The sequence below is a fragment of the Rhinatrema bivittatum genome, chromosome 8 (genome assembly GCF_901001135.1).
Source record: "Rhinatrema bivittatum chromosome 8, aRhiBiv1.1, whole genome shotgun sequence".
In the NCBI taxonomy this organism is placed as follows: Eukaryota; Metazoa; Chordata; class Amphibia; order Gymnophiona; family Rhinatrematidae; genus Rhinatrema; species Rhinatrema bivittatum.
The window spans coordinates 173,933,309-174,221,666 of NC_042622.1; the positions used below are offsets into that span (position 1 = coordinate 173,933,309).

The window sequence follows — 288,358 nt, forward strand, 5'->3', positions numbered from 1 at the left end:
AACCAATTGCCTATTTACTACAATAAATCATGGTTGTATGTAGGAGATAAACTATGGCTTCTGTTAATGGCACTATGACAATTACATACTGCTACAGTAACTGAGAACTATATAGCAAAACTTGCAAAAATTTCAATTAAAAAATATATTTTTTTAAAACCCTTCCCACTGCAGAAGAGCAAAACATTACCCAAGAAATGCACTAGTTTTCTGCTGAGCACATAGTTCTTGGTCTTAAGTAACGGCTCAAACACAATGTGCTGATATTCATTTTATTAACAAAAAAGTGCAGACACCCTAAAATAAGAAAAGAAATTATGAATACAGTACATCCAATCAACAACCACACAACTAGGAAAAATCTTACACAAAAGCAGTAGAATGCATCTCTTTACTTCCTCCTCTCTTCCATGAAGGTAAAAAGACACTACAGTGATATGACAGAACGCCGGGTCATGCGCCTCACGACCCAGTTACTTCACTCTCCATCATGAGAGTTTAGCAGCTTATCAAATGCAACCTGCTTTTGGCAATACTCTTTCCAGCTGGCCAAAAACAGAACTAAGAACTGGTTTTCTATCCACGACTATTTCTTTCAGAATGCTTTAAAAATGTAAGGGAAAAGGAAAGCTTTTCACTGGAAGAAAAAGATAATCAGAGTTCTGCACATCTGTATTTATTGCGATATAACTCAGCACTGCTGCAGTGAGAGGGTCTGAAAGTAATAATTACTTCTGTCTTTCAGTATCAAACAGCGAAGAATGTGTGTGAATCTCAGAGAAACCAGAAAGGCCTGAGGCGCGGCAGGAGGGAACCCCACTGCTGCCCTGGAAACACTTATGTCCTTAAGAGGAGAAAAGAAGATTAAGGAAAGACAGCTGTAGAAAGTTCCTTGCTAAGCAGCAGAAGCCATGCAGGGGGAATAATTAAGTCCATCCCATCTGGGGGACATGCTAGTAGTCATCTAGGGTTAAGTCCCTTCAAACAAACAAATGCTGTCTTCCACCTTCACTGCACTACTTATAGCAAAGACAGACAAGCAGCATATTATACTTTTTCATTTATTCAAGACATTTTCCAGGGATTACTACATGTCCCAGGCAATCAAAAGAAGATGGTAGCCAGAACACAAGAAAAAAAAATCATTAACACTCAGTCTTATCTACAAAATTGGTTGCCATAGACAGGGACAGTACAAAACTAAACATTCACATGAGAGGCTACAGTCATTTGTGCCAGGAATATATCCTGCCGATTAGTGTGTATCACCAGTCTCTGCTTCCAAGAACAGCATTCTAATTAACAGCATTTAAATAAGCATCATTAAAATTAATTGCTGGGTGGTATTCTGACTCCGGTACCAGAAAAAGGGTAGAGGTGGAGTTACCCACCACTGATGGTAGGAGGTGAGAAGGGGATACAGGCGCAGGAACTAAGATGAGAGAACCAAGGGAAATCAACCAGAACTGTGCCCTATGGATAAAGCCACCTGCTGTGGCATGAATCCCCTTAGCCAGGGTCCATCATTGTAGCTTCACGCCTGCTCACGTCTCATTTTTATCTTCCACTGTCATCTCCAGCAGTAAAGCTGAGGTCTTCTGCGTGGATCTCATCCCCTTCAGGGGAAGCCGAACAGTCCTCTGAAAGTTAAAATATATACATACATATAAGTAAACAATTCTCTGAAAACAGACATCCCATCCCAGAGATTTATTGGGTCTACTCCCTCAGCAACAGCAAGTCCCTGCAGGCCTGGGAGATTATTAGAATGATGGGTCCTCCAAGTGACATCCAATACAAAGGATTAAGGAGGTCTCTGACAAGCAAAGGACAGTAATTAGTAGATCAGATTGCCTCTATAATCCTCGCCCCCCCCATCATTTTCCATTTTCACCCAAATACCCCCATCACTGGAGCAGATTTTAGAAAGGTCGGCTGCTGCAATGACACACAGGGCAAGGGTGAGCTCTTCTATGGCTGTTCTAGGACACTCACACCAGGAGCTTCTGGAAGAGAAATACTTGGCTCTCACTCCAAGGGGCTGAGCGTGGTTTATAATTTTTTGGATTAATTCTGTAGTTCTGTTAAGATATGTAGGCCATCACTAGGCTAAGTTTTACAACATTCAGGTTGATCATCCTTAAAACGTTCTGAAGGGCAAAAAAATTCTCCCAGTACAGTGAAGCAGAACGCAGTGCGGTTTTGCCAGCACATATTTTATCGCACCCCACTGCGGCTGAGTGAACACTAATCAACATGCTTAATTTAAAACACCACTGTGAACAAGCCTCAGAAAGGTTAATGCTTCACTGCGTAGTTCCAAGCCAAACAACTCAAAATAAACTATTGATTAAGGCCCAAGCAGGATATCCCATCCCTCAAGGAACAGCAGGGTAATTATGTATTGCCAGTCATTCACTAATTCTACAAGGATTAGTAATCATCCCCTGAAAATTAAAGAGCAACCTCTAAAATGCTGCTATTATGTCTTACACAGAGGAAAAATCAATTTATAAAAGGGCTGTTATAAAGCAACTCTGTGAACAAAAAGGCAGAGAAGGAAAGCAGAGCCTTCTGCTTCTGCACCAGTTCAAGAAACGAGGTCAGAGAGGGGGAGGAAATCCAGGGGTGGGAGCTGCAGTCTGGGCTGACACCAGGATCACTTACCAGGAAATAAACTGTGGCTGCCCACACCATTTAATGCCAAAGATGCCTGTGGCCATGGCTGAAACAGGGCTGGAAGGCACTTGGGAAGGGGGGGGGGGGGGGGGGGCGGGGAGGGACACCCAACCTGGCGGAGGCTTCCAGTGCAAACTGTCAGAGGCACAGTACTGCCACCTCCAGCCCACCTCTACCTTCTCCTGGAGGCTGCATGGTGAAGGTGTCATTAAATCTGTCACAGCTGGCATTTTCTTCAGGTTCCTCATTTTCCGTGTCACAATCAATGTCGCTGTCGCTGCTCATGCCAGGTAACAGGTGGAGGATGTGGCTCGGGCACAGTGCAGCTGGAAAGGAGAAGCAAAACACAACCTGGTATCCATAAAAAAAAAAATAGCTCTGGATCCCATCTTAGGGTCACAACAGAATTCTGCATAATACATTTAGTTTATTTTTGCACTGGCAATGCATATTTCTGAGAAGTCACTAGAGCAATGTAATGCCAGCTTCTAGAACAGGAGCGAGGTGGGGCACCAGAGAAACTGCACTGGACTTCATATGGAGGTTGAAGGGGAGGTTAGCACAGCTGCAGCCTTTACCAGTGCATCTCCAGGAAAATAAATCTCCTGCTGATGTCAGGAACTCCAGCTTTTAATCAAGAGAGCATTTCCAAAGAGTCAGCACAGGCCAGTCAAGATAGGGGAACGCAGGTTTCTCTTAAAGCAGCTGGCCACCTTTTTACTCCAAGCTGTTTTCCAAATGGCCTCTGACCTGCAACTTTTAGCAGCCTGGGGAGAGTGGAAATCTGCTGGCAGGGCAAGTGGAAAGAGAAAGAACTCTCTCTCTAACCACTTACATGTCTAAGAGAGAGAGGGGTAAAGACACTTGGGACAACAAAAATGTTTGTAATATGTATATTAGTGGGCTTTCCTTTCCAGCTTCGCATCCCAACCTTGGCTCCCTACATCCATGCATCTCAAGCTGGTCCTGGAATATTCCTACCTAGTCTGGTTTGCATAGATTTGCATCCACCACCTCCATTATATCGCATGCATATTCATTGTGGGCAATCCTGAAAACCAGATTTCCTATGGGTTACTCCAGGACTGGAGAAATACAGCCAAGCGTTATCACTTAACTGATACTCCTGCTGCAACCCAAAGTTTCCCTATGTCTCTGAGTGACGAAGTTAAGTATCCCTTGGTCTGACATTAGGGAAAAAAAACAGGCAACAATAAAGCCTTGGGAGGAGAAAGAAAATGTGGTTGATTCCATCTGGCTCGGCTTTCAGACACAGCTCAGTGCCAGGGAGAGACTCCTTCAAACAGCTGATGGTGCTGTGGCACCAAGAAAACAAGCAGTGTCTTTCAGCTCCTGTGAAACCTCCCGCCATTACACCTAAATGTCATCTGGAAACAGATAATCCTACAGCAGAAACCAACTCGTGAAACAACAGTGGTGCAACCTTAGCAGAAAACATTTATTAATCCTCTCCCTTGGAATAAACCCATGAGCCGGAGCAGTGAGTCACACTGCAGTGACTAAGAATGAAGAAATGTTAGAGTGTGGTGTCACTGAAAGAAAGGACCTTCTCCAATTGCCAACACCTACACACTGCCACAAGAGACGGGTGCCGGCGCCTTAATATAGAGGCTGTGAGCTTCAATTCATCACCATTGAAATTCAAATGAGTGCAGGGGTGGAGGCAGGCAGAGCCTCAGGAAGAAGTAAAGACATTCTACCCTATGAAATACCAGCTCCAAAAAAAATACAATTAATTCTGCCAGCCTATAAAGGACGTGGCGAAGGCAGGGACTCTCTAGTCTCAATGACCTACTGTGATGTTTCTCAGTTACAGAGGGAATTGGACAGCGCACCTGCAGCATGCTAAGCCTACATTAAACTATCATTTTAAAATAAAATCCAGCAGGTCCCCCAGTCATAACCAAGATTTACATCCGAAAAATTGAACCAACTCCTTCATGTGAAGAAATGGTTGAGATAGCGTTGCATTTAAGATATTGCTTATGTAATGATTTTAGATACTCTTAGTCAGACTTTATTTGCATTGATCGGTTTTATGTAATTTTTATTCTAATCTATGTTTATTTTATCTTTCATTTTTTTTTTAATATTATTATTAATGTGTAAACCGTGGAGATAGAGACCTGGTTCTCTGTACAACGGTATAGAAAAGTTGTATAAATAAATAAATAAAATGTGTATACTTTTTAATTTTATATTAATTGTACAATTGTTTTAAATTGTGTACTACAGTTATTATTGCATTGCCTTTGGGTTCCTTGGTAGAAAGGCAGAGTACAAATGCAACAGAAGAGAACACAAGGCTAGGGAAGGGGCAGTAGTCTCCTCCTGACCTGTCTTCGGCTGTAGCTGTTCATTTTCAAGTCCAAGAATCACAGAGACCGCAACTCCTCCTGGAACAGTTCCTGCCACCCCCAACCAGCTGCACTCTTACCCTGAACCTTTCCCACTCCCCTACCCCGCCTAGCCTGGGGAGCAAAGGCGCGGCTAAAGAATCAAAGCCAGGGCTCTCACACACTGCCAGGGGGGAGGGGGGAGGAGGAGCAAAAACAAGCGCCATCCATATGCCCCAGGCACGTAAAGAGAGGTCCACGAAGCAGCACACAAATGAACTCCCTCCCTAGCATGAACAAATGTAGAGAGAGTCCAAACCACTGCACAGACAGATTTTGCTTGCTTTATTTTGATTAATGGTTTAGTTAAAAGTCGATGTATTAGGTCTTTAAAAATACTTAAAAGCAGATATGTAGTCATTACCACAGAATATTTACATGCACACTGCTCGGTCAGTCCCTGATGTGGCTTCAGCATTGGAAGGTTGCTGAAGTCAATCGATGAAGAGAGCTTGTTAATTTGTGACTGTGGCCCCTCCTCCCTAACCTCTTGTTATTTCATGATGCTGCACTATCTACTTCTCTGAGGGCCACGACAAGCAGCCAGCCTAACCTACAAGGACTGTCACAGATGAATCAGCACTGGCCTAGTCATCATCAATTTTTCACTTTCCCAACTAGCAGAGTGCAAAGCATGTTACAAGCCCACACAATAAACAGCCACCTTCAAAGAACAAACATGGGGTAATGGTGACATAAGGCACAATAGATACAATGAAAGGTCCTCCCCCCAGCGCATATCCACTGAAGAGTTTGGTTCGGTTCTGGAATATGAATGCCTGATCCACAAGTAATTCCAAAGGTCGGGGAACAGGAGACCCTTACAAATCCTTGCATAACCTTCTCCTTTTCCACACGTCTGCCTTAGTCGTCTCCCTCTCTGCTGGAACACAGTCCATCGCTTGGCTCACCATGTCCCCACTACTCTCTCTGCAATTTAAAATCCCATCAGACCCAGGTATTTCACAAATCACTGAACTCCAAGTCCTCCTCCCCCCTTGTAACAGACGGCAGCGCCATATGCTACCCTTTCACTGAAACTTAAGGGAAGCATGCAATCTTCTCATTTCCACCATGATTTCACACATCTGTCACCATCAACCTAATAAATGAAGCTTGACCGATGTGCCGCAAATGCGCAGTAGAGAGCAGCTCTACCGCGCATGTGCGGGTGAGCACGTCGGTCAAGCGGAGCGTCAGCTGTTAAAAAACATGGCGGCGGTGAGGAGCGGCGGTGGCGACAGCAAGGAGTGGCGGCGAACTCGGTGGTGAGGGAGGGAGGGAGCGTGAGAGTGGGAGAGGGAGGGGAGGGGAGGAGAGGGAGGACGGAGAGGAGGTGAGAGGGGGGAGGGGAGAGGGGGTGGGAGGTGAGAGGGGCTGTGTTTGAAAATGGACTGAAAAAAAATGTAATGTAGCCCGTTTTAACGGGCTTAACGGCTTGTTGTATGTATAATATATCTTTGTCATCTTCACTTTCACCGAAAGCCCTCTGCATAAGGATCTTCATCTACATTCTCATCAGCTCAGATGCATCCATATTTAACCAGAACACCTCAAAAGAAAGGCATTCTACTTGGCACACAAATCACAATGCAAATTTAACACAGCCAAATTCTGCCACGAAAGCAGCAGGTTCTTTACCTTCATCTTCCCTGGCAGAGATGCCATCAGCCTGAAGAACTGCTAATTCTCCAGGATCTGAAACACCTTCCAACTCCACCAGCTGTGCCTCATCCACATGACTCCCTTTAGAAATGGACCTTTAATGGGGGCAGAGAAGATAAAATACATCACTGGCAGCAATACCAGCGTGAATGCCATTGCACAGGACAGTTTTCAAGATGCAAGAACAGACACGGGGAAGAGGAGGGAGAACTGACAGTTCCTTATGTACCAGCAGTACATCCAGTGCTACCCCTAGGCTGGCAGTGCTTAGTAAGAGGACATTTTGTGCTGCTATTATATGCCCATAAAGACACACGTGGGGGCATGAGCATAGGCAGCAGACCTGGGTTTGGTTCTTGAGCTCAGGGATGCTGCAGAGACCATCTTCACAGGCACCAGGGGGGAGAGAGGAAGTACACCCGCTGGCCAAGCGTAGGATACATACATATCCAGAAGGAGTCACCGTGTCTGCCTCTTGCTAGAGGATCTTTTACTATGATGGCAGGGCTTTACAGGAGGGGAAGTGTGTGGAAAAAAAAAAGTTAGGAAACTCCCTCTTTACTTCCCCCCCACCATACTGCCATAGCCGTAGGAGGAGCAGATTCTGAGTGAATTGGAAACAAAAAACAGAAGGAAACTGCCAAGCCAAAAAGAAAATATGCACGTGGACTGCCTGCATTGTGAGGTAGCGTCATTGCTGTCAAGATACAGATAATCTCATTCAACGCTGCCTCTTTAGCCCCATAACAAACAAAACGCTAACACTGTGTGTGTAGCATGGCAAAATACGACAAGCATCTACTCCCATAGTATCCAAAGGGCAGCATAATAGTGTAAAGGAAAATTAGTTTTTACCTGTTAATTTTCGTTCCTGTAGTACCACAGATCAGTCCAGACCGAGGGTTGAGCCTCCTGTCCAGTAGATGGAGACAGACCAAAACTGAAAGGGTATCCTATATCAGAACAGAGCCTACCCTGCAGCCCTTCAGTATAACCATTGTCAAAGCAGCAAAAGGCATAAGATCAAGCAAGTAACAATATAAGTATTAAAATTGGTGAACAATCAAACAATAGAACAATTGCATAAACTGTGTAACTAATTGCTCTTGCATGACTACCCCTGATCATCGTAAGAGATGCTTCCGGTGCCTTCAATGACAATTCCAGATAGACATTTATTTATTTATTATTTATTAAAGGCTTTTATATACAGACTTTCTTGATACAAATCAAATCAACTCAGTTTACATCAAACTAGGCAGAAACTATAACCAACCAAACAACAAGAGACAATTTGAAGGAGACATTTGAAGGAGCCATGCAGAGACACTCCTGAAAGAAGGAGAAACAGAAAAGAATTTGAGCAGACAGACCAAGGAAACACGGGAGGGCGTCTGGACTGATCTGTGGTACTACAGGAACGAAAATTAACAGGTAAGAACTAATTTTCCTTTCCTTGTACATACCTGGATCAGTCCAGACCGTGGGATGTACCAAAGCTTCCCTACAAAGGGTGGGACCGAGACAGTCCTGCTCAAAGTACCTACCGACAGAAGGAACCAAACATTGACGACTGTACGTCAAGGCGGTAATGTCGAGCAAAGGTATGCAGGGACTTCCACATAGCGGCCCTGCATATTTCCTGAGGAGAGACCGATTGACTCTCTGCCCAAGTAGCTTGAGAACGCAAGGAATGAGCCTTGAGACCTTCCGGAACTGCCCGGCCTTGGCAGATATAGGCGGAGGAAATCGCCTCTTTCAGCCACCGAGCGATCATAGTCTTAGAAGCTTGGTTACCCCGATTTGGACCACTCCACAGGACGAAGAGGTGGTCGGAAACCCGAAAGTCATTGGTAACCTGAAGGTAACGGAGTAAAACGCATCTCACATCGAGTCGATGAAGATCACTCCCCACGGAGCCTGCTATATCCTCAGGAGAGAAAGCGGGAAGCTCTACCAACTGATTGACATGAAAGGAAGAGACAACCTTCGGCAAAAGAGATAGTAAGGTCCTGAGAGATACTCCAGAATCAGAGAACCGCAGAAAAGGCTCCCGGCAGGATAATGCCTGAATCTCCGACACCCGTCTGGCAGAGCAGACAGAAACCAGGAAAACTGTCTAGTGTCAAATCCTTGATGGTAGCCAGACTGAGAGGTACGAACGGAGCCGCACATAGAGCCCGAAGAACTAAGTTAAGACTCCACGAAGGACAAGTGGCCCGGACGGGCGGCTTCAAATGCTTGACGCCCTTGAGAAAACGGACATCTGGGTTGAGAGGCCACCGCATGGTCGTCAACGGTCCCCAAGAGGGAACTGAGGGCGGAGACTTGGACGCGCAACGAACCGAAGGAAAGACCCTTGGAGAGGCCCTTCTGAAGAAACGAGAGAATGACAGCAACCGAAGGCGAACGGGCCGAGACACCCAATACCGCGCAGGCATTTTCAAAGATTTTCCAAACGTGGACATAGGCTAGGGCGGTAGACTGCTTGCGAGCCCGAAGCAGAGTGGATATCACTTCCGCTTGATAGCCCTTTTTCCGCAATCTCTGCCGTTCAAAAGCCATGCCGCTAGACAGAAGCGATCTGCCTGGTCGAAAAATACGGGACCCTGCCGGAGGAGGCGGTGAGATGGCCGAGACGAAGCGGACCGTCGGTCGCCAGATTTACCAGATCCGCGAACCACGGTCCTCAGGGCCACGAGAATGACCGGCCCCCCGGTGGAGCTCTATTCTTCTGAGAATCTTTCCCACTAGCGGCCATGGTGGGAACACAGAGGAGAATGTCGTGAGGCCATGAAAGGACCAAGGCATCCACGCCTTCCGAGCAATGCTCCCTCCAGCGACTGAAGAATCTGGGGGCCTTGGCGTTGTTCAAGGTTGCCATCAGGTCCAGGTGAGGAGGACCCCACCTGTGAACAATCAGATCCATTGCTCCATTGGACAACTCCCACTCGTCAGGATCGAGGCGTTGCCGACTGAGGAAGTCGGCTTGTACGTTTTCCTTGCCAGCTATATGGGAGGTCGCTAGATGATCCAGATGCCGCTCCGCCCAGGCAAAGAGCTTGCTGGCCTCCAGTGCCACCAAATGACTCCGAGTGCCCCCTTGACGATTGATATAGGCTACCATGGTGGAGTTGTCTGAGAGGACGCGCACCGCCTTGCGGCGGAGTAGCAGCAGAAAAGCCTTGAGGGCCAGGCGCACCGCAAGCGCTTCCAGATGATTGATGTGCCAGCGTGACTGGGTTGGGGACCAGCATCCCTGCGTCGTCTGGAATTGACAGACCGCTCCCCAGCCAAAGAGACTGGCATCCGTCGAGACTATGACCCACTGCGGAGTCAGCAAGGGCATCCCCCTCAAGAGATGCGCCAGTGACAGCCACCACTGTAAGTCTGCGATGGTAGAGTCGGAGAGTGGTAGAATCATCTGGAACTGTTCGGACACAGGCTTCTACTGGGACAACAACGCTTTCTGTAATGGTTGCATATGTGCAAAGGCCCAAGGGACCATGTCGATAGTGGAGGCCATAGACCCCAGAACTTGCAGGTAATCCCACGCTGTGGGAAGTGGAAGAGAGAGAAGCTTGTTCACTTGGTCGATGAGCTTGAGCACCCAAGCGTCCGGGAGAAACACTCTTCCGACTTGAGTGTCGAAGCGAGCTCCCAGGAATTCCAAGACCTGGGAGGGCTGGAGATTACTCTTGGGGAAGTTGATGATCCAGCCGAGTGAGAGCAAGAACCCTGTCAACTGCTAGACTGCAGAGAGACAGTGACTTGGCCCGCACGAGCCAATCGTCCAGATAAGGGTGAACTAGGATTCCTTCTCGAAGTGCAGCCACCACGATCACCATGACCTTGGTAAAACGTGCGAGGCCGAAAGGCAAAGGCAGAGCTCGGAACTGGAAGTGCTGGTCCAGGATGTTGAAACGGAGATACCGCTGATGCTTGCGGCGAATCGGGATGTGGAGATAAGCCTCTGTCAGGTCGAGGGAGGCCAGATATTCGCCTAGACGAACTGCCGCTATCACCGCCCTCACGATTTCCATTCGAAAATGGGGTACCTGGAGGGCACGGTTGACCCTCTTGAGGTCCAGGATTGGACGAAAGGAATCATCCTTTTTGGGAACGACGAAGTAAATGGAATACTGGCCGGCACCTTGCTCCTCCACTGGCTGGAGCTGGAGCCTGTCGAGGGTCTGACAGACAGCAGGCCGCTTTAGCTGGCCACAAGGTGACACGAGGTAGAGATCCGGCAGGTCCCTGGCAAATTCTAACGTGTAGCCGTGTTCTATCACCTCGAGAACCCACTGATCTGACGTAATTTTGGCCTATTCCTCGTAAAACAGAGAGAGACGTTCACCTAAGTTTCGCACAGAGGAATGGACCGGCCGGATCTCATTGGGCACCGGACTTGGCGGCCTGATGTTGCTGATTACCCTCTCGGAAAGCCCAGCGGCCTCGAAAGGAATGGGACCAGGACTGCAACCTGGAAGAGGTCCCTCTGGGGAAAGAACCTCATGCCCTACTGTTGTACCGGCATTGTCCCCGGAAGCGGGTACATGTCGAGAAAAATGACTTAGACTGTTTAGGATGGTCCTCTGGCAGCTTATGGATCTTGTTCTCACCCAAGGATTTAATAAGCTGTTCTAGGTCCTCTCCAAAGAGCAACTTACCCTTGAAGGGGAGTGCCCAGCTAGGCCTTGGAAGAAAAGTCCACAGCCCAATTACGCAGCCAAAGGAGGCATCTGGCCGACATCGCGGAAACCATTGCCTTGGCCTGGACGCGAAGCAAGCCATATGGGGCATCCGCGCCATATGCAATGGCGCCTACCAATTGCTCTGCCTGCTCAGCTTCCGCCGGCGGGAGGTCCTGGGTGCTGAGTAATTGTTGGATCCACCTAAGACTTGCCCGCTGCATGAGACTGCTGCAGATCGTCGCCCTGACTCCCAAGGCTAAGACTTCAAAGATCCACTTAAAGAAAAATTCAAGCTTGCGGTCTTGGACATCCTTCAAAGCTGTGGCACCCACCACCGGGATTGTGGTATGCTTGGTGACCGCTGATACGGAAGAATCCACCTTGGGAGTCTTAAGCATGTCCAGGCAATTTTCAAGGAGCGGACAGAGCTTGTCCATAGCCCTACTGACCTGGAGACCCATCTCTGGTGCTTCCCATTCACGTAAAAAAAGTAACTTATGCATGGGATGGAAAGGAAACATACGCGGAAGAGCCCGAAGCCCCGCCAGGACTGGGTCCGCGTTTGCTGGCATCGAGGCTATCACCATATCCTCCGGGCGGGGGGGCGGGGGGAGCATCAATACCCAATTCCTGCAGGATGAAGGGAATGAGCAGCTTGAGCTCTTCCCACTGAAAAAGACGGAGCTCCCGGATATCATCCCCCTCCTGGGGGGGGGGGTGGGAATGAGAAATCCTCGTCCGGATCCTGGGGGGGGGGGCGGGCGGAGCCTCCGGGACAAGCCGAACGTGGATGGACCCCAGTGCCTCAGAGACCCCCATGGGCAGTGGAGCAGATACCCGAGGGATCTTCGGGGGAGGGGGGCCCGCGGGAGGGTCCTCATCCTCCTGTAGGCTGGCTAGATAGGATTTGTGCAGTAGAAGCACAAATTGCGAAGAAAATCGGGGCCGAGAAATTTTTCCCGAGGGGGGGCGGGGGGGGGGACTGGACCATGAGAATGCGCCGGGCTCAAATCGGGGGGGGGGGGGGGGGGGGGGGGGGAGGAGATAAAAGTTGAGAATCAGCGCCATCTTCTGCCTGGAGCTCCGAATCGGCATCGCTACTGATATCCAAGATGGTTCCCGTGGTTTGTCGGGTCGGGAACGGCCTGGCCATGCATCAGGGAATGCGTCCCCGGGCTAAATTCTTCGGCACTGCCGAGGAGGGGCCCTCCCCACCCGGAACAAATTATCGCGGGAGAGCCAGCTCTCCACAGGCCAGGCAGACATTCGAACGCAGCATGGAGGCAGAGAAAAGTTGCCGCGAGTAAACAGAGAACAGCTGATAAGTGAAAAACTCTCCTGCTCCTGAGCCACAGCACTCAGATAAGGCTCCTGCCTGCCGGAGGTAAAGACTGACTTCCCAGTTAAAGTTAAATAGTCTCTTTTTTTTATATGATCAGGGGAATGACACCTCCCTGACAAGTGCCCGAGGAATTAACTTCTCAGGTAAGGCAGGAGCCGGAGGGGGAGTGACTGGCACCACCAGTATCGCCACTCAGTATTAAGGTCACCGGGAAGGGAGCCAAGGCTGACCAAGTCAAGGGGCAAGCCCCCCTAGGCTCCCCAAGAGCGAGGGCGACAGAACTGTCACCCTAACACAGAAGAAAGTCAAAAGGTGAGACAAAAATTTTTTTTTGTTTGTTTTATAGATAATTTAGAGAAGGTTCATGCTTGAGCTTGCCCTATGAAGGAAAAGAAAGGGAAATCCCACAGGAAAAGGGCAAGCTAAAAGGGAACCGCAGGGTGAGCTGTCTGGCATTAGCTGGAGGCAGACAAATAATGAAGGGCTGCAGGGTAGGCTCTGTCCTGATATAGGATACCCTTTCAGTTTTGGTCTGTCTCCATCTGCTGGACAGGAGGCTCAACCCACGGTCTGGACTGATCCGGGTACGTACAGGGAACTCAGTATTTCCCAAGCTTTTTTGTGTCGTGGCACGCCTGGCACAGGTTCATTTCATCATGGCACATCACCACCTTCACAATCATCTTCTCTTCCCTGTCATTCCACCTCTGACAACATCACCTTCCCTCTCCCTCTGGCACCATCACCTGCTCTTCTCTTCCTTCAACCCCCCCCTAGCATCATCACCTTATCCTCCCCACCACCCTGGCACCACTTTCTCTTCCCTTCTCTCTCCCACACACCCTGGCATCACCACCGTCCCTCGACCCTTCTGGCATCATCACCACCTTCCCCTCTCTCTCCACCCATATGGCATCACCAGCACCACCTCCTCTTCCCTCTACCTTCACCTTTCTGGCATCACCTCCACCTTCTCTTCCCTTTCTCCTGATATCAGCTTGTTTCTTTCCTTCTCCCCAACCCCTCTTCCCTCCACCCACTGCATTATGACTGCTTTTACTTCTTTCTCCCTCCACCGCCTGGCATCATCACCACCTTAATCCTCTCTCTCTCTCCTGGCATCACTACTACCTTCTCTTTCCCTCTCTCTTTACCCTTTTGGCATTATAACCTTCTCTTCCATCTCCCCTGGCATCAGTACCACCTTCCCCCTCCCCCTCCATTCTCTGGCATCACCACTTTCTCCCTCCACCCAGCTATCCACCCTTCTGGCTTCATCACCACCTTCTCTTCCTTCTCCCCAGACATCATTACCACTTTAGAACATAAGAAATTGCCATGCTGGGTCAGACCAAGGGTCCATCAAGCCCAGCATCCTGTTTCCAACAGTGGTCAATCCAGGCCACAAGAACCTGACAATTATCCAAACACTAAGAAGATCCCATGCTACTGATGCAATTAATAGCAGTGGCTATTCCCTAAGTAAACTTGATTAATAGCAGTTAATGGACTTCTCCTCCAAGAACTTATCCAAACCTTTTTTTTTTTTTTTTAAACCAGCTACACTCCAACCCCTGGCATCATCACCACTTTCTCCCTCTACATACCTGACGTCACCACACTCTCTTTCCTTCCCTCTCTCTCTACCCTTCTGGCATCACCTTCTTTCCCTTCTCTCCCCCCTCCACCCCTGGCATCAGCACCTTTCCCCACCTCCAACCCCTGGAATCATCCCCACTTTATCCTTCCTTCCCTCCGCCCCTCTGTCATCATCATCATCTTAATCTTCCCTTTCCCCTGGCATCCTCACTTTCTTCTCTTCCCTTTCCTTCTACCCCTCTGGTATATGATCATCTTCCTTGTGCAGCCACCCTCTTTCCCACCCCCTATCATTACCTTCCCTCCCCCCCCCCACCCCTTGGCGCATTTAAGCTATTTCTTTCCCCCTTCCCCACTGGAGCCAGCACAATACTGAGCAGCATTTACCTGCTGCGGCTCCACCTTTCTCATCTTCTGGCTTGCCTCTGCAATAGGAACAGCACGAGGCCATTTCTTGCAAGAGAGAGCTAGGAGAGGGAAGCAGCATCAGACAGGGGTTGCTCTCCCACGCTCTCTGTTGGTAGGACATCCTGCAGGCCAGAAAGGGAGAAAAATGGAAGACCGCCTCCTCTTCTCACGCCGCACCTGCAGGTCAGTCACAGCACACCAGTTGGGGAACACCGGTGTAACTTACCCTAAAGTAACAATTTTCCTTGTTTTCCCCAAAACAATTAAACCATTTAGCTCGGGCAGATCCTCGGCATCCAAGTCCAGGACTTCAGACAGCTTCTCCTCGACTTTACAAGGTACAGCCTCACAGGTGTCACCATTTGCCAAGGATCTGGGAGATCCATGCCTGCTGCTATGCTTGGAGCTGCCTGTGAAACCATAGAACAGGAAAGGGTACAAACGGGCAATATCACTGATGCATTTTATAACACTCAACAAGGATCCTCATCTCGATCAATGATTACACCCATCTTATTCTCTTCTAGAGCCTAAGGGTAACCTTCATGGAGTGACAGATATAACCCTAACAGCAGTGGTACAGCTGCTCTGGGCTTCCAAGAAGGCAGGGGTAACCTGCATGGAGCAATCATGGTTACAGGCTACTCATCAGTGAGCATGGGGAGACTGGACATTTTGGACAAAGGCCTCATTAATTTGGGGGGCTGTGTGGATCATTACAAAACTTGATAGGAAGAAATGGAAATGGATTAAGTAAGAAAGAGAAGGACAACAAGGCATGAAGTGGCCTATCAGCAGACATGGTGAAGGCCAGCACTGTGGCAGAGATGGGACAGATAGGGAAGGGGTTGAGAGGTCGAGAGAAAGATATGGGCAGGGGCACTAGTGTTAGTTTAATTATGGGAGTTTATATGCTTATCTACCCAGAAAACCAGAAAGGTTTTACTAAGGGTCAGATTTTCAAGGCATCACTGGATGCCTCACTTGGCCAACAACGCTTTGGTTACATTTAAACCAGCAATTCATTCACCTAAATCTGGGCTCTTAAGTTAGCCAATTACACGTGGAACGTGACTAATAACTGGCTAACCTCCTTCTCCCAACCTAACTATAACTTCAGGGTCCTCCATTTCTTAAGTGACTAAATTTAATCACCTTGACAACCACTGATGGGGGGAGGTGGAAGGGGAATTTTAAAAAGAATGGTTTAAACTTCCTAACTTTTATATTTTGACTAGAAAATTCACTTGGCCAAGAAGAGAAATGTTTTCATCCCATACCAGAGTGCAGGAACATTCACCTGTGGTTCCTAAAAACAAGGAGCAGTTCAGAGTTTTCAGACTGCATGCAATATTCAGGTTTCATCAAAATTCTGATTTAAGCCTGTGCACCAGGGATGGCCAACTCTGGTCCTCAGGAGCCATAAACAGGCCTGGTTTTCAGGATATCCAGTACAAATATGCATGAGATAAAATTTGCATTCAATGGAGGCAGGGCATGCGAATCTCTTATGCATACTCATGGTGGATATCCTGAAAATCAAACCCGTTTGTGACTTTTGAGGACCAGGGTGGGCCACTACTGCTGTACCAGATTGCCTCAACAAACCCTTTGACTGGTTTACCTTCCGAGGAAGAATCTGCTTTTGAGCGATGATTGCCATCCCCACAGTCCAGTGCTCTTCGTAGGGACAAGCTGCCAGCTCCTCCTGCCCGACAGTGTCTGGGTGAATTGCTCTTCTTACTTGTGGCTGCAAACACATTTTCATTTTTTAAACTATTTTGCTTGTGTAAATAACTCCAATTTTTCTTCATTCTGGCTCTGTTGGTAGCAATGGGTAAGTGTGGTCTAGGTATGAAAGCCTTCTCTATCAGCAGGGCATTTAACAGCTTTGGATTCAGCACGTTCTGTCTGCCAGAAAGTCATTTATTTATTTATTTAGAGGTCTTGCATACCGTTGTTCCAAGTGAAAATAACTAGTTCACCAAGGTTCATGACATTAACATTCATAAGTATTAGAGAACACTGTGTACATCAATAACATACACCATTATTAGTTATTGGGCAATGGGTAGAGTATTCGGGTGGTAGCTTGGGAGGGTATTAGGGAGAGAGAAGGGGGTGTAAGGGTGAAAATGGGAAGAGTTAGGGTGAGAAAGTAATCATTCAATCAGTTTGTGTTGAGTTGTATGCATTTTGGAACAGCCATGTTTTCAGGTCTTGATTGAATTTCTTCTTGTCAGTTGTGGTTCTTAGTTCTTCCGGCATGGTGTTCCAAAGTTCAGGACCTGCTATAGATATTCCCCTTTCTCTTGTTTGCGAGAGGTGGGAGGTTTGTAATGTAGGGATCGAGAGGAGATCTTTATTTTGTGAGCTCAATGTTCGTCGGGGTTTTGTTTAAGTGGTATTCCAAGCAGATCATTATTATTTAGGTTAATGATGTTGAATATGATCGTTAATGCTTTTGCTGGATTCTAGATTGAATTGGTAGCCAGTGTAGTGCTTTCAATGTACGAGTAATGTGATCCTATTTCATGGCTCTGGATAACAGTCTTGCAGCTGCATTTTGCAGAAGTTGTAGTGGTTTTATGTGACCAGCAGGAAGACCAAGGACCAGTGAGATGCAATAGTCAAGGTTTGGAAATAAGTGTCTGTAGAACAGTTTTGAAGTCTGTAGTAGTTAGTAAAGGTTTCAGGTGGGTTAGTATCTGCAGCTTGCTATAGCTGGATTTTATCAATTTACTGATATGCCCTTTCATTGATATGTTTTTATCCAGTTGTAATCCTAGGTCTCTCACATGCCTTGATGGATTAATTTGGTAATTTCCTAGATCTATAGCAGGTGGTAGCATTTTGGGTGGTTTTGGTTTAGCCATATGATTTCTGGTTTTTTTTGTATTTAGTGTTAGTTTAAGTTGGGATAGTTTTTCATTTATCATATTTTACGATTAATGATGCTGTGTTTTCTGTTGAATTTGTTAGTGGAAAATAAAATTATAGATCATCCGCGTAGAGGAAGAAGTTTAGACCAAGGGCTATGAGTACTTTACATAATGGTAGCATGTTGATGTTGAACAGCATAGCAGATAGAGCTGATCTTTGAGGGACTCCAGTGTTACATTGAAAGGTGTCAGATATCTGATCATTGAATTTTACTTGGTATGTGCTCTCATCTAGGAAGGATTTGAACCATTTTAATACCGTTCCATCGATTCAGATGTTTTTTTGGGTTTTTTTTAAACTGTCGGCATAGTAGTTTATGATCGACTGTGTCGATTGCTGCTGTGAGGTCGACGAGTACAAGGCAATATGATTTGCCAGAGTCAAATCCTCACAGTATCGGATCCATTAGTAATAGTAGCAGGATTTCTGTTAAATGTTTTTTTCTGAAACTGAATTGATTTGGGTAAAGGATTTCATGATCATCTAAATGGTTCTCTAGTTGGTTGAGAACTATTTTCGAGTATTTTTGCCAGGAATGATAAATTTGATATCAATCTATAATTATCCCAGTCATCAACTCTCCCATCTATTTTTTTAATGTTGGTTTTATGATTACTTGTTTTAGTCTTTTTGGTACCTTGGCTTCTGCTAGTGACAGGTTGATTAGGTTTGTGATTGGTGGTGTAATTATTTGGTTAGTTTGTTTTAGGGAATTGGTAGGTATCGGGTCATTTGGATACATGGAGTCATGTATTCATTTCATTCCTTATTGGAGACAGAAGTATTTAGTCCACACAAATATTTAAAATGGTTTTAAGAGTCAAATCTTTAAGCGTAGCTCGTCGTAGGGGTTCGAAGGGGGCTTCACATAGAACCCGAAGAACCTAGTTAAGACTCCAAGAGGGACATATAGCTCGAGCCAGTGGACTCAAATGTTTGGCCCCCTTGAGGAAACTGATGACATCCGGATGAGCGGGCACCGGATAACCGTCAATACTTCCCAGGAGAGCACCCAGCGCAGAGACCTGAACCTGTAAGGAACTAAAAGACAATCCCTTGGAGAGACCGTTCTGGAGAAAAGAAAGGACTTGAGAAACCGGAGCCCTATGAACTGACACTCCCGACACGGCACACACATTTTCAAAAACCTTCCATATCTGAACATAAGCAAAAAAGGTTGCTGGCTTTCTAGCAGAGAGTGGATATAACCTCTTCTTTATATCCCTTCTTCCTCAATCTACGCCGTTCTAAAGCCAGGCCGCTAGACAGATGTGATCCACCTGGTCGAAAAATACGGGACCCTGCCGAAGGAGATGAGGGAGATGTCAGAGGCGGAGAGGACCATCGGTGGCGAGATTCACCAGATCTGCGAACCATGGTCTGAGGGACCATTCCGAAGCCACGAGGATGACGGGACCCCGATTCGTCTGAGTACTTTGCCCACTAATGGCCACGGTGGGAACACATATAGAAGAATGTCGTGAGGCTATGGAAGGACCAGCGCATCCATTCCTTCCGCGCAATGTTCTCGTCTGCGGCTGAAAAACCTGGAAGCTTTCGCATTGAACATGGTGGCCATCAGATCCAGGTGTGGGAGACCCCACCTGCGGATGATGAGATACATTGCCCTGTCTGACAATTCCCCACTCACTGGGGTCTAACTGCTGGCGACTGAGAAAATCAGCTTGGACATTTATTTTATATTCTTTTTTTTTTTTTTATACATTCTCCTTCCCCGCAATGTGGGATGCTGCCAAGTGCTCTAGATGACGTTCTGCCCAGACCAAGAGCTTGCTGGCTTCCAGAGCCACCAGTCGACTTTTTGGGCCTCCCTGATGATTGATATATGCTACCGTGGTGGAGATGTCGGAGAGAACACGTACCACCTTGCGATGAAGCAAGGGAAGGAAAACCTTGAGAGCCAGGTGAACAGCTCGGATCTCCAGTCGGTCTCCATTGGGGACCAGTTCCCCTGTGTAGACTGTGTCTGGCAGACCGCTCCCTAACCGGAGAGGCTGACGTCCGTTGTGACAACAATCTACTTCGGGGTTTGGAGGGACACTCCCTTCAAAAGGTGAGCAGGCGAGAGCCACCACTGCAGTTCTGCGACGATAGATTCGGGGAGCGGCAGAAGGGTCCGAAACTGCTCTGAAACCGGTTTCCAGCGGGATAGCAAAGCTTTCTGTAATGGACGCATATACACAAAAGCCCATGGGACCAGATCGATAGTGGAGGCCATGGAACCCAGGATCTGGAGGTAGTCCCAGGCTGTAGGCAGGGGAAGAGAGATCAAGGTTAGCACTTGGTCCCTTGAGCACTCGTGCATCCGAAAGGAACACCTTGCCGATTCGAGTGTTGAAGCATGCTCCCAGGAATTCCAGGGTCTGAGAGGGCTGGAGTTTGCTCTTGTGGAAGTTGATTATCCAGCCGAGAGAGGTGAGGCAAGTCATGACCTTGCTGACCGCCAGCTTGCAAAGAGACTCCGACTTGGCCCGGATGAGCCAATCGTCTAGGTAAGGATGGACCAGTATGCCGTCCTGACGGAGGGAGGCCGCCGCCATCACCACTACCACCATGACCTTGGTGAAAGTTCGTGGAGCTGTGGCAAGGCCGAAGGGGAGCTGGAAATGTTGAACCAGGATCTCGACTTGGAGGAACTGCCGATGCTCGTGGCAAATTGGAATGTGAAAGTAGGCCTCCGTCAAGTCGAGAGAGGCCAGAAATTCCCCCTTAGTAGATGGAATACTGGCCCGACCCTTGTTCTTTCCATCGGGACTGGGACTATGGCTCCTAGTTCCAGTAGTCTTTTTAGGGTCTGGACCACAGCTGGCTTCTTTTGAGGGCCGCAGGGGGAGACCAGGTGAAGATCCGGAAGATACTGAGCAAAATCTAATGCGTAGCCTTTTTCGATTACCTCTAGGACCCACTGATCCGTCGTACTTTTGACCCATTCCTCAAGAAACAGAGACAATCGACCACCTAAGTCATGGTTTAATGGAACAAAGTCAGCATGGCTTTACCCAGGGCAAACCAAGAAAAATCAATATGCCACTGCTACAGCGATAATAAATATAATACCAAAAATCAAGAGCGCTAGCTCAATCGCTGGAGTATTGAAAATTATCTTTTTTTTAATAAAAAACAATTTAAGTTTTTTTGAAAAATTATTTATGAAAAAAATTTGATGACAATACAACCAACCAGCATCTCAAAGGGAAGTCTGAACTCTACTCTTTTAAAGTTTATAATTAATCATATAGAGCACAGAACTCTTGGCATAAAATACCGTCAAGGTATATAAATCAATTTACTTGTTGCTCATTATACGGAAGAGGCTCACAGAGGTGAAGTAATCTTTAGAAAAAAATGTTTTTTAAAAAAATTCACACAGGAGGCGAGGGATAGTTAATGATAATAACACCATACACTCGTGGTGCGGAGACACCTACGAATCTATATGAAACTTTCCTCCAATTCCTTCATATTATAAATACACCATATTTAAACCAAAAGCAATATTTAAATTTTACCCAGGGCAAGTCTTGCCTCACAAATCTGCTACATTTTTTTGAAGGAGTTAATAAACATGTGGATAAAGGTGAACCGGTAGATATAGTATACTTGGATTTTCAGAAGGCGTTTGACAAAGTTCCTCATGAGAGGCTTCTAGGAAAAGTAAAAAGTCATGGGATAGGTGGCGATGTCCTTTCGTGGATTGCAAACTGGCTAAAAGACAGGAAACAGAGAGTAGGATTAAATGGGCAATTTTCGCATTGGAAGGGAGTGGACAGTGAAGTGCCTCAGGGATCTGTATTGGGACCCTTACTGTTTAATATATTTATAAATGATCTGGAAAGAAATACGACGAATGAGATAATCAAATTTGCAGATGACACAAAATTGTTCAGAGTAGTTAAATCACAAGCAGATTGTGATAAATTGCAGGAAGACCTTGTGAGACTGGAAAATTGGGCATCCAAATGGCAGATGAAATTTAATGTGGATAAGTGCAAGGTGATGCATATAGGGAAAAATAACCCATGCTATAATTACACAATGTTGGGTTCCATATTAGGTGCTACAACCCAAGAAAGAGATCTAGGTGTCATAGTGGATAACACATTGAAATCGTCGGTACAGTGTGCTGCGGCAGTCAAAAAAGCAAACAGAATGTTGGGAATTATTAGAAAAGGAATGGTGAATAAAACGGAAAATGTCATAATGCCTCTGTATCGCTCCATGGTGAGACCGCACCTTGAATACTGTGTACAATTCTGGTCGCCGCATCTCAAAAAAGATATATTTGCGATGGAAAATGTACAGAGAAGGGCTACCAAAATGATAAGGGGAATGGAACAACTCCCCTATGAGGAAAGACTAAAGAGGTTAGGACTTTTCAGCTTGGAGAAGAGACGACTGAGGGGGGATATGATAGAGGTGTTTAAAATCATGAGAGGTCTAGAACGGGTAGATGTGAATCGGTTATTTACTCTTTCGGATAGTAGAAAGACTAGGGGGCACTCCATGAAGTTAGCATGGGGCACATTTAAAACTAATCTGAGAAAGTTTCTTTTTTACTCAACGCACAATTAAACTCTGGAATTTGTTGCCAGAGAATGTGGTTAGTGCAGTTAGTATAGCTGTGTTTAAAAAAGGATTGGATAAGTTCTTGGAGGAGAAGTCCATTACCTGCTATTAAGTTCACTTAGAGAACAGCCACTGCCATTAGCAATGGTTACATGGAATAGACTTAGTTTTTGGGTACTTGCCAGGTTCTTATGGCCTGGATTGGCCACTGTTGGAAACAGGATGCTGGGCTTGATGGACCCTTGGTCTGACCCAGTATGGCATTTTCTTATGTTCTTAAGTTTAGAACGGAGGATTGGGCCTTCCTTATTTCATTGTGGAGTGAAGCTGGCTACTGGTTTGGAAGGGCCGATGGCCTCGAAAAGAATGAGACCAAGGAAAGGCTCTAGAGACATTAACCCCAGTAAAGGAACTGCGAGCCCTGGTACTATATCGACGCTGTCCTCGAAAACGAGTGCATGAAGGAAAGAAGGACTTTGATTGTTTCGGGTGATCCTCTGGGAGCTTATGAAACTTAGTTTCCCCCAAAGACTTAATAAGCTGCTCAAGGTCCTCCCCAAAAAGCAACTGACCCTTAAAGGGGAGAGTGCCCAGCTGTGTCTTAGAAGCGGCATCCGCTGACCAATTTCTCAGCCAGAGAAGACGCCGAGCTGAGACTGCAGAGACCATTGCCCTGACCTGTACCCGAAGAAGATCATAAAGGGCATCAGCCCCATATGCAATCGCTCCTTCCAGCCTATCCGCCTGCTCCGCCTCTGCAGACGGGAGGGTCCTGGGTGCTGAGTAACTGCTGTACTCACCTAAGGCTTGCCAGCTGCATGAGACTGCTGCAGATTGTCGCCCACACACCGAGGGACAAAACTTCAAAGATGCGTTTTCAATAAAATTCCAACTTACGGTCCTGTACATTTTTTAAGGCCACAGCACCCACCAACGGGACAATGGTATGCCTGGTAACAGCAGAAATGGAAGAATCCACCTTGGGCATCTTAAGCATATCCAAGCAGTCCTCAGGTAGGGGATAGAGCTTATCCATAGCCCTGCCCACTCTGAGTCCAGCCTCCAGGGACTCCCATTCCCGAAGAAGCATAAGCTTATGCATGGGATGGAATGGAAACGTACACGCAGGAGCCCTAAATCCCACCAGGAGAAGGTCCGCGTTAGGAGGCATAGCAGCCATGACAGTATCCTCCGGAGGAACCTCTATTCCCAATTCTTGCAGAACAAAAGGAATAAGAGGCCCCTGCTCTTCCCTTTGAAAAATGTAGAGTACTCGTTTGTCGTCTCCCTCTAAGAGAGGAGCGGAGAGCAGAGGGTCAGGATCCGGATCAGAATCAGGAACCAAAGAAGGCTGTGGCTGATCTGGGGGTGGAGGGACCCCGGGGACCATTCTAACCTGGACTCCTGGCCCTCTGTCTCCCCCTAGGCTGTGGAGAATAAAACTGCAGGGCCTTAGGTGGAGGAGGTCCAGAAGGGGGATCTTCCTCTTCCTGCAGACTGGCCAGATAGGGTTTGTGCATAAGAAGCACAAATTCTGTAGAAAAACCAGGCCTAGGCTTCCCGGGGGGGGGGGGGGGGGGTGGGGAGAGGAGGAAGCTCAAATACCCCATGAGGGCTCAAATCCTGAGGGAGAAGTAAAGAATCTGACTCACGTCCTCCGTGCAGCTCCATTTCATGAAGTGATGACTGATCTAAGATGGCTGCTGCTCCCGCCGTTTTTCGGGTCGGGAATGCTTGGCTGCGCGGCGGGGAGCACGACCATGGGACTCTGAAGTTAAAGGCGCTGAGGAGTGACCCTCTCCGCCGAGTATACAGCCGGAGCACAAGTCTGTTTGGGAGAGCCTTGTGACAGGCTCTGCACAGGCAGTACATTGAATTGAACCAGACATCAGCTGAGAAGAACTACAATGTAGAATTAAATAACAGCCGAGCCATTAGGAGCTGTACTGAAAAACCAGCAGAGGCAGAGACTGAACTTGCTTGCTTGCTGGAGCTGACCACGGTATTGAAATAAAAAAGGGCAAGACTTGAAATGAATCAAGTAATACCTCTCTTCTTTCTGCTTTTAACTTTGAAATTTTTTTTTTTAATCAGAAAATAAATGCAGAAATGCCAAGCCCAAGTGGTACCGCTAGTGAAGGGGGAGGGACTGGACCACCAGTTTCACCTCAAAGGTCACCAGGAAAGGAAGTCCAGGCTGAAGTAATTTCAAGGGGCACAGCCCCCCCTGGGCCCCCAGCAGAGCGAGGAGACAGAATCTGTCTCCTAGTAAAACACCAGAAAACTTTCAAATAATTATAAAATTAAACACTGGTTAATACTTGTTTGATCCGTAAAGAAAAACCCCCCACAGAGAAAAGATAATGAGCCGAGAAGGGGAACCAGGGGTTCAGCTGCCTGCATCTGTGGGAAGACAGACAAATACTGAAGGGAGCAGGGGAGGTTCTATCCTATTATGGGATGCCTTTTCAGGTCTAGTCTGTCTCCATCTGCTGAGCAGGATGCACAACCCAGAGTCTGGACTGATGCGGGTATGTACAGGGAATGTTGGTTTTATGATTACTTGTTTTAGTCTTAGTTAGTGACAGGTTGATTAGGTTTGTGATTGGTGGTGTAATTATTTGGTTAGTTTGTTTTAAGGAATTGGTAGGTATCGGGTCATTTGGATGCATGGAGTCATGTATTCATTTTGTTCCTTATTGGAGACAGAAGTATTTAGTCCACACAAATATTTAAAATGGCAGCATCCCGGTGATGATACCAAACCAATAAACTGGAATTTGTATCACCAGACATTCTTAAAACAGAAAAAAAAAATCACCACTATAAATTTGAGCTCTGAAGGCAAGTTTTAAACTCCGCAAGGACCTTGCAGAAGCTAGCGCACAGCGCATGCAGTCACTGGGTGCACACCTTCACTCCCCCCGATCTGTTCCTAACCCTTGTTTTCATGCAGTTAAAATGCCCGTGCTCTGAACAGTTCCCATTATTTTACCCACACTGATAGAGAATAATCAAAACACATTTTTACACAGGTAAACATGTATTTAGTCATGTAAGAACAAAAACACTTGCCCTAATATTAAGGGCACTTGCAGTATTTGTTTCCAGTTGATAGAAAATGCCACTCCTGAGAAGAGTACGCATCTCTTATTGGACAATGGAGCTGATTTTTGCATCTGCCAATTAATTCCACTTAAAATATGATTGCTAATTTAATCTCATCCATAATGCACTTTTGCTAGAAATGAGCACTGCTGAAGCTTAGGAAGTCTATTTTTTCCCTCTAATACTCACAGTTTCGTATGTAAGTGGAAATAGAAGACTTAGTCAGCAACTCCATTCCTACTTCTGTTAACTTTCTGCAGCTTTCTGTACCATGGTCCTCAGGAGGGGAGTCTGGCCGTACATCACAGGACCCTATACCATGGCTTCTCACATCTGCTATTTTGCCTCGAACTTCAGCCATCTGCGTTTTGTATCTCTTTAATATCTTAAAGTCAGGGGGCACGCGCCATGCAATCTGCTGTCTCCGCTGTTCTCTTTCTTTCCGGGAATATGATGCTTTAAAAGGCAAGACAACAAAACGATCCTTGAGATATTATGATACTCACTCTTTACAAGAAGTACATACAATTCATCTCTCTTGCATGAATATATGTGAGCCCTATTTTTAAAAAGGTGAAGGCAAGATAGGGGCTTATTTTTTCAATTTCTGTAACAAAATGAGGAGCTTTACGGACTGGCAGGCCTTCATATGTTTATAAAATCCCAGTCCACTCTTAAGGAGCAAATTACCTTTGCCGGATAATTTTCTAGGTCTATGGGAGACCAGAACTTCACTGATCTTTCTTCCCACTTGTTCTTCATCAAGGAGTCATGAAGCATGGCTTCCAGTATTTGCCAAGTTACACTAAAGCCCCTATCAGGTGCAAGGCATGCTGCAGTTCTCTCAAGAGCCATCTACTATTACTAGTACTTGCCACGTTCCTGTGGCTGGGTACTTGCCAGGTTCTTATGGCCTGGATTCGCCACTGTTGGAAACAGGATGCTGGGCTTGATGGACCCTTGGTCTGACCCAGTATGGCATTTTCTTATGTTCATATCATCGCTACACAGCTCTGCAGCAGGCATCAAATGCTGATCTCAGAACAATTCCTGGCTCCCTTCCTTACCGGGGCCACCTGCAACCTAAGCTACACTTACAAGCAATTAGTACTTAATTAAATTTTCCTCCAAAGAATAGAGATAAAGTTAGCACATCATCTACTTTGCTAAAACAAACCCTGGGGAATGCATAAGTGTGTGAAAATTTAGCAGATTCATAATCTCAAAGGACATGTCTAGAACATGCATAGTAGCTGGACAGTGCAAATACCTCAAGGAAATGCGAGTGCCTATAATAAAGGTCCTGGGTGATGAATTCATGTCTAAATTCTGTTCAGGTTTGAACAAAAACTGCAAAGGCAAATTTTATTTGGCTAAGACATTAACAAAATGGACTGCTGACTCAAATCCCTGGTTAAATTGCAAAAGCAAAAAAGGATTAGAAGCATACATTAGATTTTTAAACATTCATTAAAATCTTTGCTGACTCAAGAAAAAGGTACTGAACTTCTCTCTGTGTGCAATGTCTATTTTACAAATGGTTATTTTTGTTAAACGAAAAGAGTGAAAAACAAGTTGTAGGTAATACCTTTCCTACTGGAATAGCTCAGTACGAGTGGGTGTCAATAAAGAAGGGAATTTAAGCTGTTTGATGAGATGTTTAAAATTCAACTTACTGACAACTCCACAAAAACATCTGCGACTAGCTTTCAGTGGCCCCCCCTACCCCCACCTGATCAATGAAATGAAGTTTTGTTGGAGACCTTTTCCCACCAAACGCTGCTCCACAGCAAATAAAATTAAAAGGTTGGTTTGTATGCATTCATTCCAGTACTGGAGTCACATGCCCAATCCTTTTCACAGCACACAATTTATTAGCAGGAAAGCTCGTCGAGTAGAACGCCATCCCTCTTACTTGGTCCCCTCCCTCCACCTACCACATTGGCAGAGCCTTTCCAGGCTCCCTTCTCACCCTTCCCCCACTAAAACATGCCACTCTATCCCATGTCTGGAGGCCTCCTCCCCAGCTAACTTTTCAGAAACTGCACCCCCCCCCCCTCAAACATTTCTTTCTGGCAATCTGAAACCTCGAGGAGCAAGAGTAATGCTCAGTCACTCCTGCCCTGCTGGACACTACTGACACAAACTGGAGAGAGAGAGGGGGGGAAGGCAATACGAGGAATTCAGATTTTCAGCTTCCATGAGAAAACCTTTAACCTAGTTAGGGAAGAGAAAGAGAAAGGTGTAGGAAGAAGTAGTATAATGTCTAAAATAAGGTGGCAGATGATGAGATGTGTGTAATATGCTCCCTTTTTTTTCTCAAATTCACAGGGTCATTTTTCAAAACATGATGGGCTGTTATCGCGTGCATTAGAACTTTATCGCATGCGATAGATACCGCCCTAACGCACGCAATATCGACCGCATCGTGAAGTTAAAATAAAAATGAGGGAAGGCAGGGGTTAACAATTTTGGGCCCAGTAACGCTATGGCACATTATCGCCGGCAGTAGCACCGGAAATAGCTACACCTTTTGCAGAGGTGTAGGGGGGGGGGGCGATAGTGTGCACCGTGGATGCGTTGCAGCCTGGTGCACACTATCGCCTTCTCCCCGAGCTACTTTTCTGGCCATGGCTCTTCATTCCACTGTATTTATTGTCAATCAAAAAATCCCCTTCTCCTCCCCACACAGTCTGTGCATGGTCAAGTGTAAAGCAAGCTAGTCTAGCCAAAGTAAATGACATTCTAAAATTTTCAAATCCCTCCATGTTTGAAAATATTAATTCTGTATGAACCTTACTGCACAGCTGTCAGCCAGAGAAATGTTTGCATCTTCAGCAGCAGGAACCTACCACGGGCAGCAGAGAACAGAAAACATTACACCAACAGTGCCAGAGTCATGCTGGAAACATGCATAATGAACCTCTGGGATGCCCAAGTCAGAGAGGCAAAAGGAAAATCAAATGGAACAAATGTGCCCATTGCTGAGGACCAACAGTACCAAGACTGGCAATTAGCTACAACCTCTAGCTTCACTTCTCTTTCTTTCAACTTGCAGATAGCTGTTTAGAAACTAGGAAAGGCAAAAAAACATAGTTCAGTGATTAGAACAGAGATTTGTGAAATGTGAGAGGAGAGTTGGGGGGGGGGGGGGGTGAGAAGGAACTGTGTGTTTTGCCTAATCACCGTTGTGATATGTATTCCCTGTACATACCTGGATCAGTCCAGATTCCTGGGTTTATTCATCCCTGCCAGCAGATAGAGACAGAGAAAGTTTCACTGACACGCATGCAGTTCCTCAGTATTTCTCTGTCTCCAGCAGATGGTGGCTGGTGCATAAACCTGCAGTTCTGAAGTCTGTTGACTTTTTTCTTTTTTGGGTGTGAGCCTTTCCTCCCAGGGGTGTTTGGGTCCTGGTAGATCCTTCCCTGTTTGGTTGAGGTGGACGAGCTGGAGGTCAGTGACCTTTTTGTATGGTTGCTCAGTTAGTCCATGGGTTGTAAATCTGGTGGTCCAGATCCCTCCCCTTCACAAGGCTGCTCAGGCAGCTGTAGGCTCAGGGTGGCTGGTATCTTCTTTTTTCTTTCATCAGCTTGCCTTTATTTCTTTAAATTTCTGGTTTCAGTCTCTCCTTATTTCTTTTTGCTTCTTGCTGAACTTGAACTGGACAGCTCTGTGTTTTCTGCAGGGGAGAGGCTGACCAGAGTTTTAAAGTTTTAAGGAAAAAAAAATAGGTAAGGCTGTCTCGCGGGCAGCTCTCTCCCTCCGGTCCCTGTTTGTAGAGGGTGTGCAGGCTCCGTTTTTTGCTCCCGTTCATGCGTTTGTTCAGGGCTTGGTTGGGGGGGGGGGGGGGTGTTTCCCCGCCGGTTTCATGGTTCACGACTCTGTTTGCCGCGCGTGTTCTGCAGGATCGGCGGGGCTCAACCACTTTAGTTTATGTGCAGCCTGCATTTCGGGGGGAGGAGGGGAGGGGGGGGAGGGGAGGCTCCAGCGACTGCGAGAGGAAGGAACCTCGTTCAGGCTCTCCCCCCAAGGGTTTCTGTGAAGCACTGATGTGCGGATCACAGCAAACCTCTGATTTCCTCCAACGTGGGAATGGCAGCCATTTTGGCTCCCCCGGCAGTTGGGGGGGGGGGGTCTGTTCAGACAGACGATGGGGGAGATTTGCCTCCACATCTTTCTCCAGCCCACCTGACCTCGGTAGAGGGTCTGGTGGGGGGGCAGATGAGGCAGTGCACTTAGATTTACCAGTGCCTGCATCTGCGGAGACTGCGCCCTCACAGCTCTCTCAGGCTCCTCGGGCCTTTTCTGCCGATTTTGTTCTCTTGCTGCATGAGGCATAGTTAGCTAGGCAGGAAGGTTTGAGTAGCCAGTCTCACCCTCTAGGAGGTCAGAAGGCGCTCTGGGGCCTGAGCAATTCTGACGTTGGAACCCTCCGCTGGGACAGCGTTCGCGGCGTCCTGGGTTTGCTGAGGCAGACTCTGCTGACTCAGTTGGGTCTCAGGGGGAACCCCGGGACCCAGGAGGCCTTGTCACAGGATCAAATTATTGATCCAGATTACAATGGTGTATCTCAAGGAAATAATCTAGATAATCTTCTAGTCTCGGAGGGTGATGACTTGTTCCAGAAGGAGGAGTTAGGCCCTTTGATTCCTCAGGTTTTGGAGGAACTAGGACTGAAACTCCCACAGGAAGACTCAGGTATGGAAGGTGTGGATCCAGTTCTGGATGGGCTCTGGGCTCCCCTGTGAGCTTTTCCCTATCATAAGTCAGGGAAAAAGATGGTGGATCGAGAATGGGGAGCACCCGACTCTGGCTTGAGAGCGGGAAGGGCAATGGCTAAGCTTTATCCCTTGCTGGAACAGCAGAGCTCTTTTCCCTACCAAAGGTGGATCCTGCGGTTTCGGTGGTCATAAAGACGACGACTATCCCTGTTGCAGGTACCACAGCATTGAAAGATGTTCAAGACTGGAAGTTGGAAATTCAGCTCAAAGGGATCGGCCCAGAGTCTGCGGGCAGCTATCTGCTCCAGCTTAATGCAATTGGCTTGCCTGCGCTTGGTTAAACAGCTTTAGGATGGGCAAGCAAATTCGGGTGTTGAAGCAGATAAAGCAGAGCACTTAGAGGCATTGATTGCTTACTTGGTGGATGCCTTGTATGACTTGGTCAGAGCTTCCTCCCTGATTATGGGTTCCGCGGTTTCAGCAAGGTGGTTATTGTGGTTACACAACTGGTTGGCGGATGTTTTATTTATTTTATTTATTTAGGTTTTTTATATACCGGCATTCATGACCAGGTCACATCATGCTGGTTTACATAGAAACAAGGGGTGCATCGAACAGTAGAACAAAACTGGTGCATGGGGGAAGCAGTTACAAAAAACAGGGGTATAAAAACTGGGAGAGGAAGAAAAGATGAACGGGGAGGAGTAAAAGAACTGTATGGGGATAAAATAACTTATTTTATAAAATAAATAACTAAATTATTCACAGTACCAAATGGAAGCATTGTTATAGGAATTTGAGGCGGTTATGAGTTGTCCGGGAAGTTTTGTCTAAGTCTCATTTAGGCTCTCTGCCTTTTAAAGGGGTGCCTCTAGTTTGGTGAGGATCTGGAGCACTTGATGAAGGACCTGTGTGAGAATAAGACGCATAAGTTGCCAGAAGATAAGCCTAAGGGCAAGCGGCCTTTTCAATCTTGGTTGCGTTTTCGGGATATGAGGAGATTGTGTCAGGAGAGAGGAGCCCCAGCCTCGCAAAAGCAATTCTCTTCTCGAGGTCAGTCCTGGGGTCAGACCTTTCGAGGCAGTCAACAGCCATTCAGAGCTTCCTCCAATAGTGGGACCACTGGAGCCAAATCCTCACAATGAGGCGAGGCCAGTCCACTTCGCTGTTCCTTTTATGGGGGTCATCTAGCACAATTTTATGGGGAGTGGACCAAGATCACTCAGGATCAGTGGGACCTCAGCATAATAAGAGACTGTTATGCTCAGCCTGTTAGCGACTTGTTTCTAGTTTCCCCTTTGGGTCTTTGGAAAAGCATCGGGCAGTCCGGGGAACATTAGACAGGTTACGGGCCTTAGGAGCGGTGGTTCCGGTTTCGCAGAGCAAACGAGGCAAAGGTCGGTATTCCATCTACTTCATAGTTCCAAAGAAAGAAGGCTCTTTTCACCCTTTTCTGGATTTAAAATGTGTAAATGTGGGGCTAAAGATCCCAAGATTTCGGATGTAAACTCTGCAGTCGGTAATCTCAGTGGTGTGGAAGGACGAGTTCCTGGTTTCTTTGGATCTTATGGAGGCCTACCTACAATTCCCATTCGTCCGGATCACCAGTGGTTCCTGAGGTTCATGGTACTGGGTCACCATTTCCAGTTTCAGGCTCTCCTCTTTGGGCTGGCCACGGCATCCCACACATTCACCAAGGTAATGGTGGTGATGGCAGCAGCAGCGCGAGGGGGTCCTAGTGCACACTTATCTAGATGATTGGCTCATCAGAGCAAAGTCAGAAGTCACTTGTCGCATGGTGGTGCACAAGGTAATCACCACCCTAGAATCTCTAGGTTGGGTGGTGAATTTGGCGAAGAGCCAGCTGATCCCATCTCGGACCCTAGTCTACCTGGGGGCTTGGTTCGACATGCTAAAGGGCAAGGTGTTCCTCTCGGAGGAGAGAGCCTGCAAGTTACAAATGCAAGTCTGGAGTCTGTTGGCTTTGCAGGTTCCCAAGAGCTTGGGATAATTTGCAGGTTCTTGGCTCAATAGCCTCAACGCTGGAGTTGGTGCCATGGGCTTTTGCGCGTATGAGACTGCTACAGAGAGCTTTGTTGGCACAGTGGAATCCGTTGTCGGAGGAGTTTCATATGCCCGTCTCGCTCAACGGTCATGCACAGGTCAGCCTGGCTTGGTGGCTGCAGTCGTCCAATCTGGTCTGTGGAGTCGATCTGGAGGTCCTGGATTGGGTAATTCTTACTACCGATGGGGAGCAGTATGCCAGCAACAACCTGCACAGGATGTTTGGTTGGCGGAAGAAGTCTCTTGGTCTATCAATTGCTTAGAGACAAGAGCAGTGCAGTTAGCGTTGTTTGTTTTTCTACCTTTGGTTCAAGGCTGCTCGGTGAGAGTCTTGTTGGACAATGCAATGACTGTGGCATATATCAATTGGCAGGGAGGAACCAAAAGTCATGCTGTGGGCCCAGGAGGCTTAGGAGTTAATTCTTTGGGCGGAGCAGACCTTGAATCAGATAAGGGCGTCTCATATCGCAAAGGTCGAAAAAATCCAAGCGGATTTTCGAAGTCGTACAACGTTAGATCCAGGGAAGTGGGAGTTGTCGGAGACAGTAATGCAACTCATCCGAGAGAGGTGGGGCTGTCCCCATGTGGATCTAATGGCGACATCTCAATGCAAAGGCATCTCGTTTTTTCAGTCGAAGACGGGAGTACGGGGCCAAAGCTCTAGTAATAACCTGCCCTCGGAGGGTTGTTCTTTACATATTTCCCCCTTGGCCTCTGATAGGCAAAGTGTGCATCAGATAGAGAAACACCTGGGAGAAGTGGTGTTGGAGCCCTGGAGTGGCCTCATTGGCTGTGATTCGTGGATCTGGTCAACATGGCAGTGGACAGACCATTAACCTTCAGTTATCTTCCTCAAACTTCTTCGGCAGGCAGATCGCTTTTGTCTAGTAGCCTGGCTTTTGAGAGGCAGCATTTGAGATGAAGAGGGTACCCAGAGGTGGCCATAACTACTCATCTGCAAGCTAGATGGACGTAGACTTCGTTATGGTATATCCGAGTCTGAAGGTCTTTGAGGCATGGTGTATAACTAATGGGGTACAGGCCTTATGGTCTTCAGTGTCTCAGATTTTATCTTTCCTTCAAGAAGCTTTGATCAAAGGCCTAGCTTTCAACTCCCTCAGAGTACAAGTAGTGGCTCTGGCTTGTCTATGTAGGAGAGTTGAGGGTCACATGTTGTCCTCTCATCCTGATGTGGTTCGATTTCTTCGGGGGTTAAGAATTTGCGCCCTCCGGTTAGGAGAGTTTGTCCATCCTGGAATCTTAATCTTGTTCTCTGAGGTTTGTGTGAGCCACCTTTTGAACCTCTCCGCAGAGCAACTTAAGGATTTGACCTTGAAGGTCGTTTTCCTGGTAGCCATTTGTTCTGCAAGGGGAATCTGAGTTGCAGGCTTTATCTTGCCATGATCTATTCCTTCATATCTCAGACTCAGGAGTGTCCTTACGGATGGTTCCCTCGTTTCTTCCCAAGGTGGTATCGGCTTTTCATGTTAAACAGTGGAGCTTCTGGCTTTTCTGAATTGCATGCTTCTGCGCCTTACGTGCGGAAGCTTAGGTTTTTGTATGTCCATAGGACTTTGCTGAGGTATCTCACGGTAACGAATGATTTTAGGAGATCTGATCATCTTTCATTTTATGGAGTGGTGCGAAGAAAGGTACCCAGGCTTCCAAAGCTACCATTGCGAGGTGGCTTAAGGAGACTATTGGGATGGCATATGTTCTCAAAGGCCATCAGGTGCCTGAAGGTTTGAGGGCTCACTCTACGTGGCCTAGTTGGTTTCCATTTGGAAATTTGTAGGGCAGCGACTTGGAAGTCGCTGCATACTTTTGCAAGGCACTACCGTCTAGATGTAGGGGATCTGGAGTCTCGGTCTTTTGGTGAAAGTGTCTTGTAGAGAGCTTTGGTACATCCCAGGAGTCTGGACTGATCCAGGTATGTACAGGGAAAGGAAAATTGGTTCTTACCTGCTAATTTTCGTTCCTGTAGTACTATGGATCAGTCCAGAACCTGCCCGATCTATGGAGGTGGTCTGTTCAGCTATAATCTTTTTGGTACAAATGTTTAAAGTTATGGAACACAGACTCGGAAGACTTTTTTCAAGGTTTTACAAGTTTTATAAGTGATTTGTGCTTGGGTACAGATCAATGCTGAGGAACTGCAGGTGGCACAAGGGATTATGAAGCAGTGTCAGTGAAACTTTCTAAGTCTCCATCTTGCTGGCAGGGATGAATAAACCCAGGAGTCTGGACAAATCCATGGTACTACAGGAACGAAAATTAGCAGGTAACAACCAATTTTCCTATGCTGCTGAAACACAATAGCAGATGTACCAATCATCTTCCCATAGACACAAAATGAGAGAGACCCCCTCATACTTAAAAGCCCTCTGATTATAGACTTTTGGCAGCAAGATCTACTAATAATGCGATTAACATACAAATAAGAACAATATTAAAACTAAGGCAGATTGGAGATATTTCAGGAAGTGTATCTTGGATGAAAGTGCATTTCACAAGCATTACCATTTGAAATCCATAAAACTGTATCCATGTATTCAGCACATATCATTGCTTAATAACCTCTTCTGCTGATTCTCCCATTTGCTTTAAAATATTTTTTCAAATCTAATTTAAATATATACTTGTCATGGGCGAGGATTACAGACCATTCCTTCCCTCACAAGGTGGCGACATTAATTTTCCTTTGCTTTCAGTACAAACACATGAATCAAAAACAAGGACAGGGAGAACTGTAAACCTAAAAGGATTTATTATTCAGCTCAAAGACCTACCAAGTAATCCATCAACTGCAAAAAGCCCGCCAAACAACAGCAAGTAAGCCTTCTGACTTTGATGAATGCAAGGTCTTTAACTAAAAAAAAAAAATAAATAAAAAGCAAAAGCAAAGCCAGACCTCCTTCCTCCAGCAGAAAAGTCGAATTTTAATTTACAGTGATAGAAGCTGATTGAACAGGGGTTAACATAGTGTGAGAGAAATGGGGAGAAGAGAAAGCAGAAGCTGGACTCATTCAGTTCTTTCAAAGTGACCCGAAATAAGATATCTCCGTTCTGAGCCAACTGGCCACAAACACACCTGACCTTTGCTCCATCCATTTTTGCTGCCGCATTTCATTTGCTAGTTCTACGCTTGGGGAAAACTAAATGAATCTTTCTGACTTTCAGCAATAATAGATTTTAACTCCAAATTGCATCATCTGTCATTTTGTCCATGCACAGATTAGGTTAGGGTACAATGCAATCCCTAAACTGGAAGAGTCAGATTTCTTTGGTGAATTAAATTTATGAATACAGTGGAATTACTGAAACAAAAAGCAACAAAAAAGTTCAGACATATTTGAAGCTCTGCCAAGCAGAGAAAAAGTCAAAACACAGAAATTATATAGAGACCACAAGTGGTACAATGAAAGAAGAGAGCCTGCTATTGGCGATTGCTTGAGACCTGCTTTACCATCTTTACAAGCATGTGATTTATTGTCCTCTTCAAGCAAAACTTTGTATTCCTCTTGTAATTTATCAGAGGCATCAAGAGAGGAGAAAAGAAAGGACGGGGAGGAAGGGAAGGAAATTAGAATGACAAACAATATAGCAGGAAGGGTCCAATGACTTTCCTGCTCACACACTCCCATTCTTGGCTTTATCCCCATTTAGACTGCCAGTTTACCTGAAGACTTACCACACTAAGGGATCTATTTACTAAGCTGCATTAAAAGCCTGGTTTTAACAAGGATCAGTTCCTCCAGTATTCATAAGTCAGTGGTAATTACCACAGTTTAGTGAATACAGTGTTGTTCCTGCAGCTGGGAACATGCAGACTTTATATCCATGTATTTCTGCCCCCATCCCTAGAACAGGCTAAAAGGGGCTTACAGCCCCGCATTCACCTCGCCCTCCTCCCATCACCCTTAGCCCCCCCCTTTGGAAACAGCGTCCCCGACCCTCCCCACAAATGTAAAAAGTGATATCATGGCACCACCCTGCCCCCTCCATCCAAAATGACAAAAAAAAAAACCCAAAAACACGCTTACCCCAACGCTCCCAGCCACTCCTCCCCTCTGCCTCCCAGACCCGCTGCCTCTCCCACCATCTGACAGAACCCATCCACCTCGCCAGCACCATAGCACAAGGCTCCTCTTTGCCCCTCAACTGCAGAAAAAGGCAAAGCATGGGTAAGCCAGCAACATTTTGGATGATAAAATCAGCAGAGCAGGAGTCCTCCTGCTCCTTCTTTTCCAGCCCGGGAGCTTTGTCAGTTAAGGGGCCTGGATGGGAGTGTGAGGGATATTGGGTTTCTGTGTCCATGCAGAAGGGGGCTGCAACTTGGGGCTTACCTTGGCAGAGAGGGGTGGCGAGGGAAGGTTATTGCTCTCAAGAGCATCAGGACCATTAGCCCTGCCCTTGCTCTCAGTAATTGACTATACCACAGCTTAACATGCGTCGTGATGCTTGATAAGCTGTCTTCGTATTAATGAGCTGATTTGCATGCATTAATATTTTGGACAAGATAACTGATTTTAATGTGCATGGAGTGCTGATTTCAACATTTGCCATGTTATCACAGCGCTATTTAGATAACCATGAACCGATGCCTAAGCTGAATTAAAAAGCGAGAAGAGTGGATTGTTTTTGCTCAGTCTGTATTGTGTACCTGAAGCTTGCAGGAGCGAAGCAGGCGGTCGCGGCTGCAGACCCAGAAGACTCTCCACACTATTCCTGTCCTTTAGATCCAACAAATGGATTAAAATCAGGGGATCCAGGTCCAATAAACTGCTGCAAGCTGTGGAACTTCCCCCTCGCCTTGACCCCCTGCCACTGCCGTAGCCATGGGCGCTCCCTGTATGCAAGGGGAAGAAAATAACTCAAAAAGATACACACTACCTTGTTTTAAAGAGGACAGACATTTTTTCCAGTAATTCTGAAGACACAAGTTAAAAATGTTTCAGGGTATTACTAAATCAGCCCTGATCCCTAACCCCTTTCTGAAGCTTCTTATTTTAAAGGACTTCAGTTTCTCCAAAGTTTAATATAAAGGAAATGTTATGGGAGCACCACAAGCAAGCCGTACAAATCAGAAAAATCAAAAATTCCTATTTTTTTTTTTTTAAGTAATTAAGGAAGAAATTTGATCTAGACAAAAGCCCTACAAGGCAATCAAACCTGTACAAGCAAGGGATAATTGGAATAGGATCAGGACCGCAGGTTATGCCTCTCAATCTGCTGGAGTCAGAGAAATACCGAGGGATCGCAGGTGGCACACCAGTATATCTAGGGGGTGCTTTTCAGCTTTTCTCTGACTCCATCTGCTGGAGGGGAGGCATAACCCAGCAGTCTGGACTGATCCTGGTACATACAGGGAACTTACATTTTCATTAGGAAGGTCTCTGCGTTAAGTTGCTTTAGGCTTTGTTACTCAGGAGGAGGAGAATTTTACGGTGCCCTGCTGATGTACACACACACACAAACTTAGGAGCTCTGGCGACTAAAAAGATCAAGAAGTAGCTTCAACTTTCAGAAGGTGCAGGGCAGTTCTTCAGCTGCACGTGGGTGCTGCTCCTGGCAGAAGCTCCTGCTCCCCAGTCTGTCTGGGAAGCGAGGTCTCTAAAGGGGTTACTGCGGCGCATACCACAACAGGAGCGGCTCTGAGCCGCTCTGGGCAGGCGGAGGCAACTTGTGCTCTGTGGCCACATCCAGTAGCCAGGCGCTGGACCCTTATTATTAAACACCAGAGAGCTTGCTGCAGTTCTCCGCCTAAAAATGGTAAAGGATGTGGGAGACCCAAGGGGGGGGGGGGGGGGGACGGGACAACACAGATAAGAGTTGGGTGAGAAGCACTGAGCCCTTGCAGGGGAAAGCAAGACAATACAATAAAGATGGAGACACGCAGCCGGGGCAAAAAAAGTTTAGGAAAGCTAAGATGGAACTTTTATTTGAAAATGTCTTTGCTTGATCTTACCTGATGCTCCAGCAGCCTCCATGAGCTCCCCTTCTTCCAGGTCCATATTATTGCTATATTCCACATCATTCTCTCCAGACCTACGAAAGCAAACCTCAGAATGGGAAAACCAAGCGCTAGCATCCCAAGAAATGAATTGTTCAACACCAAAATCTGAATTAATTGAGGCAGACAGGTTCAAAAACAGCAAGGAGACACTTGAGAGGAAAACTAAAACCAACCCCCCACCTCGTCCTCACCACCCCTCCCCCAAAATCGTGCAAATATTTGCTCCAAAATCTATTGCACTGCAACTTACATGGTCTCTTCATCAATGTCATTCTCTTCAGTGTTACTGGTCGCTGTGGAACTGGCAGAAGAGCAGCTGCCGTCCAGGTGATTCACCTCATCCTCCATGACAAGATCGACCTCCAGGTCACCATCAGAGAGCTCCTGATGCTGCAGAGTGACAGACAAAACTGTGTACAAAAAGGCTCCTCTCTCTGTTCTATGGTATAGCAGCATCAGGGCCCATTCAAGCCTACCTAAATTCCTTCCCATTACAGTTCCAGAGAACCATTTCGACTCAGGTTTCCTCCTCACTCTCTTTTGCGGCTAAGGATCCTCTGTGCCAATCCCAGGCTTACTTGAATTATTTTGTTGTTTTTTCCTCCATCTCTCCATTGGGAGGCTGCTCTATGCATCCACCACCCTTCCTGTGAAGAACTATTTTCCAATCTCACTCCTGAGTCTATCCCTTTTGAGTCTCATATGATCTTTTATTCTAAATCTTCCATTTTTACTGGAAAATGCTTGCTTCTTGTGCATTATATATGACTGCAGGTTCATGTTTGCCAGAACCTATCTTTAAAGGAGTGTACATCAGGCCCCTCTTAAAAGACCAGGAACAGGCACTTAGTCTGGTGCAACTTAAGGCACAATGTACAAGGGAATGCTGGTCCCATGGCATTTCCCTAAGCAGGGAAATAAGCGCAGGTACAGGAGAGAACAGGGAGGTCCTGGGAACGAGAAGAAGGCAGCTCATATGACAAGACTGAAGGGGGAACCCACATGGATGCGTGGATAGTGGCATGCTGGGTATGCTCAGTGTGCCAGTCAAAGCTTCTAGAAACATTGACAAAATTTCCGTGCCAGGCTCCATCTGATGTCACCCACATGTGAGGACTACCATCCTGCTTGTTCTAGGAGAATGTAAAGAAAAGGCCGGAATCCAGACCTCTCTGTCTTTCGGCACCCTTATACAGTCAAAGGACACATGCATGTTATTACACTATCTTATCCTACATAAGTCCCTCATCGTCATTCACAAGACCATACACAATCAGCACTCACTCGACCTTCATATCCCGCTAAGCCTGCACACTTCTACAAGATCTATAAGAGAGGCTTATAAAGGAACCCTGCATGCCCCCACCACCAAATCCACCACTCATACATCCACCAGAGAGCGAGCTTTCTCAACAGTGGGGCCAGCCATCTGGAATACCAGACCTCAGACAGGAACCCTGCCTGTGACCTTTAGGAAAAAACTCAAGACCTGGCTGTTCCAACAAGCCGTCCCATAACCCTTCCCCCTCCTCTCCCTACCCCTTCCCCCCTCCTATCTCGATCCTAGAAAGTCCCCCCTCACCCCCTGCCAATCCTCCCCCCAGTACTGTCACAACCCTGCATTGTTAGCCAGTTTCATGATTGTAGATAAGTTCTCTCTATATATGTATATTTAGAGTGCCTTATTTCCGACCCAATGCACTTCCAGTATAGCCTTGTAAAGTTTACAACTTTATTCCTGTCTCCGGTACATTTCAGTTTCCAAGTTCACATAACCTTGTTTTATTGTAACTTTTCTTCCTCTTCAATATTATTGATACAACCCCCCTGTTCCTTGTGAACCGATGTGATATGATTTGTATCATGAATGGCGGTATAGAAAAAAAGAGTTAAATTATTATCCCATGTGGCTTATGTGGTTTATTTATTGCTTGTCTAATGTTTTATTTATTATTTTATGCTTTATTGCCTTGTAAAAATTTCAAAGTTGAGAAACTGCTTATTTTCTCATAAAACCTATTTTACCTTATCATATAAGGTATTAGAAATGGTTCTTTTGTATTATCAGTTAAATTTATTTTATGTATACCTCACTGTTGTTTTTAATGATTTTGTGGTAAATCAAGATAATAAACTAAACTGCATTTGATGTGTTTATTGTATCTCATATTCCCCGTCTGTCCTCTAGGGAATATACATATATTTAGGTCCTCGAGTCTCAAACCCAGCACAAAACCAGTTGTCGCTCCAATAAACCACAAGAGCTGGCAGGCAGCTACTAAATCCAGACTGTACATAGCTAAAATCGAGGTTCAGTACAAGAACCCTGTCAGTATCACTTTGGAAGATTAAGAAAATTCTTGCCAACCTTCCATGTTTAAAAAAAAAAAATAAATAAAAATGGCAGCATCACCAATCTAACAGTTTTACCTTTATTAAAGAATGAAGGAAAAAAACCCAAAATTATGCCCAAATTCACACAGGCTGCCCTGAAACAACTTTCCAAGATGAAACCAATCAAGAACTGAAATAAGTTATTAAAACAGGAGAGGAAAAGGAAGCTTCCTACATTAAGCACATCATGAAGGATCTTGTCCTCTTCTTCCTCCTCCTCCTCCTCCTCTTCCTTGGCATCCTTTTCTGTGGCTGAAGCACAGATGTTCTCCATATGTGCTTCAGTTTTCTTGGGTCTCACCTCAGAATTATCGTCATTTTGGGGGCTCAAATGTGTGTCGGGGGGCAACACACCTCGTGACTTCTGGTTGCGTGAGAGCTCAATTGCAAGTCTCTGTTACAAAAGGAGACAGAGAGAAGAAAATATACAGAAGGTGGTCAGAAACTAAACACACAATTGAAACAATTCCTGCCCAGATTTTACTTCCGGAACAAGGCACAGGACAATGAACTGGAAGGAATGGCATTCCATTAATTTTTTAAAGCAGATTATTATATCAAAAGACAAGTTTACAGAAGAATTCACTAGGGATATGTACAAAATTCAAAGTCAAACAAACTGGGTGAATTTTCGCCTCGTTAGAGTTTCATGGAACTTTCAGATTTTTTGGTCCATCTAAGAATAAAACAAAGAAATTCTGGAGGGGATCTGAAAAATCTGAGCTAAAGGAGTCTGCTGTGGGCTTCCTGGAAGGTTTGAAGTGAATCTTGCTGTAAATGCAGATTTACTTTTTTGAAACATCACTCACTCTCTTCCTCCATTTTCTTTCTGCAATTATATATTTGCTATTTTCATCTTGGTCAGTATCTCTTAAAATGCAGGCATGATTTGTGGGGAGGGAGGGAAGCAAGGGGCTAAGTCAGGATTCTGTATTAAATGTTTCCTCGTATCCTTCTGGACATTGTTATATATATCTCAATGTGCAAAAGCTTCAATTGTTTCTTTGCATTGCATTCTTATTAGTTTTAAAAAGAGTCTTTTTAAAACTAATAAGATTTGAATATCAAAAACAAGTTTTGCTGAAGCAATTCAATAAATTTGTAGAATGTTTTTGCAAGTTCATAGAATCGAAGGAAAGACTACCCCACCTCCCCCACCCCAGTTTTAAAGAGACTCACACATGCAAGATTAATTCTTACCTCCTTAAGATTGTTCACTTGCTGGATGTAGCTGGTCTGAGCGGCTTCCAGTTGAGTAATGTACCAATACTGGTCCCGGCATTTCTGAAAAAAGGTGGGCGAGCGTACCTGGAACCTTCAGAATTACACAAAAATAAAAGCTTGCTGGGAAGACCCCACCACACATCATAAGCCCAAGACTTTCTCAGACCAAGGAACAGCAAACCAAGAATTTCAGTAGGTCAATGAAAATCATTCAGATGTTTCACTTCATTCCTGGAGCAGATATTGGTGTTTAAATGGGTTGCTTTGGTTTTTTTTTCAAATCTCCCTTTTAGCCAGTCCCAACACTGTGAATTAGGCGCTGTTGCCCTAATTTTCAATGTCACGAAAGACAGAATATAAATACAAAATTATTATTATAATTCCCAAATGATGTGTACCCTTTCTGGACAAAGTCTTGAGGGAATCGTGTCCATATACAGCGCTTCCCATTCAGCTACCGCCCGGAGTCCTTTCATTTTAGCAAAAAACTTTGCAGACGTAGGAATCGGATCTAGTTAGACATGGGCACAAATTCATTTTCTGGGTCTCATTATTGGAGTGCAAATTTATTAGATAAAACTGCAGCACCTAAACCCTCGTGTAAATGGTATTCACTCGTTTCAAGGAGCCCAACCACATCTTCATTGGAATGGGTCTACAATTCCTTTTATTTTCTTTATACAAGCCCTTAGGACTCCTTCAAAACCAAGGTCCTTTCTTTCATGAAATATTTAATGAAAATTAACAATAGAATTTTGTAAAGGTGATTAAAAAAGAAAAAAAAAAGTAAAGATGAACCTACTTAAGCATTAAGGATTAAGAAAGTGTAAGGATGGTAGACCAGAGAAGTGCAAAGATAGATAATTTCTCCCTCACCTTAAAATTACTGTGTCATTCTGTCTGTTCAGATACCCTTCATTGGCAAGCAGGTCTAGTCGAAAAAACCTGTTATAACCCCAGCACTCGCCAACTTCAAAGTCAGAAGCAAACTCCCGAATGATGTTCTTTGTTGGGTCATTGGAGGACTGGTGAACCATCTCTACCCGGTATTCATACCTGAAATGCAACCAATTCAATAGAAAGAGGAGCTAGGACATCACAGGAGAAAGCTAAACCAATGAAACACACAGCATTAACTAAGCATGTCCTTCATCCAGGGATGGAATTATAGCAGGCAAAAACCTTGAGCTGTTCTTGTGGCAGTCAGGGTAAAATGTTTGTTCAGAAGATTATTTAAACAGCATTTATAAACTAACTGACCCCTAATCAAGTTCTCAGCAGTGTACAATGCCAATAAGATAAACATAATTATGTTCTCACAGACTCGTGAGCAAAGTATTTTTATAGTGGAAAGATTAAACTGGGATTTTCTCAGTAGCTACTGTGTCCATAAAACTAAAGCCAAACAGAAGTGGACTTTTATTTTAACATCCGAGAATGTTAGCACAAAATATCCAATGAAGTTAAGAAGGGGTTTTTTTGGGGGTTTTTTTATATTTCTTTATCCAACTTTAAGGAGCTTTACGCATAACACATGACAAATATGTACTGGGGTACAATACACCCCACACATAGCATGAAACCCAAATGGGTGTCAGGAAAAATGAACTCAAACTGGAGATAAAAAATAAGTCAGCAAACGTTCTATGAAAAAGGGCAACATTTACCTAAAAGAAGGTTCATATGGCAAATTAAAATAACATGGGAGGTGGTCCATATTTGAGAAGATGTTTTAGGCTTAACTTATTATGATTAATTGCGAGTATGAGTGCACGTGTGTAAAATGCAAAAAAAAAAAAAAAAAAGTCATTACCTCGCATTGAGTATGGGGAACTTTCTACTCTGCACCATAGAGCAATTCAAGAATACATTCAGCAGTCTGTGATATTTATTCAGCTGACCCATTGGACATATGAATATACAATTCATGGCCAGCTTGGCCTATCAGGGGATCGAGCATCCCCCGGTGGGCCGGTCACTCCGATCACGTGGTTTGCCCCAAAGAAAAACCTGCGGAGCCGTGGCAGAGCCCATTCTGCCAAGGCCTGCCCGGCCGCAGCAGAGACCATCATGCCACAGCCCGACAAGAGTCCTGTATGCCTATCATTCTGAGGGCTGATCCGTGGTACAACAGGAACGAAAATTAGCAGGTAAGACCCAATTTTCCTTTCCCTGTACATACCCAGATCAGTCCAGACTCCTGGGATGTACCAGAGCTCCTTTACATAGGGTGGGACCCTGAGAGTCCCGCTTGGATCACCACTTCACCGAAACCCCCAGATCCTGGAACCTGAACATCCAGGCAATAATGTCTAGCAAAGGTATGTAAAGACTTCCAAATCGCCGCCCTATAAATCTCATGCGGAGATACTTGCTGACACTCCACCCAGGAAGTTGCTTGAGACAGAGTACAGTGAGCACGAAGACCAGATGGAAGCGACAGACCATGAAGTAAGTATGCCGAACCAATAGCTTCTTTTAGCCAACGGGCTATAGTAGCCCTAGATGCTTTGTGCTCTCTCTTGGGACCGCTCCAGAGCACAAAAAGATGGTCCGACATGCGGAAACTATTAGTGACCTCGAGGTAACGCAGTAGAGACCGCCGCACATCTAGCTTTCTCAAATCTGTAGACAGAGGATCCGAAGGCTGTGAATCAGGAAAAGATGGCAGATCAAATCGACTGATTCAAGTGAAAAGAAGAAACCACCTTTGGAAGAAAAGGCGGACCAGTCCTCAAAGAAACTCCAGAATCTGTAATTCTTAAAAATGGTTTTCTACAAGATAAGCCTGAAGCTCAGAAATCCTATGGGCCGAAGAAATATCCACCAGAAAAATCACCTTTAACGTAAGATCTTTAAGAGTAGTCCTTTTCAAAGGCTCAAAGGGCGCGGCACAAAGAGCTTTAAGAACCATATTTAAACTCCATGACTGGCAAGGATTTTTGAAAGGAGGACGCAAGTGTTTTGCCCCCCCCCCCCCCCCCCCAAAGAAAACTGGTTACATCAGGATGAGAGGCCAGGGTGACTCCTTTTATCTTCCCATGGAAGCAAGCTAGAGCTGCCACCTGTACCCTGAGAGAGCTGCAGGATAAGCCCTTAGCCAGACCAGCCTGCAAAAAAGACAAAATGTCAGGAATCAAAGCTCGAGTAGGAACCACCTGATTCTCCTCACACCAGGATTTGAAAACTGCCCAAACCCTGACATAAGCCAGGGAAATAGAGGTTTTTCTAGACCTGAGAAGAGTAGTGACCACCATGTCAGAATAACCCTTATCCTTCAAACAATGCCTTTCAAAAGCCAGGCCACTAGAGAGAAGCGATCTACCTCTTCCAAACAAACAGGACCTTGGCAGAGAAGATTCGGAAGGTCCCGAAAGCGAAGCGGACCGTCCACTATGAGGTTGACAAGGTCTGCAAACCAAGGACGTCTCGGCCATTCCGGAGCTACCAGAATCACCTCAGACGGATGAGATTCTATGCGCTGAAGAATCTTGCCGATGAGAGGCCAGGGAGGAAACACAAAGCAGAACGTTCATTGGCCAGGGAAGAACCAAGGCATCTCTCCTTCTGCCCCTGGCTCCCAACGTCGACTGAAGAAGCAGGGAGCCTTGGAGTTCCAGAACGTTTCCATCAGGTCCATGCTCGGCGTGGACCACTTTTCCCATATGAGATGAAACGCCTGCTCGGAAAGTTCCTACTCCCCAGGATCTAGACGATGGCGACTGAAAAAGTCTGCTTGAACATTGTCGAGCCCAGCAATGTGAGATGCTGCATTCCGAAGGAGATGTTGTTCCGCCCATGCTATCAACAGCTGAGCCTCGAACGCGGTTGGCTCTTGGTTCCCCCTTGGCGGTTGATATAAGCCACTGTCGTCGCATTGTCGGAAAGAATTCTGACTGACTTCCCCTGAAGAAGCAGTAGAAAGGCCTGTAAGGCTAGCCTCACCGCTCTGGTCTCCAAATGATTGACTGACCAACGAGATTCCTCTGGTGACCATTGGCCCTGAACAGACTTGTCGAGACAAACAGCCCCCCAGCCGGACAGGCTGGCATCCGTTGTGACTACTGTCACAACTGGAGCTTCTAGGTCTACTCCACGACGCAAACCCTGCAATAGGAGCCACCAATCGAGACTGGAATGAGCAAAGTCTGTAAAAGGAAGGGGAAGATGAAATTGTTCTGACACCGGATTCCAGCGGGAGAGCAATGCTGACTGAAGCGGTCTCAAATGAGCAAAGGCCCACGGAAGTAAGTCCAAAGTGGAAGACATGGAGCCTAGAACCTGTAGACAATGTCAGACTTTGGGAAGAGACTTGGACAACAAGACCCGAATCTGACACTGTATTCTGATGATCCGCTCTTCCGTGAGAAAAACTTTCCCTAGCCGAGTGTCGAACAGGGTTCCCAGAAACTCCAAGGACTGGGATGGTACTAAATGACTCTTCGCCGGGTTGACAACCCAGCCCAATGACTGCAGAAGCTGAAGAACGCGAGACATAGCCAAGCGACAGAGATGTTCCGACTTCGCTCGAATGAGCCAATCGTCTAAGTAGGGATGAACAAAGAATCCCTCTCTTCGGAGCTGTGCGGCTACAACAACCATTATTTTGGTAAAGGTCCTGGACGCAGTGGCGAGACTGAATGGAAGAGTGCAAAATTGAAAATGGTCCTCAGAATCAAGAACTGCAGGAACTTCTGATGGTCGGACCAAATTCCTATGTGAAGATATGCCTCTGTCAGGTCCAAGGAAGCTAGGAACTCGCCTTTGAAAACGGATACCAGGAACGCTCTTAAAGTTTCCATGCAAAACCTTGTGATTCGCAGACATCGATTGACTCTTTAGGTCCAGAATGGGACAAAATGTGCCATCTTTTTTGTGTACGACAAAGTAGATGGAATAACGGTCCTCTCATCGCTCCGATGGAGGAACCGGCACGATGGCCCCGAGCTCTCTTAGACTATGTAAGGTGTCCCACACCGCCTGACACTTTTGATTGTAAGAACATGGAGAGATGAGAAAACTGTCGCGAGGGCGCCATACAAAATCTAAAGCAGAGCCTTGTTTTACCACAGTGAGGACCCACTGGTCTGATGTTATTTTGGTCCATTCCTGGAAATAGAGAGACAGACTGAGGGGGGATATGATAGAGGTGTTTAAAATCATGAGAGGTCTAGAACGGGTAGATGTGAATCGGTTATTTACTCTTTCGGATAGTAGAAAGACTAGGGGGAACTCCATGAAGTTAGCATGGGGCACATTTAAAACTAATTGGAGAAAGTTCTTTTTTACTCAACGCACAATTAAACTCTGGAATTTGTTGCCAGAGGATGTGGTTAGTGCTGTTAGTATAGCTGTGTTTAAAAAAGGATTGGATAAGTTCTTGGAGGAGAAGTCCATTACCTGCTATTAAGTTCACTTAGAGAATAGCCACTGCCATTAGCAATGGTTACATGGAATAGACTTAGTTTTTGGGTACTTGCCAGGTTCTTATGGCCTGGATTGGCCACTGTTGGAAACAGGATGCTGGGCTTGATGGACCCTTGGTCTGACCCAGTATGGCATGTTCTTATGTTCTTATGACTGTTTCCCACTACCGGAACCGAGGAACAGACCGGTCTCATCTCACTGAGAAGTTTTCACTCCACCAGAGGATTGGGAGGGACCAGATCTCCCAAAGCGACGTCCTTGAAAGGACAGAGTCCTGGACTGCTGTCTAGATGGCTGTTGCCGAAAGGAAGAACCTGAAGAGCAGGAGGAACGAAATCTACGATTCCTTCGGAAACGTGATCTGGAAGGCAACAACCCCCCTTGTTTTGGGCCTATCCTCAGGCAGACGATGAACTTTATTCTCTCCTAAGGAATGAATTAAGTCCTCAAGATCTTTCCCAAAAAGAAGTTTACCCTTGAAAGGCAAAGATCCCAATTGAGCTTTGGAAGAGACATCCGCAGACCAGTTTCTCAACCAGAGAAGCCTGCGGGCAGAGACAGCTGAAACCATTGACCTGGCTGAGGTATGCAACAAATCATAAAGAGCGTCAGCACTGTAAGCAACAGTGACTTCCAAACGCCCATCATGAATAGCTTCGGACTCAGAAAGAGAAGAATTACTCTGCAGGAGTTGAGCCCAGCGGAGCCCTGCCCTTAAGGCGAAACTGCTGCACATGGAGGCTCGTACTCCCAGAGCTGATACTTCAAAAATCTTTTTAAGTTGGACTTTTAACTTACGATCTTAAAGATCTTTGAGAGCTGCTGCACCCATAACCGGGATTGTAGTCTTTTTGGTGACAGCAGATACAGCAGCATCGACCTTGGGAACATGTAGAAGATCTAAAGCATCCTCAGGCAGAGGATATAGTTTATCCATGGCCTTGCTGACCTTTAAGCCCAAGTCAGGAGTGTCCCATTCCCGAAATAATAAGTCTGTAACAGAAAGATGAAAAGGAAAAGAGCGGGCTGGCCCCCGAAGACCAACCATGACCGGGTCAACTGAGCCCATACGAGAGTCCTCAGGCGGTGAATCAATTCCCAGTTCCTCAAGAATAGCAGGAATGAGGGGATGAGCGCCTCCTTTCTAAAGAGACAGACCACCTTAGGGTCATCGCCTTCGACCACGTGAGAACCAGGAGTCGGGAATGGGTCCAAACCCCTGCCAGAATCAGGGTCCTGAGGAGGATTGCCGCTAGGGTCCCCCTCGTCTGATTCAGAGGTATCAGTAGAAGTCTCCTCTAGGGTCTGAGACGCCGGAATCCTAAGAGAACGTTTAACCTTAGGAGTCTACATCCCCTCAGAGGACTTTGCCCTTTTGGATGCTGATTTATGGGAAATCCCCTCAGGATTCTTTTTATAAGATTTGCTGGCCTTAAATGCCTTATGCAAAAACAGAAAGAAGTCAGAGGAAAAAGGAGAAGAGGAGGAGTCTGAAGTCCCCTTGGGACTCTCCTCATCAGCAGCAGCAGTATCAGCAAGAAAATCGCCTCCCTCAGAGGTTAAACGCTGCGGAGAAAGAGGAGGAGGAGAAACCCCTCCCCCCTCCGTTGGGAGCGGTGCAGCACGAAAGGAGCCCAAAATGGCTTCCATTCCTGCACTATTTATTTATTTAAAATCTTTTCTATACCGTCATTCAGTATATTACCGTCACAACGGTTTACATAGAGGCACATATAGTAAATTGTACATGTATCTGTTCCTATTAGTAGTGGAGGTGCCTTATAAGCTCGGTAACAGTTTCATAATAAAGGCTATATGTTCAGTGTTGTTTAATCTGACCTGTGATTACAATAAAGACTGTTAGTTTATACATTCAATTAAGGGTGTAGTAAACAAACCATGACGTACATACATATAATGTGCTAGTGCTGTATAAAGATTTTGTGTGTACAGCTTTCAGCGTTTCTCTCTCTCGCTCTCTTTGTGAAAAGGCTTCTCTAAAGAGCCATGTCTTTAAGCTCTTTTTGAAAGTCTTGAAATCTCTCTGTAATCTTACCTCTGTGGGCATGGTGTTCCATAGTATCGGCCCGGCCAATGATAGTGCTCTTTCTCTGACTTGTGTTAGTTTTGCAGTTTTTACTGAGGGGATAGTTAGGAGGGCTTTGTTGGCAGATCTCAGGTTCCTGTGTGGGACATGGACGTGGAGTGCTGTGTTTAGCCATTCAGCTTTCTCGTCGTGGATTAGCTTATGTATAGTGCAAAGGGTTTTATATTTTACCCTGTATTCAATTGGCAGCCAGTGTAGTTCAGCCAGTGTTTCAGTGATATGATCTCTTTTTCTTTTGCCTGTTAAAATTCTTGCGGCTGAGTTTTGGAGTGGTCTTATTGTCGTGTATGGTAATCCTAATAGTAGGGCATTACAGTAGTCAGTGCTGGCAAATATTAAAGCTTGTAGGACAGTTCGGAAGTTAGTTTGATTTAGTAACGGTTTAAGTTTTCTGAGGACCATTAGTTTGGCATATCCTTCTTTGACTTTTAATGATATGTGTTGTTTGAGGCTGAGTTCAGTGTCTATTATTACACCGAGGTTCCGTACTTTCTCGGCCATTTCAATTTTCTGATTGTTTTTTTTAGTAGTATCGGAGATTGGATGACTGTCATGTTTTCTCATTCAAGATGGAGGAATTCGGTTTTTTCTATGTTAATGACTAGCTCCATTTGATTTAGTAGTTGTTTAATGATGTCAAGGAACATGATTGCTAGGTTTAGTGTTTTTTCCAGTGAGTCTTTGATTGGTAGTATTATTTGAATATCATCAGCGTATATGTAGTGTATGATACCCATGCCCGCTAGTAGATGGCACAGTGGAAGTAGGTAGATATTAAAGAGTGTGGCGGAGAGTGCTGATCCTTGTGGTACTCCAGTTACTAGATTTATTTTCTCTGACAATGTGTTTTTTATTTGAACTTGATAATATATCTGTTACTTAGGTATGATCTGAACCAGGCTTTAGTTTTTTCCTTTAATCCAATTTCATCAAGTCTTTTTAGCAATATGTCATGATTTACTGTGTCAAAGGCAGAGGATAGGTCAAGCATTAGAAGGATGTAATGTTTACCGTTGTCAAAGCCTCTCATTATGCTGTCAGTCAATGAGAGAAGTAAGGTTTCGGTGCTGTAATGTTTGCGAAATCCGTGCTGTGATGGGTACAGTATATTATTGTTGTCTAGGTATTCAACTAATTGTTTCTGAACAATTTTTTCTATTAATTTTGCTATTAGTGGCAGATTTGATACTGGTCTGTAGTTACTCAGTATAAGTGGGTCACTGTTCTTTTTCTTTATTATTGGTTTAATTATTGCTCCTTTTAGGTTATCTGGAAGGGATCCTTCCTCTAAGGAGAGGTTTATGACTTTTGTTAATGTGGGGGAAGACTATGTTAACTAATTTTTTTATGTCGTTAGTTGGTATGCTGTCAATTATATGTGGGGCTGGGTTTATCTTTTTTAGTATGGTTTCAACTTCAGTTTCTGTTGTTTCCTCAAATGTGGCCCAATGTGTACTGTCCCTTGTGTGCATTTTGATTTCTTGTTTTGTTGTGTTTGGGATTTTATTTTTCAGGTTTCTAATTTTGTCACCGAAGTAATGAGCTATTTCGTTACATTTGTTTTCAGGTAACTCTGTGGGAGCTTCTGCTGTGTCGTTGGTAAGGTTTTTGACTATGGTGAATAACGTTCTAGGATTGAGAATTTTTCAATTTTTGTCCTATAGTACTGTTTTTTGGCATCAAGGATTGTTTGTTTGTAGTAGGCTAGATGTTTTCTATATCTAGATAGGTTTTCACTGGTTTTGTGTTTCTTCCAGTCTTTCTTTTTTTCTCAGATTTTGCTTGATTTCTTTATTTTTTGGTTGTACCATGGGTTTGTTTTGGTTCTTTGATGAGGGTGTGTTTCATCGGGTTGATTTCGTCTGCTAGTTTATTCATTGTTTCTGTCCATGTTTTTGTTGCTGAGGGAACGGAGCAGCTGTAGAAAGATTTGGGCGCTCCCGGCGAGCAGAGCGACGGAAAGAGGGTAAAACGGCACCGGCAGCTGCCCCTGAAGATCCCTCCCCCCCAGGGAGGCAGGAGGAGCATAGGCCTTCACGGGACACACGCGGCAGGCTGGACCCCGCGGCATTTCTGAACGCGAACCAGCTGAAGAGAAAGAAAGTCTAAAAGAAAAATAAACAAAACCCGCCGGCTGCCCGACGCAACGAAAGGTAAAGAGAAAGTTCGACCAGGAGAGAATACTGCCCAAAGAGTTATTTGCTTTGCTTTATTTACTCAAAAAAAATTTTTTTTTTTTTTAAATATAACCTGAAGACGGTCCTCTGCTCCGCGGGGAAGAGTGAGCCGGGCACCCCGGTATCACCCCAAAGTGCTGCAGCAATATGGGCCAAAGAGTTCGCAACTCTAAAAGCCAAGAGCCTCTAATACCAGGGGGATGGTCCCCTCAGGACCTGCTGACCCCCTGGGAGGCTAAGGTCAGCTTACCAACGAAGCTCACTATTCTTGAGAAAAATCTTAAATTTTTTTTTAAACTAAGTTATTCTAACTGATTAAAAGTAAAGAACTAAAATAGCAATTCACAAAAACTGTCTTTTTTTTTTTAACTGACTAAAAACCTGACTTTAGGTTTCGCACCTCCACCATCTGCTGGAGGCAGAAAAATACTGACGTACTCTAGGTGCACCTCACGGAAGGGGCGGAGTCAGTTGGAACATAAGAACATAAGAAAATGCCATACTGGGTCAGACCAAGGGTCCATCAAGCCCAACAACCTGTTTCCAACAGTGGCCAATCCAGGCCATAAGAACCTGGCAAGTACCCAAAAACGAAGTCTATTCCATGTTACCGTTGCTAGTAATTGCAGTGGCTATTTTCTAAGTCAACGTAATTAATAGCAGGTAATGGACTTCTCCTCCAAGAACTTATCCAATCCTTTTTTAAACACCGCTATACTAACTGCACTAACCACATCCTCTGGCAACAAATTCCAGAGTTTAATTGTGCGTTGAGTAAAAAAGAACTTTCTCCGATTAGTTTTAAATGTGCCCCATGCTAACTTCATGGAGTGTCCCCTAGTCTTTCTATTATCCGAAAGAGTAAATAACCGATTCACATCTACCCGTTCTAGACCTCTCATGATTTTAAACATCTCTATCATATCCCCCCTCAGCCGTCTCTTCTCCAAGCTGAAAAGTCCTAACCTCTTTAGTCTTTCCTCATATGGGAGCTGTTCCATTCCCCTTATTTTGGTAGCCCTTTCTCTGTACCTTCTCCATCGCAATTATTTCTTTTTTGAGATTCGGCGACCAGAATTGTACACAGTATTCAAGGTGTGGTCTTCACCATGGAGCGATACAGAGGCATTATGACATTTTCCGTTTTATTCACCATTCCCTTTCTAATAATTCCCAACATTCTGTTTGCTTTTTTGACTGCCGCAGCACACTGAACAGACGATTTCAATGTGTTATCCACTATGACGCCTAGATCTCTTTCTTGGGTTGTAGCACCTAATATGGAACCCAACATTGTGTAATTATAGCATGGGTTATTTTTCCCTATATGCATCACCTTGCACTTATCCACATTAAATTTCATCTGCCATTTGGATGCCCAATTTTCCAGTCTCACAAGGTCTTCCTGCAATTTATCACAATCTGCTTGTGATTTAACTACTCTGAACAATTTTGTGTCATCTGCAAATTTGATTATCTCACTCGTCGTATTTCTTTCCAGATCATTTATAAATATATTGAAAAGTAAGGGTCCCAATACAGATCCCTGCCTCCATTTGCTGGTGAGTGGACAGAACCCAGGAGTCTGGACTGATCCGGGTACATACAGGGAATCAGTATTAGATGAAAACTGTAACTATACTCACCGGTATCTCTCACTGTGTACATTGATTACAGACCTTTAGTGATGAAAGACTGCTTACGATGAAGGCCTTGAAATGGGCAGCAGGCTCCAAACGTCCTCCTGGGGGAGATGGAACTGGCCCCACCTAGTCTACCCCCAGCGGCGAAAGAACTGAGCCAAAAATAGAGTCCCCAACCCCCTGCTTGGCCACCTTAGCACCAGAAGGGATGGTCCCACCAGGACCTGCCAACCTTCTAGGAGAAAATCCTGTCTCTTCTTTCTTTTTTCCCTCTCTATTTTTCTTTTATTTCTTTTTACTAATTTCCAGACTGCGGGTTTTGCACACCTCTACCATCTGCTGGAGACAGAGAAATACAGGTCAATATTGAGGGACTGCAGGTGGCACACCAGGTTATGTGGCAGTGTCAGCAAAACTTTGTCTCCATCTGCTGGAAGGGAGGCAAGGCCCAGGAGTCTGGACTGATCTGGGTACGTACAGAGAATTATAGATGCACTTCTTGCTCCGTTTCCAGCTCCATTTCCAGCAAGATCTTGCTTTAACTGTTTCAACAGTAAGAATGAAATAAAGATTTAACAAAAAATAAGGGAACCCAGCCTTAACAGGACACTAGTAGGTGTGCTATAAGGGAGACAAGTTTCTCAGGATAAGGCAACATCTAGAGACTCTGAGGACCGTGCCTTGAGTTCTGTGTGCGGTTCTGGTCGCTGCATCTCGGAAGGGATGTAGAGTTGCGATGGAGAGGGTACAGAGAAGGGCAACCAAAATAATAAAGGGGATGGAACAGCTCCCCTATGAGAAAAGGCTTTTCAGCTTGGAGAAGAGACAGCTGAGGGGGATATGATAGAGGTCTAAGATCATGAGAGGTCTTGAACGAATAGATGCGAATCAGCTATTTACACTTTTGAATACTAGAAGGACTAGGGGGCATTCCATGAAGTTAGCAAGTAGCACATTTAAGACTAACCGGAGAAAATTCTCTCACTCAATGCACAATAAAGCTCTGGAATTTGTTGCCAGAGGATTTGGTTAGTGCAATTAGTGTAGCTGGGTTAAAAAAGGTTTGGAGAAGTTCTTGGAGAAGTCCATTAACGGCTATTAATCAAGTTTACTTAGGGTATAGCCACTGCTATTAATTGCATCAGTAGCATGGGATCTTTAGTGTGTGGGTAATTGCCAGGTTCTTGTGACCTGGTTTGGTCTGTTGGAAAACAGGATGCTGGGCTTGATGGACCCTTGGTCTGACCCAGCATGGCAATTTCTTATGTTCTTAAAAATGTTAGTGACATTAACATGTCAAATATACAACACTATCCTGAATATTTCTCTCTTACTGTTAAAGTAGTGCACTGGCCATGCACAGAAATAAAAGGTTAACTAACAAACAAATAAAAATAAAATAAGGCAATATCTTTAATTGGAGGAACTTAATATGTTTCTTGAATGGCTTTCAGGAGCTACACAACCTTCCTCAGGTCAGAACAGAATAAGCAGATCGGAGCGAGAGATGACCTTTTCATCCCCTTCACACTGCCATTGTAGCATATTTTATATAATCTACCTTATAAATGGGCTCTGACCGACGGCCCGCAAATGCGCAGCAGAGAGCAGCTCTACCGCGCATGTGCGGGCGAGCACGTCGGTCAGAGAGGAGCGTCAGCTCTTAAAAAACATGGCGGCGAGGCGAAGTATCAACGGCGGCGGAGCGTCGGTCAGAGAGGAGCAGCGCCAGGAGGAAATGGAGCCGTGTGAGGGCTGCGGTGAGGCGCGCACACGAGAGCGAGAGAGAGAGAGAGAGAGAGAGACCCGTGGCTCTGACGGACGGCGAGAGAGCACGTCGGTCTGCGGCGCCGGGAGGAAATGGAGCCGTGTGAGGGCTTCGCTGACGCGCGCGTGCACAAGAGAGAGAGACCCGCGGCTCTGATGGACGTGCATGCAAGGGGAGTGCAAAGGGACAGAGGGTGGAGGGGGAAGAGGATAGTAAGAAGAAAGGGGAGGGCCAGAGGAGGAGAAGTGGGAGAATAAGGAAGAGAAGGGTGCTGGACAGGTGAGGAGCAGTGAGGGAAAGTGGAGTGTAATGGAAGAATGAGGGGAGAGGGGGGCTGCAGGAGAGGACCTGTGATAGAATGGGAAGGGGCTGCAGGAGAGGACCTGTGGAAGAAAGGAGGAACATTGGGAGAATGAGAGATGAGGAGAAGGGAAGGTGGGAGGGGGTTGGGGAGATGGGGCAGCAGGACAGTAAGAGGGGAGGGGAGCTGGAGGAGGGAACATTGGGTGCAAAGGGAGAGAGGATGGAGGGGGAAGAGGATAGTAAGAGGAATGGGGAGGGCCAGAGGAGTGGGAGAATAAGGAAGAGTGAGGAGCAGTGAGGGAAAGGGGAGTGTAATGGAAGAATGAGGGGAGAGGGGGGCTGCAGGGGGCAGACCAGCGGGTGATAGAATGAGAAGGGGCTGCAGGAGAGGACCTGTGGAAGAAAGGAGGAACATTGGGAGGTGAGGAGGAGCAGTGGGAAAGTGAGAGGGGGAGGGGGTTGGGGAGACGGTTGGGGAGACGGGACAGCAGAAGAGGAGAGGGGAGCTGGAGGAGGGAGCATTGGGTGCAAGGGGAGGGCAAAGAGGGTGGAGGGGGAAGAGTACACATCCTGACACCTCCACACACAACACTTGGCTGGCATTTGGAGCAAACATCTCGCCCGTTTTAACGGGCTTAACGGCTTGTTCACTTATATTCTGATAATGACATGTCTTGCTCTGGACTGCTCATTCTGTTAAGGCCTGAGGAAATGTGCTAACTCCTGAAAGTTAGCCATGAAATCTATTAAGTTACATTCTGCTTATCCTGTGTCCTGTAAAATGTTACAAGCTCATAGCCAGGTAAAAATTAAGGAAAGGCAAGTTAAAAAATAGACATGACATGCCTTACACTACCAGCTGAAGTAAAGAGATACCTGTTACCTGGGAAGTATAACTTGCAAACCAAACTGACTTATTGTAATCGTACAATTGAACTCTGCCATGAGAGACTTAAGTTAATTTTCATAAGCAATCATCATAACTTTAGAAATGGGAAATTTATATTATTTCAGCTGGAGAATGCCAAAACTGCAGTAACGCGACCAACATTTACCCTTCACTTGTTCTGGCTGCGCCTGAATCATTCGCATTAGCGTTAGCTACAAAACCCAACAGTTCAGCTAATCATATGGGAACGACAGATTAAAACAATTTTAAAATCCCTCAGAACATGTCTTGATGTGTTTAATCAAATATCAGTTCAGGTTCACAAGACAGCAGAAAAGATTCTGGGCAAGTATTAGTAACCATTAAAAAAATCAGAAAGGCAGCTAAACTGCTATCAAGCTAGCCAGCCTTCCTAATTTCAATACCTTTTGTCAGTGAGCAGGAGGCGTCTGCTAATTTACATGAGCTAGACAAGCTGACAGCAAGACGGGTCAAGGAGGGCTGCTGTTTAATAGAACTGAATCCTTATCTACATATAAATAAAGTTCAAACGTATTCTCATTGGTTTCCTTGGGTATTACTGTATGAAAATCTTCAAAAGCAAGCATCTAAAAACTCAACTTTTGAGGCACACCAGGAGAGCTGAGGCAAAAAAATAAAAAACACAAAAAAACCCACTGTATATCTATTTAGTGCTAGGAAATCCTGTGTCTGGCAATGAACTCTAATGCACTTTGCATTAACTAGACTGCTAGAATCAATAGTTAATGGGTCAGATCAGATCAACAGCACTGAATTTTGGAGGAACCAACCAACAGGTTTTACTGCCTCCTAAAATTTACTCCTGGGGGAATTCTGCACAAAATAATTTAAAATTCTGTGCGCAAAAACTTAAAATTCTGCAAACTTTATATTGATCAAAATAACAATTTACATGACAGTCTAAGTAATTACATTTTAAATTAAAACAGAAAAAAGTTATTACTTAGAGATGCAGAATTTTAAATATTTTGAGCAGAATTTCCCTAGAAATTCACTGTAAAAGTGTCCCTTCCAATTGCTCTCTCTATTCCCCTGGCCACTTTGCCCTCTCAGGCCCCAACTCCTCCACCTGCCAGTATCTCTCCCCTCCACCTCTAGGCTCAACCCCTTCCACTCTATTGCCAGTCCCAGAGTTTGACCCCATTCTCAGTACAGCCCCTCACACAGGCTCCCTCTTGTCCCTCCCTCTCTCACCCACATGCTCCCTCTCTCTAGTACACACCCTCATACAGGCTCCCTCTCTCTTGCATACACACCCACACAAGCTCCCTTTCTCTCTCACACATACATCCTCACACAGGCTACCTATGTCTCTCTCTCATGCACCCCTTCATACAGGCTGTCTCACACATACACAATCCCTTCACACAGGCTAGCACCCTCACATACACATGAGCTCCCCAATCTCTCACACACACTCCTTCACAATCTCCTCATATAGGCTCCCTCTGTCTGGCACCCCGCACTCAAGCATCCTCCCCCCCCCCCCCATGCTCTCTCTCACTCTCCCCTTCCTTCTCACACCCCTCTCCCTCTCCTCTCACACACACACACACACATTCACTCTCACCGGGGCCTTCATCTTTGCCAAGAGCGGAGCACACTCCATTCGCAGCACACGGTGGCCTTCATCTTCGCTTCAAACGGCATGCCGGGGCCTTCATCTTCGTGCGTTCTGTTCACGGCATGCCAGGGTCTCCTCTGCCATTTTCTGCACAGAATTTGGCAATTCTGCGCAGAAATTTATTTTATTTATTTGTTGGCTTTTTTATACCAACATTCGTGGGTACATCATGCCGGTTTACATTGTAACTGTTAAACAAGTGGAGAAATACAAATAACAGGATGGGGGAGCGGGAGCAGCGGAGAAGAGAGGAGAGAAAGCAAAAGCAAGAAAGATAGGCAGAAGGAGCGAAATTGATAGGAACAGAACTGCGAACTGTAAAAGTATAATATATATACATGAAATAATAAATGTACATGTTATAAAGGGAAAATCGATATATGTCCATATTATATTGATGGATACATGAGAGTACATGAAAGGATACATGGATAAATGGGACATATTATATAAGTAAATAAACAAGATAGATTTAAAAAAAAAAAAATGCATATTGTTGAGTGGGGCTACACATGGAAGCGTAAATGGCTGGAGCAAATGGCAATTCTGCGAAGGGGGAGAACTCTGCACTCCGCAGTAGCACCGAATTCCCCAAGGACTAAAATTTATATGGCCAAACTCAATATAAATCGGATCTCATTTCTTAGATGTCACTGGCAGGCAGGATTTGAAAGATGACCCACAAATCTTACATGTAAATTGTACTCATCCCCATTTCTCTCTCTCTGATAATTGTGATGAGCAAACAGAGACGCCCCTCTCTCCACCCCTGCCAAACTGAGGGCTGAAATCCTCTGAAATCCTCTATTAGCTGTGGTCTAGTGCCCAGGGCTGTCCTGCCTCCCCTGAGATAAAGCAAGTCACCTCTGACATGCCCAAACCCCTCTGTACAGTCCACTCAAAGCCAGCCCTGCTGCATGATGCACACAGCATGTCTGCCAAGCTCTAGGATCTTTCAGCGTCTGCAAACCTAAAATTGTTAGTCACATATTCAAAGTGAAAACACAGGAAAAATGGGAGAAAACCAGGCTTTGTGGGTTGACAAATCAAATGTTTGAAACTTCCTCTGAAAACCAGAAGAAAATCATTTTTCCTTATTTTGATGGCATCTAAACAGATGAGCAGTACCGAGAGCAGAAAAGAAACCCACTCCCTAGCTCCAGCAATCAGAAGAGACAAAAGCAAGTCCGTACTTTGATGTTTCTGGCAGTCCAGCAGAGAGTTCAAGAAATACAGACAGATAGTAACCACGCACCACTCCATTTCCATCCTGAAAGGAACACACAAAATTAGGAAATGCATTCATTAAATATTTAATTATACGCTATTCCAATGAAAGCTATTCAAAGTGTGGTAAAATACACAATATCACAACAGTATAACTTTATAAAAATGGATTCCAAAGATGTAACGTAGCACTTAGGTCTGAATTCTGGGTGTACGTGCATATGTAAGTCTGCTTTAAAAATTTGCACGCACATTCCTGGGATAAATGTTCATGTGTAAGCATACTTTTGATTTTTAGAAAGTGCACATGTAAATCATTTCCCCACCTTAACTCCATCCTCTGGAACACTTCTTTTAAGTGCATGAAAAATTGCTTCCATACATATTTTTACACATACAACCTCCAGGGTAATTTTCAAAAGGCCTGTATACATGTGTACAACATGAGCACGCTTTTGAAAATTCAGTTCATATCATCTATAAAAACTAACTTTCATTAGTGCAAGTCTGCTATAGTGGGATTATGTCTTCTTCATATGCCAGAGAGATATATATTGTGAAATCCTTACACACTCAGTATTAATAACAGAGGCACTGGATTTGAAATGCACTGAAGCAAGGAGTAGAGAACGTCACCTGGCTGCATGCCATCTACTTTACAGGTAGAGATGAATCCCAAAGAGATACAATAGTTCTGGCGATAAACTGATAAAACAGACTCAGCAGCGCATCCAATCCCAAAACTGACATTTTCCTTTGGCTGAGTCACAATCAGTTCAAATAATCAGTATTTAGCATTATGTTTTGTGCTGGTGTAATCTTACTTCCTTTCTTCACTGTGGCTCTTGTCAAACCTGCTGCTACCTAGATACAACCCCTGTCCTATACCATCTGCCTAAAAACCCCAAAGGGTACAGAGAAGAAGCAAGTCACTTAAGGAGCATGATATGCTATCTTCAGTATTTTCAGCACCTTCTCCTTGTATGGATCTGGTGCTGTAACAATGCTGCCAAAAGAACCTTGAACCAGACTCTGCCAAGAGCGCTTCTTAAATCCACACAAACTCAGCGTTCTCGGGCATGAAACTCTGAGGAGACTGCTGGGCTCAACCAGGCTCATTTATTGCTTCTGAAGAATGACATGTAAGGCTCCTTTTACCCTGAGGACTGAATGCTGTCTTCACAACACTCACCCACTTGGCAGATAGAGACAAAAGCTGGCCGCTGTATGACATTGCACTGCACCGCCACTAAAACGCTGCTTGATGGTTAGACAATGTTTTTATTTCACACGACAATGGACTTGTGTCCCACTATTCAGAGCAGAAAATCACTGCTTCTAGAAACATTTTAAAATCTTAATTTGTAATGTATATTTTGCCAAATGGATCAATTCTTTCTTCAAAATAATTTACTAAATGTATTTCAATTTCTTACCCACACTTCCAAACTAAATTGCTTAGAGTGATGTACAGAATCAAATTTACTCATATGTAGCAAAAGTTAAAACAAAACATTTGTGCATCTCTTGAATTTCATTATTTTGGGACAAAATATCAACAGAAAATATAATCAATTTTAAAACATTTGGTAAATGTTTGATTGTGCCTTGTAATTATAAATACTTAACACTATGCTAGTTTGTAAACAGAAATAAACAAAATCCCACAGCATAACTTACTGGATAAACCTTTAACCGCCAGCAAAGTCCAGAAATGTGAAGAGGGGGACTGTACACAGGGTCAGCCCGTTGGCGCAGAGTACTGCAAGAGCAAAACAAAACTTATACAACAAAGAAAAAAAGTTTCATTCCAGCAAGAAGTGGCTTATAAGGCAAAAAGTCAATTTACAGGTGCAGAGCATCACTGCAGTTACTTATGCAATTTAAGGCAAATTTTAAAAGCCCTATGCGTGCCAAATCCAGGAGATATGCAAATAAGTTGGGCTGGCGCATGCCACACAAATTTTAAAAATTGCGCAAGTACGTGCATATCTCTTGGTATGCACAGAAAAATTGTCACCAAAAAAAGGGTGGCATGTGGGTGTGGTCTGGGCATGAGCGTTCCTGAATTTCTCAGTGAATCCGCACATAAGTATTTACACGCACCAGCACGCACCGGAGTCCCCATCCACATTACTTCTGCTATGGATGGCATGTAAGTAATAAAACAAAAAAACGAGGCTAGTTAGCGGGGTTTTAAGCATTGAGGCTAAAAGGGAAGCTTATTAATTAGGGGAATGAACTAGGGAAACTGGTAATCGCATCTGTGCGCCTACCTACTGAAATCCTCCCACTTAAGCGGTAGAGGCAGTATTTGCATGTGTCCATATAAAATGTATGCATTTACAGTCTATTTTATACTATGCACACATATACGCACGTATGTTATAAAATGTTTACATCAATTGGCGCAAGCCAGCATACGCGCATACATGTACGCCCACAGCTGTTTGAAAGTTACCATCCCTGCATCCTATTTGTTAAAGGGCACAACAGAGATAAAGGTGCCATTTAATATAGTACAGAAAATGTGTGTGTAACAGTAGCTAACGCAAGCTGACATGAGGGGGCCTGGGAATAGCACACTCCCTTCTTGCACAATGGAACCAGTTGGAGGCATGATAAGGCTGAATCAGATGAAAGGTACCTAAGATGGACATGCAGGGACAGACCAAGGTCCCTCAAGCCCAGCATTCTACCTCTCCCTGATGAGGCCCCTCTACTGAGGCTGTCCAGATTGCAAAGTCAAATAAATACCAATGGCAGCAAGTCTGGGGGGGCTTACTGGCCATAGAGGAAGTCACAATTACAGGACAATTGGTTCTTACCTGCTAATTTTTGTTCCTGTAGTACCACAGATCAGTCCTGGGTTTTGCCTCCCTTCCAGCAGATGGAGACAGAGAAAGTTTCACAGACACTGCCTCTTAACCGGTGTGCCACCTGCAGCTCCTCAGTATTACCAAGCACCCAAGCATAAAAAGTCAAAAAGGTTTCCAATGTTCAACACTATTAAATTCCCTGGAACAAGCAGAGGAAAGAGTACAATTTATAATGCAATTCAAAAACTTTATTGAAAGAATTAATGAGAAACCTGTGCCATTCTTCAGAATTATTCAAGAACAAAAAACAGATCAAGCAGACTCTTTAAAACTTCTCTCTACCTCTGGGTGGGATTCTGGACTGATCTGTGGTTCTACAGGAATGAAGATTAGCAGGTAAGAACCAATTTTCCTTTCCCTGTACATACTCAGATCAGTCCAGACTCCTGGGATGTACCAAAGCTTCCCTAACCAGGGTGGTACTGCAAGAGTCCTGCTCGAAGAACACTTGCACCAAAGCTGTCAACGTCCGGAGCCCAGGAATCCAATCTGTAGCGCCTGGCAAAAGTATGTAAAGACTGCAAATCTCTTGTGGTGACACCAGTTGGTGTCACCACAAGAGATTTGCCTGAGAACTGGTAGAATGAGCCCTTAACCCCTCCGGGATAGGATGACAAGACAGAAATATGCAGACCCAATAGCCTTCTTCAACCACCGTGCAATCATGGTCTTCGACGCTTTCTGACCCTTTTTCGCACCACGCCATAGCACAAAAGAGATGATCCGACAATCTGAAACTTTTAGTGACCTCAGATACCACAACAAGGCCCTTCTGACATCCAGCCGTCATAATTCCTTTGCGTGAGGCACAACAACCTCCAAATTTGTAAAGGCCAGAAGCTCCACTGACCGACTTAAGTGGAATGCTGAAATTAACTTTGGCAGAAAGAATCGTCCTCAGAGACCCCAGAATCCAAAATCCACAAAAAGGGTTCTCTGTATGACAGGGCTTGAAGCTCAAACACCCTTCTGGCTGAACAAATAAATTGCCACAAAAAACAAACAAACAAAAAAAAACACTTCAAAGTCAGATCTTAATTCTGGCCCTCTTTAGAGGCTCAAACGGCACCTCACACATGCCCTTGAAGATCAAAGTAAAGCTCAAAGAGAGGTACACCTGACGAACAAGGGGGCACAGATGCTTCACCCCTTGGAGGAAACGTACCACACCCAGATGTGCAGCTAGGGCTGTTCCATGAACTTTGCCTCACAAGCAGCCCAGGGCCGACACCTGCACTCTCAGGGAACTAAAGAACAAACCTTTTCATCAGGCCTCTCTGCAAAAAGGCCAGAATCTGCACCACCGAAGCTCACTGAGGATCCAACCCCCTGCTCTGTACACACCAAGCCTCAAAAACTCTCCAAACCCTGATATATGCCAAGGAAGTAGAAGTCTTACGAGCATGCAACAGAATAGAAACATCCTCAGGATATCCTTTCCTTCTTAAATTGCTTCCTTTCAAAAGCCAAGCTGCTAGACAAAAGCAATCCGCTTGATCTGAAAATATAGGGCCCTGTCACAGAAGCTTTGGTAGATGGCCCAGTCTCAAGGGGCCGTCCACCGCTAGATTGTCCAAATCTGCAAACCAAGGCCTTCGTGGCCACTCCAGAGCCACGAGAATCACCTTTCCTGGATGAACTTCTATTCTCCTCACAACCTTGCTACCAGGGGCCACAGTGGAAACACAGATTAGAATGTCTTATGGCCAAGGAAGAACCAGGGCATTGACCCCTTCTGCTCTGTGCTCTCTTCTCTAGCTGAAGAAGAGCGGCTCCTTGGCATTCCTCTGATTGCCATCAGATCCATATAAGGAATGCCCCATCTGTGAGAAATTAGGGTCATTACCTCCTCCAAGATCTCCCATTCTCCCGGGTCCAAACGTTGCCAGCTGAGAAAATCTGTTTGCACATTGTCACATCCCGCTATGTGCGAGGTCGCTTTCGAGGCCAGATGCTGATGTCCTGGGTGGAGCAACATCTCCAATTCCAGAGCAACCGTTCGGCTCTTGGTACCGCCATGGCGGTTGCTGTAGGACACCATCATCACATTGTTGGACAGGACTCTGACTGCACGGTTGCGCAAAAAAGGAAGAATCTCCTGCAGGGCCAACCATACCACTCTCGTCTCTAGGCGATTGATGGACCAGGCCGCTTCCTCTGCTGACCATTGGCCTTACACCAACTGGGACAGACACACAGCTCCCCAACCGGAGAGACTGGATTCAGTAGTCACTACCATCCTCTATGGCTCCTCGAGGTCCATCCCTCGGCACAAGTGGTTCCGGCCAAGTCACCATGAAAGACTGGATCTGGAAGACACTGTAAGCGGTAGGGGAAGATGAAACTGCTCCGAAAATCGGATCCCACCAGGATAGCAACTCTTTCTTTAGAGGCCTCATATGGGAAACACCCACGGGACCAACTCCAAGGTCAAGGCCATGGGACCAAGAACCTGCAAGTAATCCCAGACCCTGGGCACTCGGGCCTCCAACAGGTCCTGAACTTGAGTCTGCAGCTTGTCAATCCACTCCTCAGTCAGAAAACCCTTCCCCACTCGATTACTGAAGCGCACGTCCAGAACCTGCAAAGGAGAAAGGTGATGCAGACAGATTCACTATCTGTCCCAACAAACTAAGGAATTGCACCACCATGTCCACCACTCGTCTGCAAAGGTCTTCAGACTTCGCTCGGATGAGCCAACCATCCAGATACGGGTGGACCAGCACACCCTCCTTTCTGAGGGCGGCTGCCACCACCACCACCACCTTGGTAAAGGTCTTCGAGGATGTTGCTACGCCAAACAGGAGAGCGCATAATTGAAAATGCCTCCCCAGGATCATAAACCGGAGGTACTTCTGATGGTCCAGGTGAATCCTTATGTGCAGACGTGCCTCATTCAAATACAAAGAAGCCAAGAACTCCCCACTTCTCATCGCCGCTATGATGGATCTCAGAGTCTCTATCCGGAAACGGGAAACTTTGAGAGCTACATTTACCTTCTTTAAATCCAGAACTGGACAAAAGGTTCCTTCCTTTTTTGGCACCACAAAGTAAATGGAATAATGCCCCATCCCCTGCTCATCCTGAGGGTCGGAAATAATGGTCCCCAGCATTTGCAGCTACTGTATGGTCTGCTCAATGATCAACTTCTTCTCTGCCGAAGCAAAGGGAGACACCATAAACAGGTTTCTGAATGGCTGAGCAAATTCTAAAGCGTAGCCTTGTCCCATCACTCTTACAACCCACTGATCCAATATGATCTTGACCCACTCCTTGTAAAAATGAGTCGACAACCCCCGATGACTGGAACTGAGGAGTGGGCCGGCCTCACCTCATTGTGCCGGCTTGGCTCCACCACTACCCTGGCCGGAGCAGTCTCTGCCCACACTGCTCTCCTGAAATGGCTAGCTCCAGGTCTGTGACCTCCCTGAGGTCTGCCTTTAGCCAGCAGCTGGAGCTCTGCTCTGACAAATGCCTTTGCCCCCAAACCGAGAGCACACTAGGAGAAATATTTTGGACCCTTTTGGCTTGTCCTCTGGTAGCTTGTGCACTTTATCTCCTCCCACATGTTTGATCAGCTGTTCCAAGTCTTCCCCAAACAGAAGTTTTCCCTTAAAAGGCAACACTCCCAGCTGAGCCTTTGATGAAACGTCTGCTGACCAGTTTCTTAACCAAAGAAGCCTCCTAGCGGAAACCATGGAAATCATGGACCTGGAAGAAGTGCGAATGAGGTCATACATCGCAGTCTCCAATCGCTCCACCTGTTTGCACTCCTGGGGTGACATTTCTCTGGCACTCTGCAACTGCTATACCCATCTCAAAGTAGCCCGGATCATGAAGCTGCTACACACAGCTGCACGGATGCCCAGTGCAGACACCTCAAAGTTCTTCTTGAGATGTATCTCGAGCTCCCTGTCCTGCAAATCTTTAAGAGCTGCCACGCCAGCTACCGGAATGATGGTCCTTTTTGTAACAACTGAGACTGAAGCATTCACCTTTGGAACCCTCAAGAGCTCCAAAGTGTCTTCGGGCAAAGGATAAAGCTTATCCATAGCTTAAGGCCAGCCTCTGGAGTATCCTACTCCCTGATCACACTCTTTAACTGACTTGTGAAAAGGAAAAGCTTTGGCTGGGCCCCTCAAGCCGGTCATAACTGGATACTTCCTCCAGATCAGCCTGGTCCTGCAGAACGGTTATTCCCAATTCCACCAAAACAGGCAGGATCAGGGGCCAGAGTTCTCCCTTTGAAACAGGCAAACTACCTTAGGATTGTTACCTTCCATCGCTGGAGCTTTTGTCGCATCCTCTTCTGGATCCTGTGGGCATCGAGAAGGAACAGCATCGGGAGAACCATCCCCAGATGGCAATCCCTGATCAGAGTCCTCCGAGGAAACCTTCTCAGTGGCCCCTGACCAGAAGGACCAAGGATTCTCCAAATCCTAGTGGCCCCTGAAGCCCCCAAAATCTGGATTCTTCCCGTGGGGAGGTTCTGCCATCCTCTGTTTAGGAAAGGGCCGTGCCGCGGCCTTACGGGCTAAAAATGCCTTGTGCATCAACAGGACAAACTCAGGTGAAAAAGGAGAAGCGCTATCAGAATCCTCTTCCAGAGGATCAATCTCCTCCTCAGAGTACCATCCGGCCTCCTCGGAGTTGAACTCAGCTGGAAAAAGCTTGAGCGGAAGATCCCCTCCCCCTGCTGCAGCCTTCCCCTTAGCGGTGAGCGCATCCAAGATGGCCGCCGTTCCCCTGCTCTTTTTTTTTTTTACAGGTATAGAACTGCAGGTTTTGCACTTCCTCCATCTGCTGGAGACAGAGAATTATTGGAGGAGCTGCCGGTGGCACACAGGGTTAAGAGGTGGTGTCTGTGAAACTTTCTACGTCTCCATCTGCTAGAAGGGAGGCAAAACCCAGGAGTCTGGACTGATCTGGGTACATAAGGAAAATAGTTTTTGGTTTATTTGGCATGGATGATTTTATTTAGCTCTCTTTTTCCTCTGTATATTTATTGCACATAATATGTTCTCTTTCACCTGCCATGAAATGTATACTAATACATGTCCTACAGCGAATATGCTGTAGTCACATTGGCTGCAAAAACTGGCCTTGGCAAACACTTTTGTAATATTATGCAATATTAAAGGATTGATGAAAAGGTAACAAGTAAAAATTAAAAAAATAAAAATAAAAAACCACTACTCCTGCAAAATAAATAAGTACATTGTCAACATTTCAAAACAGAATTTGAAACCATGAACTGAAGTTTGCTATTGCATGGAAGAACTGCTCAAAATTCTGAAATTCTGTTTTCCAGTCATGAATCTGAATATAATGTTCAGAGAATGCAGAAGCTGTTAAGAATGGAAAACTCCCTATTCCAAAGACCCTTTCACTATACTCCCTGGGGACAATGTCTGGGTACATTCAGAGAAAGTTACTGTAGCTGCTATGAAGTTGTAGTTTTCATGAACCTGAACTGAAAATATTAAGCACCCTCTCTCGCGCACAGTGGTAGTTGTACACAGCTGCAGTGGTGCAACCGTATGACCAAAAAAATAAATGAAAGATGGATAATAGCACGGGATGATAGAGGGCCCGGGTGGTGATGGGAGGATGAAGTGCGTGTTGCATCTTTGTTTTTACAGCCAGCAGCTGCGGCATACAGGAATAATCTACAAGCACCCGTGTGCAATTCCTAGGAACATGTCCTTCTCTCCAGCATCACTAAGAGGTTGATGTAAAAGGTCCTTTAGACTCTGCACAAGTTTACTGCAGTTTGATTTAATAAAGAATTTAGCACACAAATTAACATTCTGTCATGTAAATCCCATGTTAATGAAGGTGTTAGTTATTGTTCCCCAATGGAGAGAAGTGCATTATAGCCCTGAAGGCTTAAACTCGTGTTTTCTTTGAATGCTGGAAACTTTACTCATCTCTGACCTAGGAGTTATATTAACTTATAGTTCTGGGACTAGTATTAGTCTATTGGGCTGTGCCAGCATGGCTTCATTCCTCAGTTTGGGGGTCCTGGACTCGCATCTCCTGGGTACCCCACAATCCAGGAGCACACTGGCACAGCACCATAGACTAACACTAGCCTCAGAAATGTGAGTTAACACTATTCCATCTCTGACCCAAGGGTTAAATTTCCAATCCTAAAAACAGGGTTAAGCATTGGAGTAACTGGATCTGGGACCAGAGTCAGAAACCCTCTGCCCCAAGTATCCCCAATAGCTCAGAGTCAGAGATGCAGAATTATTATTATATGTGCAACTCTCTACCGTTATGCAATCTCTTTGGGGCAGGTATTTATAGTAACACAATTAACATTGGACGACACTTGCTGTATACACAACTCTCTATTACTGTCACTTCATGCTTCTCCAGATTTGTGTAAGACCTGGGAGAACAGCTGACAGCAAAATTGCTAGCCAGGGAGACACATGATAGTGTGACGGGGGTGGCGGGTGGCAAACCTTATGCAGTGAACTGAAGAAGCATGAGGTGACAGCAACAGACAGTTCTACTTACAGCAAGAGCTGCACAATGGTGATAACTGTGCTACTCTATGTGCCTTTTCCAAAGAGCTTACATTATGATAGACAACTGCACAGACAACCATTCTGCACCAGTGACAACTGTGCTAATTACATCTGTCTAGTACACATTTTCAGTTGTTTTCTGTGCATACATTTTCTGCCCATATTTTGGATTAGCCTGCTTTTTTAAAATTACAGCTACATTTCCTAATGCAGTGAGCTAATGGCATGCAGTCAGCTTTCTTCAAATTCGACTCCCCCAAATGCTTCATCAGCTGTTTCAGATCCTCCCCAAACAGCAGCTTTCCTTTCAAAGGGAGGTTACCCAGCCTTAGACCACACATCTACCGACCAATTCTGCAACCACTCTTCTTAATAAATATTCTTTACTTCTAATTTTTTTTTTCCAAAACTCCAGTCTGCAGGACTGCACCTCTATCATTTGCTGGAGACAGAGAAATACTTAGGGACAGCAGGTGGCACTCTTGGTTATGTAGCAGTGCCTGGAAAGTTTTTATTCTCTGCCTCCATTTACTGGTAGGGATGCAAAACCTGCTTGTCTGGATTGATTTGGGGTATAAAAGAAAATTGGTTCTTATCTGCTAATTTTCGTTCCTGAAGTACTACAAATCAGTCCAGACTCCTGGGTTTTGCCTCCCTTCCAGCAGATGGAGACAAAGTTTCACTGACACTGCCACATAACACGAAGTGCCACCTGCAGGCACTCAGTATTGAGAAGTACCTAAGCCAAGATACAGAATAATAACTACACTTTAAACAACACCCTGAACGAGCAGAAGGAAATGGAAACCTATTTTAATCTGTTTTTTATTTTTATTTTTTTTATTTTTTGAACTTTGTTTTACATTTATCTGCTTGCTTTATTATTTGTTCTTGCCCGATTTTATGTACCTGCCACTGTATTTCTATTTTACTTTGTAAACCATTGCGATTGACTACAGAACAGCGGTATATAAACAATAAATAAATAAATAACCTTACCCACACTAAAAACGTGCAGGACTAACAAAACCTGTGCCATTCTTCAGATTAACACAATAACAGATCAAGCAAACTCTCCAAATCTCCCTTCAACTGGGCGGGACTCAGGACTGATCTGTGGTAACATAGGAATGAAAATTAGCAGTTAAGAACCAATCTTCCTTTCACTGTACATACCTAGATCAGTCCAGACTTCTGGGATGTACCAAAAAGCTTCTCTAAACAGAGTGGGACTGCAAGAGTCCCACTCAAAGTACACTCTTGTCAAACCCTATGGCCTCTGGGGCCTGGACATCCAAACGATAATGTCTGGCAAAAGTGTGCATTGACTTCCAAGTAGCCACCCTGCAAATCTCTTGCAGCGAAACCTGCTGACATTCGGCCCAGGAGACCGCCTGGGAACGGGTAAAATGAGCCTTTAGCCCCTCCGGGACAGGACGACCCTGACAGATGTACGCGGAGCCAATGGCTTCCTTGAACCACCGCGTAATTGTGATCCAACAACCGGAAATCATTAGTGACTTTAAGATACTGCAGCAATGCATGCTTGACATCCAAGTGTCACAACTCCTGCGCATGAAGTGCCGTAGCATCCAAATTTGGGAAAGGCAGGAGTTTCACTGACTGGCTTAAGTGGAACGAAAGGAAGGAACTGTCCTCAAGTGGAATGAAAGGAAGGAACTGTCCTCAAGTGGAATGAAAGGAAGGAACTGTCCTCAAGCAAATCCTCAAAAAAGGATCTCCACATGACAAGACCTGAAGTTCAGAGATCCTTCTAGCAGAACAAATCGCCACAAAAAAAAAAACAAACCACACCTTCGAAGTGAGATCTTTTATAGTAGCCCTTGTATGAGGCTCGAATGGTGCCACACACATGCTCTTAAGGGCTTAAGTTAAGGCTCTATGAGAGGCACAGACTCTGAACTGGAGGACACAAATGCTTCGTCCCTCGGAGAAAATGCACCACATCCGGATGTGCAGCTACAGCCTCTCTCCCTGCACCTTGCCATGAAGACAGCCCAAAGCCACCACCTAAACTCTGAGTGAGTTAAAGGACAAACCCTTCAACAAACCTCTTTGCAGAAAGGTCAGAATATGTGCCACGGACGCTCGCATAGGATCAAGCCCTTGCTTAGCACACGAAGCCTCAAACTCTACATACCCTTACACACGCCAAGGAGATGGAAGTGTTTCCAGACTGCAATAGAGAAGAAATGACATCCTCAGAATATCCTTTCTCCCTTAAGCGCTTCCTCTCAAAAGCAGAGCCGCAAGATAGAAGCGAGCTGCTTGATTTGAAAATATGGGGCCCGGATGCAAAAGCTTTGGTAGATAAGCGAACCTCGATAGACTGTCCACTGCTAGGTTGATCAGATCTTCAAACCACAGCCTTCTCAGCCACTCCGGTGCCACTAGACTCACTTCACCCGGATGGATCTCTATACGTCGCAAGATTTTGCCCACCAGTGGCCATGGCGGAAACACATACAGAAGAATGCCCCTCAGCCAAGGCAGACTAAGGCATTGACCCCTTCTGCTCCTCGTTCCCTTCAACTGAAGGATCACGGGGCCTTGGCATTTCAGTAAGTTGCCATTGGATACATGTGCGGCTTGCCCCATCTGCAACTGATGAGACACATTGCTTCCTCAGACAGCTCCCATTCTCTCGGATCCAGCTGTTGCCGACTGAGAAAATCTGCTTGTACTTTTATTTATTTATTTAACAGCTTTTATATACCGTCATTAAGTGGGACCATCAACGGTTTACAATTCATACACTAACATAACATAATAAATATTAATAATCAGATAATAAAATACATCAAATTACTCAAAAAACCTAATAAAATTTTATAAAAATCAATAAGAGCATAAAACATTAATAATGAAAAATACACAATAAATACTAAAATCCTAATAAAAGAAGAAATAAACAACAAATAACTACTCTAAGAATCTCCTTTCTCGGTGGTAAACAGCCATGTTTTCAATTCCTTCTTAAATTGCCTGAGGTCATGTTGAAGTCCGAGTTTCACGTGCATGGCATTCCAAATTTTAGACCTGGCGAGTGAGATTGCTCTCTCTCTAACCTGAGTTAAATGTGCTGTTTTTACTGATGGTATCGGTAATAGACCTTTATTTGCGGATTTTAGATTCCTATGGGGTGTGTGAAGACGAATTGTTGTATTAAGCCAGTCTCCATGCTCATCGTATATTAATTTGTGAAGCGTACTGAGTGTTTTATATTGTATTCAATATTCGATTGGAAGTCAATGTAATTCTGCTAATATTGGTGTGATGTGATCCTTTTTTCTGATAACGGTTAATACCCTTGCTGCTGCATTCTGTAAAATTTGTAGTGGTCTGATAGTACAGGATGGTAAGCCAAGTAATAAAGAGTTGCAGTAATCAGTACTTGTAAAAATTAAGGACTGTAAAATAGTTCTAAAATCATTTTTATTTAATAATGGTTTAAGCCGTTTTAATACCATTAATTTTCCATATCCTTCTCTTACTTTAAGTGCTATATGTTGTTTTAGATTAAGTTCCGCACCTTGAATACTGTGTACAATTCTGGTCGTCACATCTCAAAAAAAGATATAGTTGCGATGGAGAAGGTACAGAGAAGGGCGACCAAAATGATAAGGGGAATGGAACAGCTCCCCTATGAGGAAAGACTAAAGAGTTTAGGACTTTTCAGCTTGGAGAAGAGATGGCTGAGGGGGGATATGATAGAGGTGTATAAAATCATGAGAGGTCTAGAACAGATAGATGTGAATTGGTTTTTTACTCTTTCAGATAATAGAAAGACTAGGGGGCACTCCATGAAGTTAGCATGTGGCACATTTAAAACTAATCGGAGAAAGTTCTTTTTCACTCAACGCACAATTAAACTCTGGAATTTGTTGCCAGAGGATGTGGTTAGTGCAGTTAGTGTAGCTGTATTTATAAAAATATCGGATAAGTTCTTGGAGGAGAAGTCCATTACCTGCTATTAATTAAGTTGACTTAGAAAATAGCCACTACTATTACTAGCAACGGTAACATGGAATAGACTTAGTTTTTGGGTACTTGCCAGGTTCTTATGGCCTGGATTGGCCACTGTTGGAAACAGGATGCTGGGCTTGATGGACCCTTGGTCTGACCCAGTATGGCATGTTCTTATGTTCGTAATCGATTAGGACTCTAAGGTCACTCACGTTATTAGAAAGTTTAACTGTAAGATCATTAATTTTTATTGGTGTATGAATAATATTTGAGGACTTTCTAGATTAATAAATTCAGTTTTGGCAATGTTTATGATTAATTCTATTTGTGTCAGGAGCTGTTTAATTATATCCAAATACATTGCTGCAAGTTTAAGAGTGTTCTCAATGGTGTCCGTTATTGGTAAAATTATTTGGATATCATCTGCATTGCCATGCTGGCGATATGAGAGGCCGCTAACAGTGCCAGATGCTGCTATGCTCAGCGGATTAATTCTTGGGCTTCCTGAGCCACCACCCGACTCTTGGTGCCTCCCTGTTGGTTGATATAAGCCACTGACGTCGCATTGTCCGACAAGATTCTTACTGGCTCTCCCTGCAACAGAGGTAGAAATGCTCTCAGCGCCAAACACACTGCTCTTATCTCTAGGCAATTGGACCATAATGCTTCCTCTGCTGATCACTGGCCCTGCACAGACTGGTCCTGGCAAACCACTCCCCATCCAGAGAGACTGGCATCAGTGGTAATCATCCAGTCTGGAATTTCAATTCCACCCCTCATCTCCACTGGTCCCTACCAAGCCACTACGAGAGACTGGACCTGGTCGATTCCGTAATGGGTAGCGGAAGCTGAAACTATTCTGATAATGGGTCCCCGTAGGAGAGCAATGCTGACTGCAGAGGCCTCATGTGACCAAAAGCCCAAGGCACCAGCTCCAATGTAGATGCCATGGAACCAGATACCTGCAAGTAATCACAGACTCTGGGTACCTGCTTCTCCAAACTGTGCACTTGTGCTTGCAATTTTGCAATGAACTCTTCGGAGAGAAAAATCTTTCCCATCTTGGTATCTAAACATGCCCCCCCCAGAAATTCCAAAATCTGAATATGGGAAAGATGACTCTTGGAGAGATTTACTATTCACCCCATGGATCTCAAAACGCTGCAGTATCAAGTCCACTGCCTGGCTGCAAAGGACCTCTTGACTTCGCCCGAATCAACCAGTCGTCCAAATATGGGTGAACTAGGATGCCCTCTCTCCAGACAGCCACCGCAACCACCATCATCACACTTTAGTGAAAGTCCTAGGGGCCATCGCCAACCTGAATGGAAGGGCGCAAAATTGAAAATGCGTCCCGAGGCCCATGAATCTTAGATCTCGCTGGTGATCGGGCCGGATTCCTATGTGCAAGTATGATTCAGTTAAATCCAGGGAAGCTAAGAACTCTCCTATGCGCACTGCTGCAATTACAGAGCGCAGGGTCTCCATCCAAAAACAAGGAACCTTGAGAGCCACATTTACTCTTTTCAAGTCTAAAATTGGAGAGAACGTTCCTTCCTTTTTGGGAATGACGAAATAAATGGAATAGTGACCTTCGGGGGAACAGGAACAATGGCCCCCAACATCTGTAGGCAGCTGATGGCTTGCTGCACCACCTACCTTTTTCTCTCATAGGCGCACGGGGAGAACATAAATCCCTTAGCAGTCAAGCAAATTCTAAAGCGTAATCTTGTCTTATCACGCTTAAGACTCACTGTCCAAAGAGCAGCTTCCCTTTACAGGGTAACACTCCCAATTGAGACTTGGATGACACATCTGCCGACCAGTTTCTTAACCAGAGGAGACTCCTGGCCAAGACTGCCAACATCATCATCCTGGAAGAAGTCCTAACGAGGTCCTATAGTCTGTCGGCGCCATAGGCTACCACAGCTTCCAACCATTCCGCCTGCTGCGCTTCCGAGACAAACAAGGACTTATCCTCCTGCAACTGCTGCACCCATCTCAGTGCAGCCCGAATCATAGAACTGCTGCACACCGTAGCGCATATGCCAAGGGCAGACACCTCAAAAATCTTTTTGATGTGAACTTCAAGCTTCCTATCCTGAAGGTCCTTCAACGCTGCAGCACCGACCACTGGAATGGTCGTCTGCTTAGTCACAGCAGACACCTAGGCATTCACCTTCGGGACATTCAGAAGCTCCAGCGTATACCCAGGCAAAAGATATCACATATCCATTGCTCTACCAACCTTCAGTCCAGTCTCAGGAGTATCTCACACTCCCTGAACACCAACTTTTTGACCGACCTATGAAAAGGGAAAGCCTTTGCTGGACCCTGCAAGCCATCCATTACCAGATCTGTGTCCTCCTGGTCTGATTCCTCTCGCGGAACCTTTATCTCCAATTCCTCCACAACATGGGGTATCAGGGGACATCTCCACCTTGTGGAACAGCCAAACCACTTTTGGATCATTCCCATCTACAGCCAGGGCCTTCCCCAGTGTTTGATTCCGGGTCCTGGTCCACCATAGCCGGATCTGCATCCTGTGGGTCCTGTGCCCATGGATCTTCATCCTCTGAAACCTCAGAGACGTTATCAGCTGCTCTTGCCGGTGTAAACATCCCTAGGACTCACCGAACCCTTGTAGCCCCTGCAGTCCCATGAGGGTCTAGCCCTATTCTCCGGCCGTGGACAAATTGACACCCCTTGCTCGGCCCTGCGCCGCCCTACTGCTTTTCTGCTTTTTCCTCTGACTTTGACCTGTGTAACAGGTCAAAGTCAGAGGAAAAAGTAGAGGAATCGCCCAAAGCCTCCTCCAGGAGGTCCTCCTCACCTTCTGACCAAAGCCCCTGAGCCTACTGGTCTCCCCCAGGGGTTTTATCAGCCAGGGGCAAAAGAAGAGGGAAATCCCCCTCCCCGGCCCACGAAGCAGACAAGAATATGGACAAAATGGCAGCCGTTCCTGTGCTCACAGGGAAGGGATCCTCAGCATTGAGCACCGCGCCAGATAGCCTCCCAGGCTTATGCTGCCTTCCCAATGCTGCCGCAGGCGTTCTCAGAGGCGCCCCTCTCCTCTGGAGAGGCACCAGGAATAACAGTTGCTGTAGGAAAGCTGCGCGCACATCGCCCAGCAGTTAGATACACGTGGCATGCTGCTGGGGAACTGGGATCGAGACTACTCTCGGCTGCCTGAGAATCAGTAGAGACAGGAGCCGCTCAAACCCCCCCTTCAGGGGCTAAGGGCCCGCTGCCAGCCAAAAAGTAAAGTGCACAAAACTTTTTTTTTTTTCCATAACTTTGCTAGAACCAAAAAACAACCAGAGGGAAAAAAGATCACTTCCCTGCAAACTGAAGACTGGCTGCAGGCTCTGTCCATTCTCTTGAGAGCGAGAGAACTGGGATCACCAGTTTTCTGCCCCTGGCGATAAAGGACTGAGCAATAAAGGGTCCCCAACCCTCTGCTTGTCTGCCTCAAAAAACAGGGGAGATGGCCCCACCAGGACCTACCAACCCTCCCCTGGGAGGCAATCTTGAAGAGTCCAAGTTTTGGTTTGTTTTTTTTTTTTAAACTAGTCTCAAATTGCAGATTTTGCGCCTCCACTATCTACTGGAGACAGAGAAATAATGAGAGACTTCAGGTGGGACCTCGGGTTATGTGGCAGTGTCAGTGAAACTTTCTCTGTCTCCATTTGCCAGAAGGGATGCAAAACCCAGGAGTCTGGACTGCTCTGGGTACATATGGGGAAACAGGAATGTTACTTTTTCTTCCAGTACCATGAAGACTCCAAGATTCTCACAAGTAAATGAAAAAATATTCAGAAATTAAGGGGTTGTTTCATGTAGCACTCAAGGAAGCAGAAAACATTTCCTTCACTGGAAAAGCACATGCCTTCATTACAATGCACCGTCAATTCTTTCACTTACTGGATGGTTAATTTCCTCTAACCACCACTTAAATTGCATTAGAAATTGAGATGAGTTTGGTGCAATTACTTGCAGCTATATATTTCAACTGGGGTGCGTAATCAAGAGGCAGAATAAAAACTCAACACAGAACACAGGCATCATTCATTGCATCCTTTGAGGACCGAAACAAACTGCATCCCAGCGTAAATTGCTTCCTCGAGAAGGAATCTTGTTACTCAAAAAAAAATAAATATATATATATATTTCTTCAAGGGAGATGCTGGAGAGCACTTTACTTAAAGGAACCTTCAAGAAATAAGTATCACTTATACTTGCCAACTGACACAGCCAAAGTATGGTAGAGTTTTAATACAGAGGTCCATTTCTCTTAGACCTTTTGATCTGCTTTCAACATTTCAGCTAAAGCTACCTTCACTAATTTTGGATCTGGTATGATGTTCGGCTTGTTCTGACAAAAGTGGTCTGGTCAGCACAGATTTCCTACAGACTGTAACTGCCATTAATTTTGTTCAAAAATAGGATTTTAAGATTGTGTAAAGAGTAGGAAGGATCGCACTAATTCTCTGGGCTAAGAGGTTTTACATTCTTTATTGAAATATTAAGAAACAGTGATGCATATATCTGGTAACTGAAGTTCACAAAGTCTTAATGAGAATACAAATAATATCCCAACACCATCCCTTCCTACCTGAAGTTTTCCAGGACAAAGGTGGTTGAGTCATAGGCTGGTACTAATTCGCTACATGTTTTTAAGGGACATATCGAGGCGTGAAAAGGAAAAAAATACATGAACATGTTAAAAGAACAAATACAACCTTTTTAGCATTAAACAAAAAGATTTTTTCTGAAGTAAATTAGACTTCACCAAATCAATAGATTAAGTTACACAATAATGCCTTTTCTACACAAATGTACTTTAAAACTGTTATGCACACACATTTGCTAAAATGTTAGTTACTGAAAAATTGCATCCAAAGAGATTTAGATTTACAGGCATAGTAATGATTAATACTTAATCATTAACAGAGTTGGCCACCCCTGGTATAAGGTATAGTACACGGCCTAAGTCAGAAATTCTACGTTAAGTAAAAGTATTACGTTGAATTTCTGACTTACGACTGTGTACTACACCTTATACCAGGTGTGACCAACTCCATCCTCAAGAGCCATAAATCTCTCTCATACATATTCATTAGGGATATCCTGAAAACCAGGTCCATTTGTTGTTTTTGAGACTGGAGCTGGCCATCCTTGGCTTATAGAAAAGCCCTCAAAACTCTGCCCAGTCCAAGCAAATTACCAAGATCCCTAATCTGCTGACCCCTCCCCCCCCCAGCAAGTTAGAATTAGAAGGCAGCTGTGAAGAAGTCTTACTAAGATCATCCCAATTTAGCATGAGATTGGGAATTCTTTCACCTGCTCCAATGCCTCACTGTCAAAATGCTGAATTATTTTTATTTAAAATGAAGCAACAAAAAAAGATAAAATAAAATTACTGAGCACAGTATATAAATGTATGTGGCAGCTACAAATCCAGACAAACGCATTTTCCAAAAAAGTGCTTTCCTCTAACTTCATGCAATACCTTAACCTCAAACAGCTTGTTCAAAAGCTCAGAACTGGCTATTGTTGACAAAAATCGCAGATTATTAGTCACCTGAATTAAAGCCACTTTCTTCCTCTCTACAAATACAAAACTCAGACATGCATATAAAGCAAGCATATTCCAGAATGGGCCTAGCTGGAAACAGCTGCACAGGCCCAGTCTAATGGATTCTTTTAAATCCATACAAAATTCAACAGTTTGATCCACAAACCTAGACCTTTGTGTTGCTTGGAATCATGCAGAGCATTTAATTTAGAAATCAGTAAGCTAGTTCTGTACCTGGTAAAATCAGGAGGGACAGGTGTCGTGACGAAGGATGCCATGGGTTTCCTGTGAACCTGCTGAAACATCAGCAGGATCTCGGAGCTCTTGGCTATCAGCTCACTCTTGCTGCAAGACCGTACCTACAGAAAAGCAAAGTCAGATTTATTTATTTATTTATTTAGGGTTTTTATATACCGACATTCTCGATATAAATATCAAATCAGATACATATTTAAGAGACTAGGCCTTAACTATGAATGCCAAACAAAATACCAGGAATGAGCACTCTATTGTTTTTTGTCTCACTTTAAAAACAGGGAGATTTTTTAGGACATATGATATGATGCCTCAGAGATAGCGCTTAGCAGGGATACAGAGATGTGAACATTTAAAATAAATGCCCAAACAAATTAGATGAACCCAGAAAATTTTTTTTTGAAGGTTCCTCAAACCAGCCTAGAGAACCTGCTTTAAAGAAAAATCTGAAGCGGATCCAAAAATCTGCTATAGCTCTTTCAAAAATGAGATGTGGATTTAATCAGATTCAGAGCATCTCTCTGTAAGAGCCATTTGCTGTGTCCTGGCTGCATGACTTTATGGGCAGACTTAGATTAGAATGCATTGGGAACATGATTAGCAAATTCCTCCTCCAATCATAATCAATCCGAGCCTTATAGGGCAAGCGGAAGATTGGAAATCTCTGATTTGCCTCAGCCCTCGTCTTCCAGAAGGAGGGAAAGCCAGGGGGTCCTGGTTCCCTCATGCCCTCTGAGGTTCTCTCACCCTAAGCTATCAGTTAGAAGCAGGAAAGTATTATTTTTATTACTTTTCCCTTTGTTGGTTGCTGCTCGTTAAGTAGTTTAAAAAAAAAAACAACAAACTGGGATAGCTCGGGCAGCTTTACTCCCCCCCCCCCCCCCCCAGTGATTGTGGCGGTTAGGTGAGAGGAGGTTTGACTAACTCGGCAGCAGCACCAGGACTCTGGGACAGCGCCAGGAGGAGTGGTGATGGAACACACAGCTCTCAGGCTATTTTTGGCGCTGGCTGCAGCAGCAGCATAGCACTTTCTGCTTAGCACCATAAAGTTTGCAGGACCTGTAGTTTGAGGTGATCGCACCTCAATAATGCCTCGTCGTGTGCTGTCTGTGCCTCCGGAGGGGAAGGGACCTTTACGGGAGGCACAGTTAACAAGTGCTGCACTCTGTCTGGTTCCGTTCAAGAGGCCCGGGAGGGGACGGCTGACATTTTGACTGCATGTGGAGCAGCAGCTTGAGAGGTAGACTCTCCTCTCTCTCCCTTCCCCAGTGAATTTATACTCCGGGGAGGACATGGGGGAGCCAGAGGGACATGGTGGGCAAGGGGTCCAGTGAGTCTGAGGAGTTTTCCTCAAACGCTGTCCTTTTGCTCCGTAAGGCTTATAGGGCCTAGAAGGAAGTGACAAATAAATGAGCGGCCTTGCAGAAGTCCCATTGCTCGGCTAAGAAGCCTAAAGCGGACACACACACACGATCTGAGGGGGTTCCTTTGACTCCTCAGTCTAGGAAGCCTGAGTTGTACAGATTTGGAGATTTCAGACGTTTCGGATAGTGACTTTTCCCCAAGGGTGTTGGTCTTCAGGAGGGCCCATGAGATAGTCCACAACACCATTCGGGCATTGTTCCTGCAGGAATACTAGCTGGTGATGGTCCTGATGCAGATAAGGTCCCTAAGAAGGAACTACTACTTATTATTCCCCTTGTACTAGGGGAACTGGGGAACTGAGTCACGCATGAGAACTGACAAGGAAGGGGTGCACCCTGTACTAGATGGCTTATGGAGCCCATCTAAGGTTTGTTTTTTTTTCTTTGCCAAAGAAGCATGGGATTCTCCTGAGGCCAGTCTGAAGGTGGCTAGGGCCATGACGAAGAAGTACCCCTTGCCGGAAGAGACCTTGGAACTCTGGAAGTTTCCAAAGGTGGATGCGGTTGTGCCGGCAGTGATCAAGAGGACGACCATTCTGGTGGCAGGGTTGACAGCGCTGTAGAGCTTCCAGGATTGGAAGTTAGAGATACTTTTGAAGAAACTGTTTGAGGTCTTGGCCTTGAGTCTTTGAGCTGCTGTTTGTGCTGGCTTGATGCAGGCAACTAGGTTTGAAGCAGGTGTTCCCTATGGGGCAGAGGCCCTGTATGATTTGGTATAAGAACATGCCACACTGAGTCAGACCAAGGGTCCATCAAGCCCAGCATTCTGTTTTCAACAGTGGCAAATCCAGGCCATAAGAACCTGGCAAGTACCCAAAAACTATGTCTATTCCATGTTACCGTTGCTAGTAATAGCAGTGGCTATTTTCTAAGTCAACTTAATTAATAGCAGGTAATGGACTTCTCCTCCAAGAACTTATCCAATCCTTTTTTAAACACAGCTATACTAACTGCACTAACCACATCTTCTGGCAACAAATTCCAGAGTTTAATTGTGCGTTGAGTAAAAAAGAACTTTCTCCGATTAGTTTTAAATGTGCCCCATGCTAACTTCATGGAGTGCCCCCTAGTCTTTCTATTATCTGAAAGAGTAAATAACCGATTCACATCTACCCGTTCTAGACCTCTCATGATTTTAAAGACCTCTATCATATCCCCCCTCAGCCGTCTCTTTTCCAAGCTGAAAAGTCCTAACCTCTTTAGTCTTTCCTCATAGGGGAGCTGTTCTATTCATAGAAACATAGAAAAATAGAAATGACGGCAGAAGACGACCAATCGGCCCATCCAGTCTGCCCAGCAAGCCTCACACTTCTTTTTTTCTCATACTTATCTGTTTCTCTTGGCTCCTAGTAACCTTTGGTTCTATTTCCCTTTCACCCCCACCATTAATGCAGAGAGCAGTCATGGAGCTGCATCCAAGTGAAATATCAAGCTTGATTAGTTAGGGTAGTAACCGCCGCAATAAGCAAGCTACACACATACTTATTTATTTACCCAGACTATGTTATTCAGCCCTTATTGGTTGTTTTTCTTCTCCCCTGCTGTTGTAGAAGAGAGCTATGCTGGATAAGCGTGAACTATTAGTTTTACTTCTCCCCTGCCGTTGAAGCAGAGAGCTATGCTGGATATGCGTGAAGTATTAGTTTTTCTTCTCCCCTGCTGTTGAAGCAGAGAGCTATGTTGGATATGTATTGAAAGTGAAGTATGCATTGAAAGCCACATTATCTATCAACAAATATTGAATAAGCCTAATAATTGGTAATACCTATAGCTTATGAACTCTTCGTTAATTTTACATACTCTTGCCCACCCCTGGTTTTTTTTTTGTTTTTTTTTTAAATATGGAGATGGCAGGCCTCCATCCTTCCGCTCCGTGAAGGTGGAACACCAACCACTGGCATCCCGCTCCGTGAATGCCTCTGTGGCTACTGCCGCTCCGTGCAGTGTTTTGCTGCCTCCTCTTTATACACTTCCTCTAGACCTGATGGATCCACAGTGTTTATCCCACGCCCCTTTGAAGTCCTTCACAGTTTTGGACTTCACCACTTCCTCCGGAAGGGCATTCCAGGTATCCACCACTCTCTCCGTGAAGAAATATTTCCTGACATTGGTTCTGCTGATTTTTTTCTGACAGAAAAGGTTTGTCGTTGTCTTTGGATCATTAAAGTTTTTCAAGTATCTGAAGGTCTGAATCATATCACCCCTGCTCCTCCTTTCCTCCAGGGTGTACATATTTAGATTCTTCAATCTCTCTTCGTATGACATCCGATGAAGACCCTCCACCTTTTTGGTCGCTCTTCTCTGTACCGCTTCCATCTTGTCTCTGTCTCTTTGTAGATACACCAGTCTCCTGTGCGGAACCGTATCAAAAGCTTTGCTGAAATCTAAGTAGATGACATCGAGTGCTCTTCCTCAATCCAATTCCCCTTATTTTGGTCGCCCTTCTCTGTACCTTCTCCATCGCAATTATATCTTTTTTGAGATGCAGCGACCAGAATTGTACACAGTATTCAAGGTGCGGCCTCACCATGGAGCAATACAGAGGCATGGACGTAAACCTGAAATATGGTTTCCATTGTGGCAGCACGGAGACTCCTGTGGTTGAGTAATTGGTCAGTGGATTTGTGGTCTTAAGCACAGCTTGGTAATCGCTCCTTCAAGGGCAAGCTGGCAGATGTATGATCTAAGTTGCAGCTGTGTAATCTTCCTTTTAAGGGGAAGTGGCTGTTTGGTGAAGACCTGGACCAGTTGTTGAAAACCCTGAGGGATGCCAAGGGGTATAGATTGCCAGAGGATAAGAAGACTGTCAAGAAGACCTTTCTGCCGCCTGCCCAGATTAGGGACGTGTGCTGTTTTTTTTAGGTCTGGGAAGTTGGCCTCAGACACAGGGCAAAAGCAGGCCTCGGGTCAGCAGCAGTCCTTTCAGGGTTCCCGCTGGATTTCCAGGGATGGTGTCGGTCCAAGGACCGGAGGAGGTAAGACATTGCAATGAAGTCAGGCAGGTCCCTCTCTTTGGTTGAAACAGGAGGAAGGAGATTGTCTCGCTTTTCCACAGAGTGGACCAGGATCTCGGACCAGCTTTCTTGGTGTCCCATTGCGGATCCCAATCCAAGCGAAGGCAATACAGGATACTCTACCTCGCTTGCAAGATCTGAATGCTGTTGTGTTGATGCCAGTTGCGAAAAAGGGATCCATTTTGGATCTCCTGAAGGTCACCCTGGCGCTGCAGAAGCCACTTTTCCGGATGGAGACACTGTGGATGCTCACTATAGTAGTTCGAAAAGGAGAATTTCTAGCAGCCCTGGATCTGACGAAGCCTATCTGAATTTCCCTATTCAGCCAAATTCCCAGAGGTTTTTGATGTTTGATGATGGGACAGCTTTTCCACCCTTATCTGGATGCCTGGTTCAAATCGAGTAAAGTCTGAAGGGGAATGTTTTCAGGCAGTGCGCACCTGGTGATGGAGGTGTTACACTCGGATAGGTGATAATTTGGGCCAAGAATCATCTGGTGCTGACCCGGACGTTGGACTATCCGGGGGCACAGGTTGATATTCAATTGGGTGGAATTTTTCTCATATCGGAGAGAATCGAAGATTCAAGGTCAGACAGGGCATTTTTGGGGGCTGCCGGTTACCAAGGCCTGGGATTATTTACAGGTGTTGGGTTGTATGGCATCTAAGCTAGATTTGGTGCTATGGGTGTTTGCACACCTGCAGGTTCTCCAGTGGGCGCTGCTGTCCCATTTGGAATCCACTGGAGAAATATCACCAGCTTTTACCGCTGCAGGGAGAATCCAGATTCAGTCTCTCATGATGGTGGTGTTGCCACAATTTGGAGAAGGGGGTGGGGGATCTAGAGACTCCCAACTGGGTAGTGGAGATCACGGATGTCAACCTCTGGTTTGGGGGGGGGGGGGAGGGGTGGTCTGCCTTGGATGGATGGCTCAAGATTGGTGGTCACCTATGGAATCTCCTGGTCTATAAATCGATTGGAAACAAGAGCAATTCGCAGGATGTTGATGTTTTGTCTTTCCTCAGGCCTGAGGACGTTTGGTGAGTTTTTTCCAGCAATGTAACAATGGAGGCATGAAGAATCTTGTTTTGGCTCAGAAGGGCCAAAAGCTTTTTGTCTGGATAGACAGGCATTTGGAAGGGATAACAGCTTCGCATGTGGCCAGAGTGGACAATGTGCAAGCAGACCATATCAGCAGGCAACAGCTAGTCCCAGGGGAAATGGAGTTGTCGATGGAGGCCTTCAACCTGATTTGGGTCCACTGGAGAAGTCCTAGCAGGATCTGATGACGTTGTGGAGCAAAGCAGAGTTGCTTACCTGTAACAGGTGATCTCCAAGGACAGCAGGATGTTAGTCCTCCCACATGGTCACATCATCAGATGGAGCCCGGCACGGAAAATTTTTGTCAATGTTTCTAGAAACTTTGACAGACACATTGCGCATGCCCGCCATGCCGCTAACCACGCATCCACGTGGGGTTCTTCTTCAATCTTATAACAGAGTTTGTGAAAAATAAATAAACCGAAAGAAACCCAACTCCGTGGGGTGGCGGGCTGGATTTGTGAGGACTAACATCCTGCTATCTTTGGAGAACACCTGTTACAGGTAAGCAACTCTGCTTTCTCCAAAGACAAGCAGGATGGCAGTCATCACACATGGGTGATTATGTAGCTACAGGCTGCTCCCAACATAGAACAGGTGCCAAAGTGCACAACTAGAGCTGCTAAAACCAGGGGAGTAAGCCTGTACCCAAGGAAAGGGCCCAAGACAGGAAGAGTTGGCTTTTCATGGCTGAAAAGGATTACGAAGGACCAACTGACCAAAATGACTATCACGTCGTCCATCTTTGTCCAGACAATAATGAGAGGCAAAAAAAATACAATCCGCTAATCAATGGGATAAGGTCTGCTTAGACACTGCAACTCCCAACCTGTTTTTGTAGAAGGAGACAAAAAGCTGAGTAGACAGGCGGTGAGGTGCCATCCATTCAAGGTAAAAGGCCAGGGCCCTTTTACAATCTAGAGCATGCAGTGCATGTTCACCCTGGTGGGTGTGCGGCCTTGGAAAGAAGGAAGGAAACACAATGGACTGATTGAGATGGAATTCTGTGACCACCTTTGAAAGGAACTTCGGATGCATTCGCGAAACCACCTTATGACAAAACTTTGTATAAATGAGGTACGACACTAGAGCCTGCAGCTCATGGACCCTGTGCACTGAAGTAACTGCCACCAAGGAGATGACCTTCCAGGTTAGGTACTTCAGATTGCAGGACAGCAGGAGCTCAAATGGAGCCTTCATGAGCTGGGGCAGGACTACACTGAGGTTCCAGGATACCGCTGGGGGCCAAGTAGGAGGCTTAAGTTGCAACAAGTCTCACATTAACTGCCCCAAGAGCGGATGGGTGGAAATGGAAGTACCATCACTCCCCTGGTGGTATGCTCCAAAGGCACTAAGGTGAACTCTCACCGAAGTTGTTTGCAAGCCAAACTCGGAGAGGTGCAACAGGTAGTTCAAGGCTTCGGTGGGAAACAAGAGAAGGGATCCAGACCACGCCCAACACACCAAGCTGAAAACCTCTTCCACTTGAGATTGTAAGGTCTTCTCATGGAAGGTTTCCTGGACTCCAAAAGGACTCAAGACGTGCCTTCCGAAAGTCCCAGTGCTTGTACGGTCACCCAATCAACATCCAAGCCGTGAGAGTCAAGGCTCGGAGGTTGGGATGGCAAAGTTTGCCCTGGTCCTGAGAGATCAGGTCCGGCGCCATCCCCAGCTGGATCAGAGAGCACGAGGCCAGCTCCCATAGAAGAGGGAACCAGACCTGGCGAGGCCAAAAAGGTGCAACCAGGAACCTGTTGGAGCCTTTGGAGTGTTTGAGATCAGCAGAAGGGGAAGACAACAAGCGTATAGCAGACCAGTGCCCAAGTAACGTGAAAAGGCATCCAACACTGATCCTCTGACCACTTGTCCCAGTGAACAGAATTGATCCACCTTCTTGTTCTCTGGGGAAGCAAACAGATCTATGTCCTGGGTCCCCCATAGGTGAAAGATATGGTTCACTACCTTTTGATTTAGGGACCACTCGTGGGGTCGGAAGGCCTGACTCAAAGTCCGCCAAGGTGCTGTCCATCCCGAGGAGATACACGGCCCAGAGGAAGATGCCATTCGAGGGCCCATGACAAAATCTGTTCTGCCTCTTGGCAAAGAAGGTACGACCCCGTCCTTCCCTGCTTGTTCAGATACCACATTGCTACCTGACTCTCGGTCTGAACCAGGATCACTTTGTTGTGTAGGTGTGCTCCCTGAACGCCCTCAGGGATCACCCGCAACTCTAGGAAATTTATCTGAGAATACTTCTCCTGCATGGACCAAAAGACAGAGTGTGGAGGCCTGCAATATGGGCTCCCCAACCCATGTGAGATGCGTCTGTGGTGAGAATGATCTAGAGCTATGGGCCCCAGAAGGGCATCCCTTGCTCCAGATTGGACAAGACTTCCCACCACACAAGGGATTGCTGGAGGGGAGTGGTGATCAGGATATGAGCCCAAAGATCCTGGGTGGCTTGGCACCACTGGGAAGGTAATATCCACTGCGCTCTGAGCATGTGAAGCTGAGCGAACGGAGTGACATGCACAGTCACCGCCAAAGAAGGATATCACAAACTACTAACCCTAAGACGTTTAAAACCTTTTCTTAACCCCTATGACTTCAGAACTGTACTACAGCTTCACATATTCTCAACCATCGACTACTGCAACTCCTTACTGATTGGAATACCATCTTTCAACCTCAAGCCTCTTCAAATTTTACAAAACCCGGCAGCCAGAATTCTGACAGAAACAAAGAAGAATGACCACATAACGCCTATACTGATTTCACTACACTGGCTTCCAATTAAAGCCCGAATTGAACACAAATCCATGACCATCATACATAAATTATTAAACAATGAATATCAAAATCAAATTGGTCAAAACATATCCCCCCAGAACCCCCATAGAAACTTACGTTCAAACAACACAGGCCGCTTAACAGTCCCCCCCACCCCCAATCAAAGATGCTCACTTGACAACAACCAGAGAAAGAGCTTTTTCTATCGCATGCGCTAAAATATGGAACTCCCTCCCAAAAGATTTGAGAATCTAACCTAACCTCAAAACTTTCAAAAAAGATCTAAAAACGTGGCTGTTTTACAAAGTCTACATTGACAATCAAACTTCACAACATCCTAACACCCAACGGAAATCCCAAATGAATCCACAAAATAACTTGACTCCAACCAGCATCAAGCAAACCCTTCTCACTTAAAATGATTTTTTCTGGACTATAAAGTTTAACTTTTGTTTATAACTTGCATCCTGTTATACCTTAATTCACAATTGTTAAGAAAATACACTTTGAATCTTGTAAACCGTTGTGATGGCTTCACCGAATGACGGTATATAAAACTCAACAAATAAATAAATATGTCCCAGAAGTCGCAGAAATTGGTGTGCCAATACATGGGGGCAACCGGAGACTACTCGAGCCAAGGCAGCAGGGGTCTCTGCCCTGCCTCGAGGCAGAAAAGCCTTCTTATGAACCATGTCCAGCTTGGCCCTGATGAAGTCCAGTTGCAGTGACAGCTGGAGATGGGATTTTGGACAGTTGATCAGAAATCCCAGATCTTCCAAGACACATATGGTGGACTGTAGAGAACGCAGTGCTCCCTGCCTGGAGTTGCTCTTGATAAGCCAATCATCAAGGTAAGGGAAGACATGTACCCCTTATCTCCGAAGATAGGCCCCCACTACCGCCAGGCATTTGGTGAAGATGCGGGGCGTCAACGCTAGGCCGAAGGGCAGCACGCGATACTGGTAGTGCTCTTCCCTCTACCAGGAACCGCAAATACCTCCAATCCGCTGGAGAAATGGTGATATGGATGTATGCATCTTTGAGATCGAGGGAGCAGAACCAGTCCCCAGCTCTGAGGATGGGGGGATCAAAGTTCCCAACGAGACCACTGAACTTTTCTCTGAGAAGAAATAGTTTAATGCCCTCAGATACAGAATGGGGCAAAGGCCACCAGTTTTCTTGGGAATCATTTATTTATTTAAAATTTTTCTATACCGTCATTTAGTAATATACCATCACAACGGTTTACATTTGAGCACGAAATAGGTTGGTTAGGTTTCTAGGTTATCCATGGTGTGCCAATATTTTACGGTTACATAGTTCAGTAATATACTCTAAATGAGAGATGTGTTGGGGTTACCATTTATATGATTTTGGGATAATCATATATGTGTATACTGTTTCAATTTAATATTTAATAATGGGTAACAAATAATAAAATTGTCAAATTTTCCGTTTGTTGGTGACTTTCAGCTTTCTGGAGTAGAACCCATCCCCTCATTGGCCTGATGGAACTGGTTCGATCACTCGAGCCGTTAAGAGGGCACGGGGGAGAATGGGGAGAAGTTCATTGTTAGTGCAACTTGTACCCCCTGCCTCACGATGGACAGGACCCAGTAGTCTGAGGTAACTGAAGTCCCTTGCTCTGCGAATAGCTGGAGGCGGCTCCCCATGGGGGGGGGGGGTTCCTTGGTGTAGGGTTGGCTGGCTCAAACCCCCTGGCTGCCAGTCAAAATCCTGCGATGGGGTTTTGCGGTGGGGCAGGAGTCGGACGGGGTGTATGAAATTGCCATGCCCTCTGTCTTGCCAGTGCCCGCTGAGGTCTCGATCTTGAGGCAGTTGGGTAGTACTTGCGTGACCAGTAAGAAGGCCATCTTGATATTGCTTGGGAGACTTTTTGCTGGAGGGCTGGGTGTCCGAAGTGCTGGCTGACAACTGTTGAAGGGTTTCATGATAATCCTTCAGCTGGGCCCACCACCTCTAATCTTGTCCCCGAACAGGTTCTCCCCTGTACAGGGCAGATCTGCCAGACAGTCCAGCACCTCAGGGTGCAGGTCAGAGGTGTGCAACCAAGCCATGCAACCCAATGCCCACCGTGGCAACTCTCGTAGCTGTTTCAAAACACATCATATGCAGAGCGGACCTCGTGCTTACCACAATCCAGGCCCTGCTGAACTATTTTCTGGAAGTCCTCCTGAAATTGCTGTGGGAGGTGTTCCCCCAACTCTTGGGCTTGTTTCCATAGGTTTCTAGAGTATTGCCCCATATAGAGTTGATAGCAAGCAATCTTGGCTGCTAACATTGAGCCCTGGAACACTCGGCATCCTAGAGCGTCCAGAGCCCTGTGCTCACGGCCCGGGGGGGGGGGGGGGGGGGGGGGGGGGAGGCATGAGTTTGAAAGTCTCTTTGCCTTCTTTAGGGCCGATTCTACCACCACTGACTGGTGAGGAAACTGACAGTGTTCAAACCCGATGGTGGGCTGGACCAGATAGACCCCGTCCGTCTTCCGGTTCACAGAAGGAATGGAAATGGGATGTTCCCAGAGTCGGACGACTAGTTCCTTAAAGAGGTCATGTACTGGAACAGCCACCACTTCCTAAGGAGCATCAAGAAATTGCAGGATCTCCAACATCTTGTGACGAGAATCCCGTTCTGTTAATAGCTGGAAAGGCAACAACTCCGCCATGGCCTTAATAAAACCAGCAAAAGAAAGATCATCTGGTGGGGATTTATGACTAATTGTGCACAGTCTAGATTGTCCACAGATTGACAGTATATAAAATAAATAAAATAAATAGATTTCTGCCTCTCCTCCGGTGGAGAGCGTTCAGAAGGCAAGTCCTCTGATTCCTCAGTGGAGGAAAAGGACGCCTCTCCTTCCAAAGGATCATAGGGGGCTTCCCCTTCACTTTGAATGTCCGGAGATGCCAGGGGGTTTGAGCTCCCTCCTGAGCCCTAAGGCCTCGAGCCAGAGGGCCGCGGGGGCACCGACAGATCAAATGGCATCGGGGGCATCGATCCCGATGGCTGAGTGCCAGAGGTTGCCAGGGTGCTATGCGCAGCTGAGGCGCCATCGACCCCAATAGACCTTCCTCGTCCAAGGAGTTGCTCACCAGAAGAGAGACCGGTGGCAGCAGCATCAATGCTCCCTTCAACAGCAAAGGGGTTCGGGCATTGGAGCTAGCTGCGTTGGTAAGACACTGAGCAGCAGGTTCAGCCACTCCTAGAGAGATGCAAGCACCAATGGAGTTGGATCTTGTGGCATTAGCGGGCCCAGTGGAACTGGAGGCTCAATGCCTTGCAGGACCCAGCTGACCGCCAATCACACGCAGCTCTCTAACTCCTCCTCAAAAGCTGCCGAGGACAGGACGGCTTGAGAAGAAGGCGGCAGCGAAATCGGATCAACCCCGGAGTCACAGGGCAGAACCGAACCTTCCACCGGTATCTGGAGTCTTCAGGAGGACTGGAGGGTATCACCTCCTCCGCACAAGACCGCTTTGGGGGAGGCACCGACGCGGTTGATGCCTTCCCATGGTCTGACTTCGAAGAGGATGATTGGTGTCTGTTTCCTAGACTTTTCTTGGTGCTCACCTCTGTCCTTCTCCGGGAGCGACAGCTACAGAGAAGAAGCCAACTTGGACCATGAGGATATCGACCTCACCCGGTCCCCTGCCCCTACCCTCAGGATCGAGGATCGGTAGCAGAGGGGACACCAAAGGGGGGGGGCGGCGATGCAAAGACTCCGTTCTGTGGTTTAGAATTCCCAGACACAGACAACTGATCCGAATTTCTAGTGCTGAACAGCTTTTCCATTTTGTCTAGGCACGCCCAACTGCCCTTAGGGGTCATCTGGGCACAAAGATCACAAACACTGTTATCATGCGATGGCCACTTATCATGCAGAGGAAACAGACCTCATGGGGGTCTGTGATGGACATGGTCCAGGGCTACTCTGGGCAGCGGCAAAAGCTGGATGACACCATGTCGAAAAGAAAGCAGCATGTGGTTGATGGCTGGCGGCCGCCGGGAGGCGACTCAGTCAGTAATCAACTGCGAAATATCACAAAACTTACTGAAAACGATGAGCAAAAAGCTCCGAAAGTGCAGAGGGACCTGATGCAATGTGGGAAGGAAGAAAAAAACATGATTTCTCACAGAAAAAGCGTGAGCTCCACAGCTGCGAGGCTTCAGCTTTGCGGAAAAAGACACACTGAAGAGGGACCCCACGTGGATGCGTGGATAGCGGCATGCTGGGCATGCTCAGTATAACTGTCAAAGTTTCTAGAAACTTTGAGAAAGGTTTTCTGTGCTGGACTTCATCTGATGATGTCACCCATGTGTGAGGACTACCATCCTGCTTGTTCTTGGAGAATATCAATATGCCAGTCTCGGAAGAGAGATCAGAGCCGAAGGCTAGACACACTGCTTCGCCTGTGGCTGAAGAGGATCCTGCAGTACATGTTTTCTCCGTGGCCATTTATAAGTCACGGGTTGAGACGCTTCAAGAAATCTCTGAGTTGAGTAGTACTCTGGGCTTCGGAATGGCCACCTTGCCCGTGGTTTGAAGATATGTTTCATCTTGCAGTAGACTGGCCCCTGGGTCTATCTTCTCGGATCAGGCGGATCGCTTTTGTCTTGCGTCTTGGCTTTTGAGCGGCAACGTTTAAGGTTAAAAGGTAACCCAGGTGCAACCATTGTCACTTTGCTTCAGGCCAGGAGACCATCCATGTCTATGGCTTTTCCAAGTGTGGAGGGTCTCAGAGTCTTGGTGTGTAGAGAAAAGCCTTGCATGTGGAGATCTCTTTTGGCCTTTTTGCCCAGGGCTTGTCCCAAAGACTTAGCTTGCATTTCCCTTCAGTGCGAGTGGCAGTATTGGGCATGTCTTTGATGTTGCATCCATATGCGATACAGTTCTTGAAGGGGATCAATCGTTTGTGGCCATACGTGTGCAGATTTTGTCCTTTTGATCTTAGGACGAGTATTATGTGGACCTCCGTTCGAGGCTTCATGAAGACATCATTGAAGTATCTTACCCTGAAGGTGTTTTTTTTTCTGGTGGCGTTTTGCTCGGCTAGACGGATTTTGAAGCTGCAGGCTTTGTCCTGTAGAGAGCAGTTTCTGAGAATTATGGATGACAGGGTGTCTTTGTGCATGGTACTCTCATTTCTGCCCAAGGTGGTTTCCTTGTTTCTCCTTATTCAGGAGGTGGAACGTCCCACATTTCCGACTTGATTGTCTGAAACATCAGAGGCAAGGAAGCTTCATTTGTTGGGTATTCGAGAACTGTTGCGATATCTCAAGATCACCATCAGTTTCCGATGGCTGGATCATCTATTTGTATTGTTAGGTGTGCCAAAGAAGGGTCGTAAAGATTCTAAGGGCTTTATTGCTCATTGGTAAAAGGAAGCTATTGTTTTGGTCTCTCTCTGCAAGAGGGGTTGTGAGTGCACTCTACTAGGGTGCACTGGCCTCTTGGGCTGAGCTTCAATGGATGTTGCCACAGATCCGTCGGCGGCAACGTGGTCTTCATTGTATACTTGCTCTCAATATTACCGGTTGGATGTTCAGGCACCAGCGGAACAGAGTTTTGGCAGCAGTGTGTTGAGAGCAGGACTTTCGCATGCCCACCCAGTGTAAGTGTGCTTTGGTACATCCCACTTGTCTGGACTGATCTAGGGGACGAACAGGAAAGGAAAATTGGTTCTTACCTGTTAATTTTCATTCCTGAAGTACCAAAAATCAGTACAGAGACCCAGCCCCTTAGTTACGAAAGACCGAAGACAGACTTGCATGAATGCAATCTGAGGATTTTCACTATATGTATATTCACAGCCTAAACAGGACTTCCGGGTTTTAATTGGTTCTGTGGGGTTGTTCTGGGGATCTAGTTCAGGGGGTTCCAACCCTTGGTTTGACATTTGCCCTGGGAGGACTGTATATAATTGTGTTTTCACTCTAGCTTGGCTTAGGTACAGGTCAATACTGAAGAACTGCAGGTGGCACTCTCGGTTATGTAGCAGTGCTTCAAAGTTTTTATTCTCTGCCTCCATCCGCTGGTAGGGATGCAAAACCCACTTGACTGGACTGATCTGTGGTACTTCAGGAACGAAAATTAGCAGGTAAGAACCAGTTTCTTTCTTCTACCCAGACTTGTATCTTAAAGCAAGTTTGCTTACCATAAATGGTGTTTCCAAAGATAGCAGGATGAATTAGCCATGCTGTCATGGGAACGTCCTCCAGACGTCACGAGGCAGAGCTTCCCAAAGCTGTTACAGAGCTTGGCTCTGTGCGGCTGCATGCGTCTTCCCATGCAGAAGGGCACACTCTCCTCAGTCTATGTCCTGTCAGAAAAGAGAACGTTAGCGTGCGCTAGCGCGGCTGTCCAGGGAGGCGAGTGAGGACGCATGGCTAATTCATCCTATCTACGGAAACACCGTTTACGGTAAGCAAACTGTTATGGCCGCTGGCCGCAGCAAGCCGCAACCGGGGCCGACCGTCATGGCCGCCAGCCGCGGCGGTCCACAGCCAGGACCAGGTAGTCACCCACGACGTCAGGTGGGCCCGGAGGCTCCTGCAGGAGCAGGGAGCCTCCTCCGGCGTTCTTCACGCGGCCTTGGCCACTGCCCAGGCCGGCCGCGGAGCCCAGCAGAGCTGAGCTGACTCCTCCCTCTTCCTGGCTGCATAGAGCCGCGCGCGCGGCTGAAGAATAGATTTAAAGGGGCCACGACAGGAAATGTCGTGGCTCCCTCCTGAGGCTCCTCCCTCTTTCCTGGTATTTAAGGCAAGGTCTACTTCTCAGACCTTGCCTTGGTATTGAGGTTCTGATCCTGGATCCTGAGCTGGTGTTCCTGGTCTCCGGTTCCTGATCTTCGTCCTGCTTCTGTTCTCCTTCCTTGTTGGACTGATTCTTGGCTCCTGACCCTTGGACATAAGAACATAAGAAATTGCCATGCTGGGACAGACCAAGAGTCCATCAAGCCCAGCCTCCTGTTTCCAACAGAGGCCAAAAACCAGGCCACAACGACCTGGCAATTACCCAAACACTAAGAAGAACCCATGCTACTGATGCAATTAATAGCAGTGGCTATTCCCTAAGTATAATTGATTAATAGCCATTAATGGACTTCTCCTCCAAGAACTTATCCAAACCTTTTTTGAACCCAGCTACACTAACTGCACTAACTACCTTCTCTGGCAACAAATTCCAGAGCTTTATTGTGCGTTGAGTGAAAAAGAATTTTCTCCGATTAGTCTTAAATGTGTTACTTGCTAACTTCATGGAATGCCCCCTAGTCCTTCTATTATTCGAAAGTGTAAATAACAGAGTCACATCTACTCGTTCAAGACCTCTCATGATCTTAAAGACCTCTATCATATCCCCCCTCAGCCGTCTCTTCTCCAAGCTGAACAGCCCTAACCTCTTCAGCCTTTCCTCATAGGGGAGCTGTTCCATCCCCTTTATCATTTTGGTTGCCCTTCTCTGTACCTTCTCCATCGCAACTATATCTTTTTTGAGATGTGGCGACCAGAATTGTACACAGTATTCAAGGTGCGGTCTCACCATGGAGCGATACAGAGGCATTATGACATTTTCCGTTCTATTAACCATTCCCTTCCTAATAATTCCTAACATTCTATTTGCTTTTTTGACTGCTGCAGCACACTGAGCCGGCGATTTTAAAGTATTATCCACTATGATGCCTAGATCTTTTTCCTGGGTGGTAGCTCCTCTCGGCTTGACCTTGGACTGGCTGCGGACCCTTCTCCCGGATAGCGTTTGGACTGGCTGCGGACCCTTCTTCTGGCTTCGACCCTTGGAACGGCCTTCGACTACTCTTCAGCTTTTATTCCTGGACTGACTCGACCTGCTGGAGGCGCCAGCCGTCTGGAACCTACGACCTGCAGGAGGCGCCTGCATCCAGACCAATCTTCAGTCTTGAGGGAGTCTCCTAAGTCCCAGCGGCCGGGTTCCTAAGGGCTCCTCCTGGGGGAACCGCGAGCTTCCAGGGCGAAGTCTTTACCCGATGGGTGAACGTTCAAGACTTGCCCTCAGAAGGTAGGGACCAGCGAGGGTTAACTCCATCTTTGGCAGCGCTAACCTTACCTCGGGAACAGGGGTCCACTTCTGGATTCGTAACAGAATACCAAGGCAATGGACCCGGCAGAGGCTTCAGCTCGCCAGGCCATTCCTGGACTAGCCCAGAAAGACATGAGCAGCAACGGATATTGGAATCTATGGCCAGCTCTCTGGAGCGACTCAACGCCCACCTGGATTCCATTGCTGTGGCCCAGCCAGCTCCTCCAGCATTTCCACCACCAGCCGTGGGGCAGGGTAATGCCAGGCCTATGATTTCTTTGCCTATTCCTCCACGTTATGATGGTGAACCTCGTTCCTGCCAAGGATTCCTCGATCAATGCAGTATGCATTTCCAGTTACAAGCTTAGCTTTTTCCGGATGATCTTGTGGGGAATTATGAGCTTGCCAGCAGGCCATGTCAGGGGTTAATACTAACTCTGACCTTTGCACTGAATACAGCAACACTAGTGCATCTAAATCTCTAGCTTATAATTAAACCTCTCTGCCTAAGGAGAGGATACCTGGCTGTCACGTATTTCTCTAGCTTATAATTAACCCTGACTGCCTGAGAGGATACCTAGTTGCCACGTAGTCAGATGCAGGAAAAAGACACACACATATATGGTATAGGATTCAGCAGCCAATGAAATGATCTGTGCACACCCCCTGAGCCAATGGTCTAATGACACATCTGTATGCTATGGCTAGGAGAGCCAATGATATAATGACACGTCTGTATGCTATGGAGAGGGGAGCCAATGATGTGATGGCACATTGTATGCTATGGATGTATGTACAATAAAAAGGGACCCACGGGAGTGGTCAGCGCTTCTCTTCACTTCCCTTCTTGCCATGAATCCTGCCTGATGTGTCTTCATTGCCGCAATATGATCTAAGTAAGACTACATATATCTTGTCTTTATTGGGAGGCAAGGAACTAGCATAGGCTTCTCCCTACTGGAGGCGATCAGATCCTATTCTGCAAAACCTTCCTCAGTTCCTGAAACTGTTTCAAGCAGTATTTGATAATCCAGGGAAACAATTGGTCTCAGGCTCCAAGCTTCTTCAACTCCGCCAAGGAGGTCATCCGTTGGCGGATTATATCATAGAGTTTCAAACTCTTGCCTCAGAACTCCATTGGGAGGAGAACTGTCTCCGGACTATATTCTTGGAGGGACTGTCATCTAAAATTAAGAATGAAATGATGGCCCGTGAGTTGCCTCGCAACTTGGACTCTTTGATTGACCTGGTCACCAGGATTGATCGCCGTTTACAAGAAAGAACTCGTGAAGGACTTTATACCAGTAGACACATGGTGGTGTCTAGTCCTGTTCGTTCCTCGACTCCGGCAGTACGATCTACAGCCAGCACAGAGAGGTCGGGCGAAGAACCCATGCAGTTGGGTCGTGGACATAAGGCAGGCCTCTGTTTATATTGTGGAGGAGTGGGTCATCTCATTGCAAGCTGCCCCACGCGTCTGGGAAACTGCCAAGCCTAGGGTATATTGGGGGAGTAACCCTAGGCATCACTACTCCTGCTCCTCCACTCACACTACAAATAACCCTGCTTCTAGGAGATCACCAATTTTCTACTTTGGCGTTAGTAGATTCCGGGGCTGGAGGAAGTTTCATCCTGCAAGATCTGGTGGAACAACTACATATTCCTACCAGTCTATGCCCCAAGCCGTTAATCATCTCTTCCATCCATGGAGATCCTCTGCCAGGGAAAATAACTCATTACTCGATTCCCTTGGATTGCCATATTGAACCGGATCATACTGAAAGCATCACCTTTTATATCATTCAGAAAGCCATTCACCCAGTCGTTCTTGGGATTCCTTGGTTACAATGGCACAATCCACAGTTTGACTGGACATCACTAAGACTGGTTCAGAGGGGGCCAGCCTGTCGTGGAGCTTGCATTAAAGAATCCAATGCCTCTAGTACCAGTATTTGCACCACTCGTCTGGAGGGCCTTCCTTCTCAGTATGAACAATTCATCGATGTTTTCTCTAAGAAGGCTGCAGATACATTGCCTCCGCACTGGGAGTTTGATTGTACCATTAACTTGGTTCCTGGAACTTCCCCACCGCGTGGTAGGGTTTATCCGCTATCTGCATTGGAGACTCGTGCTATGACTGAATATGTTCAAGAAAATCTACAGAAGGGATTCATTAGACGGTCCAAACCTCCAGCAGGGACCAAGTTTTTCTTTGTTGGGAAAAAAGACGGTACGTTACGCCCCTGTATTGATTACCGTGGACTCAATGCAATTACCGTTAAGGATCGATACCCTCTACCGCTGATAGCGGAGCTTTTTGACCGTCTACAGGGAGCCAGAGTGTTCTCTAAACTGGATCTGCGAGGAGCATATAACCTAATCAGAATTCGGGAGGGTGATGAATGGAAGACCACTTTTAACACCAGAGATGGTCATTATGAATATCTTGTTATGCCTTTCGGATTGACTAATGCCCCTGCAGTGTTTCAGCATCTCATTAATGAAATTTTCCGAGATCTACTTTATGTATGCGTTGTAGTCTACCTCGATGACATTCTGATTTTCTCATCCAATCTACAGACACATCGGCAACATGTTGTTCAAGTGTTACAATGCTTAAGAGAAAATCGTTTATACGCCAAGATCGAAAAATGCATCTTTGAACAGGAATCCTTACCCTTCCTGGGGTATATCATTTCCAAACATGGCTTCCAGATGGATCCTTCCAAATTAAGATGTATCCAAGAGTGGCCCCAGCCTAAAGGATTACGGGCACTTCAGCGTTTCCTTGGATTTGCGAACTACTATCGTAGTTTTATCAAGAACTTTTCCAAACTGGCCGCACCCCTTACCGCGCTTACCCATAAAGGGTCAAACATCAAGGAATGGCCTATCGAGGCTGAACAGGCCTTTCAAGCGCTTAAAAACTCCTTTCTACAACAACCCTGTCTTCGACATCCCGACCCTAAACGGCCATTTATTGTGGAGGTGGACGCTTCTGCTGAAGGAGTAGGAGCTGTTTTAAGCCAGAATGACATCTCGGGGACCTCCCATCCTTGCTCCTACTTTTCTAAGAAATTTTCTTCAGCGGAGCGTAATTACTCCATCAGGGACAAAGAATTGCTTGCCATAAAACTGGCTTTTGAAGAGTGGCGGCAATAGCAGGAAGAAGCGCAACACCGTATAACGGTATATCGGGATCATAAGAATTTGGTATACCTTCAACAGGCACAATGGTTGAACCCGCGCAAAGCTCATTGGGCCCTCTTTTTTACACGTTTCCACTTCGAACTGCGGTATCGCCCAGCTAACAAAAATGTTAAAGCTGACGTCTTGTCCCGATCATTTTCCACTGAAGACACAGAGGAACCCATTCAGCATATTATAGATCCGGCCTGCATCACCGTAGCTGCTACCTTCACGATTCCACCTGGTGAAACGGTGGTTCCCAAGAGATTGCGGAATAAAGTATTGGCCTGGGGACACGATTCACAACTAGCAGAACACCCGGGACAAGCCCGGACTCAGACACTTCTACAACAATACTATTGGTGGCCTGGAATGTGTAAGGACATCAAAGCTTATGTGGCTTCCTGTCCAACCTGTGCTCAACATAAAAGATTCCTACAGGGAGAATACAAGGACTGTTACAACCATTACCGGCACCCTCCAAACCGTGGACACACATCTCCACAGATTTCATCGTGGAACTTCCGCCCTCAGAGGGCAATACTGTTATATATATATGGGTGATAGTGGACCGGTTTTCAAAAATGGCCCACTTTACCCCACTACCATCCCTCCCGTCTGCTCCTCAGTTGGCTCAACTATTTATGCGCCATATCTTCAGACTTCATGGCCTGCCGCAGCACATTGTCTCCGACCGCAGTCCTCAGTTCACAGCACGTTACTGGCGTCATCTCTGTAAAATATTTCACATTTCTTTGGACTTTACTACTGCGTTTCACCCACAAGCCAATGGACAGGCTGAACGTACGAATCGTACGTTAAAACAATTTCTACGAATATATGTTAATTCTCACCCAAGATGACTGGGCAACTCTTCTTTCTTGGGCTAAATTTTCTCATAATTCTCACGCCTGTACTGCTACGGGGGCTTCGCCTTTTCAGATCATATTTGGCCGTCAACCCAGACCACCCTTGCCTTTACCGGTTCCATCCCCAGCAGCCCAGCTCACTGCTGCACAATTAAAAAGACTTTGGGTTCATACTCAGCAGATGTTGCGTAAAGCAGCGCTCTCCGCCAAAATCTTTGCCGATCGACACCGTCAACCAGGCCCTCGATTCCGCCCAGGTGAAAAAGTATGGCTGAGCACCCGGCACATCCGCCTGAGAGTTCCGTCTATGCGATTAGCTCCTCGTTATATCGGGCCCTTTCCGGTGCTTCGACAACTAGGATCCATGACCTATCAACTTCGTCTGCCAGCAACATTACGGATCCACAATTCCTTTCACACATCTCTGTTGAAGCCGTTGGTCCTCACTTGGCCTACTCGCAAGATTCCTGAAGCCTTACCGCCTAGGGCAGAAGAGACTATTTATCAGGTGCATGAGGTACTTGATATCCGTAAACGAGGTCGCACATGAAGTACTTGCTGTCTTGGGGAGGATTCGAACCAGAAGAGAATTCCTGGGAGCCGGCAAAAAACATCCTGGATAAAACACTTCTCCAGAACTTTCACAATGAACATCCTGATAAGCCCAAGCCTTCTAGAGGGAGGCCTAAAGGAGGGGGTACTGTCATGGCCGCCGGCCACAGCAAGCCACGACCAGGGCCGACTGTCATGGCCGCTGGCCGTGGCGGTCCGCAGCCAGGACCAGGTATTCACCCGTGATGTCGTGTGAGCCCGGAGGCTCCTGCAGGAGCAGGGAGCCTCCTCCGGCGTTCTTCATGCGGCCTTGGCCGCTGCCCAGCAGGGCTGAGCTGACTCCTCCCTCTTCCTGGCTGCATAGAGCCGCGCGAGCGGCTGAAGAATAGATTTAAAGGGGCCACGACAGGAAATGTCGTGGCTCCCTCCTGAGGCTCCTCCCTCTTTCCTGGTATTTAAGGCAAGGTCTGCTTCTCAGACCTTGCCTTGGTATTGAGGTTCTGATCCTGGATCTTGTGCTGGTGTTCCCGGTCTCTGTTCCTGATCTTCATCCCGCTTGTGTTCTCTTCCTTGTTGGACTGATTCTTGGTTCCTGACCCTTTCATTCTTCTCTCGGCTTGGCCTTGGACTGGCTGCGGACCCTTCTCCTGGATTACTTCTGGATTGGCTGCGGACCCTTCTCCTGGATAGCGTTTGGACTGGCTGCGGACCCTTCTTCTGGCTTCGACCCTCGGAACGGCCTTAGACTACTCTTCAGCTTTTACTCCTGGACTGACTCGACCTGCTGGAGGCGCCAGCCGTCTGGAACCTACGACCTGCAGGAGGTGCCTGCATCCAGACCAATCTTCAGTCTTGAGGGAGTCTCCTAAGTTCCAGCTGCCGGGTTCCTACTGGCTCCTCCTGGGGGAACCGCGAGCTTCCAGGGCGAAGTCTTTACCCGACGGGTGAACGTTCAAGCCTTGCCCTCCGAAGGTAGGGACCAGAGAGGGTTAACTCCCTCTTTGGCAGCACTAACCTTACCTCGGAACAGGGGTCCATTTCCGGATTCGTAACACAAACTTGCTTTTTCCCCCCATAGACAGCAGGGCTGAATTAGCCATGCTGTCATGGGAGTCCCTAATTCCCGGGTTCACAAAGAGGGAGGATGGCACCTTGTGAATAGCCCTTGACACGCTCAAGCGCAACCCGTCTTACCGTGGACAGTCTACATGGACTCCAGTTTGTGAAGTGTTGTAATACCACCCTTCCCAGCTTGGTATCCTCAGACGTCTGCTGGGCCAGATAGTAATGGGAAGTAAAGGCGTGCAGAGACGACCATGTGGAGCTCTGCAGATGTCTAGGGGCGGCACCTCCTGAAGTGGGCAGTGGAGGTAGCGACCGCTTGGAGCTGATGAGCGTTCAGCTTACCCAGTAGCTGAGCATTTCTCTTAGCGTAGCAGAATTGGATGCATTGTGAAATCCAGCTGGAGATAGTCCGTTTGCTACTGGGAGGCCAAGGGCATTCGGGTTAAAGGTGACAAACAATTGTAATGCCCTAATGTCAGAGCGAGTCTTCTTTTTTTTTTTTTTTTTTTTTATAGTAGGCTAATGCTCTTTTACAGTCCAGTGTATGCATCCCTGACATTCTGGTGAGGTTTTGGAAAGAATGTTGGCAGTCCAATAGCCTGATTAAGATGGAAGACCAAAATCATCTTCATTAGGCAGGAAGGGTGAGTCCGGAGCAACACCTTGTTGTGGTGAAATTGCAGGAATGGAGCATAATGTTCTAGCACCTGCAGTTCGCTTACGCCTGGCTGATGTAATGGTTACAAGAAACCTCACGTGGAAGATGACCTATTTAATGTGCGAGGAATCCATATGTTCAAATGGCTGTAGCATTAGCTGCTCCAAAATGAGATTGAGATCCCAGGCCATCGAGGGCTTACACGTCGGGGGTCTAAGATGCCACAAACCCCGATGAATCGAGTGACTAATGGGTGGTTGGAGATCGGGTGGCCTTGGTGCAGTTGGTGGTAGGCTGCTATGGCACTGATGTGAACTCTTACAGAAGCAGTTGCCAGGCCCGCCCTATACAGCATGTGTAGGTAGTCAAGGAGTCTTTCTGGCAAGCAAGCAAATGGATCCAGGCAGTGTTGCTCACACCAGGTCGAATAACGATTCCACTTTAAATGATAATTTTGTCTGGTAGAGGGCTTCCCAGAGGCAACTAGGACATCCTGAACCTCTTGGGAGATTCTCTGTTCCTTTAATAGCACCCGTTCAATCTCCATGCTGTCAGATGCAGTGAACTCTGCATGGGGTGCAGGAAGGAGCCCTCTTCCTGGGACAGGAGGTCAGTTTGGTGGCCCAGCGGGATTATTGGTTCAATTGACAAATGGAGTAGATAAGCATATACTAGGGTTGCCAAGCCATGCTGGAGCGATCAGAATTAGGTCCGCCACATCTTGTATGTACTTCTGAATTGTGCGAATAAGTAGCGGAATTGGAGGAAAAGCATACAGCAGTCCTCTCAGCCAAGGAGGCAGAAAGGCATCTTGCTTCGTGCGGAGCAGGCTAGGGAAAACAGAGCAGAATCAGGGCACCTTCCTGTTTTGCTCCGTGGAGAAGAGGTCTATGACCGGAGTCCCCCACTGGGCAAAGATGCTATCGGCCACTTGTTGGTGTAGGGACCACTCGTGAGGGTGGAATATTAAACTCAATCTGTCCGCTCGATTGTTGTCGACACCTGGCAGGTACGTAGCCTGTAGAAGGATTGAATGAGGTCCAGAATGAGGATAATTTCCTTGCAGAGGCTCCATGAACCGGACCCTCCTTGTTTGTTGATGTAGAACATGGCTATTTGGCTGACTGCATACACCATGACTCTTTTCCCTTGCAAATGAGTGACGGACGTCCAAAGGGCATTCCTGATAGTCTGCAATTCCAAGAGGCTGATTTGATAGGATTGTTCTCGAAGGGACCATTGACCCTGTCTTTGCAGGTGGTCCAGGGGGGCACCCCACCCCTGGGAGGCGTCCGTGGTGAGAACTGTATTGTGGGCTGGCGAGCAGAACAGTGCACCCCTGGTGAGCGGGCAGGGTTTCAGCCACCAGTCCAAATCCTTCCTCATGTCCTGAGTTAATGAGACTGTTCTGGATAGCAGGTGGCATAACTGCGACTACTGTCTCTTTAGACCCCATTGCAGCCAGTGCATGTGCAGTCGAGTATGGGGAACAGTGTGAACAGCCACCACCATATGACCCAGGACAGGGAGTATCTGGTGGGCAGAGGGTTTTTGGATGAGTCGAAGCTCTTTGGCCAGCCACTGGAGCTCTAGCCTCCGGTCCCGGGGGAGGAAGGCCCTGCACCAATGAAGTGTTGGGTTTGCAAGGGCCAAAGGTTGGATTTTTTGTAGTTGACAACCAGTTCCAGCTCCTGTAGACAGGTGATGGTGCGCAGGTGGTGGCGCTGTAGAGTCTCTGGGTCTGAGGCCACTAATAGCCAGTCGTCAAGGTAAGGGAATAGTTGGATTTGTCTCCTGAGGTGGGCCACCACCACGGCCAAGTACTTGGTGAAGACTCTGGGGGCAGCTGATAGATCAAAGGAGAGATCCTTGTACTGGTAATGCTGGCCATTGAATTGGAAGCACAGGTATTGCCATGATGGAGGCATTGGGATGTGTGAGTAGGCATCTTTGATGTCCAGGGAGCACATCCAATCGTTGGGTTACAGAAGAGGAAAAATCATTTTGAGAGAAACCATCTTGAACTTCGCTTGGGCAAGGAATTTGTTTAACTCTCATAGATCCAGGATCAGCTGAAGACCTCCGGATTTCTTGGGAATCAGGAAATAGGGGGAATAGAACCCCGTATTCCAGAGAGGCTTGGGCACAGGCTGGATCGCGTTCGCCAGTTGGAGGAAGTTGCCCCAAACCCTCTCAACAGTCGGGCAAAAAGGGGGTAGGGACTTGAACCTTAGTTAATAATGTTGGCGGACGATCTCTAACACCCAACGATGGGTTGTGATTTGACCAGGCTTGGTAGAAAGATGATATTCTGCCTCCCACTCAGTTGGTGGTGGGAGCCCCACTACGCTCAAAAGGTTGGTGAGGCCTTTGGGTTGGCAGGGAGCTGCTGACCCTGCTGCCATTGGGATATGGGCCTGCCCCTTCGCTGTTGTTGTGACTTGGATCTGTTGTGGGAAGGTAGGAAGACGGTACGAAGGGTACGACAGTTATGGCCATCTCTGATATGCTTGCCTACGGTACAGTGAAAAGAATCTTCTGGTGAATGTAGCCTGCTCCGTCAGGGTGGTTAGGGACTGTACTGCTACACTTTGTTCCTTCAATTGAGACATAGTTTCCTGTAGCCGGCTGCCAAATAAGTCGTCCCCTTAAGTTGGCTAACATTTTATGAACATCTTCACAGATTGCACTGGCCCATAGCCAAGCCAAACACCTTGCAGCGATAGCGGATGCAGATGCCCTGGATGATGTCTCCAACACCTCAGACTGTGTGCAGGAGATGGCGTATACCTTCCTCCATGTCCTGGATGGGCTGCAGTGGGGCAACTGTGGGACAGGAATCCGGAATTAGGTCCTTTATCGATTGTAGGCATTCATACAGGTATCTAGCAATGTAGAATTGGTGCTGATGGATCATAGAACCCAACATTGCAGATTGGAAAGATCTCCTCGTGAACTTATCTAGATTACGATGGTCCTTTCCTGGCGGCATGTTGGAGTGCAATTGTGTCTTTTTTGCGCGCTTCATGGCTGACAACCACAATGGACGCATGCGGAAGTTGTGGGGGGAGTATAGAGGGGCAACTGCTGCATACAGAACGTCAAGTCAGTCTTTCTAGAAACCGGCGTCATGGTGCAAGGTGTCTCCCAAGATCTATCCAGGACCGCATCAAGCACCTGGTGTGATGGAAGTGCTGTCAGTTCTGTGGGCAGTTGAAAAATCTTTAGGATGCCCATTGTTTCTGTTCTTGGGTCCGGGAGCTTGCGGGTTTCAATGTGTAGTGTGGAACCCACTTTCTCAATGAGGGGGGGGGGGGGAAGAGTGGGGCTCCGGGAGTTCTTCTGCAGGGTCAGAAGGAATCCCCATGGGGGGCGCTGTTCTGCTTGCTACGAGGAATCCCCATGGGGGGCGCTGTTCTGCTTGCTACGAGGATGGACGTGTAGTCCCGGGCTCTTGCTGAAAAGTTAACCTGCAACGCTGCGAATTTTGTGGTACTTAAGCAAACAACCTCCCGACTGTATTATGATGGCTACAAAACGTTAAACCGTGAATTTAAAACAATTCTCATTCTCCAAAGTCCCGGCAGAGCTCGCGGACGTCCATGATGCTGGGCCTGATCAGGCCGCATTGGAGAGTACCGAGGTGAATTTTGGCGCCGCCTGCAGCACTGCGGATCGTGCGAAACTCGAGACCCCTGCGCTTATCACACAGCTCCGAGATGAAATCCGGGGCTGGTTTGTTGAATTTAGATCGGACCTGAAATCACATAAAAAGGAACTGCTGGCGTCTATTTCTGAGCTGCGTGAGGATTTTGCAGCGCTTGGGCAGTGGGTAGACGAAGTGGTCTATGGACAGAAAGCCATGCAGAGGCCATTCACATGCTCCAACAAAAACAGAACCGCATGGACACCACGCTTACTGCGGTAAAAGACAAGCTTGAGGATTTAGAGAACCGCACCAGGAGGTGTAATATTCGCATTCGGGGTGTACCGGAGTCCCCGGCATACCTTAATGCATCAGAGGTGGCGGTGCGGATTTGCCGCTTTCTATTATCAGGAGGCACTTCATCTGATGAGGACTCAGCTGACAGTAATGTGGACATTAAGCTTGAAAGAGCACATAGGGCTCTGGGCTCCAGATCTGATGCTAAACCTAGAGACATAGTACTATGTTTCCATAGCTTCACTCAAAAAACCGCTGTTTTGGAAGCTGCGAAGAAGCAAAATGTGTGGATGTGGGAAGGCAATTCTATTACCATATATCAAGATTTGGCCTCCTCCATGCTCCGGAAACGGTTCAAGTTGCGAGACATCACTGCCTTTCTCCGTAAGGAAAACATCAGGTATCGTTGGACCTTTCTTTTTGGATTACAGTTTCTTATAAAAGGCGTCAACTTTCGTGTCAAAACACAGAGTGAAGCTGTGGCAGCGTTGGAAAAAGCAGGCTTCAGTCCTAATATGCTGCCTGCTCAACCACCACCTAAGTCTCAACGTCTGGCAGAAACACACCACGATGGCATAGAGTGGGTAAGGGGGGCAGGAGGCTTCGGAGGCACTCCGAGGACTCACAGATGTCTCTCTCCAATCAAGGCTGACCAGCTACTGAGACCTTTAGGTTTCCCTATTGATATGTGAGCTTTTTGGGAAGGCTCTGTTTCTCACTTCTACTTGCCTGGGATTTTCTCTCTACCCAGGAGACTGAGGAGTGATGACAATTTTCTTTAACTTCTGTATTTTCAGAATGTTTGCAGGTTCACAATGTTATTTGTTGCATTGATCTTGGGGGGGGGGGGGGGGGGGGGGCACCGTTGGTTGTCTATTCTCGATGGCATGGGGCTCACCCCTACTTATGGTGTTGCCCATCCTGTTTATTGGATGGATGGGGGGTGGGGGGGTTTTCATACACTCTGGGCTTATACATCTTACTGTATCTCAAGGTACGTTTTCAGTACAACTGGGGAATGTGGGCTATACTGTTAAGGTGAATCTTTTTAGCTAGGAGTATGGCAGGTCTAATGCGTGTTATCTCTCTTAATGTCAAGGGTCTTAATCATCCTCATAAGCGCGCGCTTTTGGAGCGGGAGTTAATGGCTAGCGGAGCTTCTATTGGGCTTATTGGGCTTATCCAGGAAACCCACTTACGAAAACGCTATGAGCACCTCCTAGCGTACCGGCAATTCCCGTATAAATTTCTAGCGGCCAGCACGAAAGATTCTAAATATGCTGGGGTAGGTATACTATTAGCCAAAGATTTTACCCATGAGGTCCTTTCATTTTTGGCTGATCCCCAAGGGCGCTATGTTTTACTTAAGATACGAGTAGGTGGGGAGGTGTGGACTCTGCTCTCTTATCTATGCCCCGAACACGGGACAAGGCCCCTTTTTCAAGGCCTTAGATAATCTGTTGTTGCAACATGCTGCTGGCTTTCTTTTGCTTGGAGGGGACTTCAATATTACCATTAACCCCACTCTGGATAATTCTGCCCAGATATCCTCCGCCTCCAGAACTGCTAGGTCCTCTCTGCAATCCTTGCTTGACAGATGGGATCTCCATGATGTCTGGCGACATAGATATCCCACTTCTCGTTCATACTCGTACTATTCTCACGTCCACCACTCATATTCTCGGATAGATTTTTTTGTGGTAGACTCCCAAGTGCAGAATAGGGTGGCTGAAGCAGGGATAGATCCGATTACCTGGATGGATCATGCGCCGATCACACTCGCTCTTAGCGCCCCGACAACTCATCTTGGGAAAAGATTTTGGAGACTGAATGAGTCTTTATTGAATGACAAGGTTTTCTTGCTCAGTCTAGAAAATAGCTTGCAGTCTTATTTTAAGATTAACACAACACCTGACTGCTCGCCTCCAGTGGTGTGGGAATGTTCTAAGGCTGTTGCCAGAGGGCTACTTATTTCTCAAGCCACTCATTGTAAGAAAAAGAAGGGAGAAAAGAGGGCGCTACTATATACCACCATTTCTAGACTACTGTTCCAACACCAGGCCACCCAGTGTCCCAAGATATATAAGCAACTAGACAAGGCTAGAGCAGAGCTGAATACCCTGGACGCTGATGCTATTGCATTAGCTCTGGAGATTACTAAGCAACAGTTTTACGAGGAAGGCAACAAGGCGGGTCGACCTTTGGCCCGACGCCTTAAAGTTTTAGCCCAAAATAATGTAGCTCAAATTAAGAGTGCTGGGGGAAAGGTCTGCACGACTTCCGACGACATACGCCAATGCTTTGCTAGTTTTACCTAGGCCTATATGGGATGGACCAAAACATACGGGGAGGGGGATATTGATGCTTACTTGGCACAGGTTGAGCTGCCCACTCTGACGTTTGAACAACAGATTCGGCTAGATGCACCCATAACGGACATGGAAGTTCAATATGCATTCAAATTGTTGAAGGCCGGAAAGGCACCGGGTCTCGACGGTCTCACCGGGGCCTATTATAAAAAATTAGCGACCACTTTAATTGGACCTTTGACAAATATGTTTAATTCTTTGCGGGGTCCGGTAGGTTTGGCGAATCATGCTAATGTCGCCGGCATCACTGTTTTAGCTAAACCTGGGAGGGATCCCGAGGTCTGTGGCTCTTATCGCCCAATATCTCTGATAAATCTTGATTAAAAGATTTTGGCTCGAATTTTAGCGGAGCGCCTTAAATCTATTCTGCCGGGCTTGATTCATAATGATCAAGTCGGATTCATTCCCTCTAGGATGGCTAGTGACAATATCAGGAAGGTAATTGATATCATCGAATGGGTACAGAGCAAACACATTCTAACAGTATTGTTAGCCATTGATGCTGAAAAGGCCTTTGACCTTGTTCATTGGCCTTTTCTCTTCCATGTCCTACAAAAAATGGGATTTGGTGTATACTTCCAACATTGGGTGCGCGCACTTTATGATTCCCCGAAGGCCCGGGTAAAGGTGAACAAAGGATACAGTTCCTGCTTTGATATCCAGAGAGGTACAAGGCAAGGCTGCCCTCTTTCGCCTATGTTATTCGCACTCTTCCTAGAGCCTTTGGCTTCCAAGGTGCGGCAATCCTCTGAAGTAACTGGTGTGCAACTCGAAGGTATACACTGTAAAATGTCCCTTTTTGCGGACGATGTACTTTTCACTTTGACTAATCCTTACACTTCTCTCGTAGCAGTGGTGGAGGAGTTTGAGGCCTTCCATAAAGTGGCGGGGTTCTGAGTCAATCATGATAAATCTGAATTGCTAAACATTACCTTACCACCCCTGGAAGTGGAACGCATAACTGGAGCATTTCCCTTCCGCTGGGCAAAACAATCTATTAAATATTTAGGAGTTCAGATAGTTTAACCCCTATCGGAGCTTTTTAACTACAATTATACCCCATTGTGGAAGAAAATTGACCGGGATATCCATAGTTGGGGGCGGGAATTTTTTTCTTGGATGGGCCGCATAGCTATTTTGAAAATGAATGTCCTACCGCGCTTACTAACTTGTTTTCTACTCTGCCCATACTAGTTCCGAAAGCAATACTTAAAGTATGGCAAAAGAAGTTTTTTTATTACATTTAGAACAGGAGACCACCTAGGGTCTCGCAGGCTGTTCTTTACCTCCGCCGCCAGAATAGGGGACGAGGGGTCCCTAATCTTTCCTGGTATCATGGAGCAGCACACATGAGGGCAATTGTTGCTACTTATCATACTCATGACTTGAAGCAATGGGTACGCTTAGAGAAGGCAATGATAGGGGTAATGCCACTACAAGCTTTATTTTGGCAGCCTAAACATACCTGGAGAACTATTGATTTTATGCCAACTGCTTTACAAGCCACACTTACCAACTGGTACCAGTGGAAAACTACCATGGTAGGTTCCTTTTCCTATCATTTATTTATTTATTTTGTGTTTTTCTATACCAGCATTCGCGATAAGAATCGCATCATGCCGGTTTACAATTAACAAAAGGGGTGTAAAAGAAGATACAATAAGAACATTAACAGGTGCGGAACGAAAAATGCAGTTACAATATAACAGGGAAATCATCAATCAATCAATATATCATCAATCATCCTTTCTTTTTCACAACATTAGCTTTCCAGCAGGGTTCACGTCCCGCCTTTTTTATAAATGGGTGACCCAGGGCATAGTTAATGTCTGTCATTTCTGGAAAGAGGGTACCTTAATGTCACCTCAGAATCTTCAGGACCGTTTTGGTGGGGATCCTCAAGATTTCCTGGGGTTGGCTCAGATTAGACATTTTTTGCATAAGTTATCGGCAACTCAGGTGGTTCGCCATACTACCTCCTTATTTGAGACATATTGCGCACATGCCGATAAGATTACAGGGGTTATCTCCAAATTATATACTCTATTGAGTGCGCATAACCCTTACTCTCTCTCATATACGAGCATGGACTACTGACCTTGGGGAGGTACTAACGGAAGATAACTGGGATATTGTGTTTCAACAGACTGCTAAAAGCTCAATCTCCTCCACCATTCAGGAGCACTGCTATAAGTTATTGTATAGGTGGCACCTGACCCCAGTGCAATTGCATGTTATGTACCCGCATGTTTCTGATCAGTGTTGGAGGAACTGCGGACAATTGGGCACATATCTGCATATTTGGTGGACGTGCTCTATTGTGCAGCCTTTCTGGAACGCTTTGCAAACCTGGTTGCAGGACATTACTGGTATAGATATTCCATTGCAGTCCACACAGGTTCTGCTTCTTCTTCCTAACGAGGACTTGCCTAAACCCATGCAATCTTTTACGTTACAAGTCTATATTGCTGCTCGCTGTGAATTCGCCAAGGCGTGGAAATTACCCCATCTGCCGTCACTATCTGCAGTGATCCATAGACTCCACTTGTGTTATAGGATGGCACATCTAACTGCTCTTCATCGAGATCATATGCCTGCTCACTGCCGTACCTGGGATCCCTTTATCAAGTGGTTAGCCACTCATGACACAACAGGGCACACTTGAGGCATTTGTTACCAACTAGAGCGCGCTGGAAGGACTACTCGGAGCCAATCTTGTTCCTTACTGTGATTTATTTTGAGTTATATACCCTTGGCATTACACTCTGCTTTATATGTTGATGTCATACCTGTGTTGCACACCTTGCCTACATTTAACCTTGACGTTATCTGTATGTCTTTGTATCTATGATACTACTGTATTCAGAACAGCGAGGGGGGGAGGGGGAATTTAGAGGGTTATATATTTTGATAAGCTTATTGACTTACCGGCTTTCTATGTGCTGTATTGTTATGATCTTGTTGTCAATAAAACTTTACATTTAAAAAAAAAAAAAAAAGGAACCCCCGTGGACGACCCCGGCGATGAAGGTGGCGAATCCGGCTGTGGGAATGACTGTGATGAAAACTGGAGCGAGGGCTGGTGGTTCCTTTGGCACAGGCGAGTCTCGCACCGGAGAGGGAGAGTGCCCGTGTATTGGTGTCGGAGAGAGACACGGGCTTGGCAGACTCTGTTGTGAATAGGCAAAGCCAGACTGGAGAGATTAAAAGAATCCAGTAAGAGCAGCTGAGATCTGGGAAATGGCCTGCTCTGCGATGTCTGGTACCAGGGGAGACAGAGCAGGTAGCTGACCTTGCTTACGCTTATGGCCCACCGCCGCCAGAAGGATGTTGGAATCTGGTGCCCATGGACATTGCAGTTGAGGAGGTTAGTCGCCCAGTACCTTGACCTTCTTGTGTAGAAGTTCTTGTAACTGCATGGAGGCGTGTCGCCTTTGGGAGGCGGAAGAAAAGTATGAGAAGACCTGGAGGGATGAAGATGAAGAAGAGTCCTGCAAGCCGAAGTGGGAGGGCAAGTCTATGAACCCTATATGTCAGTCCTCTCTTCATTTAACAGGTTTCGCTGATGGGATCTTTGGTCCTTATGAGGTCTGGGATGGGGGACCACACTAAGATCTCGGGGAGGCCTCAACCCCGATATAGGGGCGCTGCCATAGTCTCCACTCCGAGGCGTGGAGCGTCAGAACATTGTACCGTCTCCTATCAGTGATTGACACGGCTGTCTTCAGACACAAGCGCAGAGGACTGCGTCGAAGGCTTGTGCTCAGACAGGCGTGTCAAAGCTGCTTGCGCAGAGGACTACATCGAGGAGGTCTGCGAATACAGGTGCGTTGAGTGCACATGCGTGGTAGTGCTCACTTTGATGCAGGTCGGTGCTGTTGGCTTTGGGGTCGACATGTGCGTCGGGTGTCCGACGCTCATGTTCCAGGTTGCGGTCTTTGGGCCGGGATGGATTTCTGTGACGTGCTTGGGCCTTGACGGTTTGGCCTTCTGTTTGGGTGAGCTCTGGGGCCCAAGAGACAAAGCCTTTTCCTTGTGGGCCTGTTTTGGGGCCAGACCCGGCGAGGACTGGATCTCAGAGGAGGGGCATATGCTCCCCTGGCAGAGAGCCTTAGACTATTTTCTGGGCCTTTTGGAGTTGGGCCCGAAGCGACATGCGTCCACAGTGTTTGCAGGTCGCCTGGTCGTGATCGGGGCCCAGGCACACATAACACACTGAATGTCCATCTGTGATGGACAATCTTTCCACACGCGCAGGGTTTGAAACCCAAAGGTCGAGGCATACCTGCATGGTGTCTAGGCTATGGGAGCTTTCCTTTTCTTTAGATTTTTTTTTTGCAAAATCTCCGAGGACAGAGCAGCTCCGCGTGCGTTCTCGCTCGCAGAAGAAATAGACTGAGGAGAAGGAATCCTTCTGAGCGGGAAAATGTGCAGCCTCACAGAGCCAAGGTCTGTAACAGCTTTGGGAAGCTCTGCCTCACGACTTCCGGAGGATGTTCCCATGACAGCATGGCTAATTCAGCCCTGCTATCAATGGGAAACCAACATTTTATGGAGAGAGGTCAGTGGAGAAGAAATGAGGGAAAAGTAATATCTTGAGGCAGGGCTACTTCCCCCCCCCCTACCCCCCCCCCCAAAAACCAAAACAAAAAACAAAAAAAACAACCTTCTACAACTTGGAGGCTAGAAAAAAAACAGGATGGCATGATTGCTGTCTCATGGTAATTAGAACAGGACAAATCATTAATCAGAATTACTCATGTTGATCATGTCCTTGTCCTATTTATGAAGAATTTAGATCTGCTAGCTAAGAAGGAGTGGAAGACCCTGTGACTCTCTGTACTGACCTTGCACACTCTGCTTTACCTCCTTGAGCTTCCTTGTACTAAGTGAATATGCTTTCTCTCTGTTCCTGTACTTGTTAGGCTCTGTCAATAGTGACTGAATGTGCAGTGTCAAAGATGCCAAGTACATTGTTGGATCATAAGTGATTCACCTGATGTTCCACTTCCTGCAACAGGGATTCTAGAAGCTCAGTTTCACGTGTCAGTGAAGTCTTTTGACCTGTAAGCAGAACAGTGACAAATTTATAAACTGTATGTCCCCAGAGTCATTAAAAATCAGTAAGTGACAGGAAGGTGGGCTATGCATGAAACAAAGAAACACCATTAGGAATGCATAAGGAGCCAAACCAGATCCAGGTTAGGCAAGTCCAATGCTCAAATCATTGGGGCCAATAATACCAAAAACCAGCTGTCAAAATTTTATCAAATGTCATGCTATCCCTGTCCCTCAGTTCTGATATTCACAACATCATATTACTGTGGGTGTCCAGGTCCTTTCTGCCCTTCTAAAAATAAAATGCTAAATGCTGCACATAATTAGAGTTATTTGTTCTCTGCTCTTCATCTGAAGCCTGGTGGCACTGCACACTAAGATTTATGAGGATTGAAGGAGTCACTGATCATATCTTGCAATACTTTATTAGTTATCATTCTGATTCATCATGGATAACAATATTAATCAATGCTATCTGCTTGGCACATGCTATCCTACTTATTGTACCAAACTGGAATATATGTTTCAATAATGTTCCTAGAAAGAGACTGAAGATGGAAGCATTCTCTTATTCTGTGCATTTTAGAAGCTTCTCCTGTATCACATGACTACAAACCCATCAGCGTGATCAGCTTGTTCTTCAACTGAGTGTCAAGCCGTGCAATCATCATCTCCACTGCATTTCTGATTTCTCGCACCCGTTCATCCTTTGTACCGCGCACTGCCTCAGCATTTCTCTCCTAGGATGACAGATGAAATACATAGCGAGTTACTACTGAGAAGTTTAAAAAAATAAAAAGGGGTCATAGGATACACTCAGGAGTAATGTTAGGAAATACTTCTTTATAGAGAAGCTAGTGATGGTGGTGGAGACAAAAACAGCATGTGAATTCAAGAAACCATAGGATACATGCAGGGCAATATCCTGCTGCTCTAACCACTCGACTACTCCTCCTAGAAAGGCCATATGTTATTTTTCACCCATTATGCTTCTAAAATAGAAAAAAGTACTGTGGTTGCTGCATCAGTGTACTTGAATGCACTGAAATAAAGGTCAGCAAATAGAAACTGAAAAAATAAGGAAACACCTTTTTATGGACAAAATTCATTTCTTGACTTGTTTCCAGGAGCCAACACTCCCTTCCTCAGATCAGAATAGAAATAAAATGCTTCTCCTGTATCACATGACCACAAATCATCAACGTGATCAGCTTGTTCTTCAACTAAATGTCAAGCTGTACAATCATCATCTCCACTGCATTTCTAATTTCTTGCACCCATTCGTCCTTGTTTAGATGTGAGTATTAATGGAGATAAGCGGAGGAATGTGTGGTGAGGGTAGGGGGAGCAGCAGGGTTTTGTCTGTGGGATCAGAAAATGTGGGTGTAGAGGTTAGATATTCCACCCAAAAAATTGGGAGAATCCAGAGACTTAGGCTGGGGGGGGGGCTTTCGAAAATAGTTACTTTAGTCATGCTCTGAACAGGGCTGCTGGCCTATTCTTTTGCCTTTGTATGGCCATGATAAAGGTTAAAATAACCAGAACTCCCCCCAGGAGTGTATTTTTCCACTATGAGTCCAGCAGGGCAAGCTGGGAAGTATTTTTTGTCTCTTGAGAATACAAGTTTGTTATTTCAAAGTTTGCTTTTCATCTTTCTTCTACAATGGTTCCACTGGGTGGGGTGAATGATAGTTCTTTTGACCATTCTTCCAGGGGTGATTATGGGTCTGCGAGTTGCTAATGGCAGATCCTTTAGGGTTTGGATAAGGGGGGAGGGGAGAGAAGCAGGGGAGAGGGGTATAGCTATTTTGAGAATAAAACTTTCCTTTAGGACCATAAGGGGGGGGGGCGGGGAACGACACATAGGGGTTGGCTTTACTTTACTCCAAGCCAAGTGGACAACCTTAATGTTCTTATGTGGTTCAGGCATGCTTCTGCTGTGTGGATAATTATTATAAGCATAGATTTCTCCTTAACATCTAAATATGTTTTTCTTTAAAATCTTTTCCTTGAACGTTAAAGGCCTTAATTCTAGAAGGAAACGGCGTCTTGTATAATGATCTGAACAGGTTGCAGGTTATAATCGCCATGATACAAGAAATACATATGAAGGCAAGATTCGAATCTTTATTGCAATCTAATACACTCTCTTCACAAATTTGGACAGCACGTTCCAAGGAAACCAAGTATACTGGGGCAGGCATCCTTACCCGTAAGGATTTCATTTTTGAATTTCAGAGTTGTTATAGGGATCCGGGTGGTAGGTATATTATCTTGGTTATCAAGGTGAGAAGAGAGACATACCTTGATATTCGTGTTTGCCCCTAATTTGAAGCAAGATTCCTTTTTCTCAAACTCTGCTTGATGTTCTCAGGGAGAAAGCAGTTGGTTATATAATTGTTGGGGGGGGGGGGGGGGGGGGATTTTAACATTACTTTAAACCCAGCCTTGGATACTTCCTCTGGATATGTCTTGGATTCCCAGGCTAGTCGACACAGCTTAAAATTGCTTCTTTCCAGAGAGAACATTGTAGATGTCTGGCGCTCCCACTTTCCAAGTTCCAGAAACTACACCTATTATTCTTGTCCATACTTGTGGACAAAGGCATTGTTAATAGAGTTACAGTGACTGATATTGAACCCATTACATGGTCCGACCATATCCCTATTTGGTTCCTAATGCATTTTCATAATTATGATAAAGGTCAAATATATTGGAAGCTGAATGATAGCCTGTTGGAAGACGAGGATTTTATTGTGCAGATACGGGACACCATTCAAAATTATTTACTAACCAATGAATCTCTGGATATTTATTTATTTTCATTTTTTTAACACTTTTTTTATACCAGCATTCGTAAGACACATCATGTCGGTTTACAAGTAACTGAGAAAGGAAAATTACAATGAACGAGGAAAAAGGGCTAACTGGATAATATACAAAAGTACAAGTGAAGAGAGTCAACTAGCAGAGTTACAACTTTTTGCATTCATGTTAGGATTAGATATGCAAGTGAACTTATAAACAATGTTAAGGAAGCATGTGCACTTAAGAACTTAGCATATTAAACTTATTTACAGTATGAAGGAGGCAAGTGCACGTATGTACAGTTAAATGCTGGTGCAGGGGGGAGTACAGAGGGAGGGAGCGAGAAGGGAAAAGGAACGGGGGGGTAGAGGGAACAGGGGTACATTACAGCAAGGGTATTTTCAGGGAGAGATTGCTGGGGGGTGAAAGGGCGGGGTAGGAGGAGGTTGATGGGCGCTAGGGGAGGGAGCAGGGGGGGGTACAGGGAAGATATAGGGTATATATATATACATATAGATATGTCACCAGTAGTTATTTGGGACTGCCTAAAGGCAGTGCCGCAAGGTCAGTTTATAGCCAGAGCAACTTACATGAAAAAAGTTGACTGAGAAAGAGAGACAGGAGTTACTTGTTTGGATATCCTCCCTTGAAAAATCCCATAAGAGGATGCTTTCAAATCATGATTTACAAAATTTGAATGCTTGCAGAACAAGACTGACTGAGATGGATGCCGTTTTGATGGACTAATTCCAAATTATGAGCTAACAAAAATATTTTGAGGGTGGTAATAAGGTGGGTAAATTGCTAGCCCATAAACTGAAAGGGAAAGTCACGCAAAATAATGTGGTTAAAATTAAGGATGAGAAGGGCAACCTACTAACAAGGACATTAGGCAATGATTCCTCCATTTCTATTCAGAGCTCTACAGAGCAAATCCTGATATCACGCCTGAGGCAATAGATGCATACTTAGTTGGTGTCTCCTTACCTATGTTGAATGAATCACAATGACTTGGTCTGGATAAGGAAATAATACAGACAGAAGTAATGCATGCCATTAAGAAATTTAAGCCTGGCAAATCCGCGGGCGTAGATGGCTTTATGGCCAAATTTTATCAGAAACTTTCATAACAACTTATCCCTTCTTTAACTAGGATGTTCAATTCTCTCAGAGGGGACTATATTCTTTTACAAAATTCTAACTTGGCAGGCATCACCATTCTAACAAAGCTGGGTTGAGACTCCATGATTTATGAATCATACTGCCCTAATATCCTTATAAACCTCAATTTAAATATTCTTGCTAAGATTCTAGCTGATAGACTCAATGTTTTTATGTCCTCAATTATACATTCAGATCAAGCAGGCTTTATCCCTGGTTGGGTGACCTCTGATAACGTCTGCAAAATTGCGGACATCATGTGGTGGGTGCGCCAGCAAAAAGGACCCTTTTCTCCTACTCACTGTGGACGCTGAAAAAAGCATTTAATTTGGTGCATTGGCCCTCTCTCTCTTCAAAACATTAGAGAAGATGCACTTTTGGTCTTTTGTCCATTGGCTCAGCAAGTTATATGATGCTCCCAAAGCATGCATAAAGGTAAATGGGGGGCTACTCAGATTTGTTTTCTGTGGGCCGAGGCAGGGATGTCCCTTGTCTCCCCTGCTTTTTGCAGTTTTTTTTGGAACTATTTACTGTGAAAATTAGAGCCAATCCCAACATTTTAGGTGTCACCATCAAGGATAACTTGGAGGAAAAAGCCCTATTTGCGGACGATGTTTTATTTATGCTAACCCCTTGGCCTCAATGAGAGCTATGGAGAAGTCAGAGATAGTAAATCTAATGGTTCCCCTGTCACAAGTTTTTGTTATTGCAGACTCAATTTCCCTTCAAATGGTCTTCTCACAAAATAAAATATTTGGGGATTTACATTGGCGACAGATAAGATTTATTTCAAATGAATTATCCCCCATTGTTGGCATGAATTTATAAAGATCTGGAAGAATGGGAGATATCACATTTCATGGTTGGGCAAAAAAGCAATCATTAAGATGAATGTCTTGCCTAGCATAAGCTATGTTTTTCAGATCCTTCCCATAGAAGTTCCTGCAGTGGTTCTGAAATGTTGGCAGAGGAGAATTATGCAATTTATATGAAAGGGGAAACCACCTAGGATTGCAAAACGTGTTCTTTTTCAATCTAAAAGTCAGGGGGGTTTGGGTGTCCCTAACCTTATATGGTACCATGTGGCCTCCCATCTCAGGGCAAATTATAGAGTGGCATAAAATAAAGTCTTGGGTAACTTTGGAACAGGCATTGATAGGGTTGATGCCTTTACACACTATGATGTGGCAACCTAAAAAGACCTGGAGGTCTTTAGACATGGTTCCTCCATCACATCACCCACTTCATGTGTGGCAGAATTGGAGAATTTACTTGGCTAGCCACAGAGATTATTATAATAGCACATTTGTATACATTAACTCTTTTCTCCCTGGACTTGGGTCTTCTTCTTTTAATCTCTGGAAGCAGAGGGGGATACTCCACTGTGAGCATGCCTGGGGCATCCATGGTCTTATGGATTTCTCAGACTTAAAACTTCCAGATAGAGAAGTGTTTGACATTTTCTGCATAGTCCTCAAGTTATGGACAGTTTGTCTAAGGGGGTTTCTATGTTTGAATCCATTTGTAAAAATGCAGACAAAATGGTAAAAGTGCTGTCTAAACTGTATCTCCTCTTACAGATCTTCAGTCCAAACCAGGTTACTTATGTGCCTGGGAACAAGACCTAGGAAAGGTATTATCAGAGGAGGACTGGAGATCTATATTCATGGCTACTGGCAAAGGTCTTATCTCGGCCAATCTAAGAGAAAATGGATATAAAGTCTTGTTATTCTGGTACTTTACTCCCGTAAGGCTGCATAAGTTCTTGCCTGCAGTTTCCAATAGGTGCTGGAAGAGCGGTAATAGTTTAGGCTCCTTTTTTCATTTATGGTGGGAGTGCCCTCATATCCAGCAATCTTGGCGGGAAGTTTAAGAACATAAGAACATAAGAAAATGCCATACTGGGTCAGACCAAGGGTCCATCAAGCCCAGCATCCTGTTTCCAACAGTGGCCAATCCAGGCCACAAGAACCTGGCAAGTACCCAAACACTGTGGGCCTGATTTTAAAAAGCATTTACTTACTTAAAACTGGATTTTACTCGAGTAAATGCACTTTACTCGTGTAAGTGGGTTTTTGAAAATTGCTACAATAGCAGTTACATTTACACATGTAAATCCTTATGAAAATTACCCCCTAAGTCTATTCCATGTAACCATTGCTAATGGCAGTGGCTATTCTCTAAGTGAACTTAATAGCAGGTAATGGACTTCTCCTCCAAGAACTTATCCAATCCTTTTTTAAACACAGCTATACTAACTGCACTAACCACATCCTCTGGCAACAAATTCCAGAGTTTAATTGTGCGTTGAGTAAAAAAGAACTTTCTCCGATTAGTTTTAAATGTGCCACATGCTAACTTCATGGAGTGCCCCCTAGTCTATTATCCGAAAGAGTAAATAACCGATTCACATCTACCCGTTCTAGACCTCTCATGATTTTAAACACCTCTATCATATCCCCCCTCAGTCGTCTCTTCTCCAAGCTGAAAAGTCCTAACCTCTTTAGTCTTTCCTCATAGGGGAGTTGTTCCATTCCCTTTATCATTTTGGTAGCCCTTCTCTGTACCTTCTCCATCGCAATTATATCTTTTTTGAGATGCGGCGACCAGAATTGTACACAGTATTCAAGGTGCGGTCTCACCATGGAGCGATACAGAGGCATTATGACATTTTCCGTTTTATTCACCATTCCCTTTCTAATAATTCCCAACATTCTGTTTGCTTTTTTGACTGCCGCAGCACACTGAACCGACGATTTCAATGTGTTGTCCACTATGACACCTAGATCTCTTTCTTGGGTTGTAGCACCTAATATGGAACCCAACATTGTGTAATTATAGCATGGGTTATTTTTCCCTATATGCATCACCTTGCACTTATCCACATTAAATTTCATCTGCCATTTGGATGCCCAATTTTCCAGTCTCACAAGGTCTTCCTGCAATTTATCACAATCTGCTTGTAATTTAACTACTCTGAACAATTTTGTGTCATCTGCAAATTTGATTATCTCACTCGTATTTCTTTCCAGATCATTTATAAATATATTGAACAGTAAGGGTCCCAATACAGATCCCTGAGGCACTCCACTGTCCACTCCCTTCCACTGAGAAAATTGCCCATTTAATCCTACTCTCTGTTTCCTGTCTTTTAGCCAGTTTGCAATCCACGAAAGGACATCGCCACCTATCCCATGACTTTTTACTTTTCCTAGAAGCCTCTCATGAGGAACTTTGTCAAACGCCTTCTGAAAATCCAAGTATACTATATCTATCGGTTCACCTTTATCCACATGTTTATTAACTCCTTCAAAAAAGTGAAGCAGATTTGTGAGGCAAGACTTGCCCTGGGTAAAGCCATGCTGACTTTGTTCTATTGAACCATGTCTTTCTATATGTTCTGGTTGCAAGAGATTATGCATTCATCATTTGATTTACTTCCCCCTACAGGCTCTGTTAAGAGCTCCACTTCCGATCAGAGACAAATTTTAGCAAAAATTAGTGCAGCAAGTCATGGTGGTTGCACATAGTGAAATTGCCCAACATTGGAGATCTCATCAAATTCCAAAATTTGAAGATTTGATCAATGTCATCTTCAACTGTTTTGTTTTTTTTACCATTGTATTTAATAAAAATTGTCAATATATAAAAAAAAAAAACCCGATTAAATTCTCAAATTATGTTTTTACAGGAGACATCAGAAGGACAAGGAGCATAAGAAATTAAAATGTGAGTGGGTGAAGCAATGTTATATTCATCCTTTTCTAATAGAAAGAAAGGTGTTGCCATCCTTATACATAAGCAGTTACCTTTTCAGGTTGAACACGTTCCAAAACTGGCAGATGTGTCATTGCTGTGGGTTCGCTGTACCAGCAAAAGGTTGTCCTATGTAATCTTTACTCACCCAATGTATATTCACATGATTTTTATATAAATCTGGTAGGTAAATTGCTAAATTTCCCAGAATATAAACTGGTAGTTGGGGGTGATTTCAATACCATTCCTGACCAGAAAAGCGACTGCAAACCTGCTAAGGGCCCTGACTGTAAAGATGAGGGACTAGGCATTAACTATATGTGCAAGGAGTTGGACTTGCTGGATATCTGAAGGATTTTACACCCAGGGGAGCAAGATTATACTTTTTATTCTAGATTAGTTTATCTGTTAGTGCCTGAAAGAGGCCACAATAGGTACGATATCCCTTATCTGACCATGTCCCTGTTTCTGTAGGCCTAGACTTGGGAGTTTCCCAGCACTCCCCATTTTCGTGGCGGATGAACCCAGAACTTTATCTGGATGAATTCTTTCATATATACTTAAAAGACAGGTGGGAAGAGTATATTCAGACCAATTCCAAACCCGAAACCGCGGCATCCCTGCTCTGGGAGGCCAGTAAGGCGGTTATATAATTGCATATGTGGCAAGTATAAATAGAATTCGTAACACTGATATTTTACAGTTAACTAAATCTTTGAAATCCGCCCACTCTTAATATATGGCTGACTTGCTTGAGCTATCCAAAAGTAAAGTAGATCAAACTTGTGCTGCTTTAAACCATCTCCTACACCAGAGGGCTGTGAAGTCGCTGTGATTTTTTCCAATATCAGCCTTATGAATTTGGTAATAAGCCTAGTAAGTTATTGGCAAATTTGGTATGTGTCAGAGGTGCGAGATCTTGTATAGTAGGTATTAGAGAAAGTACAGGGAGACAAATTTGTGCTCTCTGATATTACAGAGAGGTTTTTTGGAGTATTAGAGATCTCTATACGCAAAAGGAGATGAATATCGAGGCCCGAGACATTTTTTTTCAAAGAGTTTCCTTGGCCTAAAATTTCTCCGGAGATGGAAGGGAAACAATGTGCTGATTTGTGATGGGGAGATCTTTTCTGTAATCCAGGAGCTGAAGCTAAGGAAAGCAGCAGGGGTTGATGGCCTTAGGACAGAATTTTATAAGATTCTACAATTCCTTGTGCTCCCTGTATTGAATAAGTTTTTCAATGTGCTTCTAACTTCAGGTAAACTGCTTCCTTTGGAAGTAGGGTCTTACCGCCCCATTTCACTGATTAATGTCGATATGAAAATTTTAACTGCAATGTTGGCATACAGAATAAACAAAATTTTCCCCTCAATTGATGCATGCTGATCAAACAGGGTTTGTGAAAGGCCGCCATGGAGTAAAGAACATGCGAAGATTAATTACTGCACTTTGCCAAAATCCTAGTGCTGAAGCGCTTGTTCTTAGCCTAGATGCAGAAAAAGCATTCAACTCTCTTTCATGGGAATTTATGTTTTGGACACTCACACAATAGGTTTATTGGGAAGAATACTTGGGTGGCTGAAGACTATATATAGTAATCCTTGTGCAAGTATTCTCATAAATGGCTCTTTATCGGAGCCCTTTGAATTGCTGTGTGGTGTTCATCAGGGTTGTCCATTCTCCCCCTGTTATTTATTTTAGCAATAGAGCCATTAGCGATATAGTTGAGGGAGATGCAGGGTTCAAAGGGCTTTTAATTGGAAAGCATTTAATAAAAGCTGCCATGTTTGCTGACGACATCTTGCTGCTTGTCGATCAGTCTAGGCAAAGCAGACCCAAAATTATAAGATTATTCTCGCAATTTCACCAAAATAGCAGAATTAAAAATCTATTTTACCAAGTTGGAGGCTTTGGCATTTTATCCAAAATTTGCTGAATCCTGGGTGGGAACCTTCCTTCTCACATGGGCGCAGAATAAAATTAAATATCTGGGAGTGTGGGTTTCTAGAAACTTAAACTCCCTATGACTTGAATATCAGAGAAACATTCATAAATGTGTAGGGGCAGTTGAAGGTATGGCTGTCTCTTCCCTGATTGTTACTGGGCAGATATGAGCTCCTAAAGATGGTGGTGTTTCCAAAAATTTTATATAAACTGCAAATGCTATCATGCTGGCTTATTTTAAGAGACCTTAACCTACCTGAAGCAGTCTTTCTTAACGTTTTTATGGAATGAGAAAGGGCCCAGATAAGTCATACTAAACTCATGTGTAATAAGGAAGAGGGGGAATTGATTTACCAGATTTAAAAAACTATTATGCTGCTTGCCAGCTATGCTTCGTAGGAGAGTAGACTTCCGGCATATTGTAAGTCAGGTTTCATTGACAATATGTTTCCTTGGTCCCCGCTGTATTTGATTCACACCACCAATAGAGAACTGTACAAGTTAATTCATCCTAATGTTCTGTTACAACCTTGTGTGCTTGCATAGCACTGGCTCAGAAAAAGATGGGGACTTCAGCAAAATAGATCACTACTGCTCCAGTTGTTAGGAAATAATTTTTCTCCTGGGTCTGAATATGTTTCAACTTTTCAGGTTTGAGAATCAAGCTACTTATGCAAATGAATGATGTAGATAAAGCAGTTTGTCTCTTCTTCCGATGTGATCCACCAGACATATTAAGTTCCTTCCAGGCAGTTTCTTGCCTGTCTTCAAGTAAGACACTACTTGGGTTCTTTTAAATGGGAGGCCAATACCATTCAGAGCGAGCTCTCTTTTGTTCATGAACTTCAGGACATAGCCTCTCAGCACAACTCCATCTCTGCATGGCATAAAATGTGCAAAAAAAAGCATTTACAGTTACAGTACCTTGCCTCTCGGTGCTTACTGGAGTGCGGCATTGGGAGAGACTGTGACCAAGGACTCTATGTCAAAGTATTTCAAAATGCTCCACTCAGTTGCTACTGACTCAAATCCATGGGAAATGAAATTTAAACTGCTTCATCACGCCTTCATAGATGACATCAGGAGGTATCAAATTAAGTTGGGTCTGTTGCCAGTGTGCATAAAATGCAAATAGACAAATGGTTCTTTAATTGATCGTTTTCTGCAATGCAAAAAATTAGATTTTTTTGAGATGCAGTCTTGACATCTATTCGGCTTGATGATTCCTGAAACCGTCAATGTGCTCCTACTTGAAGACAGCAAAATGCTTGCCAACAGATATAAGGAAGGAGAAACATTTGTTCAGTTGGCTCTGCTGTTGGCCTGCAAATTTATCTTAACCTCTTAGAAAGGAGAGGCTTCTTAAAATGGTGCTGGTGATGCAGATGGAATGGCTGGACATTAAAACGGGCAAGCATAAGGTTACTGAGTCATATCGGGCTGCATGGGAGATGTTTTTTTTTGACCACCTGTCCTCAGACCTCAGGAGTAGACTTTTAAACATGGTGTATTCCACTAAATAGAGTGGAATTCAAAAAGTCTCTTGAGGAGGACGAGTTTTGCTTTGCATTATTGCTGTTTCCATACCTCTATCATTTCATATGTATGCTTTTGTAGAGTGCCTACAGAGCCTCCTGAAATATTTGGTAGCTATATTCCTAGCCTAATTATAAAAAGGTAGGGGGTAGTAGGGATGGAAGGCTGGGAGGCAAGGTGGAGGGGTCTAAAGGTAGAGGGAAAGGGTTTGAATGTAGTATTTTTGGGGTGCAAAATGTGTATGTAAGAAGAAAAATGGAAAGGAAGGGGTGTCGTAGGCTCTATATAAAACTCTTGGAAACTAATTATGTTGATTTATTGAGACAAAGGGTTGAGATGTTATTGGCTTGCATATAATTTTCTGTGCAGTCCTTGTGTATTTATTTTGTTAATGAATTATTTTTGTACATGTTTCTGAGAATTGTTGGATCTCTTACATATACAGTTACCTCTTTCAATAAAGATTTTGAGAAAAAGATATGCTGATATTTAATTTCTTCCTATCCATAATATTTTTGTGTTTGTACATTAACTGTTTAGCTGCTAACTGCTCCTTAAAAACTGCAATGCAAGGATGAAATCTAGGAGTCTGTCTTGACTCAGCTTTGACTTGAGGAAGCAAATAGGACTGGCTGTAAAGGCAGCATTTTATAAATTAAAGATGGTAAGACCATTACGAAATTATAGTTCTGAAAGTGACCTAAAGGTTCTTGTTTTGGGTAAAGTCAACTGTTAGTCTTTATACCTTGGTTTACCTAAAAGTTGGTTAAGGGCTTTAAAATTAGTCCAGAATTCAGTTGCTTGAGTTATTACAGGTGCTAGATATAGAGAAAGTAATTCCACACCACCGAAAGATCTTTACTGGCTGCCAATACAGAAAAGAGTGGAATTTAAAGCATTTACTCTTATTCACAAAACAATATAAATGGCGACGTCCCTCATGGCTTCAAAAGTCTTATGCTGTATCTAGCTGCTCGAGCCTTGCGTGCAACTGATCAAGTTACTCTCCTATGCAGGCCCAATTTTATGGACTTCATTAACAAGTGAGTTGTGAAGGAAAGCAGATTATCTGAATTGAAACAAAATTTAAAGGCAAGGTTTTTCCAGCAAGTTGTGGGTAAACATTTCAGGATAAAGTGCTATCTGTATCGGTTTTATTTTATGCTTCGATGCTTTGTAATTTTATGTAAATTGTGTGTTTGGTATTTTAATGTTTTGTTTTTTGTTTTTAGTGTTTTTATGTTTCTAACCAATTATATTATCCTGTTATCCGTACTGAACAGTCTAACAAGAGTGAAACATAAGAATTTTTCAGTAAAATAAACATATCCCCCAAAAAGCCTTCCTTTGCATGAAATATGAAAGTATCAATAATAGAGGTACACTTGTATGATATTCACAATCAAGTTTACCCTGTGGTTCCAAATTTTCTGCATTTTGTCCTATGTCTGGTAATGATTTTGACAAATGCATTCACCATGAAAAAAAAAATCAAACAGGTGGGTAAATATTTCTTTCTAAACAAAATCTACTTAATCTCATCATCTCATCCTGTCTTGCTATGTATACGAGTCCCAAATTATAACATTTATGGCAATATACTCAAATTGCCTTTTCCTATTCCCTCCTTGAGAGTGTATGTTCCAGAGAATAAAGCTAACTTCTTGCATCAAATCAAGAGCTCCAATGTATTCAGGAAGTCAGACAGCAATATTTCCAAATGTCATAACATTCTACAGCAAATCATACTACCACCAATGCATGAAGAATGTGTTTCAAATTTAGCAATACAGGCAACAATATTAAGACAGTATATTAAAAAGCACTTAAGCAAAAAAACCCAAGTATGAGCTTCCCACACAGAATACCAAATATGCTCAGAAATACTTACTGTTATGCAGTTAAATATCCTCTTTTAAAAAAAAAAAGCAAGCTCATAAGACTCTCAAAGTTCCTGTTAAATGATATACAAAACTATGAAAAAAAATCTGCAGTTTCCTGGGAATACCAAATAGTTCTATACTCTCATGCATAAGGCTATCGGATTGGCAAATTAACCTTAGTTACCAAATATGCAATCACCAAAGTGCCCTCTGCTGGTTGGCAAAGCCCCATATGCAAAGGTTTAAAAATCATATCTAATAGTTGTCCAGAAATTATCTCCCAGTACTTCAGTTATGAATTCCCTCTCATCTATGCCAATGAGGACTGATTACTGTTATGGTAGCAGGATCACCAACTGGTTCCAGATCCTCAGGCCGCCGGCGCACGCAAAGCCCCGGGACGCGCGTAAGTCCCGGGGCGTGTCCGGAGCAGGGAGCGGTCCCGAGTCCCCCGGCACTGCGGCCTGTGCTGGGGGATGCCGGGGCAGCGCACGCAAGTTACGCCTGCTTCAAGCAGGCGTAACTTGCCCAACAAAGGTAAGGGGGGGGGATTTAGGTAGGGCTGGGGTGTGGAATAGATAGGGGAAGGGAGGGGGAAGGTGGGGGGACGCAGAAGGAAAGTTCCCTCCGAGGCCGCTCCAATTTCGGAGCAGCCTCGGAGGGAACGGAGGCAGGCTGCGCGGCTCGGCGCGCACAGGCTGACGATTTTGCGCAGCCTTGCGCGTGCCGACCCCGGATTTTATAAGATACGCGCGTATCTTATAAAATCTGGTGTACTTTTGTTTGCGCCGGTGGCGCGAACAAAAGTACGCGCGCGTATGTTTTTAAAATCTACCTCTAAGGCATTTCCATCACCAGAATTTACCCTAATGGTAGGAGACTTTAACCTACATGTAGATAGAACGTTTTTCGAGACAAATGAAGCAATGGGATGGTCACAATTTGTCACCAACCTTACTCAAAGCAGGACATAACCTAGACTGAATATTTGCCAATTACAATCATTTTCTTATCAATACTTCCCACACTATACTGCCCTGGTCCAACCACCAATTAATAAAGGTAGAAATAACCTTCCTCAACCCAATTCATAAAAATATAAATAATCAAACATTCACCTTCAGAAAAAGAGATAGAAATGGAGGTACTGGCAAATAAACTACTAGATTTTAATCAAGCTAATGCCTCCTCAGCATTCAATTCCTGGGATAAGATAGACAATGAAATAGCTGAAAACCTGAGACCAGTCCAGATGAAAACTATTCTTAAAAAAAAAAAAAAATCAAATACCTCTAAACATAAGAAGCCATGGTACAATGATGAGTTAAAGACGCACTAAACAGACCCTGAGAAAATTTGAGAAACAATGGCGGAAATGCCAGACTGCTGAATCCCTAGGAAAATATAGATCTCTCTTAACAAAATGCCATGCACTAATCAATAAAGCAAAAAAAAAAAAAAGACTACTATGCTAAAACTGATTCATGGGGTAATATTTAATTCCAAATTAAAGGCTAGAGGATGGGAATAAATAAAAAAGCTTGGGAGTAACCTGCATGTAGCGGCAGTTACTACCTTGGGAAGCTTGCTGGGCAGACTAGATGGACCATTTGGGTCTTTTTCTGCCATCATTATTATGTTATATTGCTCTTTGAAGTTGTTAAAAATTTAATCAAGGCCCCGTCATCCTCAATCTCGAGTAACTATTACTTCTCGAAGAATGCTTGCAATGAATGTGCAACCTCTTTTTTGTAGATAAAATCAATAGGTTGAAAATGCAATTCCCCACCTGCTCGCCAACAAAAGAACCTGAAGAAACACATGGTCAGGCTAAATGGACTGCATTCGACAGAGTAACTAAACTTGAAATTAGTCAAATCATTACTAAAATTAACCTTGCTGTTCACCCACATGACCCAATTCCAGCTAGTTTCTTGAAACAAGCACAATTATCACTCAGACAATCACGACCATAATCAATCATTCGCTCTCAGGAGGAGTGGTTCCATATGGAGCAAAGCAAATTGTGATAAAACCAATCCTAAAAAATAAAACTGGTAGAATTGACGATTAGGACAGCTATTGTCCAATATCCAATTTGTCTTTTCTCTCTAAAGTTCGGACAAAGCAGTGTTATCTCAACTGGTAAACCACTTGAAAAACCATGATATTCTATAACCAAACCAATTTGGATTTAGGGAAAAATCACTCAACTGAGACTTTACTCATCTCTTTAATGGACTCTGTCCTACGTAGGTTTGATGATGAAGAATCTTATTTTCTGGTGCTAATTGATTTAACAGCCACCTTCGACACTGTGGACCATATCCTGTTATGCCATCACCTGAAAAAAAAAAAAACTGGAATAGACAGTAATGTTCTCAAATGGTTCTCATCCTAACAGGACATTCCAAGTTAAACTGGGCAACCACATATCCGAGACCTTCCATATTAATGTAAACCGGAGTGAAGGCATCCCGCTATACTTCGGTATATAAAAACCTCGAAATAAATAAATAAATACATACATGTGTACCTCAAGGTTCAGCACTCAGCAACACTATTCAATATTTATATGCTCCCTCTATGTAAATTACTGGCAAACTTAGGAATCACGTTTTTATACACCGACATACAGTTCTACATCCCTTTCGCCAAATCATTTGAAAATATGGCATCTACACTCAACATACATGAAAGCAATACAGCAAGAACTCACAACTTAAACTAACAATAAACAAAAAAAAAAGCTGAAATCATTTGGTTAGGGAGAAATTCTTTTATAGTTCAACCTCCACCTCTAGACCTGGGTAATTTTCACAATTCCCCCTCAGATCAAGTACAGGACATAGGAATTCAGACTGATGAAAAACTCACAATGAAAAAGTACATAAATAAATTAATACAGGCTAGGCCAAACTGCACATATTACATTGGTTGAAACCATTACTAACTTACGAAGACTTCCATACTGTTCCACAAACTCTAATTTTCTCAGACTACTTAATTCCCTATTACTTGGCCTTCCTAAACGTCTATTAAAAGCTTACAGTTATTACAAAATGCCGCAGCAAGACTTTTATTAGGAACAAGGAAATTTGATTACATTACATCCTCACTGATATCACTGAACTGGCTGCCAGTACAATCCTAAATCTATTATGAAGTATTAACATTAATATTTAAAATCAGCCACACCGATAACCTGGTCTGATAGGTATGACACTACAAGCATACACACCACAGCGAACACTAAGATCTCAAAATAAAGGACTATTGACTGGGCCTATATTACGGAATACACATCTGACGCAAATAAGAGATCATGTGTTTTCCATAGCGGGCCCAAAGCTGTGGAATTCTCTACCTTACATGCTACGTTTGATATCAGAAAGAAGGATTCAAAACGCGAGCTGAAAACTTGGTTATTCAAAAATACATATAACCTAACCTAAAAAACATCAGAATGCAGAGACTACAATAACAAAGATAAAAAGCAACAAGAGATTATAAGTATCTTAAGACAATTTAAGAACATAAGAACATAAGAAATTGCCATACTGGGTCAGACCAAGGGTCCATCAAGCCCAGCATCCTGTTTCCAACAGTGGCCAATCCAGGCTACAAGTACCTGGCACGTACCCTAAAACCTACTGATGATTATGTGAAAACTGTTGAAATAGAATTTCTGTACTACTAGCCTGATGCCCTAGACCTTTACTTAATATGTATCAGAACATCAAAGTAGATTTACATAAATATATATTGTGCTGATATACAGTAAGGGGCAGATTTTAAAAACATATGCGCGGGCGTAGATTTGTTCGAGCAACCCAGCGCGAACAAATCTATGCCCGATTTTATAACATGCGCGCTATCGCGCGCATGTTATAAAATCCAGGGTCTGTGCGTGCGGGGGGGGGGGGTGCACAATTGTGCAACCTGCGCGCGCCGAGCAGAGCATCCTGCCTCCGTTCCCTCCGAGGCCGCTCCGAAATCGGAGCGGCCTCGGAGGGAACTTTTTTTCCGCCCCCCCCCCCCCCCCACCTTCCCCTCCCTAACTCAAACCCCAAGCCCTAACTAAATCCCCGCCCCTACCTTTGTTGAGAAAGTTACGCCTGCCCAAGGCAGGCGTAACTCGCGTGCGCTGGCTGGCCAGGCCCCGACACAGGCCGCTGTGTCGGGGCACTCGGCCACGCCCCCGGACCGCCCATTTTTCAAAGCCCCAGGACATACGCGCGTCCCGGGGCTGGTGCACGCCGCCGAGCCTATGCAAGATATGCCTCCCCCTGCGCGCGCCGAGCCTATTTTATGCGCGCAACCCTTTGAAAATCTACCCCTATGAATGTTACTTTTGTAAACAGTTGTGATCTTCATTTGGAACAACGGTATATAAACTACAATCATACACAATTATTTAATTAATAGTTTAGGTAGCCGTTTAGATTATTACAAAGCTTGACAGTAAGACACAGGGAGTGAAAGGACCAGAGTGTTGGATTAAGCATGGGAACAAGTGTTCATTTACCCAGGATGGTAGAAAACCTAAAAAGGAAGACAAGAAAAACCACCTTGGACAAGAAACAATCTCCTACCAGCGGTCAAACTTCTATGACCGAGAACTGGGAAATCTTAACAGTGCAGATGACCAAAACTGGCCAGACAGAATGGGCCTCTTGGTTTACATCTCTCATCGTAGGCCCTAAAGCTGGTGTGAGGTTGGAAATAGTTGCAGGGGAGAGAGGTTGTTTTCTTACCACTTCCTGCACAAGGCTGATTAGTTCCATAAGCCGTCTCCTAAGTTTACCCACTTCTTCGTTGACTTTTGTGACATGCTGCTCGTAAATTTCAGCCAGAGGTTTAAAGGTATGTCCCCCATGCTAAAAGAGAAAATAAATACAGAATGTTTCTATGGGTTACCTTCCCTTTCTCCAGGCCTCGGCTACAGGCACGGGCCAGCGCACAATACATCCAGCTGAAGCATAGCCTCGCAAGCAGGGATAATTCAGTGACATGAATTTTATCAAAAGCTTAAAAGGGAGTCCGCGCAAAATGCACCATCATTTGCCTTGCAGCTCACATTTAGAACTATTTACACCATGCGCTATCACTCCAGGTATCTGTTTGATAACATACCTTGCACCTAGAGCAGTGCATGCGTCAAAAAAAGGGAAACATTTACAAAACCTATTAGTAACTCTTAATACATGCATACCCTGTCTCTTAGGGATTTCTCTGGGTTGCTGGGTATAATTCCAAGATACAGGACTGGGGGTTGGGGGGGGGGGGAGGGGAGAGCATGTTTGTAATATTTCTTATGGAACAGGCAACTTGTGGCTCACCATTCCTCCCCAAAGTGCACATTGGTGGCAGATGCATTTCTTACATGTCCAACAGAACACACTCAGTTTCTCAAGATGGCTTTCACATCTACAAGAACAGGAAAGGGATGTTTAATGCAGTTGCAGCCTTGGCGATCTCTCTGTCTAGCAGGAGTCTTAAGGCCTGTATGTTCATACCATAACTTGGCTGGGATTTCTAATTTAAAAAAAAACCCCTCATGACATTTAACACAAATTCAGTAAATCTTCTATGGGGAGTCATTCTATTCTTAACTCCTTTGTTGTGGCCCCCAATAAGGTCTTATTTTTAGATATTACTGTTCCACTTCCACAAGTTAAGCTGGTCACAAAAAGGCCACAAAATAAGAAAGAATTGTCATAAGGCTCAAACTAAAGGACCAAGTACTTTCTAAATGATCTACTTGCCCTCTCCTCCTGATCCAGCTCTATCAGACTCATCACAAGCCCCCTCAGATAGTGCAGTGAGCACAGACACCTCTGATAACACAGGTTGAAATGTAATAAGAGGCACTTGGCTGTGTGCACGTTAAGGCAAGTTTGCGTGCACAGTTCTATTCTTGATTTAACAAGACGTTTAGTGCATAAAAAAATGTGCAAACAAAATATGAATAAAACTCAGAATCCTTGTGGATAATACTTTGAAATCTTAGGCTCAATGTGCAGTGGCGATGAAAAAGGCAAATAGAATGTTAGGAATTATTTGGAAAGAAACAGAGAATATCATAATGCCTCTGTATAGATCCATGGTGTGACCGCACCTAGGGTACTGTGTGCGGTTCTGGCCGCCCCATCTCAAAAAAGGCATAGCAGACATAGAAAACAGAGAGAAGAGCAACAAAAATGATAAAGGGGGTAAAAAAGCTCTCTAATACAAAAAGGCTGAACAAATTAGAGCTCTTTAGCTTGGAAAAGATGACTGAGAAAGGGATATCACTGAAATTTTTAAAATCATGAATTGGGTCTGTAATTCCTTCACCAAGGTGACTTTAAAAATATGGAATAAATGTAGGTCTGTATCGCCATTATTGCCCCTGGGTATTTATAAGGGTGGCTTTTCGATTGCGACTTTGGGTAGCTTTTTTCAGTCATGGCGTAAATGAGGCTTATGGTGCTGTGGACAATTGATAGATAATTCGACCATAATCCCATTTGGTGTTTTACAACAATACGGGCTGCCCGATAATGAATATTATCACTATCTTCAGATGCATCATTGTCTTCAGGACCCATCTATCAAGGCACATTGTCATCCGAGCATGGACAGATTTTGCAGATCTATGCTTCAAATCCACAGCGACTAAGGGGGGGGGTGTCATATCCAACATATATACCTGGTTGGGGCAGCACTCTACATCTTCTACTTGTCATCAAACTGCGTGGGTACAGGATTTGGGCCTTCAATGGTCTGACAAACAATGGTCGTGATGCTTTACGAATATCACCAAAAGCTCAGTTTCAGCTAACATTGTCGAAACCAATTACAAATTGCTGTATCGCTAGTACCTTACCCCCCTTAAATTAAGAAAAATGTATGCGCACCTTTTCCTCGCGCTGCTATCAAAAACTGCTCGCTGCAAAATCTGAGTTGTATAAATTGGACAACGCTCGACTGCTTCATGCGTTGGAGATTACTAAGCAGGCTTACTATGAGGGAGGGGACAAAGCTGGGAGATTGCTTGCGCGCAGCCTGAAAACTAAGGTGGCCCGCAACAATATATCCAAAATCAAAAATAATCAAGGTACAATTCTGACAGCTTCCAAAGGGATAAGGGAGGCGTTTTCGGACTTTTATGGTCAGCTGTATCGAGCGGATGAACAGATTTGCCAGGACCGCATCTCCCAGTACTTAAGTGAGGTCCAGTTGCCGACTTTGACCTCGGACCAGCAATGTGCACTGGACGCCCCCATTAGAGTAGAGGAAGCCCTAGCAGTTATTAAGACTCTTAAGCCAGGTAAGGCCCCAGGGCTTGATGGTCTGTCGGGTGTTTACTATAAGAAGTGTGCATCCACTATCGTGGGCCCATTGGTGACATTCTTTAATAGCCTCCGAGAGGAAGGCGCTATTTCCCCCCAAGCTAATGTGGCTGGCATTACGGTTATTTCCAAACCGGGGCGGGATCCCACACTTTGCGCCTCATACAGGCCTATCTCCCTAATTAATGTCGACCTAAAAATTTTGGCCCGGATTTTGGCACTTCGGCTTAACCGATATCTCCCTTCCCTTATTCATAATGATCAAGTGGGCTTTGTCCCCCATCGCATGGCAGCGGATAACATCCGTAAAGTGCTGGATTTGATATGGTGGGTTCAGAGAGCAAAGGAGCCTGCCCTTTTGCTTTCATTAGACGCCGAGAAGGCGTTTGACCTGGTCCACTGGCCTTTTTTATTTTCCGCAATGCAAAACATGGCTTTTGGACCCTTTTTTCTCCAGTGGCTCCAGAAGTTATATGCCCACCCTCAGGCGCGGGTTAAAGTGAACAATGGGTATGGGCCAGCCTTTGATATTGGTAGAGGTACCAGACAGGGGTGCCCTCTGTCCCCGTTATTATTTGCCCTCTATTTAGAACCTCTTACTACTAAAATTCGCGAATCTTTGGCAATTAAGGGAGTGGAGCTCGGGGGTCGCAGTTATAAGTTGTCTTTATTTGCAGACGACGTCCTGCTGTGTCTGACTGATCCCCTGTCCTCTCTCCATGGGGTAAAAAAGGAGCTGGATATGTATAGTGCGGTGTCTGGTCTTAGAGTTAACCTCGACAAGTCCGAATTGCTAAATATTAATTTGACCCCGGAAGTTGTGCAACAGATCAAGGAGAGGTTCTCTTTTAAATGGGCTAAATCACACATTAAGTACCTGGGTGTGCGTATCTCCTCTCACTTAACTGACTTATTCCCTTTGAATTATGTACCACTGGCTGATAAAATTGTTACTGACCTGAGTCGATGGAATAGTGGACTATACTCATGGCTTGGCAGAATTGCCATTGTTAAAATGAGTGTTTTGCCAAAATTCCTCTACCTGTTCTCGTCTCTGCCTGTATATATTCCTGCCTCTATCCTTCGTAATTGGCAACGCAAGATATTTGATTTTATCTGGCGCAGGCGTCCCCCTCGACTTCCACGCAGCCTTCTCTTCCTTCCCAAATTGCAGGGTGGTTTGGGCGTTCCTAATTTTACCCGATACTATCAGGCAGCCCAATTGCGCGCCCTTATAGACTTAAATCGGTCTACATCTCCTAAGCAGTGGGTGCAGCTCGAACAGGCTATGGCTGGCCCTATGGCAATCGCTGCAATGCCTTGGCTTCCGCGAGCTGTATGGCGCCCTGTCAATTCTATGCCCTGGGCCCTCGAAACTACACTTCGAATATGGAGCCAGACACGCAAAGTGCTACTTGGGGATTTCCCTTACTGCTACCAGTCGTCCCTGGCCTTTACTGAACAATTTGCGCCTGGAAGAACCTCCCCCCATTTTCGCAGTTGGCGGGAGAAGGGGATTTTTACTATAGGTCACTTCCTCTCACAGGGGTCTCTCATCCCGGGGGACCACATGGCCCTTAAATATAACCTGCCCCCGTTAAACTTTCTCGCTTATAGGCAAATTGCCCACTTCATATGCACATTGCAACGTAATGGTCTGCTCCGACCAGGCAGATCCATACTGGAGTCATATTTTATGCATGGTGATTGTCTTCGGGGTGTCACGTCTAAGCTTTATCAACTTTTTTCCAGCAGGGGGTAGAGCATTGCAACTTTGTTAAGCAATGGGAGGCAGACCTCCGGCTGCAGTGGGGGGCCCGTACCTGGATTGACACCCTACAATTGGCCAGACAATGCTCGATCTCCGCTAAACTACAGGAAAACTGTTATAAGATAATTTACAGGTGGTATCACACCCCGGACAAATTACACAAATTTTATCCTTCTGTGGCGGATACATGCTGGCGCAATTGTGGTGAAGTGGGCACCTATCTGCACATTTGGTGGCATTGTCCTCAGCTGGCTCCCTTATGGTATGCGCTGTTTAATTGGCTCAGTACCTTGCTAGCAATTGATTTTCGCCCAACAGCTCAGGCTGCGTTGTTATTTGCTTTTCCTGATACGATCCCCAAGCGGTATCATCGGGTCTGTGCTCAGGTATTTGTGGCCACGCGTAGTCTTATAGCCGCTCAGTGGAAGTCTGGTTTTGTCCCCTCCCTTCAAGAGGTTAAGAAGAAACTCCATTTATATCACCGATTGGCCTACCTGACGGCCTCCAAACGCCAGCGTATTCCTGCTTTTGTAGCCTCCTGGAAGCCGTTTGTCACCGCCCTAGGCTTGGCCTAGCGTTGTTTGGTCCCTGGTCTATACTTTGGGGCATTGGACCAGGGAGATGGGTGTTGGGATGCTTCCTGTAGGACATGCTTGTTTTGTATATTTTACCTGTGTTTTGTTTGATACTCTGTACCACTTGAGATATTAGATGTTAGTCTCATTTTGCAGATTTCTATGTGCCTTATGGACAACCTATACTTTACTCTGTACTCATTGGAGACTTGTTTATCCTTCATGCTTTTATTAGGATGCTCTGTTTGGAGGGAGGGGGGAGGGGGGGGAATTGGGGTTTGTCTTTCACAGAACTCCCACACGGTTGTGGCTCTCTTGCTCTTTACGAATGTCGTATGTTCTTTGTTTTGCCTATTCTGTTGTGGTGCATTCGTGTTATAAAATGAATAAAAATTGTCAAATTCAAAAAAAATTAAGAAAAATGTACCCGAGCCAGGACTCTCAATGTTGGAGGCACTGTAATCTGGAGGGGTCTCTCTCTTACATGTTTGGTGGAGTTATCCCAAAGTGGTACCATATTGGAGATAGATCGAAGCAACGCTACTTCAAATGTTGGGCGTGCCGATTCCCTTCACACCTACGATTTACCTACTATCATTGGCGCAAGGCACAGCCACCTACAGCACAATCGGTCATTAAAAGGCTATGGAATGTGTATTATTGGTATTATTTACGGGCAGTACAGAATGATAGGGTTTCACATCATGCTAAAATCTGGGAACCGTTCTTAAGATGGGGTAAAGAACTCTAAGGCCCAATAATTATTGCACAGCGGGCTATTGTTTAGCAGTTGGGTGCTTGGATCTCTGCCGTCAGAGGATGCCAGGGGACTTCCTGAAACAGGATAGATCCTAACCGCACTTCATGTTCATTGGAATTATTGTACTGGATTGGATAACCTTACAATGCCTCAGTGGGAGGGAGGGGAGAAAATATACATAGGCAATTTATGTATAATGTAAGAGGATTATTGTCATCCGGCATTGTATGATAATGTTAAGGTTTATTACATACTGGTTCAAGTTGTTATTGCCAATAAAAATGTAATTTAAAAAAAAAAAATCATGAATTGGGTGGAATGGGGACATAAGAAATGCTCATTTACTCTTTCAAACAACACTAGGACTAGAGGAGACTATGAAACTGGCCACCAGCAGATTTAAAACAAGTGGTAGGAAATATTTTTCACTCAGCGCACAATCAAGCTATGGAATTTGTTGCCGGTGGATGTGGTTAAGACAACTAAAGTAGTGGAGTGCAAAAGAGGACTGGACAAATTCCTGAAAGAAAAGTCCATAAACAATTATTAGCCAGCTAAACTTGGGAAAGCCAGAGCTTATCCCTGGGAGTGAAATATAAGAAAGGTCAACTACTGAGTATCTGACAGGTACTTGCAACCTGAATAGACTACTGTCTGAGACAGGATGCTGAGCTCAATGGACCTTGGTCTGACCCAGCACAGCCCTCCATTGAAATCCAAAGTTAATTAAGGCATTAGCTATTACTCCCCAGAGCAAAGAGGTGCACAGCTTAACTCATGTTTTCTTAATCGCTGGAAATTTAACACCTGGTCAGAGGTGGACTAAACTTTCTAGGGCTAGTTCGTGGTGTGGAGGGGTCCTATACTCAGAATTTATGCACAGAGAAAAGCTTTGTCCACAACTTTCATGCAAACAAATCATGTTTTATTTCTACTAAACATATTTTTGTGGGCACATTTCTGGGTTAATGTGCTATTTTTTAAACTTCCAATGCATTACATTTACATTTATTTGGATTTATAAACCACCTAACACTATTAGGCCTAGGCGGTAAACAAAATTACATACATAATGTAATAAAATGAATATACATAAGATAGCATAAAATCACCAACACTAAATGACAAGAATTAAAAAAATGATGTAAAATAAACCTAAACTAACTTGATTAAAAATTTACAAAAAGAATAATGGAATTAGATTACCAATAGCTCACTTGATCGGGAATTTACTTATGCGCTAAGAAAAAAAAAAAATTAAGAAAACGTGCTGAAGTTCAGCGTGCATTTTTTTTTTTTTTAACTTGTGTATCTTTACATTGGGGCCAGAGGCAGCAGTGGCCATCTTTGCTGGTGAAGCAAAATTACTTTAGCAATAGATAATGGTTACTAAACAAATGTCGGTATATAAAAACTGCAAATAAATAAATAAAATAAATAATGCATGCAACCAAAATGTAAAGTCAAACTCATTTCTAGATATCCCCTCTCTGCAGTATTTTAAGTGCATCAGTTACTCCATGTAGAAACTTTTCTTCAAATCAAAGAGAACATAGCTGAGCAAAGATGCAGATTTATGTTGTGGTTTTGTTTTGTTTTTTTTTGTTAAGTACATGCAAGGCCTCACTTTACAATAAGAAAACAAATCACTACAATTTGTTACCCAGCCCAAACTCAGGAATTCAAACCCTATCTTAGACAGCACCGCCTTTCTACATACTTGTCCCTTTCGTTTTCTTCATGCTTGGTCAGGCTGCAAAGCTGAAGCGTATCCAGCTGCTGTGTGACTTCCTCGGCCCAGCGACAGTTTACCAGCTCTCGCAGTTGGAGTGGAGCTCTGCAAACAAGCAAGGGCTCAGTCTGAGTGGGGAATACAAACACTTAATAAAAACATTACTCGTCTTCACAGCACACATGCTGTGAATGGAAACCATCGACCACTGTTCACAACCATCTTGTTGATGGACAGATTGGAGTCACACAGGTTTTAAAAATCTATCAAGAGTAGCTGTATTGAATGAATTTTCCCACAGCAATTCAGAGTCCTCACCTGTTCATACTACAAGGGTAGCTCATATATTTACTTGTAATTCATTTACTAAAATGCCTTTCTCCAACTCTGTGCCCAAGGAAAATGTTTTATTCAAAATGTTACATTACTAGGCTCCACGGGCCAGAGAGCATCACCAGCAGATCCACAGGAGGGTCAGGTTCTCAGGTCCAGTCCACTGAAGCCAGGACCCTCAGGGACACTGCAGCGAGTGAGAAAAAGCCACACACTCCTGTGGAGATTCCTGACTGGAAGCTTCAATTACTTCATACTAATGTATTCCAGAATGAGGAGCTCATTTTCAAAACTCTTTTTTTTTTAATCAGATGGAAGTGTTTATTTGTTCATTATGTTTTGTCTTATTTTGTACACATTGTTTTATGTGTATTTTTAGATCTTTGCAATCTGCCTCGAACTCGTATGCTGTGATGAGTGCGGGCTATACATTTTAACAAACAATCCAGGAAAGCTCGTTCACATGGTGATATTCGGCATATCAGGAGGGCTCAGGAAACTTCACATGCATCTTTTATAACCACCAGTGAAGAAATGTAACCCACTAACTTGTGAATTTCAATCGACTGCGGTAATACCGAAAACAATCTTACCTACAATGGGGGCACTGAGCTCTCTGCTCCGTCAGCCAACGCTGAAGAGAAAACAAGTTAAACATGCTGAGTGGAAAATGAAAGACAAATCTGAGACAATTCACACATTTACAGAAGCCTTGGTAGGTTTGAAGAATTTCCCTGCATTACTTATAGGGGGTGGGAGCCAGGGTTTGTTTAAATTCTAAAAAGCTCTCTCTTTGCTCAAATTCTCAGATTGAAGACTTTGTCCGTGGACCAACAGTTTCCGCCTATTCCATTGGGTTTTCAGCTCAAATCAGAATTGGCCTATGTTGGGCTACAACAAATTGAGTGACTACCTGGGGACTCCCCCCATACCTTCCTTTAATCCAATTACTGCAGCCCCAGCCCTCAGACCGGGGCAGGTGGGGGGTTCTTCACCAGGCTTCATTTCAGAAGCCTCCGATCAGGGTCACTGCAGAATGAATGGAACTCCCCCTCTACCCCAGGGGCTGTGAAAACCATCTCCACAGCACCCCCAGACCCAGCCAAACCGGGAGTGGAACCCCATTCCTCCATCTACCACTGTGCCACAGGAACAAAGTCTTTTTTTTTTTGGAGTAAAATAATTCTTCAAAAGTAGGATGGTTGGGGGAATTCAGTGATAGTGCTCTGAACCCAAGGACTGCAACGTTCAAGCAAAAAAAAACTACATAAAAGGGGTACAAACTCTTTTCAGCCATAAGAAGCAGACAGGGAGTCAAATTCATTAGCTAAAAAGGGGGATTTGTTAGAGAAAATCATGATTCCAGTAAAGAAAGAGTGTGTGTGTACGAGTGTAATATATATGAAACCATTGAGCTACATTCACCTGACCTTTACTAAAGTAATTTAGGACAGTTAGGTGGCAGCTTTCAGCACCAAACAACTTCAGATGATGAGCCATAGCCTTGCTGCCTCGTTCTAATAGTAACCTGTAGTTCAGTGGAATAATTCTGGTCCCCGACAGAAAACAAACAGTCCAATCCAGAGAGAAAATATAAATGTCGTATTTGGATGTAAGAAAATAAGCAAGATGACAATAACTTGCAAACTCCTATGACTGTATGCAAGCATTAAAATTTATATTACGCAATCTCTCAGCAATGCTCTCCATTGAGGGGTACATAGTCATCATAAAATTATATAATACATACAAAAACATACAGAAACTTAACACAGGATATCAAGTCATAAAAAGTTCTCATCAATGCACATTTAAAGGACAACAAGCGACAGACACTAGCTTCAATTAAATCTGAAAAGCTTATTGGAAGAGTAATGATTTAAATCCTTTCTGGAATTTCTTTAAATATGTCTTTTTTCAAATCACCTGGAAGACTGTTCCAAAGTGTTGGGTCAAGGGCAGAAAAGGCCCTTTTCCAAATACTGGATAATCAGCATATTTTTACAGACAGTATAACTAGCATATCTTGTTCTAAAGAATGTAGTGATCTTCGGGGCTTATAGGGGACATTTTGACAAGCTTTAAATACCATCAGGAGGCATTTAAATTTTGCTCTTTGCAATACAGGAAGACAATGGAGGTTTGCTAAAGTAGGAGTATTATGGGCTCTCAGAGAAACTTTTTCCAGCAATCTAGCCATGGAGATTGGATGATTTACAATAGACAGTTTTTTGGAGGGTTGTTTTTTGTTTTGTTTTGGGGTTTGTTTGTTTTTTAAGGTAACCCATTACACACGATATTACAATAATTAAGCATCGAAAGCACCAGGCTCTGGATAACTGATCTAAAATCATTTTTGTCCTAAATATAGCACAGTTGTCATATGACTCCCAACTTAAATGTAAGCCATTTTCAGGACCTTTCTTATCTGGAGTGTCCAATACCACCCCAAGATCCTTCACCTCAGACTGCAGAGGCAGAACCATACCTTCAACATGAATAGCAAGTGCTCTTTCTAGGGGAATATTACAACTCACCCACATCATCTCTGTTTTGTCTATATTTAAATACCATCTTACTGGGGGCCATCCAATCTTGAATCTTCCTCAAATGCATATTTCTCTCATGTGGATCTTTTGTTGTAGAATTCACTGGAAATATTAGCTATCGTCAGCATAAAATTTAAATTTCACTCCCATGGTTCAATAAGCTTTGCCAACAGTTAGATACATATTAAATAGGGGGGCCGACAGAGTCGACCCTTGGGGCACCCCTACTGTTATTCCACTAGACATGAAATGTACGTCCCTCTAGATAAGATTATATACTGTCCCACAGATCCCAAAACCATTAAATCTTTAACAGTATCGCGTGGCAAATGCTGTGGCAAAAATTAAACACACTACAATTGCAGAACCTCCCTTAATTAACTCTAGCAATAAAGATGTTAGTAACATTTCTGTTCTATGATGGGCTCGAAAGCTATATTGGTCTGGGACTAATACGGCATTGTCATCCCTAAAAGTTTAGTGAGACTCGGAAAATTTGAAATTGGCCTATAACTCTGCATATCATCTGGTCACAACTTTCCTTTCTTCAAACTTGTTTTTGCTCTAGCAACCTTAAAGCTCACCTGGTAAATCTCCAGAGCTCAATTACGTATAAATAATGTTTACCAAGGTTTTCCCAAAGACATCTTTTAATACTTGAAGCAGCCAATATAGACAAGGATCTAATGTGCATCCTTTGGAACGAGGTAGAGACCACATCAGAGGTCACTTCTTTTTCTGAAACTGGCTCAAAAGGTGGACAAAATTTGTTGGTCTTCCACAGGTTCTGCCAATAAGCTTCTCTGATCAGTTCCCTGTAAATCATCATTTAAATTTGCTGCCTGGTATTGTTGAACAATCTTTTAAGCAAAAGGTGTTGTGCAATATTCTCCACTTCAACATCTTCAGGCTCATTACATTTAGCCCTAGTACCCACCATAGTCTTTACCATGGTAAAAAGCTCAAGCAGGCGATTCAAAGAGCTAGATAAGGTTCTGACCATATAATCTCTCTTTGCTTGTAGGCAACATATTCTACATTCTTGATTAACTAGCACTATCTTGTCCTTACCATAAGGATTCTTAATCTTTTGCCAATGGCATTCAGCATGCCAAAAAGCCTTGTTTAAACCAAGACGTTCCTTAGTAAACCATGCTGCAAGTCTTCTCATCTTAGACATTTTAAGCAACCCTGTGTCAATCTCATTCATAATACTCTCAATTTGTTGGTTATATACTGTACATAGAATACTTAAATAGACAAGGTCCTAGTGTTTGCTCACTATATATTGCACTATACCACAAAAATTTGATTATTAATTCTTTATTTGAATTCTTTCCTTCATTATTACAAATTTCTTTAATCCTTAATACTATATAATAACCTCATTCCACCACAATACCTAAAAAAACCACACATTCATTCATCCGGATCATACCACATTCATACTCCCTCCAACCCCTTAAAAATTCACACAGTCCTTAATATTACAAATTCAGAGAACCCTTCTAATCCTATTTATATATCACCACTCTCAACACACAGTCATGAACTAATGAGAACTATATTGTTTTTATCAATGTAAGTAAATAAATTTCTTGAATTGATATTTGCAAATATCACCAAACATGTGCACTTTTCTTATATTCTCAAACCACAATAATAGAGATCATATAAATTCTACAAAAGAAGAAATATGAAGTCCAAAAATTTTTTGCTCTTCTTCACAATTTAATGTCAAAGCAATGAGTTCACTTTTCATTTGTCCGTGTACAAAGGATTTATCTTTTTTTGGCTGAAAAAAGCTAAAAAGGAAAATGGACTCCATTTGATACCAAAAAAAGATAAATCCTTTGTGTACACAGACAAAACACTGATAAAAACAATATAGTTGAGATTATTATATAGTATTAAGGATTAAAGAAATTTGTAATAATGAAGCAAAGAATACAAATAAAGAAATAATAATCAAAAAAAAATTTTATGGTATAGTGCAATATATAGTGAGCAAACACTAGGACCTTGTCTAAGTATTCTATGTTAATAGAGAGAGACAGGGATAATCGGTAGTGGGAGATAAGTATAGGTTATATACTGTAACCTTTTTTTTTTTTTTAATTTAGATTTATATTCCGCTTTTTGCACTTTTTCAGCGCTTCAAAGTGGATTACATTCAGGTACTGTAGGTATTTCCCTATCCCCAGAGGGCTTACAATCTAACTCCCTCATTTATCAAAATGCGCCAAGGCGTTTTCGTATGCGTTAATCCCTTAACGCATGCGATAGCACCATATTGTATGGTGCGATGCAAATCCGAAAAAGAGGAGGAATTAGGGGCGGGAATGGGCTGGGTTTACAATTTTGCGAAGTCCTATCGCACGGCTTTAACACGTTTTTTGTAGCGTTAGCTGTGCGATAGCTTACATTACAGGGCGGTAAGATGTAGTGCATTTCGTGATGTCTCCTCAAAAGACCTGTTTTAGTAGGTTTGTAGCACCAGCCTAGCCATCTGGGAAGAGACAGCGAGAGAGCCTAGCCATAATGCCCTCTCCCTAGATAGGTATTTGTATCCCTACGGGAGGCCCACCTAGTAACTCAAGGTGAGGTTTAGGTATTAGTGTAGGGGGTTAGGGGCCACTTCGACATTCAACGTGAGACGTACGAACAGAACAGTGGTCTCTTGTGAAGATTTGATGACCTTCGGAGTCCTATCCTCACTCTGAAGGTCACTTATTGCAAAGTATGAAAAAGTTATTGCAATTTGTGCTAACTTAGCTCTTTGCATAGGTATTAGCGCAAATTGCGATAAACTATTACTATAAAACACGCCCCTTTTCCTATCGCATGCGATACTTATGGCATTTTGATAAATCCAGGCCTAAGTTTGTACCTGAGGCAATGGAGGGTAAAGTGACTTGCCCAAGGTCACAAGGAGCGACAGCACGACTCAAACCCTGGTCTCCTGGTTCGTAGCCCACTGCTCTAACCACTAGGCTACTCCTCCACTTCACTCCTTTATATTAGGTTGACTTCTGGTTACACCTTTTTAGAGACATCCCTTCTATCCCAAGCCTCTTTAAATAGAGCCCAATCAATTAGTCCCTTGATCTTCCTCTCTCACCATGTATCTTCACACACAAGCCTTCCCTGACTTCCTATCTTAACAGTAAAGATTATTAGTTTGTGATCACACCAGAAAACTTGCTCTGTATCATTTAGAAATTACAGCATTTTTAACCCATGAGTCTGGAACAAACACCATATCCAGTATATGGCCTTGTTTATGCGATGAGGATGTAACTAATTGTTGAAGACCTAAAGTTTCCACTGCTGTTAAAAAAAAAAATATATACATATATAGTCCTGAGTGTGTGTGACTAGCTGATTGGCTTAACCCCTACCAAAACTTCTGAAAACTCTACTAAATCAATAACATCAGGTCCAGGCAGGCGATAAAGAAGCAGAGTTAAAACTTCAATACTTTTCATTAAGCTAAGAGATTTTTGGCTAACTTTAAAAATCTGTTTATATAGCATTAAAATGCTTCCCCCCCCCACTTCTGTGTGCCTCTGACTTGCTGAACATAATTATAACAAGCTGGACAGAACTCATTTAAAATCAGCTAAGTTTCTGTAACACAAAATATATGTATTTTCCAAAATTAGATCTGCAATAGACTGCGTTCTTGTTTTAAACAGAGTATGAGTTCAAGAGTCCACACTTAAAACCAACTTTGTAATCAAATATTCAAATGAAGATGACTTACCCGAATACAGCTGAAGCAGCACAGTTTGGAACAGTGTGGACAGAGGCGCGCATCCCGCAACTTCTCCATGCAAATAAAACATCTGAACACCTCCGCAATGCTCTACAAAGATTACAGTTAGGTTCAATATAGGAAATGACATTTGTGTTTGTCAATTTCTTCCATTTACAGATAAATCACCTACTGAGTAGACTGTGTCCCATCAGACAAGAAAGGTGGCACGAGATGCTACACTGTGCAAGCTGAGAGCTTGGGCGAGGGACATGTTCTGGCCCTCCAGGCTAGAGAAGGGTCTGGAGCATGACACTTTCTCACACTCTGTGAGGAGTTACTTAGGGTCAGACGTAGAACAAACATTTCCCCACAGACATAAAATGGGAGACAACTTTTAGTGCATAGATCTCTTAGTGTTCCACCTCAAATGAGACTGCCTATTCTCCCAGCCACTTTCTAAAACAGTTGCCAAGTTACAAAAAGAAGGTGGCAATTGTATCTGAAATCTTAGAAGTGGTGCCTTGAGTGAAAGCTCTGAAAGTGTCACCAAATCAGTCAATGCCTGAAGGTCATTATCCTTCCATAGAGAAATGGATTTTCTTTCCATGCAGAGCTACTGAGATTAAACAAGAAAAAAAAAACTGCATATAGAATGAAAATATAAGAAACAAACCATTATGGAAAAAGAGAATGAAGACCTAACAATAAGACAAAAACAGGAAGGCAAAGGGCCAAGAAAAGGTATTTAAGCCTGTACTTCTACTGTAAATGGCTCATTAACTGACAAAGGTTTGAGAATTACAGATTTGGAGCTCCCTCTTTCCACCACATACTGCTTAATTTTTAGAGATGGGACAAATAACTGATCAGCAGAGAAGATTTCCTGCATCAAAACCGTAATAGCACACATCCAGGAACATCTGTCAAGTCCACGAAATGATGTTTAGAACTGAAGCTGAGATTATTTGTTCCATCTCTAATTTGGTAAGCACATTAATAAAACCCTAATAGCCACATTTACATTGGCAACATAGATAAAACTGTAAACCAGGTTATAACTTATGTCAAATTAAAAAAAAAAAGAAGTTGTCACATACCATGAAATGCAGTAAACAAAATATGAGACAACACCCCCATAGCTAAAGCTACTAACATACTGTAGTAGTATTCTTAGAATTTAACAAACACTCAGGCCAATTCTGTAAAGTGCACTCGGCTGTGCACACTGTTTAACAAGGGTTCGGCCACGTGTTTTTGAAGGGCATCTATTACCACTTATATTCAGGCTGATACAGTACAGTGCGCTCTGGCAGAGCGCACTGTTAACCCGCGATTGGACGTGCATTTTCGACGCGCTAGCTTTACCCCTTATTCAGTAAGGGGTAATAGCGCGTCGAAAACGTGCATCCAACCACCCCACCCCCCGAACCTAATAGCGCATGCAACATGCAAATACATGGTGATGGCCCTATTAGGTATTCCCGCGCGATACAGTAAGTAAAATGTGCAGCCAAGCCGCACATTTTACTTTAAGAAATTAGCGCCTACCCAAAGGTAGGCGTTAATTTCTGCCAGCGCCGGGGAAGTGCACAGAAAAGCAGTAAAAACTGCTTTTCTGTGCACCCTCTGACTTAATATCATGGCGATATTAAGTCAGAGGCCCCCAAAGTTAAAAAAAAGTTAAAAATTTAAAAAAAAAATTTGAAATGGGCCCACGGCTTGAAAACTGGACGCTCAATTTTGCCGGGGTCCAGTTTCCAAACCCATGGCTGTCAGTGGGCTCGAGAACAGATGCCGGCAAAATTGAGCGCCGGCTGTCAAACCTGCTGACAGCTGCCGTTCCTGTCCAAAAAGAGGCGCTAGGGAAGGGCTAGTGTCCCCAGCGCCTCTTTTTGCCGCGGGCCCTAATTTAAATAAATTAATTTAGTGAATCGTGCGCACAGGAGAGTGGCCTGAGCGAGCATTCGCCCGCTCTCCCACGACTTTTACTGTATTGGCCCGATTATAAGGGGTTTAGTGCCTCGAAAACACGCAGCCAAACCCCCTGAAAACTAATAGCGCTCATCACATGCAAATGCAAGTTGATGAGGTTATTTATTTATTTATTTATTTATTATTTTTATTATACCGAGTTTCATGATATGAATCACATCAACCCGGTTTACAATTAACAATGTGAATAACTGCAGAGAGTAACATGGTAGAAACATTTCCCAATTCGACATCAAATATAATAAGAAACTTAACAAATAAAAACATTATTAATTAGTCACCCAGGATACTGAAAGTAAAATGTGCGTCCAATCCACACATTTTATGGTCATAAATTAATGCCTGCCCAAGGCAACTCGGAAAAATGCCTGCCCAAGGCAACTCGGAAAAATGTACAGAAAAGCAGAAAATACTGATTTTCTGTACACCCTCCGACTTAATATCCTAACGATATTAAGTTAAAGGAACCAAAAATGTAAAAACTAAAATTTAAAAAAATAAATAAATAGATAAAGTGCCGGCCAGTCTGGTTAGGAGAACAGACGCTCAATTTTACCGGCATTCGTTTTCCTAACCGATCGCTGCCAGTGGGTTTGAAAACCGATGCTCCTAAAATTGAGCGTCGGTGTCCTGAACCCGCTGACAGAGCCACTACTCCTAGGCCAAGGAGGCGCTAGGGGCACACAATGATCCCTAGTGCCGCCTTTTAGTGCGACCCCTCATTTAAATATAGGGTCGCGCGCCCAGCAGAGGTGCTGGGCACTCGTCAGGAGAGTGGGCACTCAACACGGAGCGCCTGTTCCCCCACGTTTCTTACAGAATCGGCCTGACTGGCAGGCTGACTTTGTCCTTTCAAATATCCACTTGGCTACAACCAACAATGACCTTTTCCTACAGAAAATTAAGATTTCTGTAACAGCAAAGTAAGCTCTGCCAGGCCTTCAAAGATCTGCTTCCTGTTCAATTTAGATAGAAATAATTAGGCAAACAAACAATAATGAACTGCTTACAAGGACTGCACTACAGTCCTGTCAGCTTATTACAGGGTGGATTATTTAACTTCCTTACAACTACTCATTTATTCAAAGATTTCTTCTGTTACTTAGGCACGAGAAACAGGGAATTCTTTGCGTTGCACCGTAATAAGCCAAAATAAAATCAGCTCAGCCTTGAAAAGGACATATCCTGCTTACATAAGGAAGAACTAACACAAAGGCTATTTTTCAATTTGCAAAGCAAACTTAAAAATAAAAATCACTCCTGAATCAAAGCCTCAAAACAACTGGCATAAGGCCCAGTTTTGAATTATATGTTCTAGAATATTTGGCTTCAGTGAAAGTCCTCAAACAACATGAGGTCTTAAGAACGCAACAGTGCTAAAGTTTGATGCTCCCTTAGGTAATCCAATGATTTGTGAAGTTTGCATTTACTAATAAGAAAAATACAATTTATCTCAGTATTTACTTAACTTCTAAAAGAAACCATGCTGGATGATATAATGCAATGCACCATATACTGGGAAGGCTATTCTTCAGCACCCTAGCAATCACACCACTATGTAAAAACAAAAAAACTGTCATATAAGAGATTAAAAAAATATACTTGGTGTAGTTTTATTCAATAAACACCTCAAGTATGACTAAAACTACTGGAATAGGTTTTGGTAAGAAACTGATATTATGGCCTTCTTAGGAAACAGATTTTACTGGATACAGCAGTATTAAATCATGCCAGATTAGAGGGAATCCTTCCTGAGGACATCATCTGTTACCGAGATGTTTCAGCTATAGGATGTATTACTTACGTGTTGCCAACTTTGTCATGTTATTTACCTTGCGCTTTTCACTGCAAAGAACGAGAATTAGTTCTACATGCTCCAGTGTATTATTTATATATAATACTAAAGTTGCCCCACTCTAAAGGAGGCGTGCTAGTTCAGTATTTTCTTCCATGCATTTTCCGCTTTTTGTCTCGCAGGCTGACAGGTTACTAAGTGATGTCCAGTGGTATCTTTGAAACCTAGAGCTTCGTGGGGGAGGGGGAAATCAAGAAGAGGTTTATGTTACAGTAAAGCGGACACTTCGGGCTTTAGCACAAGAGAAATGGGTAGCCCAAAGCTACTCTCTCGTTCTACTTCACTGGACACCACCACCACGGACTGCCGGGAAAAGGTACAAACCAGGTCCCCCTTACCTCCACGCTTTGCTCGTCCATGTTCTCCAGCTTCAGGTCTCGGGGCTTCCAGTAGCGCAGGGGCTTCTTGCGTGACCTGAAGTAAGCCAGGTGCCTCCAGGTGCTACAGATGCAGGTGAGGAAGTGCTCGGTAAAACGCCCCCTTTCCGCGGCGGTAGCAGCAGACATGCAGCAGGCGCCAAGGACAGCCACGGGGCGGACGGGAGTCGGCTCAGGCCCGGCGGTGCTCCGAGGCTCCCTCAGAGAAGCGCGGGGCACCGCTGCCTAGCTCCGGCTCTGCGGGGAGGCCACGCCATACCGTGCCGACCCACCCCCCTACCGGGCGCGTCAGAGCAAGCGAGCGAGCGCCCCCCCGGCCGTTTACGGGCGCCCAGCTCCAGCCGCCATCTTTACTCGTCCCGATGCGGCGCCTTCATTCGCCCGCAGCGTCTCGCCGTGACATCACGGCGCGGTCGCCCTGGCGACGAGGCCCGTGCTCGCTCCCCGGGGCGGGCTCAAGGCTAGGGCTGCTTGCGAGCTGCGTGGTGCGCGCGCCTGGACTGGGATGCGGACTCTTGACTTTTAACCTTGGTTCCGATGGCTTTTGAGTTGTAGGGTTTAATATCCTGAGGTTCGGCACCGCACGACTTTGCTTGTCTGGCCCATTCTACATTGAAACTGTGAAAGTGACCGTGACTTAGTCCCGGCAGATTTGCTGCCCAGCTTCTTATTAACTTGCTCTCCTCAGCTCTGCCCCATTTTTTTTAAACAATTCAGCCAGTGGATCCCTTTCCTGATTTCTTTTAAATCCTAGTGGTAGTGTGGGTGCATCTCAACAAAAGATCTGTCCTACTGGGTCAGACCATAGGTCCATCAATGCAGACAGCTGTCGCAGTATATTATTACCCGGTAGTAGTTATATACCCCATTGTGGCAGGTGAATGCTTGCAGACAGTATCACAGGGCCGTGCGAGTCAACTTTTCGAAACGATTGGAAGTGCTAAACTCAATACAACCCTTCTCAGCACACAGTGAGAGTGTGCTTAACATTGGGGATTATACAATATAATCTTTCAAGTATTTGTAACTTTTTAAGAATGAAGGCATCTGCAAATATTGTAATTTTTTCCATAATAAATTAATTCAGGAATTTTAGCAAGTACCTGTGTTTCGTGACTTTATCTGCTATCATAATCTGTGGCTATCTGATCTGAAGTAGACAATGATAATACATTCTTTCAGCTGATCCTTTTTAAAATTCTTTGTCATCTTTGTATTTAGCATCTGAGAGATTTGGCATTCCTAATGAGCAATGATGCCCAAGAACTGCTGGTGCAACTTCCAGCTGTCACAGTTGCACAAAGAATGATTCTCTGACAAGAAAATAATCTTACCTGAAACTACCCAAAACGTCTAAAGGAAGCTATAAAAACACAGCAGCTGATGCTAGCCTCTGTATACTGTAATGGACAGAAAGCAATTTGTCTTTTTGAAAGTTTTCAGAATTCTGAAGTTATGCATATGGAAGTAGCAACTGAGGAGCTTGTTACATGCTGCATAGATGCACAGCTCACTCAGTAGATTGTACACCTCTTTCATGCTGTAATGCAGACTATGGTTTGGGAACAGCTTCTAGTAAAATCAGGTGATTGTGTTTTTATCTGTAGGTATATTTGTTTTCCATAAGGTTAGATACTGAACTAGTATATGCAGGCTGAGGGAATATTATCTGAATTAAAGAAAGCATAGGACAAGCACAGAGGATCTCTAGTGGCAGGGACTGCAGAGCTGAGCAGTTGGTGTGAATGGGCAGACTGGATTGGCTGTATGGTCTTTATCTGCTGACATCTGTCTGTTTCTATTAGATACCCTAAGCCAGGGATAGGCAAATCCGGTCCTGGATCACCACAAACAGGTCTGCTTTTCAGGGTATCCACAATTAATATGCACAAGGTATATTTGCATGCACTGCCTCCATTGCATGCAAATCTGTCTTATGCATATTCATTATGGATGCCCTGAAAACCAAATCTGTTTGTGGCAGTCCAGGATGAGAGTTGCCTATCTCTGCCCTACCCATTTTACCTCCAGACACAACATGGAAGAAATGGCCTTGAAACTATCATATACTTGATTTTTTCTGAATGTGCTTTTTTTTTTTTTTGTAAATTAAAGTTTATTGCTTCAACAATATTTCAAGATAACAATACAACTATATAATCTCAATCGACATACAAGTGGAGCAATAATATTTTCAGCATAATATACAGTCCCTCAACCCAGACCCACCCCCCTTTTCATCCTCAAAACATCTATCACAAGTTATGTAGTCACTTTTACTTGATGGCAAACCCTGACAAACAGAATCATAGTAGAGGTAATGAAAGTCTCAAATGAAATCCCTTTGACATTATTGTATTCCCCTTCTTTTACTCATGCAAAATGAATATAAATTGACCTTAGCAAACTCATAATCTATATGCCTAGATTGAACTGTAGCTATGATAACTAAAGGTTATAAGTGGTTCCATCTTATATCAGAGAGCAATGGTTCCCAAATCCATTCAAATTTCGATAAGGCACAATTTTTTTTATGGAGGGTCAACTTATTTAAAATATAAATTATCTCAGTTCTTCGCGCTACTGCCCCCAAAGGAGTATCTACAGACCTCCATAGGAATGCTATTTCACATCTGGCTGCAATTAAAATTTGGTGAATCAAGGGCCAATGAAAGACATTATCTAAAATGCTGGGAATATTCAATAATGTAAACTTCAGAGAAGGAAGCAATTGCAATCCTGAGATCTTCTTAATAAGTGAAAAAAAATCTTCTTCCAAAATATCATTATACAAGGGCAATCCTACCACATATGAAAAAACATACCCCATCCATTACAACCCCTCCAACAAAAACCCCAAACAGGAATAAGCCTTGTGAAGACATTGAGGAGTGAAATACCACCTTAGAAGAACCTTATAGCTATTTTCTGTGAGCGTCACTGATACAGAGCTTTTATTAGTATTAACAAAGACTAAATCCCATTCTTGCTCAATCAATTCACATCCTAGGTCTTGTTCCCATGCTCTCATAAAAGCAGGTTTAACATTTGGATCTTTATTGAGATAACCATATAAACTAAAAAACACTTTCCACAATCTATATGCATTATCACACCAATATTCAAGTTGTGTCTTGCTCAACAACAGATCTTTTTTCACTCTATCAGTCTACAAAAATGTTAAATTGTAAATAGGAATATGTGTCTGAGTAGTCTAAAGAATATTTATCACATATTGACTCAAAAGTTACAATTCATCCTTCTTCCCACAGATGTCTCAACCGAGGAATCCTCTTCTCCATCCATCCCCAAGGAAACTGAAAATCCAAACCCGGTTTAAAATCCAGATTATGGTTGATAGAGAAGCTACAGAAATACTGTCTTAATACCCCCAAATTTAGTACACCATTGTTTCCAAACTCTCATAGTGGTATCAGTTGTCAAAGCTAAAGTATTAATATTTATTTATTTACTTAGACATTTTATATACTGTCGTTGCATGTACTGATCACAACGATCTACAAGGTGACATTCATAGTTATACATAATAGGGTGGATTTTAAATGGCTTGCGCGCGTAAATCCCGACCTTTTCGCACGTGGCCGGGCCTTGCGTGCGCTGGGCAAATTTTCGAAGAGGCCCGGCCATGTGCGTAAAGGCTGGTAAGTGCATAAGTGCCAGACCACTTCGAAGGGGCGGGCCGGGACAGCACATGTTAGAAAATCAGCGCGTCCATTTGTGCGCACATGGACACACATGCCCAACATGGAAAATCTATCCCAATATGTCTCCAGGCTAACCTTGGTTGCCAAATCATTTCCACAGGTGTAAGTGACCCACTAGAGACTGTTCTATCTTAACCCACTGCTTTTATTCCCCCCTTTTATTCTAATCCAGAATAGCTCTAAATTGAGCCACAACATAATACCACCCTATGTGGGAAACCTCTAATCCTCCACTCAGTTTAGGTTGATATATTACATTTGTGGACAACCTAGGGGGTTTCCTTTTCCAAATGAATGCAAATATTCTCTTTTGCCACCTCTTCAGCATAGCATTTAAGAGGGGTATTTGCAACGTTTGGAAAAGGTAACAATCTCAAAAGAATATTCATTTTTGTTGCTGCTATCAACACAACCAAAATAAAGAATATCCCCCCAACTCTTCCAGATCCCGAAATATAGCCTATATTAATAAGGGGTAGTTTAATTCAAACAGGTCATTCAGATTATTGCTCATATTATTACCCAAATATTTAACTTTCTTTTTAGCCCGTTTAAAAGAAAACCCCTTTGCAATGGGAAGATCTGATCTTCCAGAACTGAAAGACCAAGAAGCTCAGATTTCTCCAAATTTAGCTTAAATCCAGAAACTTTGCTGAATTAACATCTTGTCCACCGCTCCCTATAAAGAAAGAATGGGGTCTGTCAATGTAAATAAAATATCATCTGCAAAAAGCGATAATTTGTAAGTGTCAGACCCCAATTAAATGCCCTGTATAAGTGAAGAGTTGCATATTTTGATTGCCAAGGGCTCCAGAAATAAAGCAAACAATAAAGGTGAGAGCGGATGTTAGGAAGCGCTAGGAGAGCGGTTCCGCTTTCCAGGGGATTGTGTGTTCTTGGACCACGGCTCGCCCCCAGAGGAACTCCGAAGAGGTGCCGAGGCAGGCGAGGCATGCCCGAGCATGGGCTGGACAGGAGCAAGGCTGGACTGAAGACAAGGATGACTGACGGCACTGACCCTCCACCGGACCTGCACGCTACAGGAAGACCAACTTCGCAATGGTGGTCTTTGAACAGTTCTCCGACCATTCCAAGCCCTTTCGGACCTGCCGCTGGGTAACGGCAAGAAGCGGTAGGTCGGATGGAGGCCAGGGGCAAACGAAGGCCTTGGAACATGGAAGGCTCAGATGAAGACTCAGGCGAAGACACTTGGACGAAGACTCAGGCGAAGACACTTGGACAAAGACTCAGGCGCAAGGCACTGAAGATAAGGATTCAGGAGCAAAGAGCTGGATTGAGACTGCGACACAGCGCACCCTACTCAGCCCATCCGCGGGGCTGGTCGCGGACCACGCTGGACTCGAAGCAGACTCCAGATGAGGTAATGGAGCGAGTGAGAGGAACATGTCCCAGGAACTGTAGAGGCCTGCACCGGGCATGCCCTCACAGTCGCCTGGCTGGTTGCGGACCACGCTGGAGCGGCACAGGTTCAAGCAGAGACTGAAACATGGACGGAGCAGACGCAAGGAACTCTGTAGACCAGAGACAAGGCTTCAAGCAGAAGCCTCCCAGAGGCTTGCACTGCAGCTGTGAGGAAGGCCTTGTACCATGAGGCGCCCTACTCAGCCCGCCCATGGGGCTGGTCGCGGACCACGACACGGCATGCCAGGAAAGGTGGCGATGATGACCAGGGGTTCAGGACATCTGGACTGTATCACGTACTACAGGAACGGAAGACGGACATCTGGACTGGATCATGGACATCAGGAACGGAAGACGAACATCTGGACTGGATCATGGACATCAGGACAAGACAAGGAGCTCCCACGAAGAACAGGAAACACAGGACCTTGAAGAAGCGATGGAACAGCGAAGACTCCTGGAGCAAAGGACAGGAACATCCAGGAGCGACTAACTCCTTGCGAAGGCAAAGCTGGACTGAAACAGGGCCCCTTTTATAGGGCTGAAGCAAATCAGGTGGAAAGCATCAGTGATAAGGGCCACGGGACCTTTTCCCACCACTGGCCCTTTAAAAGAAGAAGAGAGGCGCACGCCCGCGCCTAGGGAGAAGCAGAAGAAGAGCAGACATGCTGGTGGCGTCCCCAGCCACATGGAGGGCCCGAGAGAAGCAAAGAAGACTGCAGAAGCGGCTCCATGCTGCGAAGACAGTAAGAAGGGACGCAGGCAGGCTGCAGGCACCGGCAGGGATGGCTTCCCTGCCGGGTAAGGACCCTGGGAGCAGCAAGGACAGCTCCTTTGCCATCCGAGGGCCCCAGGAGCGGCTCCAGCCACATCGGAGAGAACAGGAGCGGCAGCGGCGGTCCCAGCCGCGTGGGAAGGCTTTCAGCGGCTCAACCCTGCCACACAGGGCAGGAGGCAGCCAGGGAGGAGCCCGGACACGGCAGCACGACTGCCACGAAGGAAGCAGCGCCAGCGGCCTGACTGGCCACAGCAGGTAGGGGGCCTGCGCGCCTCGAACGCGGGCAGGTTCTCAACAGCGGACAACCCTGCCTAGTACCCCGCTGAATTAGAAACATAGCAGAGTATCCCCCATTAACCTTCACACATGCTCTAGGTGTATAATATAGTTGATGCAGCCAACTCAGAAAATAAGGCCCAGATAAGTGCAAGGTAATGCATATAGGGAAAAATAACCCATGCTATAATTACACAATGTTAGGTTCCATATTAGGTGCTACAACCCAAGAAAGAGATCTAGGTGTCATAGTGGATAACACATTGAAATCGTCGGTTCAGTGTGCTGCGGCAGTCAAAAAAGCAAACAGAATGTTGGGAATTATTAGAAAGGGAATGGTGAATAAAACGGAAAATGTCATAATGCCTCTGTATCGCTCCATGGTGAGACCACACCTTGAATACTGTGTACCGTTCTGGTCGCCGCATCTCAAAAAAGATATAATTGCGATGGAGAAGGTACAGAGAAGGGCTACCAAAATGATAAGGGGAATGGAACAGCTTCCCTACGAGGAAAGACTAAAGAGGTTAGGACTTTTCAGCTTGGAGAAGAGACGACTGAGGGGGGATATGATAGAGGTGTTTAAAATCATGAGAGGTCTAGAACGGGTAGATGTGAATCGGTTATTTACTCTTTCGGATAATAGAAAGACTAGGGGGCACTCCATGAAGTTAGCATGGGGCACATTTAAAAGTAATCGGAGAAAGTTCTTTTTTACTCAACGCACAATTAAACTCTGGAATTTGTTGCCAGAGGATGTGGTTAGTGCAGTTAGTATAGCTGTGTTTAAAAAAGGATTGGATAAGTTCTTGGAGGAGAAGTCCATTACCTGCTATTAAGTTCACTTAGAGAATAGCCACTGCCATTAGCAACAGTAACATGGAATAGACTTAGTTTTTGGGTATTTGCCAGGTTCTTATGACCTGGATTGGCCACTGTTGGAAACAGGATGCTGGGCTTGATGGACCCTTGGTCTGACCCAGTATGGCATTTTCTTATGTTCTTATGTTCTTATGTAAAATTTATCCTCTCCAGTACTTGAAACAAAAAGGACCAATGAACCATATCAAAGGCCTTTTTGGAATCAACTGATGGCAACACTGCTGAAATCTTATTCTTTTGCACCCACCAAATTATGTTAACAATCTTATGAATGTTGTCTGCAGCCATTTGACCAGGAATAAAGTGAGCTTGATCAGAATGAACTAATTTCGTCATTACCCTTGTTAAGTGATTGGCCAACAATTTAGCCAATATTTTCAAGTCAACATTAAGTAGTAAGATAGGTCTTTAGGATCCACAATGTGGGGTTGCCTGCTAAATTGTCTCAGGTAATAGAGTATTGCCATCTCTTAAAGTATTAAACAGAGTTAGCAAGGGAGGCATTATGTCCTTTGAAAAACATTTATAGAATTCTGCAGTGAATCCATCAGGACCGGGAGTCTTATTTCCCTTGAGATCTTTAATAACCTGTTGTATTTCAAAAAATATTTCCCTGTCAAAGAATTCTTTATTCAACTCTGATATTTTGGGGATATCAATGGATCTTAAGAAATCCTGAATAGAAGGATCTTTACTATAAAGCTCGCCATAAAATTGGGAAAACTGCTGCCTTGTACTAGAGAGGTGTTGCGACCGTCACTTCCCGACGGCTTCACTCCGCCTACCTTTCCTTTTTTGCGACTCCTCCTGCTCTTCATGGACGCCTGGCTGCCGCAGCGTCCACCTGCCGTCCTCTCCGGCGTCCCTGGACTGGCTTGGGCGCTGCCTTCTGCCATGCTCTTCAGGTACCTTAGGGCGCGCGCGCCGCGCAGCCCTCATTCTTATTTCCTCATTGGTGCGTTCCTCAGTGGCGTCCCCCTGTGATGACATCATGCTGCCCGGATATTTAAGCCTACAGTTTATTGCTAGCCGTTGAGTTAGCAAGGGTGATCTTATGGATGGGATTCACTCTCCGTACCCAGCTACTCTGCCTTCCAACTCCCACTGGACTCTTTCTGCTAACGGGGTACCCGCTCCTCGGGGGCCTCTTTGCTTCTTTCAGGTCGCTATTAGGTAACCGGTACTCACACTTTGAGGGCCCATGCTCCCTGACCCACTGCCTGCATCTATCTCCTCTTCTACTTGGAAGGATTCGCTACAGACACCATCAGTGAGTACTACTATCATCTACTCCTCAGAGCTGTCTCCCTGGAACCAGGTACTCGCTCCTCGAGGACCTGCCCCCATTCCAGCGCCAGTGCCATCTCCTACGTGGAACCACTGTGTGAGTACTTTGCCATCATGTCTCTCTACCTCCAGGGATCTGGTACTCGCTCCTCGAGGGCCAGCTCTCCCTATCTCGGGGCTTCTCCATATTTGGGACTCTGTAAATGTTCTATTTATTTATTTATTTATTGAGTTTTACATACCGTCATTCAATGAAGCCTATTGTATTGTACTCACTTTCTCAGTTCTTTCCACTGTGCTCACTTTCTCAGTTCTTTCCACTACAGCACTGCTACTGGAGGAACCGCTGTTCCAGCGCCCTGGGGAATACTAGCCCAGCCAGGCTACATCTTCTACTCACTACTGCCACCTCTGGTGGCTTCTCAAACTGTCTAAATAAAGAACTATCTGTGTTTGTGTGTCCAGAGCTGAGCCTGACCCGTGGCCCCTCACGGGACTTCCCCCCGTGGGCGTGGTCAGCTGTCACAGTGTCCAAGGGTCCACCCAAACCTCACTAACTATAACAAGAGGATATTAGCATCGAACCCTCTTTATCTTTTATTTTGGTGATCTGATTTTAATGCAGGTGCTTTTTAAAATTGCGAGCTAAAAGCCTGCTAGCCTTATTGCCCTCTTCCAAATGCTCCTGTTTAACTTTATCTAATTGCATCAAAATATTGTCTAGGTCTAAGAACTTCAATTCATTCCTTACTCTCAACAATTTAGTAAAGACAGAGGGGGAAAGCGTTTGTTTATGTACTTTCTCTAACCCTGCCAATTTGCCTAGCAAACTCTGTTTCTTCTCTATTTTTTCTTTCTTTTTGTAAGAAGCCCTAGATATTAAATACCCTCTGCCAACTGCCTTCAAACAAATAGTGGAGGAGCAATATCATCACTATCTTTGTTAATTAAATAATCACTGATGTCCTCTGACAACTGGTTGCGAAAAGTTTTATCTGTCAATAAAGTGTGATTTAGTTTCCAATATCAACAACCTTTGTCTAATTCTTCCATTTGTAGATCTATTCTAACAGGGGCATGATCAGATCATATAATCACAAGTTCCAGCTTGATTGACCATTGCCTTTTCCACTAAAAACATGTCGATATGAGAATATGACTTGTGAGCATGGGAATAAAATGTATAGCCATGGGATGTGGGGAAATGGAATCTCCAGATATCAATAAGATCCCATTTTTTCAACAATAGTTTAAGTTTTTCTCTGGCTTATTCATTAGCATCCCCCCTCCCCCCCCCCCCAGCCAAATTAATATAGAAGAACAGGTTATGTTGAAATAGCCTCCTATTATTAGATGACCCTCCCCCTTGGCTGCAAGTACCTCATCTATAATTACAAAGAAAGTATCATGATCTGAGTTCAGTGCACAGATATTGAGCAACATACCCACAACGCCTTCCACCTCAAACTGGACCATCAGAAATCTCCCCTTAGGATCCTCATTACTCATGTTGATTTTGCACATAAAATATTTAACAAATAATATTCCAACCCCTGCATATTTGTCTTCTTTTGTGGCTGCTGCAAAATATATGAGAGAAAGTATGCTGATTCAACAAATACTCATATCTACATTTTAAATGAGTTTCTTGAAGGATTATCTTTAAGTAATTGTCGCTTTCTAGGAGTGTTTAAATCTTTTACATTTATTGAAAAGATTCCCACCTTAGCCATGATTAAGTGAAAATAAAACCAGATCCCTCAACTCCATTAAAATATCCACTCCTTCCCATTGCGTGACATTATATTGATTAATGAGACTGTGTACCTTTACATCCAATCCCCACAGAATTAAGAATTATCTTGCCAGCATTCTTTCAATCCTTCTTAGTACTTTAAACCTCAAATAATTTCCCCTCCCCCTCCCCCTCCCCCATTACCTCTGATGTATTTCTGCTTTTACTCCATAGCAGAACTGCAGAAGCAGTAGGAGGTTTGCACATCACCAAGTACAGCTCAAGGTTCACTGAACATCCCATCCAAAGTAAATGTTCTGTCCCCAGCAGTGGGTACATGTTTATATCTGCATATACTGTAGTTTAACTGTGTTTAGTGCAGTCCTTCCTTCTGAGGATTCTTGATACTGAAACACTTTTTGTAACCCATGATAAAAGTCTGTGAACCTTTGCCTTTAAGAGGAGCCTTTGGCTTTAAGAGGAGCTCCCTCCCCCTTCCACTTTCTCTCACTATCGGAAGAGCTTGAATGCTCCTCAATCTAACTTGAGTCCTCCTAGGTGCCTTATAGGCTCAAGGGACTGCCCATCATGCTCCCCCTGTGTCACATGGTTCTTAGGCTCGCTGCCATTGGACCTTGTTCCCCTGCCCCCAGCTTGTGGAGGCGTTTCCTTTAGCAACTCTCAACGAGAGCTCAGTCTTGCCCATGCGGGCTTCTAAGCCAGCAGCGCTCTGTAAAACCCTGTGAAACAATTGAGTTTTTACCTTCTTTTTTACTGCCTTCGTCTGAAGACTAAATCAGCCTCATATCCCTCAAGCTCCCTACCTCTACCATATGCTAACTCCTGCAACACAAGAGACTTCCTTCTCCCTCCTGCTACCCTGTCTCCAGTTATCAAAGATCTTTGCCTTGGGGCTTACGTTTGAGATACAACAATTGCAAGTAGAATCTACCTGTACAATAAATAATTTCATCTTTGTCTTGAGGACTGATTGGAAAGAAAGTTTAACTGCCTAGATGGCAAACTCGGATGTCTGCCTGACCCAGAACAGTAAATATTGCAAAGAAAAACACAAAAAAACACATCTTATTATGAAAAATAAGAAAATATCAAGACATATTGACTCCAAACCCACAGACTTCTTATTAACTGAAGATCAAATAACATTTCCTAGACTATGTCCTTATTTCTTAAGCAGCATTGTCCTTGGAGAGATTAGAATCCCCCGACTGCCTTTTCAGTCTTCGACCTCCTTTTTCCACTCTTTGCCAATGGGATGTCTCATCTTTTGAAGCTGTTGCACTTATAGACCGTTGAGTTACATTTGTAATGGCGATATCAGCTTGTTTCAAAATGGCCTCCTCCTCCTTGATCGACTTTACTTTAGAAGTAGCCCCTCGGATTGTCATAGCCAACCCAAAGGGATATAGCCAGCAATAACAAAGTCCCTCTTTACGGAGGACTGATGTAATGTCTTTAAATTCCATATGTTTTCAGATAGTGACAGCTGACAAGTCAGCAAATATAGAAATATTGTGTGATTCCCAAGTCCAAGAAAGCTGTTTTCTTGCTGCTGCGAAAACGTGCTCTTTGACAGCATAACGATGAAAACATACAATAGTGTCTCTGGGCTTCATTGCAATTTTCTGGCCCAGGGATCTGTGCGTTCTTTCCAATTCTGTTTTTGAAATCTCAGCAGGCTCTTCTTCAGAACCATTTTGTGCCAGCAAGAACGCACAAATGTTCTTGAATCACCTCCACACATTTTGCATATTTCTCAGTTTCAGGAATACCGCGAAAGTGCAGTTTGCAGCGCCGCGCTCTATTTTCCATATCTTCCATCTTCTCACTCAGCTCAATATTCTCAGCCACTAAATTTGTCAGAGTGCATCTGCAATTGCTTAATACTGTCTGCTTGGGCCTTCAATCTCACATCACAATCATCCATCCAGTGCCCGATATCTGTCATTTCTTCTCTCACTTCAGACATATTTAATATCTCTTTTTTGTTACCTTTCAATATTTTACGCAGATTACAGAGCCACTGTCTGAATTTGTCCTGGGTTGGAACATTACTCACAGCCGCTGCTTGAGCAACAATCCCCTGTTCACTCTCCTTTTCTGGAAGAAGGGCGCTCACGGCCTCCTCTATTTCTTCGAGTGTGTTGGACTCTGCAACAACCTTTACATAGGAGAATTGCTTAAAATCCGGCGCTTTTTCTTTTTTTTTTTAGATGCCATCTTTGCAGTAGAGGGATGCTGTAGCTATGTTCAAATGGCCAAAGAATTAAAGGATGTGGTAGATATCAACAGGATGAAGCTGAACAGGAACAGGAGCTCAGTTCTTATGCTGCCATCTCAGTCAGTGATGTCACAACCTCCTCCATGTTTGTGCTTTCTGTTTCTATTTTCAAAATATGAAAAAAATATTCATCTTGAAATAGCAATAATCTTGTCTGCACAGCACATTTTGTAACAATTAATGGCTATTCCAGCTTTAAAGTCTTAGGTAGCCGTCACTATTAAATCTTATGACAGCACGTACAATAAGATTTAGTGTTGGAAATGTCCTGGGCATAATCACATTTGTGCAGCCATTAGAATGCATTGCTGTGGGTTTAGATTGATGAGCTATGAGGGACAAGGGCTTTATCAGTATTGGGCAGTGCAGGTTTGCATGATGATCTTTCTGCCTTCTCTATACTAATGATTATCAACAGAATCACAGCAATTCAAAAAACGTTTGCTTCACAGGATAGGTTTGTTGTTGGTGGGCGTGAAGGTCACTTGGTAACTTACCAGCCTGGTGCAAAGGAAGTGGACCTCACGCATCTCCTAGATAAGATTTTAGGGAATGCTTGGTAAGAGCCGATTATCATGGTACATGTGGGTACTAATGAAATAGAAAGGCGGAGGAGGGTGGTTTTAGAGGCTAAATTGAGGCTCTTTGGTAGCAAAATGAAATCCAAAACCTCCAGGGTTACATTTTCAGAAATGCTTCCTGTTCCATGCACAGGATTCTGGAGGCAGGATGAGTTCCATAGTCTCAATGCATGGATGATGATGGCACAGGAAAAAGAGTTTTACATTTGTTTGGAACTGGGGAGCATTCTGGGAAAGGAGGAGCTTATTCCAACAGGATGGGATTCACCTTAACCAGAATGGAACCAGGCTGCTGGCACTAGCATTTATAAAGGAGATCAGTTTTTAAACTAGACCATGGGAGAAAGCCAGCAGTCAATCAGGAACACATGGTTCAGAGGGAGATATCTTCCAAAGATATTTGCAAAACAGAATATCCCAGTAGCAAGGCTGTGTTTAAAGCTAAAGTAGCTTGGATGGAAGTAGACAAAGAGCACCCAGATATGAATGCCTCTAACTGCCTGTACCATTTGCTAACAAGTTGTGAATACAAAGAAAAATTAAAGTACAAATAAAAAACATACTTTAAAATGTCTGTATGCCAATGCCAGAAGTCTGAACAGTAAGATTTTGAGTTAGAATGTATGACATTATACAAGAATATAAACATTATGGGGTAGATTTTCAAACCGCGCGAATTGGCGTACTTTTGCTGGCGCATCAGGCGCAAGCAAAAGTACGCGGGATTTTAGTAGATACGCGAGTAGCCGCGCGTATCCGCTAAAATCCTGGATCGGCGCGTGCAAGGCTATCGATTCTGTATAGCCGGCGCGCGCCGAGCCGTGCAGCCTACCCCCGTTCCCTCCGAGGCCGCTCCGAAATCGGAGCGGCCTCGGAGGGAACTTTCTTATGCCCTCCCCTCACCTTCCCCTCCCTTCCCCTACCTAACCCACCTGCCCGGCCCTGTCTAAACCCCCCCTTACCTTTGTCGGGGGATTTACGCCTCCCGGAGGGAGACGAAAATCCCCACGCGCCAGCGGACCGCTAGCGCGCTGGGACGCAACCTGGGGGCAGGTACGGAGGGCGCGACCACGCCCCCGGGCCCGCCCCCAAAACGCTGCCGACACGCCCCCAAAACGCCGCGCCGACCGGGCCCGCCCCCGACACGCCCTCCTCGCCAAACCCCGGGACTTACGCGAGTCCCGGGGTCTGCGCGCGCCGGTAGGCCTATTGAACATAGGCGCACCGGCGCGCAGGGCCCTGCTCGCCTAAATCCGCCCGGATTTAGGCGAGCAGGGCTCTGAAAATCCGCCCCTATAGGCATTTCAGAGATGTAGTGGAAGGAGAACAACCAATAGAGCAGATCAAACTGGTGGAGAGTCAAGTATGATAAAAATCCTGCAGAAAACAAAATGCAGTATGGAATTCTTATAGATAGAAATTTAATGTTTGACAGGTAAGAGTATAGCAGTGGGTGTATACTACCGGTCACCTAGCCAAAAAACAGATTGTGAAATGCTAGCTGAAATAAAAAAAAAAAATCAAATACATTTGGCAACATAATAATAATGGGAGATTCCAATTACCCCGGTAGTGACTGGGTCAATGTCTCATCGGGACATGCTAGAGATGTTAAGTTTCTTGGTGCCATAAATAGCTGCTTCATAGAGCAGCTGACCCTAGAACAGATGAGACAGGCAGCTACTTTAGATCTAATCCTCAGTGGAACTCCTGACTTGGTCCAAAGGGTTACTGTGGGGATGCTAAGCAATAGAAATCAATAATGCAATCAGATTTGACATAATCACTGGTAGAAGGACATTAAGTAAAACTTCTACAGTAGCAAATAACTTTAAAAAGAGACTATGATAGAATGAAGAAATTAGTTAGAAAAAAAAAATAAAAGGAGTGGTTGCAAGGATTAAAAGTTTTCATGAGGCATGGAGATTGTTTAAAAATACCATTTTGGAAGCCCAGTTAAAATGTATTCTGTGCATTAAAAAAGTTTGAAAGAAGACCAAATGACTGACAGAATAGTTTAATGGTATAAAAATAAAAAGCAGACCCAAATGATGAAAATAGGCAACAGCATAAGTATTAGCAAGTTAGAAGTAAAACAGTAATTTTCGGGCCAAGAGAGACTTTGAGAAAAAGCTTGCCAATGAGGCACAAACTAATAAAATCTTTTTCAAATACATTTGAAATAAAAAGCCTGTGAGGGAGTAATTTGGGCCGCTAACTGATCAAGGGGCAAAATGGGTGCTCAGGGAAGATGAGGAAATAGCAGAAAAACTAAATTAATTTTTTGCCTCTGTCTTTATGGAGGAGGATGTTGGGAACATACCCACAACTGAAACATTTGGTAATTGTGGAGATTCTGAGAAACTAAAATAAATATCTGTGACAATGAAGGATGTAATAGATCAGAATGACAAACTAAAGAATACTAAATCACTAGGACCAGATGGCATCCAGCCCAGAGTTCTAAAAGAACTAAATGAATTTGAGAACCTGCTACTAGTAATCTGTAACCGTTCATTTTAAATAGCCAAATTCCTGAAAACTGGAAGGTGGTCAATGTGACACCTATTTTTTTTTAAAGGACACCAGGGGTGATCTGGGATAGACTGATAAGCTGGACATCGGACCCTTGCAAAATGGTAGAAACCATTCTTAAAAACAAAATCACTGGCTACATGGAAAGTCTTAGCTTAATGGGAAAGAACCAACATATTTTAGCAAAGAGAAGTATTGTCTTACCAATCTTTTAGAATTTTTTGAAGGTGTAAATAAACATATAGATAAAAGTGAGCCAGTTGATATAGTGTATTTGGACCTTCAGAATGTTGCAATGCTGCCCGCGGGCCTAGCCGCGAGCAGCCTCTTACCTCTCTAGCCGGTCTGCCTCCTGACGCCTTTCTTTGCGGACCGGAGGTAGCCGACATCTCCCTGCTGCCGCTGCCATCTGCAGCAGGTCCTGTCCATCTCCGCAGCCAGGAGGCCGCCGCTGAAGACCTCCTCTTCGCGGCTCAGAAGCCGCCACCTACATCCTTTGTGGCCTGAAGCCACTGCCATTGCCACTGCTTTCTTCGTGGCCTGAGCACCGCCTCTACCGCTTCCCACTGCAGGACGCTGCCGACTGGGCCTTCTTTGCAGCCTGGGAGCCGCCGCCGGCCGGGCCTTCCACGCAGCCTGGGAGCCGCCATCCTCTTCCTCTTCAGTGGCTTGGAGGCCACCTCGAAGCTCCTCTTCCGCAGCCCGGAGGACCCCATCATCCGGGTCCTCTTCTGTGACCTGGAGGCCGCCCCGGAGCTCCTCTTCACACAGCCTGGAAGCCACCATCATCTTATTTCTTCACGGCAGGGAGCTGCCGACGTCAAAGCCTCTTCCTCCTTCTCTGCAGGACGTCGCTCTCCAAGGTCCTGCCTCTTCACAGGATTTAAAGGAACAGTCCTCCTGGCTCCTCCTCATGATGTCATCAAGGCGTTTTTTCTTCAGCCCTACAAAAGGGCTCAGCCTTCAGTCAGTCTTCGCAAGGAGTCAGTCATGGATTCGGACTGCTCCTGGATCTTCAGTTCCAGCTCTTCATTCCAGGAGTCCTCCGTGATCCCTCTTCACTTCTTCAAGGCTCTCTGTTCTTCGTTGGTTCTCCTTGTCTTCGTCCATGGTCCTTGAACCTCCGTGTCTCCAGATGTCTTCTCTTCTTCAGGTGTCCTGATGTCTCCCTGTCTCCAGATGCCCTGACGTCCCCTTGTCTTTAGATGTCCCGACGTTCCAGTCTCCTGATGTCTTCGTCCGTCATGTTCTAGTTGTCCCTGTGGTCCTCCTCTCTAGAAGTCCCCTGATGTTCAGATGCCATAGATGTCCTGATGTCCTGAGGTACCGGTGTCCATTCGTATCCGATGTCCTACATTCCAACCCTGATGTTCCAAGTCTCGCTTCTGATGCCCTCTGTCAGGTTCCGATCCTGAAGTTCCGTCAGTCCTTAAGTTATGGGTTCAGCTTGCTCGCCCTGGACCTCATCTCCAGCTGACCATTTCCTGGGAGTAAATCTGTTCCTATCCGGTGTCCGTTTCCTGGTGGCTGGAGTCCTCTTCCAGCAGGATTTGTCTTCGAGCACTACCCGGATTCCTCCCAGTTCCTGAGCCTCTGTCTTCGTCTGAGTATCCTGAGTCCTTATCCTCATCTGAGTCTTCCCCAGTTCCAAGTCCTCATCGGAGTATCCGGAAGCCTCGCCTGACTCTCTAGAATCCAACTCTGATCTTCATCTACGTCTGAGTGTCTTGCATCTGAGTTCCAAGCTACCTCTTGTCCTCGCCTTGTCTGAGCTCCAAGTTTCCTCTTGTCTCGTCTGAGCTCCCAAGTACCAAGCGTTCTCGTTTCGTCTGAGCTCCCAAGTACCAAGCATTCTCATCTCATCTGAGTCTTCAAGTGTCCTCGCCTCATCTGAGTCCCAAGCTCCACATGTCTTCATTTCATCTGAGCCCCCGAGCTTCCTCGCCTTCTTCAAGCCATCAGTCTAGTCCAAGGCCGACATCCCGTCTTGTTCCAAGTTCCAGTACCATCGCCTGTCCTCGACTTCTGTCCGGCCTGCCGCATCTGCCGCTACCCAGTGGCAGGTCTGAAAGGGCTATCGAGTGGCTGGAGGGCTACCCCAGAGACCAGCATTGCGTTGTTGGGTCTCTACCGGTGCGTGCAGGTTCAGCAGAGGTTAGCGCTGGGATCAGTCTGCTCCTCCCATGCTGAGGCACGTCTTGAGTGCCTCGGCGCTTCCACGGAGCTCCTCTCTGCAGTCGCGTCATGGTCCATGGGCACACATCTCCCTGGAATCGGGAGCGCTCCCTCCCACAGATCCCAACATAGAAGACATTTGACAAAGTTCCCCATGAGAGACTCCTAAGGAAATTACAAACTCATGGGATAGGGAGCAGTGTTCTCTTGTGTCTTCGGAACTGGCTAAAAGGCTGGAAACAGAGAACAGGACATAATGGTCAGTTTTCCAAATGGAGAAGGGTATTTAGTGGAGTACCGCACGGATCGATACTAGGACCTATGCTGTTTAACATATTTATAAATGATCTGGAAAAGGGAACAATGAGTGAGGTGATCACATTTGCAGATGACTCAAAATTATTTAAAAGAGTAGCAGATAGCAAGGAACTGCAGAAGGACCTTGAGATACTAGGAGACCTGGAAATTGAATGGCAGATGTATTTAATATAGAAAAGTGCAAAGTGATGTACATAGGGAAAAATAATCCTTTACTGGAGCAGACTGTTGCAACCGTTCCTTCCCGATGGCTTCACTCCGCCTTCCTTTTTTTCTCTGCACCTCCTCTCGCTATGGATGGACGCCTGGGTGCCACGGCATCTGCCTGCCGTCCTCTCTGGCATCCCCAGACCGACTTGGGCGCTGCCTCCTGCCATGCACCTCCTCTTGCTATGGATGGACGCCTGGGTGGCGCGCCATCTGCCTGCCATCCTCTCTGGCATCCCCAGACCGGCTTGGGCGCTGCCTCCTGCCATGCGCCGCACGGCCCTCACTCTTATTTCCTACTTGGCGCGAACCTCAGGGCGTCCCCCTGTGATGACATCACGCTGCCTGGATATTTAAAGCCTACGATGTTTGCTAGCCTTTGAGTTAGCAAGGGGAATTTTATGGATAAGAACATAAGAACATACCATACTGGGTCAGACCAAGGGTCCATCAAGCCCAGCATCCTGTTTCCAACAGTAGCCAATCCACGCCATAAGAACCTGGCAAGTACCCAAAAACTAAGTCTATTCCATGTTACCATTGCTAGTAATAGCAGTGGCTATTTTCTAAGTCAACTTAATTAATAGCAGGTAATGGACTTCTCCTCCAAGAACTTATCCAATCCTTTTTTAAACACAGCTATACTAACTGCACTAACCACATCCTCTGGCAACAAATTCCAGAGTTTAATGGTGCGTTCAGTAAAAAAGAACTTTCTCCGATTAGTTTTAAATGTGCCACATGCAAACTTCATGGAGTGCCCCCTAGTCTTTCTATTATCCGAAAGAGTAAATAACCCATTCACATCTACCCGTTCTAGACCTCTCATGATTTTAAACACCTCTATCATATCCCCCCTCAGCCGTCTCTTCTCCAAGCTGAAAAGTCCTAACCTCTTTAGTCTTTCCTCATAGGGGAGCTGTTCCATTCCCCTTATCATTTTGGTAGCCCTTCTCCGCACCTTCTCCGTCGCAACTATATCTTTTTTGAGATGCAGCGACCAGAATTGTGCACAGTATTCAAGGTGTGGTCTTACCATGGAGCGATACAGAGGCATTATGACATTTTCCGTTTTATTCACCATTCCCTTTCTAATAATTCCCAACATTCTGTTTGCTTTTTTGACTGCTGCAGCACACTGAACCGACGATTTCATTGTGTTATCCACTATGACGCCTAGATCTCTTTCTTGGGTGGTAGCACCTAATATGGAATCTAACATTGTGTAACTATAGCAAGGGTTATTTTTCCCTATATGCATCACCTTGCACTTATCCACATTAAATTTCATCTGCCATTTGGATGCCCAATTTTCCAGTCTCACAAGGTCTTCCTGCAATTTATCACAATCTGCTTGTGATTTAACCTCTCTGAACAATTTTGCATTATCTGCAAATTTGATTATCTCACTCGTCGTATTTCTTTCCAGATCATTTATAAATATATTGAAAAGTAAGGGTCCCAATACAGATCCCTGAGGCACTCCACTGTCCACTCCCTTCCACTGAGAAAATTGTCCATTTAATCCTACTCTCTGTTTCCTGTCTTTTGGCCAGTTTGCAATCCACAAAAGGACATCGCCACCTATCCCATGACTTTTTACTTTTCCTAGAAGCCTCTCATGAGAAACTTTGTCAAACGCCTTCTGAAAATCCAAGTATACTACATCTACCGGTTCACCTTTATCCACATGTTTATTAACTCCTTTAAAAAAGTAAAGCAGATTTGTGAGGCAAGACTTGCCTTGAGTAAAGCCATGCTGACTTTGTTCCATTAAACCATGTCTTTCTATATGTTCTGTGATTTTGATGTTTAGAACACTTTCCACTATTTTTCCTGGCACTGAAGTCAGGCTAACTGGTCTGTAGTTTCCCGAATCGCCCCTGGAGCCCTTTTTAAATATTGGGGTTACATTAGCTATCCTCCAGTCTTCAGGTACAATGGATGATTTTAATGGTAGGTTACAAATTTTTACTAATAGGTCTGAAATTTCATTTTTTAGTTCCTTCAGAACTCTGGGGTGTATACCATCCGGTCCAGGTGATCTACTACTCTTCAGTTTGTCAATCAGGTCTACCACATCTTCTAGGTTCACCGTGATTTGATTCAGTCCATCTGAATCATTTCCCATGAAAACTTTCTCCAGTACGGGTACCTCCCCAACATCCTTTTCAGTAAACACCGAAGCAAAGAAATCATTTAATCTTTCCGTGATGGCCTTATCTTCTCTAAGTGCCCCTTTAACCCCTCGATCATCTAACGGTCCAACTGACTCCCTCACAGGCTTTCTACTTCGGATATATTTTTAAAAGTTTTTACTGTGAGTTTTTGCCTCTACAGCCAACTTCTTTTCAAATTCTCTCTTAGCCTGTCTTATCAATGTCTTACATTTAACTTGCCAATGTTTATGCATTATCCTATTTTCTTCTGTTGGATCCTTCTTCCAATTTTTGAATGAAGATCTTTTGGCTAAAATAGCTTCTTTCACCTCCCCTTTTAACCATGCCGGTAAATGTTTTGCCTTCTTTCCACCTTTCTTAATGTGTGGAATACATCTGGACTGTGCTTCTAGAATGGTATTTTTTAACAGTGACCACGCCTCTTGCACATTTTTTACTTTTGTAGTTGCTCCTTTCAGTTTTTTTCTAAAAATTTTTCTCATTTTATCAAAGTTTCCCTTTTGAAAGTTTAGCACGAGAGCCGTGGATTTGCATACTGTTCCTTTTCCAGTCATTAATTCAAATTTGATCATATTATGATCACTATTGCCAAGTGGCCCCACCACCGTTACCTCTCTCACCAAGTCCTGTGCTCCACTGAGAATTAGATCTAAAATTGCTCCCTCTCTCATCGATTCCTGAACCAATTGCTCCATAAAGCTATCATTTATTCCATCCAGGAACGTTATCTCTCTAGCGTGTCCCGATGATACATTTACCCAGTCAATATTGGGGTAATTGAAGTCTAAAAGTCAGCAGAAGCAAACCTTGCACATAAGCAAGTACTCAGATAAACAGGTGCAGGAAAGAAAATAGGGTCCCATTCAAAATTCAAAAGTATATTTATTATATGTCCAAACAATCAAGGTTCATTCAATAAGGCAACTCCTTCAAGTGAACAAAGGGTATTGTTTATAAATGTCCCCCGACACGGTCCGTGTTTCGTGTTAACTGCATCAGGAGGGACCACAGCATATTATAATCTACAATAAAACAACATTTATCAGGAATGGACCAAGTAAGGCTGCAAACAGACAAGTGTAGCATGACAAGTACATACCTTTGTAGTTAATCACAGGAGCGCAAGCGCCCTATAGCAGTGACAGCCATTTAAAAGGCAAAAAGGCGCGAAAGGGGAAGACTCTCGCGAGATGCTGAAAACAGCAGGAACACACAGCAACACACATGTGGAATTAATGGCCAATTAATAAAATAGGTACCATTCTATCTCCTTGTTGAGGCCATTGGGGAAAACCGTATCCAAGGTAAAAATCCAGCGTTGCTCTTTTCGACCTAGTATCCCGGCAAAGTCTCCCCCCCGCCGGGGACATGAGACCACCTCCAGGACCAGGAAGGAAAGAGCACTGATGGAGTGGCCAGCCTGGAGCCAATGCGATACTAGGGGCTCATCGATTCTAGAAGATCTAATGTTACAGCAGTGCTCAATGAGTGCTCAATGATCCTTGTCTTAATCATACGCGAAGTTTTGCCCACGTATAACAAAGGGCAAGGACATTTAACCACATAGACCACTCCTCTGGTGGTACAGTCAGTTTTAGAAAAAAGTTTGAACACTCGTCCAGTCTTGGGGTGTGTGAATTCTGTAGACGGTTCCGTATGCTGGCACATGGAACAGTGACCGCAAGGGGAATGCTGACCTCTCATATCCGATCGTGAGTCATTGGAACGACTCGCTGTGTGAACCAGCCAGTCCCGTAAATTTGTCCCTCTTTTAAAAGTAAACCGGAGTGATCCGTGCATGAGTGTATTAAGGGAAAGGGCTGCCCAATGTCTTTTAATCATATTGGCTATAGTCCTACCAACAACAGAGAACGGAAGAATACAATTAAGGGACGTATCCTCAGTAACCGTGGGTGATATAAAAAGCCATTCCTGGTGCGTGTATAACGCTCTCTTGAACGCCTTTTTGATAACCCTGGGTGGATAGCCCCTTTCTGCGAACCGAGCGGATAGAATTTGAGCCTGTGAGAGAAAATCAGCCCGATCGGAGCAAAGACAACGGAGTCTTAGAAATTGCCCCGTCGGGATATTCTCTCGAAGAGCCCGGGGATGACAGCTATTGTAGGCAAGTAACGTATTCCGGTCAGTGTCTTTACGATACAATGAAGTCTCAAAATGGTCCCCCATCCAAGAAATGGAAACATCCAAAAAAGAAACGTGTGTGGGATGGATGTTAAAATTAAATTGAATGTGGGGGTTGAGGGAGTTCACCCAGTCAAAAAATACATAAAACTGCATATCAGTGCCCGTCCATATTATAAAGACATCATCTATATAGCGTAGCCATATATGGATGAATGAAGACCATCCCGAGGGGTAAATCTGGGATGTTTCATAATCATCCATATATAGGCACGCAAGACTCGGTGCCATCGTCGCCCCCATCGCAGTCCCCTTGTTTTGTTGATAGATTTGATCCTGAAATTGAAAAAAATTCCTCGTCAATGCTATCTCCGCGAGTTGCACCAAAAAGGCGGTAGTAACCCGATAAGGAGCAGGACGGGTGTTCAGAGCCTTCTCAATGACTGCAAGAGCCTCAGATTGTGGTATGTTGGAATAAAGTGAAACTACATCAAGGGTAATCAGAAATATGGTGGACTGGGTAATCTCTAGCTGGCCCAAGATGGACATAAAATGAGAGGAATCCCTTACAAATGACTTAATACGTGGTACCATAGGCTTAAGAAAAACATCCACGAACTGGGACAACGGCTCCAGTAAGGAACCGATGCAGGATACTATCGGGCGACCCGGAGGATTTGTCAGGGATTTATGAACCTTCGGGAGGGTGTAAAACAGAGGCATGACGGGATGGGACGCCACTAAGTACCTAGCCTCCTTGTTTGTGATGATACGTGTGTCAAGGGCCATTTGTACCAAGGTTTTAATCTCCAGAAGTAAAGCCTCCGTGGGGTCTGAGGATAGAGGAGTATAAAAAGTAGTATCTCCCAATTGTCTAAGGGCCTCAGCTTCATAGTCAGATCTGTTCAACACAACTATGCCACCCCCCTTATCTGCTGGCTTAATCACAATCGAATAATCTTTAGACAGATCCCCAATGGCTCGAGCCTCATCTTTTGAAAGATTGTACCTAATGTATTGTTTTTGAGAACAGATCAAGTTCACATCTCGACATACAAGGCGCTCAAACGCACCCAACGATACATCAACCACTCCCGGTGGAGTCCATTTTGATCTCGGGTGTACCACAGAGAAATCAGATGATGGTGGAGAGTCTTCAAAAAATAGGTTGAGTTTCAATCTCCGAAGGAATCTGTGCACATGGACCAAAAGGTCAAAATTATCCCCTCTGTTGGTGGGGAAAAACGAAAGCCCCTGTGTAGTAATTGTAGTTCCAGTGGAGAGAGCTGACGTGAAGAGAGGTTAAATACAGTTTCCTCCATCAGTACCAAAGATCTGCCTGGGACCGGGATGGACGAGCCGCACGAGTCTGTGAGCTGTTCTGGGAAGGCGTCACGCCTCGCGGTCGGAGTTGTCGGGTGTCTGGCTTCGGCTGCAGGTGACCCGAATCTAAAAAAGTAGCTGCTATGGAGGAATAGCGTGAGGAGGCAGATGACACTGTATTCGAGGAGGAGTCGTCCGGGACGTGGGTGCGAGCCAAATGTCCAGGATCTGTGGAGGCAGCAGTGGCACGGCCCCGGCGAGACTGACCCCGAGTACGTTGCGCCCGAGACTCTTCTCCGGATGAATCGCCGGAGGACGAGCTGTCTGCAAACGTGACTTTCTTCGCAGGCTTCTGTGCCATCCATCTGTACACATATCCTGTGCTGTAATCAGCCGCGTCCCGTTGGAACTTGCTGTATTTGGCTGCTTTCAGATCAGACCTGAATTTCTTCAAGTTCTCCTCGAATTCCCCCAGTTGCTGGTCAAACAGTTCTGTTGAACAAGAGTGTTTGATCGAATCAAGTTTCTGTGCTACTTCGTCCCGTAGTGAGTCATGGAGATCTCGGTTAGTCTCAATAATCAGGACCATAAGGTCCAGGGAACACTTATTTAAAATCTGGTTCCATCGATTCACAAAGGCAGTATTATCCGCATGTAACCTAGGCTCTTTTTGGATGCGGAGCCCCCGCGGGATGCGGCGTACTCTGCAATACTCAATAAGTGTGGCCGAATGCAGTTCTGCCCGAGTCAGACGTTTTTGAGTGTTTTTGAGTGTTTTTTGAGTGTTTTTGAGTGTTTATGAGATCAGTTGTTGGTAGGACTATAGCCAATATGATTAAAAGACATTGGGCAGCCCTTTCCCTTAATACACTCATGCATGGATCACTCCGGTTTACTTTTAAAAGAGGGACAAATTTACGGGACCGGCTGGTTCACACAGCGAGTCGTTCCAATGACTCACGATCGGATATGAGAGGTCAGCATTCCCCTTGCGGTCACTGTTCCATGTGCCGGCATACGGAACCGTCTACAGAATTCACACACCCCAAGACTGGACGAGTGTTCAAACTTTTTTCTAAAACTGACTGTACCACCAGAGGAGTGGTCTATGTGGTTAAATGTCCTTGCCCTTTGTTATACGTGGGCAAAACTTCGCGTATGATTAAGACAAGGATCATTGAGCACTGCTGTAACATTAGATCTTCTAGAATCGATGAGCCCCTAGTATCGCATTGGCTCCAGGCTGGCCACTCCATCAGTGCTCTTTCCTTCCTGGTCCTGGAGGTGGTCTCATGTCCCCGGCGGGAGGGGGAGACTTTGCCGGGATACTAGGTCGAAAAGAGCAACGCTGGATTTTTACCTTGGATACGGTTTTCCCCAATGGCCTCAACAAGGAGATAGAATGGTACCTATTTTATTAATTGGCCATTAATTCCACATGTGTGTTGCTGTGTGTTCCTGCTGTTTTCAGCATCTCGCGAGAGTCTTCCCCTTTCGCGCCTTTTTGCCTTTTAAATGGCTGTCACTGCTATAGGGCGCTTGCGCTCCTGTGATTAACTACAAAGGTATGTACTTGTCATGCTACACTTGTCTGTTTGCAGCCTTACTTGGTCCATTCCTGATAAATGTTGTTTTATTGTAGATTATAATATGCTGTGGTCCCTCCTGATGCAGTTAACACGAAACACGGACCGTGTCGGGGGACATTTATAAACAATACCCTTTGTTCACTTGAAGGAGTTGCCTTATTGAATGAACCTTGATTGTTTGGACATATAATAAATATACTTTTGAATTTTGAATGGGACCCTATTTTCTTTCCTGCACCTGTTTATCTGGGTAATTGAAGTCTCCCATTATTACCGCACTACCAATTTGGTTAGCTTCCCTAATTTCTCTTAGCATTTCACTGTCTGTCTCACCATCTTGACCAGGTGGACGGTAGTATACTCCTATCACTATAGTCTTCCCTGACACACAAGGGATTTCTACCCATAAAGATTCAATTTTTCATTTAGTCTCATGCAGGATGTTTATCATGTTGGACTCTATGCCATCTCGGACATAAAGCGCCACACCGCCTCCCGGGTGCTCCTCTCTGTCATTGCGATATAATTTGTACCCCGGTATAGCACTGTCCCATTGGTTATCCTCCTTCCACCATGTCTCTGAGATGCCAATTAAGTCTATGTCATCATTCACTGCTATACATTCTAATTCTCCCATCTTACTTCTTAGACTTCTGGCATTAGCATATAAACATTTCAAAGTTTGTTTTTTGTTTATATTTTCATTCTGCTTTTTAATTGATAGGGATAAGTTAGAATTTTTTAGCTCAGGTGAGTTTTTAGTTACAGGCACTTGGACTACTTTTCTTATTATTGGAACCTCACTGTTGGGATGCCCTAATTCTAATGCATCATTAATATCCTTTGAAGATACCTCTCTCCGAACCATGCGCTGCTAAGCGACTGTTGGCTTTCCCCTTTGTTCTAGTTTAAAAGCTGCTCTATCTCCTTTTTAAAGGTTAGCGCCAGCAGTCTGGTTCCACCCTGGTTAAGGTGGAGCCCATCCCTTCGGAAGAGACTCCCCCTTCCCCAAAAGGTTCCCCAGTTCCTAACAAAACTGAATCCCTCTTCCTTGCACCATCGTCTCATCCACGCATTCAAACCAAATCACACTACCTCAACACCTTTCCAAGGTGAGTAACTGAGCTGAACTTTTCAACCTTTTTACTTAGGTATACACTGCTCCTAGCTTATTTCTAGCTTCTGGCTACTTTTTTTTTTTTTTGGGGGGGGGGGGTTGCTTTTTTTTTTGTTTTTTTTTTAAATACAAACACTCAGTTCTGCTTACTAGCTGCCTTACAGACTTTTAAAAATAAACACTCTACCTACTGCTTATTAGCTGCTTTATTGACTGACTATTTAAAAATACAAACAGTGTAACTTGTTTATTCAATGCCTTACTATTAAAAGCACAAACACACAAACACATTAAATAATATTCCCAAATAGTTAACTTTTCCCCAATTCTTTTAAAAAAGACAAATTCCCAAACCAAAACTTACTGATTCCTTTAAGCCACCAGCAAGGTGATCCTCTCCTCTTAGTGTTCCCACTGGAATGTGGATTCGCTCTCCGTACCCAGCTACTCTGTCTCTCCAAACTTCCATTGGACTCTTAACGCTAATGGGGCACCCGCTCCTCGGGGGCCTCACTTGCTTTTCAGGTCGCTATCAGGAAACCGGTACTCGCTCCTCGAGGGCCCATGTTCCCTGACTCGCTGCCTGCTCCTACCTTCTCCTCTGCCTGGAAGGATTCGCTATCTTCAACACCAGTGAGTACTACCATCTTCACCTCAGAGCTGTTCCCTGGAACCAGGTACTCGCACCTTGAGGGCCTGCCTCCGTTCCAGCCCTAGTGCCATCTCCTATGTGGAACCGTAGTGTTAGTACTTTACCTTCAAGCCTCTCAGCTCTCAGGGATCAGGTACTCGCTCCTCGAGGGCCTGCTCTCCCTACCCTGGGGTTCTCCATACTAGGGCTTTGTGCATATTCCACTGTACTCATTATTCTCAGTTCTTTCCACTACAGCACTGCTACCGGAGGAGTCGCTGTTCCAGCGCCTGAGGGATACTAGCCTAGCCGGGCTACTTCTGCTGCTCACCACTGCCACCTCTGTTGGCTTCATCACATTGTCTAATAAAAGATTAATCTCTGTGTTTGTGTGTCCTAAGCTGAGCCCAACCTGTGGCCTCTCACGAGACTTCCCCCCGTGGGCGTGGTCAGCTGCCACAGTGTCCAAGGGTCCAGCCAAACCTCACTAATTATTAGGGATGTGAATCGGGCTTCAGACGATTGAAAATATCTTCGATATTTTCAAAATTGTCTGAAATCGGGGGCTCCCCCGAAACGATAGGAAAACCCCACGATATTGTTTGTGGGGGTTCTCTTTTCATTTTGGGGGAGGGCGGGAAAAACGGCACACAAAAATAACCCTAAACGCACCCCGACCCTTTAAAATGAATCCCTTTGCTTCCCCCACCCTCCCGACCCCCAAAAAAACATTTTACAGGTACCTGGTGGTCCAGTGGGGGTCCCGGGAGCGATCTCCCGCTCCCAGGCTGTCACTAATCAAAATGGCGCCGATGGCCCTTTGCCCTTACCATGTGACAGGGTATCCGTGCCATTGGCCAGCCCCTGTCACATGGTAGGAGCACTGGATGGCCCGCGCCATTTTTAAAGATGCTTGCTACTCTGTCTCCTCGGACTTTACCAGGGGTACCCGCTCCTCCTGGGCCTCGTTCTCTCTCTTGCTTTTCAGGTCGCAGTCCGGAACCGGTACTCGCTCCTCGAGGGCCCACGTTCCCAGACCTGCTACTGAATATAACTTCTGCCAGGAAATCACTGCTGCCTACAACACCAGTGAGTCACCATCTCTCTCTGAGTTTTCCCTGGAACCAGGTACTCGCTCCTTGAGGGCCTACTTCATTCCAGCTCCTGGGCTGTTTCAAGAGACTATTGTGTGAGTGTTACCCTCAAGGTCCTGTTCCTGAACTCTGCATACTCTGCCTACTCACTATCTCAGTTTCTCTACAGCTCAGCCATCCTGGGATCGCTGTTCCAGTGCCTGAGGGACTACAGCCCAGCTGGGCTCTTCCAGCTCACTACTGCCACCTCTGGTGGTTCTTTAAAACAGTTTAATAAAAGAACTAGTGTGTGTCTGTCTCCCAAATCTGAGCCTGACCAGTGGTCCCTCTCGGGATCTTCCCCCGTGGGCGTGGTCATCGGCCCAAGGATCCACCCACAAGTATCACAAATAATAACAGATTGCTAACTCCATGGATCCGGCACAGCTCAATGCCTTGCAGGCCATATCGGGCCTGGCCCTGTGCATTTTAGAGCAGCAAGACGCCTTGGAGAAACTCACTTCAGCGTTTCATCAGCTACACACACAGAAGGTTCAAGGCACAGCTTCCAACCACGAAGGTCAGTTACAGGAGGTAACTTTAAAGACTGCTGTACCACTGGCAGCTCCAATCCATTTTTCCGGAGAAATCCAGAAGACCCGGGGATTTTTAAACCAGTGCTGCATGCATTTTACCTTACAGACATCTTTATTTCCTACTGCTCTGTCCAAGACTACCTACATCCTTTCCTACCTGGATGGTAGGGCCTTGTCTTGGGCATCTACCTTGTGGGAATGCAAGGACCCCATTTTGCAGGACATAGAAGGATTTATGGACTTATTTAAATCCGTTTTCGATGACCCTGCCCAAACTGCTGTCGCCGGTTCTGCTTTGGTTGAATTGAAGCAAGGCAACAGATCATTGGCTGAATTTGCCATAGAATTCAAAACTCTTGCAGCAGAACTCTGATGGGACCCCAAATGTCTCAAGACTCTCTTCTTTAGAGGCCTGGATAACAGTTTAAAGGACGAGTTGACTGCTCATGAAACACCTGACTCACTGGACGAATTAGTAGCCTTGGCCACTCGGATTGATCACCGGCTACGGGACAAGGTGAAGGAACTCCAGCCTAAGGTGTTACCTGGGTTGAAACAGGCTAGTGCTATATCTGCACCTTGGATGGTTCCAGTAATCCCTGCTACTGATAAAGATGAACCGATGCAACTTGGTCATGGACGTTTGATTTCCAAAAAGAGAAGACTTTGGAAGAGGCGCGGCCTTTGCATGTACTGTGGTCAGCCCGGCCACAGTACATCTCTACGTGCTCCATTCGTCCGGAAAACGGACGGGCCTAAGTCCTGCAGGAGGACTGTTCTTAGGCCTCACTACGCCCACTCCTCCACTCTCTCTCCCAGTCTCCTTGACCTACGGACCAGTCATGGTTCAGACTCCTGCCCTGGTGGATTCAGGGGCAGGAGGCAACTTCATTCTCAGAAGTCTAGTGGAATATTTGAGGATTCCCCTCATCAAGTTGAAAGATCCACTACTGTTATCCTCCATTCATGGAGAGCCCTTACCGGGCGACGTTACTTGCCAAACCGTACCAGTTACTCTCCGCACTGGAGCTCTCCATATGGTGTCGCTCTCCTTCTTTGTACTGGAAAGGGCCATGCACCCTATTGTCCTGGGGTTACACTGGTTGCAAGTGCACCAACCCCAATTTGACTGGGCATCCTTGGATCTCTCCCGCTGGGGCCCAGAATGTCACGGGAGGTGCCTTAAGGAAATTTTGCCTATCATTTGCATGCCTACGACTCCAGTGATGCCAGGACTGCCGCCCTAATATGCTTCCATCGGGGATGTATTTTCCAAAGAAGCAGCTGATATTCTTCCTCCACATAGGCCCTATGACTGTGCCATAAGACTGAAGCCCAGTGCTGAGCCACCAAAAGGACGGGTGTACCCTCTCTCAGCCATTGAGAATAAAGCAATGTCAGAATACATTGAAGAAAATCTCCAGAAGGGCTTTATTCGACCATCAAAGTCGCCAGCCGGCGCAGGATTTTTCTTTGTGGGGAAGAAGGATGGTACCCTACGTCCATGTATCGATTATCGAGGTCTAAATGAAATCACGATCAAAGACCGTTACCCCTTGCCATTAATCTTGGAGCTGTTTGACCGGCTGCAAGGGGCCAAGATATTTTCAAAGCTTGACCTGAAGGGGGCCTACAACCTCATTTGCATTCGGAGCGGCGATGAATGGAAAACAGCCTTCAACACGCGAGACGGCCACTTCGAGTATCTTGTAATGCCGTTCGGGTTGTGCAATGCACCCGCCATTTTCCAACATATGATGAACGACATCTTGCGGGACCTGCTGTACAAGAATGTTGTGGTCTACCTGGATGACATACTAATCTTCTCCCAGGATTTGGACACTCACATTGCAGATGTCAAGCAAGTACTCCCACCGTCTTCGCAAACACCGGCTGTACGCCAAACTCTCTTAGTGTGAATTTCACAAAGACTCAGTGCCTGTTCTAGGCTACATCGTGTCAAAAGAAGGCTTCCAAATGGACCCTCACAAACTTAAAAGTACCAGCCTGAAGGCTTTAAGGAGATTCGTGGGGTTCAACTATTATCGAAGTTTTATAAAGAACTATTCTTCTTTAACCATATCCTTGACTGCGATGACCCGCAAGGGTGTCAATGCTTCAAAATGGTCAGCGGAGGCCATTTCTGCGTTCGAGAAATTGAAGACTGCCTTCTCCACAGAACCGTGCTTGCGGCATCCAGACCCAAACAAGCCCTTTATCGTTGAAGGGGCTGTGTTGAGCCAAACAGGAGACTCGAAAGCCTTACGTCCCTCTTCCTTCTTTTCACGCAGATTTTCTCCAGCCGAGAAAAACTATGGGAACGGCGATAAAGAGCTCTTGGCAATAAAGCTTGCATTCGAGAAATGGCGGCCTTGGCTCGAAGGTGCTCAACATCAAATAACCGTATTCACGGATCATAAAAATCTAGAGTATCTCCGCCACGCACAACGTTTGAATTACAGACAGGCCAAATGGTCCTTATTTTTTAATCATTTCGATTTTGTGTTGAAGTACCGACCTGGAGATAGAAACATCAGAGTAGATGCGTTGTCACGCTCCTTTCATTCAGAGGACGTGCCTGATGAGCCACAGCACATAATTGACCCGAAGAAGATCCTTTTGGCATCCACTCAGTCTGTACCCGCTGGTAAAACTATTGTTCCTAAAAGACTCAGGAAGAAAGTGCTCTTTTGGGCGCACGATTCCAAGCTGGCTGGCCATCTTGGCCAACGCCATACCCTGCTCAAGATACAGAAGCTGTATTGGTGGCCTACCATCAAAAAGGATACCTATTCCTATGTGGCATCCTGCACCAATTGTGCTAAGAACAAACCCACTTCTGGACAACCATGGGGTCAGATGCAACCACTGCCAGTTCTGGAATGGCCCTGGTCGCACATCGCTACTGACTTTGTAGTCGATTTACCTGCTTCTGGAGGAATGAATACTATCTGGGTGACAGTGGATCGATTTAGCAAGATGGCACACTTCGTGACACTCCCTGGCATACCTTCAGTCTTGGAGCTTGCAAAGCTCTTCATAAAGCACATATTCCGCCTCCACGGACTACCTTCTCACATCGTATCCGACCGTGGGTCCCAATTCATGGCTCGATTCTGGAGGGACTTGTGCAAATTGTTTGACATCTCTCTAGACTACACCTCAGCCTATCATTCGCAGTCGAATGGCCAGATGGAACGGATGAATCGAACCATGAAGCAGTTTATTTGAGCTTATGTCATGTCCCAACAGAATAACTGGGCCGAATTGCTTCCATGGGCTGAATTCGCCATCAACTCTCATCCAGCAACATCTACTGGATTGTCACCTTTTGAAGTGGTTTTTGGACGTTCCCCAACACTGCCACTTTCACTGAAGCTCTCAGTGACGTCCCCAGCAGCTCAATCCACTGCTGATGATATCCATAATCTGTGGGTTCAGACAAAGGACATGCTAATCAAAGCGAGTGACCATGCTAAGAAGTACTACGATGCGCACCATTCGCAAGCTCCAGTCTTCAAGCCAGGAGACAAGGTCTGGTTGTCAACCAAGCACCTCAGACTTAAACTACCCTCCTCTTGGTTTGCTCCTCGCTACGTGGGACCATTCCCAGTCCTTCAACGTATTGGCAAAGTCACCTACCGTCTGAAGCTACCACCTGGTCTCAACATCCATAATGCCTTCCATGTTTCACTTCTGAAACCACTCATATTCAGCGAATTTACTTCCAAATCTCAAGACCCACCTGTCATCAATGCAGAAGACGACTTAGAGTTCAAAGTCGAAGAGATTCTGGATGTTCGAAAAAGAGGCAATACTTTTGAATACCTTCTATCATGGGAAGGTTTCGGCCCTGAAGAAAACTCTTGGGAGCCTGGACAAAGAGATGCTTCGTCAGTTCCACATCGCGCATCCTTCAAAACCCAAGCCTGGTACCGGAAGAGATCACCCTTTGAAGGGGGGGTACTGTTGCGACTGTGCTGCCCGACGTCTCCACTCCGCCCACCTTACCTCTTTGGCGACTCCCTCTTTGGTTGATGGAAGTTTGGCTGCTGCGGCGTCATTTTGCCGACCTCCTCCGGCATTCCCGGAGTGGCTAGTTGCTGCCTTCCGTCATGTTCTCCTGAGGCCTAAGGGCGCGCGCGTGCTGCAGCCCCGACTCAAGTACCAGCTGTGGCGTGAACCTCAGGGGCATCCCGAGATGACGTCATCATCGCCAGATATTTAAGGTCTCTTGTTTTGCTAGCTAATCGAGTTAACAAAGGGTTTCCTACCTAGCTGCGTCCAGGTATCGCTGTGGATGGGATTTGATCTCCACTTACCTTGCTACTCTGCCTCCTCGGACTTTACCAGGGGTACCCGCTCCTCGGGGGCCTCGCTCTCTCTCTTGCTTTTCAGGTCGCAGTCTGGAACCGGTACTCGCTCCTCGAGGGCCCACATTCCCAGACCTGCTACTGAATATAACTTCTGCCAGGAAGTCACCGCTGCCTACAACACCAGTGAGTTACCATCTCTCTCTCAGAGCTTTCCCTGGAACCAGGTACTCGCTCCTCGAGGGTCTACTTCATTCCAGCTCCTGGGCTGTTTCAAGAGACTATTGTGTGAGTGTTACCATCAAGGTTCTGTTCCTGAACTCTGCATACTCTGCCTACTCATTATCTCAGTTTCTCTACAGCTCAGCCATCCTGAGATCGCTGTTCCAGTGCCTGAGGGACTACAGCCCAGCCGGGCTCTTCCAGCTCACTACTGCCACCTGTGGTGGTTCTTTAAAACAGTTTAATAAAAGAACTAGTGTGTGTCTGTCTCCCAACTCTGAGCCTGACTGGTGGTCCTTCTCGGGATCTTCCCCCGTGGGCGTGGTCATCTGCCACCAGCCCAAGGATCCACCCACAAGTATCACAAATAATAACATGCGGACGCACGGGCCTTTTAAAATCTCCCCCATTATTCACCAGGTGGACTAAAGAAAGCTATTGCTATCCCTGAGAGTAAAAGAAATTGTTATTTTATGGGATCTGTTGGGTACTTACACCCTGGATTGACCACTGTCTTGAGGCAGAATGCTGGGCTCAATGGACCTTGGTCTGACCCAGCATGATATTTCTTAAGTTCTTATGATCAAAATCCCCAGGCTGTTGTAAATGAAAGCTCAAGGTGCTAGATCCCAGTCCTGTTTTTGACTACCCTTCAATACATTTTGTCACGTCTAATTGCAGATAAAGAGGAAGGTTATGATTTTGATGTATGGCTCACGTCTGCACATCTGAACATTTTTTATTCAATAATAGGTAATGAGCTGTTTTACACTTCATTAGGATAGGTTTTTGTGTGAAAATGCTTGCAAGCTAATCAAAGTGCATTGAAAACAGGGTTAGTACACACTATCTAGTTTGCACGCTTTCAAAGACATTACCACACCTTAGTACATGTATCACTAGTTGAAGAGTGATCTGGTTGTAGGTGATTTTTAAAAACAAGGCAGTGATATGCTAGACAGGACACCCAGGAGCCCTTTGATAAATCATTATATGAAAACATTTATTATTAAATTTTGGTCCAATGCAAAAGTGCACCAAATATATATATAAAAACATCCCATTATTTTCAATGGGGAGAACCACCGACATAAAACATTATTAAGAACTGAGCCTGAGAGTCTCATCTAACGGAGCAGAGCTGGTAAGAAACTGACAGCCTATCACTGAATCGAGGATGTGCCAAGATAATAATAAACAAATTTAAGCAATAACGCATTTTGTACAATAATCAGGAGACACAGGAAGAAGCCAAAATGCTACTGTGGTGGGGTCATGGTCTCCTTCTGCTCTGAACTACTAATTTTTCTTCTCAGTCATTGCATTTTGGGCTTCTAGCTCAATTGGAACCAACCTCTGTTGGGTGGATGATGCCATTAATTCAAAGCTACCCAGAGTTCATTCCTTAAATTTAAAGCATCCTGTGCCTCCCTCCCTTCTACAAGGCTACTGCAATGGGAATCCTTGGCCAGAGGGCCAAAACTTCCTTCAAAGCTTCAAATCTAGTCCACGTCCAGCCAGTAGGCGTCAGCGTGCTGGGGCTATGAGCGCTGCCTCCATCATATCTCCACCCTTGGCCAGCGAGAGGGAATGGAAGACATGACCTGGCAACAGAAGCCAGATCCTTTACATGACAGTAATGCCACTGAGATAGCAGGTCAGCCCAAACTATTGCTCACTTAAAAGGGGAATATGAACCTTTGATAAAAGTATGAAAATACTTTATGTTCAGTGGGTTGATAAGTAGCAGGTATTTCAGATAAAACTTTTTTTTTCTATTTACCCTCAATTACTTCAGTGAATTTATATTGTTCAGTAGCACACTGTAGCAGAAAAGGACACGGCTACTGGTTTGGGTCCATGGCCCAGAGACAAACACACTAGGCCACCAATCAGAAAGTGAAATGCAGGTTGCAGGGATGGGCAGAAGCACAATTTCTGCTGAATTAACTTTCACAACCCTTACTGGGCCAATGCTGTTCTTAAACCACCACAAAAAAACACAATAGATCATTTTAGTACTGGGGTCTGTGTATAGGAAATAGCGTGGGGAAAAAATATCATGAAAATACCAACATCTATGGCACAAATACACTTCAAAGTTATTAAGAAAGAAATGTCAAAGGAAAAACAAATGGAGATGTATTCATCTCCAATTAAAATGTATTGAAAGAAGTGAAAATGTAAAATGAGATTAAGAAATGGCAGTTTGTTTAATAAGCATCTGCCATGAGACAAGGCAGGTCACCTGAAGAGAGGCCATGCAAGATTAAGTGCCAAACAGCTCTTGTGGCTGCTGTTTACAGCCATCCTTCAGATACACTGTGTTTCTGTTGCGGCTGTGCAGGGTAACACACAGAGTTGCTAGGGAACAAAACAAGCTTGGCCATTCAGCGCTCTTTAAATAGAAGGGAGCTTGGTAGAACACATAAAAAAGGTGCCACAAGCGCCAGGAAATTATTTAGTTGTTTCATATACATGACAAAGCTATTCACCTTTAATGACATGGTGCTAAGAAAAACTGATCTTACCGCTGTAGTGTAGGCATATGGGGCAACTCAACTAGCACGCCAAGCAAAGAACACAGAGGACTCATCTATCAACTGTTAGCAGATCTGACAGAGCTGCCTACAGGAGTACATTTTCAAAGGGATTTCACATATAAAAATAGCATATACGCATGTAGGTTGCATATTCCTGCACACATGCTATTTTATAAAAGTCAAGAGTGTGCACACATTTTCCATTTTGTGTGTACGTTTTATTTGTGGAAAAAGGGGGCAGGCTAGAGGCAGGTTTCAGAAGTACACACTATAGTTAATGTTTTGCAACATTTCACTTATTCGTACACTTTTTCACCTGCTAATTGACTCGTGCAAAAGAAAAATCAGACTTGTCTGCAGTTAGGTTGGAGGACTGGATGCACTGGTGGGAATTTAGTGTGACGTGCTAGTTCTAGGTGAACTGGAGATGGACTGGGCAAACTGGCGATTTAAAGGATGCATGCAAGTATTTTCAAAATAATAAATGCACATCTAGTGAGAGCACTGAGAGGAGAAGATCACCTTGCTGTTGACTGAAAAGAATCAGTAAGTACTGCTTAGGGAAATTTTCAAAACTTTAAAGTATTGGGGAGAAGTAAACTATTGAGGTATATTATTTAGTGTGTGTGTTTGTACTGAATAGCTAGTCAGAAAAGCAGGCAAAAAAAAACCAGAAGTGTGTGTGTTTGTATTAAATAGGTAGTCAGAAAGGCAGGTGACACTTTCACACTAAAAAAGAAAAATATTCAGCCTTTTAACTTATATTCACCTTATCAAGAGTTTAATCATTTCCTTGTAGGCTACACCCAGATATATAGTGAATACACTAATACATGTAAAGGACCCTAATTGTACACATTCCTACTCCCATAGCAACCTAAAACTTAACTAAGATCTAATAAAATTTAAGATGAAGGCAGCAGTCCATCAGCAAGAGGGGGGCCTCCCAGTCTTTTGCATCACATGTCACATGTATGAATTTTTACCGGCCAGTGAGAAATTGTATGTGTGCATCCAATGCAAAGAGCTCCTGTCTGTCAGAGAACTAGTCCGATCTATGGAGGCTAGAGTGGCAGACCTGGAGGAACTGAGGTGGACAGAGAGGTATATAGATGAAACCTTCAGGGACATAGTAGCCAAGTCCCCACTCCAGTCTGGCAGCCCTGGTGCTGCCTTGGAGGAGGAAAGTCTCATGATCGGAGAACAACCTGGTAAAGCAGGCAATGATCCTGTAGCAAGGACCTGCTCTCCAGGTGGTGCATTGTCCTCTCGCACCGAGGATGTCTCTCCCAGGGCTACTACCCAGGAGGAAGGGTTAGGTCGGTCATCATAGTTGGTGATTCGATTATTCGGAACATAGACAGCTGGGTGGCTGGTGGGCATGAGGATTGCCTGGTAACATGCCTACCTGGTGCAAATGTAGCAGACCACACGCATCACCTAGATAGAATATTAGACAGAACTGGAGAGCAACTGGCTGTTGTGATACATGTGGGCACCAATGACATAGGAAGGGAGGTTCTGGAAGCCAATTTTAAGCTTAGGTAGAAAGCTGAAATCCAGAAGCTCCAGGGTAGCATTCTCTGAACTGCTCCCTGTTCCACAGGTAGGTCCCCAGATGCAGATGGAGCTCCAGAGTCTCAATGTATGGATGAAACGATGGTGCAAGGAAGAGGGATTCAGTTTTGTAAGGAACTGGGGAACCTTTTGGGGAAGGAGAAATCTTTTCCAAAAGAATGGACCTTACCTTAACTAGGGTGGAACCAGCTTTTAAACTAAATAAAAGGGGAAAGCTGACAGTCTCTCAGCAGCGCATGGTTCGGAGGGAGGTATCCTTGAAGGATACTAATGAAGCCTTACGAGTTATTATTGGAACAGAGAGGTTCCAATAATAAGAAAAGTAGTGCAAGTGCCTATAATTAAAAACTCACCTGAGCTAAAAGATTCCAGTTTATCCCTGTTAACTGAAAAGCAGAATGTTAATACAAACAAAAAACACATTTTGAAATGTTTGTATGCTAATGTCAGAAGTCTAAGAAGTAAGATAATCTCAGAGACATGGTGGAAAGAAGATAACCAATGGGATAGTATTATACCAGGGTACAAATGTTATCGTAGTGATAAAGAGGAGCATCTTGGTGGTGGGATGGCAGAGTCCAAATGCACAATCAAATCTTTATGGGAAGAAATCCCTTGTGTTGGGAAAAGTATAGTGATAGGAGTATACTACCGTCCACCTGGCCAAGATGGTGAGACAGACAGTGAAATGCTAAGAGAAATTAGGGAATCTAACCAAATTGGTAGTGCAGTAATAATGGGAGATTTCAATTACCAAGATACAATGTGCAAGGAAAAGATTTCAAGTTCCACCAAACTGTCAAGTGTATAATTTCTGAATTTTATTCTCACAGTCAGTAAGATAAGGCAACTCCACATATATTTTGGAATAAACAGGTATCAGTCCCCCAACACGGTCCCGTGTTTCGCTGGTGGCTGCATCGGGAGGGACCACAATATCTATAACATCTTTTAAAGGGGCCATGGCGCTCCATGGCCCCTTTAAAAGATGTTATAGATATTGTGGTCCCTCCCGATGCAGCCACCAGCTGCATCAGGAGGGAGCCATGGCCATGACCCATCGGGAGGGGCCCATGGCCATGGAGCCATGGGCCCCTTTAAAAAATGTTATAGATATTGTGGTCCCTCCCGATGCAGCCACCAGCGAAACACGGGACCGTGTCGGGGGACTGATACCTGTTTATTCCAAAATATATGTGGAGTTGCCTTATCTTACTGACTGTGAGAATAAAATTCAGAAATTATACACTTGACAGTTTGGTGGAACTTGAAATCTTTTCCTTGCACATTGTATCTTGATACTTGCTCAGTGCAAGGTTCTGCTTCTGTTGTCCTATTAGATTTCAATTACCCCAATATTGACTGGGTAAGTAAAATATCAGGACATGCTAGAGAGATAAATATCCTGGATGGAATAAATGACAGTTTCATGGAGCAATTGGTTTAGGGAGCAATTTTAGATCTATTTCTTAGTGTAGCAGAGGAGTTAGTGAGGGAAGTAACAGTGGTGGGGCTGCTTGGCAATAGTGATCATAATATGATCAAATTTAAATTAATGACTGGAAGGGGGACAGTAAGTAAATCCACGGTCTAGCACTAAACTTTCAAAAGGGAAACATTGATAAAATGAGGAAAATAATTAACAAAAACTGATAGGTGCAGCTACAAAGGTAAAATTTGGAAGAAGAAGCCATCAGAAGAAAATAGGATAAAGCATAAGCATTGGCAAATTAAATGTAAGACATTAATAAGACAGGTTAAGAAAGAATTTGAAAAGAAATTAGCTGCAGAGACAAAAACTCACAATAAAAACTTTATAAAATATATCTGAAGCAGAAAGCTTGCGAGTCGGTTGGACCGTTAGATGATCAAGGGGTTAAAGAGGCACTTAGAGAAGATAAGGCCATCGCGGAACAATTAAACGATTTCTTTGCTTCAGTGTTTACTGAAGAGGATGTTGGGAAGATACCCATTCCAGAGATGGTTTTCAAGGGTGTTTCAGATAAACTGAATCAAATCATGGTAAACCTGGAAGATGTGGTAGGCCAGATTGACAAACTGAAGAGTAGTAAATCAACTGGACCAAATGGTATACAACCCAGAGTTCTGAAAGAACTAAAAAATGAAATTTCAGACCTATTTCAATTAATTTGTAACCTATTATTAAAATCATCCATAGTACCTGAAGATTGAAAGATGGCCAATGTAATCCTGATATTTAAAAAAGGCTCCAGGAGTGATCCAGGAAACTATAGACTGATGAGCTTGACTTCAGTGCTGGGAAAAATCTTGGAAATTGTTATAAAGAATAAAATCACAAAACATTTAGATAGACATGGTTTAATGGGACACAATGAGCATGGATTTACCCAAGGGAAGTCTTGCCTCACAAATCTCCTACATTTTTTTGAAGGGGTGAATAAACATGTGGAAAAAGGTGAACCAGTAGATGTGGTGTATTTGGATTTTCAGAAGGCGTTCTACAAAGTCCCTCATGAGAGGCTTCTAGGAAAACAAAAAAATCATGGGAAATGAGGCAATGTCCTTTTGTGGATTGCAAGCTGGTTAAAAAACAGGTAACAGAAAGTAGGATTAAATGGTCTGTTTTCATAGTGGAAAAATTTAAACAGTGGAGTGCCTCAGGGATCTGTACTTAGACAAGTGCTTTTTAATATATTTAGAAATGATCTGGAAAGGGGTACAATGAGTGAGGTGATCAAATTTGCAGATAACACAAAACTATGCAAAGTAGATAAATCTCAAGCGGATTGTGATGAATTACAGGAGGACCTTGCAAGACTGGAAGATTGAGCATCTAATGGCAGATTAAATTTAATGTGGACAAGTGCAAAGTGATGCATATACGGAAAAATAACCCTTGCTGTAGTTACACAATGTAAGTTTCTATCTTAGGAGTTACCACGCAGGAAAGAGATCTAGGTGTCATAGTGGATAATACATTGACATCATCAGCTCAGTGTGCTGTGGCGATCAAAAACGCAAACAGAATGTTAGGAATTATTAGGAAGGGAATGGCAAATAAAACAACGGCTGTCATAATGCCTCTGTATCGCTCCATGGTGAGACCGCATCTTGAATATTGTGTGCAATGCTGGTCGCTGCATCTCAAAAAAGATATAGTTGCACTGGAGAAAGTTCAGAGAAAGGTGACCAAAATAAGGGGCATGGAATGGCTGCCCTATGAGGAAAGGCTAAGGAAGTTAGGGCTGTTCAGTTTGGAGACGAGACGACTGAGGGGGGATATGAGAGGTCTACAGAATCATGAAAGGACTTTAACAAGTTAATGTAAATCGGTTATTTATTCTCTCAGATAATAGGAGGACTAGGAAGCACTCCATGAAGTTAGCAAGTAGCTTATTTAAAACAAATCGAAGAAAATTCTTTTTCACTCAGCGCATAGTTAAACTCTGGAATTCATTGCCAGAGGATGTGTTAGATGAGTGAACCCTTTGGCCGAGGTGAGAGGTGGAATCACCCAGGGGGAGGAGTCCCACAGGGCATCACCATCAGGAGGCGGGGCCTCAGCTGTGGGATGGAGATACAGCAGACGTAGAGGTGGAGATGTAGAGGGTGACCCCTGGAGAGCGGGGCACACCAGCGAGGGGTCCTCAGATGATATCACTGAGTGGGTCTGCAGAGCAGGGGGAACCCGGAAGGGAGTCCTCATGGCAATGGTCTGCAGAGCGGGGTACACCGGTAGGGATTCCCACATAGCAATAAGGCAGTGATCCAGGAGTGGTACTCACAGCGACAGGAAGCAAGCAAAAGTCCCGTAGAAAGCCTTAGGGGAAGGCAGGCTGGAAACTGGGTGAAAGGCCCTCCGAGGAGCAGATAGCCAAGAGATGAGGGGTCCCCCCCGAGGAGCGGGTACCCAGAGAAGGCCCATCATTGCAGATCTTTGTTACTTATCCACTTTCCAAATTCAGCTTTAACTGTATTCCATGACTAGTTTGTCTTTTCAAGACTGATTTTTATTCTGATGTTTTATGAATGAATCTTATTGTATTATTTTGTTTTTTACTTTGATTTATTTTAAATATTGTGTATGTTCTTTGAAACCAGCCCTGAACATTGGAGGGCATGGGCTATAAATACTGTTAAATAAATAAAGAAAATAAATAAAGCACAATTCCGCTGAAGGCACAATATGCTCTCTGTGCCGCAGTAAATTGGAAACACCAGAGTTGTGCTCTTCGATTTCAGCAAAGAAGGTGCTTGATGCGGCTGTGAAGCAAAAACCCTTGTCTAAGGCAGCTTTGGTTTCGGGGGAACCGTCAATGGCAGCCATTCTAACGCGTTTGGACACGAGTTTGACGCACTAGCTTACCCCCTATACAGTAAGGGGTAATAGCGCGTCAAAAACGCACATCCAACCCCCCGAAACTAATAGCACCAGCAACATACAAATGCATGTTGATGGGCCTATTAGTTATTCCTGCGCGATCCTGAAAGCATACTGCATCTCCTCAGTATAAACAGTCTCAAAGCAAAAACTAGTAACATTGCAGATCAACTTTGCAGATCAAACAAAGGCAATACAGATAAATATGGAATTTAGTTCAAAATTGGTAACGAGAAAGTTAAATGTAGAATAAGAGAAACTTATTGTCTTCTTCTAATATCCTTAGCAAAAAACAAGTTGCCAGAGTGGACACTCAGGCAAAAACTGAGTGATAGACCATCTGAAAAGGGAGGGCGTCTGGACTGATCCGTGGTACTACAGGAACCAAAATTTGCAGGTAAGAACCAATTTCTTTTCCCTGTACATACCCGGATCAGTCCAAACCGCTGGGATGTACCAAAGCTTCCCAATGCAGGGTGGGATCCTGAGAGTCCCGCTCGAATAACTCCGCTGCCAAAGCTGTTGGATGTCCAGGCTCCGGCCTTCAAACGGTAATGATGAGCAAAAATGTGCAACATCTTCCAGGTCGCCGCCTTGCAGATTTCCTGCGGGAAAACCAACTGACACTCAGCCCATTAGGCGGCCTGAGAACGTAGCGAATGCGACTTCAACCCCGCAGGGACCGGCCGATCACGGCAAATGTATGCCAACAAAATAGCCTCTTTCAACTATCGGGCAATGGTCGCCTTGGATGCGTGTTGGCCCTTTTTCATGCCACTCCACAAGACAAACAAATGATCGGAAACCCAGAAGGAATTAATGACTTCCAGGTAGCGCAAGAGAACCTGGACATCTAAACACTTCAAGTCCCTAGCATGAGGTGCTTCTGGCTCTATGTGAGAAAAAGCCGGAAGCTCTATAGACTGATTCACATGGAAAGAAGAGACTACCTTTGGCAAAAAGGATGAAATAGTCCTAAGATATCCCAGAATCGGAAATACACAAAAAAAGGCTCCCTGCAAGAAAGGGCTTGAAGCTCGGACACCCTGCGAGCTGAGCAAATAGCCACCAGAAATACCAACTTCAGCGTGAGATCTTAAGGTAGCTCGCTTTAGAGGTTCAAAAGGAGCTTCACACAAGACCCTGAGTACCAGATTAAGGCTCCAAGACGGACAAACTGGGCGGACCTGGGGATATAAATGCTTCGCCCCCCCCCCCTATGAAAGCGGACATCCAGATGCAACGCCAGAGGCCAACCATGCACCTTACCTAGGGACACCCCAAGGCTGCAACCTGGAGGGAAATGAAGGACAACCCTTTGGCTAAGCCTTTCTGTAAGAACGCCAAAACCTGTGGCACCAATAATTGACGGGAAAGAATGGCCTGCTCTTTACACCATGATTCGAACTCCTTCCATACCCTAACATAAGTCAGCAAGGTAGAAGGCCTTCGCGCTTGCAGAAGAGTAGTAATCACGTCCTCCTGATAACCCCTCTTTCTCAACTGCCTCCTTTCAAAAGCCAGGCTGCTAGACAAAAGCAGTCCACCTGTTCGAAAAATATAAGGCCCCGACACAGTAGATTGGGAAGATGACCTAACCTCAGAGGACCATCCAGGGCCAGATTGACTAGGTCCACGAACCACGTGCGCCAAGGCCACTCAAGAGCTACCAGCATTACCTCCCCTGGATGGACCTCTATCCGGCGAAGAATCTTGCCGACCAACGGCCACGGCGGAAAGGAGTAGAGGAAAACTGAGGATGGCCACGGAAGTACCAAAGCGTCGACTCCTTCCGCCCTGTGTTCCGTCTGAGACTGAAAAATCGAGGGGCCTTGGTATTCCTTTGAGTTGCCATCAGATCCAGATGCGGATGGCCCTATTTGCAAACCACTAGGTCCATCACTTCTGAGAGTTCCCACTCCCTGGGATTGATCTTCTGTCGACTCAGGTAATCCGCTTGCCCGTTGTCTGTGCCCGCGATGTGCAACGCTGCCAGAAGGGCGAGATTTCTTTCCGTCCAGTCCATGAGTTGCGCCGCCTCAGCTGCCACAGGCTGACTCTTGGTTCTGCCGTGCCAGTTGATGTAGACCACCGTCGTTGCATTGTCGGACAGGATTTGGACGGACCGATTGCATACCATCAGTAGAAAGCATTGTACTGCCAAACAGACTGCTCTTGTTTCCAGGCAATTGATGAACCAGCTCGCCTTCTCAGAGGACTATTGGCCTTGAACAGCCGTTAACTAGCAGACCGCTCCCCAGCTGGAAAGACTGGCATCTGTTGTCACCACCACCCACTGGAGGATCTCCCAGGTCCACTCCATGCTGCAAGTGCTCCGGAATCAGCCAACAGCCAAGAGTGGATCTGGCGGACTCTGAGTGGCAATGGGGCCTGAAACTCCTCAGACTTCATAAGAACATGCCATACTGGGTCAGACCAAGGGTCCATCAAGCCCAGCATCCTGTCTCCAACAGTGGCCAATCCAGGCCATAAGAAACTGGCAAGTACCCAAAAACTAAATCTATTCCATGTTACCGTTGCTAATGGCAGTGGCTATTCTCTAAGTGAACTTAATAGCAGGTAATGGACTTCTCCTCCAAGAACTTATCCAATCCTTTTTTAAACACCGCTATACTAACTGCACTAACCACATCCTCTGGCAACAAATTCCAGAGTTTAATTGTGCGTTGAGTAAAAAAGAACTTCCTCCGATTAGTTTTAAATGTGCCTCATGCTAACTTCATGAAGTCTTTCTATTATCCGAAAGAGTAAATAACCGATTCACATCTACCCGTTCTAGACCTCTCATGATTTTAAACACCTCTATCATATCCCCCCTCAGCCATCTCTTCTCCAAGCTGAAAAGTCCTAATCTCTTTAGTCTTTCCTCATAGGAGAGCTGTTCCATTCCCCTTATTTTGGTAGCCCTTCTCTGTACCTTCTCCATCGCAATTATATCTTTTTTGAGATGCGGCGACCAGAATTGTACACAGTATTCAAGGTGCGGTCTCACCATGGAGCGATACAGAGGCATGATGACATTTTCCGTTTTATTCACCATTCCTTTTCTAATAATTCCCAATATTCTGTTTGCTTTGACTGCCGCAGCACACTGAACCGACTATTTCAATGTGTTATCCACTATGACACCTAGATCTCTTTCTTGGGTTCCAGTACCTAATATGGAACCCAACACTGTATAACTATAGCATGGGTTATTTTTCCCTATATGCATCACCTTGCACTTATCCACATTAAATTTCATCTGCCATTTGGATGCCCAATTTTCCAGTCTCACAAGGTCTTCCTGCAAATTATCACAATCTGCTTGTGATTTAACTACTCTGAACAATTTTGTGTCATCGGATCCCAATGGGAGAGTAAAGCTCTCTGTAAAGGTCTCATATGAGCAAACGCCCACGGTACTAATTCCAGGGTAGACGCCATGGAACAGAGGACCTGCAAATAGTCCCAGGCCTTGGGAAGAGGAAAAGACAAACAGACATCGGACCTGCCGCATCAGCTTGGAGATCCGTTCCCCTTGAAGAAACACCTTCCCCACGCGCGTGTCGAACCTGGCCCCCAAGAAGTTCAGGACCTGGGACAGAAGGTTGCTTTTGGCCTGATTGACGACCCATCCCAAGGGCTCCAGAAGATCCATGACCCTGGCGACCGCAGCTTCGCAAAGGGCTTTCGACTTCACTCGAATTAGCCAAGTGGCCAGATACGGGTGAACCAGCACACCCTCCCTCCAAAGAGCTGCTGCCACGACCACCATAACTTTGGTGAATGTCCGGGGCGCTGTCACCAGGCCGAATGGCAGGGCACAAAATTGAAAATGCCTGCCAAGGATTTTGGAACGGAGGAACCTCTGGTGATCCCTGCGAATGGCTTTGTGTAACTATGCCTCCGTCAAGTCCAGGGAAGCCAAGAACTCGCCTGTGCGTACTGCCGCAATGACGGACCTCAGGGTCTCCATCCGGAAATGTGGAATTTTGAGGATTCTGTTCACCTTCTTCAGGTCTAAGATCAACCGGAAGGACCCTTCGTTCTTCGGGACGATGAAATAGATGGAGTATCTGCCTCTTCCCCCACTCCACCTAGGGGACCGGTACGATAGCCCCCAGACAGAGCAACCAGTCGAAGGTCTGTCAAACGTTGTGCGCTTTCATGCGTGATCTGCAAGGGGAAACTAGAAAGAGATCTCAGAGAGGCTGAGCAAATTCCAACGCGTAGTCTTGTCTTATGTTAGAACCCATTGGTCAGTAGTTATCTTGACCCATTCCTCGTAGAATTCAGACAGCCGTTCCCCCACCCGGGGAAGAGAGGAGTATGTCCACCACATCTCCTTGGGTGGACTTGGCTCTGGGTGTTGCGGAGCTGGCACAGTCGCGGGCAGGTCTGCGGCCACGAAAGGAATGAGACGAGGACTACGCTCTGCCTGCGGATTGTCTCTGGGCGTTAACTGTTCTGCTCTGCCTAAATCTCCGCTGTCCCCAAAACCGAGAATGGGCCTGCGAGAAAGGTCTTTAAGGCCTAGGCTTATCCTCCGGAAGCATATGAACCTTATTTTCCCCCCAAGGACTTAATCAACTGTTCCAGGTCTTCCCCAAAGAGGAACTTGCCCTTAAAGGGTAAAGCACTCAACTGGGCCTTGGAGGAGACATCTGCCGACCAGTTGCGTAGCCATTGGAGTTTCCTTGCTGAAACCACAGATGCCATGGCTCTGGAAGACGTATGGAGGAGATCATATAAAGTATCTGCCCCATATGCTACGCCGCCTCCAAGCGCTCCGCCTGAGTGGATTCCTGAGGCGGGAGGTCCTGGGAAGTCAGCAACTGATGGACAAAGGCTCACCCGGAGCATGAAACTACTGCAAACGGCCACGCGGATGCCCACGGCTGAAACATAAAAAATTTGTTTCAAAAGAACCTCAAGATTTCTATCTTGGAGGTCCTTAAGGGCTGCTGCTCCAGCCACTGGAATCATGGTCCTCTTTGTGACTGCAAACATTGAGGCGTCCACCTTGGGAGACCTAAGAATCTCCAAGACCTCCTCGGGTAAAGGATACAGCTTGTCCATCGCCCTTCCAACTCTGAGGCCTGCCTCAGGGACTTCCCACTCTTGGGTCATTAGCTGCTGCAGCTTGGGATGAAGAGGAAAAATCTTAGATGGATTTGCAACCCCACCAGGACAGGATCTACCGAATCCGGGGGAAGGACTTCTTGAGGAAGGTCCACGCCGAGCTCTGCCAAGACCTATGGAATGAGCGGGTCCTGCTCTTCTCGATGAAACAGGCAGACCACCTTTGGATCGTCGCCCTCCACTAGTGTCTCCTTACCCAGGTTTTCATCAGAGTCAATCCCCAGGAGGGCCTGACAGCGCCTCTGGATGACTAGTGTTCAGCACGGCCATGCTGGGGACCCCATCCCCTGGAAGGGAAGAGCCCCGAATCTTTTTGACCCGGAGGGACCCCCGGGAGTCTTTCCTGGGAACCTTCTGCAGCGGCCCATCCGGCCTCCCAAGCAGAGCAACCCCAGCTTGCGAGCTCTGGGTCGCCAGGAACGTTTTGTCAATAAAAGCACAAAATCTAAAGAAAAGGCACTGGAAGTACTCACCTCCCCCCATCGGGGGATCGGGTCCGTCAGCCAAATCATCCAAGGAGGGATCCTGAACATCCACAGGACTGCCGGGAACCAGCGATAGATCGGGCAGGAGATCCCCTTCCCCCAAGGCTTTCGTGCGCCGGCACCAATTTCCAAAATGGCCACCGTTCCCGCACTCAGTGGGAACGGATCGGCCTGAGAGCCCCGACTGGCTGCCCACTTGCTAGCTCCGCACAGTTTAGGCAGCAGCTCTGAGGGACCTTCCCCTGCAGGAAGGCATCTAATACAGAGTCCTGATCAGGAGAGCCACGAAGCAGACTCCCTGCAGGCCACACATCGCGCCGACGCGGCATGAAAAGACTGGGGGGGGGGGGGGGGGGGGGGGGGGGGAAGAGGGCCGAGAAAACGGAGGAAAACCACGTGCCCAAGCAGACAAGAGCGCTCCCGCAGGTAAACACTGCTGTAGTCGCCCAATAATGTCCTGTCCACCCTGAGACCATCTGGCCCCCTTCGCCTTTAAAAAGAAAAATATAGCCGGAGGCCGCAGCTATCAGAAGACGACTGACAGGCTGCTCTACTTCTGTATTTTTTTTTTTCCCCCCAATTGGCTGTGCCTTGGGGGGGGGGGGGGGGGGGGAGAAGGACCAGACTACAAGTAATCCCCCCTGCTGCCTTACCCTAGAGGAGCCTTGCAGGGTCACCAACCCCAGCTCCTCAAACCCTGCGACCAGGAGGGATAACCCCACTGGGACCTGCCTCCCCCTGGGAGGATGTTCCTGTTAGCCTTGTTGATCTGCTATCTGATCTTTCTTTTCTTTTTCAAGAGGTCTGCCAACACCTCAAGCAAAGGTGAAGACCGCAGGTTTTGCACCACCTCCATCTGCTGGAGACAGAAATACTGAGGAGATGCAGGTAGCACACCAGGATAATAGGGGGTGCTCTACAAGTTTTTCTCTGTCTCCATCTGCTGGAAGGGAGGCAAAGCTCAGCAGTCTGGACTGATCCGGGTACGTACAGGGAACAGAGAAAATTCTCTCACTCAACACACAATTAAACTCTGGAATTTGTTGCCAAATGTGATTAGGGTAGTTAGTGTAGCTGGGTTTAAACAAGGTTTGCGTAAGCATCTGGAGGAGAAGTCTATTAACTGCTATTAATCAAGTTGACTTGGGGGGAATTGCAACTGCTATTATTGGAATTAGTACCATAGGATCTACTTAATGTTTGGGTACTTGCCACCTGGATTAGCCACTATTGGAAACAGGATGCTGGGCTTGATGGACCCTTGGTTTGACCCAGTATGGCAGCTTATGATGTTCTTTGATGGTGATGTATTAGAGAAACAATGCTTATTTGAACTTCTAAGTCAATGACAGAGTCCCCTGGTTTGATACAAGAGAGCTACATGTTTAGTTTATGAGCCTCCATTTGAGAACCACAGCCTCCAGTGAGGAAGCAGAGGGGAAATTTGAAAAGGGTGTTAGCTGTGACATGCATTGCTCTTGGGAAGAGGGGGTGGGGGGAAAGATGATCATTTCACTATCATTTCTTTTATTTGGTGTTCTGAGTTGTTCTTCTGCAATGCTTCTCAAGGATGGCCATGACTATAATGGGGGGGGGGGGTTTAATCAATTGTAATTGATGTTGATCTTATAGCTAAGGCGGAAAATAAAATTTGAGAAAATCTTAATAGAAAATAAAAAAAACATGAAGTTGAGGCCTCAGAACTGAGTGGCAGGGCTTGTGTAGTGTCAGGCAGATGGTATCCCAACCCCAGAAAGGGTATAAAACCAAAGCATTCAACTCTGCTTAGCAGCAATAAATGCAGACTCCCCCACAGAATCACCGACAAATCTACATGAACTATTATATAAACATGAAACTTTATTGCACTCAAATATTCTAAGACTCACTGACCTGTACAATGTGTAAAAAAGTTAAAAAAAAAAGTTTAACAGCTTTATAATTTGCTATAGAGCTTATTTTGGACAGCTTTGATGTTAAGAAATATAATTTACATTATTTAACCCCTGAAGGCTGAACAGGGAACGAAGTAGGTCTGAAGTCATTGGACTATCCCCATGGAGAAAGAACTGACAGCAATACTGGAGAGAATACTTGCATGATTGAGGGGTTACAGAAGGCTGCAAACTGCCCGATTATAGATATGTCGGTCTGTTTTTATAACCAATTCATTAACTGCTGAGTATCATCAAAAGCACAACGAACTCAATTTGGCAAGTGTGTAATTTTCCCTCTAAGTGCTTACACATTTTTTAAAATGTACAACCATCCCCATGTTTATATATTTCTACAGAAATATAAATAAATAATATATTGGTTTTAACTATTTCACTTTTGTGGTAGTACAGCAAGATCTAAAAAACCTGAACTTCTTGGTAATGCATCACAACTGTGTAGGAAATGAAATGGACACTTGAAATATAATAGCATTTAAAAAGCACTCTCCTATACAAGAGATGTCTAAAAACAGTAGAGCCACATATGCTCAAATTATACAATTTATAGTGCCACATACAATTTTAATGTTGCATGCAGAATCAAAAGAAAAAAAGGAGGGTTTGATGGTAAATCTGCACACTTCTTGAAATGGTGAACATTTATTCCAACAGTTAGATACAGTAAGATTATATTGATCTTTTCAGTGATGGAAAACCCTTTTCAGAGTTCTTTAGGAGCAGCTGCTTATTATGCTGTGCCACAGTGAACATTCTGCAAAAGAAGAAGCACATTCAGTTCAGCTGAAGCATTTTACAAAGACTAGAACACATATAGCACACCCAATCATGGTGTGGTAATCTACAAAATTAAAATAGCAAATTAAAAGTAAATGAGAAAAGTATAAAGAAAGACACATACAGGTAAAGAGCGGCAACCAGACAGATTGGGTGGGCGAAGTGCTCCTTATCTTCTAACATTTCCTATGCTCCTCTAACAGTTATTTGTTATCTAATGTGCTTTTCCTCTTATTTTTCTGTCCCTCTGGAAAATCTCAGGCAAGTTAATTTTTGAATTGTAAAGTCAGAAACTCAACGGGACCAATTGTACTAAGCTTTCTTCCCATTGACACAGCACAAGAAAAGTCTTAGTAATTGAAAGTTATTAACTCAAACTATGATCTTCACTACCATCTATCTAGATTTATATCTGTAATACACTTAGCTCCAGAAAGCGGTGACTTTCTATTGGAACCAGTTGTATACCCATGCATGTGTCTGTCTCATTCCGGCAGGCACACGGACTGGATGGAGATCCTGCACAGTCAGGGACAGGGATGACAGCTAGTGCTAGACAGATTGCTACTTTTGCCCTCATTTTTTAAATTCAAAATATTAGATTCTTTGGAGATCATAATACTTTTTATTTGACCAACAAGAGCTTTCGAAAGTATGTAGGTTCCTTTCTGCAATGTGGCCAAATGAGAGCAGCATGGACACATTCTGTCTTCTTGAACTTCTAATTCAAAACAGTATTTTATCTGTAGACAACCAAATTGTAGCAGTCTTATGCCTTTTCCAAATATGCTTCCAAAACAGATAATATAACTGCTGCAGCTGTAGCATTTCAGACATTCAAGATTTACAATATACCAGAATGAAGAAATACCTCATCTACTATGCATCTATTCCTAGAAACGTTAGGCCTTCTAACTTCTGAACTGCGATCTGCTCTTCTTCAGACAGAGGTGAGGACTATGAAAAATAGAAAACATATGAATTGTTATTCTATATGTTATGTTCACATATACAATAAATTAAGTATGTGGACTCTAAATAATCCTAAATTACTAAGCAAACACACAAGTGAGTAATGATACAAGGCAAAAATCATATCCAAAAACAGCCCACATTTATTTATAGGAAAATTGGTTACCACCTGTTAATTTTTGTTCCTGGAATACCACGGATCAGTACAGACTCCTGGTTTTGCCTCTCTTCCAGCAGATGGAGACAAAGAAAGTTTCACAGACACTGACATATAACCTGGATGTGCCAACTGCAGTCCCTCAGTACTGAACTATACCCAAGCCAAGATACATCCCATAACAATCCTAATGAAATAGTAAACAACCTCCCACAATGAACAGGAGATGAGGCGAAACCCCACCTTGGAAAAAATCTTTTCTTTGCAACTCCAAACCAGGAGAATGAAATCCTGAGCAGCTCTGTAGCCTATATACAATCAAAATATGACAAATTACAAATCAGTCCAGAATCCACAACTAGGGTGGGACTCTGGACTGATCTGTGATATTCCAGGAATGAAAATTATCAGGTAAGAACCAATTTTCCTTTCCTGTTCATACCTGGATCAGCCAGACTCCTGGGATGTACCCAATCTTCCCTAATTAGGGTGGAACTGCGCGAGTCCTGCTCGAAGAACACGCTCATTAAAGCACATGGCCTCTGGGGCCTGGACATTCAAACGATAATGTCTGGCAAAAGTGTGCAACGACTTCCAAGTAGCTGCTCAACAAATCTCTTGTGGCGACACCTGCTGGCACTTGGCCCAAGAAGCTGCCTGTGCCCAAACAAGGTAAAAACTCTCAATCCCACGGGATAGGATGCCCCTTACAGATATAAACAGAGCCTACTGCCTCCTTCAACCGCCTGGCTATCGAACTTTTGAGGCCTTCTACTCCTTCTTGAGCCCATTCCATAGCACAAAGAGATGGTCAAACACCCTAAAGCTTTTGATGACCTTGAGGTAATGCAACAAAGCCAGCTTCACATCCAGACATCTCAGGGCCCTAGCGTGCAGAATCAACATGTCCCCTTCAGGACCTGCCAACCCCCTGGGAGGCGAAGACCATCAGCCAGTTGATCTCTGCTCGCTGTTCCCTGTGATGTCTTTTTTTTTTTTAAACAAACAATTAAACTAACCAAAAACTACCTATTTCTACTCTGATAACTATTATATTATTATTTTTTTTAAGAATCAGTACAGACAGTGTTGCACCCGTACCATCTGCTGAAGACAGAGTAATACTGGCAGACTGTGGGTGGCACCCTGGTATATATGGCAGAGTCTGTCAAATCTTGCTCTGTCTCCATCTGCTGGTGCGGAGGCAAAACCCAGGAGTCTGGACTGATCCGGTACGTACAGGGAACAGTTTACGTCATCTCCATCTGCTGGTAGGAATGCATATCCCATTTGTTCTGGATTCATCTGACTGGATACTAAGAAAGTATGTTTTGAGTGCTTTCCTGAATGAAGTAAGGCAAGCTATAGCTCTGAGATCATCCGGCAATGAGTTCCAATTTAAAAGGCCAGCGATTGAGAAAACCCTTTTATGTGTTAAATCATAGCAGGCCAGTTTGGGTGACGGGATCTCCAGCAGGTGTTTATTTGCTGACCTTAAACATCTTGATGGTTTATATACTGGAAGTATAGCGTTTATCCAGCAATCTCCATTTCCATATAAAAATTTGTGAATACTACAGGCGACCCTAAATTGGACGTGCCATTTAACTGGTAGCCACTACAAATCAAGCAAAACTGGTGTAATACGGTCATGCCTGCGAGCGTTTACTAACATCTGGGCAGCAGCATACTGAAAAAGCTGTATGAGCATAAGACATATGCTGGAAGACAGACACATAACACTACAGTAATCAAGCCTGCCTAAAGCAAAAGACTGCAGAAATTATTTGGCCTCAAGAGGTCTCAAATTACATACCATCCATAGCTTAAAAATGATTTCACTACTGTACAAATGTGCATTTACATATCTAAAGCAGGGTCTGGTAAAACTCCCAAATTACAAACACAGTTAGAGATTTGATCTTCGGTGATCACTGTATTCCAAGGAGGAAAATTATTTAGAGGAAATTTACTCAGTATGATGATTTCAGTTTTTTCTACATTCAAGAATAGCCTATGATGGAAAAGCCAACTTCTAATAGATTTGATATATAAGCAGACAAACTTAAATGTTTCAGTCCATGTTGATAAAAAAATAAATATCAAAAGCATATATTCTATAGTTTAAGACAAGCCAATAATGCAAAAAGTGGTGTGATATATAAATTAAATAGAGTTGTCGATAAGGCTGACCCTTGCAGGATCCTGTCACTGAACTTCAGTCTGAAACTGCTTCACCCAAACAAATTGCTGAACATGGTTGGATAGATAGGAACAAAAACTAATTAAGCACAGTACGCTAGCCGAAATGATTTTAAGCGGTCAAGAGAATCTGATGGTCCAGTATATCAAAAGCTGTGGATATGTCAAGGAGAACAATGACATATTCTGCATAATTGTCAAACCCTCTAATGACTGTATCAGAATTAAAAAATTAAGAGGTTCTCTCTACCATGGTGTTGTCTAAAGCCAAACAGATATTTATCAAGAATGGGAGTCTCATCAATATAGTCGTTCAGCTGTAATACTGCTGCCTCAATCTTGGAAACTGTTGGTAATGATGAGATTGGCCTACCATGCAGGCTAATAGTTTAAATCATTTATTGCCTTATGTTATTCTTCTTTCACATTCCATGTAAATGCCCTTACAATTTATCAGCGTATTCTTATTTTCCTACACAAGCATCAATTTGTATCACGTGCAAACACCATACTAAAATTCAAAAAAAGCAGTATATCACTCCAGGTTCTAATTATTTTACCAATTGCTATGTATACATGTAGTCCTAAAGTAACAATTAATTAAAAGTACTGCATCACATGTATAATATTGTTTAAATGTTCCTTATAATTATTCAAAATGTTTAACAAGGCATAATTATCTTCTGCCAGCATACACTTTTTACAAGCATTACAGAATAAATGTTCAATCATTAAATAATCCCCACCCTCATCAAAAAGTATATTTAATATAGGTAATCTCTCACAATATTGTACCGCTGTAATATTATTCTCATTGATTATCCTCATTCAATTTACTTTTGACAGTCACTAATTTCAGATTCCTTAGATTTTAATGTTTAACTTGCCTATTTTTTCTGTTAATTAAATTTAATAAGAGTAAGTCACAAATGAAGAAATGACATCGCTTGAGATCCGTCCTGATAATGTCTTTGTCATGTGTGCATGTGCAAATATCAACAAAAAAAAAAAAAGGTAAATTATATGAAAAACCCATAATATAAAATGAGAACACAATCCTCATTTAGATGACTTATAGTCGCGCATTGCTGCATATGTAACAAATTGTTTTGGGTAAAAATGTGAAGTTGCTTATCTGTAACAAGTGTTCTCTTGAGGACAGCAGGATGCAAATCCTTGAAAGTGGGTGACATCATCCAATGGAGCCCAGTGCAGGCTGCATCACATGACATCACCCACATGGGAATTTCACATACTATCTGTCCTTGGAGAAAAGTAAAAATATTTTAACTACTATAATTTTTTTTTTTTTTACCATGTATGCATATTTCTAAAATTCTTTATCCTAATTAGCTGCTGTATGAGATTACAAGTAAAAGGTTTTGCTACAAGTATGAAAAATATTTTAACCCAGAAAATTCTGTTGCAAAAAAATTCAACTGACACATCTATCTAGCCTCAAACCTTTTCAGTGTTAGTACTCAACCAGCCCTGCAGAGAAAGCCAAATAAATTCTCAACATGCTGCTTGCTACAGGAAAATTAGTTCTTACCTGTTAATTTTCATTCCTGTAGTACCACGGATCAGTCCAGACCATGGGTTGAGCCTCCTTTCCAGCAGGTGGAAACAGACCAAAACTGAAAGGGTATCCTATATGAGGACAGAGCATACCCTGCAGCATAACCATTGTCAAAGCAGAAAAAGGCATAAGATCAAGCAAGTAACAGAATAACTAGTAATTTAGTGTAAACAATCAGAACAATAGAACAAGTGAATGTATTACTAAAGCGCTCTTGCATAACTACCCCGATCATCGTAAAGATGCTTCCGGTGCCTGTAATGAAATTCCATGAGAGCCATGCAGAGACACTAATGACTCTTATAAGAAGGAGAAAACAGGAGAAATTCGAGCGGACAGATGAGACGGGAGGGTGTCTGGACTGATCCGTGGTACTACAGGAACCAAAATTAACAGGTAAGAACTAATTTTACTTTCCCTGTACGTACCCAGATCAGCCCAGACCATGGGATGTACCAAAGCTTCCCTACAAGGGGTGGGACCTGGATAGTCCCACTTGAAGCACCTGCCGACCAAAGGAACCAAAAACTGGTGTCTGAACATCAAGGCGGTAATGACGAGCAAAGGTATGCAGGGACTTCCATGTAGCTGCCCTGCAGATTTCCTGCAGAGAGACCGACTGACTCTCTGCCCAAGAAGTAGCTTGAGAACGCAAGGAATGAGCTTTCAAACCGTCCGGGACTACCTGGTCCTTGCAGATATAGGCTGAAGAGATCGCCTCCTTCAACCATTGAGCGATCATAGTCTTAGAAGTTTGTTTGCCCCTATTTGGGCCACTCCACAGGACAAAGAGATGGTCCGAGACCCGGAAGTCATTGGTAACCTCAAGGTAACGCAACAAGACACGTTTAACATCCAGACTGCGAAGGTCACTGCCTCCGGGCCCCGCGATATCCTCAGCAGAAAACGCAAGGAGTTCCACCGATTGAATTACATGAAAGGAGGAAACGATCTTTGGCAAGAAAGAAGTCACAGTCTTGAGAGACACACCTGAATCCGAAAACCGCAGAAAAGGATCTCTGCAAGAAAGGGCTTGAAGCTCCAACAGCCTCCTGGCAGAGCAAATGGCAACCAAGAAGACAGTCTTGAGCGACAAGTCCTTGAGAGTAGCCAGATAGAGAGGTTCGAAAGGGGCCAAAACAAAGAGCACGAAGCACCAAATTTAGGCTCCACGAGGGACAAGAGGCCGGACGGGCGGTTTCAGGTGTTTAGCACCCCTGAGGAAAAACGGACTACATCCGGATGAGAGGCCCACCGCCTGACCCTCGATGGGGCCAGGAGGGAGCTGAGAGCCGAAACTTGTACCCGCAAAGAGCTGACAGAAAGACCCTTGGAGAGTCCCCGTTGCAGGAAGGTGAGGACTACAGCGACCGAAGGAGAACGGGCCAAAACACCTCACTTCTCGCAGGTGTTTTCAAAAACCTTCCAGACCCAGACATAGGCCAGAGACATAGACTGCTTGCAAGCCCTGAGCAGAGTGGAAATAACCTATTCCTTGTAACCCCTTTCACCTCAAACGTCACCGTTCAAAAGCCATGCCGCTAGACAGAAGCGATTCGCCTGGTCGAAAAATACAGGACCCTGCCGAAGAAGATGGGGCAGGTGGCTGAGGCGAAGAGGATAGTCTGCTGCCAGATTTACTAGATCCGCAAACCACGGCCTGCGGGTCCACTCGGGGGCCACGAGAATGACCAGACCGTGATGGAGCTCTATTCTCCGGAGAATCTTCCCTACTAACAGCCACGGCGGAAACACATAGAGGACAACGTTGGGAGACCAAGGAAGAGCCAGCGCGTCCACCTCCTCCGAGCAATGCTCCCTCCACCGGCTGAAGAACTGGGGAGCCTTGGCATTGTCCAACGTCGCCATGAGATCCAGGTGAGGGGGACCCCACCTGCGAACAATGAGTTCCATGGCCGCGTCTGACAACTCCCACTCACCGGGATCGAGATGTTGGCGACTGAGGAAGTCGGCTTGAACATTCTCCAAGTGCCTCTCTGCCCAGGAAAAGAGCTTGCTGGCTTCTAGCACCATCAGACGACTTCGAGTACCCCCCCTGGCAATTGATGTAAGCCACCGTGGTGGAATTGTCTGACAGAACTAACCGCCTTGTGGCGGATAAGGGGAAGAAAAAACTTGAGGGCCAGGCGCACCGCTCGGGCCTCCAGGCGATTGATGTGCCAACGGGACTGGAGCGGAGACCAGTAACCCTGAGTCGCTTGAGATTGGCAGACCGCCGCCCCCCCCCCCCCCCCCGGAGAGGCTGGCGTCCTTCGTGACTATGACCCACGAGGGAGTCAGAAGAGGAATCCCCTTGAGGAAGTGCACCGGTGAGAGCCACCACTGTATGTCGGCAATGGTAGAGTCGGAAAGTGGCAGGACCTCCTGGAACTGCTCGGACACCGGTTGCCAGTGGGATAACGCTTTCTGTAATGGACGCATATGCGCAAACAGCCCAGGGGACCAGGTCGATCTTGGAAGCCATGGTCCCCAGAACCTGCAGATAATCCCAAGCCGTGGGAAGTGACAGGGAAACAAAACTGTCCACCTGATTGATCAGCTTCAGTGCCCGAGAGTCTGGGAGAAAAAAACTTTCCTGACCAGAGTGTTGAAGCGAGCTCCCAGATATTCCAGAACGTGAGAGGGCTGAAGATTGCTTTTGGAGAAGTCGATTATCCAGCCGAGTGAAGTGAGGAGGGCCAGTACCCTGTCGACTGCGCGAGCGCACAGGGCGGAGGACTTAGCCCTTACCAGCCAGTCGTCCAGATAAGGATGGACTAAGATTCCGTCCCGGTGGAGTGCAGCCGCCACGACTACCATGATCTTGATAAAGGTGCGGGCAGCGGTGGCAAGGCCGAAGGGAAGAGTCCAGAACTGAAAGTGCTAGCCCAGGATATGAAAACGAAGAAATTTTTGATGTTCTTGTAGAATTAGAATGTGGAGATAAGCCTCCGTCAGGTCGAGGGAGGCTAGAAATTCGCTGGGGCAGATCGCTGCGATCACCGCCCTCAGGGTCTCCAGTTTGAAACGGGGAACCCTGAGGGCCAGGTTGACCCTTTTGAGATCCAGGATTGGACGGAAGGAATAGTCTTTCTTGGGAACAACGAAGTAAATGGAATACTGGCCGGCGCCTTGCTTTTGTACTGGCACCGGAATGATCGCCCCCAGTTCCTGGAGCCTGACCAGGGTTTGACAGACCGTGGGGCCTCTTGGACGGGCCGCAAGGGGAAACGAGATATAGATCTGAGAGGTCCCGGGCAAACTAACGCGTAACCGTGTTCTATCACCTTGAGGACTCCGTGATCGGACATGATTTTGGCCCACTCCTTGAGAAACAAAGCAAGACGCCCACCTAAGTTTCATGTGGAGGAATGAACCAGCCAGATCTCATTGGGGAGCGGACTTGGTGGCCATCCCGGAAGCCTTGACGGCCCCGAAAGGAATGAGACCACAACTGGGACCTGGACACGCCACTTCTAGGATGTGAACCACACGCCCTATTGCCGTACCGCCGTTGCCCCCTAAAGCGGGTACGAGTCGGAAAGAAAGACTGACTATTTGGGGCGGTCCTCCGGCAGCTTATGGACCCTGTTCTCGCCCAAGGATTTAATAAGCTGTTCCAGGTCCTCGCCAAAAAGCAACTTGCCCTTAAAGGGAAGAGTGCCCAGTTGAGCCTTCGATGAAGCATCCGCGGACCAATTGCATAGCCAGAGGAGGAGTCTGGCTGAAACTGCGAAAACCATAGCCTTTGCCTGGACGTGAAGCAAGTCATAAAGGGCATCCGCGCCATATGTGATGGCGCCCTCCAAACGTTCCGCCTGCTCTGCCTCTGCAGACAGGAGGTCCTGGGTGCTGAGTAATTGTTGCATCTACCTAAGCCTGCTGCAGATTGTCGCCCGGACCCAGAGAGCTAGGACCTCAAAAATCTGCTTCAAATAAAATTCAAGCTTGCGGTCCTGAACATCCCGCAACGCTGTGGCATCCATCACTGGGATAGTGGTATGCTTAATTACCATGGTGACAGAAGAGTCCACCTTTGGAATTTTCAACATGTCCAGGCAGTCCTCGGGAAGCGGGTAGAGCTTATCCATAGCTCTCCCAACCCAGAGACCTGGCTCAGGGGCTTCCCATTCCCGTAGGAGGAGCAGTCTGTGCATAGGATGGAACGGGAATGTAAGCGGTAGTGCCCTAAGTCCCGCCAGGACCGGGTCCGCGTTTGGAGTCATCCGGCACAGAATCATCCAGCGGGGCATCAATTCTTAATTCCTAGAGCACAAAAGGAATGAGAGGTTCCAGTTCCTCACGCTGAAATAAGCGTAGTACACGGGGATTGTTGCCCTCGAGCGGGGGGCCCTGAGCAGAGGCCTCCCCATCGAATTCATCAAGAGGGTCCACGGGGGGGGGGGGGGGGGGGGGGGGCGGGGACGACTCCCAGGACCACCCGCATCTGGACAGGGCCTTGAGGAACAGGAACCGTGACGGAAGACGGCACGGGCATCTGAGGGAGCTTCGGAAGGGGGGGGGGGGGGGGTTCCACCTCCTCCTGTAGGCTAGCTAAATATGATTTGTGCAGAAGCAGCACAAAATCCGATAAAAAAACGGGCCCGGGACGATTTTTCTGCGGGGGGAGGCGAGGGGGTCCGTGTCACCCCCCCCCCCCGGGAGCACACCGAGCTCAAATCGGGGGGGGGGGGGGGGGGTGTAAAAGTGGTGAATTCGGCTCCTCTGCCCCAGGAGAAGCAGAGCCTGCATTGGGTGAAATACCCAAGATGGCTGCCATTCCCGCGATTTCTCAGGACAGGAACAGCCTGGCCATGCGTTGAGGAGCCTGAACCCGGGCTCGAGTGATCTGCGCTGCCGCGGAGGAGCCCTCCCCACCTGGGAGGCATCGGGAGCACACCCCATCTCTGGAGAGCCGGGAGGCTGGCTCTCCACAGGCCAGGCACAGGTTAGAGCACGGCATGAGGAAAAACACACAGCCACGAAGAAACAGAAAACAGCCGATAGGGGAGTCCCAGAGGAGAGGAGAGGAAATTGACTGCTTTTTTTTTTTTTCAGTCACAGGGGAATTTGCGTCCCTGAAAGTGCACCCGAGGAATGGACGTCTCGGGGCAAGGCAGCAGACTAAGGGGGAGTGACTGACATCACCAGTATCGCCCACAAGAAGGTCACCGGGAAGGGAACCTAGGCTGAGCAAATCAAGGGGCCAAGCCCCCCCTAGGAACCCCAAGAGTGAGGGAGACAGAACTGTCTCCCTGACACAGTGAATAAAAATGACAGAAATTTACAGGTAATTTTTTTTTTTTTTAAACAAAAATCAGATGAAAACAATACTTGCTTGAGCTTGCCCCAGAGAAAAGAATCAAGACAAAACTCCCGAGGGGAAAAAAGGGCAAGCTAACAGGGAACCTCAGGGTGAGCTGTTCCACCTGCTGGAGACCGACAAATACTGAAGGGCTGCAGGGTAGGCTCTGTCCTCATATAGGATACCCTTTCAGTTTTGGTCTGTCTCCACCTGCTGGAAAGGAGGTTCAACCCATGGTCTGGACTGATCTGTGTACATACAGGGAAAAGTGGTTTGGGCAGCTCTGTTCTATAATTCCTCTTCTTTGCCTCAGAGTAAATGCTGCACTGTCAGTAACAAACAACCATCTTCATAGCAGCATAACTAATCCCCATTAAAGCATTTCATATTACCCAAAAAAAACCCATTTAGCTTGGAACAAAGCAATTATACAGTACATGTATTGTATTAAATTGTACTATACATTTTATACATGAAAATGTTTTTTCAGTGACATGGTCATGCAATAGTTTTATGGATTTCCCAAAATTCCACTTTGATTAAAACATCACCGCATTTCTTTCTAAACATTCAGAGATGGACGAATGTATCTCCCCAGTATTTCTTCACATGTGATAAACATTAAAATGTAACAATTTATATTAAGAAATGTAAAACAGGCTGCTTTGGTTAAGTCAGACATTTTTAAAAGTAAGCATACTCACTGTACCTCAAACTCTGCTTGCTGCTGCAAGTGCAGCACTATTCTCATAGTGCTGGCTAGCGTAGTATGTATACAGTCCATGGTCGCTTTCTGTTCTGCGGCAATTTTTTCCAGCTGTCCACATAATGTCTTATAGCGTAATTTCACAAGTGATAATTGCTCCAGAAGTTTTACTGGATTTTCCTATATTATGATTTAAAATAGATTTTAAGAAGGCAAGAATTATTTAGTTCACTTTGCTTTTATCTTTGAGCTTATACAAATAAGAGATGATCCTAAAAGCAATCGCAATTTGGCCATCTTTTAGATTATGGAAATACAGTGGTTTTTCAACTATTTTTCTCCCATGAATTGTACATATTAATAGAAGCTTGTTCTTTATTATCTGAAGCTATAATTATCAGCAGCAGCTTGTGTGTAAATGGGTGGTATGAATGCATCACCAAAAATAGAGACAGAGACCTACAAAATTAATGGAGGTGCATGATAGCCCCAGCAGTTATCGCAGTTGGTTACCCTAATACCTGTAATTGTAAGCAACCAAGAAGGAAGGTTGTTGCCAACTCTGCTCTCTCAATTTTATGAACAGCACGAATGATGCCATACCACTCTTATCCAACTACCCTTAGTTAATTAAAAACAGGTTAAAAAAAAACCACAAACAAAAAAAACCAAACATATCGGGTTGGCCCAGTCACTCCACAGCAGGTTTGCCTCTCCCCATGTTGGCTGAGGCAGTGTTTATAATGCCTAGGGGGAGGACATTCCACTCATTGGGCAATAGCTACACCTAGGGCTCATGATTACAGGGTTCTGAAAGAGCCATGGTGCATGGCCCCCAGCTGAGGGCTGTCACTGTGATGAATGGGCAGGGTGAATTGAGAAGGAGGATATAAAATAAGGGAAACAAAATCTCAGGGGAGCTGCCAATAAAGGCTTTGGCACCAGAGTCCAGTTTTGGTTCCAGTTGAACTGAAAGCCCCAAAGGAGCAGGAGGAAACTGCTAGGCCCCACAAAAAAAAAAAAAAAAAAAAAGTTTTAAGCAGGGTTTTGCTGTATCTTTAACTTAGTAACACCACAACACAAATATTCCATTCATTTTCTCTCTACATCCTCACCACAATTTTTATTTTCGTAGTAAAACACAGGAATACATATTTATTTTTATTATTTAACCTAATCCATATGAGCTGCCTAGGGTCAGACAAGGGACCGAACAGTGGCAGTTATATAATAGAAAAATCTCTCTACAATGGCCTTGTCTTGGACAGACAGACAGCAGGGCATTACATCCAAACCATTGCTCTATTGATCATTACTTTTAATATGTAAATCATTTTTCGTCATTTGCTATAGTTAGATTTACCTGTGGCACTGAATCATCAGGGAGGCTTTTCCTTATTTCAAATTCTAACTTTTGTTCAATGTAATCCAGATCACATTCAGCCTTCTGGAACTAAAGTATGCAAGATCAACCACAAACTTATTACTGAATGTTAAAAAGAGAGAAAAGTCAAAATTCATTTTGCAGTGCAAGTATTATCAGAGATTTATTTTGTTTTACTGAAATAATAAAGACGTTTAGATTTGAAAGTCAGGTGTACTAAAGGTGTCAGTCAAAAACAGAATACAATTTTAGCTAACTTTCTATAACAACCAAGGACCAAGAAAATCAGTAGCCACCAGCCTGGCAGACAACAAAAGATGGCAATGAAGAATCAAAGTTAACATGGATTATATTTAATACATGTATTACAGTCAAACGCACTAAGAAGTTTGGTTGTGAGCTCATACATTTGCAAGTTCTCTTATGCCACTGCACAGCCTGTGTAATAGTACTGTATTTTACTTCCCCTATAAGCAGTCAACATGTATCCAACTGCAGTAAATATCACATCCCTCCTTCATAGTCCTCACTGTCTGCCAGTAAGCCAAGACACTAAGGAGCTTGCTTCAGTGGCAGCCAAACAGCACAAGTCTCTACAACCTAAATGTTCCCTGGAGAAGAAGATATTAGTGGATAGATATTTCCCCTTGCACAGGATTAAAGTACTAAGGCATCTTGCACTTATTACAGCTTTAAATATAAAAAAACAAAAACAAAAAAAAACCTCAATAGGATTCTAGAACAGCATGATAACATACTATGTGCCAATTTATTTATTGCCCTCTAATTCTGTCCTTGCATAAAAAATTCTGACAAATGGGACCCTGACATACTTCATGAAGCATGCACTCAGGGCCCTAATAACAGGCAATGTTTTGAACCAGACTCCCAAGAAATACAACGGATATAGAATATTTTTACAGAAAGTATGAAAAAACATGGAATAATGTCCCAATACCAATAACAATTCTGTTAATGTCATCAGATGACAGAATGCTAATGTAGCTTATAAGCTATAACGGCCTGCTTTTAATGGAAAACAACTGTTTCTGGAATAAATAAGGCTGTAATTCACTATAGAGTTGCATTAGACAACCAACCAGTACTACATGGGTGCAAAAAATAATTACTATAATTTATGTACCCTTGCTTTTATTACATAATTACTCATGTTGGTAACTACTAATGAAATAAATGCTAGCATCTCCATAATCACAACAAAGCAGTAGTTTCCCTTTCCTTCAACTCAAAAACTGAGGTATTCCATTTTCTAAATTTAAATCTGTTCATCAATATTTATTTATTTGATGCTTTTTTTATACCGGCATTCATGACAGAGTCATATCATGTCGGTTTACAGAAAACCGGGGAACGATAACTTAAATACGTTAACATAGTAAAGAAGTAAAAAGTTACAATAAAACGGGGGTGCGCAAACTGGGGTAAGAAGAAGACAGAGCAAAGATAACTTGAAACATAACGCCAGTTATTAGGAGAGTTCTACGAGTTCTAGAAATATTCATTGCGGTGCCTCGGGGCCTTCGTTCTGGTAATCAGTAAACTTATGTAAAGGCTTGTTGAAATAACCAGGTCTTAAGCCTTTTTCTAAAAGTCATTAGGCAGGGTTCTTGTCTAAGTTCAGTGGGCATCTAGGGCGAAATTCATTAATTTTTTCCCTGATAGATATAAAATAGAAGAAAGCTAGGCTTTAGCATGTCAGGCCCTTAGTCCCCAATTCAATAAGTGTTTCCCCCCCCCCCCCCATAGACTCAAAATGGGAGAAAAGCCTTAATGAATCTGGCCCTCAGTTTGCTATGTTTCTACAAATACAAAGCTTTGGCACCTAAAGACATCTTTCTAAAGTGAGAACTGTGTCCAAATTTTAGATGAACCTAGGCTTGGTCCAACACTGTTCACAACGCCAGCCTTCTATTTGTGTACTTTACAGTAAATAGAAAGGAGAAATTACAACTTACCTGATAATTTCCTTTTCCTTAAAAAGGAAAAGTGGATCTAAAACTAGTGGGTTATGTACCTCTACCAGTAGACGGAGACGGAGCAAAGCTGACGTCACGGTACATATAGTCCTGCACTGACCTCAGCCCACCAGTATTCTCTGCAAAAGCGAACCGTGGACAAACAAAAAAACTTGATTATTAATAGATAAAAACATTCCAGCATTCAGCCAACAGGAAAACACTGAGCTCAAACAGTTTAACAACACTAGTCTAGAGACTGCAGAAACACTTACCAGTAACCCCTGGAATTTGCAGCCACGCGGGAAGATAACAGCACAACCACCCAGCAGCCAAAAGTGGGAAGGTAGATCCATCAGTCCTTATTAAAGGAAAGGAAATTATTAGGTAAGTAGTAAATTCTCCTTTCTTAGAATACAGACAGCTGGATCCAAAACCTGTGGGATGTACCAAAGCTACTTCCGAACAGGGCAGGAGGCTGCCCACGGTCCGATCAACACCGCATGTGCAAAGGTCATGTCCACCCAGGCCTGTACATCTAGGAGGCAATACCTGGAAAAGATATGTAAAGAGGATCACATCTCAGCTCAGCAAATGTTGATAGGAGACAATCTAAATTCCGCCCATGACACTGCCTGAGCCCTAGTCAAATGAGCTCTAACCTGACTAGGTAATAGTTTTTCAGTATCCACATATGTGGCTGTGACTACCTCCTTAATCCAGTGGGCTATTGTAGCCTGCAACACTGGCTCGCCCTGTTTACTCCCCCCCCCCCATGGAGAACAAACAGGCAATCCGTCTTCCTGAGAGGTTTAGAAACTTCTAAATACCTCAAGATATGCCTCAACATCCAAGGGCCGTAACAGGCAATATTCTTCCACATCTCTTTCCCTGACCAGAGACAACAGGGAAATTGACTGATTCAAGTGAAAATCTGTGACCACTTTTGGCAAAAAAAGGAAGGAACAATACGCACCTGTATTGCCCCTGGAGTCACTCAGAGAAACGGCTCTCGGCAAGACAAAGCCTGAAGTTTGGAAACCCTACATGCAGATCCAATTGCCACAAGAAACTCCATTTTTAAGGTCAGTAACCTCAAGGAAAGGCTATTCATTGGCCAAAAAGTGGGGCCCAACAAAAAATCCAAAACTAGATTAAGACTCCACAAAGATATCGTTAACCGCATGGGAGGAACGAAAATGCTTCACTCCTTTTAAGAAACAGGCCACATCTGGATGAGCTGATAAGGGTCCACCATTCACCTGACCTCGAAAACAGGCAAGAGCTGTCACCTATATCTTTAATGAATTAAGGGCCAACCCTTTACTCAATCCATCCTGCAAAAATTAAAAATGAGCGGAATCTTAACTGAACGAGAAAGAACTCCTCGATCTTCACACCAAGCCTCAAACACTTGCCAAACCCACACATAGGCTAAATAAGTGGAGAACTTTCTTGCTGGTAGCAAGGTAGCAAATCACCGAAGCAGCATATCCATACCATAAGACAAAATCGAGTTGGATCGTGAAGAACAGGCCCCTACCGAAGCAGATTCCTGTGAGCCGGAAACTGGAGGGAAAAGTCCACCAGGAGCCTTCATAAATCTGCATGCCATGATCTTCCAGGCCAATCTGGTGGCACCAGAAGCACCATCCCCATATAATTTTCAGTCCTCCGAATCATTCTGCCCAACATGGGCCCCGGGGAAAGGCATACAGTAGCTTGCCCTCTGGCCACTCCTGCACAAAGGCAATGCGCCTAAGGACTTTTGATCCCTCCTATGACTGAAGAAGAGAGGAACTTCACACTGCAAGAAGTCACCAGCAGGTCCAGAAACGGAAGGCCCCAGCTATCCACTATGAGCAGGAATGCATCGTTTGACAATTCCCATTCTCCTAGATCCAGACTATCTGCTGAGAAAATCGGCAATTAGTTGCCAAATCACAAGCTTGCCAACCAGACAGTATGGGCTTCTAAATGATTGATGCTCCAGAGAGTCTCTTCTGTACTCCAGTGCCCTTGCTTTGTCAGCTCCCAATAATGAGCTCCCCAACGTTGGAGGCTCGCAACTGTCATAAGTACTAGCCAGTCCAATGAACTTAGGGAAATCCTCTTTCTTAGATGATCCGCTTGCAATTACCACTGCAGGTGTAGGCAGATCTCCATTGGTAGGTGGAGCCGAATCGAAGAGTCCTGAGACTGTGGGCTCCAACAAGACAGCAGAGTGCGCTGAAGAGGATGCACATGCGCCCTCACCGACGGCACCACCTCCAGGGTCACCACCATCAATCTGAGTACCTGTAGATAAGACCACACTGTCGGATGTATCATGTTTGTCAACAGACACACTTGAATACAACTTCTGAATACGGCCCTCCAGCAGTCACACCCACCCTGCTTCCTATCGAAACAAACACAGATATTCCAGTGACTGTGATGGCTGAAGATTGCTCTTGGCCAGGTTCACCAGCCAACCTAGCTCCTGCAACAAGATCACCTTACGTGAGACCCAAAAGACTCTCTTCCAGACTCTTGGCACGAATCAGCTAGTCGTCGTCTAAGTATGGGTGTACTAGAATCCCATCCTCTCTCAGTTCTGCGCCACCACCATCTTAACCTTGGAAAAAGTTCTGGGTGTGGTGGCCAAACCAAAAAGGTAGTATCGCTCAAAAACTGCGAAACACAGAAATCGTTTATGTTCTAGCCCGATAGGAATATGAAGGTATGCCTCAGACAAGTCCAAAGACATCAGAAACTCCCCCGACTGTACTGCCATTATCACAGAGTGCAAGATTTCCATGCAAAAATGAGTCACCAGTAAATGACAGTTAACCTCCCCCGAGATCTAGGATGGGGCGAAAAGAGCCCTCCTTCTTGGACACAATGAAATAAATAGAATATCTGCCTTATTTTCTTGAGACGGGAGCATGGAACCCCAGCCTGCAGGATGAGGAATCTTGACAACATACACGTCACCGACTGTCTCTTCTGTAGCAAGTTGCAGAGAGACACCATGAAAATGTCCCGAGGAACATTATGAAACTCCAGCACATAACCATCCTGTATCATATCCAGAACCTACTGGTCTAATGTGATTGCGACCCACCTCCGATAAAAAAAAAGAAGAAAGCGACCCCTTATCTTTTGTTCCCGGGGGTGGATTGGCACACCTTCATTGGAAGGCTCGGGAAGCTCCACTACCCAAGCCTGCGCCCCATTTAGGCTGTCTGGGATGAAAGGACGGAGACCTATCCAAAGGTCGAGTCCTCTGAAAGGACGCTTCTCTGTAGGGTCGAAAACGTCTGAACTCCCTAGTACGACCTCATGCTGAAGAAGCGCGGCATGTGTTTCTTATCCTCTGGTAACAAAGAAACCTGGGACTCTCCCCACTTATTGGCCATTTTCTCCAACTCGCTTGGAAACAAGAGCTAGCCTTTAAAGGGCAAGTTCATAAGATTAGACTTCGAGGTCTTATAGGCTGACCAATTTCTCAGCCACAGCAGACACCTGGCCACTATTACCGAAGCCACCCCTTTGGCCAAAGCGCGAACCAAATTGCAGCCCGCATCTGCCAAAAAGGCAGCTGCTGATTCCATCACTGCCCTGGATTCATACCAGATTCATCAACCTCCTAAGAAAACAAGAGTGAGCCACCAGGGAACAAAAAAACTATCTGCAAAGTCATTGCCATTGCTTTAAAAGCCTGCTTAAGGATAGCCTCACTTCTTCTATTCTGTGCATCTTTCAAGGCCATTCCCCCTTCTACGGGAATAGATGTCCGCTTGGTCACGGCACACACAAGCACATCCACCTTCAGAGAGCGCAATTGCTCTCTCGCAGCAGGATCCAAGGGCTACAGCCCTTCCAAGGTGCATTCCCCTTTAAAATGAGCTTCCGGGGTGCCCCATTCAAGATGAATCAATTTTTGAATGGCCTCCATAATAGGGAAGAAATAGGAGGCTTTACGCAAAGAAGTTAAAATGGGATCTTTCTTTGGCTCAGACATGGATTCAGCCCCAGTACTCCCAGCATCTTCAATGTCTGGGAAATCAGAACCAGTAACTCATCTCTAAGAAAGAAATGCAATATAATTCTATATGGTTCCAATCCTGGAGGAATTTCCCCATCCTCCAGGAAATAAGGATCAGCTTCATCATCCTTATCAGGGGAGACCTGCAGCAGATCTAGGCATACTCCGATGCTTACCCGCAGCACCAGGCATGCGGGAATCCAGTCTGCGATCCTAACCTGTTAAGACTAGCTGGGGCCAAGGACTGCACCTGAAGAAAGGACTGCTGTCCTTGAAAAAAACTGTACCTAAGAAAAGGCAGAGGGATCCATGCCAAAACCAGGGTATATTGGACCTACGCCCACTGAACTACCTTCCCCAACTGATGAACTGGTTAAGGGAGCCCCAAAATCAGGCAACACCTCTGACAGCTTTTTCCATTCCCACATCAGGCTGGGAAAGTAAAATCAGATGGAGGCAATTCTCCCTAAATCTCCAAACAGCACTGACAGAAGTTAGAGGGAACATCAGGCTGAGATGCCCAAATATGACAAGCAACACAAAGAGCAAGGTGCTTAGGCTTTTTTTTTTTTGCTATGGGTGCCAGTCTGTCAATACACCCTAACAAGTGTCTGAATAGAGTGCACCCAGCTTGTTCGTACTGCAGAAACTAGGTGCTCAACACTATGCCTCGATAAGAACACAAATTGAATGCTTCAGATAGCATGTACTTATTTACGCGCACTATGTGCACGCACAATTGAGTACCCAGATAAGCACTCCCATGTGCCCAACTCTGCACACAGTCTGGCACACAAGCACAAATCAACGCAACTGAAGAGGGCAGTCTTATGTGCAGGAAAAAAAAAAAAAAAAATCACAAAAATGCCATTGCAGCCTACCATGCAGCGAACAAGACAAGCGAGAGAGGGGCCTAATCGAAAGGTTGCTCAACCTGCCCACGTTCCCTAAGCTCCACCGAAGATGGGAATGAACATCAGATCGGCACGCAGAGCATGGAGACTGGGGGGGGGGGGGGGGGAGAGGAATCCCTACCGAACTCCCCTTCTCTTTTTTTTTTTAATTAATTACTCTTTACCTGAGCTCAGCCCATCCAGGCTGAGTACAAGATTGGTTTCTGGCCGCAGGGGGAGAGCGCAAGGCCCTTCACCCACTTGCCTTTCAGCCTTTTTTTTTTTTTTTTACACACACACAGCTAAGTCCACGCTTCTAGACAAATCACTATTCTGAGGGTGGAATCCAAAGATATCACCTCAGGAATTCTCAACTGAGGGAGAGACCATAAAGGTATCACAACAGGAGAGCACGGCCAATAAATCTCCTTTGAAAATTTTGGTTAAGCAATCCCCAGTAGGGAGATGCATGTCCACCATCTGCTGGAGATGGAGAATATAAAAAATTATTTTGGAGGATCCAACATGGAATATGTTGAAAAAGGTATAAAAGCTTGGGCAATATACACATCTTTGTTAGATTAATTCTGCTTGACCAAGAAATGTGAAAGTCCACTCAATCTCAGAACCTAATTACTGCTAATAGTGGAATATAATTTAATCTAAATAAATCCTTGAGATTAGGAGAATTTTTAATCCCCAAATATGTAAAATCCCTATCAGCCTGCCAAAACTATTGCAAACTACCAGGTATCAGAGTCCTCGTTCCCTCCCATTAAGAGAATTTCCAACAGTGAAACTAATCTGGTATCCTGACATGTGCCCACACACACACACCTAACATTTGCATTAAAGCTGGACCTGAACTATCTGAATCAGATATAGGATCACGTTATCCATACATAGAGATATTTTGTGTTGAACGCCATCCACACTAATCCATCTAATGCACAGATGCTCCCTAATTGCCTGAGCTAATGGTTCAACAGCAATTGCCAACAACAAGAGGGACAAAGGGCTTCCCTGACCTGTTCCACTAGCCACCTGACAATCTAGTTATTATATATTGCTTTCTTAATTATGAAGATATCAGAATGCTTGTCCCTTGTGAAAAACAAAATGTTACAGATGTGATAAGGACACATATAAGCCTGAACAATACATTCAGCACTGCGAGCATAGAAACATGTTGAAGTTTCAATGGTCACCAACCAATTGGGCCGATACAGTAAAGTCTGCGGGAGAGCGGGCAAATGCCTGCTCTCCCGGCGTGCGTACAGGCCACTCTCCTGTGCACGTGATTCACTATTCAAATTAGGCCTGGCGGTAAAAACAGGCAAAAGGAGGCGCTAGGGACACTAGCGCGTCCCTAGCGCCTCCTTTTGGACCAGATCAGTGGCTGTCAGTGGGTTTGACAGCCGATGCTCAACTTTGCCAGCGTCTGTTCTCGAGCCCGCTGACAGCCACGGGTTCGGAAACTGGACGCCGGCAAAATTGAGCGTTCTGTTTTCGACCCACGAGCCGACTTCAAATTTTATTTTATTTTTTTTTAATACTTTTGGACACTTTCGGGACCTCAGACTTAATATCACCATGATATTAAGTCAGAGGGGGCACAGAAAAGCAGTTTTTACTGCTTTTCTGTGCACTTTCCCGGTGCCCGAAGAAATTAGCACCTACCTTTGGGTAGGCGCTAATTTCTGAAAGCAAAATGTGCGGCTTGGCTGCACATTTTGTTTTCTGAATCACGCAAGAATACCTAATAGGGCCATCAATGTGCATTTGCATGTTGCAGGCGCTATTAGGTTCGGGGGGTTGGACGTGCGTTTTCGGCCCCTTACTGAATAAGGGGTAACGCTAGCGCGTCGAAAACATGCATCCAATAGAGGGTTAACCGAAAGTAAATATTGTCTGAGATTCATTGACATGAGAATTTTACTCTTATTGATTGTTCAAATGCTATTAAAACCTGAACACACCAGTTATCTAGTTCATAATATTAAGTTTCCCTTCAAGTAAAGAACTTGTCGATAGATTGCACTATAATTAAAGCATGTTAGCAAATAATGTGTGCTATTCATTTGAAGCAGGTATACTGTAAGATCAAAAGTAAGACAAACAAGTATTTTGAATATTTATTATCTAGCCTGCAGTTTCAACATGAAAAATTCAAACAAAAATGGATCCGATTAATCAGTGATTTTTTTCCACTAGGTCTCTACATGAAAATCATTCAATCAAGTACTCTGTTTGCAGTTTCCTTATAGACTGTATTATTTTACTGTACTATTACTTTAATGAAGACCACAATGGTTTTCAATTGAATCGAATATACTCAGGAATTCTGATCAGAAAACTATAGAAACCAGCTGCTATACTGTCTACAAGTATCAATTAAACATACCAACTTCTTTACTCTCATAGCCTGTTGAAGTTGCATCTCTTAACAGAAGATATTAAATGTTTGAGATCTTACAAGTAAAGGGTCTACTTTGTTCATTTAGTACATCTGTAATCTGGCTAATGCTCTGCTTTTGAAGTATATATAAGAAAATTATTCCTTACCTGCTAATTTTCGTTCCTGTAGTACCATGGATCAGTCCAGACAGTGGGTTATATCCCCCGACCAGCAGATGGAGTCAGAACAGAGTTTGAGAGCGTCAGCATATAGAGTAGTGCACCCTCTGCTGGAGCTCAGTATTACGCATAGCAAAGCCCAAAAGCAAAACACAACATTTTGGATCCAGATCAGTCCCCAAAAAGGAACAGAGAAAGATATAAGTAAACAAACGGTCAACAGGACCACCAACAGTCAACTTGTGAGGAGCTGTGAACAGTAACAATAATCAGAGACAAACAGAATGAAAGTTACATGGAAGAATCCGAGCAGGACCTAATGAAACCCCTAGTGGCGGGCGTCTGGACTGATCCATGGTACTACAGGAACGAAAATTAGCAAGTAAGGAATAATTTTCTTTTCCCTGTACGTACCTGGATCAGTCCAGACAGTGGGATGTACCCAAGCTTCCCTAAACCGGGTGGGGTCCTGAGAGACCTGCTCGGAGAACTTGATCGCCAAAAGAACCCGTGTACTGAGGCGCCAGGTGTAGTCTGTAATGTCTGGAAAAAGTGTGCAACGACTTCCACGTCACCGCACGGCAGATTTCCTGGGAGGAAACAGAGCGAGATTCCGCCCAGGACGCCGCTTGGGATCGCGTGGAATGAGCCGACATGCTGCGAGGCGGCACCCGCCCCGCCGCAATGTAAGCGGATGAGATGGCGTCCTTTATCCAGCGAGCAATAGTCGTCTTGGATGCCTGAGAACCTCTCCTCGGTCCTGACCAGAGGACAAACAAATGATCGGATACCCGGAAGTCATTGGTAGCCTCCAGGTAACGGAGCAGCACACGCTTGACGTCCAGGAGCCGGAGAGACCGGGGTTCCTCTGGAGCGAACGCTGGAAGCTCCACCGTTTGATTGACGTGGAAGGCTGAGACCAGCTTTGGTAGGAAGGATGGCACTGTACGAAGGGAAACCCCGGAGTTGGAGAAACGCAGATAAGGGTCCTTGCAGGACAAGGCTTGGAGCTCTGAGATCCGGCGAGCAGAAGAGATGGCTACCAGGAAAACCATCTTGAGGGTCAGGTCCTTGAGGGAGGACCCCCTCAGGGGTTCAAAAGGAGGACCCGACAGCGTTCGCAGCACCAAGTTGAGGCTCCAAGAAGGGAAAGGATCCCTGACCGGTGGCCGTAGGTGTTTGGCACCCTTCAGAAAACGTGCGATATCCGGCTGAAGGGGTAGAGAGCAGTCCTTCTGTACCAAGACATTCAAGGCCGCCACCTGAACCCGGAGCGAATTATAGGCGAGACCCTTATCCAGACCATCCTGTAGGAAATGAAGGATCAGCGGGACAGTCGCCTCCATGGTTTGGTCCCCGCGGTCGGAGCACCAGGCTTCGAAGACCTTCCAAACTCGAACGTAAGTGACGGAGGTCGAAGGCTTGCGGGAACGAAGCATCGTTGAGATCACTGTCTCCGGGTAGCCTCTGTGGCGGAGACGGTGCCGTTCAAAAGCCAGGCCGCACGACAGAAGAGTTCTGCGTGCTCGAAAAAAACCGGCCCCTGACGCAGAAGATGAGGAAGATGGGACAGGCGAAGTGGGCCGCCCACCGTCATCTGAAGTAGATCTGCGAACCATGGCCGACGGGGCCATTCTGGGGCGACAAGAATTACAGTCCCTCGATGATGTTCCAACCTGCTGAGAACCTTGCCGACCAGAGGCCAAGTAGGAAACACATAGAGCAGTTGATCCGACGGCCACGGAAGGGCGAGGGCATCCACCCCCTCCACGCCGCGCTCTGTTCTGCGGCTGAAGAAGCGTGGAGCCTTGGCGTTGAGAAAGGTCGCCATTAGATCGAGGCATGGAGTCCCCCAACGACGGACGATGAGATGCATTGCCTCGTCGGAGAGAGCCCACTCGCCGGGGTCTAGCTGTTGACGACTCAGGAAGTCCGCCTGAACGTTGTCCACCCCGGCGATGTGAGAGGCCGCTATCCGGACGAGATTGCTCTCCGCCCACTCCATCAGGGGAGTTGACTCGAGGGAGACATGCTTGCTTCTTGCCCCCCTTGACGATTGATGTAGGCCACGGTGGTGGCGTTGTCCGAGAGGATCCTCACCTCTCTGTGTCGCACCAGGGGAAGAAAACGCTGGAGAGCGAAACACACGGCTCTCGTTTCCAGGCGATTAATCGGCCACTTTGCCTCCTCTGGCGTCCAAGTCCCCTGCATGGCACTTCTTTCGCAGACAGCGCCCCATCCCGCGAGGCTGGCATCGGTGGTCACCACCACCCAATTGGGAACCTTGAGCGAGACTCCCCGAGCCAGGTGCGAGGGGACAAGCCACCAATCCAGGCTTTTCCTGGCTAATGGTGGAAGCGGCAGGATCACCTGATACTCCTGGGAGACTGGTTTCCAACGGGATAGCAGGGACGCCTGCAGTGGACGCAGGTGTGCAAACGCCCAGGGTACCATGTCGATGGTGGAGGCCATTACTCCCAGGAGCTGCAGATAATTCCAGGCGGTTGGTTCTTCCAAAACCGAAAACCGAGACACGTGCTCCCTCAGGGCTTGCGCCTTGTCCTGGCGCAGGAACACCATACCCCGCCGGGTATCGAAGCTCGCTCCTAAGAAATCCAGGTGTTGCGAGGGCACAAGGGAACTCTTTGGAAGGTTAACCACCCAGCCCAGAGAGCGTAGGAATTGTACTACTCTGGCCACTGAGGTCTGACCATGTGAGAAGGACTTCGCTCGAATCAGCCAGTTGTCTAGGTACGGATGTACTAGGATACCCTCCTTGTGGAGGGCCGCCGCCACCACTACCATGATCTTTGTGAAGGTCCGAGGTGCGGTCGCCAAACTGAAGGGAAGCGCCTTGAACTGAAAGTGTTGAGCGAGAATCTTGAAGCGAAGATACCGCCGGTGAGCCGGCAGGATGGGAATGTGCAAGTATGCTTCCGAGAGATCCAGTGAAGTGAGGAATTCTCCCTTGTGCACTGCGGCAATCACTGATCGAAGAGTCTCCATGCGGAACCGGCTGACCCTGAAGGCCTTGTTTACCTCCTTCAAGTCCAGGATGGGCCGAAAGGAACCGTCCTTTTTGGGAACGATGAAGTTAATGGAATAGTGGCCCAAGCCCACCTCGAAGGGGAAGGGAACGATGGCCCCTATGTCCTGCAGTCGGTCTAGTGTTTGTTGAACCGCTATCCTCTTGAGATCCGAACCGCAGGGGGAGAAGATGAACCGGTCCCTCGGAGGGCGGACAAATTCCAAGGCGTAACCGTCTCTTATGGTGTCCAGCACCCACTGGTCCGTGGAGATTACTGCCCACTCCTCGTAGAAGTCCATGAGGTGGTCTCCGATCCGGGGAGGTGAGAAGTGGGCTCCTTTGGCATCATTGGGAGGACTTTGTGGGCGGATTTCCCTGCCCTGGACCCTCTCTCGCGGGCCTCCGCCCACGAAAGGAACGAGACCAAGGCTGGGATCTTGTCGGCTCTGTCCGAGAACCGGACTGCCGGTAAGACCTATAACGTCGCTGTGCCCTGGCCCTGGTTCTACCGGAAGAAAATGACCTGAAGGAACGCTGTCTATCCTCCGGCAGCCGATGCACCGAATTTTCCCCCAATGACTTGATGATCTGATCCAGGTCCTCTCCAAATAAAAACTTCCCCCTAAAGGGGAGGGAGCCAAGGCTCGACTTAGAGGAAGCATCCGCCACCCAGTTGCGAAGCCACAAGAGCCGTCGGGCTGCTACAACCGAAACCATGGACCGCGCTATTACGCGAAAGAGATCATACAAGGCGTCCGCCCCGTATGCTATGGCAGATTCCAGACGGTCCGCCTGGGCGGCCTCTTCGCGGGACAACTCCTGAGAGGTGAGAAGCTGCTGTACCCAGAGTAAGCTGGCCCTTTGCGCGAGCGAACTGCACATCACGGCCCGCATACCTAGGGCGGAGACTTCGAAGACCCTCTTGAGGAAGGTTTCTAGTTTACGGTCTTGCGTATCCCGCAGGGCCGTTCCACCCGTGACCGGGATGGTCGTCCTCTTGGTCACTGCCGACCGCTGAATTCACCTTGGGCACCTTGATAAGATCCAAAAAATCCTCAGGGAGCGGGTATAGCTTTTCCATGGCGCGTGTGACCTTCAAGGACGCCTCGGGAGTGTCCCACTCCCTGGTGAGAAGCTGTAGGAAGGACTCATGGATAGGGAAAACCCTTGCCCTAGGACGGAGGGCGGCAAGTACTGGATCCCCTTTGCGAGAAGAGGTGGTGACGGCAGGAGCCACAGGGATCGGCGGATCTGGAGGTGGGTCGAGGTCCAGCTCCTGAATAATATGGTGGATGAGTTCATCCAGCTCTTCTTTTTGAAAAATCCTTAGGGCTCGAGGGGCGTCCCCCTCCGTATGTCCATCCGGATGTGCCTCCGGGGGTTCCGGGGAGTCGTCTCTCACCGGCGAAGCCGCCCCCGTGGTATGCCGGGGTGGCACGGGAGAGGGACCCGGCAGGGATCCAGGCGTAAGGGATATGCGCGTACCCCTGAAAACCTGGCTGAAGTACCCCCTGCGCGCGCCGAGCCTATGTTGAGTAGGTTCGGCGGCGCGTGCAAGCCCCAGGATACGCATAAGTCCCGGGGCTTTCCTGGGGGGGGGGGGGGGGGGGGGGCGTATTGGGGCCGTGTTGCAGAGGCGTGCCCTATCTAAACCCCCACTACAAGAGGTAGGGGGGGGTGGGTTAGGTAGGGTAAGGCGGAAGGAAAGTTCCCTCCGAGGCCGCTCTGATTTTGGAGCGGCCTCAGAGGGAATGGAGGCAGGCTGCGTGGCTTGGCGATTTTGCGCGCGTACTCGTTTGCGCCTGGTGTGCGAACAAAAGTACGCGCGGGCGCAGATTTATAAAATCTACCCCTATATATTTTTTGAAATAAAGAAAATAAGAGGGAACATTAGATAATTGCATCATTCAAGACAAATTCTTCTTGATCAGTTTTCACAACACTTGGACTCTGCATGCAAACATTACTGTATGTATGAAGGGTGATCACCTCAAGCAATAGCTTCCAGGAGTTTTTAAGGTAGTTCAATTTGAAGAACACTAACCCAAGTTCTATAACCAGGAAGGTATTGTGTTGTACAACTGATAGCATTACTTCTAAGCAGCAGACAGTATATGCAAAAGTCATACAGATTTTTTTTAATGACCTCTGAAATCAAACAAAATGTACTATAGATTTAAAGATTTTGGTTTTTTTTAAAGAAATGAGTCAGTAAATATTAATTTGAAGAGCTTCACAGAGGAATTGTTGTTGCATACTCTGCTTTCAGATGCTTTGACATTACTATTGCACTGCTAGCTGTAAAGTACAGTAGTGCAATAAAGTCAGAGCATTCGTTAGCAGAAAAATCCCCTGCTTATAAAACTAATATAGGAATAAAGCCATTAGACAAATACCGCATTGACAGTAAATCTGCTTAAATAAATATAAATGGACTTGTACAAAAAAACAAACAAAAAACCCCCCTATAAGCATAGCTAATACAACTATTCAGAGTTCTCCTGGTAAACAACTTCAATTTTGTCATCTGTTATTTTATGTACGTCTCTAATGTTAACCACTTAACACAGCTAGGCAGCTCTTCAATTCCATCTCATTTGAAAAGTAGCAATGTGGACAGTCACACTGGCCAATGCCCTTTTAACATTGCACTGCTTTTTGTGTTTGCTCACCAGTAGTACAACATGAAAAGGGCACTTGACAGATTTCATTCACAAAAATGAAGAAAAGATACAACTAAAATGTGATTAATAAATACATTTTCATACTATACATGTATATTCCATTACCAATAATACATTTATTACACTTTTTATTTCATTAATAAAATAGTACTAAACCCACTATATCTCACCCTCTCCCACATTTGAAAATGTAAAACTTAGAAATAAACACAAAATACAAAAAAACAGTGTTGCAAGTTGATTTTAAATGTAGCCAGCTGGAGTTGTTACTGTAAAAAGTGTAACTAGTTGCAATCACTAGTTACAGAACAAAGTAACTAATAGTTACTTTTTACTTTACATATATATTTCAGTTCATATTTTAACACCTCAGTAAGACTGTATCCTGGCTGCATAAATGATTGCAATTTGTATATATATTACATTTCAATTATTCAATTTGATCTAGCTAAACAAAACAAGTGTTTCTGGGCTGCAGCGAATTTAATGTTTTTCTACTTTGCTGAAGATACTGTACAATGGATGTTTCAATATCTATTTTACAGTATCTGATTGAGATCCATGAATAAAGCATAGACCATGTAGAATATCTGTAGTAACCTCCAAAAGTTGTGATTTCTCAGACCAGCATTTATGCCAAGCTCCCACAGGGGAAGGAGTCCTAGCCAATACTCTCTCCAATATAAGGGGGTTGTCTACCTTCTCATGATCGATTAATAGGGGTGGAGGCAACAAAACTTGCAGGGGGGGGTTATGTACACAATAGTGCACACCCTCATCCCCTATCTTGCCTTCCACTACCACCTAATCCAACCTGTCATGCCATCTCTCACCTTCACTCCAATGCTCTTTTTCACTCCCTCATGTAATCTTCTCTATCCCCACAGCCAATCCCATTATCCCCTTGTCTCCTAACCCATCCCCTATCTCATGCTAACATCCCCCAGCATCTCTCATCCCCTTCCTCAGAGTCAGTTTATCCAAATTCTCACTAGTCAATTCCCCTTCTGAAACCATCTTCCAGTAATTCTCCCACCCCTGAGCCCTCCCAACCTATGCCTCCCTCTCAAATCCACTTTTAGCTGATCTCCTCCTCACTCCACCACTGCTACTGTTAATCAAAGCCAGTAGCAGTGTCATGGATTCCCCCACCTCTTCCTCTCCTACCCAAGTCAGAATGTCAGGCTTTGAATCAAGCAGATAGTCCCCCTCTGGAACATAAGGCATCTTAGAAGAAACATTGGTCCTGGCAATCACACAATACCATCTAGCTATATTAAGGGTGCATTTGTGTCAGGCTCTGGAGGAAACCATGGTCTATGCCTCTCAGTCAGAGGAATGTCACCGCAATGGCTGGATTAGATAGAAGGAAAACAATAAGAAGGGGTAACAGACATAGAGGGGGCTGATTCTATTTGATCTGGAACACCCAATGAGCAGAAGGAATCTGCCAAGCCAAAAAAAACAAAACACATATACTACTATGGGCACACAATTACTACTGTGTTGTCTTTTTCTCCTGGTATGAGTTAAATTTGCCTTCTCCTTGCTGCCAGAAACATTCTAGAAAACAATGCATATATGAACTCATCCCTGAAAGCATTGGAACACTAATAAATCAAGTGTAAAGATCAATTATATACTATGAATCTCATCAGCCAATGCTTCTCCTGGGGCAGTAGGATGAGTCACTAGCAATCAGGAATAGTTCCTTTAAATTGAAATGCTGGCAACTGAATGTATCATTTAGCAGAGAAGGAAACAGTTATTTCCTATTCAATATTACAATCGAATGACACTAGAAGGCTGAGGGTCCGTTCCTAGCTTGGCCTTCTCTAGCTGTCGCAAAGCAGTAGTCTTATGGCAACACCAAGCAGTCAGTCAATGAGCAAGGGTGGAAAAAGGCTCATAAAAGAGAACTGGGCTCTGTGGCCCATACTTAGTGACTGAGTGTTGAAGTACAGAAACTTCATCTTATGAAAGGATACAGACAAAAGACATAATGGAGGCCGTGCATGACGGATCTCTGATAACACCCGGAAGGGAAGGAGTGGACAAAGACAAGTAGCCACAGAGAAGTGACCAAGGGAAAGAGCACAACAGGGTTCAGAGAGGGACCACACAAAGGATCAGCCATAGGGTCTTTACCATAACAGACAAGGGTGCTATCCAGGGTCCAATGTTTCCCTAAACAGAGGTTGCTGGAATCTGGAAGGGTGTAACCATCTCAGCTTGTGCCCTTCTCGTTCATTTCTTCTAAGCACCCGCTGCTTGCAGCTGTCAAAAACAGGACGCTGGTCTGCATACACTAAAGTGTACGCCCAAGTGAAGGCCCGTGCCTCGTAAAGCAGGGAGAGCACTTTGCCATGCAGCCTTAAGTCGCTAGGCACAGGGCAGAGAGGGCCACCCGACCGCGGCCCTGTTTCAAGAGACTTCCCAGACAATGGTCTTAAATTTAAAAAAAAGCACGCGGGAAAGTGCAGCAAAAGGAGAGATAAAACCGCCAACCGTTCCTTCCGGCCCTCCCCGTCCGCATCTCCCGCCATTTTCAGAACCAGTTACCCGGATGCAAATCAATCAACGCGCGAGCTGCAGATTTCAAACTCGTCCGACCCGGGGGGGTGGGGTCTCGCGTATTTACAGAAAAAAAAAAAGCAAAATAATTATACTACGACGGTGAGGTGGGAGGGCGAAAGAAAAATTAATTTATTTGAAGCAGTGGAGCCAAGCGAGCGTTTTACAACGGCCCTTTATATCAGCGCGGCCGTCTCACGGCTTTCTGCGGTTTTATTCTAGCGAGAAGGGGCGGGGAAACAAAACCAGTTAACAGGGTGTGAAAAAAAGGGATTTCTCTCTTAGGAGACGGAGCCTCCGACCCCCCGGCGGATAAAATATGAGCTCGAGCGCTCTGCGGGAGGGCGAGCGAACGGACGGTCCTCGGCTCAGAGCGGGGGAGCAAGGAGGAGTGGGGGAGGAAGCGCACGGGCACTCACCATCGCTTCCAGCTTACTGACCGCCGTCTCCATGTTGAATAATTTACATTCCTCAGGCGGCCCCGTACACGCCAGCGCCGAGCCCCCGAGAACAACGGTCCCCCTCATTGGACAGCTGTCATTCGGGGCTCCGTCCCGATTGGCTGCTCGGTCGGAATAGCCCCCGCCTCTGGTTGGCTGCTGGATAATGTAAACCTTCGAATGAACCGGGTTTCGCGATTAGCCGAAGGTCAGTCGGGGCGACGTGATTGGGCAGCATCTTTTAACGTAAGGTCTGTGGGGGAGGGACGTTCTTTTGATTTGCTACATGTTTAGCACAAGGAATATAATATTTTTCTCTAGTTTGTGTATTGTAGCTGCTGATTGACCGTAACAGTTGAAAAATTACCTTGTTAAGGAACACATGAACGTGAAGGACCGTATTTGGCTTTCATCGGTTCTATTGTCTCAGTCTTTGCTAATTGGTTACTTTTTTACCTGTCCATCACTTCATACCCAATTGGCCAACTCGTGAATGAAGGAAGCTGCTGACTGGCTATTGCTTAATTCTTCGCAGCCAATCCCGCGGCTGCTAGAGAACGCTGTTCTCTGATTAGTCTATAGGACCAGGCATTTAATTTTGAACTTTAACGTGCCAATTGGTTTTTTTACGGTGTAGTCTGGGCGCTTCCTTTTCCTCCTGAAACAGTGAGTTTCTATTTCCTTTGTTTCTTAAATATACTTTTTTTTTTGCGTTTGACTCTAGGATGTATAGATGCAGATAATGTACCTTTATAATATATTACTTTCTAACAAATATGAGTTTAAGAGTTCACGGAAATCAAAAACTATATTGATTTTGTTAATGCAGCCAAAATAGGGTGGTTTAGTTTTCCTAAAATAGCTAGACTTGTGCATGGAGAAAGTGAACTCTACATTTTCCTGTAAGTGGAATATGCTTTTGCTTTAATGCACGGACTTGAGACCCAGTGAAGGCGGCAGGTAGCAGGTTTAAAACAAACAGGATTATTTCATATGGCACCCAAAACTTACAGAGGAAAACATGATAATTAGGTTTAACGGATCACTTTCAAGTTGCTTAATATAAAAGATATGACCCTGGGTTTAACAAACTTGTTCTTCATGAGTACGCAGGGCCGGTATTTCCATTAGACAAACTAGGTGGTTGCCTAGAGTACCAAAATCTTGGGGAGGTGGCAAAATGCTGCTGGCATTAGTCCCAAAGTAGTGCTGTGCTCGAGCCAATACTGCAAAAAGAAAAAAAAAAAGTGCTGAAGGGGGTGCCAAATATTCCAGCACCAGCCCTGTGAGTACCTGAAACTGGAAGGGTGTAACGGGGGTGGCCAACCTATGCTTTGCTGCAGTCCGAGACTGGATGCTATTTATGACAAATCATTGGCCTGACTCTGCTTAACACATCAGATGAGCAATTGCTTGAATGTCTAATATTTGTTGCACAACTTTGACCCAAATAGGGAATGTAGATATTTTCAGGGGCTGTTCCAGCTTCTGGGGAGAACAACAAAAAAAAAGCTTACTCATGGCATAGCTATGCAGGTTTCTTATTGCTGTTCTTTCTGGTGTCTTCAGGTTGATGTTACTTGATGACCCTTCACAGGCTTGGATTTCTCAATAGGCCTGCAGCTGGCCACCTTAGATTTGCTGCCTCCCAGCTATGCTGAATCTCATGTGTGAGAGAAAGTCGTCTTCCTGCTGTAGTCCCCCTGCTCCCCCAGTGCAGAGAATTGGAAGGGATAGCAGGGAACAAAGAAAAACCATGCTGCTCCCTATTTCCTAATCCCCCCTTTTCTTTTTATTTTGGGGATATAAGGGGAGGAGGTAAGCCTGAAGCAGATAGTGCAGAGCAAAAACTCCTTTGCCTTATATCTTCTGCTCCATTGTACTTTGGGGACGTGCAAGGGTTTGTTATACCAACTGTGCCTAGGGGCATCCAAATCCTAAATCCATCACAGACTCTTCATGCAGACCATCTGGACAAGAGAGGGATGACATAGCACCACTCACCTAGACCCTCTGAGACTTGGCTAGTAACTACAGGAAATGTATTTTGAAATAAATCCTAAAAGCAAAAACAAGGTGCTTCTGAAAATCATAATTGTTCATATGCTTTAATCATGTTTAACAGTTCAAAACTTGGCTTGGTTTGGCTATTTGGCCAGGCTTTCTCCCAGAACCCACCATGACAGACAAGAACAGATTCCTTCCATCACTGGCTATGGGGACTCAACCATGAGAGTGCTTCATTATCCATGGCCTGGCTTTAATGTGGTAGCCTAATGGTTAGAGCAGCAGGCTGTTAACCAGGGCAGCCAAGGTTCAAATCCTGCTGACAATACCTTGTGATCGTGGTCAAGTCACTTCACCTTCCATTGCCTCGGGTACAAAATTAGGAATATATTTGATAAGCGTATCACATGAAAAATGGTGTTTATTGTAGAAATATTGAACTTTATTTTTGCAAAAAATAAAGCATTAATGCATAAGCAATGTAGCTTATTAATAGCTAACTTAATCCCCCTGGACAAAATGTACATTGGAAGTTGTGGAATATAAGCATTTTAATAAACAAATAATGTAAATAACATGGATTGCCTCAAAAAATGCAACGCACATTATTTTTTGGAAAGTTAGCTACAACTCAGGAGTTGTAGCTAACTTTCCCGGAGCATCAAAGCCCTGATGCTCCAGGGCTGTTGCTTAAAGGGCCACAATGGCCTGAAATAACCCCTCCCCGTCCAAAAAAAAGTCCCCCCCACAGTACATGTCAGTCACCCTAGGCCCCTCCTTTGGCATACCTGGTGCCCAGAGCAGCTCTTTGGCTCTAGGCTAGTTGGTTGCTTAAATCAAAATGGTACCAACCAGCTCAATTTAGGGGATGCTCCAGGGATGCTGGGCGTATGTGATAAGAACTGGGGGGATATTTTTTTCTTTTTAAAGGAGCAGGGCATCACTGTTTCAACTGCTGGGTCACCACTAGGAGGTGGGCAGGGTCTTGCCAGACCTCCAAAGAGAGCCTTTCTCACCTTTGAGAAAGGGGCTATTTCAGGCCATCATGGCCCTTTAATAAATGGGGCTGCCCTCATGTGATTTTCTTATTTTCGCGCAATATATTTTTCCTGCAGAATTTTTCTTTTGGGGAGGGGGGACACCATTTGGTTTTCACAGCTGCAGTAGATTCCCATTCCCTGTGCGTACCCAGATCAGTCCAGACTCCTGGGCTTTGCCTCCCTTCCAGCAGATGGAGACAGAAATTTTCAGGACCACCGGCATATAACCTGGTGTACCACCTGCAACCCCTCAGTGTTGCGTCCGTTGGTCGCAGATGGCTGCAACCGCTCTACCTCACCTCTTTTTTTTATTTTTATTTTTTTTTACCTTTCTCCTCCTCCATGGGTAAGATGGCTGCCTCCGGTGCCGAAACCCTCCGTGTCTCCAACACAGCAAGGGCATCCCCGTCCGCCATGCTTCTTCCCATAGCCTCCTAGGGCACGCGCACGCTGCCTATCCTTATCTACGCGTCATGGTGGGAACCTCGGGGGCATCCCCACCACATGACATCAATACCTCCGGGTATTTAAGCCTCCGCTTCGCTCCTAACGAACGAGTTAGCAAGGACTTCGGTTTAGCTAATCTGACCGCTTCTAAGCTGCACGCTTGGATTCCTCGCTACCTTCTGGGGTATCTCGCTCCTGAAGAAGCTCTGAGCACCTGCTCCTCGGGGGGCCTCTTGCTTCCATCTACCCTTCGGGGTTTCTACTACCTAACTCAAACAACTGCTCTTCGGGAGGTCTCTCTTCTCTTTTCAGGATCATCTGCGCTCCTAGGTACTCGCTCCTCGAGGGCCTATCCAGCTCAGGGTATCCTGCACCATGGACCTTGGGTCTGCCTTCATCTGCCAAGAGGATTCCTGCACTATTCTTCAGTGAGTACCTCTATACTCCAGCTCTCCATTTCCACCCTCCAGGTTCAGCTTATCCCGCTCTGCGGAACACTACCAACCTAGTACATCCGGGTGAGATCATCTACATCTGAGACTGTCTGAGCTTATTGGCACATTGCTGGACTTCTGTGTCATCCGTTCCTGTGCAAGTATCATCTATCTACAGGAGTACAATAAAGCTTTCCCTCTCAAGTGTCTGCTCTCTGAGTCTAGCCTATCGCTGTGGTTCCCACGGGGCCCCTCCCCGTGGGAGGAGTCATCACCACTGCAACTAAGAGTCCACACTATGCCACAAACCCAACACTCAGTATTTCTTTACCTCCAGCAGATGTAGGAGGTGCAAAACCTGTAGTTCTGAACCCCATTAAACAAACAAAAAATTAGGATTTCCCTCCTAGGGGGTAGGCAGGTCTTGGTGGGACCATCCCTCCTAGTAGCCGGGCCGGACGAGCAGGGGTTGGTGACCTAAATTTGCTCCAGTGTCCCACACCGGAGATTGAAAACTGGTGCTTCAGTTCCCTCACTTTCCGGAGTTCAAGGGGGACAGAGAACCTTTGCCAAGGCTCCAGATAAGACTGTCTTTCTTTTTCTGTTTGTATGTGTTTGCCAGGATAAAGTTTGTTTAAAAAATTTTTTTTTTTAAATAAGTCCTTTTTGTTTTTATTTTCAGGTTTTGGACAGCGCTCTCCATAGCCTTACTTCTGCTTTTTTTCCTGGCACTGGTGGGGCAGGAAGGCAGCTCCGGGTTATTTTCTCTGTTCCTTTTTTACTTTGGCTGCTCCCGGAGGTCTTTTTTTCTTTCCTCTCCCCCCCCCCCCGGGTTCGGCTCTCCGTGTAGTTTGCGGGAACTGCCAACAAGCCAAAGGAGCTCCAATGCTCCATGTGTGGCCGCGATTCCTCGCATTTGTCGTGGGACTCTCGCTGCTCCCAGTGCCTCTCAGCAGGTGAAGGCACCGTGGGTGGGGCAGCGACAGTTTCTTTGTATCAGCGTTGGTCCTAGGGGGGGGAGCCGAAGGAAGTGCAGCGTGAGGCCAGCGATCCTAACCCACTGGGTGCGGGAATGATAGCCATTTTGGAGACTTTTGCTACAAAGTCTCAGGCAGGGGGAGGGGATCTCCCTCTGGCACTTTCTCCCCCCACCCCAATTTTACCCCTGAGGGGGCCCACAGGGGGGGGCGTTAATTGTGAGAGGATTCTGATAGTCTTTTGCCCTTTTTGCCAGAATTTGTGCTTCTAATGCACAAAGCTTTTCTGGCAGGTGCAAAGGTGAATGCGTCCATAATCTGCGGTTACCAAGAAAACGACCATCCTCGTAGCAGGGGCACAACCCTTAAGGATTTGCAGGATAAAAAGCTGGAAGTTCACGTCAAAAGGATTTTCGAGGTTTTGGCTTTAGGCATCTGGGCCGCTGTCTGCAGTAACTTTATGCTTCGGGCTTCCTTGAGGTGGGTGCAGCAACATCAGGACAGCAGAACTTTGTCACCCTCTGAGTTTCAGTGCGCGAAACATCTAGAAGTGGCAGTCACTTATGGTGCCAATGCCATCTACGATCTTCTTCGGACTTCGATGGTGTCTGCAGTCTCAGCCTGGAGGCGGCTCTGGTTTGCGAAATTGGTCTGCTGATGTCTCCTCTAAGGCGCAACTGGGAGCTCTACTATTCAAGGGCAAGCTCCATTTTGGGGAAGATCTGGAGCAGCTGATCAAACTCTTGGGTGAAAACAAAGTTCACAAATTGCCAGAAGATAAGCCCAAGGGGTCCAGAGGCGCTCTCCCTGCACGCTTTAGTTTTCGGGGCCAACAGTTCTGGCAGAGCAGGGCTCGTCCTATGGGTCAAAGGCAGGCCTCGTGGAGGTCACAGTCTTGGAACCAGTCCTTTCAGGCCCATAAAACGGGCAGGGACTTTGCCAGCCAGGGTTCCGGCAGAAACAAGCCTTCCCATGAAATAAGGCTGGCCCACTCCTCCAGCCCAAGGATAGGGGGTCATCGCAAGCATTTTTATAAGGAGTGGGCCAAGATTACATCAGACCAGTGGGTCTTGGATGTGATAGGAAGGGGTTACACTTTAGAGTTTGCTCGGCTGCTCAAAAATCTCTTTTTCTGCGATCCCCTTGTGGCCCGGCAGCCAAGAAATTGGTGGTCCAGCAAACCCTCGAGCACCTGCATCTGTTAGGGGCCATAGTTCCCGTTGTGCTGCACGAGAGAGGCAAGGCCGTTATTCCATCTATTTTGTGGTTCCCAAAAAGGAGGGCACTTTTTGTCCAATTCTGGATCTAAAAAGGGTGAACCTGGCTCTCAGTGCCATGTTTTCAAATGGAAACTTTGTGGTCCATCATCGCGGTGGTTCAGACAGGGGAGTTCCTGGCATCCTTGGATCTGACAGAGGCTACCTGCACATCGGGATCTGTTTGGAATATATGAGGTTTCTCAGGTTCATGATCCTGGGGGAACATTTTCACTTTTGTGCCCTCCCGTTCGGCTTAGCAACGACCCCATGGACTTTCACCAAGGTAATGGTGGCGGTGGTCCTCAGAAGAGAGGGGTTCTGGTGCACCTGAATGTGGATGATTGGCTGATTCGAGCAAAGTCGCAGGACCTATGCGGTCGAGTGGTGGAGATGGTGATGCGCAGTTTGCAATCCCTAGATTGGGTGGTAAACCTTTCCAAGAGTCATCTTCTCCCCTTACAAATTCTGAACTTTCTGGGAGCATGCTTCGAAACCTGAGCGGGGAAGGGTTTTTTGGGGTTTTTTTTTTTATCAGTTTTCAAAAATACATCAAACATCTTGTGTTGATAGCAGTTTTCAAATAAACAATTAATAACACAATAGCGCATATAATACTCTTCCTTTTTCAGTCTGCTTTAACGTCCATAGTACTGGAGAGAGATCCTAACACAACTTCAGGAATAATAGCGGGGAAGGTTTTTCTCACGTTAGTCTCAGATCCAGTCTCTTGCAGTCCCAGGTTACCAGAGTCTGGGATTACTTGCAGGGCTCCATGGCATCCACTTTGGAACTCATTCCCTGGGTGTTTACTTATGAGACCTCTTCAGCAGTTGTTACTGTCCCATTGGAATCCAGCCTCGGAGCGGTTTCATCTTTCACTCCTGCTTACCACCTCGGCACGGTCCAGTCTGTCTTGGTGGCTTTTGCCCAGTCATCTGTGCCATGGAGTGGACTTGGAGGTTCCGCCCTGGATAGTCATGAAGACGGATGCCAGTCTCGGCTGGGGAACAGTGTATCAGTCCCATTCAGCCCAAGGGCAGTGGTCTTTGCAGAAAGCTTTGTGATCCATCAATCACCTCAGCAGTGCATTTGGCTCTCTAGGAGTTCTTGCTTCTTATACATGGTCGCTCGGTCAGGATCCTGTCCAACAATGGACTACGGTAGCCTATATCAACTGCCAAGGCGGGACCAAGAGACAAACTGTGGCTCAGGAAGCAGAACAGTTAATGTCTTGGGTGGAGCAGCACTTGGCTTGGATAGCGGCTTCATACATAGCGGGATCTGACAATGTGCAAGCTGATTTCCTCAACCATCCGCGGTTAGACCCTGCAGAATGGGAGCTCTCAGGCGAAGCAATAAGTTTCATTATGCACCAATTGGGGGGGGGTTTCCCCACATGAATCTAACGGCAACTCAGAGGAATGCCAAAGCCCCTTGCTTCTTCAGTCGCAGGAGAGAGCGAGGAGCAGAAGGGGTCGATGTCAACCAACACTTTCATTTGTGTTTCCACCGTGGCCTCTGGTGGGCAGGCTACACAGAAGGATAGAGATCGATCCTGGTGGCTCCAGAGTGGCCATGACGGCTTTGGTTTGCAGATCTGATCAATCTAGCAGTGGACGGTCCATTGAGGCTGGGTCATATTCCAAACCTGCTTCATCAGGGTCCTGTATCTGTCAATCAGGCGGATCACTTTTGTCTAGCAGCTTGGCTTTTGAGAGGCAGCATCTGAGAAAGAAGGGGATATCCAGAGGATGTCATCGCCACTTTGTTACAGGCTCATAAGTCCTTCACCTCATTAGCTTATGCTAGGGTGTGGAGTGTTTTCGAGTCTTGTTGTGCTCTCAAGGAGATTGATCCTTAGCAAGCCACCTTGTCCCAAATTCTGACCTTTTTGCAGAATGGACTGGTGAAGGGTTTATTATACAACTCTTTGTAAGTCCAGGTTTCCGCCCTAGCCAGGCTTAGGGGCAAGATCCATGGCAGACCACTGGCAGTGCAGCCGGACATGATGCAGTTCCTTAGAGGAGCGAAACATTTGCGCCCGCCGTCTCGAGCTATTTGTCCATACTGGAACCTTAACTTGGTCCTTCGGGGCTTGTGTACGGACCGTTCAAACCACTTAGGAGGGCTACCATTAAAGATCCTACATTGAAGGTGGTCTTCTTGGTGGCTATTTGTTTGGCCAGAAGGGTTTCAGAAATTCAGGCCATGTCCTGTCGGGAGCCTTTCTTGTGGATCTCTGATTCGGATGTTTCTTTGAGGCGGTCCTGTTTTTTTCTCCTTAAGTTGGTGTTGGCGTTCCACTTGAGTCAATCTGTGGAACTTCGGCTTTTCAGGATCTAGCATCAGGTTTGCCTCATGCCTCAGAGTTGAGATGTTTGGTTGTTGGGCATGCTTTGTTATGGTATTTGGAGGTAACCAACAGTTTCAGGATCAGATCACCTTTTTTGTGCTGTAGAGTGGTGCAAAGAAGGGTCAGAAAGCTTCAAAGGCTACGATTGCTCATTGGTTGAAGGAGGCTTATTGGTGTGGCTTTTACTTGTCACGGCTGTCTGATTCCGGAGGGAGTGAGAGCAAATTCGACATGATCCCAGGCTGCTTCCTGGGCAGAGTGTCAATTTCTCCTCAGGAGATATGCCGGGCAGCAACTTGGAAGACGTTGCATATCTTTGCCAGACATTATAGATTGGATGTTCAAGCTCTGGAAGTTATAGGTTTCAGAGAGAGCATCCTTCGAATTGGATTCACAGTCCCACCCATGTTAGGGAAGCATTGGTACATCCCAGGAGTCTGGACTGATCTGGGTATGTACAGGGAAAGAAAGATTTGGTTCTTATCTGCAAATTCTCATTTCTGTAGTTAAGTCCAGAACCCGCCCAGCTCTGGAGAGTCCGCTCGTTCTGTCTGTCTTGTCTGTTTTTGTTGTCTAAAGAATTGGCACAGGTTTTTTCTCTGACTTTAAATTTTGTATAATAGTTATCAGTTCGTATTTTCTCTGCTCATTCAGGGGATGTTGTATTCTTAATTCGGTATCAGCTTGAGTACATAGTAATCCTGAGTGATTGCACATGGTACACCAGGTTATATGCCGGTGGTTCTAAACATTTGTCTCCATCTGCTGGAAGGGAGGCAAAACCCAGGAGTCTGGACTGATCTGTGGTACTACAGGAACAAAAACCAGCAGGTAAGAACCAGTTTTCATGTACTGCAGCTTGTGATGTCCTCATGGCATTTTTCCCCCTTCGGGAAAAATACTGCAAGATAGTAAATGATCCCCTTAGATTGTAAGTCCTCTGAGGACAGGGAAATCCCTACAGTACCTGAATGTTATCTGAAGTGTCTGTCTGAAAGGCAGAATATAAATTAAAAGAAAAAAAAGTTGCACCTTTCACTATCCTAAATACCATAATATGCCTAGGCTAGTGATTTGTTACATTTTTAAGCTAATCCAAGGTGACCAATAAGACCCTCCTTCATACCTCTCTCTACAACTGTATATACCCCACCATGATACACATGTAATGAGTTTATAACATAAATTAGATTGTAATCTGCCTCAAATAGCTTGGAAAAAGCAGAATATCAGATGTTTATAAATAAATAGCAGGGGAATTCCTCCATGGGTATGAAAGCTTTACTTAGTAAAGTGTTTTGTTTTTTTTTTAAATCCAGACTAGATAATGGCAAAATCTAAGCAAGCACAACAGAGGCGGAAGCTGAAATGTAAAGGGAAGCTGCGACCTGTGAAGAAGAGAGAGGTCAGAGTTCAGGAGCAAAGTCCCAGCTGCCCCACAAGGTAAGTGAGGCAGGAAAAGCTGCCAGGTGTGCTAGATTTTTCTTACCAGGATGAATCTTCTTTATCCGTAACCTGTTAACATCTATAAATAAAACCTAGTCAGGAAATATGAGACTAGAAGTTAGGGAGTACATTTTTTTTTCTTTAGGTCATCGGGTTTACAAGAAAATTAAAAACCAGGTGTACAGGAAAGAAAATATAACTATATTTGCTTGATTTAAGGCTTTCCCCACCAATATTAAAGTAAACTTTGTGAAAATCTTTTAAATGTAATGTTCCAGTGGTTACAATCCAATATAACTCCTATTTGCTTTAACCATTTTTTCCACCCTGTAGGGTATCTAACTTACTTTCTGCAGATTCTCCATGCCAAAACAGACTGCTTTCATCAGGATGGCTTATGTTTTCCAGCATAAAGAATGCTGTTAAGTGCCTAATGAGGACTGCCTCTTCACTATATTGGTGGTGCCACAAGGCTGCCATGCAGGTAATTCTGAAAACGGGCTACTAACATGAAGAGTTTTGCCAATGTGCTGCATCTCAAATGTAAAAATATATGAAGTTCATTTAAAGGGTTTAGCAATTACCAGAATGACTCTGAAATTATACTTGGGTAATGCTCGAAACAAAAACAAAAGTTGTTTTGGATTCTTTTATTGGAAATTGGCATATTCAGAAGTGTTACATACTGTAAAGCATGTCTGATTAGCACATCATTGTCATACTGGTTATGTAATATTCCATTCTCCTCTGGCCCAAAACTTGTGTGCTTATTCTTAAAGTAGGTTTTAAAACTTAATGCAATACTATTTGTGCTGAGCTGGCTTCTTTTACCTTTCCATTGCCTTGTGGTGACATATTCCAGACCAGGAGCATGTCAGAGTGGGTGGAAGTCTTAAACTGAGCTGCAGGGATGAAAGACAATAAGTGGAAAGATGTGAGCGGGTCTCTTTGGATTGAGGTGTTTAATATCATAAACTCACAATTTCCTAGCGTGTAGCAGATGGACTCAGGACCAATGGGTATAGTGTACTCCTGATAGCAATTGGAGACGGAGTCAGATTTCAATCTGACGTCAGCCTACATATACCCGTACAGGAAGCTTAGCTCTTCAGTATTTCTCCGTCTCCTAAGCAGTTTGGGGGACACACACGCTTGCACAGCGTTAGAAAATCCAAATCAAAGAAGAGAGAGAAATTTTACCTCTGCAAGATGAACCCCACTCTCCTGCGGTGATACGTAAGGGTCCCTCCCCCAGTCGAGAGTTCCTGAGGTGATTTCTGAGATCCCTCAGAATTTCTGCAGGACGGCTTGAAGGGGTTGTCTCTCAACTCCATCAAGGTTCAGGTGGCCGTGCTGGCCTGCTTCAGAGCCAAAGTGGACGGCATCAACCTATCTTCCCATCCAGATGTTTCACGCTTCCTGAGAGGGGTCAAGCAAATCAGTCCACCACTAAAGTGGCTGGTGCCCCTATGGAATCTCAATCTAGTACTAGACTTCCTAGCAGGAGCTTCCTTCAGACCTACTCGTGGTCTGTCACTACAGCTCCTGACCTTGAAGACTGCATTCCTAGTGGCAATATGTTCAGCCCGTCGCATCTCCGAACTTCAAGCACCATCCTGTTGGGAACCATTCCTTAGATTCACACTGGGATCCATACAGCTCCACACTGTCCCCTCCTTCCTTCCAAAGGTGGTTTCTCATTTCCATCTAAACCAAGCCATCTCGCTGCCATCACCAGATGAGCATAAGGACTCTGAAGTCTCATGCTTTCTTCACCATCTTAACGTCTGCAGACTCCTAGTCCGATACATGGAAAGATCGGAATCCGTACGAAAGATGGACCCACCTATTCGTCCTCCACAGCAGGAAGAAACAAGGGGAAGCGGCCTCGCAGGCAACCATAGCCCACTGGATCAAAGAAGTAATCAAGGTGGCCTACATGGAAGCAGGAAAGCCTCCACCTCTACAAGTCAAGGCCCATGCCACAAGGGCCCAGGCAGTGTCCTGGGCAGAAACAAAGATGCTGTCACCTGCCAAGATCTGTCAGGCGGCGACATGTTCCTCCATTCACACCTTCTCAAGGTTCTACCGCCTGGATGTCCAGGCCCAGGAGGACTCAGCATTCGCAAGGGCAGTATTAAGTGGGCCACGGGCAGCCTCCCGCCCAGTTCGGGAGTAGCTTTTGTACATCCCATTGGTCCCGAGTCCATCTGCTACAAGCTAGGAAATGGAGAAATTACTTATCTGATAATTTTTTTTTTTTCTTAGTGTAGACAGATGGACTCAGTATCCCACCCACGGCTGCCCCAAAATCTCACGGTGTCAATCCGTGAGAGCAAGACAAGCCAGACTTACCCCTAGTTTAAGACGCCCATAGTTGTCGGCGTCTTTCGGTTGAGTGCACTGGCAGTCTCCAGTTGGAAATCAATTCAACCAGCACAAGTTAATCAAGTTAGCAAAATTATAAAAACACACATATATCCACAGTTGCTTTTCGAAGCGAATACTGAAGAGCAGAGCTTCCTGCATGGGGTATATGTACTAGGGCTGACGTCAGATTGAAATCTGACTAGTCTCCCAACTGCTAGCAGGAGTACACTATACCCATTGGTCCTGAGTCTCTGTCTACACTAAGGAAAACAACTATCAGGTAAGTAATTTCTCCATTACAAAGTCTGTTGCTTTTTATCTTTTATTTCCTATTTTTTACAGTATTTTTTCCTCAGATTAATACAATCTATTTTGAACTGAGAAGCAACGGATTGGACGGCGACTTATCAATTAAAACAGCCCCGTAAATGTTCTTGTTGAAAGCTCTATATGTAGTCCCATCCTTGAGGGCTTTTGGTTTTTTTTTTGACTGCAGTGTCTTGACCTGGTGAAGGATGTGCTCTTCCCATCACGTGTGTACCTGCAGCAGCTGACAGCGCTCAGGCAACAAATGGAGAAGCTGGAAAGTGAATTTCTGCAGTTACAAGGAGCTCTTCAGGTCCGCTGCTCAGCAGAGGGATTTCTAGCTTGTTGGTTATTCACATGGCGTACTTGATATAAATCCATAGTAACTGGGAAACTTGGTTTCTCTACTTCCCAGATATTTAGACTGTAAAATGTTTATCCAAGAAATTTTTAGGAAGTTCACGGGCTACCACAATTGCTGTATCTTTTAAATAGTCTTTTATGGAAATCTTATGAGTGCTGGCTTATGAATGTCAAAATTGATTTGGATTCCAAATACTGTGGTGAAACACTTTTTCATCTGCACACTTTATATCTCTGAATTTTGTCTCTAGTTTTGAACTGGTAAATTGCAGTAATTTTATTCCTGTTAAAGCATACCCTTTATTCTCTGATAATTATTGCAGTTAATACTAAGGCAAAATAAGGTGGAGGGAGCAATATTTTGCATAAAATAAGTGAATTTTAAGATTTGCATGTGTGTCCACATGCTTGTTTGCTGGCTTGTGCACATGGCAATTTTATAACATACGTGTGCATGTTAAAAACGGCTATATGTGCATACATATGCACACAACTTTATACTGACGCACACAAATGCCACCTCAAGCGCGTAAGTGGGGGGGGTGTTTTTAGTAGATACGCACAGATGTAATTACCTGTGTCCCCAGTTCATTCCCAGTTTGCCCCAGTAAATGAATTCTTAAACACCCTAGCTAACTTGCCTCCCTATTAGCCCCAACCCTTAAAACCCCGCTGACTAGCCTAGTTTGTTCTTGTTCATACCCTAGATCAGTCCAGACAAGTGAGTTTTGCATCCCTACCAGCAGATGGAGGCAAAGAATAAAAACTTTTCAGGCACTGCTATTTAACAGTGTCACCTGCAGTCCCTCAGTATTTCTGTCTCCAGCAGATGTAGACCTGCAGTCTGAACTTAGTTAAAAAAAAAAAAAAAGTAATAAAACTTAGAATAGAGTTAGGAGAGAAGACAGAAGTGAAGATGGTGATTCCAGAAGTGTTAGGTTCCTTCATGGGCCATCCTTTTGGGTGAGCAGGTGGCTGGAAATCCCTGGCCGGGCTCTATCCTTTATTTCCAGGTGGAGAGAAAGCCAGGGGTCCTAATTCCCTCACTTTCCCCCCCTAAGGCCTTCTCACCCAGTCCAGATGACTGCAGCAGCCAGGAATGCCCAGAAGCAGGAAAGTAGAACTTCCCTTTGTTTTTCTGCGTTGCTCAGGGGCTGTTTCTGTGTTTAAAAGAAAAAAAAGGCCTTTCCTGAGCATACCCAGATCAGTCTAGACAAGCAGGTTTTATTCATCCCTACCAGCAGATGGAGGTAGAGAACAAAACTTTGGGCACTGCCACATATACGCGAGTGCCACCTGTAGTCTTTCTGTATTTCTCTACCTCCAGCAGATGGTAGAGGTGCCTACCCTGCAGTACTGACTGACTGGATATTTTAAGGAAAATTGCTCCCCAAGGTGACAGGCTCCTGCAGAAGAGTCATCTCTCTGGTTGAGCCGGGCGAATGGGGGGTTGGATGCCCGGGACCCCTGACAGCCAGTGGTCTGGTTCCCTCTGTGGGCCCGAAGCCCCTCCGCCTGCCCAGGACAGGGAAGTACCCTTACTTTTATTTTTGTGCTTTCCTGTATGTCTGGGCTTTTAAATCTTTGTGTTTTGTTGGTTTTTTTAAAGTCACAGGCAGCTGCCTGTTTAAAGTATGGCAATAACATTTGAATAAAAGGGTATAGGCACCAGGAAGAAATTGGGGGTTTGCAAAAGCATGCGGCAGGCTGAAATCCTCTGCGAGATCATCGTGTGCAGGCCGGGCAGTAAGTGGGCGGATCGGGGGATCATTCGGAGGAGGGTGGGCCCGGTCGGGGCAGATTCACTCCAGTGGGGGCTGGCTGTACTCCCGAACGAGCTGCACGGTTTTCAGTCGTGGCAGCAGCCTGTTCACCGTGCCGGCGGGAAATTCTTGGGGCAGCGCGCCCTCTTCAGGGTTTGACAGCTGCCGTGTGGTGCGCCCCTCCCCCTCACAATCCAGGCCGCGGGAAAGCACAGCAAGCATAGGATTGCCTGTTTGGATTTTTATTTTGCCTTGCTTTTATTTCTTGGTGCTTGTTATGACAGACAAGCAGCTCAGAGAGACCTGCAGGGCCTGTAGTATCCCATCAGTCGGCCTGAATGACCTCCTCTGCACGGAGTGTGCTGGAGGGGGGGGGGGGGGCGGTCTGAAAGGCAAGCAAAGGCGCGGAAGCATTTGCGGACTGCAGCGGTGGCACTGGGATCACAGAAGGGAGTGTCTATGGCCGCAGAAGCGGAGCTGGATAGGGGGGCTTCTCCGGTGTGGGGGGGTCCCCGCCGCTCCTGTCTCCCATGGTTCGACCTGCGGAAAAAGGTCCGGATGTCTCAGTCCCTAGCAGTCCCAAGTGCCCTTCGGGGGGCCCCGAGGGGGCTTTCGCCTGAATTAGTACTTTTACTGCACGAGGCCTTCCTGGCTAGGCAGGCAGGTAAGTGCGGTGTCACAGAAGGCCCGACGGGTTCGGCAAGGTGGGAGAAGGCCCCCCCTAAAGGTTCCGCAGGCCCGCGAATTCTACCTCCCAAGGGACGGCTAGCGCGATTGGAATCTGACTTGGACAGGTCTAAGCAGGAGGATGAGGTCTCCTCAGAGGCCGATCAGGATGGGGACCCGATTGGGGGTCCTCTTCTGGGCCCAGGGGACTAAAACTGAACAGGGGATCTTGGAGGTTCCAGAGGCTGAAGGCAATGATCCGCGGGTGATCTGGCTTTTCAAGAGAGGAGCTTCGCCCGCTTATACCTTAAGTGTTGGAGGTGCTGGGGATTAAGCTCACCCTGGAGGATTCAGATGCTGAAGGGGTTAATCCGGTTCTGGATGGCCTACGGAGACACCCCCCCCCCCCCCCCACCCACCAATTGCTTTCCCAATTCCGAATAAAATCCAGAAACTGATCAACTGAGAGTGGGATTCCCCTGACTCTGGTCTGCGAGTTGGCAGAGCGATGTCCAAGCTTTATCCTCTTCTGCAGGACCATGTGGACATTCTCAAGGGCCCAAAGGTGGATGCAGCAGTTTTGGCAGTCACTAAGAAGACCACTATTCCGGTGGCTGGAGCTTCCACTCTGAAGGATGTTCAGGATCGGAAGTTGGAAGTGCCTCTCAAGCAAGCTTTTGAGGTCCTGGGGCTCGGCCTGCGAGCGGTGGTATGTGCAAGTCTGATGCAGCAGGCCTATTTATGTTGGGTCCAGAAGCCACAGGAACAGTCTGCCTCTGGGACTCTTTCCCCAGTCCTGGTGGCCCGTCTGGAGGCAGGGGTTGCCTATGGCACGGGTGCCTTGTATGACCTGGTGAGAACCACGGCCCGTGCTATGGTGTCTGTGGTGGCATCCAGACGACACTTGTGGCTATGCAACTAGTCATCAAAATCTCAGCTCTGTAATCTGCCCTTTCAGGGGAAACTGCTGTTTGGTGAGGACCTCGATCGTCTGAAGTCGCTGGGAGAGGCAAAGGGCAATAGGCTGCCAGAGGACCGAAAGTCTAGCTGGAAACCTTTCTCTTCTCGGCCTCGCTTTTGGGAGTCCAGACGTTTTCGTCAGACAAGGCCCTCTGCCCCAAGACAGTCCTCGCATAAGCAACAGTCCTTTCGTGGGGCTGGAAGGTCATCTAGAGGCGGATCCACCAAGGGTGCGGGTGGCAATAAGTCCTCACAATGAGATCTGGCAGGTCAACTCCTCATCTCTGGTAATCGGGGGCAGGCTAGCCTGGCTCTACGGGGAATGGACCAAGATCACTTCCGACCAGTGAGTGTCGAGCGTGGTGAGAAACGGCTACGCCTTAGAATTTTCTCGCCTACTGTGAACGGTCTTTCTAGAGCCGCGTTGTCTTTCCCGAAGCAAGTGGGCAGCGGTCCAAGAGATGCTTCAGCATTTTTGAAGTCTGGAGGCAGTTGTACCGGTGCCAGTGTCCAAACAGGGGCAAGGCAGAGATTCCATCTATTTCTTGGTGCCCAAGAAGGAAGGCACGTTCTGACCTATCCTAGACCTGAAAAAAGTCAACCAGAGTTTGAAGGTACCACGTTTTTGGATGGAGACATTGTGAGCCGTAATTGCAGTGGTACGGGGAGGAGAGTTTTTGGTGTCTCTGGATCTCACCGAGGCTTATCTGCATATCCCCATCCATCAGGAGCACCAGAAGTTTCTCATATTCATGGTTCTGGGACAGCACTATCAGTTTCAAGTGCTGCCTTTCGGGCTGGCCACCGCCCCACGGACCTTTACAAAGGTGATTGTGGTAGTGGCGGTGGCACTGCAACAGGAGGGTTTGCTGGTGCACCCATACTTGGACGATTGTCTGATACGGGCGAATTCACTAGAGTAATGTGTGCAGTCCATGGACAGAGTTCGGTTGCTCCTGGAATCTCTAGGCTGGGTTATCAATGTGCAGAAGAGCTATCTGGTCCCCTCCCGTTCCCTCAAATACTTGGGAGCCCGTTTTGACACCCAGCAGAGCAGAGTTTCTTACAGACGACAGGGTAAATAAAATTCAGGGGCAGATAGCGCATCTGTTTCGTCTACAGGTGCCGAAGGTCTGGGATTACTTACGGGTCCTGAACTTGATGGCGTCCACATTGGAACTGGTGCCCTGGTCGTTTGCCCATTTGAGGCCTCTGCAGAGAGCCTTGTTGTCCCATTGGAATCCTCTGTCGCAACAATATTTCCTTCCCCTGACTCTGATGGAGTCAGCCAGGACCAGTCTGACCTGGCGGATGACGCAGAACAATCGGGAGAAGGGGATGCCTCTCGAGGTCCCGGAGTGGGTGGTGTCACCAGGGATGCAAGTCTTTGGGGCTCGGGGACAGTTTGTCTGGGCAGGTATGCTCAGGGCCTTTGATCGATGTCTGAACACACATGGTCCATCAATCACCTGGAGACGAGTGGTGCGCCGAGCTCTGGAGCAGTTTTCTACCTTTAGTCTGCGATTGGGTAGTGCGAGTTTTTTTTTTTCTGGGACAATTCACCCACGGTGGCTTACATCAACCGCCAGGGGGGAACCAAGAGTCCCACGGAAGCGCAGGAGGCTCAGCTGCTGTTCGAGAGGGCAGAGCTTGATCTTGAAGGAATCCCCACCTCCCATGTCGCAGGAGTCTACAACGTCCAGGCGGATTATCTCAACCGGCAGCAGTTGGATCCGGGGGAGTGGGAATTCTCTGAGGGCCTGGGAGCTTCTCTGCGAATGGTGGGGAACCCCGCAGTTTGATCTCATGGCAACAAGTCTCAATACCAAGACGCAAAGGTTCTACAGCCGCTGGAGGGAGCCCGGGGCAGTGGGGGCTTGATGCTCTCGTATGTCCGTGGCTGACCGGAGTCCTCCTTGTACGTCTTTCCTCCGAGGCCGCTGATAGCAAAGGTACTCAGGCGTGTAGAGGGCCACATGGGGTCAGTGATTCTGGTGGCTCCAGAATGGCCTCTCCATCCGTGGTTTGTGAATCTGGTGTGGCTGGCAGTGGACGGACCGCTACGCCTGACCCATTTACCGGATCTCCTGTAAAATTGTAAAATTAGGCTTAAAATCAGTTTAAAAGGTGCTGCCCCAAGAACTCAAAGGTTCAATACCAAATTTGAGTAGAAACAAATTTAAGTTTATTTTTGGTTATGTAAAAGCAATTAGGGGACCTTTTGGGAGACCTGGAGTAACAGCTCCATCTTTTAAAAGCTATTCCTGCGTGTCTCCCTGTACATTAGTACCTTTTTGATTTTTTTTTTTTTTATTTTTTTTTATAGGTAACAGTCTCAATCTCTGAAGTGCTTGATTCTGTGGAAGGATCACATACCACGTGTCTTGTGTCCCAATAAGACAGGCTAAATTTGAGTTGCCCTGTTCCCCCCCCCCCCCCCCCCCCCCTTTACCTTAAGATCCAATTAAAGCCTATATGAGACCCACGTGTCTGCTGAGTACTGTCAATCTTCTGTTAGTTCTTTGTCCTGTCAGTCTTTCATTCTCTTGATCAGACTCTTAATCTCGGGGGGATCTCCAGTTACACTGGGCCCCTCAGTCGAGACAGTATTCTGTGAGAACATGGCTTCGTCCATGTGCTCTTTGTGACCTCATGACCCTCCATCATATTTTGCCCAGCTTCAAATTCATTCCAGATGTCTATTCAAACTCGGGTCAGTCTGAGTTCTTCATAGCCAGAGTCTGTTACCCAGAATCCTCTCTGGCTTAAGCCAAGCTGCAATCTCTGTGTTGATTTCAGACTTCAGGCACACATCTCAGGGTCCTATGTTTTCCAATCGGGAGGATGGCTTTTGTCTCGTGGCTTGGCTTTTGAGAGGAGGCAATTGCATGAGCGGGTATTCAGAACCAGCAATTACCACACTGCTCCAAGCGAGATGCCCTGCTACCTCTTTAGTCTATTCCAGGGTATGGAAGGTGTTTGAGATCTGCTGTGGACAACAGGGATTGGATCCTCTTCAGGTGTCTGTGTCCCATATTTTGTCTCTTTTTGCAGGTGGCTTTATCCAAATGTTGCGACCGTTGCTGCCCGACGTCTCCACTCCACCCACCTTACCTCTTTGGCGACTCCCTCTTTGGTTGATGGAAGTTTGGCTGCCGCAGCGTCATCTTGCCGACTTCCTCCGGCGTTCCCGGACCGGCTAGACGCTGCCTTCCACCATGTTCTGAGGCTTAAGGGCGCACGCGGCGCAGCCCTGACTCAAGTACCAGCTATGGCGTGAACCTCAGGGGCATCCCCCTGAGATGATGTCATCGCCAGATATTTAAGGTCTCTTGTTTTGCTAGCTAATCGAGTTAGCAAAGGGTTTCCTACCTAGCTACCTCCAGGTATCACTGCAGATGGGATTCGCTCTCCGCTTACCTTGCTACTCTGCCTCCTTGGACTTTTCCAGGGGTACCTGCTCCTCGGGGGGGCCTCGCTCTCTCTCTTGCTTTTCAGGTCGCAGTCTGGAACCGGTATTCGCTCCTCGAGGGCCCACTTTCCTGGACCTGCTACTGAATATAACTTCTGCCAGGAAGTCACCGCTGCCTACAACACCAGTGAGTTACCATCTCGCTCTGGGCTTTCCCTGGAACTAGGTACTCGCTCCTCGAGGGCATACTTCATTCCAGCTCCTGGGCTGTTCCAAGAGACTATTGTGTGAGTGTTACCATCAATGTTCTGTTCCTGAACTCTGCATACCCTGCCTACTCACTATCTCAGTTTCTCTACAGCTCAGCCATCCTAGATTGCTGTTCCAGTACCTGAGGGACTACAGCCCAGCTGGGCTCTTCCAGCTCACTACTGCCACCTTTGATGGTTCTTTAAAACAGTTTAATAAAAGAACTAGTGTGTGTCTGTCTCCCTACTCTGAGCCTGACCGATGCTCCCTCTCGGGATCTTCCCCCGTGGGCGTGGTCATCTGCTACGGCCCAAGGATCCACCCACAATTATCACAAATAATAACACCAAAGGATTAGCCCATATTTCCCTTCGGGTCCAGGTTCCCGCTTTGGGTTGTCTCAGAGGGAGAGTCCAGGGAAAGGCCTTGGCATCCCATCCGGATGTGGTGCGTTTTTCTACGAGGAGTCAAACATCTCCGTCCAACTCTGTGTCTTATTTGTCTGGAATGGAATCTTAATCTCGTGCTACGGGTCCTTTGCGAGGGGCCATTCGAGCCTCTGAATCGGGTATCTTTGAAGATGCAGACTCTGAAGACTGTCTTTTTGGTAGCTATCTGTTTGACTAGAAGGATTTCAGAATTGCAGGCACTTCGTGCCGTGATCGGTTTCTCTGGATATCCTCCAATACGGTACCTTAGTTTCTTCCTAAGGTGGTGTCTGTTTTTCATGAAAACCAATCAGTGGAGTTGTCCGAGTTTCTGGATTGGCTTGGAATCCCTCGATGGGATGAGAACATCACCTTTTGGATGTGAGACGGATGGTATTACGTTACTTGAAAGTCACTAATGCTTTTCGTTGTTCTGATCATTTGTTCATCCTATTCGGGGGGAGCAAAAAAGGGCGAAAAGGCGTGTAAGGCTTTTTTTTGTCTCGTTGGTTGAAAGAGGCGATCTCTGCAGCTTATGTATCAAAAGGAAGAGCGGTTCCAGTGGGTCTTGGAGCACATTTGACATGAGCTCAGGCACCGTCCTGGGCTGAGTGTGAGCTGGTGTCTCCCCAAGAGATCTGTAAAGCTGCAGTGTTGTCTTCATTGCACACTTTTACCAAGCATTACCGTTTTGGATGTGTGGGCCCTGGAGGCGGCCCCCTTTTGGAGAGAGTGTTCTTAGAGCGGGTCTTTCAGGTTCCCGCCCAGTGTAAGAGAGCTTTGGTACATCCCGCTTGTCTGGACTGATCTGGGTATGTTCAGGAAAGGAAAATTGGTTCTTACCTGCTAATTTTCATTCCTGTAGTACCACAGATCAGTCCAGAGGCCCGCCATGAGGATCTCTGCTGAAAGACTGCTTGGTCTACTGCCGTATTTATTTGCAACAAACCCAAACACAAAAACCACCCGTATGGGTAATACCTCAATCAAACACAAAACCCACAACTTAACTTTTTCTCTCTTTGTGTAATTTATAATGTGACATGTAATCACTTTTTTTTTTTTTTTTTTTTTTTAATTCTTACAAATTCCACGTAAGAAATAAAACATTTTTAAGATGTGCGGTGGTCGTTTCATAAATGAGCCCAGGTCCCATCCATCTTATGTGGAATTTGTAAGAATTGTTTTTTAAAAAGTGATTACATTTCATATTATAAATTACACAAAAAGAGAAAGTTTAAACAGTTGTGTATTTGCAAAGCAGATTTGCCATTTTTTTGGCTTCAATTTCTAGGATTTAGTGTTTTCTGCATGGTTATCTAGTCAGGGGTATCGATGTTGGGAGCCTTGTTCGCTCTTTATTTTTCTTATCTTGGCTTGGGTATTGATTAATACTGAGTGACTGCAGGTGGCACTCTCGTATATGTGGCAGTGCCCAAAGTTTTTTTTGTTCTCTACCTCCATCTGCTGGTAGGGATGAATAAAAACCGCTTGTCTGGACTGATCTGTGGTATTACAAGTAAGAACCAGTTTTCCTTTACCTGTACGTACCCAGATTAATCCAGACTCCTGGGTTTTGTCTCCCTTCCAGAAGATGGAGACAGAGTTTCACAGGCACTGCCTCTTAAACCAGTGTGCCACTTGCATCTCCTTAATATTTCTCTGTCTCCAGCAGATGGAGGTGGTGTAAAACCTTTGGTTCTGTACCCAAGTTTAAAAAAGGAGTGTACTAGGTTCTTAGGTATTCTTGGACATTGTTCAGACTTCCTCCCAGGAGGTTGGCAGGTCCTGGTGGGACCATCCCTCCTGGTATCTGATTAAGGATGAGCAGGGGATGGGGATCCCAAATTTTGCTCTTTTAGATACGCCGGGGGGTGACAGTCGGTGGTCTGGCTCCCTGCCCCTCAGCGAAGATCATGGGAAGCCTCTGCAACCCTTCAGGGAAGTAAACTTTTTTTTTTCTTGTCAGTAAGGTTTCTGCAAAAAAAAAAAGAAAAGCAGTACTTGTTTTCCAGCATTCACACCATTGCTGGGGGCAGGCAAAGGCAGGGCGCTCAGGCTGAGTTGGTCCTGAGGCTCTTAATCCCGTTCACGGTCTCTGGCATCTGCTGCGAGGTTAGGCTCGCTGGGCCATGCTGCGTGCGAGCCGCTGCTCCGTGTGCAGGGAGTACTGCTTGTGGCTCTCCACAGGTGGCCAGTGCTCTTGCTTGCCTCTCTGGTGGAGGGGGCTCTTTGTGGGAATCTGTAGTGGTGTCATCTAAGCATCACTGCCCTGGCAGGTCGCTGGCTGCTATGACAGAAACAGCCAACCTATTCTTGATAAGCATGCGAACAGTGGCCATCTTGAAAACTTTCACAGCTGCGGAGGAGAGAGTGACAGAGGGAGGGGATCTCCAGCCAGCACTGTTGCTGACCAATTCTAGCCCTGAGGAGGCCCGGGGGGGATCCCGATCCCTTGGAGGGAGATTTGTGTGGCCCTTCTCAATTTTCTTTGGATTTTATTGCAGAAAGCATATCTGGTCTGTCAAGCCAAGCAGAGTTGCTCTTCCAGATGCAGGGCCCTGGAGGATCCACCCAAAAAAGTGCCCAGGTTGTCAGACGCCGGGGCCCACAAGGATCTGTAATGTTAGATGTTTGATGCAGAGGACTGCAGCAGATTTTTCCTTGGAGGAGTCCGACCAGGGGTTACCCTCGGGGGAGGGGGGGAGGATCCCCTCTGTGTTTCTCTTCCCAGCAGTGGTCAGGATCAAGAGGGAGAGTCTGGAAAGATTCTGGCCATGGAAGGGGAGGATCCTGAAATCTCTCACCTGCTTCAGAGAGAAGAGCTGGGTCCTATGATTCCACATGTTCTGACGGAGTTGGGAATAGCGGTTCCATAGGAGGAGCTGGATCAGTACACACAGTGGATCCAGTCATGGCTGGCTTGAGGGGCCAGGTCAAGGAACTCTTCCTTTCCATAGGAAGGTCAAGCAATTGATTATCAGGGAGTGGGAATCTCCGGAAACTGGTCTCAAGGTTAGTAGGGCTTTGGATAAGCTTTATCCTTTGCCTGAGGAGACTCTGGAGCTGGTTCATCCATATCTGGATGATTGGCTCATTCAAGCAAAGTCTGAAGTCCTTTGCAGGCAGGCAGTAGATGTGGTCTTGCACAGCTTGAGGTTCTTGGGTTGGCTTGTGAACCTAGCCAAGAGCCACCTTCACAGGTTCTGGAATTCTTGGGTGTGTTTTCATACACATGTGGGCAAGGTTTTCCTCACTGAGGAGCGGATTCTCAAGCTACAAACGCAAGTTCAGAACCTATTGGAGGCCTCGGTGCCCAGGGTCTGGGATTATTTGTAGGTCCTCTGTTTCATGGCCTCGACTTTGGAGCTGGTCCCATGGGCGTTTGCTCATATGAGACCACTACAGAAAGCCTTGCTATCCCAGTGGGATCCGATTTCAGAGCAGTTTCACCTTCTACTACCGCTTACAGAGTTCGCCACGTCCAGTATTTTGTCATGGCTTGGCTGGGTCAATTTGTGCCACGGGGTGAACCTCGAGGTGCTTCAATGGATGGTAGTGACTACAGACTCCAGTCTCACTGCTTGGGGGCTGTGTGTCAGTCCCAGGCAATGAAGGGACAATGGTCTATGAAAGAAGTGACCTGATTCATCAATCACCAGGAGACAAGGGCAGTGCATCTGGCTCTGGAAGAGTTTCTTCCCCTGCTGCAGAACCATGCAATCAGAGTTCTGTCAGATCTGACTCTGAAAGTTGTTTTCTTGGTGGTGATTTGTTCAGCCAGAAGAGTGTCTGAGCTTCAACCCTTGTGATGTAGGGAACCCTTTATTGCAGATTTCGGATTCTGAAGTCTCTCTGAGGACTGTGCTATCTCTTCTGCTGAAGGTGTTCCACCTGTCAGTCAGTGGAGCTTCTGGCCTTTTACAAATCTAGAGTTTGGTATGCCTCTTGCAAAGGAATTAAGACTGTTGGATGTCAGAAGGCTTTGTTGCATTATTTGGAGGTCACTAACAGTTTCAGATTCAGATCACCTTTTTGTTCTTTGGAGTGGTGCAAAAGAGTCAGAAGGCATCAAAGGCCACAATAGCGCGTTGGTTGAAGGAAGCTATTGGTTCTGCATATATCTGCCATGGTCAACCCATCCCAGAGGGGTTAAGGGCTCATTCTACCCATTCGCAAGCAGCCTTCTGGGCAGAGTGCTAACTAGTTTCACTGCAAGATATTTGCAGGGCGGCTACTTGGAAATCTTTACATACCTTTGAAAGACACTACCAGTTGGAAGTCCAAGCCTCAGACGTCAACAATTTTGGTGAACGTGTTCAAGTGGGACGCTCTGGTACATCACAGGATTCTGGACTGATTTTGATATGTACAGGGAAAGGAAAATGTGGTTCTTACCTACTAATTTTTGTTCTAGAGTCCCACCCAGTAGTGGAGAGGAGTTTTAGAGAGTCCACTCTATCTGTATACTTTAATTCTGATAAATCCTGAAGAATGGCACAGGTTTCCCATTGGCCCTTTTACGAGGTGTTACAAATTTACTAGCGATTTTCCTTATCCTCTGCTTGTTCCAGGGGATATAGTAGAGTTAATTGGTTGAACGCTTTTGTTAAAGTTTTTTATGCTTGGGTGCTGGTTAATACTGAGGAGATGCAGGTGGCACACCTATTTAAGAGGTGGTGCCTGTGAAACTCTATCTCCATCTGCTGGAAGGGAGGCAAAACCCAGGAGTGTGGACTATCTGTGGTACTACAGGAACAAAAATAGCAGGTAAGAACCAATTTTCCTTTTTTTTTTTTTTTTTTCTCGGCAGCGGCGGTTGGCTTAGTCGGGGTGAGGAAGAAGGTGCACATGGCTAGTGCAACTTCCGGGGCTGGGACAGCATCTGCAGCAGAGTCGGAGCTGTTTTTCTCCTGCTCAGTTAGTTATTTTTAACTGTGGGCTGCATCGCTCTTCATGCGGGCTCCCGTGGAGCGCAGGAAAGTCTGAGTTGGTGGGGGGAGGCAATCATGCCTCAATGCAGTCCTCTGCACTAGCTGCACTTCTGGAGATGAAGGGGCCTCGGCAGAAGGCTCAGCAGGCAGATGCACCCGTTCTACAGGGGGTCTGAAGGAGACAGCGGCCATGTTTGTCTCCACATGGCAGGAGGCCTGCCATGGACAGGGAGTGAAGGGATTTCCCATCCTCCATTTTCTCCAGCATAACAAAAGACTGGAGAAAGTAGAGAGGTGGCAGCAGAACCAGGGGAGGACTTGGCAGCTGTAGAAGACAGGGAACGCAATGGATTTTGTATTGTTGCTGCATGAAGCCTACCTCGCCAAGAAGGAAGCAGCAGAAGTCATCCCCCCAGAAGTCACAGAGCTCAGCTAAGAAGCTTCAAGCTGAGGCGCTCCCAGGTCAGGGGGCATTCTTTGCCTGCTGGGGTTGGGACGATCGGGAGTGGAGAGCTCGTCTGAAGGAGACAATCCTCAGGAAGATCCACGTATTGATCAGGGTGCTGGTCAGGGTGTGGATCCTGCGACTGGCCCAATAGATAGTGAGCCAGATGTGGAGGACGTTCCTCTTGCAGAAGGGGATGACCCTAGGTGGGTGAGAGTGTTCCATAAGGAGGAGTTGCAGCCTCTCATCCCCCAGGTTCTGGAAGAGCTGGGGGATCAAAGTTGCGCAGGAGATTCAGATAATGAGGGGGTAAACCCAGTGTTGGACAGACTGCGTGGACCACCAAAGGTTTTCCCTTTGCTGAAGAAGGTGAAGAAGCTGATTGACAGGGAATGGGATTTCCCAGAGGCAGTACTGAAAGTGGCCAGGGCTATGGCAAGGTTGTATCCTTTGCCAGAGGACGCTTTAGCACTTTGGAAGCTTTCAAAGGTGGATGCAGCGGTGACAAGGAAGACTATAGTCCCTGTGGCAGGGTTGGTAGCGTCCAGGACTGGAAGCTAGAGATCTTGTTAAAGAGGCTGTTTTAGGTCTCTGCTCTGAGCCTTAGAGCTGCGATTTGTGCTGGGTGCAGAAGGTACAGGCGAAGACTTCAGGGACTTCTGCTGATTCTGGCTAGGAAGCTCAGTTGGAGGTGGGGGTGGCCTATGTGGAAGATGCTCTTTATGATATATTTTGGACTTCGGCCAGGAATATGGTGTCTGTTGTAGCCGCTCAAAGACTCCTGTGGTTGTGTAATTGTTGGCGGATGTGTGGTCAAAAGCGCAGTTTTGTAATCTCCCCTTCAAAGGAAAGTTGTTGTTTGGAGAGGATCTGGAAAAGCTGATGACACATTTGGTGGATTCTAAAGGGAATAGATTGCCCGAAGATAAGAGAGGGAGTAAGACCTTCCCACTGCATGCTCGCTTTCATGAAATGAGATTTCGCTCCAATAGAGGTTCTTCTGGATCCACACAGAAGCAGGGTTCAGGAAAGCAGCAGTCCTTTCGGGGGACCTGTAGGCTGGCCAGAGAGAGCTTTGGTCAGTGTTCTAGAGGTGCAAAATTTGTCCAATGAAGACGGGCTGGTCCACTCAGCCCTGAAAGCTGTCAGAGGAAGGTTGTTCTGTTTTTACAAGGAGTGGACCAGAGTCTCTTCTGACCAGAGGGAAGTAATAAGGGATGGCTATGCCTTAGAATTTTCTTGTCCCCTCAAAGAGGTCTTTGTGGTGTCCCATTGCGCTTTGCCTGTCAAGCAGGTAGCGGTGCGGGGCACCCTTCTGCGGCTGTAGTGATTGGAAGCCATCATCGTGGTGCCGCAGGAAGAGCAGGGTTGAGGAAGGTATTCTGTGTACTTGTTGGTCCCCAAAAAGGAGGGCTCTTTTTGGCCCATTCTATATCCACAATGTCAATGCAGCCTTGCAGGTGCCGTGTTTTCAGATGGAGATGTTGCAGACAGCAATTGCAACGTTGCACAAGGGGGAGTTTCTTGCCTCCTTGGATCTAACATAGGTATATCTTCATATTCCCATCCAAGCAGACCATCAAAAGTTTCTGCATTTTTACAGTGCTGGGAGAGCATTTTCAGTTTCGAGATCTTCCCTTCGGGCTGCCTACCGCACCAAGAATGTTCATGAAGGTGATGGTGGTAGCGGCAGCCCATAGGAGGAAAGGGATACTAGTGCATCCATAACTGGACGATTGTCATATTTGGGGTAAAGTCAGAGGTGGAGTGTCACTGTTCCCATTCGATGAGTGACTGAGCATCTAAGGTCCCTGGGTTGGGTGATAAACCTGGCAAAGAGCCATCTGGAGCTGTCCCAGTCGTTGAATTATCTGGAAGCACAATTTGATACCCAGTTAGGCAGGGTGTTTCTTACCCCAGACAAGGGTGATCAAGTTGCAGTCACAAGTGGTTCGTCTGTGGGATATGAAGGTTCCCAAAGTCTGGGATTATTTACAAGTGCTAAGTTCCATGGCCTCTATGCTGTTTTTGGTGCCATAGGCTTTTACTCACATGTAATCTTTTCAGAAGGTGCTCCTGCCCCATTGGAATCCATTGTTGGAGGAACTTCAGCTACTGTTACTGCTCCAGGAAGAATCCAGGTCCAGTCTCTCATGGTGGCTGTTGCGTCCCAATTTGGAGAAAGGAGTGGATCTGGAAATTCTGGACTGAGTGATAGTGACCACAGATGCCAGCCTCAGCCTTGGGGAGCAGTATGTCGGGGATCTACAGCCCAAGGGTCAGTGGAAGGTGTACTCGTCGATCAACCTTCTGGAAACAAGGGAGGTCCATAGGACATTGCTGTTCTTTCATCCTCTGATTCAGGGATGTGCGGTACATGTTTTCTCTGACAATGCAATGATGGTGGCCTATATCAATAGATGGGGGCAGAATGAAGAGTCCTTTGGTGGCTCAGGAGGTTCAGGAAATCTTTGCCTGAGTGGAACTTCATCTAGCAGCACTAGCAGCTTCCCACGTGGCAGATAGGTCTGCCTGCACATTGTCCATATCTCAGAAGGCAACAACTGGACCCAGGGAATAGGAGCAGTCAGCGGAGGCCGGGCAAGCCCCAGTTCGATCTAATGGCAAAAGAATACCAAGGTGAACAGGTTTTTAAGCTGCTGGAGGGAGTTTGGCTCCACACTCTCTCTGGTTCAGCTTTGGTCCAGTGAGACTTCTCCTAAGTATCGTGTCCGTCCCGTCCCCCCCCTTCCCCCGGTGGCTGCTCATAGGTCGGGTGTTAAGGCACATCAAGCACCATCTGGGAAGAGTGAACCTAGTAGTGCCAGAGTGGCCATGCCATTCGTGGTTTGCAGATCTAGTTCAGCTGGCGGTAGATGAGCCTGTCCAGTAAAGCCACTTGAAGGGAGTGCTATGTTAGGGACCCATCTTTTCAGAATGGGCGGATCACTTCTGTCTAGCAGTGTGGCTTTTGAGAGGTGATGTTTCCACTTGAAAGGGCATTCAGAGCCTGTGATTACTAATCTTTCAGGCTAAAAGATCCTCTTCTTTGGCATATATCTGAGTTTGGAGTGTTTTGAGTCCTGGTGTGGAGTCCATAATGCAGAAGCTTTGCAGGCGAAAGTTGCCCAGGTCTTGTCCTTTTTGCAAGACTGTTTGTCAAAGGGTTTAGCCTAAAATTCTTTGAGTCCAGGTTGTAGCCTTGGGTTGTTGCAGGGACGACCTCTAGCGTCTCATCTGGACATAGTACATTTTCTTAGGAAACAAATCCTTTGCTCTTTTAAGGTCCCTAGACTTTGTCCGTCTTGGAATCTTAATTTGGTTCTTAAAGTATTGTGTGGACCTCCCTTTGAACCTTTGAGGAGGGCTTCTTTGAAGGAACTTACCCTGATGATAGTGTTCTGGTGGCAATTTGTTTGAGACAAATTTCAGAGCTTCAAGCCTTATCGTGCAGTTACCCTTTTTTGCGAATTTCCGATGGCATTTCATTGTGTGTGGTGCCTTCTTTTTTTGCCCAAGGTCATATTAGCCAGTGGTAGAATAACTGGGCTTTCCGCATCGGATTCTGCCAATGCAAGGGAGCTTCACCTTTTGGATGTGCGTCAGGTTCTCTTGCGATACATAAGTGACACATGGATTTTGGAGGTCAGACCATCTCTTTGTGTTCGGTGGACCGAAGAAAGGTTGCAAAGCAGCTAAGAGCACAATTGCATGGTGGTTAAAGGGAGAGATTGTGTCAGCCTATATTTGTAAAGGTCTGTCTATCCCTGAGGGATTACGTGCTCATTTGATTAGGGTGCAAGCAGCTTTTTGGGCGGAGTGTCAGTTGGTTTCTCCACAGGAGACTTGTCAAGCAGCAACTTGATCCTCTTTGCTCTCTTTTACTAAATATTACCATGTTGGATGTCAGGACCCCGGAGGAAGCCTTGTTTGGTGAAAGTGTACTACGTGCAGGTCTTTCAGGATCCCACCCAGTGTAGAGGGGCTTGGGCTCATTTCACTTGTCTGGACTGATCTGGGGAATGAACAGGAAAGGAAAATTTTGGTTCTTACCTGCTAATTTTCATTCCTGGAATACCACAGATCAGTCCAGACTCCTGTGCCCTTATTCTGATGAAAGACTTTACCACTTCTGGATGTTGCTGGTGCTGCAGAATTTGGAACAAGATTGTACACAGTTCTCAGTTATTTGGGGATTGGAAGTTTCTTAATTACCCTAAGTTGAGGGTACAGTTTTGTTGGTGATGCCAACTTATTCCTCAGCTCGCTCTAGGGGGAGACATCCTTGGAGTTTGGGAAATGGTCATTGTGTCTTGAGTACAAGTGACTGCAGGTGGCACTCTTGGTTAAATAGCAATGCCTGAAAAGCTTTTTTTATTTTCTGCCTCCATCTGCTGGTAGGGATGCAAAACCCCATTGTCTGGACTGATCCATGGTATTCCAGGAACAAAAATTAGCAGGTAAGAACCAATTTTCCTTTTTATTACTTAGTAACTGTACATAGCAGAAGTAAAGTTACACAGTAGGGGACCCTGGCGAGCGCTTGAGCACATAAATATGCACAGGTTTCATGTTAGACTCGGTCTGCCCATGCCCCGCCCCTTTTTGAACTTTTAAATTTGTGCGCACACCAGGAGATACTCGAGTACTCGAACGGTTTTTAAAATCTGCATGGCAAGTGCTGGGCCGAGTCATGAGTATCTCCCGGCTTTGGCACTTGCAGCACTTTTTTTAAAAATCTGCAAAATATGCTTCCCTTCTCTCTAATATTTTCAAACAAAATTTGTCTGGGAAAAATCTTTAACCAAAGAGGCCAATTTGTCTTCAGTATTGTCAATTTTTATTTCATTGCCAGCTGCAGAAGAAATGTAATTTTATGTATTTTGTACAAATGAAGAAATTCTCTTTCAGACAAAGGAGGCAGTTCTCGGCTCTTTAGAGAATTCCCTTTGTCAAAAGCACTGCAAACAGAACATTGACTCGCAAGCTGCATCTGGCCATGTGCGGACGAGCCTGGCACAGCCAGAACTGCCACCACTTCCTCCACCTCCACCGCCACCTCCTCCTCCTCCTCCACCTCCACCACCACCACCAGCTCTTATCATAAAGAAGCCACCATTGAGCCTGCAAAAGGCTGAAAGCCACAAAGCACTTGAGGTAAGAATTAATGTGATTGCTGTGAATATGCTATGGAGGGGCTGACTCGAATTTTAGGAAAGCACAAATGAGGTGCAATTATACCTGCCAGAAAGCATCCGTTCTCTGATAGATGGTCTTGGTGTTGGCCCCACAGAGTGCTGTCATGATCCAAGGGCTCTGATTTTCTATAAGGTCTATTCTGCGCTTACGGCAAATGCTTTAGAAAGTACTTTGACAAATCAGTACCTGGATCAGCTGCTTTGGGTGTCTCCTGTAGTGACAGTCAGTCAAGCTGGAACAGGGAATCTGGGTCTGGACCTTCATGATTTCCTAGCTGTGCAACCATTTTTCTCAACCCAGTCTTCCTGCACCACTTGGCTGGTCAAAATGTTTCAGGAAAATCTTTAGTATGTTTACTCTGAATATCCTGAAAAACCAGACTGGCTGGACAGCCATCACTGACCAGCCTGAGAGATTTTCCTAGAACTCAGTACAAAAAAAAAATAAATTTCCAAAACACAACACAATTGTAAAGTTCCAGCAGCAATACTCCCCTGAGAAACCTACATTCTTTGCATGTTGCATGGTTTGCTGAAAAGGTCAATGTGCAATTAATTTCCAGATGTTGTAATGCTGAACTAACACCATCCAGGTGTTATATTCAGATGTAATAACATCTGGCAGCGTCTTGATATCATGACCAATTAAATGTTTAACTACCACACAGAATCCTTTCCTACAGTGGATGATCTCTTCTTGGAAGATTAAATCTGATGAGAAATATTTTACTTCCCCTAATCTCTTATCCTTGCTGGTTTTTTAATACATCACTTTGAATTTGTTTTCTCAATGTACCAAGAAAGCAGATGTTAAGACTGTACTTATTTGGGGGGGGGGGGGGGGGGGGTCATTTCAAATGAATCAGGTCACCCCTGCAGCAATAGAGAACCCCCTTTCCAGCCCCACAAACCCCAGTTCCCTGGCTTACTCCAGTCTCTCTGCATGGGGCAGGAGCAATCGCCAGTCGCTCCTGCCTGGCTGCTGTTAGTTGTAAATGATGCCAGCCTCAGTCTGCTGGTGCTGTTGTAACACTTGAGGCAGAAGCAATCCATGGCCTATTCTGCCCTACAAGAAGAAAGCAGGCTTGTGGTAAGTAGATCTAGGAAGGCTGAGTGGAGGAATCCGAGGAGGGTTTTGGGAGGGGATGGCTAGTGGGGGTTTTTTATTGCAATAACGGAGAAACATTTTTTTCAAATACAAATGAAAGCTAACAACTTTGTTTACTTTTTGTTTCATTACCAATGAATGCATATTCCTACTAGAAACTTCTCATGCTGTGCACAGTGAAGAGGCAGAGTTTTTGAATCAACCCATATGATTGCTTCCACTTGTAAAAAAAAGCATGGATTCCCTGTACGTACCCGGATCAGTCCAAACCATGGGTTGAACCTCCTTTCCAGCAGGTGGAGACAGACCAAAACTGAAAGGGTATCCTATATGAGGACAGAGCCTACCCTGCAGCCCTTCAGTATTTGTCTGTCTCCAGCAGGTGGATCAGCTCACCCTTCGGTCTCCTGATTTAGGCTAGTCAGCCTTCTTTTTCTTCTTTTCTTCTTGGATCAAGCAAGTACTTCTTCCTTAGGGATCTTGATTGGATTTCTTTCTATAAAAAAAAAAAAAGTTTAATTTTTAGTCTGTGCAGGAGACTCTTGCCGGACTCAGGGGGGCTTCGCCCTTTGTGCGGAGCATAGCCTGAGTCCGTGATTGCTTCCAGGTGTGGGGACCAAGGCTGGTGGTCCGGTCTTTTGTCTGCCCCCCCCCCCCCCCCCCCCCCCCTCTGGCTGCCTAGGGAGCATAGGGCTCCATTGTTGTGCTCAGTCTGAGTTTAAAAAAAATAAATAAATAAAATACTAAATTATAAGCAAACTTGATTTTTGAGCTTACCTGGGATTTGAATCGGCTGGCTTCACTCCCCTGCCTCCGCTCCTGCCGGCGAGCTGCCAATCCATAGTTAATTTTAACTTTTTTCTTCAGCGCGCGGCTCCACTGAGGATGCCGCGGCCAGCAGCCTGCCTTGCCTGTGGGCAGCCCTTGTTGCGCGAGGGGCTCTGCTCAGCCTGCCTGCCTGGTGAGGAAGGGCCCCTCCTCGGCAGGGCAGGCAAATTCAGCCCGGGGACGGGTTCCCTAGCGCATGGCCAGGCCGTTCCCAGGTCAGCAAAGCCCGGGAACTGTGGCCATCTAGGGTTTTTCTACAGCTCCCGATTCAGAGCTGCCTGGGGCTGGGGAGCCAGTTTTTAGCGATAATTTATTTATTCCCCCCCCCCCCCCCCCCCAGGAAATTTAAAACTCGTTTTTCTTCAGAATTTGTCCTCCTGCATAAATCCTTTTTGGCTAGCTTGCAGGAGGAGGAGGAGGGCTGCCCCCCGCCCCTGCGAAAATTCTGTGCCCCTGCCTATTTGTCCTGCCGTGGAACCTCCGGGATCCATGCGGGTGATCCCGGGGGTGACACCCCCCCCCCCCCCCCCCCATAGTTGCTCCAGTTCTTCCCGATCCCACTTCTGATTTAGCGAGCGCACTCCCACCTTTTTGGAGGGGGACGATCCTAGGGTTCTCCGCATGTTTCAGCGTGAGGAGTTGGAGCCCCTCATCCCTTTTGTCCTCCAGGAGCTAGGGCTGGAGGGGCCCCCTGCGGGATACCCTTACGGCCTCCTTGCCCAAGAATATGGACCCGGTCTTGGTGGGACTCGGGGGGGCCCCAGCAAGCGCTTTTCCTTTTCATCCTATGCACAAATTGCTGCTCTTGTGTGAATGGGAGGCTCCCGAAGCGGGACTCCGGGTGGGGCGGGCTATGGATAAGCTCTACCCCCTCCTGGAGGAATGCTTAGACATGCTGAAAATCCCCACCGTGGATGCCTCGGTTTCTGTGGTCACCAAGCACACCACTCTCCCTGTGGTGGGATCGACTGCTCCGAAGGACGGACAGGACTGCAAGCTCGAGGCCCATATGAAACGAACCTTTGAAATCCTGGGCTCTGGGGGTCCGAGCGACAATCTGCAGTGGGCAGGTCTCAGGTGGGCTCAACAATTACTCAGCACCCAGGACCTCCCGTCTGCAGAGGCGGAGCAGGCTTGAACGTCTGCAAGCCATCATCGCATGTGGGGCTGATGCGCTCTACGACCTCCTCCGTGTCCAGGTGATGGCCTCGGCGGTATCCGCTCGACAGCTCCTCTGGCTACGCAATTGGTCGGCCGATCCGTCCTCCAAGGCACGGCTAGGCACGTTGCCTTTCAAAGGTAAGTTGCTTTTTGGAGAGGACCTTGAGAAGCTTATTGACTCCTTGGGGGAAAATAAGGTTCATAAGCTTCCGGAGGACTATCCGAAACAATCTCGTTCCTTTACACCCTCCCGACCTCTCTTCCGGGGACAGAGGAGGTATACACCCCCGCGGACGAGGTGGCTCCTCTAGGGGTTATTCTTCTCAGTCTCAATATTGGTCTCTGTCCTTTCGTGGGCATCACTCCTTTTGCGAGGGCCAGTCCCAGCGCCCCATCCCAAAGCCTGCCACACAATGAAGTCCAGTCGACCCATTCCTCTGTTCCTTTTCTGGGCAGTCGACTCTCTCTGTTCTTCGAGGAATGGGTCAAAATTACGTCTGACCAGTGGGTCCTCGACATTGTGAGAGATGGTTACGCTTTCGAACTTGTTCGCGACCTACCGGATCTCTTCGTATTCTCCCCATGCGGTCATCTGACGAGGGTTTGCTCTACCGCTTCCCGCTTGAGACTACTGAATCTGGGTGCAGTGGTCCCGGTCCCAAAATCAGAGCACAGCGCAGGCCAGTATTCTATTTACTTCGTGGTTCCCAAGAAGGACGGGGCTTTTCGACAGATCTTAGACCTGAAGAGGGTCAACCGGGCCCTCAAGATCCCACATTTTCGCATGGAAACCTTGCGAGCGGTCATTGCGGCAGTTCGCCCCGGAGAGTTCCTCTCCTCGCTAGATTTGACAGAGGCGTACTTCCATATTCTGATTCACTGCGATTACCAGAAGTATCTTTGCTTCTACATCTTCAACCGGGATTTCCAGTTTCGGGCCCTGCCTTTCGGACTCGAGATCGCACCACGCACCTTCACCAAGGTCATGGTGGTGGTGGCAGCAGCCCTCCACCGGGAAGGAATCCTAGTCCACCCCTATCTGGATGATTGGCTTGTACGGGCCAAGTCTGAGGCTCTTTGCAGACAGGCAGTGGATCGGGTATTAGCTCTCCTTGCATCTCTCGGTTGGATAGTGAATCTCTCCAAGAGCAAGCTTCAGCCCTCCCAGGTGTTAGAGTTCCTGAGAGCCCACTTCGACACTCGCGAAGGCAAAGTATTTCTGCCCCGTACGCGGGTCCTCAAGTTGATCGACCAGGTTCGGAATCTGCTCTCGCTACCTCTTCCAACGGCCTGGGACTAGCTGCAGGTCTTAGGGTCCATGGCTTCCACCATCAACCTAGTTCCCTGGGCTTTTGCTCATATGCGATCATTACAGAAAGCTTTGCTATCCCATTGACAGCTGGTGTCTGAACAGTTCACATAGTCCTCCCTCTTTTGGACTCTACCATTGCTGCCTTGCAGTGGTGGCTTTCGCTTCCTCATCTTCTCCGGGGAATGCCCTTTCAATCTCCACAGTGGACAATAGTAACCACGGACGCTAGTCTCTCGGGCTGGGGTGCGGTCTGCCTGTCCCAGTCCACTCGGGATCTGGTCGCCGGTTCAGACTCGCTGGCACATCAATCGCTTAGAGGCCCAGGCGATGTGTCTGGCTCTGCAGGAGTTTCTGCCCCTGATATGCAGCAAAGCGGTGAGGGTTCTCTCCGACAACTCCACCACCCTGGCTTACATCAACCATCCGGGGGGGCACCCGCAGTCGCCTGGTGGCCCTAGAAGCCAGCCAGCTCTTCGTCTGGGTGGAGCGACATCTGGAGTGCCTGGCGGCCTCTCACATCGCGGGCAAGGAGAATGTTCAGGCCGATTTTTCTCAGTCGTTAAGCGCTCGATCCGGGAGAGTGGGAACTCTCGGAAGAAGCCATGGATCTGATTGTCGACAGGTGGGGTCCCCCTCACCTGGACCTCATGGCGACCTTGCGCAATGCCAAGGCCAATCTGTTCTTCAGCCACTGGAGGGAGCACGGCTCGGAGGGTGTGGATGCTCTGACTCTCCCTTGGCCCACGGACGTCCTTCTGTACGTGTTCCCTCCATGGCCTCTGGTGGGAAAAGTTCTCCGAAGAATAGAACTACATCGAGGGCCAGGACTTCTAGTAGCACCCGAGTGGCCTCGCAGACCATGATTCTCGGATCTCGTCAACCTGGCGACGGACGGACTCCTCCAGCTAGGCCATCTTCCTAGTCTACTTCGGCAGGGGTCCGTATTTTTCGACCAGGCCGATTGCTTTTGTCTAGTGGCCTGGCTTTTGAACAGCGATGCCTGAGGCGTAAGGGCTATAAGGAGGAGGTCATCTCCGCTTTGCTATGAGCCCGGAAGCAGTCTACTTCTCTAGCTTATGTGTGCGTTTGGAAGGTCTTTGAGACTGTTTGTGAGGAGTCGGGTGTCTCAGCGTGCTCTGCCCCAGTCTCGGTTCTTTCTTTTCTTCAGAAGGGTCTCTAAGGGCCTTTCCTTCAGTTCCCTGTGCGTGTAAGTTTCTGCTCTTTGCTCTCTCTTGGGTCGGGTCGAGGGTCATCCCCTAGCGCACCACCTGGACGTGGTTCGGTTCCTGAGGAGAGTCAAACATCTGCGTCCGCCTGCTCGCATCACTTGCCCATTGTGGAGTCTTAATCTGGTCCTCTAGGCCCTCTGTGCTGCCCCGTTCGAACTCCTCCGTCTGGCTACGGTAAAGGACCTCGCGCTCAAAACAGTGTTTTTGTTTTTTTTTCCCTCCCTTGTTTCTATCTCCTCCGCTCAGCGCGTTTCCGAGATCCAAGCATTGTCCTGTCGGGAACCTTTTTTGCGCTTCTCCGATTCAGGTGTTTCCCTCAAGATGGTGCCTTCCTTCTTGCCGAAGGTTGTCTCTACCTTCCATGTCAACCAGTCAGTAGAGCTTCCAGCGTTCTCCCCAGAGGAGATTGCAGGTACTGCTGGGGGCGATCGTCGTAAACTGGATGTCAAACGAGTTCTACTCCAGTATCTTCAGGTCACCAATGACTTTCGGGTCTCGGACCATCTTTTTTGTCCTCTGGAGTGGTCCAATCGGGGTAAACCGGCTTCTAAGACCACTATTGCGCGGTGGTTGAAGGAGGTGATCTCCTCAGCCTATCTTTGCCAAGGTCGGGTGGTCCCGGAGGGCCTAAAGGCTCATTCGTTATGTTCTCAAGCTACTTCTGGGTGGAGAGTCAATCAGTTTCTCCGCAGGGCCGCCACCTGGACGTCTCTGCATACTTTTGATCACCACTACCGTCTGGATGTGCAAGCACCGGTTTTTGGTTCCTTTGGATGACAAGTGCTTCGAGCGGGACTGTCTTGGTCCCACTCGGGATAGGGAAGCTTTGGTACATCCCACAGTCTGGACTGATCCTGGTACATACAGGGAAAGGAAAATTTAGTTCTTACCTGTTAATTTTCGTTCCTGTAGTACCACTGATCAGTCCAGACGCCCTTCCCTGTTTGTCTTTTTCTTTTTTTTTTTATTCTTTATTTATATCCTTTTTTAAATTTACAAGTAAATCAAAACATTTATAAAATATTCAATCTACATTGAAAATTGTTTTAAGGGAACACACAGATTATTATTCATACAATATAACCTTAAGAACTAAATCATAATTTCACTCTCTGGGTCCCAATTACTAAACAATACTGGAGAGCCTATATATAAGCAAGAATTTTAACCAAGAAAAGGGGTACTTCCCTATATATAATACATAACACAGAAGCAGTACAGAGAAGTTAAATAAACTTCCAACTTAATCCTGGTTGGGGGTTCCTTATTCCTCTCTTTGAGTTTTCCGCTCTTCCAAGAATTTCTCTAGGTGTTCAGGATCATAATATATATATTTTACACCCTCCACTCGCAAAGTACATTTGCATGGGAACCTTATCATAACTTGTATTCCAAAAGTTCTAGCTAAGTTTGCTAAAGTTATAAACTTCTTCCTTCTTAGTTGGGTTTCTTTGGCTACATCAGGATAGACCAGGGGTGGGCAAGTCCGGTCCTCGAGGGCTGCAAACCAGTCAGGTTTTCAGGATACCCCTAATGAATATGCATGAAATAGATTTGCATACAACTGAGGCAGTGTGTATGCAGTGTGTAACAGAACTTTGTGGTGTAAATGTAAGGAGTTACCAGACGGAACAATAAATGGAGTGGATTCTGAAACACTGACCAAGTTAAGTTTTGTGTGCACTTATTTTGGACTTTATAATTTATGGAGCAGAGTGCACTACAAGCTCTGGTTCATGGTTGGTTCTATTAAATCTGTAACATTTAATGTATCCTGCACGTCTTGATTTAGAGCCTGATTCCTCTCAGCTAAGAAATAAGCATTAGTAACTAATGGCAAATTTTCTGATGTAAAAGCCAAGATTTCAAGAAAATAGTGCTTTAACTGTTCCCTGGGTGATACTAATCTACATTTAGGAAAGATAACAAACAGTATTTTCTAAATTTTCAACCTTTCTAGATAATATAGTTTTCCCCTTAATTCTACTAGTCTGAACATTTTTTATTGATGTTAACTCTTCTCCTTTTTCCAATGATGCACCATTATTGATAACCAAGGGATTAAGGTTCAACAAAACATTCTGCATTTCTTTTATATTGGTATTCAAATTCACAACATTATTTTGTAGCGCTATTATAGCTTGCCACACCATTTCTAAAGATATATGTTTAGGGTTTCCAGGCCTAGCACTAGGAGTAGAAGATAAAAAAAAATAAGTTTGTTAATTATTGTTTAGCATTGTTCTCAATGGGGGAGAGAGACACCTTCCGTCCAAGTTCTTCTTGTGATCTTCCCGCGGTTTCCACCACAGTCTCTCTGACTCTTAACTCCCCCAGTTGGGGTGTGGATTTATTACTTCCACACCATCCATGCACTACTTCACTCACACCACGATCCTCCCCAAACGTGCTCACCTCAGAAAACGCAGACCGTATGATGAGTGAGCCTGGTTTATTGGTGGCCGAAGTACTCTTGGGTGGAGCAGGTGTTGTTGGAGCTCCGGAACTTAGACTGACTTCTCCCGACAGTGATGGTGCTTGCTTCTCACAAATCACTGTAATGGGACTCTCCGGAGTCAAATTCTCTGTTAATGGGTAAAAGCCTGTTAAAGTTGTTTGTATAGGGCTTGATCTCGCAGGGGTTGAAGCTTCCTGCCTGATTTTGCCCTTCCGTTTTGTATGTGGCATAATAATCAAGTATAACAGAAAAACAGCTAAATGAGATCACATCAAATGTAACTAGAATTCGAGGGAGATCAAAGGAATCTCACACCAGGAGAAAGGATGGGGTCAGCCTTCCGGCCTAAGCCAGACCAAGCCGTTCGCATCTTATGGAGCGCGCGGCTTAGGCAGCGCGCCGACGGCTGCTCAATTTAAACCAGCAGATGCTCCCTACTGACGTCACAAGGGCGGCCTCCTTCCGGGTCCTGGCAATCCGGGTCCCGCAGTTGTTCCGAGGATAATTACCGACCAGGTGAAATCGGGGTTGAGATGTCCCACTCCTCTCCTTCCTCTGGCTCTCCTGTCTGTCTTTTTCTGACTGTCCACTCGAAGTTTATTGCAGATTCAAGGAATTCGATACTTCGTTTTCTACAGAACACTGAGCGATTACACCGGAAGCCTTGGTTGTTCGAGCACCAAGTATATGCAAGAACGCTTAGTTTTACTATGTTTTTTACATTGTTATGCAGTTGCTCACTTGAATGTTTTGGTTACTTGCTTGATCCTATTCTTGTTCTGTTGTTTTCTGCTTTGACAATGGTTATACTGAAGGGCTGCAGGGTAGGCTCTGTCCTCATATAGGATACCCTTTCAGATTTGGTCTGTCTCCACCTGCTGGAAAGGAGGCTCAACCCACAGTCTGGACTGATCCGTGGTACTACAGGAACGAAAATTAACAGGTAAGAACTAATTTTCCTTTCAGAACAAATATTTTTTCTTTTCCAGTTTGGGAAACATTTGGATGTGCTCATTCTAATTGCATGTGTGGGTTTTTTCTTTTTTTTTTTCACTCCATCCTGTGTTTCTAGAAAGTACCCTTGAAAAAAGGACCAACACAAATAACACTCTCGGACCTTCTGAACGTGAAGCTAAAAAAGACTAGATCTACTGAAAAGGTAAAGGCATTATTAAAGAGAGACTGCAGGAACTAAAATATAGAAGGCTGGATTGTACTGTCTATTTGTAGAAACCCTTTTATTTAGGCCTTCCACTAGGAAGATCTGCGCTTTTTTTAACCTGTATGTCGTATTGCTGTTTGCAGAAAGTGCAAGTCTTTTTGAAGGATGTGCATTCAAGTTTTTTCTGAATTTGGTATTCTTATACACCAATTTTTCAGGTATTGCAATCCTTTGCCCTTCTAAGTTGTGTACAGATGACAGTCCAAACATATTGGACTCTGAACAGTACTGAAAATAAAAGAATGAGAGCTGTAGATTTTTAATAAACCATTTTGCTTACTGCACATGCAGTACTCCTGTGCCTCAAAAATTGGTGTATTCATCTTTCATTAAAACTTAAATTCTTGTTCCTAGAACCAATTTGCTTTAAAATAACCATGGCCGATGTTTTTATTTCTTTTTTAATCTTATTTTATCTTTTATCTTTTTATTTGTTTTATCTTTTTAACTGATAATTCAGTTAATTAGATCTAATTAAAATGTATTGATCATCAATATTTCAGTTATATGAAAACTGAAACTGTATAATATGACTGATAAAGAACTTAATATCCTGTAAACTATTTTATTTTGTTTCATGGAAAGTAAATGCACTTTGTTTTTTTTGAAGATGGAATGCCCCAGACGAGGTCATAGTACTCTTGTCACCCTCTCTGACCTCCAAGGAATAAACCTGAAAACCAGATTCCGGTTACCCCAAAAACTCGCTGCTGAAGTTTTAACGTAAGCAATGATGGCTTTCTTAATTATACGAGCAGATTTTTAGCTACTTAAAGAAGTGATGCCTCATTTAGGGTCGCATGCTAGGATCCTTTTTTTTTTTTTTTTTTTCCCCCCTGTCGTGAAGGATGCAAATAGGACCCATTTTTTTTTTTCCATGAATGCAGATCCCTGCAGCCCTTTCTCTATATTATTCCTTGGATCATCAAGTAGAGATCACTTCCAAGGTAGCCAAATGGGGATGAATAGCAGTAGCACGAGTGTATAAGCTGTTCTGTTCTCACTTGTATATTTTAAACACTTTTTATGTGCTATCATTTCTTTTGAAATGTAGAAAAACTACACCCTGTAAAGGTCCACATGATCTTCGAAAACATCTTAAAAAAGTCCATGTAGAAAGGTAAAAGGAGTAACAACCAAAATGAATTAAGAATCGGATGCACTGAATACTGGAATACTAAGTTTGTTTGTGTTTTCTTCTTCACCTCTGTAGAAGCCCAGGTGGGACACCTATTTATGACCGAAACAAGGAAAACGGGACAGGATTGACTCCAATATTGATCCAGGCCCTAAAGCGCAAGTTTCAGGCAATCCTTAATTTACTCTTATTTCTCTTAGCCTTTATGCGATTTGTTTTCAAAGGCCTTTCCCCCACGTATAAACCCATGGAAAGGGCCTGTTAAATGCACGTAAACCTGCATGAGTACAGGCTAACCATGGGTACGCTTATCCACAGTCAGAGGCGCTCCCAGGAAAACTCCATACAATATGAGCAGGTTCAAATGTGGGCAGGTAGTTTGGGAGGAATAATTTTCACCCTTTCCCTTTTAGAAAATAAGTGTAGCCGTTGCATGTATTAGAATTCACGTTTATGTGGCCTCTTAATTTCTCCCAATTGTGGAGATACATTTTTTTTTTCCTCTTTTATATATGTATTGTCTAGTACAGGGATGACTTAACTCCAGTCCTCGAGTGCCACAAACAGGCCAGGTTTTCAGGATATCCACAATGAATATGCATGATAGATTTGCATACAATGGAGGCAGTGCATGCAAATCTTTCTCATGCATATTCATTGTGGATATCCTGAAAACCTGGCCTGATTGTGGCACTCGAGGACTGGAATTCGCCATTCCTGGTCTAGTATCTTTCAGCTTCATTTTATGACCACCTGGGTATTCTGTCTGTTTATATTCCAGTACCAGTAACACTTGCAGAAGGACCAAACTCTGTAACACAACCTTTAACACTGCCCTTTTATTTAGATGTTTCTTGATAGGTTGGCTTTGGCCATATCAATACGAGATAATGGAGAAACCACTCAAGAAAACCATGAGTAAAAATATTTCCTAGCATGTAAACAGACTGACTCAGGACCAATGGGTTATTCTCTCCTGCCAGCAGATAGAGACTGAGCAAGCTGACATCAGTGTGTGTGTGTATACATATATATACAAGCTGCCACCATTGTCATTCTATAATAACTGTTTTTCTTTCGTTACCCTGAAGTTTTTTTTTTGTAATGTAAACTATTGTTATAGTTGCTCCTCTGATTTTAATGTATACTGTTGTTACAAATGTAAACACTTCGGTATATAAAAACTTACAAATAAAATAAATTAAATGTATGTGTGTATGTGTATATATGTGTGTGTGTGTATATATGTGTGTGTGTGTGTATACACACTTATTTATTTATAGCTTTTATATACCGAGGTTCTATTAACAGGATTAATTATCACTACGGTTTACATTACAACCAGCAAAAAAAAAACAGTGACACAGTCTTGTCTTACATAGAACAGGGTAGAGAAACCTGGATATACGCACACAGATATGTGTATGTGTGTCCCATCGTATATATATACACGGCACTAGCAGGGTTTCTTCCTGCCCCCTACGGCCTGGAAGAGGAAGTGGTGTGAAGCAGCCCGCACGGGAAGAAGAGACTATGCTAGTGCGTGCAGCATCGGCCTGAAGAGCAGCACGGCACAGAGCAAAAGAGGGGCAATGTCCACCCCCGCGGCAGATGGGAGTTCAAGCCATCATGGCCTTGAGCAAGAAGTGGAGGAGACTTCTGCTGTCGCTAGTTCGGTGGGGAGAGTGAGTAAGCAAGCATATGTATTTGAGATCATATGTGTGTGTGTGTGTGTCTGTGTTTGTGACAGCATGTATGCAAGTGAGTGATTTGAAAACCTGTTTGTATGAAAAAGTGTGTGATTTGAGATCCTTTGTGAGAGCATGAATGTAAGTTTGACTGAGAACCTGTATACGTAAGTGAGAGAGATCATGTGTATGTATGATTAAGAGCCTGTGTGTATAAGTAAGAGAGAGAACATATGTCTGTGTGTGATTAAGAGCCAGTGAAGGTGAGAGCATGTGAGTGTGTGAATGAGTCTGTGACAGCATGTATGTAAATGTGTGATTAAGAGCCTATATAAGTGAGAGAAAAAAAGCATGTGTATATGTGTGTAATTGAGCCAGTGTGAGAGAGAGAGAGAGCCTGTGTGTGACAGAGGAGAAAGTTACAAGCAAACATTCCTCCTCCTGCGAATTCAAAACACTCTGGGCACCTGGATATCAAATGTTCCTAGGTATGCAGAGCAAAACCTTTTTTTTTCCCGTTGATAGCAGGGCTGAATTAGCCATGCTGTCATGGGAACGGTCATTCAGGGCCTGGGAGGCGGAGCTTCTTCAAGCAGAGGTTAAAGTTTTTGGTCTCTGCGGCTGTGCATGTGTTCCCACGCAGGAAAGTAACGTTCTCCTCAGTCTGTTTTTTTTCCGCACATGGAGCTTTTTCTCCTCAGCGTATTTTTTTTATATCTTAGTGAGAAATGTCCAAAAAACAGAGCAGACCATCCGGATTTAAGCCCTGTCTATGTGGAAAGATCGTGTCCAGTGATATCTGCAATTCTATCACCATAAAGTAGTTCTCAGAACTCATCCAACCTTTCTCCCAAAGGTTGTGTCAAAGTTCCACTTAAACCAGACTATAGAACTACCAACTTTCTTCCCTAAGCCTCACGCTAATGATAGAGAGCGCTTGCTCCACACACTCGACCGTAAACGTGCGTTAGCGTACTACAAGGAACAGACTCAATCCGACTCCCGTATCTCTGTTATTTGTCTCATTCAACCCAAATACACCAGGCTTGCCTGTAGCTAAACGAATCATATCAAACTGGATAGCGCAGTGCATTCAGTTCTGTTATGAAAAACAAATTACCTCTGACTTCCTTTCCCAACGCTCACCAAGTCAAACCGGTAGCTGCATCCATTGCACATCTCAAGAATGTGCAACCAGTGGACATTTGCAAAGCGGCTACATGGTCCTCTCTTCATACCTTCACATCTCACTACTGCCTTGACCAACAAGCAGCTGCTGATGCAAAAGTAGGACAAGCAATCTTGCAATCTCTCAGCTTCACCAAGTTGACTACCACATTAAGTAGATCACGCAAGGACAATGACCCTTCTCAAACTGCGTGATCAGGAGCTTGGGACTCCCATGTCAGCATGGCTAATTCAGCCCTGCTATCAACGGGGGAAAAAGCAAGTTTAGCATAAACGGTGTTTCCGTAGATAGCAGGATGAATTAGCCATGCTGACCCTCCCTCTTCCCTGGTACTCGACCCTTTTATGCTGCTACGCAAAAGCTTAATTACAAATTGAGGAGAATCTGTTACTTTCCTGCGTGGGAACACACACACAGCCACAGAGACCAAAATCTTTAACCTCTGCTTGAAGAAGCTCTGCCTTCCGGGCCCTGAATGACAGTTCCCATGACAGCATAGCTAATTCATCCTGCTATCTACGGAAACACCGTTTACGGTAAGAAAACTTGCTTTTTTTTTTTTTTTTTATAATTTATTTTGTATTCATTTTCATTCTCTCATTCCTACATAAACATATTCTTATGCAACATCTCAATATTACTTTCAAGTAAAAAAATTCTAATACAGAAATCGTTCTTTCCATATTCATCTGATTAGAAATGAAAATAATTTTTTAAACATTTAAAGAAAATGGCACGTAAAAAGAGGCTACAAAAGAAATATGAACAATTACTAACTTATTAGCTCACGTTGTGATATCTGTGAATCATATATTTACTGCATCAAACCTTAACAGCTAAACCATTGGGTGACCATCCAAAAACTTACATAAATCCAACTGGTCGTTAAACACATTTGTTATCCATATAGGTCAAAATACATTTACAAGGATATTTAACAATAAATTTTCCTCCTCTCCTTTCTACTTCAGATTTCATTGATTATAAATTTTTTCCTTCTCTCCTGGGTGGTTCTTGATAGATCAGGATAAATCCAGATCTTTTCACCTTGAAATAATTTTAAACTATTTCGCATAAAGAATCTAAAAACCATATCTCTGTCTGATATCAAGGTAAAAGATACAAATAGTGTTCTCCTTTTCATTACAATGGATTCAGTAGATAATTCCAAAAATTGTGATAAATTCACATTTTCTTCTGGATGTAAATTTTGTTTATTTTCTCTTTTCATCTCTCACAGGTAAATAGTATATTTATTAAAGACAGGTAATAATTCCTTAGGTAATTCCAAGATTTGTGTAATGTGTTTTTTTTTTAACATGTCTACAGCGGAGATAACTTCTAAATAAGGAAAATTCAAAATTCTTAAATCTGAATATTTCCTCAAATTCTTCAGGTTTTCAATTTTAATATTTATATGTTCAAACTCATTATTTCATGTTTCCTCAATTTCCCCAACTCTTGTTGTTTGCTCTATTTTTAATTCTTGGTCATTAATCCTGGTCTCAATCTTTTGGAAATGTTGATTATTCTCCAATGTTAACTTTGTTAAATTTATTATTGCATTCTCTAAATCTTTTAACCCCCCCACAAAGAGTCCAAAGTTATTGCTTTTGGTCTTATCATCTGAGGTATTATTTCCGGAAGTTGTTTGGAAAGATCCTTTCCCTTTGCTGTTAAGTCCCCAATCTGAACCCAAAGATCTTCATCTTCCTCTTCCATAGCACTGGCAGGTTCTCCCGAAGAAGATCCTTTTACCAACTTGGCGGATTTCTCACCAGCAGTTCTTTTATAAACTTTTCTTTTTTACTACATTGAAGTCTGCAGTTCCTCTCTCAGTCCCTCAAGCCCAAATCCCGCTCTGCTTCCTCAACGATCGATCGAGGGAGGGGGTGGGGTGTTTGGTGCGCCGGGACTCTGTGAGATGTCATCAGCCTGCAGATTCGACACCCGCTCTGCATCTTCCTCTGCTGCGGCTCCCTCCACCAGCTTCAAATTCAGTCTGGGCAAAAAGAACTCTATTCTTAGATTTAGATTTATTAGGTTTTATATAACATTACTAAGGACGCTGGTAAGGGGGATGATGTTACTACCTCTCTTACCCTTGCTTTCCTCTTGGTGTGCGGTATTTTTCTTCAATAGGAAAACTTTTCCAGGTAATCAGAATCGGAGTGTTCCTGCCCAGCTCCTCACGTGGCAGCCATCTTGCCCCAGAGCAAAGCATTTTTTATCCTTATTTTTCGTTATCTGCTATTTTGAAATATTTTATTGGTATCTAGAAATTTTTGATATGAGTTTTAAATTATTGAATATTCCGTTCATCAGCTGTTTTGAAATAATCTGTTCATTTTGTTAGTATGGTTTTACTGCTACTGATTTTATATTTCTTGATTTGTTTTATAAGGACTGGTGATGTTTCTCTTTTTCCTTTGTTACACTGCATACAGAGACTCTGGATGTTGCAGTTTCCAGTTCAGTTTTTGTCCACATATTTCTAGTTATGCTTTATGGTCTTTCTTCTTTGTTAGGTGAGGGTCAGCACATGTGATTCAGGTGAGGTTTTCTGCTGGCGTGTAGTTTCTGTGTAGGACTCTATAGCAGCCTGGCCTTTTGCGTTTTCCTAATAGGCGGTGTATTGATGTCTTAAGGCCTGGTGTAATATTTTCAGTGTTGCCTTTTCTTAGGTAAGGTGGTTACTGTTTGAGTACTGGACATTGGTGTTTTGGTATGGGATGTTTACTATTTATGCAATTTCTGTCCAGAGAGAATACTTGTCTATTCCTTCTCATTCTTAACAATAAAAAATACTGTACCTTTTTTTATTTCCGCCATGAATTGTGATGTCGCATGTGTCACACACATGAGCGTGGTCAGTCAAGTGTTAAGATGGGGAAGAGGTTGAGAACCACTGTTCTAACGTGTCAGCACAGTTTGGATGCTCAGGGAGAGTTGTCTTCCTCTGATCTCGCTAAGCCTGTATCCTCCCATCCTGATGATGGTTTGGTTACGGCCTTGTCCAGAGGTACACCAAACCTTGGTACCCCCTTGACTGGCTCCTCCACAGGTGATGGTAGTTCAGTGGACCCTGCTCCAGCCCTGCTAGGTTTGGCCTGGATCCAGCTTTTTTTTTTTTTTTTTTGGGGGGGGTGGAGTTTTTTTCAAGGTTTACAAGCCTTCCTTCAGGTGCAGTCCTCTGCTTTGCCCAATCCTGTCAGGTCGAACCCTCAGCCAGTGGCTCCTTCCTCTTCCAGTCCTGTGATTAAGTGCCGGGGCTCACATTGGTTTGCTGTTCCTGATTCCCTGGAAGATAGGGAAATTCCTCCGGGACTGGAACCATATCAGACCATGTTACGTTCTTTCATAGAGATGAACTGCTGGCCCTGATTTCCCAGACCTTAAAGATGCTGGGTGTTCCTGGTGAAAATTCCATGTCTGAATCAAAGAATTATGTTTTCATTTCCTTGCGTAAAGCCTCTTGTTTTTTCCCTGTTGTGGATACCATTCAGGAATTGATTGATCTTAAATGGGGCGCCCCAGAGGCAAATTTCCAAGGGATTCAGACATTGGAAGGCCTGTGTCCCCTGGATCAGACAGACAGCATTTGCGTTTTCCCAAAGTGGATGTGCTAGTCTATGCCATCTCTAAGCAGACGACTATCCCCGTGGAGGGAGGAGTGGCATTGGAGGATGTGCATGATAGGAGGATTGAGGCTATCCTTAAGCAAGCCTTTGAGGCAGTGGTGATGACTTTACAGATAGCTTCCTGTTTCGCCCTAGTGGCATGATCTTGTCTACTCTGTCAGGAGGTTGATTCTGGAGTGAGTTCGAGTGGTTATAGAACCCGTTGCTGCCTTTTTAGCAGACATAGGCTGCAATTTGGTCTGTACCTTGGCCAGAATGGCTTCGGTGATAGCAGCCAGGCAAACAACTATGGTAGAAAAATTGGTCAGCTAATGCAGCCTCCAAAGTTCCCTGTACGTACCAGGATCAGTCCAGACGGTGGGTTATGTCCCCCATGCAGCAGATGGAGTCAGAACAGACTTCGAGGGACGTCACCACCATGAGCCAGTACACCCTCTGCTGGAGCTCAGTATCTTTCTGACTCCAGCAGGTGAGAGTTGGGGGGGATCCATCAGCTCCCCCAGGGTGACAGGATTTTAGGTTTTCTTTTCTTTCTATTTCTCCCTGTCATCTTCTTTTGAGCTCTTTGGATCAAGTTAAAGTTTAAAAAAAAAAAAAAAAGCTCCAACTTTTTGAGGAGGCATGTCTTTTCTGTCTGCCTTTCTCGGCTTTTACCTTCTCCGTCGGTTGGGGTAAGTTGTTGGGGTTTTCATTTGTCTTTTTGCAGGTTTCTTTTTCTTCCCCAACAGCGTTCACAGTGCCCCGTGGATGCCGGTGGTGCCGGCCTCTCCACGTGTTGGCTGACGGTCCCGCGGCCTATTTTTGCGGGTCTCTTTGTCCCAGGAAGGGGTCTTTTCCGGCGCTGCGGGACTCATTGGGTGGGTTGCGCAGGCCGTTCCTGGCCCCCCCGCGACACTCTTCAGTTTCTTCAGGCGCCCCCCCCCCCCCCTCCCCGAGGCATAGTGCCTGCCTTACCCCGGTGTTTTTTTCATGCCGTGGCCGTTCCGTTGTGCGGCCTGCGGCGAGCCGGTGTCCCGGATCTCGCGGGAGGGGATCTGCGCAAGGTGTCTCCCCGGTGGGGAAGGCACCTCGCAGCCACTCGCCACGTTTTCCTTCCTCCCCTCCCTGTGGCAGGGGTGGCGCGGGCCGGCCACTTCGCCGCCGTTGGCGGGAACGGCGGCCATGTTAGATTCACAGCACGATGCTGCACCGGATTCGGCACAGGAGCGGAGGGAATTTCGGGAGGTCTCTCCCCCGAATTTATCCCCGGAGGGGGGATTGTCAGCCTCTGAGCCCTCAGAGGTCCCCTCCTCAGGGCCCCCTCCCAGCTTGCCACGTTTTTCCCCAGAATTCATTCTTCTCATGCATAGCGCGTATTTGCAGGGGCTGGGGCCCCCGGGGGTCTCCCCCCAGGCCCCCCACCGACCAAGACCCCTAGGGTCTCCTCTGCTCCTCATGTTACGCCCCCCGACCTGGTGGGTTCGGTGTCAGGGGCCCCTGGGCCGCTTCCTCGCCTACGGACTGCCCTGGGGGGTACGGGAGCGGCTTCGCCATCGGGGGGGGGGGGGAGTCTCCCCGGAGCCATCGGATCCTGCGCAGTCGGATCTGCCGTCCGAAGGGGACGACCCGCTGGCGCTCCGCATTTTCCAGAGGGATGAGCTGAATGATCTGATTCCACAGATCCTCCTGGAACTGGACCTTGATCCTCCGCCGGCTCAGATTGCACCCGCAGTCGCCACCTCGTCCAGGAAGGGGGACCCGGTCCTCGCCGCGCTTCGCCCTAGACCTCGGGCTTTCCCCATCCATGATTCTTTTCTGCAGCTGCTCACCAGGGAGTGGAATACTCCTGAAGCCTCGTTGAAAGTCACGCGGGCCATGGAGAAATTGTACCCGCTACCGGAAGATTTCTTGGATCTCATTAAGGTTCCCAAGGTGGACTCTGCTGTTTCGGCGGTTACCAAGAGGACGACAATCCCGGTCATGGGCGGCACGGCCCTGCGGGATACCCAGGATCGAAAGCTGGAAGTCTTCCTGAAGAGGGTTTTTGAAGTCTCCGCCTTGGGAATGCGGGCCGTTATGTGTACCTCGCTGACGCAGAGAGCCAGCCTTCGGTGGGTTCAGCAACTACTCACCTCCCAGTCTCTGCCTCCGGAGGAGACCGCACAGGCAGACCGCTTGGAGTCCGCCATAGCCTACGGGGCTGATGCTCTTTATGATCTCTTCCGAGTTCTGGCGCGGTCCATGGTATCTGTGGTGGCGGCCAGACTGCTTCTCTGGCTGTGCAATTGGGTGGCGGATGCCTCCTCCAAGTCAAGCTTGGGCTCCTTGCCGTTCCGGGGCAAGTTTCTTTTTGGAGATGACTTGGATCAACTCATCAAGTTTCTGGGGGAGAATGCAGTCCACAGGCTTCCTGAAGATCGACATCGGCCTTCCCGGTCATTTGCTTCTGCTCGAACCAGAGCGCTATAGGTCTTACAGGCAGTCTGGGATTCGCACAGGCTCCTCCAGACCCCAGTCCTGGCCGCGGTCCTTTCGTGGGCGTAGGCCCACGCGTGACGGATCAGGGCAGGGTAACCCCCCGCCAAAGTCTACCTAATGATGCCAGATTCGCCCACTCCCCCACTCCCAGGATAGGGGGTCGGCTGGCGGAATTCTACGAGGAGTGGGTATGTATATCCGCAGACCAGTGGGTCCTGGACACTATAAGGAACAGCTACGCCTTGGAGTTTGTCCGCCCTCCAAAGGACCGGTTCCTCTTCTCCCCCTGTGGCTCGGACTTCAAGAGGGCGGCAGTGCAACAAACCATGGATCGGCTGCAGAGCATAGGGGCCATTTCCGCCATCCCCTTCGGCGAGGTGGGTTTGGGCCACTATTCCATCTACTTCGTCGTGCCAAAGAAGGACAGTTCCTTTCGGCCCATCCTCTATCTGAAGGAGGTCAACAAGTCTCTGCGCGTCAGCCGGTTCCGCATGGAGACGCTTCGCTCGGTGATTGCGGCAGTACACCAGGGAGAGTTTCTGGCCTCCCTGGATTTGACGGAAGCCTATCTGCACATTCCCATCCTTCCAGCGCACCGTCGATTTCTCCGCTTCAAGGTTCTGGGTCAGCACTTCCAATTCACTGCTCTCCCGTTCGGCTTGGCAACTGCACCTCGTACATTCACCAAGATCATGGTTGTCGTGGCAGCGGCCCTAAGGAAGGAGGGCATCCTGGTGCATCCCTATCTGGACGACTGGCTGATTCGGGCGAAGTCCTTCGACCACGGGCGGGCCTCGGTGGCCAGGGTTGTCCAGGTTCTCCACTCCCTGGGCTGGGTGGTGAACTTCTCCAAAAGCTCCCTTGTACCCTCGCAACGCTTGGACATCTTGGGTGCCAGCTTCGACACGCATCAGGGCAAGGTGTTCTTGCGCCCGGACAAGGCTCAATCATTGTGGGAACATGTCTGTCGTTTTTCTGCATTGCCGGAACCCACCTCCTGGAATTATCTTCAGCTGTTGGGCGTGATGGCCTCCACCATCGATTATGGTGCCCTGGGCATTTGCGCATCTGCGTCCCCTGCAGGCGGCTCTCCTCTCCAAGTGGAAACCAGTGTCTCAGGATTATCAAGTTGTCCTGCCACTCCCACCAATCGCCAGGGCCAGTCTGGATTGGTGGCTGGTTCCGGCGAACCTGGCGCGCGGAGTCTCCATCGAGGTACCCAATTGGGTGATAGTCACCACCGATGCCAGCCTCGTGGGCTGGGGCACCGTCTGCGATCGAAGCGCCACGCAGGGGACGTGGTCCCCGGTAGAAGCAGCGTGGCCGATCAACCGCCTGGAAACCAGGGCGGTATGCCTGGCGCTCCACTATTTCCTTCCGCTGGTGCAGAACAGAGAAGTATGGATTCTCTCGGACAACGCCACCACCGTGGCTTATATCAATTAGCAAGGGGGCACAAGGGGGGCAAGCATGTCTCACTCGAGTAGATGCTCCTGATGAAATGGGCGGAGATGCATCTCGTCCGGATCGCGGCCTCCCACATCGCCGGGGTGGACAACATTCAGGCGGACTACCTGAGTCTTCAACTGCTGGATCCCGGCGAATGGTTGCTCTCCGAGGCGATGCGGCTACTGGTCCGCCGATGGGGCGCACCACACTTGGATCTGGCGACTTCCATCAACTCCAAGGCACCACGTTTCTTCAGTCGCAGGAGGGAGCGCGACGCGGAAGGGGTGGATGCCCTAGCTCTTCCGTGGCCGGCACACCGTCTGCTCTACGTCTTTCCCCTCCCCCTGACCCTTGGTGGGCAAGATTCTCCGCAGGATAGAAAATCATCAGGGATCTGTGATTCTCGTCGCCCCAGAGTGGCCGTGTCGGCCTTGGTTTACAGACCTTCTACAGTTGGCAGTGGACGGTCCGCTACGACTAGGTCATCTTCCTCGTCTACTGCACCAGGGACCGGTATATTTCGAGCAGGCCGAACTCTTCTGTCTTGCGGCATGGCTTTTGAACGGCGTCGTCTCCGACGCAGAGGCTACCCGGAGGCGGTAGTTTCAACTATGCTGCGGGCCCGCAAATCCTCCACTTCGGTTGCTTACGTCCAAGTCTGGAGGGTCTTCAAGATCTGGTGCTCCACCCGAGGGATTCGGTCCACGGAGGCATCGGTTCCATCGATCCTACAGTTTCTTCAAGATGGCCTGGATAATGGTCTCGCATATAATTCTCTTCGAGTCCAGGTGGCGGCCCTCAATTCTCTCCTCCTTCATCCGGACATCGCATGCTTTCTCAAGGGTGTCAAGCACATACGACCCCCGGTACGGGATCCTTGTCCCTCTTGGAGTCTCAACCTTGTGCTTGTCAGGGGTGCCTTTCGAACCGATACGTGGAGCGACTCTCAAGGATCTCTCTCTCAAGACTGTCTTCCTCGTGGCCATTTGTTCAGCGCGTCGTATCTCGGAGCTACAAGCATTGTCCTGCAGGGAACCTTACCTCAGATTCTCGGATTCGGGAGTTTCCCTGCGCACCGTTCCTTCATTTCTCCCGAAGGTGGTCTCGACCTTTCACCTGAATCAGACAGTGGAACTTCCGGCCTTTGGGCCCAACGAGTCACGGACCCTTCATCTTTTGGATGTCAAGCGCACTTTGCTCCACTATTTGGAGGTTACTAATGACTTCCGGGTCTCCGATCACCTCTTCGTCCTCTGGTCGGGTCCGAAGAAGGGGTGTCAGGCCTCGAAGACAACGATTGCGCGATGGCTAAAGGAAGTTATCTCCGCATCTTACATTGGAGCAGGACGGATTCCTCCTCACGGAGTTATAGCTCACTCGACCCGCTTGCAAGCTGCGTCTTGGGCGGAAGCTCGTTCAGTCTCCCCCCAGGAAATTTGCCGGGCAGCAACGTTGAAGTCGCTGCACACTTTCTCACGACATTATAGACTACACCTGGCATAGTCAGCCACTGGGCATTTTGGCGGCCAGGTCCTCCGAGCAGGGCTTTCAGGGGCCCACCCGGTTTAGGGAAGCTTTGGTACATCCCACCGTCTGGACTGATCCTGGTACGTACAGGGAAAAGAAAATTATTCCTTACCTGCTAATTTTCGTTCCTGTAGTACCATGGATCAGTCCAGACGCCCACCACTTTGGGATTTCTGCTTCTGCTCGGGTCTGCTTACTGTCAAGATCTTCTGTATTTCTCAGTTCGTTCTTGTCACTGTTCACAGCTCCCTACAAGTTGGGCGCCTTACCGCTAGTTGGCTGTTTATTGTTATCTCTGGTTAATTCATGTTTTAATGTATGTTTAAGTAACTTGATCCAGACTGTTCCTGGTCTAATCGGGCTTTGCTATACGTTATACTGAGCTCCAGCAGAGGGTGTACTGGCTCATGTTGGTGACGTCCCTCGAAGTCTGTTCTGACTCCAACTGCTGGACGGGGGACATAACCTACCGTCTGGACTGAACCATGGTACTACAGGAACGAAAATTAGCAGGTAAGGAATAATTTTCTTCTAATCTTGCCAAGATGCCTTTTAAAGGCTTGCTCTTATTTGGGAGCAAGTTAGAGAACCTGGCCAGTAAGTGAGGTGAATCTCCAGTTTCTCGGTTGCTAGAAGATGAGAAGCAATTGCAGCACCCTTTTGGTATGAGGGGTCGTCTCCAGGGTTCCAAGCAGTTTTGTCCCTCTAGAGGACTCAGCCTTTTGGAAGGTCTCTGTCCTTTCATCCCCAAGAGAGGAGCAGGCTCGGGTGGCGGTTCTTCCCGAGCTTCCCAATGAAAGTTTGCCAAACAACCTTCGAGAGCAAGAGATGGGGGTGTGCCTCTCTTGTATCAGAGGTGGGTCGAGATAACATCTGACCAGTGGGTGCTGGAGGTGATACAAGATGGATATGCGCTGGAATTTCACAGTATTCCTAGGAACGTGTTCAAGGTGTCTCCTTGCCCTCCCCACAGAAGAAGCAGGCAGTGGAATCTATGCTTCAAAGGCTCACCGAGATTTCTTCTGTTTATGGCTCTCGGCTTGCATTTCCAGTTTTGCACCCTTCCTTTTGGTCTAGCGACAGCGCCGCACACTTTCACTAAAGTGATGATGGTGGTAGCGGCAGCCCTTTGCAAGGAAGGGAATCTGGTCTACCTGGGCGACTGGCTCATTCGGGCGAAGTCAGAGGCTCTCTGTAAGCAGGCGGTGAATAGTCTTGCAACGTTGGCAGTCCCTTTGTTGGGTTGTCAATCAGTCAGAGTCATCTTCATCTTAGTGGCGCAGTTCGATACACATGTGGGCAAGGTCTTCCTGCTAGAAGAGAGAGCAGTCAAGCTGCAGACACAAGTTCGGCTCCTAGCAGCATCACTGCCCAGAGTCTTGGATTATTTGCAGGTCCTTAGTTCTTTGTCATCCACACTGGAGTTGGTTCTGAGGGCCTTTGCTCATATGAGGCCCTTGCAGAGAGCATTGCTGTCCCATTGGGATCCAGTGTCTAGGAGTTTCACGTCGCCTTGCCTCTCACCGAATCCGACAGGTCCAGTCTTGGTTGGTGGCTTGTTCAGGATCACCTGAGGCGCGGGGTGGATCTTGAAGTGCCTCAGTGGGTGGTAGTGACTACAGATGCCAGCCTCTCTGGAAGGGGGGCAGTGTGCCAGTCAGTTGGTCCAGGGACGATGGTCGCAGGAGGAAGCATCGTGGTCCATCAATCGCCTAGAAACGAGAATGGTGTGGATAACTTTAGAGTTTTCTTCCACTCTTGCTCAACCGGGTGATGTGAGTCCTGTTGGACAATGCAACAACAGTGGCCTACATCAATTGTCAAGGGGGGACGACCAAGAGTCGTCCAGTGGCCTTGGAAATGGAGCAGCTGATGGCCTGGGCGGAACAGCATGTTAGCCTTGCTGGCGGCCTCGCACGTAGCAGGGATTGACAATGTGCAGGCAGATTTTCTAAGCTTTGAGGTTAGACCCGCAGATGGGGTCCTCCCCATCTGGACTTGATGGCAACTCAAGGGAATGCTAAGGCTCCACGCTTCTTCAGTCGCAGGAGAGAACACAGAGCAGAAGGAGTCTACGCCTTGCTGCTCCCATGGCCGAACAATATACTGCTCTGTGTTCCTCCATAGTCTCTAATATGCAAGATTCTCTGGAGGATACAAATTCATCCCGGAAAGGTAATCTTGGTGGCTCAGGAGTGGCCCCGGAGACCCTGGTTTGCAGACCTAGTCAATCTAGCAGTGGACGGCCCCCTGCGCCTGAATAATCTTCACAATATTCTGCGTCAAGGCCCTATATTTTTCAACAAGGTGGATTGCATTTGTCTTGCGACCTGGCTTTTGAAAGGCTGCAGTTGAGGAAGAAAAGCTATCCTGAGGATGTCATTACAACCCTGCTTCGAGTAAGGAAGACCTCTACTTTCATTAACTTAGATCAGAGTTTGGAAGGTTTTCGAAACTTAGTATTGTGAGCGGGGAGACCTCCCTCGTCAGTCCTCCGGTGGCTCAGATTTTGGCTTTCTTGCAGAACGGTCTCAGGTGGCAGCCTTGGGGTGCCTTAGAGGCAAAGTTCAGGGGGCGACTCTGGTGGCTCATCCGGATGTGGTCAGTTTTCTCTGCAGGGTGAAGCACTTAAATCTCCCAGTCCAGCCTGAATGTCCGTCAAAGATTCTTAATTTGGTGCTCAAGGTATTTGTGTGAAACCCCTTAAGAAGGCTTCAATGAAGGACTTAACTCTGAAGACAATATTTTTGGTGGCAATCTGTTCCACAAGATGAGTGTCTGAGTTGCAAGCCCTTTCTCGCCAGGAACCTTTCCTATGCTTTTTGGATTCAGGGGTCTCTCTCCAAACAGTTCCATCCTTTCTGCCAAAGATTGTCTCAGCTTTCCATCTGAATCACTGTGGAGCTCCCAGCTTTTACTGATGCCAACTTGGAGACACCTCATGCTCGAGAATTGCAGCGTCCTAGATGTCAAGAGGGTTCTTTTGTGTTTACCTGGAGGTCACAAACGTCTTTCATCTCTCAGATCATCTATTTGTCTTGTGGAGTGACTCTAAGAAGGGCCAGAAAGCGTCCAAATCTATAGCCGCTGGTTGAAAGAGGCCATTGCTTCCACTTAGATTTGTCGTGGGCAGCCTGTCCCAGCGGGTTTGAAAGCGCATTTGACTAGGTCACAAGCGGCTTCCTGGGAGGACATTCATTCGGTTTTGCCACAGGAAATTTGCAGGGCAACGATCTAGAAGTCTCTGCATACCTTTTCCAGACATTACTGTTTGGACGTCCAGGCTTCGAACATCAACAGCTTCGGTGGCAGCATCATCCAAGCTAGACTCAAAGTCCCACCCTAGTTAGGGGAGCTTGGGTACATCCCAGCAGTCTGGACTGATCTGGGTACGTACAAGGAAAGGAAAATTTAGTTCTTACCTGATAATTTTTGTTCCTGTAGTACCACAGATCAGTCCAGACGCCTGCCCATGAGAGTGTTCAGTCTTAAGAGAATCCACTCTTGCTGTCATCGCAGTCTTTTCTTCTGGTTATTTTTCAGACCGAAGGAGGATACAGGTTTTCCTTATCCTATGCAGAGAGTTCACATGTATATAGTTTAATTGGCGTTCTTCCTTGTCCTTTGCTTGACATGCCTGTTCAATTGCTATATATTTCTGCTTGGGAATTCTTCATACTGAAGAGCTGCAGGTAGCACACCAGTTAAGAGAGGGTGCTCTCAAAGTTTTTCTCTGTCTCCATCTGCTGGAAGGGAGGCAAAACCCAGCAGTCTGGACTGATCCATGGCACTACAGGAACGAAAATTATCAGGTCTTAATTTGATACTGAATTTTTTTTTAGCAGACCCTACATTCTGACTGCTGCGTAGCCTTCCTTGCAGTTATTGACCTTGAAAACTGTATTCCTGCTGGCATTATGTTCTGTGCATCAGATTTCTGAGCTGAAGGCCTTGTCTTGCTGGGAAGTGTTACAGCTGCGGACTGTTCCATCCTTCTTGCCCAAAGTGATCTCAGAATTTCATTTGAATCAGTCCATTTCCTTGCCATCCCTGGATAAGGTCAGGGATGCAGAAGAGTATCGCCTCCTGCGTCCCTTGGATGGCAAGAGACTTGTGCAGTATCTGCAGATTTATGAACCTTTCCGGAAAATGGATCGCCTGTTTGTCTTCCATGGTGGAAGTAAGCAGGGAGCTCCAGCCTCACGGGCTACAATAGCTCGCTGGTTAAGGAATTGGTCACAACCAGGTATATGGATGCTGAAAAGCTGTTGCCTACTCAGGTTCGGGCTCAGGCAGCGTCATGGGCGGAGGTTAGTCTGTTGTCTCTTGTCTATCTGCCAAGCTGTGACGTGGTCCTCCTTACACACTTTTTCCAGGTTTTATCATCTGGATATGCAGACCTGGGAGGATGCAGTCTTTGCACGTGCTGTGTCGACTGGACCGCGGGCAGCCTCCCACCCTCTTTGGGAGTAGCTCTGGTACATCCCACTGGCCTTGAATCCATCTGGCTACACGCTAGGAAATGGAGAAATTACTTACCTGATGATTTCATTTTCCTTAGTGTAGACAGATGGACTTAGCTTCCTTCCCACAGCTGCCAAATGAGTGTGTCAATAGTCGTCCTGTGGGGCTCTGGGTCCCAAGGAATTACTGGTAAGTGTTCATCCAGTCCCTAGATTGGGGTACCTATGATCTTACTTGAGTTCAGTGTTCTTGTTGGTTGAGTACATTTATGGTTGCCTGTTTTTTGCTAGTCTGTCCACAGTTGCTTTTGAAGAGAATACTGGCAGGTTGGGGTCTCTGCAGGAGTATATAATCTGTGACGTCAGCATGCTCAGTCTCCAACGGCTGGCAGAGGAGCATAACCCACTGGTTCTGAGTCCACCTGTCTACACCAAGGAAAATTTAAATTATCAGATATGCCTGATTGGATTGGGAATGGAGAAATTACATGTGTGATCCAGAATGAGGTTAGAACATAAGAGCTGCCATACTGGTTCCACCAAGTCCAGCATCCTGCTTACAACATTGGCCAGTCCAAGGTCACAAGTACCTGTCAGGATCCCAAACAGTAGATAAAAGCATAAGTTGCCATACTGGGTCAGACCAAGGCTCCATCAAACCCAGCACCCTGTAGTTGTGACCAATCCAGGTCACAAGTACCTGGAAAGTACCCAAACATTAAATAAATCACATGCTACTAGTGCCAGTAATAGCAGTGGCTATTCCCTAAGTCAACTTGATTAATATCAGTTAATGGACTTCTCCTCCAAGAACTTATCCAAACCTTTTTTAAATCCAGCTATGCTAATAGCCCTAACCACAACCTCTGGCAACAAATTCCAGAGCTTAATTGTGCATTGAGTGAGAGAATATGCTCCAATTTGTTTTAAATGTGCTACTGTTTTCAGGAATTGATTAGTGCAATTCCACTTTGTTGGGCTTGCCTAATTCAACGTTATGTCCTCTTCAGGTCTTGCAGAATACCACAGCACATATTTTAACAAACACACGGAAAAGGGACCATATTACCCCAGTTTTAAAGAAATTGCCTTGGTTGCCTAGTCAGCAACGAATTGAA

General features: G+C 45.7%; 3 protein-coding genes across 10 annotated transcripts in view; 1 reads left to right on the forward strand and 2 right to left on the reverse strand.

Moving 5' to 3' along the window:
* Positions 1 to 258: 258 nt before the first annotated feature.
* Positions 259 to 148,948, reverse strand: TRIM37 (tripartite motif containing 37). 2 transcript variants are annotated; one of them, XM_029611478.1, is made up of 24 exons: positions 148,513 to 148,948; positions 144,334 to 144,435; positions 138,612 to 138,652; positions 137,674 to 137,790; positions 130,853 to 130,940; positions 130,268 to 130,390; positions 113,038 to 113,161; positions 112,360 to 112,427; positions 78,289 to 78,413; positions 77,092 to 77,142; positions 60,752 to 60,833; positions 59,038 to 59,114; positions 42,741 to 42,920; positions 41,841 to 41,955; positions 40,816 to 41,034; positions 38,497 to 38,636; positions 38,199 to 38,278; positions 36,894 to 37,079; positions 25,632 to 25,898; positions 16,429 to 16,554; positions 15,031 to 15,214; positions 6,738 to 6,856; positions 2,850 to 3,005; positions 259 to 1,640 (listed from the first exon to the last, which is right to left on the reverse strand). In XM_029611478.1, exons 1-24 carry the CDS (start codon positions 148,678 to 148,680, stop codon positions 1,558 to 1,560), a joined length of 3,021 nt encoding a protein of 1,006 aa, XP_029467338.1. In that variant the 5' UTR covers positions 148,681 to 148,948; the 3' UTR covers positions 259 to 1,557. The 2 variants fall into 2 exon arrangements, with proteins under 2 accessions (XP_029467338.1, XP_029467339.1); XM_029611479.1 differs by having other exon boundaries at positions 2,856 to 3,005; positions 148,513 to 148,947.
* Positions 148,949 to 197,911: 48,963 nt separating this feature from the next.
* Positions 197,912 to 229,494, reverse strand: SKA2 (spindle and kinetochore associated complex subunit 2). The gene is made up of 5 exons (XM_029611489.1): positions 229,293 to 229,494; positions 211,091 to 211,180; positions 209,731 to 209,907; positions 199,678 to 199,763; positions 197,912 to 198,783 (listed from the first exon to the last, which is right to left on the reverse strand). Exons 1-4 carry the CDS (start codon positions 229,398 to 229,400, stop codon positions 199,686 to 199,688), a joined length of 453 nt encoding a protein of 150 aa, XP_029467349.1. The 5' UTR covers positions 229,401 to 229,494; the 3' UTR covers positions 197,912 to 198,783; positions 199,678 to 199,685.
* The window catches only part of PRR11 (proline rich 11), a 61,801-nt gene continuing 2,826 nt past the window's right edge, over positions 229,384 to 288,358 (forward strand). The window contains exons 1-9 of one of the 7 annotated variants that reach the window (XM_029611483.1): positions 229,384 to 229,521; positions 239,150 to 239,273; positions 239,610 to 239,760; positions 242,143 to 242,265; positions 260,084 to 260,329; positions 269,539 to 269,625; positions 270,299 to 270,411; positions 270,743 to 270,808; positions 270,902 to 270,995. In XM_029611483.1, the coding sequence (XP_029467343.1) occupies positions 239,158 to 239,273; positions 239,610 to 239,760; positions 242,143 to 242,265; positions 260,084 to 260,329; positions 269,539 to 269,625; positions 270,299 to 270,411; positions 270,743 to 270,808; positions 270,902 to 270,995 (996 nt within the window). In that variant the 5' untranslated portion in view covers positions 229,384 to 229,521; positions 239,150 to 239,157. The other 6 variants (XM_029611484.1, XM_029611485.1, XM_029611486.1 and 3 more) reach the window with 6 other exon arrangements.

Coding starts and splice junctions, on each gene's coding strand:
- TRIM37 (XM_029611478.1), bottom strand. CDS start 148,680: ATGTCTGCTGCTACCGCCGCGGAAAGGGGGCGTTTTACCGAGCACTTC. Junction 112,428..113,037: donor CAAGCTGATCACGCTGATGG/GTTTGTAGTCAT, acceptor TTCTGCTTACAG/GTCAAAAGACTTCACTGACA. Junction 16,555..25,631: donor TTCCACTTACATACGAAACT/GTGAGTATTAGA, acceptor ATGTGTTTGCAG/CCACAAGTAAGAAGAGCAAT.
- SKA2 (XM_029611489.1), bottom strand. CDS start 229,400: ATGAGGGGGACCGTTGTTCTCGGGGGCTCGGCGCTGGCGTGTACGGGG. Junction 211,181..229,292: donor TCAGTAAGCTGGAAGCGATG/GTGAGTGCCCGT, acceptor TGCATACTTTAG/TTCCAGAAGGCTGAATGTGA. Junction 209,908..211,090: donor CTGATGATTCAGTGCCACAG/GTAAATCTAACT, acceptor ATCATAATATAG/GAAAATCCAGTAAAACTTCT.